Source organism: Cuculus canorus, chromosome 13 (genome assembly GCF_017976375.1).
Source record: "Cuculus canorus isolate bCucCan1 chromosome 13, bCucCan1.pri, whole genome shotgun sequence".
In the NCBI taxonomy this organism is placed as follows: Eukaryota; Metazoa; Chordata; class Aves; order Cuculiformes; family Cuculidae; genus Cuculus; species Cuculus canorus.
The window spans coordinates 12,292,093-12,580,450 of record NC_071413.1 but is presented as its reverse complement, the minus strand read 5'-3'; the positions used below and the strand labels follow the sequence as shown (position 1 = coordinate 12,580,450).

Sequence of the window (288,358 nt, the reverse complement as noted above, 5' to 3'; positions counted from 1 at the left end):
TAAAACCAGAGGTAATCTCTTTCCTCTTCTCCCCCCACCCCCAGTAGCTGGAGTTGTAAATTGAGCATCTTTGAGCATCTAACGCCAGACAGACGGGGTGAGGCATACATTTCTTGAAGACTTTTACCCTTCGTATGATTATGAATCCTTAGTAAAGTATTAACGCTGTAGTCTCAATACCTCTTGGACTTCATGTCTTCATAACTCTTTCTGTTCGAATGTGACAATTCACCTGGTACATGATCTGCGTTTTTGTTACCGTGAGCTGTACGTTAGAGCCAGCTGGCTCGCTGATGTGAATATTTGGAAAATTTCAAGTCACCTTTTGGTCTCAGAAAAAAAAAAAAAAGGTAAATTAAACGGATTTTGATGATTTTATCAATTAAATACTAACTAATTCTCCTTTTAAACCGAGTTTAAGGCTTATGCAACAGAAAAGGAGGGTTAAACAGACCCCACTACCCTGGGAAGGTTTCCTTCAGGCGGCTTGAGTTTCAGCGATGGCTTTAACTCCAGCCCTCCGCATCCCTTCTCGCGTTAGAGTGAAGCCTTTGGGGGCCGAGGGCTTCTCGGTCCCGGCAGGAACGGGCAGGATCGCAGTCCGGGGCACTCGGACTCCCGCCTGCCGGACCCCCCCGTAACGCTGGGTAACGTATGCGCTCGGCGTTCGAAAGGGGGAGAAAGAACTAGTGATTCTCTTGCTACCCGAAGGTGTGCGTTTCCCGGCTGCGGGATGCTCCGGTCCTGCGGCGGAGCCCGCCCGGGATGCGGGGATGTCTCGGATGCAGGGATACCTCGGATGCGGGGGTCTCTCAGACGGGGGGATCCCTCGGGTGCGGGGGTCCCGAGGCTCGGAGCCCACCCGCGATGCGGGGATCCCTCAGACGGGGGGATCCCTCGGGTGCGGGGGTCCCGAGGCTCGGAGCCCAGGCGGGATGCGGGGATCCCTCGGGTGCGGGGGTCCCGAGGCTCGGAACTCGCCCGGGATGCGGGGATCTCCCGGATGCGGGGGTCCCGAGGCTCGGAGCCCAGGCGGGATGCGGGCGCTTCAAGCTCGGGTGCCCCCCGCGAGGCGAGACAGCCCTTTTTTCTTCCCGTAGCCTTTGGAGAAGCGTTTTCCTGGGGACGGGGCACGTGCGGCGGGCGAGGCTCCTCGGGACGGCCTCCCCCACCCGCTCGGTTACGGCGATCGGCCCCAGCTGCGGCGGGGAGGGGTCGCTAATGCAGCCGGAGCGCTGCTCCGCTGGTGCTGCCGGTTCAGACCGCGCTCCCCTCGCTGCCGCTCGCCGAGGTGGGTGCGGGGGGGTAGGCGGCACCGTGCCCGGGCTCTCACCCTTGCACTGCAGAGAGGCTTTTCGTTCTCTCTCCCTCCCTCCCGTCGCCCTCGAATAGCCCCGCGACCCCCGAGGGCGCCCGGCCGGCCGCTGCCTCCGAACGGGGGGGGGGAGGCGGGCTGGGATGGGTGATGGTAGCGGAGAGGGGGGGAGAATAATTCGCTCTGGAAATGCGGAATGTTAAATTTCCCGTCACTTGATACCAGGCCGTGGGGACCTGGGGAAGTTTTTTCTCCCCAGAGCCGTCCTCTGGCAAACGCACAAAGCTGCTCGTGTCGCCCCGCAGCTGCGAGTACCGCCGCAGGATTCCCTATTCGCACACACCGAAATAATCCGTATTCAAGAATAGATTATTCTTTTATTTTTTTTTGTTTTTTGTTTTGTGTTTTTTGTTGTTGTTTTTTGGTGGGGTTTTTTTTGTTTGTTTGATTTTTGTTTTGGTTTTTTTTTGTTTTGTTTTGGGGTTTTTGGGGTTTTTTTTGTTTTTTTAGGGGTTTTTTTGGTGTTTTTGGGTTTTTTTGTTGATTTGGGGTTTTTTGTTTTTCTTTACAGCTTTTATTTTTTTTTTTTATTCTCGGCTGCGTTTTTCTCTTTAGCAACAAAGTTTTCATCCACTAAAATAAAGCGCAGTGTGTGTGTGTGTGTGTGTGGGGGGTGTTTAATCTTCTAAGCGCCAACATCGTTCAGCGCCTTCATTTAATCACCTCGAGTAATTTTCTTCACCCAGAAAGGGCGATTTATTTCAAAATAGGGTTTATAGCGTGCCAAACAGCCCGGCTCGGGGAGAATCCTAGAATGCTAGGTTGGAAGGGACCTCAAGGATCATCTGGTCCAGGGCTTTTTAGGTGCTGTGGCCGGAGGGTCCCGGGGCGGGGCAGCCCCTGCCGGGAGGGTTTGGTGGCGGAGGGCAGTGGGTTTGGGGGTTTCCCCGAGGGCGGAGAAGGAGCTGAGAGAGAGGATCCGGGGGCGCAGCGCGGCGAGCGCCGCTCCGCTTTCACGGGGCAGAGGGGGGGAAGGCTGAAAAGGGGGTGGAGAGCTAATCCAAAGGACCCCCTGCGAGAAAACAGAGAGCAGTCCGGGCAGCGCTATGGGATGGGCAGGTTTCCCTCTCGGAGCGGAGTGCCGAGGGCAACCAAACCCTAAGCCCTTTTCTCAGGGAGAAGTCGGGTGAAATTCGATGTTTCTTCCTAGCCCGGGTTGTGGTTTGAGACTCGGGGCAGTTTGCAAGCCGTCCACCCATCTCTCCAACCCTGCTTTAGAAAGAGTACTTGCTGAGCACCCAAATGCAACAGTTGCTGCTGGGTTTGACCTTTTCTTTGGGGCGTTTCCTGCTTTTGGAAGCCCTGAAGTCACAAGCTACCTGGTTGTACCTTTGCAGGAGGCCAGTTTTACTTGGCAGGAGAAGAAGGTGTAACTTTATAGTGTAACAGTTCTTTCTTGCTCTCTGCCTGCCAGTTTTCAGTACTTCTCTGGTTTTATCCCTGGGGTGGGGGACCTGGGGGGGGGTGTTTTGTGTGTGTGTGAGTTTGTTTTGAAATCAAAATAACATTTTCTATTTGGTTTCCTTCTCTCATGAATATGAGTTGGCAGAATTTAAAATAATGTTTTGCAAATAAGCGGGTACAGTTTTTCATACAAGCTGGAGGCAATATGTCTCTTAACTGATGAGTGGAAATATAATGACTTAAAGATTTCCCACGCAACGTAGGCTCGTGTATCAAACATGTATCTCTAGACATAAAGTTAAGGAGTAGAAGCTTGGAAATACCAATGTTAATAGGAAAGAACAGGAATAACTGGAAAGTATGGAACATCAACTGAGAATAGAGTTGCTGACACCTGTGTTTATGCCCAGTTTCCTGATCTGTTATTTCTGTTTTTTTCACATCTAGGCTATAGTTAATGTCAGAATGGCATTAATGGTCAGCCAAGCCCTCTGCCAGCCTGGCAGTGGCCTAGCAGGTGCCTGGAAGATGGCAAAGTGCATGGCGATTCCTCCTTGGGAAGATACCTTTGCTCCAGGGACATTGGGAGGGCCTGAACCACATCCAGGGGCTGGAATATTTTACAGGTAAGCGAGGTGTAAGCGTAGCAGCGATTAGAACTAGGTTTCTGGCTCAAGTTATATTATAGTTTTGACCTACCATGAGTCTCTTTGGTTTCCATTTTATCTTCTGTTTTTCTTGAAACACATACTTTTGAATACGCAGTCTAAATTTCTTAACGGGCAAAATCTCTCAGTGCTATGGGAAGAAGAACAGGAGCGTAAAAACAGGAGAGCGGGAAAGAGAAGTTTTTCTTTAGCGCTCAGGTCTGTCTAGCAAAGAGGAAGCTCGCTGGCGAGTAACATGCGCTCTAGCGTTGGAGACGTTCTCTGCTATGTCCTGCCTGGTGGGTGGGACCAGCATCTTCTGTGCAGCCAACTGAACGTGTTATACCTGTGAGAATGCCTTCTGGGGAGGTGCAGAGTAAGGAAGTGATGTCATCTTTTTATAGCAGTTATCTAATTAACCCAAATTACAGGCCCTTCTTAACTCTCAGAAGTTACTGTTGCTTTAGAAAAGCAGTTAAAATCCAGGTTAGATGGGGACCAAAACCATGTCTATGCCCACGTTAGAATTTGTAACCAGTGCTAACAAGGAAGTTCCTCACTGAAACAGTCAGCTCTGAAACTTCTGGTATCATTTCATTTCAAAAGTAAGAAGTCTCTCCACGTTAGCAGACATTCACATCATCTGTGCAGACAGCTCTCTTGACCAGGACAATGCTGAAGTGCAAAGGTCTACTTTCATTATTTAAAGATCTTAAAAATGCAGTATCACAATGTCAGGTGGGTGTAGCAGAAGCCCTGCAGCACCTGGCATCAGGTGGTGCACCACAAGCAGTCTTTAGGATTGAATATTGAAAGCAAAAATATTAGTGGTCTGGCACACTATTGTGGATTTAACCCCTCTGGTCACTACTTTCTTTCTTTTCCTCATCTTTTTCAATGAAAAATTATTTCAAAGCTGAGCCAGTGAGACTAACCATATGAATAACGTTAACATTTTTTTCAAAGCAGTGCCTGTTTTGAAAATGAGCTTCCTTCAGCAGTGAATAATTCTAAATTGCTTTCCTTTCATTGGGATTTCAAAATGTCAGTTAATATTAGTGAAGCTAACATTTGTTTCATATGTACAGTAAATAAGTGGGTAATCGTGTTCAATGCTAAATGTGCATTGATATGAACTATCTTTCCGTTAGTTAGAGGATTCAAGGAACAGCAAATTTATAAACAGAGAGACAGGAGAGATTTCAAAGGTTTGTGTGTATGTTTACTTGTCTAGGTGGAATGCTGAGTTCTCTTGGCAAGTTGTGGCAGAGAGATGCTTATGAGAACAAGCCTGTTTGTGGTGGGTAGATCACCAGCTGCCTCAGTTGTGGGGATTCCTTAATACCAGCGTAGAGCTCTGGTCCTGATACACTTCAGCTAATTCACCCCCTGCTTAAGTAAGCTCAATTTATTTTGGCTTCCGACACTGATGAGCATCAAAGCTTGCACAATTTCTGTAGAAGTGTCTGTGGCAGTTCAAGGTGTTACTGTGTCTCCCTTTCAGTCCAGATTATTATTTCTGTCCACCGAGATTCCTTCCGCCCCTGCCCCCTCCATCTGAACGGGTTGGAATGGAGCTCATAAGCACTTATCATTCATATCACTGCAAAGACAGAGTAATTTTCTTCTTTGTTGAATAAGGCCTTAAGATCAGAAAGTGTCCAAAATGTACTAGGCAGGTTTGCAAAGCTTAAGGAGATCGTCTTATGAAAGGAGGTTGAGTTTGTGTGTCTGAATTAGGCAGAAAAGAGTTCATAAAGCTGCAACTTGTTTGAGACAGAATTTCATGAAATGTTACCTTCCAAACAAAGCCTCCTTAAGGGCCAACTGTCTACCAAGTAGGCTTAGCTTAAAACACCATTGAAGGCGGTTTTTAAGATAGTATGTCTAACTTTGCACTGAAATAGAGGAAGAACGCTCCCTAATTTGTCGTGTTGTGACAGACCAAAGTAGTAACAACTTAAAACACCAAGACTATTGCTTCAGCAGTCTCCTTACTGACATTAGATAGTCGCTTAGAGTTACTTTTCTTGCTTGACTTATACAAAAGAGTAGACTGGGCTCCTGTGTTCTCTCCTGGAACTGGAGAAGTTATTAAACCAATTTTCTCTTTCCAAAGCTGTATGCATTCATGCTGGCATCCTCAATAAAGCTGGGACACAAACAAAAAAGCAAACAAACCAGTCGCAATAGCATTCAATGCACTTAAACTTGGAGGAAGTAAAAATCAATATTTGTCAAATGGAGGGAAAAGGTAAAATGGACTGTGAAAAAATGTACAGCTTTTTTAAAAGCCATTAGTGAAAATGAAAAGTTGATAGCAATACTGAAACTTAATTCCTGCATTGCTGCTATTTAAACAGATCATTTCATTGTTGTTTTCACCTTCTGTCTACTTATACAGTACTAGCTTGATGCACACATATTCCTTTAGTGTTGTTGATTGGAATTCATTACATTTTAATTGTGCCTGGTTTGGAACCTCAGGGGCTTATGTTTCACTTGTGGTTAAAGTAAGAGGGGCTAATTTAGGAAATGCAGGTTTCATCCCTGCCTCTGGACACGTGTGACCTTGGGTAAATTGCTCTAGTCTCTTGATGTGCTTTGTAAAATGATGCTAACAGTAGTTCCTTACCTTTAATTTTTGTTTATTTTGGATATTTAGATAAGAAACTGTTCAGATCAGTCTTTTACAGTGCGTGTATACCATACATGGCCACTCTCTTGGAATATAAATGGTTATATCCAATATAAAATGGCTATATTGAATTTCAGCATCTACCAGAACACCTGGAAGTGCTCTGCCGATACCTCAGTACAAGATTTGCTACTTATCAGATGAAGTTTAGAAGTTAATGCCGTGCTATACACGCTTATACTTTTACTGTATTCATGAGAAAAATCATTAGTTTTTTGGCAAAAGGTTTGAAGAGATATTGTAGGGTTTTTGAACTATTGGATACAGGCACAATCTTTTAAAAGTTTCCATGGAGACAAAGGTAATAGTGATCATGTTTGCTGCCTTGCAGACAAGTGCCTTTAGTTGATTTCCAATTTCAGTGATATTTATCACAGATATTGTTCAGCCTGGGCATCAGGTAATGAGTTCTCTTGATATATTCCCCATATGTGAAAAAAAACCCCAAAAGTAACGTGAAGTGTATTGAGTTGCAAAAGTCATACTTAATTAGAAGAAAAATGCTGGGTGATGTACAGTTTGGCAGTATAGGGTCAGACTTGTTGTTGCCTTAGTGACTTCTTGGTTCACTTGAAGGTAGCATGTCAGGTGGGAAGGAAGATGTGAAAGGGTTAGTGCTGGTGTGGTGGAGAGTGCATAGAAATAAAATGTGCAGATTGAAGCGCTCTGTAGCTGTTGGGTTTTGGTGCAAGTCTCTGTAACATTGCCTGATGTTCTTTATTTTCTCCCAGAGAGTATATATCTGCCTGTATCACTATGTGAAATTACAAGCATCATGCATGGTAGTGCAGCCGTGTGTTAAAATGCAGCTATAGGTACGTCCATTATCTGCTCTACTGTTGAACACTAGGAATGATGATGAAGCTGGGAAATATTTTTGGATCCTCAGAGAGATTTTTCTCTGTTTAACCAATTTTCTCTTTATAACCCTATATATATGGCCATGACAGTCTTTTCTTTTGAAAGGATAATTCTGGGCTTTGAAACACTGGCTGTGTGTGATACAAGTTACACTTGTGTGTAGATGTTCTTTCCCTGTTTGTCTAGTGCAGAAAAAGAATGGTGTGAATTTCACTTCATCTGAAGTCTGAAGTAACTGTCAACTAAAGCCTGAAGTCCTGACTTTATCTACTACTAATCTTGCAGGGCTTTTTTTTTAACCTGAAATTTACATATTGACCACAGTAACAACAATAAGAACAGGAGAGATGAAGAATGCGGGCAGCAATTTCCACACCCCACACTCCCTTTGGTAACTTGGCATAAATTTCAAGCTTATTCAATGGTTTATTTTGCTATTTCAGTTTCTATAATGCTCAATTCAAACCATCCCAAAGAATCATGAATTTTAGAGAGTGCTGCTTTCCGTGAGAATCAGGCTTTCAAACATGTTGATACAGAGTCACTTAAAAATCCCAAAATGACAAAATCCCATGACAGCGGACAGTTACAAGCTGACATCCTAGGCAAAGACACTGAACTCATTCTAATGCCTGCGCTGTCGGGCCAGCAGTTCCCCCCACCTCCCTGAAAAAGTTTTGGTTTTGTTTTTTTTTTATTGCTATGAAAGGAAAGCAATTAGTTTGTTGTTCGATCAGTCTTTATGTGTACAAGTAGAGGGCAAGTGCTGATAGAGCTGTGATGTAATTGGGCACCTGGAGCTGATAAGGAGTGTGACTGCGGGAACGTGCCTGTGATACAGTCTTAAGTTTTTGTAGAGGGCCAAATCGAGGCTGCTGCATTCCCAAGTAAATTTGGGGGGATATTTGACCTTACACAGATTAAATTGCTATACAGTTACTTACTTTATAAGGCTCTGAAGTAGCAGAAAATATTGCGGTGATGTGGTATGTCTTTCTCCAGGATCAGTAGTTGTCTCTTGTATTCCACCCCCTTCTACTTTCTTTCTTCCCTTCTATCTCAGGGGTTAAGGCTCTGTGTAATGTTGACAGTTACTGGAAAAGGTTCAAACAGCAGTATAACTCCTGAAAGACAAGACTATTTATAGAAAACAATAAAGTAAAAATAAATTTAAGATTAAATATCAATAGCTACCAGGTGTAGCACCTTTTCTTCCTCTGCTGTTAGGTAGTAAAATCAAAGCATAATTTGGAAAGGATCCCTGCTGGAATGGGAGAAACTAGGCCATTCTGCATGCCGAAGGGAAGTAGAGATGTTCATTTACAGGATAGCATTTCCTCAGTTTCTGCAGAACCAGCCCCCAGCTGGGGTTAGAAGCTCGTGTGCTGTAGGAAGTGAGATTTTTCTGTTAGCATGTGAAAATCAAGCTTTTGATCTCTGGTGGTAAGTGGATGTTCTGAGTCTTTCCAGTGCCACTATTTCTGTCCAAGGTGATGGGATGAGTACACGTGTATTAAGACAAATCTCCAGTACAGGAGACTTTGGAATGGCTGAAGTGCAGTCCAATGGCTCGATCTACCCTGTCCTTATTCATGCTATAAGCAGTGACATGCAGACAAAAGTTTTGGTTACAGCAGGTGTCAACTATGGAAACTTCCTGGATGAGCTTATCCTGAATGAAAGATTGATCTCATCTGGGTTCTCTTCCGCAAATCAGAGATACAGAGGTCTTAGGGTGTGCTCTGTATTCCTCTCTTCCCAGAGCATAGCTTGGACTCTATTCAACACTGTATATTTCATCTTTCAGAGACCATAGTTAACTCAAGGCCTCTGTGCAAGTCTTAAATTGCTTTTAGTTCCCTCCGTCTGTTGACCTGTCACATGTAGTTTTCTTCTTTATTTCTTCTTCAAAGACTTCTGTGGATATAGCATTGTCCTTTTAAATGGCTGAATTTCAGTATGGGAAGTTTTTGCTGACTTCTGATTACACTACAAAAGGAGCTTGGCAGGAATGGGCAGTTTTAGCAGATTTGGGGTTCTATCCCCGAGCAGGGTGAGAGTCCCGTGGCTGCTAGTAGCTGCTGAGGCTTTCGCTGCTCTCCTTTAGCTGGTCTCTTTTAGTTACTATTCAATGTCTTCTTCCTTCTTCATTGTTTCCAGATATTTCTGGTTGATTTTTCCTGAGAAAGAGATTGAGGAAGAAACTTTTTGCAATACGTGTGCGCGAAGGTCTGTAGGTGAAGAGGGATAAGCTTTTCCTGGATTTTGTTTGATATAACCTTACAGCACAGTTTCTGAGTAAGAACCAAATAATTCAGGCTTCCTTCATGAGTGCTCCCTTCCTATTCCTTCATCTCGTACTGTTCGGTGTTTATTTTTCAATGCCATTATTGCTTGCCTTTGTTAAAATATTTTGAATTAGCAGACTCCTCCGGATTCACCCCATGATCAATCAGTTTGAATTTCTCTCATTTATTTTAAATAATATTCCAGATGACTTTTTTCAGCAGAGGGAGTGTTGATTGCAGAAGCATTGTATAGTGCTGCTGCAAATACGGACTGGTCCTTGCAAAAGACTTGAAATAGAGAGTTAAACTATTAGATAGTGGTCAAATGTTATCAAAATTAGTCTTTACCAAAATCAGAAATATTACATTCTTCTGGTTCAGTGATAAATCTACAGTGACTCATCAGGGTGATGCTGTGGCTTTTTCCTTCGCTCTTACGGAGTGCAGTATTGATCAGACTGTGAAATAATACAAGAGCTGAAGCTCAGGTAGCAAATATGCATTGAATTGATCTCCCTTTACTAAGCCTTCTATATCCCAGTATTATTTATGGCAGAGGGACTGAGTGTGGAAAAAACCTTTGATAAATTCTACCTTGTAGCACCTGTTTAAGTGATGGGAAAGAAAGCACTCCCTAGTTTGTTAACTTTAAGTATTGGGAGTAGCAGTGATGTGCACATAATAATATTATGATTCATACAAACCACTTTTCAACAGACTCAATATATTTCATTACCTCCTTTCCAGCAGAAGTATTGATTTTTGTTTTGTGGTTTTATAACGCAATTTCAAGGCTGTTGTAGTTTAATGAGCCATGTTCTTATGATGTTTAAAAAGATTTGAAGCATTTGTTGAAATAAATATTATGAATTGCCCATCTCTTGTCACCTCTTCTCTCTCTCACCCATATAAACCCAACATAAGAATGAATAGGGCAGCCAGCTATGTGGCTTTTTGTGTTTGAGATCAAAGTGTTACTGGAGAACAATAGCTGGCCACACTTCTGTGTTCTGACCACACACAGCAGCACCTGCAGAGCAGTAAAATGTCATTGTTGCTTCTGCAGTTTGAGCACAGAGGAAGCACCACTGAGGTGGCAGATGATTCTAATAATACTTGATGTGAATTGATGGGGAAGGAGGACCATAACAGAGGGCTTTTTATTATAAGCCTTGACTTCCCAAGCTGTGAACAACAGAATACTGCACCTGTGGACTTTCTTCAAATCAACCATTATGGAAAGTGACAGATTTTATTAACTTAAGGAAGAACTTTTCAACATGGGAAATTTGTAGTTTATCTTGGTGACATGAAGAAAAAAAAGCAGAAGGATATATTACATATTTCCCAGTGCTCATACTTTTCTAGTGTGCTTTGCTTTTTCAATGTGCTGTAGTATAATTGCAAGGACATTATTAGGAAGACTTTAATTTTTTTTTTTAAATATGTCACAATATCTGGATTTTTTTTCACTTTTACCCATTGCTTCATGACTTAAATGAGGAATGGAATCAGAAAGAGGGAAAATACATTGCTTATAGAGATACATGTGATTATTTTAGGAGATATTCGGGATGGTTGACATTTGGGGAGTAAGAAAATCTTGATGGAAAGAAAGTTAAATTGTCCAATATAAGTGATTTGTACTAGGCACTTTGTGCAGTCAGTTCTTCCCTTGTGCATCCGTCTTTGGGAAGCGTTTGGGATGGCTGGAGCTGGAAATGAGGATGCAGGATTGTTGTGTTGTCAAAGACATATGCAGGTAAGTTGAGCTGACAGGCATTTGGACAATACTTTCAACTCCAAGCAGGTCAGTTTATCAGTTTTATTTACAACAACAAAGCATCACTACTTGAGGACACAGAATCACAGAATGACCTTAGTTGGAAGGGACCCATAAGGATTTTAGATTCCAACTCCTATCCCTGCACAGGACGGTTCCAAAATTTACACCACGTGTCTGAGTGCATCGTCCAAATGCTTCTTGAATATTATTAGGCTTGGCACCGTGACTGCTTCCTTGGGGAGCTGTTCCAGTGCTCCACCACCCTCTGAGTGAAGAACTTTTTCCTAGGATCCAACCTAAATCTCCCCTAGCACATCGTCCTGCCATTCCCTCGTGTCCTAGCATTGATCGCTGGAGAGAGGAGATCCGCACCTGCTCCTTCTTCCCTTATGAGGAAGCAGTAAACTGCAATGAAGTCCCCCCTCAGTCTTCTCCAGGCTGAACAGACCAAGTGGCTTCAGCCACTCCTCATGTGACTTCCCCTCTAGATTCTGTTTTTTATAATGAAATAGAACAGCATCAGTATTTCTTTGTTCAGGTGGCCATCACGTGCCTTGTAGTGTAACGCAGAGATGTTGCAGGAGCTGGAAATATTAGATGCCTGGTGGTCTAACACTGGAGTCACTCCTACCTATACCATAAATTATCAAAATGCAGGATCTGATTTATCTGGAGTTTTTCTGATGGTTTTATTTAACAAAATGTTGGCTGTGTTCTGATTTTATTATGGCTGTGATGATTTTTGCTAAGTGTAGACACAAAGCTCTGGTACCCATATGAATCCAAACACATCCAGATATTTGTGGAGGTGTGATTAATACCCTGATGATGATATAATTCAGGTCACCTTAAAAACAGAACACACATAAAAAGGGAAGTCAACACAACCATTTTATTGTCTTCATATGTATATAGTTTTTACAGTCAGTTTAGAAGGGGTTGCAGAAGTTGTAATTAATGCAATAATAATGTCTTAGAGTTGACCAATCAAGCATAAAGTCAACTGGATTATGATTATTAGCTAAAAGCATAGTGCTTTCTGGTGATTCTTTTTTGTTCTAAAAATAAACTCTGGATGAACTGAAAATCATTTTACAGGAAACCCTTAAGTAAAGTGATCATGCAGAGTAGTTGGTGGAATATTACGCTTTTCATTTGCACAAACAGATGGTAAGCTTGGCCTTAGATTTAATCAGGGGATGACAGGCAGGTAGCACTTTTGTGTATTTCAGATGGAAACCTCTTTTCAGAGACAAACTGCTTCGTATTCAGCAGCCTGTATACCACCAAGATAGAGAAGTAATTTCCAGATATTCGTATTATGCCTGGTGTTACTTTAACTTGCTATTAAAGTTAACTCAAAATAAAGCTGCTAATTCATTTAGTGTACTGCAAAAAGCTTTGGATTGATTAATTCTTTTCTCCTCCTTTTCCATTATGGCAATGTATATAGCAATCCAGAACACACAGAGATGTGGCTGGGAATAAACTTGTGAGCAAATAGCTGCCTTAACAATTCAGGATTCATGGATCTCTGACCATTTTCTTTTTAGCTAATCTTTTAGATAAGATTTTTTATAGCAATTGTTTCTTTTTCCCCTTCCAAAACACAATACCTGGTAACATAAGCAGATACAGTCTGTTTTAGAAGAGAGATTCAAGCAAGTGCAGCCACTGGCCTGTTTTAATGTCACTGCAGAGATTATGTTACCATCCTAGAAACAAAATCTTTTTTCTTCCCTTCAAATGGAAGTCTCCTGATGCCTCTGTCAGAGAACATTTGTTATGCAGAGTTTTGTGAAGCAATCAAAATTAATTCACAGTGCTCTTTTCACCCAGAACCCCCAGCTTCAAATAATGGGCTTTCTCAACAGGTGCTCATTGTGGCAGTTTGACTCCAACTTGCCAGACTAAAGATTTTATTCTTAGCCACATTTAGGAAAGAAATTCTGAGCTTGTAATTTACTAATCTTACACAGCTGCCCAGGAAGGCACACCTGCTTCAAAGAATGATGTCTTGTGTCTTTGGGATCTGAAGCCTAAAGATGTTTCTGTATTTGTCTCTTTCTGTACTTAATAAAATCTCATTTATATGTCACAACAATGCCATGTAGTATTGTGGTCTTATTAGGAATCTGATTGTGCTGTTTGTTCTTGCAGAGAAGCAAAATTCCCCCTGAAGAAGAAACAAGATGCTTTAATTTCTTTTTTCCTCTGAGTTAGAATTTGTGGTAGTTTTCATTGTGAGATGAAATGGAAGCAAAATAAAACAACTATTTTAAATGTAGTACTGGTGAGCTGTACTCATTTTAGTTGTTGAGAACTTTGACAAATGTTTGCTTATCTTTTGCAGGCAGTGTTTAAGTATATTTCATATTTCATATTTGGTACTTAGGGACATGGTTTAGTGGTTGAAGTGGCAGCATTTAGATTTACAATTGGACTTGATGGTTTCAAAGGTCTTTTCCTACCTAAATGATTCTGTGTGGTTCTTGTGTGATATGATCTTCAAAAGGAAAATTAAAAACAGGTTTTTAAGTTTTTTTTTTCTTTAAAATGTTGAATGTCCTTGGTGCAAGCAAAAAAAAATTAGAGGATAACTTGGTTCAGTCAAAGTGCTGTAGAATCATGAGAAATACTTGTGCTGCTGTTGGTACCAGTATATCATGATGTTCTCATCCCTTTAGCTGTGCCTAATTAGTGAAGTACTTTACCAGCAGAAAAGTATCCATGTGGAGGTAAAGTCATACTAGTCAAAGCATTTACACACTATAATTGTAGTAGAAGATAATATTGCTGTTATGGTAAAAAGTGGCTTAAGCTCTAACAATGTCCAAGATCCAGTGTTATTTGTGTCTATACACCACCATATGTTAAACTGGCTTCACTGTATTGTTATTAACTCAGGATGAGGAATTCTAGGACCATCGGTGTAGTACAACAACATACAAAGTGTCTACAAAGGGGGAAAATGGAATTAAAGAATTGCTAAAAATATGTTTTGGGACAGGATGATTGGCACTTGTATGGTGTTTAAGAAAGGAAACCTTTACCTGAATTTGGTATTCTTTGTATGCCACCTTTAAGATTAGGTTTAAGAACAACTAGGAAACATTTGCCTTTGTATAGCTTTTATTAGTTGTTGATTGTATTGATGATAATACTGCTGTAGTTTGAAACTGGGGTCTTTGACATTGCCCTCTGCTTTAGAAAGTTATTTAGAAAGTTTAGAAGTCATTAAGCCCCTTTTTTGAGCCAGGTAGCCAAAACAGGGGGGGCCTTCAACAAACCACACACTTGTGACTGCTGTCCAAAACAAAGACACACGTGAGGCCTCTCAGGCTATTGCAAACAGAGACTTTATAGAGTATTGTTTTAACACAACTGTTTGGGGGACCAATGCAGGAAAAACAGCTTGTGAGGAGAAAGAAAAAGCAGTAAAAAAGCATCAGCCAGAACCACATAAACACTGGTAGCATTTACTTGAGAAAAGTGTCAGGGCTTTTAAAATTAAATGCTGAGAAAAGGAAGCTTAGAATTGAGAGAAGAAACCATCTCCTCCTGTTTAATTCCTCTTATGTTCAGGGAAACAGGATTTTATTTGTGTCAAAGAAGAAGCTGACTTTATCATCAGTTTCTCCTAATGGAAATACAGTCCCCTACACGTTGGCTTGATGCTAAAGCCAAAAGGAGGTGATATTGCTTTTTACTTCAGTGATGCAATTTATTTAAGGCTCTCATAATATTCTATAAATGTAGATATTGGACAACACTAGTACCCTTAAAGTAGACAGATATCATTTTTTCCTCCTTAGCAAAGTAAGAGACTTTGCTAGTAAGGATTAGCGAAGTGATTTGCCCAAATTCATCAATGACTTGGTCACAGAAAAAGGAATCTAGGGTCCTTGTTCCCTTTTTATTCATGCTAGATCCCTTGCGCTCGGTACATTTTCTCACATGTAGGTGAGTTGTACCTATGTTTGTGTGAAATCTGGAATATAGCACTGTTTATACTGTACCACAGTCTTTCCAAAGACTTATAGAAAACAGTGAAAGTAAAAGCCTTAGTCCATTGTCTTCAATATTGGTAAAGGACGTAAGGAGTACGCTATGAGCACCCAGTTGACACTTAGTTGCTCGTGTACTTATTTATAGCATTGAAGTAAGAAAGATCACGTGTTAGTTGATAAAATTACAAAAATAGGATTTCATCTTTTCCAGATTCCAACAATTTCCACATAAGTGGGAGGAAGAAGTCCTGGGTGGTGATGCAACTTCTTAGAATCACCTTGCTGAAGTGGACTCGCATATTCTGAGTCCCAGTCTAGTGAATAATTCAAAAGAACACCCAATGTATACAGATGATAGCAGATTGTAAAGCTTTTCCATTGTTTAGTACCCATTACTGTTAACAGACTGCTTGGTATACCTTAAAGCTCTGGTTGAAATGCATGTAGAATATTTCTCAAGTATCACACACTAGCACGTCTCTTTACAAGTCTCATCTGAAAGAAAATGTTACCGTCCAAAGCTGAGACTTAAGAACATAGTTCACTTGACAAGCATCTCTCATTTGTTCTGTACAGTAGTTCTGAAATTTTTGTTCTTTCCAGAGCAATTCTAACTTTATTCCTTCCCAAAATCAAACAAATGAGCCCCAAGTGATTCTGACTGAAGCAACTGTTTTAGTTTCATGCTGTGTTGGGAATAAAGCTCTTTCTGAATTGAACGTGGCTATAAAACTGTCTGAAAAGTGAACTTTAAAAGACACTATCACATCAAATAGTAAAAGGTACACAGTTATTGCAGATATGAACCCTGATCTGCAGTGGACCTCATATGGCTATCAGGACAAAGCTGTTTTCTGCTTTACTCTTAGAATACAGCACGCTCTGGCTTGCTCCCTGCTCTTGCGGTAACATCAATGCATTCAATACAGTAACTCATTAGCCACTAGCTCATGTCTCCTAGTATCTTATGTTTAATTCAGCTTGTTTAATGAGTTAGTGCAAAATTTTTCAGTGGAGGAAGGGATTGTTTAGTCTACCAAGCTAAACATAGGAACCTTTATGGCTTATACTTTTGTCTGTGTGAGGAAAATATTATTAATCTATGAAGCACACTAAATGATCCTATAGAATTATATCAAGTATTTGTACCAATGAAGAATCACCCATTTATATTCATGTTTTCAGCTGTACTGAGTAAGATTTTCATATACCTAGTCTAAAAAAGTACCGAATACCCTGGAAGTAGATGAATACAGTGGAATACTGTGTAAATGCTTACAGATAACTTATAGCAATAGAGAAAACGACACTGTAGCAGCATACGTATGTAGAGATAGGATACTATTTTGAAACCAAGTGAGCTTTGTAGAACCTGTATTATCTTCCCATTTAAAAAAAAAAATAATAAATCATATAGCTGAAGACTTAAAAATCAGCTAAAGGGTAAACAATGCAATGGTTTTTTTCCCTAACGCTGCTAGCAGTATGACTTACCAGCTGTCATATGCATGTATTTGCTCCAGTGGAACATTTAACTTCAATACAGCTGACTGGTTTATTGTTGTTGATGGTGTAACTGATTACTTTGTTGCTATTCAAAATGTGAATAAACTATGTGCTTATCTACTACTCTTACACATTTTGAGGCTTGGGAAATGAAGAAGTTAGCCACTGCCAAGTAATGCTGAGGTACAAGTGAAAAAATTACCAAATTGGTCACTTCTTACTGTCTCTCTGCTCTCTACTCTTGCCAAATGTTATGCTATCACTTGGATTTAAAACTAAACATATTTCCTGCATTCCCTGCCACCTTAGATTTCAGCCTTCTCTATTCTTCTATCTGATATGAAATTTTCTGATTCACTTGTTCTAAGATAGTAAAGTCAATCAATTTCCTCAGCTAGTACCGCACGTACTCTATGAGGTAGAAACACGTTGTGATGATTTCTATTTTGATGAGGTCACCCCACCGAAGATCTTCACATCTTAATGATGGCTCCCAAATGGGTGAATTCAAATTCTCTGCCTCAGTTTTCCATATTTTAAATGACAACTTGCTTCCAGGAGGATTGCAGTTAGTAGTATAAAAGACCAAATGTGCTCTAAAATGTAAATCGGGACATCTTCAGTGAAGTCAAACATCACTGAGAACCTGAATCAAAATATATTTGTGTGTATATCTACATAGGTATGCCTTGATTTGAGCCGGTGGTTGGAATTGATGATCTCTAGAGGTCTCTTTTAACTGACATCTTTCTGTGATTAGAAGTTTCTGGGTAAGAGCAATGTTAAACATATGAAAGACAATTCCATGAACATTTTGGAAATTAGGCTAAAGGCAGGAAAAGGGGATTCTCTAGGCTGTTGTCTTACAAATTGGTTTGTTTTCCTTTTGAATTTTGTGTGAAGTACAGCAGTTTAGTCAAGTTTGTAAAGTGCTTTATGAAAGTCTGATGGCAGTACAAGTCTCTTTGAGATGGCAGAGGAAGGAGGAAAAGAACAATATCTCTTGTCTGTCTACATTACAATAGGACAGTCAATGACATTGTAATTCATGGGAGTCTTTTTTCCAAATGATGCAAAGAACGGTGGTTGTCTAGAAAGAAATGAAAAACTTGTGTTTCTTAACAGAGCAACTATGTTTCTTTCCTTCCTTCCTTTCTGTTGTGGCTATTTAATCTCTCCTTTCATTGTCTGTAAGACGGGTGAGCCTGATTGGGACGGGTGAAGAGAAGCTGGGCTTTCGCAGATGCAGATAGAGTGGTGCTGAACGCTGCTCTCTGAGGGATGTAGCAGGACCAAAATTCAAAGAGCATGTGAATTACACGATGCGTGTTTTTAAGATATGAATGTAACATTCCAATCAGCACAGGGATGATGGTTGGTCCACAGAAGCCACTTTTATTGTCTCATTGTAGAGACTGATGCGTTAGCTCAAGTTTTTGAAGGTTGTTTATTGGAAGTCTGCTATAAAATGGCAGGTGTAATTGCCGAGTTTTGTTTTTTTCTTGTGTTTACTTTTACATCCCAATATCCTTAGGTTTATGTTCTAGCTGTTTTCCCTTCAACTCAGGTGGAGTTGTCTTCCTGTCTGTCCTATTTTCTGGAATACTTTACCCTCCTTGTAAAGGGAAAGTAGTGTAGACGGAGCTGGTGCTGTAATGTAATAACTCTCATTTACCACTGGATGGTGTTTGAGTCAGACTACGATTCTGGGTTAAGTCTCTCTAAGTCAACACAATGAATAGCTTGTTGTGCAACTGAACACAAGAATCTCAAGACCATTTTATTGATCCAAGATGAAAATTTCTGTTCTTTGTGTTTATTAGAGTATCAGAATTTAGAAATGTTTAGAAATAATAAATGCAATAGACATGCTAAAATGTGATCATTCAAGTACGATAAATGTAAAGTTTCAGATATCAATTCACTTAATTGAGCTTCACCATGGTTGCCTAAAGCAACTTTTAATTTCATTCTTGGTTTTTTAATTAAAATGGGTGGGTACTCTGGACTGCATTTGCCTTATTTTCTCCTGCTTAGCAATACTTCACGCTGTTGGTGGCCACTGAAAATTAAGTAGGGCCAGATTTGCTGAGTTGTTCCACAGCAGCACAGGGCCAGATTTTGTTACTCTTTCCTGTGTATGATAGTGTTATATGCTTATTTTAAGTTAATGACATTACAGAACTGGAATAGTAGGTTCAAATACTTATTCTGAAGTTAAGAACATTCAGATGCTCACCAGGATCTATGTTTTGTACCCTAATCCCCTCTCTACATGAAACAGACACAATATATCATTTGTCTAAATGAGCTCTTGGGACCTTGATCTCTGTGGTTTTATTGGAGGGAGTTGTGTAATCTTCCAAGATTCATAAACCATCATCTACAATTAAAGTTAACCAAGTAAAAGACATGCCCTGGGTGTCAGCAGTGTCTGTGCATCAATGCGTTTTTAAGAGGTTGTAGAACAAATCTGTTACTAAGTTCTATGTCACTCTTTTAGCTACTAGTTGAAAACTGTGAATAATAACATTTATTCTGCATGTCAAAAAAAAAATAGAAAAAAAAAAAGAAAAGTGTCGTACTCTTTAGTTACTCTTTGAATGTTCTTTTGGCCTCATTTACCCCTCTGTTATGTTTAGTATACTTATTTTAAATGTCTTATTTTCTTAGAGGCATTACACTCACGAAGAGACTTACACACAGTCTCAAATAACATTGAGAATTTGCAGCAATACTAAGTTGATATCTGCAACTCTGCTTATATCCACCCAATCTTCAGGCTCATTTGGTTTTGGAGGGTGTTGTTTGGAAGGGGCGTGTAGTAGGTGGTTTTTTATTGGGGGATTTTGAGTTGTTTTGTTTTGGTTTACCAACAAAACTGAAGTTTGAGGGTCGTGCTTTTAGCTTTGCCATTTAACTCACCGATGTCTTTGGGGCAAAGTACAACTATCAAAAGAAAGCTTCTGGAATAATACCTTCAGGTCAGTTGCTGCCAACCTATGTAACGTCAGGGGCACACAGTTGTTTTCCTTTCTTGTCCTAACTTCACTATTGAACAAACTAGGGGAAAAAAAAACCGAGGAATTACATTTGCCTCAATGCTAAGAATTCTTCATGGGAATACACAGTGAAGCAGAAATGTTTGTGATGTCTCTCTCTAGCTCAAAGAAAAGTTCTTTCCCCTTTAAAGTAAAAAAAAGGTGGAAGTTTACACTCAGCAACCGATGCTAAAGGAGTGAAGTTTGAAGGACTAATTGTGAGATCTAATTCTGTACGAGTTTTAAGAGCATGCTTTGACTTGGAATTGCTGTCTCGCTAGAGCTTGATAAAAAGGACAGAGGAGTCAATGGAAACAGACCTGTTGACTGTCCTGGGCTTTGTTTCTCACCCAGAATGTGTAAAAACATTTTGGTTTTTACCAAAACAATTATAAAAGTAGTGAATTACAGCACAAAGTCACCTTGGATTCTGAGCTGTTCCAAATGCTTTCAGCTCACATTATTTTCCAACTGTGTCACTCTCTCTAACTATCTATGTCACAAAGCATTACAGAAAAGACATCAGCTGTAATTCATTTTCTTAAATATCTGACTTTAAAATCTGTGTCAGGCAATTTGTATCATCTGTCAAACAACTGTCGGAAAGGGCCAAGAGGGAAACACCTGAGAAAAGGGTAGTGCTGAAAGATCGGTGTGTAGAAGTGCTGCCTCCGGTATGAACAGCTACTTGAGGAGAACCTGGAAAATCCAATAACATTGCCAAAGCTTTTTGTACCTATGTGGGTTGGGAATGCAATCTTGGATCAGATTTTCCAGCTGCTGGATGGTCTTTGACAGTAGGCTACTGCTTGGCTGACCTTAGAATGGCTCATAACACTTCCCATCAGGAGCTGCTGGGTTGCCCTGGCATTTTGGCCAAATTCTAATTATAATTTTCTTATTAGACAACCTTCTCGGTTTTCTTTTAGTTATTCTTTGTAGACCAGTGTGCTGACTTTCTAAATAGAAGCTTTAAACTGATATTACTTTAGCTACGTGTAGTTCTTTACTATGGCATGTAGTCAGGTGCTGTTTTCCAAAGAAGGTCACTCATTTTTTTTTGAGTCTGCAGGAGTTTTCTGTAGAATGCGATGAGAATTTTACTTGCTTCCTACCCTAAATTATTATGTGACTTTCCTCCTATCTTGGACAGTACCCACATTTCACTCAAGTATTGTATGTGTTTCATTGATGCCAGTGTTACCTCCCTCAACATAAGTTTGATTTTATGTTAAACTCAGTAGAGGCACAGAGTGGTGGTGCCTCTCCAGGATTTATGATTTCAGTTTGTAAAGCATAGGAATTTAAATATTTATATAAAATATTTAGGGTTCTGTTTGTTTAAGAGATAGTATGTACTTTTACTGTAATGATTTTCTGCAATGTACAATTGTACCTCGTAATAAAGTCAGTCCTTGTCAGTGCTGTTAGTTGCTGAGATTAATATAGCCATATGCAGTAATGTAGAAAATAATCTTTCAAGTATTTGTTTTTAAAATGATGGGCTGGTGTCATGGCATGAAAAGCTATGGAGGCATTAATTGTCTCTTCTGTTACTTTGCTAAACTAATCCATATAAAAAGAGCAGATTAAATTGACCGACCTTCATATATATAATGATTGCTGCTATTTGACTAAGAAACATTTCTCAGGAAGCCGCTTGTCACAGACTATCAATATTCTTTTAATCCCATGTTAGTTATTGGTGTACTTTGTTACTCTCTAAGATGGTCTGTCTCAAGTGGTTCTTCAGCTTGCACAGCAAGAAAATGAGATGCTAAATGGTCGCACAAACAATTTGATTATAGTGTTTAATTCCTGCCCTATGAATTTCCGAGATTAGTGATCTTTTCTCTTCTTTAGTTATTATTATTACCATTCTAACTGATCTTTCTGCTGCCAGAATTATTTTATTCATGTTGTTAAATTGCAATTTGATCTCAGCTTTCTGCAGAAATTGCTGAACTTCTATGTAGTTTTGCTTTGATAACTATCCACGTCAGAATATTAGTATACACATTATTATGTGACTGTTGCTCACAGTTAACATTATGCTCTTTGCTGTATATATAATAATACACAGGGAAGGATGAGTAGTTAAGATATTTCAGGCTTTTCACTCTACAGTTTATATCAGCTACAAAGTTTGGTTTCATATAATACATGGATATTGAGAACAACAAAATGACGTTGTCGAGGTGTCTGTCTTTCACGTGGTGGTTATTGGCTGTTCTACGCTTGTGTTTAAATTTTCAGGAATCCAAGTTCTTCCTATATTAGTCTGACTTAGTGACTAATTAAGTCAGTAAAAAGACCGTGGTAAGCTTTGTTTACTTATTTCAAGCGTGTATTTATTCCATTCCATCGCCTTAGTAAATATGGTTAAGAACTGATCTTGAAAAACACTGAATACTGTGCCCCAGATACAGAAAATTACTTAGTTTAAATATATTGTATTTTAGAATTCAAAAGAATATTCATACACCAAAAATTAAGCAGGTGCTTATTTGTTTTACTTGAGCCTGGGATTGAGTTTGCCATGACTTGCTACTGTAGTGGCTTCACATGGAATGCTTTTTGTCCCTACGAGTGTCATTTGTTTCTTCTTACTCAAAGAAGAGATGCATTTTGCTTGTTTTGGTTCACTGAATTTTATTCGTATATCTCCTTTTATTACATGGGGATTTGTGTTTCCTTTTATCAGGTATAGGGGAAAATAATTTTATTGTGTGTTTTTTTTTGTAATTTAAGTACAGTTAGACTTTAAAGATAATTAAGATTGAGTGTGACAGTGAATAACAGAGTTTCAAGGTGAAACACTGCAGAGAGCAGTTTTACATTTTAAAGCAAACATAAGTGTTATAAAGAACTTTAGTTCTGAGATATATGCATTTGAACCTTGAAAGTTTAAAATATAGGGTCAAAATTATTTTCGAAATGTAAACCCAAGGAGAAAAAAGGGAATTTTACTGTAAGTTACTCCTAAGAAAAAGGTTAAATGGGAAGCATAAAGCAAAGTTTTTTAGTGTTGCACATTTAAAGAGCCAGACATACTATAACTCAATCACATTTTAGTTTGTGAAACTATAATTAGTGTTCACATCTCGGATAGGATCAAGCTTACATAGGTATGTGCTATTTTTAAAGCTTTATTAGTCCTGGATTGCTGTGCATTTCTTTTTTTTTTTTTCCTGTCATGTTCATTCTTGTTGTGAATACTTGATAGTTCTTTCTGGAAGAAATCTATAGGAATGCCAAATTTACTGGAAAAAAAAGACTTTATTTGTGGTTACATAGCGTCTAATAGCAAGTAATAAGCACAGGCCTCGCGTTCGGACTCCAGTACATGGAATGCTTGAAAAGGAGTCTCTGCTGAGACTAAATAAATAAGCATATAACCTGCAACATTATGAATCACACTTCTCTTTCAACTGTGGATGTGTCATGGAAATATATTGATCCTTTTTTTTATTTACCTCAACCCTACAATTAACCTGTTTAAAAACAAACAAAAAAACCTCCCAACCCAACAGCTCTGATTTGATTTAAGCTCTTAAGAGCGTGGAGGTTTCCAGGTGCAATCTTACTCTGGGTCAGGTAGGCTTCGTTGCAGTTTACTGCTGCTGTTGGTGCACTTGGCGTCCTGTTCACAGAGGCTTGTTATTTTCGAACGATTTTAAAACTATTTCTTAAAAAAAAGGTTTTGTAAAAGAAATAAATCAGAGGGAACTACTTGATGTAAGAATCAACAGTGCTGTGTAAATGTGCTGTAGCTGAATGTTGTAAAATACTGTCAACTTTGCAGAACAGTAGAGGCCCACACCATTGAGCAAGACTCATTAATAACAGTGAAGTGTCTATATAGTGCTTTGAAAATGAGAATTTTGCCCTCTTTTCCTGGGAGTAAATTAGGTCAGAGTGTTCCCAGAATTTACATTTCAATTAAAAATCCCAATAATAACGCATTGTGCTTATAGTGAATGATTCCTTCTCAGGGAAAGATGATATCTCCTGTTACTTTGTTAAAGAAAAACCCCTTCATTCCAAAAGGCCACACATCAGTGGTAAGAACTCTTCTTCTTTATTTGTCTTCTTCAGTTAACTTAAACCTTTGGGAGGGTAATACACTGTAATCAGACCTCAGGCTTTCACTGTCTGGGTTAGATATGTTTGAGTTTGTATATTTTGGTCTCTAGAGGTTTTCTGAAATATAAAAGAAAACAAAACTTTTCTTTGTTTCCATTTGAACTCACCTACACCTGAAAATTAGACAAATGATCCTCTTCCCTTAAAAAGAACTTTTCTTTTTGTATGCTCTAAAACATACTATACAGAGCAGCTCATGCTTACAGTCTCCTTTTTTTTTCATAAAGTTTTGCAAATTCTTAATTGAAAAGCTGTTATCTCTGGACCACCAAAGCCTTTTTTTTCCTTTTAACTGCAAAAGGATCACAACTTGTGTTAGTTAGATGTCTCCTCCTGTGCACTTATTTGCAGAATGGCGACATCTACCATGCAGTGTTGTTTCTTTCAGTTAAAGTGCAGTAAATGTTTTTTAACTAATTTTTCAAAGTAATCCTTGAGTTTAGAGATTCAAATAGTAGCTTTCCACCAATTTAGGTATCATCTGTGAGACTGAATGGGAGTTTAGACAAATAAGGTTTGAGTAAGTTTCCCGTGTCTACTGAAATTGTGGTGAATTACAATCATAGCTATTCTGTCGGAAGAAAAGACAGAACAGATGGACACAGAACAGACTACTGCTCTGTGTAAATGGCAGTAGTGGACAGGAGTTCTTCTTTTTAGTATAATAACGCTGGTGAGCTCATACAAGGTGTCAGCTTCATTTGCAACATGCCATTTACCCACTTCTATGAATATTTCTTCATTTCATGATATTCTACTTCCAGGGATTTTAAACTTGACTCATGTTCTTATTTTTTTTAAGAAACTGGGATTGTTGAAGCAAATGTGTTTTGATGCAAATTGATTGAAACATTTGTGGGATATGCATTGTCAATATCCATAAATACTTCCTAAGTGAAAGAAGAAAGAATAACGCATCCTTGACAATCTCTCTCTGACTACTCTTGGTATTTTTCACGCTTTGTTTCCCATAATATTAAGATCATTACCTCCACTGCTGCTATTTTCGCCTCCAGTATGCTTTATCTTTCTCTCATTGGTGTTGTGCAGAACTTAGCTACTATTAGGATGCAAAAAGTGATAAAAATACACACAGCAAAATACACACAGCTTTGATGTGAGGTGGATTACAATCCAACCTCCAGTCTTCTAAATTCATGTCCTACTGCTGTTCCATGGCTCCAAGGTCAATCTAAAATCTTCCTTTCTTTTAGTACTTATTAATAAGTTTTCAGAATCCCCTTTGTCCAAAGAGCTTCCTTGCGCACAGCTTGCTGAAACTAGATAGCAATTCCCTCTTTGCATGAGTGCAGAACTCTTAATGGTTTAGTTACATGCTTTCCTCTCCCTGACAGAAACTATTCTGACTTGCAGTATGTGTAAAAGCTCAATAGAGATTTCTCTGAGTCTTTTGTTCCCCCTGAAGATCTGTTTTGTTCATCCCATTTCCATAAAGTTAAGTTCTCTCACTGGTCAGAGCTAGTTGACTAAGTGTTTTACTCTATACTAGATGAAATCGTAACAGATAATACACAGAAGTAGATGTTTGAATGCCATTTTCTTGTATTTCCCCTCTTCTGATGTTTTCCACCGCTGTGTCAGAACTCTGTGAAATCAAACCCAATCTCATCACTCTGGCTCATTGCAAATGGACGTGCATCCCTTCTTCGTGTTACTGCCATGATCACCGTTCTTGGCGCTGCTTCTTCTATGGCACCTGCCAGGAGTTCAAAGAACGCAAAACTTATTGCCATGATGAAATACATGATGACAATCTGTTAAATCGAATGTTCCAGTGGGCAATGCATGTGTTAAAGTCCTTGAGCTCAGTGGAGTAACGCTGGGCTCAGAATATCTGCTTGGAATACTGAACTGTTAGTTCACATGGGTGCACAGTTGTAAAATGCAGCAGTTAACAAAAATGTAACTTGAGTGGGCATACAAAATAGTATGGAAGCAGGTCAAGCCCTGTGTGAACGGCCCAATGTCATTTTGGTAGTATTTTTGAGAAGGAGACAGAATGGAGGCTATGCATGAGCAGGATGTTAAGGGATGATCTGGATACTGTCTAATGCAGTTAAAGTAGGTTTTCCCATCCTATTGTACACTTAACCTCGGCAACTTCCACAGATGTTCTCTGCAGAACTTGCCATATGTACCTTTGTGTCAGCTACAGGCTGAATGATTTCAAAGGGATGCCAAGTTCTGACAGGTCTTATTGTCTTATCTTATCAACATGCAGGTAAGAGATAAATGGATGTCTTGCATTGCAAATGTTAGAAATGAGGTCTTGATGGGCCAACATTTTTCCTAGCATTCCAGATTATGGTTTTGCACATTTCATTCTGGCTTACTGATATCCTCCTTGGATAGAGTTATACTTTCAAGCCAGTGAGAGCTGCTAAGCATGTGGTACTTTGAAGAGAAAGGTCATGGATTTCACTCAAGTAGTAATTTTTAATGCAGAGGTGATTATTCATTTGTCAAGAAATGCCTGCTTTTGTTAAGCAAAGAAACATAAGCAAAATGTAAATGTTTAATCTGTATACAGTCACAGAGGTAATGCACTTCATATTTTTTGCAGGTTTATCTATTGCTAGTCATATTTGCGATGATAGACTGATTAAAAGAAAAATTTTGAACAGTCTTGTATTATTCACTTATTAATCAGAAGTTAAGGCCTTCTGTAGATGTTTTACAATTTTTAAAATTGTTGAATTCTGTTTTTTTATAAAAAATATTGTGCCACTTAGTGGGGGTTTCTTGGGTGGTTTGATGAAGTGTGGAAATACATAATATGATTGTTTTAAATTATCGCAGTTGGCAGCAACTCTTAGAGAAGAAGTGTAGGGTCTTGAAAGGCTCAAACACTGGTAAGACTGGAGAGCAGCCGGTGGATCTTTCTCTCCCTCTGCCCCTGGTTCTGCTGGGACTTCTAGCATTGCCGTCTTGTCTGAAATAGCCATCTGGCTGTAGTCTTAATTTCTTTCCATCTTAAGTGCAGTTTTTCTGGATAAAATCTTGGCCTCATTTAAGTTCACTTCGCTTAGGCCAAGACTTTGCTTAATTTAATTGTCTAGCCACTGCATCCATTGACATCCTGTTTTTTGGAAGGGTTTGGTTTTTTTTATTAATTATACCAGATTTACTTTTCTTTGTTTTATGGTTTTAACTCACTTCTGACTTACTGTATTATTTTTTTAGAAACTTTTTCAGTTTGAGATTTAAAATGTCTTTTATTGATAATCTCTTTATAAGTTTTTTTTTAACATCTTTTGAAATACTGCCAATTTTTTCACCCTTTGTAATAATTAGGAAGAATATATTATTATACTTAGAATAATTCTTCATGTACCAGTTGTATAATTGTTAATGCATGTAAATGAATAGAACGTGGGATAACAAGCCTGCTCAAGTTGGTAACTTGAGCGAGTTCTATACACATGTAATATATGTGTGCATATGTATACGTATGATTTATGATCATATGCAGCGAAAGGGCTAACTATCACCCATAAATCCTCCTCATGAGCAGGCTTATGTGAAACAAAACATAACTGAGACATTTACAGGGACTGTGTGGATCACAGTGGGAACACATCAGTCTCTTTCATTTAAAAAAAAACCCACATAATAAATGCTTCTCTAAAATACTGCTCCCTTGTTGTAGGTGTAATTTAGTCTGGCTCCAGATTTCAGACTTCCTTCTGATGGTCCATGTGACAAAAAAGTTGTAGGGCCACATCAGAAGGTGATAGCCATTGTGATTTATTGCATAACTAGGTCCTAAGCAATAGATTGTAAGAAAAGACTGCCGTAAGGACAGTTGTGGGTGGATTCAGGAGAGAAGAGTTATGCCATTCTTCTATGCAAGACAGACTGCGTGCGATAGGCCTACAAACCAAATGTGCAGAGGAGGAGTGAGTCAAATAAAGAGGATCTTCAAGGGCGTGTATTATTTTTCTATTGGAGATTTGAAATAGTGATATAGACTGCAAAGCGTTGGAAGATTCAGAAAAATGGCTTTATTTTCTGGTGGAAACAAGTAATCAGAACATTGGTTTAGAAAATTCTTATTTTTGAAAGAACGCAGCCGGTTCATGTTCCAGATTGATGGTCAGAGAACTTTAACAAATAGGAGAAAAACTATTCTGGATTTCAAACAAAAATAAAATGTTTAACTTTCAACATTTTAGGATGAGAATCTTAATGAACACAGTGCTCAAGATATCTGTCCTCAAGAATATCTGTTAATTGGCCAATGTTTAGTTATCAAGATATATTTCTTCCTCAGCCTTCCTAAGAATTGTTCTTTGGCCCCTAAAAAAATGAATAGGATATTCATCCTAAATTTTTAAGTGGGAACTCTGATCTTTTTAGCTCTTTGTATGTGTGTGCCTGCACTGTTTGCCTTACTGAGTTATGGACTGCAGTTTTACCACAGATATGTTGTGCTTTCCAGTACAGCAGTGACTTATTTTATGTCACACATTACTGGAACTTACATGCTTGCACATCTGAAGGAAGATACGGAGTGGCAATTCCTGTAACAGTGGCTTCGGATCTCGTGCTGCTGGACTCCGTGCCTGTAGGAGGCTGTACACGCAAACGTTCAGGTGATGAGCTGTGTGTGACTGATGGATATCTGAACGACCTGGAATGACTCTCCTGGCCTTCCTGGAGAGAGGCAATTTCCTAAATATGGCTTTAAAAAAATCTTTTCATGGTAATAGGAGAGAAATGGGAGTAGAAAAGAATAGAGCAAAGAGCTAGGTTACTGGGACTTTGGGGAAATTATGCAGTAGTCTGTCCAAAGTGATACTCTATGCAGAGTCATCTCACATGTAAACAATACAACGGAACTGCCACACGCTCTCAGTTTTCTCTGTGGTCCCAAGGCATTACTCAAAGGAAGATGGCAGAAGCGAGTATTAATGGATGTTTTTCTTCAACGCACAAATTCATCCTGTTCCTGAACTCAATGTGGTCATGATATTTTAAATACATTACAGGAATTGCCACTCCGTATCTTCCTTCAGATGTGCAAGCATGTAAGTTCCAGTAATGTGTGACGTAAAATAAGTTGAACAAGATGAACAGTAATTTGAATTGTAAGAACATGGTTATTGTATTAGAGTTTTGTTGTCTTTTGGTAAAGGTGGATCAAGAAAGTGGACAGTCTCAAAGCGGTGAGTTCTGGGGAGTTCTGCAGGTGTTGATTAGCTGGGGATTTTTAATGATGAGTGAGTTTTTCATGTTTTGAGTTGAGAAGAGTACCCCTCACGAGATTTATATCTAAAAGCAGACTTTCATGTGAATATGAGATCCTTCAGGATTCAGATTTCTCATCTTCAACTAAACCAAGAGTTTAAGTTACTGGACTACTGATCGAAAATTGTTACTAGGTTTTTACTTGTGATTATGTGCAAAATCCTAAAAAGATAATAGTTCTATCACAGTTTTGTACATTTGAGGGATACAAGAGATTTTCATGAAAATACTGGGATGCTTATCTTGACTTCTGAAATATTTGAAGTATTCCTGCTATTTCAATGTCATCTGCGTATAAAAATTACTTTGTCATATGCTTTATATGTAATTGTTAGGTTAACGATAACCATGCTTTTTCTGGTCAGATACTATTTTTATGTCAACTATGAGGCAATTCACAAACTCATCAGCTCCACTAAATGACACAATATTTTCTAAAAGACATTTCTGTTGTCTTAGGTGCGATGGAATTGTAGTCACCTGTATTTAAATCTAATGGATTTGAAATAACCTACAGGCTTCCAGTTTAATGAGAGCTAGATTAATGAAAAAAGACCTTTTACCTCAGATTGCATGACAACATTTTCAAATTACATTCCTGAAACAGAGAATTCACTTATTCCGAGTAATTGGATGCTGACTAGGGTTAATATGTACAATGTCTTTAAATGAAAATGTTCTATTGTGAGTGGGACTGTATGATACCTGAGGCATTCTCAATAGATTTGGTTGGGCTCTGAGTTAATTATACTGCTTGCTATTTTTTGAATGAATTCAAGCATGAATTCTACACAGTAAAGATTGGGATAATTATATTCAATTCTGCTTGGTGCCCCGCTGAATGAATTGACCTTTAGATAAAACTAGTCTCTTGAGCAGGAAACCTGAAGAAAGCCTGAACAAAGCAACCAGATGCGGTTGGGGGCTGGGGAAAAGCTTTAAATAATTTTTAAAAGAATTCAAAAGGAGTAGAAGCATGAGAAAGATTGATTTTTAAGTCATGGAAAAAGTATTCCTGTGTTGGCAGTGGTGTTGTATATGCAGTACATAAAGTTATAATTTAAAGCCATTGATTTTTCTAAGCTGTTTTCTCATCAGTAATATGACTAAAAAGAAGCAGCAGCAGAGCGCTAGAAAAGTTCAGTGTACACAGGTGTCCCACATTTCAGCAAGGTACCATAATCACATGCTGTGACTGCAGACATGGTGCCAATAATGCTGTCAGCATGACTGGCTCTCCCATTGCACACGCCATACTAAAAGGGGGGAGGTAGGAAAGACAGTGTTTTCAAAGAGATTGCCTTAAAAGAAGGAAAAGACTCTCAAGGACCAGCACAGCAGTTGCTATGAGTGTAAATCTGCAGCGTGCCCTTTGAGGGCAGAATGCTGTGTTGACTTGTCACCTGTTGCATTCCCATGCAATATGGAAACATCCCAAATGAATATGAAATGTTTTCCTCCTTTTTTCTTTTCCATTTTCCAAAAGTGATTGTACTTGTAATGAAGTGACCCATGGTATTCAACATAGCAAGAGTTGTATTTTACTTAGTTTTTTTCTTCTGCCGTTATGATTAGTCGTAGACAATTGTTTAGAATGATGATGTCCTGTGTTGACAGTAGGTGATGGAAAGGAGACTTTTTTTTGACATTAATTTGCTGTTTAGGTGGTTGGTTTTTTCCTCAGAGAATATCTGCTGCCAGCATGAAGTACTTCTGTAGCTGCTCTGCGGGCATCTTTGAAATAACTTCCACTGTGAGATTGAAGATGACATTAATTGAAGTTTTTAGGGTGACAGTTTTCTATGTAACACAAGAAATATATTTGTTTGTTTGTGTTACTTACAACAGAAACATTCCAGCAGTTTAGTCTCACAAAACTTCACTTATGTAAGTAATTCTTCCTCTGGTAGATAGTCCTCTGTTGGTGAGATGTTAATAAGGGAGCAGAATTTAGCATAATGTTAGCTGGATTTATGATAAGGGCAAGTGTTTGTAACAACTTTTTTGATGGAGTTCCAGTCTCTTAAGCACGTACATTATCTGTTACTGATATATCATTTATGTAGAGAATACAGTTGTCACTCACTTCATTTAATTAGATTATGGATGCTAAATTATCTACTAACATAAAATGTGCTTTTATAGTGCAGATTACAAAGGTTTTAAGAAGTTTAATATGCCACTTTTTAATTGGTGAGCAGTACCCTAAAGGATTCATGTGGGGGGTTTTTTGTTTGTGTGTTTTTACTGCAGTAGAATGTGAACATACCATAATATTACTAAAGATGGTTAGTTGCAAATGGGATTTGGGTCACTGAAGTTGACTAGGATTTATTTTGCATAAAACAGATCTAGGAGGTATAAACTGGTAAATATAGTAATCAAAGGCCTGTATTTTGGCAGTGAGATCACTGAGTTGAGAACTGAATATCTTCTGGTCTTTATACTCCAGTTAGCTGCAGTCATTTAGGTAAACGAACAATCTACTTATTGCATATGGTTCCAACTTTGTAATGACTATTAACATAGAATGGCTTATTTTCTACTCGGTTTTCCAATCCATTAAATGAATAATCTTCTATGTATAGGGTCTGCCACACCTTACTGCATGATTTTTTTCCTTATTTATGTCTGCATTTAGTTGTACAGCTGGTAAGTCATTTGTTCAAAAGAAGTGAATGGTTGGTTTTGATCCTTAGAGTGTGAAACAGGGATTCACAAAATGCTTATGATCCTAATAAATTGACTCTGAAGTATTGGGAACAACTTCAAGGTCCTGATTTGAGCATCTGAATTAATGCTAAATCCTTACTTTTTTCTGCACTCTTGATTATGTTTTACCGTTGAAAGCTGAAGAACTTTAGAAAGGTTTAGTTATAAGAGTGCCTGGGAACACCTTTCCAGCTGTGATATTGGCTCCTCCTCTTTTAAAAGTACAAGGCTATGCAAGCAAATCAAATGTATACCTAAAAACATCACCCAAATAGCCTGTGTTCTTGGTGGTGTTCACCCAGATTTACCAAGAGCTCACCTTAAACCCTGTAGCGGTAGAATCAGTATATACTTACGCGGCTTGCAGGAGTAATTCAGTATAAGTGAGCTGTAAGTCAGGCCTTCTGATTATGTCATGCATAAAATACATGGTAGGTTATTCCTGCCAGGTGTAAGGCCAGATACGGAGACCTTGGCTCATACAATTGAGATCAACACTAGTTAATTATTACCTGTAGAAGCAAAAGCTGCAGTTCCGGGTGCAGTCTGCACATGGGATTCAGGCACTGCTAAAATCCTCTTCCATAATAACGATTCCCTCACCTCTCCTTGAATCGATGGGAGATGAGGGGTTTTCACTCCCTGAATTGGATTCATGTTTCTACAGAGCTGCTTAAACACGATCCTTGTGAACAATGTAGACTTATGCTGACGGTTGGTAGGGGCGAATGGGATAGTTTCCAAACAGCAGTTCGAAGCTTTTACAAGAAGGGGACTGGCAGTGAAGAAAAGCAAAGCCACTTAACATCCTGCTAGGAAAAGTACTGGAGTTTCAGACTGATGAGAGCTCTTGTTTTTCTATTCCTGTTTCCTTCCATCCTGAGTAGCACTGACTTTGATTCTAATTATTTGCATGTCTGCCTAAGCTCATGGCATCTTTTAACATAATGGCTGAGCTGTTTAATTCTGTTTAAAAGCTGTGGATGGAAAGGAGCTAAAATGACATGATTTCTGTTACCCGAAAGGAAAGAGTAATGTCAGAGATAAATAATGCTTTAGCAATGATTTCTGCCCTTGTTTAATGGCTCTATGTATGTACTGACCTGCCTAGCATAGAAGAAAAAGAAATATTATGATCTGGGAAAGAAGCAATTGATTTTTGTAAGCCTGAAGACCTCAAAAATCCCAGTGGATACCATATTTTTTTCCTTTTTTTTATTTAGCAAGGTATGACTGCCTAGGCCATCTTTTAGATTATGACAGTGGATACTATAATGCATATGGATTAGTCCTCCATTATGGGCATTTAGATGATAAATTTCTATTGTAAACCCCTATTTTACATGTCAGATACCAACTTAGTTGTTGGTGAACTGGACTGATCTTGCTTATTCAGTATTGATATTGCTTTCACAGAGCTATTTTGTGGAGAAATGTGAATCAAGTGTTTGAGCTTTTATTTGAAGGTCAAGGCCTGTGTTACTCAGGGATATGTTCACCTCAGGACATAATTGTTGAGTGAGTGGTTATCACAGAAAGGTAAGTTTAGGTGTAGGATTGGTGTGTGCTGCAAAACTGTGTTCTATTGCTGTTGTGGAAAGAGACAGGACTTCTCTTCCTACTTCTCACCATCCAGCTAGACAGCTTTATTTCTGCAGCAGTTTTCACGTGCTTCTGTTATCAAATTCCCATTTTCTATTGCCTATCTTATTTTCTACACACCGTTGTATTGATCTGTTGTATTGTGAGCTGTGTAGTTCCTAGAAAAATAATTTCTTCCAAATGGTTTCTAAATAATATTGGCAGAATATGTACATACAGATAATCCATCAGTCTTTCTCATGTAAAAATCTCATACAAAGGAATACTTCTTTCAAAATAGATGCTATTCTATAGAATTTCACAGTCATTGCTGATCACGTGGGACCTAAACTGCATGGGGAATGGGGTGACCTAAGCAGAGCAGCTACCTGCATGCTCCTGAAAATTAGGAAAACGACTCTTTTGATCCCTGTTTGTGTTGCCTAAAGGTAGTTTGGGAGGAGGGGGTGCAAATCCCTTGAGCTGCTGACAATCCTACATCTTCTCATGTGAAGAGAGTACAATTAGTACGGAGAGAAGTGCATATGTTGTTATGGAATAGAACAGGGTAGGATTGAAAAGTTCATGGGAAAGGCTGTCAGATGCCTGTTACCGTGGGAATGCTGACTTTGCCTCTCTTTTAGCCCAATTGCAGTCAGCTGTCTGGCTTTCAGCACACAAGGTGAATTTGACCCCACATGTGCAGTTGGTAATGCAGTCATTGATGGTATTTTGTCTTAAATAGAATAAAAAATCTACAAGAAACATCACTAACTTGAGAGGGGGAAAAGGCAGAAGCATGTGCTAGTTTACAATTAGTATTTCTCCAAACAGAATTTGAAGTGAAATACCTAAAACGTCCTTTGAATAAACAGCAGGCCATCAACAGGTACAGTCAGCATGCAGTTTCTGTCTCACTGACCAAACCCAAAGATGCTTTCAAACGGATGTAGGTAAAGTTTCTTAGGCTGTGTTACGATACAGTTTCTCCCATCTCGAAATCTGTTCATTTTTTGCATTCCAGTGTGTGATTGCTGAAACCCATCAGGAAAAGAAATAGATTGTTGTATGTATCACCAAGAGGAGGCAGTCACAGCACTGTGTGAGGCTACCAGCCAGTAGGTTAAAATATATATAGCATAATGAAGGAGCTCCTTTCAAAGGGGAGAAATGGAAATATACAAAATAAGACAATCATAAATTAAAACATTTGAAAGAACAAAAAATAATATAACCTCTAAGAAAGCATTGATCCCACTATTAAAATAGCAGTTTCATTAAAGGTCTTATATTTTATGTGCACATCACAAGTGATACTTTGGTTATTTAATGTACAATATATAGCCCTGGTGTAACAAACTCCATCAGTCTACACGTAAAATGCAGAGTCTTTACATTCTCTAGTTTTCAGGTTGCTGATCCAGGTCAGCAGTGATGAAGAGGCACAGGCAGATTTCTAACTACTCCACTTTAAGTGAGTTGATCTTCTGTTTCACAGAATGCAAATGCAAGTTGTTAGCGTGAACCACAGGTAATGAGATACTTGTCAGACCGAACTGAAAAAATATGACAGTTTGAATAGATAGAAGCAAATAGCCAGGCTGATGTGGGGAAACTTGTTCTGTTCTCTGTAATTGTTGGCTTGACTCTTAACCGTGATCTGTACGTCTCTCGGAATATTAATCTGGTGCCAATAGTGAATGTTTAATTCTGCTATTATATACGGAATCATGTTTTCAATGCAATGAAATGCGATATCGTAAACTGACAGGATATTGGTATGGCCAACCAAGGGTGTCCATGGCTTTACAAGTTTTCCGAGTTTGTAAAACAGTGCATTCCCTTTCTTTTCTGAGGTCACACCAAGGGAATCCGGCTGCACAGAGACTGTAACTGTAAGAACAGTATTAATCTCACATGACACAGTGCATGCTGTCACGTTAGAGCAGGTTGCTGTGTGCTGGGATCCTTCTGGTTGAAGAAGATGATTGACTGCCTTGTTGGGGCTGAGAAAACCTCCAGCCCCTCTGGGTTTCCCAGAAAGACAGAGTTGGCAAGCACAGCCTCTACTTTTTTTGCACCATTATCCCTTGAGTGTGAGATCAGTAGAAAACCTCATGAGATCCACCTTGAAGGGTTTCTTGATTCTAGTGCCCTCTTGAAGGTTTTCAGTGGGAAGGCAGAGTAAGGTTTTTGATTCTTTCAGAGTACAGACCTTTTGTGCTAAAAGAACTTTCTATAAAAATTAAAATAGGAATAAAAAGAGAAGAGAGGTCCACTTAGAAAAGAATCAGGGAAGCATTGTATTTATACAGGAAAAATGCTTTCTATCTTTTCCATTGCTTTAAGAGGTAAAGAACACAAATGGCTATTAAAGATTCTGAAACAATGAAAGGGTTTAACTAAGCACTTGAGAGTACTGTGCGACTAGCAGGGAATCTATTTCACTGCCAAATAAAATGCAGCCTGGAAATTGCACTTTATGCTGTGTATGTGTACACATACATATATGACTATATAAACACATATATGTCGTGTATACATATATACATGTACACACGTGCATCAAACATCTGTATGAACCATTCATGCACGTTGTGATTGTTAATTTGTGTGGAAGTATACTATTGCATTTGAACTAATTATCACTTTGTTTGAACTGGATCCATAAAAGTTTCTTAAACCAAAATCAGATGAAATCTGCACATTAAAAAAAGTGTTCTTTGGACTTTAAAAGGTTATAGACTGCTGACTGCGGGGATTGCAGCTGACATTCAATAACATTTGAAGCTTGGTAGCTAGGTTTTTAATTTATTTTTTCTATTTATCCCTTAGAAACTGCTTGCTGTTCAGCTGCTAATGCATTTCCAACAGAAATTTTGTAAATTATATTGGGCAACACTCTCAGTGAGAATAGATTGTGTAAGTAACAGTAATGGCTTCCTCCTGCTGCTTCTGGCAATATGGATATTCCACACACACACACTTATTTAAATTTCTTGGGCCAAAGAACCCTTAAAGGTTCAAAACATTAGTTACTCAGCCACTAAATTTCATGGATAATAATCTGGGAAAGAGAACTGATGAGAAGGGCTTTAAAAACAATAGGTTGTTGCATATCACATTTCTAACAAGAAAGTTCTTGTGTAAACCAACTTTTTCATATAAGATTTTTTGGCATGAAGTTCTTTATCCTGAATCTTTATTTGAATTCCATTTTTCCTTCCCTAAAACCTGGCAAACGTAAGATTCTTTACTTCTTGGGTAAAGCAATGACCTGCTGCAGCAAATATTATAATTCATGTTTTTAAGGCTTCAGTGAGTCTTCTTTTCTTCTTACTCTTTTGACCATACCTTGTGCCAGCTCTGAGCTGAGGGCAGGCATCCGTCTGTAAGAAACATTGCTTTCACGGTCATTTCACCAAAAGCAGAAGGTGTAGGAGAGTATGGTTTGGATCTGGCCACAAAAGAAGCTTTTTTGCAGGATGATTCTTGGTCTAAACTTAACTAGAGAAAAGACTTGGGGTTTTATTCTGAATTCAACTAGAGAAAGCGCTTGGAACTTAAGCTGAGAGAAATCAAAATGATTTAAATACCAACATGCAAGTAAAAAGGAGAAATGTTAGTTTTATCTTAATGAGAATAATAGGGAGCTCATGGAACTGTTTTTATCAAGGCTAACTCTTACTGAGGCATGAAAATGAATTCTTTCACCTCTTAGTTCATTCAACGCAAAGTTCAGATATTTGCTGCCACGGAGCTGTTTCCTGTTGGTAGGCTGTGCTTAAGCGTGGCTGTCTAACACCTATGCATTTAGAAAGCTGTGACTTCAGTTTCCTCCTTGTTCTAGAAACTGGTAAAAATGTATCACTAGGTACTATGTTCAAAGATAATTTTTAATCAATTGCATGTTGACTTTCACAAATTTCAAGGTGATCCAAAGTCTATTGTAATTAATACTAATTAATGCTCTGAGGTACTGATTAATACTCCTTGAGGTTAAAATAAATGAGGACAGTCCAGCAATTGCTAGACTTGCTATTGCTCTGCTGTCTGGCATTTTCTGGAAGAACAGTGCAAGTACTTGCAGGTCTTTAGCTTTAGTTCTTTAGTGGATGCCACAGGATGCTGTAAGAGATCTTTCCCAAGTTACACAATCATTAAAAATTTGTTTGTGAGACCAATAGCTTTAGATAACCGAAATGATACCCAACAATAGTGTACCTGTAAATTGGACACAAATCTGGGGTTTGGAAAGGGAATCTCTGACTAGAAGATGGAGAAGTTGTTTTAGACACAGGGAACAGCTTTTCTTAGGTTCCATAGCAAGTGCTGTGTTGGAATATGTGGGAACAGAGCTAGGAACTCCAAAGCAAGTGATTCTTTGCCAAGTGTTTAGTTTTATAACTTCCTCTCACAAAACATAGCCAGAGTATTTTTTATCTCTTTCTGTACACCAGTCTAATCTGTGTCTGTTTTCCAGTATAATACATTTGGCTATGTATTATATTTCCAATATAATATATGTGGTTCATATATCTTTATGTATTTAATGCCAATGAATATTACAGGGATATACACACAATCATCAAGAGAAATAAAACTCATCTAAACTACTTTGATATGATGGGAAATAAAATCACATAACTAGAGTCCAGAGCTTTAGTACCACCATAGTTTTTATATGTGTATATATACAAATGAAGCCGCTGGTTTGCTTTTATGCTTCTTCACCTGTGCTAGAGTGTGTGTTTGTAAAGTCAAACTGAGGTGTTTCAAAATGAGGTTGCAATATGTTTGCAAAAATAGACCAGTAAGTGTAAAATACCTTTACACAAAAGTCATGTAAAAGCCATAAAGTAGCTGTGGGTATATTGCTAATTTAAGGAAGTAACTTTTTCGTGGTTTCTTGGAGAACATTATGCCTTAATTATTGATGCATGTGAATTTAACCACAATTTTCAAATTTTGGTGTGTGTAAAGTTGTTGCTTTTGTTGTACTGTATGAATGAATATTTTACTAAAACTGTTTCTTGAAGAAAAAAAATATTCTATGTAATTGTCCTATAATTCCTTTCATTGTAGCAGTATCGGTGCATGAAAACTCTAAAGGGTGAAGACTATGAACAGTGGGCTGTAAAATGTATTCTGTATTCCTAACTTACGATAGCTTGAAATGCCAGTTGTTTGCTTAGCACAGACGAACAAAGAGCCTTCACTCTCTGTGTAGTTTGAATTTTGCATCTTTCTCCAAAAATGTGCATTTATCCATTTAAAAAAAAAATAAATTGTAATTGTCAAGAAAAAACCCTAGTAATTTTAAAAACATTTTGATGTTAAAATTAAACATGTGACAATATAAAATGACTCCTGCCAGGTGCTGACTGGTGTGGCCCTCAACCCAAAGTGCAGTATTTCATGACTTTGGGTGTGTGGGGAGTGCCGGTGACCAAGGGGTTGACTTCCACGTAAAATGAGTTCCTCTTAAAACCCTGACAGCTCAGATGAGGGACCGGGTGCTCTCACCTAATTACCAAGTTAAAACATATTGTGTGAAACACAAGGTATTTTCCTCCCTATATGTGAAGAATCACACAGTATTCACACGGATGCCGTTTTTTTTGCTGACAGTGGAGAGCTGTGTGGGTGTCTTCTGTTAGATTCACGCAGAATTTGCTACCTTACTGAAGTTGCTTCATACTGTCAGGGACTTTTTAAGTCATGCATTTTAGGGGGAAGGCCATGGGTTAAGACCGAGTTTGTGGAGCACTCAATTCAGAGAGCTGTTTGCTCTGCTGTTTGTTTGGCATGAGCATCTGGGTGACAGAGCTACTGCAGGTAGTAGGAAGATAGAGAGAGGTAGTTGTATCTTGTTTGCTAATTAATTGCTTATTTAATCTTAGTTAAAGCTGATAAGTACTGGCATTCTCTTGAATTAAAAAGAACCGTTTGTTCCAAGCACTATTTTCTGTATTTGATGCAATGTGAAGAATCCAATCCAAAAACTATGTACGTGTTGTTCTGTGCATGAGTATGTGAGTATAGATTCTTTTAAAGGGATATATAAAATCCTTGCTTCTGGCTGCACTTAACTTAGACGTATGTCATATTATTTGATCAACAGTTTTTATGAGAATATAACACTTAATTACACAGTGTTTTGGAAGTCATCTGCTAATGTGGTTTATTCCTCATGCTCAAACCTCGTGAGCTCATAGGCCTTCATTATGGGAATGGCCAAGTTCTGTTTAAAAAGAAAGATAAGGAGTAACAAAGCAGGAGGGTCATGTTACTGAAGAAATGGATGTGGTGAAGATGCTGACATGAAGGAAAAAATAGAAATCAGGAAACGCTAGTCTTCTCTTTAAGAAGAGGCCTTTTTGTTGGAAAAGATGACTTAAAATAGCTCAAAATTTGACTGTTAATAAAAGGTCGTTTGCATTATAGAAAAATGAACCTATAGGAAGCTTTGGCGTTGATCTCAACTGGCTACATTTAGAAGTGTCCGCTACTGCTACTTGCTCTTTATCAGGACTTTTTGAAAGTATTGATTTTCAGGTAGAAAAACCACTTAAACATTTTTTAATTTTTTTTTTTAAGATCCCAGTACGGATTTTGTGATTTTCTGTCTCAGAAACAGCATTAAGTTATGGCTGGCAAACCCCCTTTTTAGAAGACTACAGATAACAGGACATCGTAATTTAAAATGCCTTCTCCCTTTCTTTTCCTCCATTCCAAGTGATTGTGTTGTCACCTCTGAAGCAGGTTATGCATCTGAGAAGGTCTTTTGTTTACTGACTCTGTTTCTCAATTTTGAGAGTATCTTTCTTGGAGATATTATTTTTGAATAATTGTGTGTCTTAGAGTACAGGTTTGAATATGTCCAAACAACAAAACCTGAAGCATCGTATGCATTCTCGCTTAAAACTTGTTATACATCTAGCTCTTACTTACATTTTCAGCCTTTGTGGAATTTTAATTTGTATGCTCCATTAGGCAATTACGGAAAAAGATTAATTTTTTTCTTGAAGCTATGCAATTTCTTTGGTCTTATGCAACATGAAGCTCAAGGAAGTAGGGTATTGTTTAGTTATAAGGCAGGGAGGATTAAGTCATGACATTCTTATTAAATGTTTGATAAATTAAATGCAATAATGAATAAATGAATTTTCTTTTGTTCTTACCTTTAGGAAACAACTGTAGTGAATTAACTTGTCATATAGGTTTATACAACTTAATAATTTTAAGCAAAACTTTCCAACAATTGAAATATTATCTTGATGAAATTGTACAGTAATTCTTTACACCTTCCTTTGTCCATGTTTAGAAGTACTTCTGCAATAAGATTCTGGTGCAGAAATCTTGAAAAAGGAACTTGTGAAAACAGAATCAGTGTGAGCTACTTCGATGCTTTATCTATATGTATAAATGGTGTGGCCCAAGAGGAATGGATTTGTGTCCAACCTAAAAACTTCTGTGATTCTGTGAATGGTTGGCACTGTCCTTGTAACAGGGGGTTATTTCATCCTGTCTCTGTGTGATTGCTTGGAATGAATGCCCATTAGTGACTGGACCCCATTGGTGCATTCCTGGAGCATGTCTGTCTTTGGTTTTGTCCCTTTTTTCATTTCTAAGCGTTTTCTGTGATTGCTCTAAAAGTGGTAAATGGGGATGATTCACCTCAGAAGCACCCTCTTGATCCTAACTACGGCTTCTTCTGTAGGAGCTTATACAAGTTGATCCTCTTAATCTTTATTATTTGAATTTTATTTGGAGTTTGTATGACCATAACACAGAGAGCTTCATCAGCTTTTTGAAAGAGGCTAGGTAAGGTGGAAGTCAGTGACACTGTGTGTTTGGCTGAGAGAAAGGGAAATAGTAAAGAGGAATGAAAAAAGGAAGGAATAAAAGAACCTCAGCCTCTGTTTATAGCTCCATGTGTAGGCATGGAAATGATCTTAGTTTCTTGCCACCTCCAAGAACTGTCCTGAGTGTTATGAGAATTTTTTCTTTTCTCAGCTGCTTTTCTGCTTGGTTTTGATCTATGAAAATCCTTTGTACCAACACCACCCACCGCTCTTTCCTTTCTTCCTCTTCCCCCTTCCTTCTTCCCCCCACCCCGATCTGAATAGAAAGCATCCTGTAAGGACTGTCCTTGAATGCTTATTGGGAAAATGTGGAGGAAAGGAGAGAGAAAGCAGAGGTTGGAGTGTTTGCCTCTGATCATGCTTTCATGTTCTGCGCTGGTTATTTAACTACAACTATGAAGCAGTTTGTTTCTTAGGAGTTGTGCTTCTCCTGTCACTGCTTCTAAAAGGCATAAGAACAAAATGGAGAAGCTGTAAGAAAAGAGTTTAAGGGAGTGTTGTGTAATATAGCTGCAAATGGTATTTTCACATGCAATTTAGAAGGGCTGAATATCCCCTATGTTTCAATGCTTAAAGCCCTTTCAGCACTGTTCAAAGATTTCGTGATTTACTTGTCCATTTTACCTTGGAGATTACTGTGAAGTATGCAACTGTCTGGCGTATGATCCCTTCGGCTCTTCCTTTTTCAATGCATTGGGACATCTTCCTGGTATTAGGCAGTGAAAAAGATGCTTGTCATGGAATAATCATTCATCGCAACCTGTGCCTGTTATGAGTTCATTAGGGTGTATCAAAATATAAAGCAACTTTTCAGTTTGCTGCATTTTTTTCGAACGTTTCCAGTTTTTCACAACTTCACTGTGTCCAATGACAAAGGAGAATCTTCTATAGAAGTTGCTCTGTGAGGTCTCCAGTTGGCCTGCATTGGTTATGCGCAGCCTCTACGTAACATGTTTTTCATGCTGTGAATAATGATCTGCTTTCTTGAATGCTGTCAGCTCTAAAAAAGCAAAACAGGTGGAGAAAGTTTTCTCATAGTGATAGGCAAGTCCCATCCGGAATAGTGTAAAGGTAGTTGCCATTGTCATCTTTTTTAACACAATGGTAACTTCACATATATGTAATTTCTCACTTTTCACTTCAAGCCTTCATAATTCTAATATTTTCTTGTCTTCTTATTTATCTATGGGATTGATTATTCTGTAAGATTGTAGTGTATGAAGCTGTTAATTGCTGAGACTTTGGCAGTGAAGTTAGCAAATTTACAATCAGTGACAGCTTCATTTTCTTACAGTGCGTTTCTAACAGTCAGGCATCTTGAAGTGCTTTACAGAGCATGTAATTATGTGCTAGTACCAAAGTCAGTTTATACAGGCTAACTGGCAGCCTCTCTGCTTTCAGCCATATCCCCCATACTGCAGGGAATGATACTTAGAGAACTGGAAGTTAGAAGAGAGACAAATGCTGGTATTTCTTGGGTAAAAGTGTTACACAGTACCCTGTCTAGACCAAATCTTTTGATTCATGAATTGAAAGCAAAATTATACATTTATCGGAGTGTTTACAGGACAGTGGCCGGGTTTCTCAGCTGTCTCAGATGATTTCTTCCAGATTGTTGTATATGAATCGCTGGGGGTACATTTACTGCCTGTTGGATGTTTGAAGGCCGTTGCAATACGAGCAAACAACTCTGCATGCTTAAAGGTGACCACAGGCACCAAAAGAATTGTTGTGTGGAAACATAAGGCCTTACAAAGAAAAGAAGGTACTCATCCTTACTCTGACTCTAGCAATACCAGCTCCTTGTTGCTGTGTTGGAGAAGCACCCTTCAGTGTATGTGGAACTTATGCTGTTGGAAGGTATTTTCCCATCAGTGTCATTATACTGTGTCCACGGACAATGGAAGATGACAACAAAAGCTATCTTCTTTCTGAATAGCTGCATCCTCAGAAGAGGTGTTATGGGCCTTGGAGTGTCAGCAAGGATATGTAGGCTTACGACAGAACAATATTATTGCATATTAAAAGTGTGTTAGAAACAGATTATTTTAAACAATTCCTAAATATTTGATTTATTGCTGAAAAAAAACCCGAATGAACATGTCAACAATTATTTAATCTGTTTCTACTAGGGGAAAAAAGAAAGAAGAAATAAAAGAAGAAACAGCCAAAAGAACTCCTGAATTCAGCATGGGTATTTTCAAGACATGGGGATCATAGGGAGAGGAGTAGGGTGTGGAGACAAGAGCACCTCTTTTTCTGAAAATGTTACGTTCCTCTCCCTCAAGTCTAACCTTGGCAGCACGCTTGCTTTCTGTCCAAGGACAGTTCTGAACCAGTATTATCTGTATACATATTTGGTGCTACTGTAAGTTGGTTAAAACAATAATTGGTGTTTCTTAATGATGACCGAGCTTTCCAAAATTATTCAAGCCATATAGGAGTCCTATTTTATTGTAAAATCCAGTGGCGCTGACTGCTGAGTAGACAACTAGAAGCATTTTCAGAAAACAAGGTAGTAGTATGGTTGTTATTCCATAATGTAATCACTATCTTAGCCATTCTCCTCTTTCATTCTTCTGGTGGAGAAAGTTTATTCATTTAATTGCATAATTTCGGTGTTGTTTACACTACGTATGCATGTGAAATGGATGCTGAGATGTATTCTGGGCAATGTGATATCTTTCCTGGATAGGGATGTACCTTCAGCAGTGTCCTGTTCTAGTCTAGCACTGTGGCTGGTGGTAAAAGCCTTTGCTAGAGAAGTAAAATACACACTTCCAAAATTTCTCAGGCTGAGGAATATATGAAGTCGGTATTTTGTGCGAGCGCTCAGTGTGTTGTAGGCTCTTTGTGTAAATGGTAAGCAGCACCCTGCTTTTTCATGCTCCTAGCCATATCTACGAATCTAAGGGAATGACCTGAGATGTGGAGGAGCTTTTGGAAATGAATCCTGCTTTTCCATTGATGCTTAATATGGAACCGTAGGGAAGCATGTTCATGTACGGGAGACATGAGATCTGAGACAACTTAGTCTTTAACCTTTGCTATTAACTCATGTAGGTACCCTTCCATTCAGTTTGTTTGCTGTTGTCAAACCCATTACCAGGCATTTGAATTTTCTGGACGTGCCTATATCTCTTAGCATCCCTATATCCATGAATTGGAGCTGTAGCAAGTGAACGCTCGGTGAGCTCAGTCGTCGAGTAGTGCAGAAGAAAATGTTAAAATTTCATGAAGCCTTTTCGTTATCAGCACAGATACGTCAGTATCCTGCGTGGGAACACATTTTCAAATTGTTCCTTTGGTAGAACAGGCTGATGTAATAAGAGGAGGGTTTCGATAGTGGGAGGTTTCTTTTATAATTACATTTACACTTTCATTTACCGTATTCATTTCTCATTAATGTAGAATTTAAAGGCCTTGTATTTTTGAAAGGGAAAAGGTTAGAGATATGGGCTAGCAGCTGGTTTTGATAGGGTGCAGTGAGCAAGTTAATACTTACCAAACATTTGAAATTGCTTTTCAATTTCTGAAATCACTTTGCAGCTCTTCAGCTATTTTTTGGCTGGCTGCTCTTTATCATATTAATATAGTACTGAGCAGGAAAATATTGCATTTAAGTGTTATGATGAAATCAAGCTGTCATGCTGCATGTGTGTGGTACAGAGTATATTTTTAGTGTTTTTAGCCTATAATTATGTGTGTTTTGGTGTCTTTTGAAGCTATTTGTCAAGGGAAGAGGTTATGGTTATTTTCGATAGGGTGAAGTGCATTTTACAACCTTTCTAAGCCTCATTTAACTGATCTAAACCTCATTTTGTCTTCAATTGAAAGTAATATTTAGGAAAAACTTGTTGTGATTTCTTTCTCTTTTTTTTTTGTTACATATTACTTAGGGCACCCTTCTTCCTCATCAGTTTGTCCAGTTGACTGCTGGACAGAAAGATCCGTGAATCTTCAAGTTTCCATCACAGCATACATGCTGTCTCCTGCCAAGACCAAAGATGTAAGTCTAGGTGATTTAAAGACAGGAAAAGCCTATCAGTATGGAATTATTTGTAGCCGATACTCCTGAGACACTACAATTAGTGAGCTGTGGAGAGTTCTGGCAGCTTTGAATTGTTAGTATAATTCAATGAAAAGGATATGAATTCTGTTCTATGTAATCCCCAAACCAAACCTGAAGAGAAAGGAATCATTATAAATTATACTTCTGTAGATATAATTTCTACAATTAATTAATCACGATGGAAGGAAAGAGAAGGAAATCTGTTACAAATTCTGGTAAAAGATTTAACTTTATTTAGTCATTTAATTCAGTTGACGTAAATCAGGTAAAAAAGCATACGTTACCTTTGTTACGTGACTGGAGTTGTCTGTTGCCTCCAGTATCCACTGGTACTTTTTTTCCCTATTAATTTATTTTCCCTTTTTATTAACAAAATATGTTAGCTCAAAAACACCCGATCTGCAGATCAAAACTGATGTATATAATCTCAAACATTTACTTCTGCTTTCTCTTTGGGCTGTTTATACAGTAATTTTCCTGTTAAAGTTTTATTCTAGAATAACCTAGTCTAGTCTGGTGCTGAGCTAGATAACTTGTCAGGCCTTTGCATTTGTTGCATCTCACCTGTATTGGTATGTTTAAAAACTATAGATTTCAGTTCTCATAATAAAACGTGGCTTTTTTTCAGTACCTTTAAATTATTATTGCTGTTGATGGTTGTGGAATTGTTCCTTGTAATCTTCAACCTGTTCAGTGTAACAAAATTGATTATTTTACTTTTGAATCCAGCAGGTCTTTTATTTTGTGAAAGCCTAGCAAAAGCTCATCGATTTACACCAGAGTTGGTTTGCCGTTTTCTTCAGTCAATACTGTCACATAATAAAAATCTTGACTTAACCAGGCAGTTTCAGCGATATCCTGCTTAGTGTCTGCTGCTGCTGCTGAATGCAACACTGCAGCTTTGATTATTTAAAAAGAATATATTTTTCTTCATGACTTAGAATTTGATCGCTCTCTGTCACTTTGGATGTATCAGAGAACCAACAGGAATATTAATAAATTTCTTCAGTCTTAGATAGTTTTGCCTTGGCAATTTTGTGACAGACAGAAGTGACTATTTCTGGGTTCATTTTTATTTGAACATTGCTGGTTCTTGGTTTTGGGTTTTTTTTTTTTTTATTATAAGTCTAAATTCTTGCTTAAGGGATGGAAATTGACTATTAAGGTACAAAATATCAATAAATCATACCAGATGTTTTGAGAGATGTTCAGATGGCCTAAATCTACACCACGGTGTATCTAGTGTTAACGTTTTATTGGCTTGGTGCCTTTGAAGGCCTAGAATCAAACAGTAGGAAGCACTTGACACAAAGCAGGTAGAATTTTTTTTGTCTCTGGTTGAGCTTCCCAATTCAGTTTCACTGAATTTTTTTGAACTTCAGGGTTGCTATGAAAAGCTCTCTGCAAATATTGCAGACTGAACACTAAAAAAGGGACAAATAACTGCTTTAAGAGTGACGAAAAGGGGAATTAGTACAGCAGCGCTGCTGTGCTCATTAAGCTTACCCATTCCAGAGGTGTAGAGAAAATCCAACTGCTTTGTCATCTTCTTACGTGAAAGTGCAGTCAGTCCCCAGACAGGAATCGAGCAAGCGTGTTTCAGCTATTCACCCCTAAGCATCCCTCACTTAGGGATATGATTTAGTAGCGGACAGGTACAGTTGGGCTTCATGATCTCAAAGGTCTTTTCCAACCTGGTGATTCTATGATTCTATGAATGTGAAAAAGAGGTAGGTGCCATGTTATTCCTTTCTTTTGGGAAAGTAGCCTTAGTAGAGACCTGTGGACTTCATTGAAAGATGGAATAACCTGGTAGTCTGCTATGAAATTCATACTAAGGTCACCAAGTACAGAATTTATTTTGTCTTACAAATAAATTTGACCTTAAGCTGCACATAAATGAGCACTAATATTTTCAGTTTGGGATTAAAAGAATGTGGTTTGGATTAAAGGAGTACTTATTTTTCTCTTAACCAAACTTTCCTCTTTCAGGATACCTAAATTTCCGAAATGAGTCATGCATTTGGATTTCTGAACGTACAGCAATTTTTAATTTTTAATAGATTATGTTCAAATACAAATTAATGAATTATATACTGTGAACCCTCTTCTGTTTTGTCAGTTACAATCTTGTGTTGTAGAGTTTTTCTTCTTACAGACAATGGTGGTACTAAGGACTGGGATCCAGGTTTCTCATGATTTGATAATAAATACTACCATGTTTAAGGCATGTAAAATCCTTCTGTTTCTAATAGGTGATGAGATTCACCCATTTCATGTAAAGTCTTGACCATTCTGGCAATGTGGGCGAAGGAGTGCAGTTTAAAGTTTTCAGAGTACTACATGCTCATTTAAGAGCAACACAAAAACCCCCTTGATAAATACATGTAGCAATGATTAATCTACCACCTCTGTAACACCATTACTGCAAACGTTGCCTCTATTCAAAGTTGTAGCAATTTCAAAGGGTCTATTATCAGAACAGCTGTGGCTCAGGTTGAGCAAGCCAATATGTGGGATTATGTATCCTTCAGAATCCTAAAGTCTGCTGAGTATTATATTCATTTTACATGAAGTAGAACAAAAACAGATAAAAAACCAGTTCTTTCAATTTCCTCTGTTTTATTTTATATTTGTTTCCTGTAAAATTAAGTGGAATGATCACTGATTCCTGGTCCAAATTTCTCTGTATAGATGTGCAGAGAGCTTTGGGTCCAGTGTAGGTTAAAGTATTAATGGTCTAAATTTTCAAACAAAATTAACTTGCACAATAAGCTCTTTCTCTTATTAACTTTTAGCTTTCCCACGTTTGTGTGTTCGAGTTGTTTGTGAGTTTCTAAGTCTACCTTTGTCCTAATTTCCATTTTGTCCTGGAAGTGTAGACATTAAATTTGGGAAACAATCTGACCTGGAATTTCCATCAATAGAGGATGAACAAGAAAGTAAACATAAACTAATCATGATACGTGGTGCCCTTGCCCATGTGGTGACAATTTTTGGATAAAGGCAATTCATAAAAGATTAAAGAACTGACTTTTCAAGTACTTCTAACATTTTTAGCTAGATGAATGAGTAATTGAGTGTCATCATATGGTTAAGCCTTTCAAACCATACAGTAATTGAGATATTCTAACGTTGACTGAATCCTCAAAAATATGGAAACCAAATGTGAACCACACTGCTATGATCTAATTACTTCCTCCTTCTCAGATGGTTTCTCTTAATAACTTAAAGGTTATTGGTGCATTCCTCGTATGCTGCAATAGTTGTATGTGTAGGTTGAGCGTCTCCACGTAATTTTGATGGTGGCTTCACTTTATCTGGTTCCTTTCAAAGCTTTCTCTCCCTTTGGAGAACTTGTTAAAGCAGAAAAGGGGAGAAATGCAGTGTGCTTATGTTATTCATGCTTCACAAGGGCCATAAAACAGCCTGGAAAGGTTTTGAATGTCCTGCCTGGCGCAGCAGGCGCCCTAGCTGAATAGCATAGAACTTCACCTCCTCTCAGAATTGATAGAAAAGAAAAGGCAGTACACATTAGCAGCTTTTAAAAATCTGTAAACAAATTCCATATTTGCTTCAAAAATGTGAAAGCAGTTATTGATTTAATGATGTTAGAGTGCCTTGGATTTAAAAGACATTTAAAATAGGAGATAATGCTCAAGATCAATAATAGATTTTGTATTTGTGACCTAAAAAAGTAGCAGCACCATGTAATTTAAAAGCAAATGGTCCGTTGTGATTCTTGCTCACATACTAAGGTTTTCTTTTGTATTCTTTACACATCTGTTAAATCATCTGTGACCAGCTTCCTTTCTGCCAAAAGATAAGAGAAACCTAAGGATTTGTTTAGTATAGCGTCACTTGTCCCATCGTGCGCAGCTTCGATTGGACCAAATTTCTTCTATTCTATGAGCAGAGAGTGAATGAAACAATGTTTTGTCACGAGTCAATGCAGAATGTTGTGTTCTGCTACAGTGCTGCTTTAGTTACCTAAATTCTGGTTTGTGTGAAGTAGGACTGATACCATTCTAATTTTCTAAAAATCATTTGTGCATAAAGGGTGCTCAAAACTTCTTCGGCTTGCCCTGTAGCAGGGGAAGACCTGTTGGTTGCACCTACAGTACCTCACTGCTAGGCTTTATTTTTATTGCTTAGAGCGAAGTAAGTTTTTTCCTACAGTTGAAGATGTGCGTGCTTGCTGTATATCTGCCTCAGTTCAGAGAAACTATCCATTTTTATGATTGCTTTGTTTACAAGTGTGCGGAGTACAAAGACTTTTCCTTTAATTTTATTTCAGGGTAAAATAGCTAATCTGTTTTGACATGCTATCTAAATGACACTCAAACTAGTATACGGACTAACTCATCCATAAGTCATTTCTTTTATACACATGTACTGGTGTGTCCAAGAAAGAGAGTTATATTGGCTGCAAGAGTTTGAATAATAATAGTCATTAATATGGCGAATTGAGGGTCACCACATTCATCCCACATATCAAATCCCCTTTCAATGAGATCAGTTCCATCAGCTGTCAGATTCCATTAAATATATCCCCCAGACCTACTGACCAGCTGACAGTAGAGAAACTCAAAACCGTACACCCACTATTAGCATTATAAAATGTGAAATCAGCTGGAAGGAATGATAGCAGAACTGAAAACAAAATAGATGAAAATCTATGATGCCCCTGTGTCTTCCTAAACAGAAACCCCTAAGAGTTAAAATGCCGCCATAAAACATGGAGGTAAAAACAAAGGTTGTCACATTGTTTTCTTCATAACCTATAATGATTCTTTTACCTTTTGTTAATTCAAGATTTGCATAAATGTTTCATGAGGTTAATACAATGCATAAACTGAGCAGTTTATTAAGCAACATCTGTGCTGTTTTCTCAGATAATGCAGTGTTGTTTCCAAGTCACTGAAATATAACCTATCATGAGGTTTTGGTTGTTAAAATACTTGTTTTGCAAGGGCTGTGATCACATCTGACATTTCTAGCAGATGCCACAGTAATACAAAAGAATTCCTTAATACCACAATATGTGTTAGCAAAATACCCAGCAAGAAGTGGATAGTATTCCACTGAGCTGGTGTAGTTTAGTACAATGCATAAGACATGAGAACATCTTGTTGTGTGTCATCTTTCAGATAAATATACCCTATTTCAAAGCTTGCACAACGGCCTATGGTACTTTTTTTCAAGAGAGATCTTGTTGACGGTTTCTTACTTTGCCTTAGAGTCACTTTATAGTATTTTTTAAAAATTAAGAATGGGAAAATCTTCACACTGTCACAATTTTATCTTGGTATTGGTGCCATATGGGACTCTTTAAGGGGAAAGAAAAAAAAAAAGAAGAGAGAGAAGGAAAAAAATAGTTATGAGACCAATATTTTTTAATGAAACTTGGCTTAGCTCTTGAAGCAGGTCATGCAGATAAAAAGTAGGCACATGAATTCTGTAGTCATATTCTTTATTTTTTCCTGGCAAGGATTAAAGAAATGTAGTTTCAATTAAATCAGAGTGTAATGGAGATATGTTTTATATTATTGATTCTGCAAGCAATAATTTGGGCATTTTTATTTTTTTTTCCATGTGTTTGGCTTACTCTTTGCCAAGAATATGGAAATTCTGATCTTTAAAATTTGCGTTTGCATCTGTCTTCCCTCATGAAGCCCTCACTTTTTTATTAATTTGAAATAATTTCGTGTTTTCCCTGTAAGACTTACTCAAAATCAGAGTATGCAGGCCTGATTTTTGCCTTTTGTCTTTGGTTTAAAGGTTTAAGATTACATTTGTGGTAGGAAAATAATATTTTTGGAAACTTAATGAAATGTTTGCAGCAATTACTTTGCCCTTTATAAAACTGTAGACTGGAGTTTATGCTGCTCTGTGCGTGCAAAATGTACATTGACCAGTGAGGGGGTAGAAGAACCCTTGACAAGCGGTCTCTGTGAGAGTAATTATGTTGAACAAGTAAGCCAGCTAAATTCCAGGTTGGGTGATAATGGTCCAGAACCTGGATGGCGGCTTTTAAGTAGATATGTTTATTTTCTGATCTGTCTTGGATAATGGTAGTTTGCTTCTGAATAGTTGCCAGGTCCTTTAACATGGAAAGGAGAATATTTCTCTGCTGTCGAAGTGCAGTTGCCGCAGCAGGGAAACGCATCAAGGTGCATAAAATGATAGTAAGTCAGGAAAAAAAAAGGGTAACTATAGCAAAACTCCTATTGAAGATTTTGGCTCGATAGCGGAAAGTAAAATGCTGCGTCCTAACGAAATGGAAATTTAGGTAGTCATAATGACACAACTATCTCATTAGAATTTGTCTAGAATACTATTGTTAACACATAGTTAGTTTCAGTGTGAACTTAGGATGCACAAAGAATACGAGATCAGACCCTATATAATGAAGGGATCATTTACACACATTATCCCCACAATGAAATGCTGTCACCCCTTGGTGGAAAACACAGCTGCTTTTTAAAAGCTGCTGTACTGTAATAAATGTGTAACTAGAGCTGGTTGAAAAACATGAAAATGATTTTGTAAAACATTTTGAACTTTCCTAGTTGTTTCCGTTCTTCAGGTTCACCATAGAGTATTTCTCCACCAGGTTTTAGACTATTTTGTTTATTTTTGTAAATTATTTTGAATTTTAAATGATCTTTTTTTTGGAAGAGATTTTCAAAAACATGTTTCTGTAAATTAAAATATTATGATTTAAAAATCACTTAGAACTTAACAGGATATTTTTACTAAAATAAGGTGTGTTCCTAGTATATAATTTTATATTTTAGGAAAAAAAACCCCAAAAGATGAAGCTTTGGCCAAGTTAGTTTAAATATAAGTGTTGATTTGATTTTGTGTTTGACCTCCAGAAGTCATTAGGGATTTCTTTCATCAGAGGAACAAATGGCCGTTAGTATTGAAGTAACATGTAGAAGTCAAAGGTACCAGCAGACTGCTGAGAGTTTAAATATTAAGATATCCTCTACTCTGGATACAGGTCTCAGAAAGCAGACTTGAAGGAGAACATAAAATAATATGACCAGTATTGATCGGCTAGACAAAAAACTTTGTTTCACATGCAGAGATCATTACTTTTCTCATTCCTTTTAAAAGCAGCATATCTTACTTTTGTTTTGTAATTAAAAATATAAGCGGTGTATTAAGGGCAATCTCATAAAATCAAAATGTATATGAATATTAGAGACATGATTTTCCATCCTCCCTGAGAACAATTTTTCTGGTTTTACTTTTGCTTTCTAATTCTTGCTATCTCCGTCAATAAATGTTGTGATGGTATTACCTCTTCAGGTTATCTTGGTAACTGATCTGTTCAGATGTTGACATGGTTCTACCATTTGGAGCACCACTTACACTTCCTGTTACCTATTTTTTGCCGGGAATCTGTCCCTCCGGGCACAAGGGAGCAGTTCTGTTGTCATCACATATATGAATATTATTCATGGCTTTGCTTGGAAACTCTTTTCCATTATAGTGCCTCATTGGTTAGGTCATTGGGACAGTGGTGTTGATTACTCGACTCCTTATATTGGGCTTCTGTTTTATTTTTCTGGTGTATAGCATTTTTATTTTGGCCAGTTTACACTCGATCTAATGAACAGGTCTAGAAATTCATCACAGTAGAAGAAAGGTGGTCCTGCTCCATCCCTCTGCTGGTATTTCTACCATGTATTCCTGCTGCTTATTGGAAATAATTTGATTTATCAGCCTAGTGGAATTTGCCACCCAAAGGAGGTTATAGTTTTCTGAGGCCTCACAAGTTGTACTGAATCACAGAAAATTAGATGAGCAACAATAAGGGAAAGCATGTGGAGGGAGAGGACCCACTCTCAGAAGCAGCAGACAAATTAGTTCAGCTCAATGTGACGCTGTTTCTTAAACTCTTTGAGATTATTTGGCTTAGGTTTGTTGTAAAACTGTAGAAGCTCCTTGGGTTTGCATTCTTCTTGTTATAATAAGACTATTGTTCTCAGGGGTTTTTATTTCTTTGGATGGAGCAATATATCTCTGCAGAGCGAGCACTTCTTTGACACATCTAGCATTTGATACACATCTGAATCACGTTTGTATCATGTAGAAATGTATTTGTTGCTTCTTACAGGGTTTATTTTCTGTCAGTTGATCTACGTGATCAGATAAATGCTAGTGCTGGAAGAAGCAGAGATAGCAATGTATGAACAGGAGAAGGGATTAGTTAGAAGTGACCGGGACTTTTGCAGCATCTGGTTAGATAAACAGCAAGTTCTTCTGTTTGAGTGAACTTTATTGTCATACAGTACTTTACAGGATCAAATTCTGGAGTAGCAAGTTGTGAGATCAGAATTAATTGAGTTGTTGGGGTTTGAATTTATTTATTTATCGATTTTATTTGAAGTTTGAAGATGTTTAAAGAATTGGCAATGTTCTTTTATGCACCTCAGAAAAATATTACGGTGTGGATTTTTTTTAGTTATTTTGTGGGTTTTTTTCAGCTTTCTGATGTAAGAAATGAGACTTCATATTAGACATGATGACTAGGATGTTAAGAAGGCCTGTCCTAGACCTGCACTGACTAAAGTGAATATGAGCTTTGACTTTGATTTCACTCAGAGTATGCTTAACATTTTAGCAACTTATAATATTATCTGACAAAGACTGGAGCCTAAAACCAATTCAGATTAATGGTTACGTGGCTCTACATTATACAAAGTCCTATTTATAAAATAAACTGAAGGCTTTTTACGAAAGTGTAAACCTTTTGGGAGTATTACTCATTAACATTGCCTAATAATTGCAGCTCTTTGATCTTTAATTCCCTTGGCCCTCTCAGCTCCTCTCCTCACTCCATTAACGGATGCTCTGGCCCTCTTGTTTTGAAGAGAGGATGAGGCTGCTTCAAATACTGGGAACTGGCTGTTGAACAGCCATCTGTTGCAAACACTGTACACAGGACTCTATTGAAGCCATTGCATTTTCCGATGGACTTCAGTGGCATTCGGGACATACTTTTTGTAACAGACTCTGGAGCCGCCTTTAGGTGCATACGAATACCAGCAGTAACTGATAGACTAATGGTCACATGCAATCATATATGTAGAAACATTCCTGGGCTTCTGATTCATTAATTAATCAACACCATTGTCAAAAGAAGTAATTTACATTTTAACTTTAAAGCAGCAAACATTTGTATTCTGGCGTTTCCATGAGAACAGAAACAAAACAACAAATACTATGGCATTTATGTATGACAGATAAAAAAGTTATTCTTAGTTCATCCTTGTAAACTTTAGAGAACCGCCTACAAAGACAAAGCCAAGAACTTCCATAAATAAATTCCATGAAAAAAAAATGTCACTATAAAAACACTTCTAGCCTCGTTCAACCAGAGTTTACGCTTCTAAGTATTGTATAAACTTTCTTACTCTCTATGGAAAATGGGACTAAAAAATGTAGGAGTTGTTAATGTATCTTCTTAAACTTGAACCAAAGTCCAGTCAAAATTAGTGGGAAACTTTTCAGTAGATTTGATGGGCTTTGGTCAGACTCCGTACCTCAGGTAAACCTCAGTTGGAATGTTATCGTAGTGAAATATGGTGATTGCCTGAAAGAAGCCTCATAAAAGTAATTCTGTTTTGTAGTTTCTTTTACTTGCATTTCATGTTCAGTTCTACTCATTTCAATCTTAAATCTATCCCACATTCTGGAGGAAACCTTCTAATCCAGTTTAAGGAAACACTTGAATTTACATCGAAGGTCACATATGAAGATCAGAGAAAAAAATGTGACCTGCCTACTTACCATTTGTGAACAGTTCAGCCGAACTACATTTCTGAATTTTAAAGGAAATTCGGCAATATAATAATTGTATCTATTCATGCTATTTGTAATTTCCAAGTGGTAAATCATCATCTATAAGAAATGCTCTCAATCAAGGGAGAAAAAGACATGTAATTATGTCATTTATAATGAATTCTAAAGGAAACAAAGACTTTAAGTGGAAAAACTCTGGAGAAAACCAAGGAAGAAAATCCTCACAGTAATACCAGTTGCTCCTAAGAAGATGCATAGCTGATGAAAAATTTGCATTTATTATATGAAAATCAACATCAAATAATTCAGCAAGGGAACTGTCAAAACTCTGGAGTCTAGGGAAACAAGATCTGACTTTTATTAGATAAATTACATACTCTTCTTCTTTTGTAAGCATCAATAATATCAACTTTTTGACAAATAGCTATCTCCTGGGTGCGAGTTCTGAGGTTTGCTGCTGATCTTCATCTTTTGAAGCATCCAAAGGATTAAAGGCATGTGTCAATAACAATGGCCTATGACCTTTCTGTGGAAGGTACCACTGTCTCTTTGTAACAGCTAATTCTGTGATGTGAGATGATATGCATAAATGCTTAGAAACCATTGAAGAACCCTCGCTGTGCAGAAATCTGTAGGCTTGGGAAAGATGCTTTCATACTGTAAGGCTGTTGAACAGCACATATTCTCTGGCAGAATTGGGCTTAATCCATTTACATTTAATGACAACTTTAACAAATAGCATTGATTCAAAAAACATATATCATTAAAATAAAGTAAATGGGAAGAGAAAGACAAAATAAAGCATCGTTACTTTTCTACTGACATTTCTGTCTGCTGTCTAGATTTACTGCAGTTGGAATTAATTTTTGTGCAAACAGCTTCTGTGCAAGCACTAATTGGTCTTTATTCTCATCTTGTAGATATTTATTAGGTCTGATGCTTCTCTTATGCTACTATACATCAATAACTGAGTTGAAGACAATGTGGCTACATCATCATAAACCCGGTAAGCGAATGGCTCACTGGATGGGTGAGTGTATATTAATAATTAGAGCAGTAGTAGAAATGAAGGTGTGAAAACTCAAGGCTTAGGTGTTTTGTCTACTATGGATGTTAAATACCTCCCTTTCTCCAGTCAGGATGCACAGTGTATTATCAGAGCAGAAAGCCAAAAATCCCTTTAAGGTTGTTAAATGGACCTGTATATTTATATATGATATTAAAATTAAGTCTTGAAATCTCACATTCTACTTCTGCTACTAACATTGATTTCAAAAGCACTCATAGCTCAGATAAAGAGTAAAGATGTAACTCTGCCTTCCCTATAGTCCCTGGGACATCAGAAGGAAGTTGCTCAAATTAGTATAAACAAATTTGAGATTTGCTGTCCTTGAGAAAATAGATTGAGTCATTCCTGTAAAGGAAAAAGAGAAAGTGAAGAAAGGGACCTGAGGCTGCAAACTGGTGAAACCTAGCACCGGTGGATTTGAAAACTGTTGCTGAATAGGGCTCCCACAGATATCTGCAGCCTCCTCTTAGACCCTGAGTCTTTGTTCACAGCATCAGTAGCAAGCCTGGTTTTGCAGGGTTCAAGCATGGGCAAACCAGTGACTGATAGAAAGTCAGTGCCTCAATAAGAGAGATCATAATTTGTGGGGATGTAAGATTTTTTTTTGCAACAAAGAACTGCCAGAGGACAACTTCTTCCCTTTCTATGCAATGGTGGACTTGCCAAAGCATCTGGCTGCTGTCTGCCTGTCCTGAAAATACAGTCTTAAAATGCTTTGGGCCAGATATGTACAACTGTGTGTGGGTTTGTCGTTGTTGTACTGTCTGCAGCACATGCCAAGTGCCCGGGAAATTTGACTTATGGATTCTATTACAGGCACAATCTCCACTAAACAATACCAAAAGACTATCAGAGAACACTTGCCAGCTTATTGTAACATCTTACGAGTGCTTGTGTGATTTACAGTTTATAGGGTGTGGTTTACTTATTGCTTCTCATTGCTCACCTTCACTGATGGCTCACTGCAAGCTTATGGGAAGGGATTGATCCATACAGGCAGCTAGAAGGTGGTTCTCCTAAACAAAGAGTTTCAGGCCAAGTCATCACTTCCTTTTCTCACCTTTCCCAAGTTTCATTCTTTCCAATAATATCTACAAGCCTTCTAATGACAAATATTGTTGAAAGAAAATTCGATTCACCAAGCAATTTTTACTACATTTTTTTGTCCTGTACCATTTGTATAAATGAAAACAGTTGTACATTCCATAGCTGTTAACTTGCCAAACATTGGCAAGTCCACCTGTATATCTCCAGTTTAAAGAGAAAGATGTTGTGTCCAGAGAAGAGCAACGAAGCTGGTGAGGGGCTGGAGAACAAGTCTTATGAGGAGCGGCTGAGAGAGCTGGGGTTGTTTAGCCTGGAGAAGAGGAGGCTGAGGGGAGTCCTTATTACTCTCTACAACTACCTGAAAGGAGGTTGTGGAGAGGAGGGAGCTGGGCTCTTCTCCCAAGTGTCTGAGGACAGGACAAGGGGGAATGGCCTGAAGCTCCGCCAGGGGAGGTTCAGGCTGCATATCAGAAAAAAATTCTTCATGGAAAGAGTCATTGGGCACTGGAACAGCTGCCCAGGGAGGTGATCAAGTTGCCTTCCCTGGAGGTCTTTAAGGAATGGGTGGATGAAGTGCTTGGGGACATGGTTTAAGGGATTGTTAGGAATGATTGGACTTGATGATCCAGTGGGTCCTTTCCAACCTGGTGATTCTGTGATTCTATGACTGTGTTAAAGGCTTTACAGAAATCCAGATAGATGACATCCATTGCTTTTCCCATATCCACTGATGTGATCACCCCATGATAGAAAGCCATGAGGTTGGTCAGGCAGGACTTGCCCTTGGTAAAGCTGTGTTGGCTGTCTTGAATCACCTCCCTATCCTCCATGAGCTTTAGCAAGCCCGTTTTAAATAGGTAAACTTCTACAGCCTGTCTTAGGATTTTCAGACTATATTCTGTTTTCATGTTTCAGTACTTAGCTTTTGCGCTTCCATTAAGTCATTCAATATGAATTTAAGTAGCTCAATGACTGTTAACAGGAAAGATGCAGCACTAGTAGTGTGGGCTGTCAAGGGTGGGTACAGAACTCCAGCAACCTCGTGCAACCATCCTTAAGTCGATGCTAGCATGTTTTCATTGGTATCGATACCAAAGTAAAACTAACTAAGTTGCTGCTATTGCAGTTACAACACTGAGCAAAACTATTTTTTTTTCTCCCTCATAGGTACTGGTGTCTCACTTGTTAATACCATAGACCTTCTTTCGCAGCTTAGATGAGAAAGTCTGTGTGGTTTGGCATAACTCTCATCACAGGTTTGTTTTGTGTATTACCCAGGAATCATTCAGATTATGTCGGTTATGATATTGAGAATGTTTTTTGATAATTTAGGTAATTCTAGAGTACAATAGGTATTTTTATTTTTTATTTCCCCTCTGTTCTAGGCCTTATTTTTACTTTAGCTTCTGTCATTTTGTGAATTCTGTTTCTGCCCTGTATCTTACTGGCTTTTATAAATGCTTTATTTCTAGCTGAGGATGATCTGTGTTATATTCTTATAGCATGATATATCAGGATTTATTTTCATAGCTGTGATAACTAGGCTAAGGAAGATTGCAGTCTGACAAGCAAAACATTTTAGAACAGAGACCTACTGTATGTTAGCCAGTATTGAATAACTTGTGATGAGAGTGTGTTTGATCAAGCCATACCTGAATTTAGCAGTCATTCCTTTCTAAAAACATACTGTTTATAGCTTTTGCAATTGCAATAGTTGTCAGCTGGGAAGGCTTAGAAATTTTGGAAAGACCTCTTACTGGTTTTGAATTTACAGTATTTCTACCTTCCTTTTCCCTCCAATGGAATGGAGAGCCTAGTATTACCAGGCTCTGCCAGGTTTTCTTTTTTTATGCAGTACTCTTTCAAGAATAAGATTGATTTGAATTCTTTCCAGAATGTCTGCAGTTTTTTTAGATAGACTCTCCTTTTTCTTAAGCAGATACACGGGCTTGTAGTGCAGTCTTTTCCTAAGGTGTGTTGCTACTGTTTTCTTGAAAAGGCAAATGTGCTGTAGTCAATGAATACTCACCTTCTTGTATGTCCAGTGACTGAGACTGGTCTGTAATAAGAAGTGAGAAATCTAATAACTAGTTAAAGCTGTGTTGCTTTTTTTCTTTTTAAATGTTAAACTTTTTTTCCTAAGGCTAGGATATTTTCCGTGTATGAGGACCTGTTTCAACATTTATCACAAGCAAACCACTGTGCTATTCCAAACATGATATATTTCACTTTAGTACTGCTGACTTCAGCTTACTAATTGCCTGACAGCATTTTCTTTGTTAAGCTTTAACTGTGATCATCACACTTTTGTTGTACTGACAGTAGAAATATTCAGTAACAGACGACCTAAATACATTATAAGCACAACTGTACTAATCTTTCATAATGGGTGTGCTTTTGGAATTATATGGAACACGTGCATATAATCATTGTCAGGAGTTACATGCATTCAAGTCTCCAAAAGCATCAACTGAAAGCATTACCTGACAAAGCATTCTGATGCTCAATGTGCATGAGTTACAAAAAAAAAACAACCCAAAAACCAAAAAAACAAAACAAACAAAGAAAAAACTCCAGACCCAAAAAGATGTGGGGTTTTATTTTATAGCCAATTGAATCTGCTTATTAAATCAGAATCAGCAGGATGGTCATATCATCACCTGCATATGGTCTGGATCAAACTAGTCTGTTCCTTTTGTGATGATATGAGCCCACAGAAATCCACAAGCACTCTTTCTGCTGAACTGACTGATGTTTCTCAGTTTTTAGAAAAAAGATGAACCGCATATATTGTGTATGCTTGAAGAGACAGTGTCTGGAGACATCTAATTTTGCACAAAAAAAGAGTTCTGTGGCTTTGGTTGAACAAAGGCTGATTTGCTGCCGCTATCCCTTTCTAATTGTTTGTACATGTCTGCTTCCACCACCAGTTTTGTTGGTACTCTTGGCAAGTTTTTGTTTCTTTGTGTTTTAACTTAGGTTATAAAGCTTGATTTGTGAAGGCTGCCATAAACTCTGTACGTCAGGGAGAAAGCCTACATTACGAATCCTGGTGTAGTATAGAATTTTTGGAGTTGCATAACAGTTGCCTTCTGTAACAGCACAGAGCAGTGGAGAAGCTCACCTGACTTGACCGGCAAGAGCGGATTAGCTCACCTGGTGCTCCGCACTGCAGTGCCTACGCAGCTCCTAAATAAACAGCTTAGAAGCAGGGAAGAGCATCCCTGATTCTCTGCATTCAGCAGCTTTGGTCCTTCGTCAAAGGACCTGAGAGTGTCAGAACGTTGTATAAAAACTTCAAATATTTTTAACGTGCGTTAATTTCTCTTACTGACAGTAAGACTGTGCTAGCAGGCTTTCAAGTAGCATCTCAAGGTGGATTACGTAAGCCATGCTGATTATACATCAGGGCCTTTAAAGTGTTCAGGCGTTTGTCATGTTCAGGCACACGGGCGGAGGTTGTCATAAGCACCACCAAGATTTAGGGTTTGCTATTAAATTAGTGAATTTGGACTATCTCAGTCAGTTAGTTTACAGCATCGTCCTTGTATATTGCTTAATGATGTCTCAGAAATAGATATGCACAACGTAAGATTTGTCAACTCTTGCTCCCTTTGGAAATATTTTTAGTAAATACCACCTTTGTGCTCACAGGGATACTGAGTATACTAAGAAAAAGAGGACTTTAGAGGAGACATTCATTTCTGAACTGCTTGAGCTGATACATGAACACCATGAACACCTCCCTCTGTCTTTTTTTTTTATTTAACTGTAGTTTAGTGCCAATGGAATAGATAGAAATAGTAACTCAATTCCAGGGTGACACTTTGTCAAGAATCTTTCTCTTTATAAGGTTGCAACAATATTTTATGTATAATATTCCGTGTGCTGTGTGATAAAGATGTTTGACACACCTCAGTAAGTTTCATCTAAACGAGTACTAAATAAACAAAGGAAAAATAAGAAGGTTCATTAAATGCAGCTCACAGTCAAAAATGGGCCAAGTGAAATTCAAGAACAGGGGTGAATTTTCAATAAGGTAAATAGTTTTGCATATATGACATCACAATAGTTATCTACTATTTTTGAAGTGAAGATTTTTAGACCCATTGTACAAAAAAAGAGAGCTACTTTTGCATTTTACTGGACACAAAATAAGTAATAATACTCAGGAAGAGTCACCTGTTTCAGAAAAATTTTAGGTACACATTTACACATTTAATTTGCCTGTAGTTATCTTATTTGCTGTCAATTTGTATGCTGAATTGATGAATGATACTACTTTTTCTAAACATTTATGAATGTGATGACTCTAATTGAGGACTTGTGCACATATTTCATACTGCAGTCTTCTTTGTGAATGAATCTTTGCACGTCCATGTGGCTACATCTCTAAATCAGTTATACTATGAAATAAAGTAGATTTGAAAAGTCATGATATTCCAGGCTGAGTTGACAGAAAAATCAGGGGCTGCTTAGGCTGAGATTTTTTTGATTCCTGTTGTGTTTCTAGTTGATTCTTAACATTTTACTGTATTTCATGTATGCAATAAATTAATTGAATTCTGACTACAATTACGTGAAAAACTGGGAATGATTACATTGAGGTTTGTAAGTAGTATCATTGACTTTAATTTTACTATTTATAGGCAGATAACACACAAGTGTAAATGTTTGCAGAGTTAATGCCAAATTCATGGAGGACAAAAAAAGGTGTCTCCATGCTTATCTCGGTGCAGGGGAAAGGAATAGTAATTTACTATTTAAAAATAGTAGTAAAAGAATAGTAATTTAATATTTTTTAAAGATTTGTCATCAAGGGATATTTCTGACTCTGTCAGTTCATTTTAAATACTGGTATTTTTTTTTACTATTGATAATTTAGAATGATTACTTTTCTTAGCTGATGCCCACAGGAAAGCTTTCTTGTGTTTTTAATAGGCGCTGATCTTTTTATAAGAAAATGAATAATGAATTATTTTTCAAAATAGGTCCAGCAGTAAATTTTTAAAGTTTACAACTAGGTGACTTTGCACTGAAATGGCTGTTTGTGGTGATTTTTGTGCAGTACATCGTTATGGCATGGCTCCTCTTGCCAAGCTTACAGGGCATATTTCAGTCTGTATGACTTTGAAGTACGTGTTCTCTTAAGGCTTAACAATGTCAAGCTTCATAACACAAGAGCTAGTTTGCTTACTTCCTACTTTAAATTGCTCGTAATTTGAAACATGCAAACATTTCCACTTTATCAAGCAAGACTACTAAATATATTATTGCTGCAACCTGCATGTTTTATAGCCTCTGTATATTTAGAAAGCTGTGCTTTATTAAAATAAACTGTAAAGAGGCTTAACTCATTATGGAATCTGCTAGTGTCTACAATGAAATATCTTCAATTTATTATAGAGCTTTAGGAACCTTTTGAAGAAAGGATATAACACTGTTGCTGCAGAAATAGGATGTTAACTATTCTTTTAGGCCTCTGATGTCTGTAGCTGGAATTTATTATAGGATAGGTCTGTCTACTGTTAGCCTGAAAAAAATCACGATTATGTTTTGTGCATTCCTAAAAGCTTGAAAATGTGTTTTCATTCTGTGTTCAAAAAACTTTAAAATAATTCCACAAAATAGGTTTATATAGAATTACTTAATTTGAAATTTGTATATAAGGTAGAATGTTCGCTTTCTCTTTTATAATTTTATCTCCCTAATGAGAAAGACCATCCTGGAAGCAATAAATAAAATGTGCTCTTGACTGCACAAAATTTTGCAACTTTTGCAATGACATGTTTGCTTAAAATTCAAGGAGATTCTAGTTCTGTCTTTAAAAAGAAAAATGATATTTCAGCTGTTGACTTGTTGACATTCATATTTTGTTATATTTAAATTGTTTATTAATTTCTGGGCCTAAGAAAGCTATTGATTAGAGATGATGGTTCCAAAGGAGAAAAATGCTTAAAATGTTTTTCTTTATAAGAAGGCTAATCCATGGTCTTTATGTTATATTTTTAGATGTTTCTTGGCTTTTAAGATCACAATTAATAACACTTCCAAAGTTGTTCATTATTTAAGCTTTCACAGGACTGAATTTTGGTCTTGCAAGAAAAACCACATGTAGGTGAAACATTTCTAGACAGTACTGCAACTTACAGGTATAAGTGCAAGGATAATAAGATACCTGTGACAGGAATTATCTTCTATTTTTCCTCAAGAAGTCCTACTGAGTGTCATCTAAGCTGTAGTAATAAAGGATATGAAATCATAAAATAATTCTGAATGCTGTAATAGAGCTGTGAAGCAACATAGTGTAATTTATATCAGATAAGGACTTTGACAAGATAAAGTTAGCTACTACTTTTGTGCATTTCTGACCATCTGGAGATTCAGTCTATATATAGTTCCTGAATTCTGGTTGAGATGCCATAATTCGCAAAGATCAGGAGTCTATCACAGTGATGAACGTGCTCTCCATGTCAGTGGTGGTTTTCAGGGCTGTTCTCATGCCAAGCACAAAATATTGTTGCTGAATTTTGGTAGCTCATGTTCTTGCAGGAGGATCTCGGAACAATGGGATAGTCACACCCTACTTGAGAAAAGCTTTCTTCAAGTTCACAATAAAAACTTTACCAACAAGAAAATTTCCAACTGGAGAAAAAAGAACTCAGGTCTTAGTGCTTTGCCAAATCCTCAAAACTATTGAGTCTAAGTAGGACTGAAATCACAAAAATGTAGTGAGTTATGAAAGGAACTGAACATATTTTTTCAGCAGGAGCGCCTTTCCTCCTCTTTACCCTTCTGTTGCAGCTGATGGCAGGGAAGCGACAGCACCCGTGAGATTCTGAGGCTGGAAAAGGGCCGTGTATGTATGTGGTGTTTTGTTTAGAATGACATATTTTTTTTCTGTTAGCTGGAGTGAAAAAGTGACTGACTTTTAGAATTGTTACAAAACGCCTAGTTGTTTCAAATACTGTATGGTCTAGCAGATATAAATTGTAAATCCAGTTTGCTGACAAAGTCAAAGCTCTGGAAAAGGGCTGGGGATGAAAAAGAGTCCTGTTTTTCTCTCATGTGTCTATGGCAGCTGGACGACCCCATCCTGCCTGTAAAGAGATGGAAAGCCTGCTGCAAGAAAAGCTTCGGCCACACTCAAAAGTGCTGCGCACTCATGCAAAAGAAGGTTTAAATCTCTACATAAGTGGGGTGCAAAGGAGAATGAGGAGCAGCCTAGCACTATGACAAGATCTAAGCAGGGGGAAGAAACTACGTCAAAATCTTTGTCTTAAATGAGATTGTATAAGGGAGGCAGTTTCAGGGACTGGAAAGAAGTGGAAAGTTCTTCCTTCGCTAATCTTTTACTTGGTACATAATGGAGTAGCTGTAAGAAAGAGAGAAATCTTTAGATTAGAAGTGTTGAAAAGGAGTTATGAAATATGTAGTTGATGCTTGGTTTGCTGCTGCTAAGCTTATATTCACTCACTTTAGACAAGTTGACCAGAAAGGCTAATCATGTGCCATGAAATTTAGATAAAATACATTCACAAAAATGTTTGAAGTTGTGTTTACTAGTGAAATATACATATTTCCATGGGATTCTTAGCAGTTTTTAAAATTGGATATTTCCTGTTTCATTTTCAATCACCTAATTATCGTTCTTTATGAATGCTACACAAATTTAAATGAATCATCATATTACACATATTATGAATGATTCATCAATATACACATATTAAATGAATCATCCTGAAGATAATTAAGCCGCGGGAATATTTCCAGTTTCTAGTGGGCATACTGTAGCATTCACCTGTACAGCTGCCACTAATTGATGTATATGATCATCACAGGCATGTTTTAAACCACTTTTAATTGCAATTTTTAGGGCAGTTAAGAATTAACTTACACTTCTACAATTTTGTGGTGAATAGTTTTTTCATGGCTAAGCAGTACCTTTATTTCAAGTAGATACCAAAACTGCAGTTGAGTGCAGCACATGTTGTTCATTTTTAAGTGTGCTTTTCCTCTCCGTTAAACTGTTGAAAGCATCAGTAAATCACGTGACGTAAATTAAATGAAGGTAGAAACTGTTATAAGACCATTTAGACCACCTTCAAAGAAGATGCTAGCAAAATTTACAAGATTTCATCTTATTCATTTGTGTCCAACTTCAGTGGGTTTCAACAAACCACACATTCAGGAACAAGACATTTAGATGTGCTTCAAATCCTTTCTCTGTTCCTGTGAATTGTGGATTCTTCCTCTCCACTAGCTCTGTGTACCCTCTGAGACCTTCACAATCCGTGGATGTATGATTAGTGGAAACTCTAAGAAGAGAAGAAACGTCTTTGGATTCTCTCAGGTTAAGGAAGTGTTTGAGAATGTATCCATTAACCTATTGTAAAAATTGATACCTCTTCCTTTTTAATCACAGCTTTCTCCTGTAGATATACACTGAACGTGTTCTGCTAACACCTACGAGACTGATGTGCACTTTATTAAGTGTCCTGTAAGCAATTATAGACTTCTAGCATCTATGGGGTCGGGAAGGAGTTTGAAGGATTGCTCTTGTGCATGTAGAAGCCTAAAGAAGTCCTTTTAATCTCATTTGAGGTGCTTAAGTCTTTTTGTAGATCTAAACATTAGCTTCCCAATTATATGGAACTTAGGTGCTTAAAAAAGTAATCTGTAGGTTTTATTGTAGTTTATTGTATTGTAGTTTATCCTTGAACATCTAGTTGAGTTATTAACCAGAATTCTTTTTAAAGCACCATTTTCTTATGCTTTGAAGTGGCTATCATGCCTTTTTTTGACACTGCAGCTAACAGACATAATTGAGAAGATGTTATTGCAACTGGAATATGTAATATTTCTTTGTTTTCTACTTGTTGAACTTCGACAGCTGTTTTAATGAACGTCGTATGCTAAGCAGTTAATTCTATGGTAATTTACATCCCTTCATCATCAATCAGTCAAAATTCTGTACTGATTCTCCTTCCCCCAGCCCCGTTCTCAAACATTTATTACAGTTTTCCTACTATTTTGCTTGTAACATGCAATGTGGAGCATAGCCTGAATTATAGGCTCAGTTTCGCAAAAATAATTAAATAAAATGATTTCTATTATTTAATGAGGAGCTTGTATTTTCAGTGGATATCTGCCATCTAATCCAGGGCTCAGCAGCAGCTGCTCTCTGCAAAGTCTGTATGACATTGGTTCTCAGACACTGCAGGTTTCAGCCTAGCTTGACCCAGTACGTCTCTGTAATGGGGAAGGAATTTATTGTGGCCCTCTAGGGACTGCAGTTCCTCATTCTGTCCTAGAAGGACAACCTGGTTGGAATGATAGTGGTGTAGCAAGAGGAACTGTTGCTAAAGTGTTCTCCAAGACATGGAGCACCTGAGAGGACAAATAACTCATCCTCTGGTGTGAGCAGTTCTGGAAAGCTCTTGTAAAACTTCTGTAGAATAAAAAGATCTCAGTCCGTGGTGCTAAGGGAGTTTAGGTCAGTAGAAGAGGGAACGGTGACCATCACTGCTCTTAGCGGAAAGAACTACATAGCCTTTTCAGTCCCTCCAGCCCCTATAGTATCACCTCCAGCTCCAGATCCTTATGTGTAGTTTCCTCCATTGCCTTTCCTTTTTCTTGCCCTCCACTAGTTAATGCTGCATGCAATATCAGATTAATTCTCCCTCCGATAGGTACCTTGCCAAATTAGGGATGACTCGATGTGCATTTTTGATGTGCAAGAGATAATGTGTTATCAATATTTTCTAGTACACCTGAATGTGGTCATCCATACTTCAATTGTGTGGTTTTGTTTGTTCAGCTTCTCTTGTTTAACTATTAGTTTTCTGTTCATACGTATGCTTTTATCAGTTTTCACAGCTTTTGAGACTGTGGTCATGAAAGGGTCAGAGAGGTGATTACAAGTTGTAAAATGACCTTACCAGTAACTGTTTAAGCATAAGTAATGTTCTGAAATTGCCTAAAGCAAAAACTGCCAATTCAGAGCTGATTGTAATGAATCAGGTTCTTCTATACGAAATAATGTGATCAATTTCTCATTTCACTGAATAAATAAGCTGGAAGATAGGGAACTGTCTATGACCTGCTGTTAACCTTTTCCCTTATTATTCATATCAAACCTATGACATGCATGTAAGAAATCTCTGGTTCAATTTTAGCTAATTATTTGTTAGAAGTGAAGGCTCTGTGAAGTGTTACTGATTGTACAAGTATCCAGGGACCTTCTGACATCTACTGAAAATAATCCCAAAGAACCTACTCAGGCCGGTATGCTTTTTGTCTGGCTATCATGATAACCAGAAATACTCTATTTCTAGGCAGCAAAACCTGTGTGTCTGTCGGTGCTGCTTCTCTCAGATGCAAGATACTGTTAAAATATATTACATCTCAATTATTGTTGCAATGAAAGCATTGGAGAAAAAATTTGGGTTATGCATTGGAATAAATTCTGAAATTGTGCATATAATTCATTAATACCTTGTTAATAATTGTCTGCAGTGCTTTTTGTGTAAAAAATAATTTTAGTTACTTGGACGCTTTTATTTTTGTAGCTAGCTAGAAAAGAAATAGAAGACTATGGTAGCATATGTTGAATACACATGAGATTTTTGGTGTGGCTTACTGGTATTTTTTGAAGTCAACCTGATTTGTAGTGCAATTCAAATCAGAACTGTAAATGAAGTGGTTTTGGAACAGCAAGGGTGATGTTTTAAAAAATACAGAAAAATTTAGAAGTACAATGATTTGTACAGAGATATAGAAATTAGTCGCTCGAGTACTGTGCTGCCTTGGGCATAAGGTTTTCAGAACTGGTGCCAATGCCACCAGTCTTAGTTTACAGGGTTTCTGCACCTTATTCCATGCACAAGCAATAACTTTTCATCACTATATCCCTAAGAAACGCCTGATGCCCATCTTGCAATTAGGAAAGAGAAACATGATGAGGTTAAACGTCTTGCTACAGTTTACATCAGAGATGTACGGGAATGCTGGGGACCTTCTAACTTAAATATTTTTAAGACCATCATCTCCTTAGGTCAATGAGTGAAATACACCTCAGGGATTGGACAATAGTCACATCATAAAATAACTTTCAAGTTGTATTACTTCTGTCTAAAGAACTACCTGGAGAATGCGTCTGCCCAAGAAGCACTTAATAGCAAGAAGGAAATCCTCAAGGAAGTCGAGAATATGAATAGAATGTCTGAATAAAAATAATAAATAAATACCCCCACACACCTCCAGGGCTTACCTTTCTGATGCTTAATACTGTAGAGCTGATGAATAATCAAGAATTGTATTGTTTTAAAGAACAGAAAAAGAATCGGAACTCAATTAATATATTTAAATCTCATGGGAAAAAAACATAGAAGACAAAATAAAACAGATAAAACATCACTCCTTACTGATAAAATAGCTACCAGGAAAAAATATTTTTAAATTAGTTAGTAAAATATGAACTGTTTAATTTCTAATTCAAAAAGTTCTGTCTTTCTAGAAATCCAGCATGTATTATAAATGATGATGATGGTGTAATACAACTTTTACATAATGTCTGTAGTTACTACTCAAACTACCTATTTTTACCATTCTAATGAACAACAATTTCTTTAAAGAAAACTGAATTTAAAAACAGTGCAACAATAATGGAACTTACGTTTTCGTTGTTGTATGTTTAGATGATAATTTTGTCCGTAGTTAATTGTTTGATTTATAAAAAATATGCTTCCACTGATTTATTCAAGGTGTAAAAATTAAGAGCAAAATAGTGACAACTTTCAAATGCAAAATAATTGGAAAGGAAATTACATAACAATCAATAGCCAATATTCTCCATAAATTCCTAATATTAACAAAAATGAGAATACATTGCATTTCAGGAATATAATTTGCAAGATCACAGTAGAAATAGAATATAACTTTTTAATTCTCTCTTTTTTTTAAAAGTCAGTGAGAAAATCCATTGTAAATAGGACAAAGTAAAGGATTTAAATTTGGAATTTCAAATTCCTCTTCAGGGTCCACTTCAAGTGAGAATGTCAGAGTTCAAAGATTAGCAATTCAAATTCCCTTGGTAAAGACAGTGTTTTCAATTGAGATAGGATGGCTGCTGCTGTCTTCTGGGTGGCTATAGGTCTTCTTAGCAGTAGAAGAATAATCTACTAGAAAAGTACCCTTGTATACATTCTGTCACGGAGAAAACTCTTAATATCTCCTCCCCCATCTCACAATGACTAAAATTTTTGACTGTCTAAGCAAAGAGAAGGTTTCAGTTTTCAAGACTATTACCTTTGCAGTCTTTGTCTGATAGTTGCCTACAAATGCTGACTGTCTCTCCTCTTTACAGCTTTTTTTTTCCTCCTTTTCTGTTCCTATTTTTCTCACATTCTTCTTATTCCACAGCACCATTTAAGGGGCATCATACCAGCAAGAGAACTGAGTCTGCCTTCTTTATGCTCTTTTGTATCTGTCAAACACGACACATCCTCAAACAGACTGGAGGACTGATTTTACTGCAAAGTCACTCTTTCAGGCCAGCAGATGCAAACTTCTGAAGGAGGGGTGTGGGTTGCGTGTGTGAGCATTTTTCACAGAAAGGTTTTTGGAGTCTCATATTTATGAAGGGCTTAAACAGCTAATTCTATTAGCTGTTAGTGATACGAACCAGAGTGGAATGAAATGAAAGTGAAGTGAACCGTCTTAAGTAAGCTTGATGTTACTACAGCGTGTATTTGCAAGAGGTACTGGAAACAATGGTGCTAAGAACCTTCAGAGTGTCACAGTTGATACCCCTGATGCCTGGAATGATAGACTGTGTTTGCTTCCAACTTCTCTCTAATTTCACACAGGTATAAATAACTTTACAAACCTTGAGGTGGTGGAGATTCAGGCCAATGAAATTATAGCCTTGAAGGAATTTTTACAGCTTGGCTAAAAAGCACGCAGTACATGGGTTTATCAAAAAAGTGGTGGCAGACTCCTGGCTGCACCCAATGCCACCAGGCACAGTTAAAATGAAGTTAGGGTGAAGACAAATGAAGGCTGCTCTCTTTTCAGCTAAGTTGGTCCATGGTCTTCCTTGACCCTGGGGCTAGTGATTGCTGACTAGAATCTCAATGGCTATTTTCTAGTGACAATTTCTGTGTCTGAGCTCATTAATCAATTTCTATTCTGCAAAATTGGTTTGTGGAAAACTTGCAAAGGTTACTTAATCCAGAGGGAACATGTACTGTTAGACAGAAGACTTTTCAGACACAGTATTAAAATTTCCCAAATCTCTGTCTTGTATCACTTTTTTTCATGACGTTATCAATTACTGATAGCAAAGAACAAATCAAGCCTTCCACTACAACCAAATAATTCACAGTAATGTTAGGAAAATATAACCTTGGCCTGATATCCTGAAGAAAAGATGTCTTTCTGTATCATTACGTCATAAAAACTGTCACATTTCTTAACCGCTTGGCTCCAGCATGAAACAAGAAACGACAGTGCTGAAATAGTAGAAAATAAATATATGAGAGAGGCTTTCCTTTAACTCTATACAGTTATATCAGTTATCATCCACTCCAAGAACCGGATTTGGAAGCAATTGTAGAAACCTCCCAGTCTGTTTAAGTCCTTGAGATGTTAATCCTTACAAACACCTGGCACAGGACTTTAGTGACTTAAAGGAATTCCCTAGACTCACTAGCCTTGCACAAGCATGCAGATGCCGTATGGCAGGACACCCAGGAAGGGAAACAGTTGTAGTGGTGGCTTGTGGAAAAAAGGAATGTTTTAATGTTGAAGAAATTGGCTTAATGATTTCAATATGAAAGAATAAAATACTGCTTTATTTCTTAAATATGGTAAAAATATTTTTAAAGCAAACCTTCAAATGTTTGGGCTTAATCTCTGTTGCCCATTGTGTGTGGGCAGTTATTAGCTGCCCATGGCAATATCCTGGCAAACTGCCTTCCCCAAGGAGGCACAATGCCAGCGTTTGGTGTGATTCAAAAGCACAGTACAGTTAGTGGAGTCATTTTGTGCTCAATGCATTATTTTTTTCTTTTAGGAGTTTTGCTTTTTTTTTTCTTTTAATATTTTCCATTATATTATTTCCTTATGTTTTCTCCTGTGCTTGTAATGAAATTTTGTATGGAACTTCTGCTAGGGATGATGAACTACTTTGTGAGCTCTCTCAAGTGTTCGGCCTGATGGGGTGACTGTGGACAGTATAGGAAACACTATAACATCTTTGTGCTTTTATGATTGTCCTAAGAAAAAAGGTAGAGTAGATACTGCAGACAGCCCTTTTAATGCAGATATGAACAAATATATACCAAGGCCAATTTGGTGTTTAATTTTATTTTTCTTACTAAAGAAAGGAATCCTTTCTTTCCTTTACCTGAACATTTCCTGGATCAAAATTTTCCTGGAGCCTGATCAACTTTTCTGCATGTTGCTGCTCTGCAGATCATTTGGTCCACAGCACAGCTGTTAAAAGAACTACAGGAGAGGCATGGTTTTGATGAATGGACCACTCACTGGATAAAGAATACGGTTTGGGTTGTACTCTAAAGGCTGTGGTCAATGGTTTGATGTCCAAGTGGAGACCAGTGCTGAGTGGTTTGTTCCTCAGGCATCAGTATTGGAACAGGAACTAGTTAAGATCTTTGTTGGACAATGGACAGTAGGATTGAGGGCACCCTCAGCAAGTTTGCTGACGATGCCAAGCTTTGTGGTACATTTGACATGCCTGGAGAGGATGGATGACATCTGGAGGGACTTTGGCTGGCTTGAGTGGTGGGCCTGTGTGAACCTTGTGAAATTCAAGGCCAAGTGTGAGGTCCTGCACCTGCGTCAGGATAATCCCAAGTACAAATACAGGCTGGGCAAAGGATGGGTTGAGAGCAGTCCTGAGGACAAGGACTTGGGGCTCTTGGTTGATAAGCAGTTCAGCGTGAGCAGCCAATGTGCTCTCACAGTCTAGAAAGTCAACCATATCCTGGGCTGCATGAAAAGAGGTGTGACCAGCAGGTCAAGGAAGGTGGTTTGTCTGCTCTCATGAGACTTCATCTTGGTGTACTGTGTTCAGTTCTGGATCCCTCAGCACAGAGAGAACATGGATCTGTTTGAGCAAGTCCGTAGGAGGGCCACAAAGATGATCAGAGGGCTGGAGGAACTCTCCTGTGAAGACAGACTGAAAGATTTGGAGTTGTTCAGCCTAGAGACAAGAAGGGTCCAGAGGGGCTTTATAGCAGCCTTCCAGTACCTAAAGGAAAGGTTCACTCAACTGGGAGAAAGAAGTTTGCAGAGAGTTGAAAAGGAGACTGGAAATATGGGAGAAATATAGGTATGCTCTTAGAGTATGTAAGGATGCAACGAGGAAAGTTAAGGCCCATGTAGAATTAAATTTCTGTCCACTGATAGAAATGAGAAAGAATATGAGTAGAGTTAGTCCTTAGTTTTGCTGTCTCCACAAGATGACCAATTTGTGCAGGTGGTGTTGACCTGATTTATCCTCAGATCTGAACTGAAGTCACCTCCGTGGAAGATTTTGTGTTGCAAAGGTTAATGCCTGCTAGAGAGCATGTCAAGGTCCCTCTGAACTATCTGTTACAATATGAAAGTATGAGGAAGAGCATTTCCATCCTGTGAGTCAGGATGACTTGTAGAAGATGCTTTAACATTGGGATAACACTGACTTTACAGAGAAGTCCCAGCTAAGAAATGGCTGTGAAAAACCCAAAAGAATCCCATTTGGAATTAATAAAAACTTGCAATACATTCTTTTTTTATTTCCTTAAGCCTGTTGTTTTTCTTTCAACCATTATTTTTAATTGCCTACCAATGCAGTTCTACAGTTGTGCGTGTTTTTCATTGATAATAATTATTTGTTTTGTGAAAGATGTTAATTAGCAGTAATCTTGAATACATTAAGTCAGGAAGGTATTTCTATTTATGTAATTTCCTTCCATACTTTCAGTTTCTATGATGTCCAGATGAATTCTCTAAAAAGTAATAATAATTAACTCATATAGAAGTTGGCATATTGTAGTCTAGAAAGATTTTTTTTTCATGGCAATTTTTTACAAGGAAGACTATTCTATAGTTCTTTGCGCGGATACACATGGGTGAGTGGATATTAAGTGTTACTTCTGCAATTGGTTCTGGAGGCATTAGCTGACAGGGTGATTGTGACCCTTTCCCACACATCTTAGCAATGATCTTGTTGCATCAGCATTGCTGCAGATACTGAAATGAGCTGACTTGGTGAGAGTTTCCTGAGCTTAAATTCCTTAACTGTAAAGCAATATCTTAATAGTTATATGCTACTCAATGGCAGAAGGAAAAAGGGAAAAGTGATTGAGATATGTATAATAATTTTGACTTTTTGCCACTGACTTGATAAGTAGCAAGCGCATTCCACGGCTCTATCTGTGCAATCTCTTCAGAAAGATCCAGTTTGTGGTCTTTTATGCAATTCCCTGTTATTGCTTACAGTTTCATTTTCTTTCATCTGATTCTTGCCTTATTTTCAGCAAAAAGTGGTCTTGATACAGAGGGTGGGTGGCATGAATGGAATCTTCTCTCTCCTGTTTTCACCAAGGTTTTGCTGTAAGCACACAGACTAATATTTGGTAATTGATTGGTATTTGGTGGAATTACAATTCCATCCAAGGTCCTTGTGTGTTAGTGCATGTTTAAAGCTATCTACTGCTCATCAAAACATCCTACATGAGTTTTTGTTGGCTGCTGCTACAGGGAATCAAGGCCTTGGGTTCTCTCTGCTTGAAAATACAAGTTTGACCTCTCTACTGCATAATACGTATAAGGCATTCCAGAGGCAGGCTGGAAATTGGCTTTTAATGATTGATATTTCTTACATGAAGTGAGGATTTTGTGATGAATATAGAAGTGCTGTAAGAGGATCACTAGCAATGTTGAATTCTCACAGACACATCATCAATACCAATATTTGAGTTCTACTTATTGAGAGCATAAGTTCTGGCATTACATTCCCTTGCGTGTAGGTACTACCTTCACTGGTAGCAATAAATGATAAATAATTGAGAGAGAACAAGGAGACAGATTAAGAGCCATCTCTTTCTATTCCATTTATATTGAGTTTTATCCATTTATATTGAGTTTTATAGGTGAGAAACCTTTTATTACTTAGTTGACCCTGAGAATGCTACTAACTGAGGTGAGGCCAAACTGGTGCTTTGCCAAGCGTCTCATGTGCTTTGATGTATTAAATAGTATATGGGTTGCATTGATGGCAATATTAAAAGCATTTACACATTAATAGCAATATTAATGGCATTTTCTCCATTTGTCATTGGGACTCATTCAAGACAACTGTAGTTAACGATGTCATTCTTCAACTATCTGAAAGTATTTGCAAAGAGATTCTTGCCTTTGTTCTAGCAAGTAGGGTGTACTGCAGAGCATCCTACTTTAGCACCTGTGGTGCACTTGCTGAAAACATAGTAGCTATTTTTAGGCTAAAAATAGCTTTATGTGTAGCTTGATAGTCCTGTCCATGTTTGAACACTAGTTTTCTGAAAATGGAAGTTTGGTGTGTATGCTCTTTGCCCTTCAGAGAAGGTTCAGTCTGAACCTCTTTATTTCCACTTGTCTCAGTTCTCTTTCATAAACTCACCTAATCTCTGAAATTGTATTAACATTTTAGAACACAGTATTTATTAGAATTCTAAAAGTATCTGTTGCCGCTGGTACTTTTGTATATTATTGCCAGAAAAAGCCAGTCATGCCAGTAAATTTATGAAATATTGTCTGTACTTGCATATAACACAATCATAAGCCCTAAAAGACATGAATTAAAATAGTAGATGCTATTACCATTGAAAGGAACAGTGAAGGACAAAATGGCATATATAGCCTGGTTCCTAAATAGCGGCTCGGACAAGGAAGAGTAGTAATTTGCAAAATTGGAATTAACCTCTGAAATATAGTCTAACAGTGGAAAATCTGAGCATAAATGCTCTAGGTATATTGTTTGTCATGGATAGATCTATGTGAAGTAGTTCAGAAGAACAGTATTCATCAAAGCTGATTTTGGTGGACTAAATATTTGAACATTCATGTCGACTTCAATATTGAGATGCTGTGCAAAGCTTTAAAAGGTTGAACCAAAAAGAGAAATCCAAAAGTGCAAATGAAATGTTTAGTAATTTCTGCAGGGTCTGAAATAATGAATGTCATGTTTCCATTTGAAAACAAGTTATGAAACAACAAGCAGAAAATTTTAATTTTTAAATTATTAATATCTTTGTTAACATAAAAATCGTAAGTTAATGATCTCAGATACCTGTGATTTTTTAAAGGTTTCTTATTTTGCGAAGAAAACAGAAATTACTTTCATTTCTTGTTCACCAGCAGCTAATGTGAAAATCAGTAATTCACATAGTTGGAAGCAGAACAGTGGGATGTGACTGTCAATAGGAACAGTTTTGTAATATTCAAAATCTCTTTTAACAACAACACGCTGTTTGATATTTTACCAAAACAAAGTCCGATATAGTCTGAGTTTCTACAATCAAAAGAGGTTCCCTGATGGAACTCCTGTTAGTGTCTTAAATCCTGCTTTTGTGCTTCTTTCTGGTCCTGTAAAGAATGAAAGAAATAATAACTATCTACTGTCACTGGATGCTGTTACACAGGCAAACGGTAATTCCTGTGTACCTTCTAGACAGAAGAGAGATTATAATCCTCTTAAGGTTAGCTTTCTGTGATCCATTTGTTTGCTGTTTGTTACACAGACAGTAGCAATGGAATGTCAATTTACGCAAAAGAAGCCCTGAAGCCTGATTGTGTGATGTATCAAAAATGTAACCTAAATAATGTTTAATTAACAGAGCAGATTGTTTATTTTCAAACAATTGCACTCAATTGCAGTGCTTAAAGCACAGTTAGACATTGCTGAACATCACCAGCCCATCAGAAGCTAGAGAATCCTAAGTTTTTCTGCAATAATAGGCAGATGTAAAAATTAACTGGGGCAAAGTAGCCTGAAACTCCTTGTTGTACTATAGTGAATGAGTGACTCCCCAACTCCAGCTGTCTTTTTTGCACTGATCAGTTTTAGAGCAGTGAGCAACAGCCCAGATTTGGGTCATAGATTTAGCTCTTTGAAAGCTCTCTTATTAGAGTTTCGTATGTCAGATAGTGAATGAGAACTTAAGAAAAGGGAATTGCACAAATCTGATGCACGTAGGAGCACCTTCGTTCTTTGATTAGCAGTAAGCAGAGAGCCTTTGTAAGTATATATCAATATAGAGCAGGTTTTCTCTGGATTTGTGAATTGTAACTTTATGCCTCCTGGCTCATGGAAAGAGTAGAAGGTTCTTTACTTTCTTGACCACTAACAAAACTTTCTGGGCATCCCAATTCCCTAGCAGAAGAAAGTTAGGCTTCAAAACAAACGTTTTGCTCTGGTAAGCATAAATCCAAGGCTAGACTCAAATGCCTAAGTTAAGCACCAATGTACACTCATGTAGTCACAAGTCTTGCAAGCACAGCAGAGATCAGAGGAGCTTGTCTGGAGCACAGTTACGTCTCCAGAGCTACCAGGTATAGGACAAGAGACTCAGTCTCCTAACCAGCTGTATCTGATAGGTGTACTGAGAATGGGACACGTGAGTGGGCAGTTTAACACAGTGTGGCTGCAAATCAGGGGGAGTTGATTTGTTTAGTGGTGGTGTAAGAAAGTCTAGATATTATTTTGCACGTGTTGTAGGTAGTTTTAGATCGTAAACTGCAAAATCTGACCATGTACTGTAGATCCTATGTCTTTCATTAACATGTAGGTAATATTTATAATAGCTTTTACCCATATTTCATTTGCCAGGAGTATTTATTATTTAGATGACACATTACAACGACATTTCTATCTAAATACTAAATAATTTTCTGTTGTCTGCTTTGTGTTGCTTTATCTCAATGCAACATCAAGATATTCAAGGGAATATGTCCATACATGTATTTTTATTTCAATAGTAACCCTCTGTGTTGAAACTCACCGTAATTTTAAATTAGTCCCTTATAATTTGACTTCAGTCACTTCAGTCCCATTTGTGCCTGCCCCGGTGCTCATTCTTATTTTCAGTGTTCTTCCAATCGATCATCTGCCCATAAATCTTTTTAAAGAATTCAGTCAGAAAACCAAAAACGTAATCTCCACACGAACTACCCCCTTTCTTCTCACACCTCTGAAACGTGCTTGGCTGAAAGGCCAAACACAGTAGATGCTGATCATGTGGTCACAGCTGGAATTAACTTAAAAATCTCTGTTTGGTGGAAATTACCATCTTGATTTATTTTTCTTTGGCAACAAAATGGTAATGTAGGTGACGCCTGTCTTTCCAGCTGTTCCTTGTGCTCAAAAAACCACTCCTCTCTCTCAGAAGTTAAGCAATCGTCCTCTTAAAACTGAGAAGCCAGAAAAATAAGGCAAAGAACAGAGACAAACATATGTGGGAATAGGTATAAAAATAATCCAAAAAGGGTCATTTGATAAGGATGATACATTTCCACATTTTCCTTTATTTCCCCCATGTTGAAATAAATCCCAAAGCACTTCACAGATTTCAGTATTTGATTGTAATATATGTAAAATAAAGTAAAATCGCTGCGATGAAGTAGTAAACCATTCATCAGACATCATTCATTTTTTCTGTACTCTGCCTACCAGTTAATGTGCAACAATATATCTTTCTCAATAGTTCAATATTCAGCAAAAGCAACTCTGAAGTATCTCAAACATTCCTTTCCTAATTTGCACTCAGTTTTGCTCTTCTACACCAGTACAGTAGCCTATGCTGTATAACATTTGTGTAATATTTGATGTTGGACAAGTGAAGACTACGCATCTGATGGCTTTCCCTTTCATACGGGATTTCTTTGTGTTCTTGTTTGGTGTCCTTTGTCTCATGTTATGATTTGTGACTGCTGTCACAAGACTGGGCCACAAATACGCATCCTACACTTTATTTGTAAGGACCAGTGTTCTTACATTTAGAAGAAACTACACAGACATCGGTGATAAACATCTCTAGTTGGAGGAAGCTGTTTTTCTGGAAGTTTCTGTAACACGCAACCAGGTATTTGGAAATAATCGTGATTGTGAAAGGATATATATTCTACACTAATTTATGATGTGAATCAGTAATCAGGTTAAATTTCTGCAGTACATTCTCGTAATTATAACAAGAGTGTAAAGCTCTAGGTCTCCCCTAAAATGTGATATCCCTTGTCTTAAGACCCACTGGTCTCTTAACAAAATAATTTATGTCTTCTGAGATGTCAAAATTCAAAAGCATTTGGTGTGCTTCCTTAGGGTGTGGAGCAAGACCTGTTAAAGAAAGCGCCTTTCAGACTCCGCAAAAGATGCAGATGGATGGATGTTTGTGTATATACTTCCGTATATGTGTCTGTCTATCTACATATAGGATATTTCTCAAGATAGTGTAGAGGTTTCATATCTTTCATCCTTTAAGAGATGTGATCCTTTACTTCTGTAGTTGTTAATTCCAATGTCCTGCACCTTCATTTTCCAAATGGTAAAAACTAAGACTTGCTTTTAGCAACAAAATATATGATTTTGTACAGTACAAAATATCACTAATGTTTAGACTAGCAATTTCAACTCCTGTATTTGAAATATTCATATTTATCTTATATGTAACAGTAAAATGGATTCTGGACAAATGGGTTCCCCCTCCCCCCAACTTTTAGGTTGATCTGGTTTTCTGTTGTGGTGGGCGTTGAGTTTTGTGGTTTGGTTTTGGTTTTGTGCATTTTTTCCTTTTTTGATGACTGACACAAATTCTTTAGAATAAGAGGCTTCAATTTAACCTGTGTTTTTTTAAATTATATTCATGTTTGGAAAAACATAGAGAATAAATGTTAATCATTGGAGAGTGCTTGCGTAACCTGGATTTCTATTACAAGCCAAAATATAGCGCAATTACCAGTTTCTATATATATAGCTATTTGTGGGAGTCTGCTGGCAAGACGTAAAAAATATTTGGTTTATTAACTCGGTTTGACTTGAAATCCAGTCATGTCTCAGGCAAACCCCTGATTTTAAACAAAAAACACCTGCTTGCCTAGAGCTTTGCTGCAGATATTTCACATCTACATATTTAGGGGAAGAGTGGCTGGAGAGCTGCATGGAGGAGAAGGACCTGGGGGTGTTGGTTGACAGTGACTGAACATGAGCCAGCAGTGTGCCCAGGTGGCCAAGAAGGCCAATGGCATCTTGGCTTGGATCAGAAACAGCGTGACCAGCAGGTCCAGGGAGGTTATTCTCCCTCTGGACTCGGCACTGGTGAGACCGCACCTCAAATCCTGTGTTCAGTTCTGGGCCCCTCACCACAAGAAGGATGTTGAGGCTCTGGAGCATGTCCAGAGCAGAGCAACGAAGCTGGTGAGGGGGCTGGAGAACAAGTCTTATGAGGAGCGGCTGAGGGAACTGGAGTTGTTTAGCCTGGAGAAGAGGAGGCTGAGGGGAGACCTTATTACTCTCTACAGCTACCTGAAAGGAGGTTGTGGAGAGGAGGGAGCTGGGCTCTTCTCCCAAGTGACACAGGACAGAACAAGGAAGGCTAGCCTCGAGCTCCACCAAGGGAGAGTCAGGCTTGATATCAGAAAAAAATTCTTGACGGAAAGAGTCATTGGGTACTGGAACAGCTGCCCAGGGAGGTGGTCGAGTCCTTCCCTGGAGGTATTTAAGGAACGGGTGGATGAAGTTCTTAGGGACATGGTTTAGGGAGTGTTAGGAATGGTTGGACTCAATGATCCAGTGGGTCTTTTCCAACCTGGTGATTCTATGATTCTATAATATCAATGCTGATTTTTGTCTTTTTTCAGTTTCAAAGTGTCAATAATGATGATATGAATAAAAGGAAGTTTTGCATATTCCCATGCTACCTTATTGCCCATAGACAACTGGGAATTTTGTGTATTACTGTGTAAGCCAATCATTTTTAATGTCTTTCCAAACACATATATTTACAAGCAGAGAAGTGGAGGCTGAGAAGGGGAGAGAGTAACTGATCTGTGATCCTGGTACAGGAGTGTCAAACAGGGCAACGTGTATTCTATTGCCGACTCACTCAAATGAAATGCTGGTTGATCTTTATCTCGACTGAGCCAGAGTATCTTTAAAACAAATCTCTTGTTCCATAATAGGCACAGAGTTCAGTACTTTCCTATGCTGGGCAAATTGTTCCACGCTGAAACCACACATATCAAATGGCTATGCTGCTACAGTAGAAAGGACTCAAATGTTGCTTAAACTTGCTAATGTATACACTTGTGGGTTTGTTTTGGTTTTTTTCTTGTAGTGTCTAATTCTGCTTCTTTTTTTCTAATGGCTGTCTGGGATTGCATTTCTGTGTTGATGTTTTGTTCACTGTTTTATTTTCAGATGTTATTATTCCAAGAGCTCTCAGCCTTGCCAAATAAAAGAATATTGATTATTTTTCCGTTTTTGCAAAGTATCAAATAATGATGTTGAGATTAAATTAAAGTTGCCTCTAATACTGTGAAGATGTGGCTTTTAGCTAAAGATTTTGCTTCATTTTTTTTTTTTTTTTAATTTCATTCTAAAAAAAATTATGGCTGTATTTACTGCTGTCTCTCTGGCCTTATAGCTGACCACCCTCAATCTGGCAAAGCAGGAGTTTCAATAACACAATGGAAAATGTTCAGTCCCAGAGATATTTAATGTCCATTTTAAAGATTGAGACTTAATTGAAAAAGCAGTAAGATTTGGGACAGATTCTGCAACTGTTAATACATTTTCCAGAGTGAATTACAAAAGTAAATTAGCTGAAATAAAAATGTTGACTCAAGGAGTAGCGCATTTCTCAATGTGAGTAAGAAGGGCTCTCCTACTTTTAGTTACTTTCCATAAATGGCTGTGCTGTAATTATAGCATGTGTTAAGTTAGAGGCTTGGCTGGATAGGAATATTTATAAAAGCTGACATTTCAATAAATTGACCTGGTTTACAAGATTCTAAAGGAACAGCAAGAATGAACACCTGATATGGCAAGCATGTTAAAACAAATCAAACAAGAAGTTCTGATTTGTGAGCCCATGAGTACTCTTATGTAGTCAATGGAGAAAACAAATCAAATGCTTGTAAATGCTGTTTAAGGGCTTACACACAACTTGACTTGATTAGAAAACTAAATATTTAATTATTTGTGGTTTTGATTTTATGAATGTTGCTTTCCTTTACTTGTGCTCTCAAGATGTTTGACGTCTGGTGAGAAAAATTGTGGATGGTGTTTCCATGTGTGGTGCCCATTCAACAGATTTTGATCTTCATGCTATGCTCACATAGCTGTCTTCATGCTGGAATCCTATCAATGTCCATGGGAGTTTCTTAATGAAAAATACAGAAACTGAAATCTGAGATTAGAAATTTGGCCTTAGAGTTCAATTGAGTTTCCTCCCTTCGGCCAGTATGATGCCATCATCATTTTGGCCCCCTGCTGCTTTTAAACAATGTAGGCTTAAAACAAACCCAGATTCCAGTGTTGTCCTGTCAGTGTGACCACATTTGGAAGGTCCCTGTTAGTGTTTTTTTTCTTTCATGTGCTTTCCTTTTTTTTTATTTTTATTTTTTTTTAATAGTTTAAATTACACATGGGCTTGGTGGCAAGATTGTCAACAAGATTCTTAAGATCCATGTACTGGTGTGAGATGAATGGGTGTATTTGATACATCAGAGCGATTAGTCATGCCAAGCAAATGGCAAAGGAATTACAAGAGACTAAAACGGTTGGTGTGACAGACTTCTTGTGCCTTTGGTTATCAAGTCCAGAACTGTGCCACTGGGAGGAAAACGTGTGCGTCCTAAATGCTTTTTGTCTCTTTCAAAACTAAGCTCTCACTGAGGAGTAAGAGGATCGTTCTACGCAGAGTGCACTGTGACTTCCTTTAAAACTGTCATGGCCTAAAGCTTTACAGTAACGGAGGCTTTGTTCTCGTGGTGTTTGCGATGTGGGTGGTAAGGCAAAGTCAGGAGTGGTCTGAGACTGTGGCATGAGCTTAAAACTGAGAGAACTATAAAAAAAGCAAAGAAAAATGTGGTTGTATAATAGAAGCCGGGTGCTGTGGAAGAGAGAATTCCGCCACAGGAAGAGTAGGACACTGACTCGATGGTCTCGGTGGGTCTGCCCTGCAGCCCGTGGGAGGGGGCAGAGCAGCAGGAGGAGACTGCTTAGATGCACTCGCATGTGGGAAAAGTTATTTGGAGTGTGCAGCTATCAAGAGAAAATGTTTCCTCAGGCTTTTCGGTTTCTTCATGGTGTTGATAGAGACATGAATCCTTGATTCTCTCCTTTCAAGAAGTTACTGGTTTTGCTTTCACTGACTCCTTTTTTTTTTTCTGCGTAAATATAACGCGACAATCACTGTGACTTTGATACTGTTCTAATTATGGAGTTCGAAACTTCCCTTTGGTCTTGTAAGTGCCAGTAACACTTGCAGGTATGAATACTATAAAAAGTTAAAATATTTTGTATTTATGCTGGAGGTCTCCTTGGACAAGGGGAATCCACAGTGATATGATTTTGAATCTGCTTGGTGTTGAACACCCCATCGATTTTCCCCAAATCCACTGGCTTCTATGTCTCCCTGGAATGAAATGGCTAAATAAACCAGTGCAGTAAGTCACACACTCCAATGAAAGGCTGCAGCTACTGCTGCATGGATCCTCAAGTCCCGAGATGAGCTTAGGGACACAAAAAGCCATTCACATTACAAATTACTCTTTGCTTTTGAACTGTAAATTATCTTTATTATTAGGCTGGCCATGGTACTGCAATTATTAGGTGCCCTGTGTCTAAAGGTTTGAGCAATTAGAAGTCTGAGGTGACAGTCTTCTGCTACGGGGCGATAAAATATGTCCAGTCAAGACAAAGAGATGGTCTATATTCGTGTCTTCAGCATGTGTCACGAAAAGCCTGGAAGCTCTGCTGCTCTTAAATGTTTCAATTAGCCGTGACATGGCCACTGTGAACCCACAGATTTTCTATGTGTTGGTGTTAAGTTTTTATGAGGCTTTGCCCTCAGATTACCCATTTTCACAGCAATCTATAAATCTGAAACTGCAACATCTGATTAATTCTCCCAGAAGAAATAGTGAAGATCCAGATTTTTTCATTAATGAAGTTTGTGCTGTTCTGAGGTCTCATATATTTCAGCCATTGCTTTGCAGTTTTTTCCTATTCTAATCTCTTAGATACCAAGGGAGGCAGCAGTTTCAAAATCACTGATTTCTTCTGACCTAGAGAATTAGACTGAGTCTTCCTGTAGCACCATTTTGCAAGCTGACGACCGTTCTTTGTTGTTTTCAAAGTGAACAAAGCTGTAGCGTGCCATTATTATTTCTTCATTACAAGCAATTTCTTGGCATCACTTTGCTACCGAGTACTTTCTAGTCTTTGTTTTCTACACTGTATTCCAAATTAAATGCCATGTGCCTTTGCATATCTTTTTTGAGTTTTGATTTCGAATTAAGCCAAAAATGTAAAATGAAATGGAACTGAATCTGCTACATATTTCCTGCTGTCAGATGGAAAAATCTCAGAGATAAATACACCTTCACCCTTCCCAGATAGAGAAGCTGAGGCACAGATGCCTACTTAAAGGTATTCTGGTGGCAGATGGAGAAGAAAATTTCTCTATGTCTGTCTTATCTGTTGAAGAAAGCTAGATGATGTGGCATTTTCTTCAACAAAGAAATTCTTTCACTATAGTATTAGATAAATTAGCTGACTGATAAAAAGATAGAGAAGAATCCAGATGTTATGTGTAGAAAGATCATTTCAAATAGCTTGTGAGCTATTGAAGTAAAACCTCCAGGGTTCTGTGGCACAAAGGGCTCCAAAAGGAGTGTCGGAAGAGCAATGAGATTTGTATGTTTTAGTCTATAATTCTCATGTAAAGATCAAAAGCCGCACGGGCTGGGTAACATTAGCCCATAGGAAGTATTTTATCAAGGGTTTTAAATGATTTTTTTTTTTTTTTATGTGGCAATACCATGGCAGTGGTGTTAAATTCCTGTTGCGTGGGATAATGCTGAAGTAAAGGCACCGTCCTCCAGATATTCTTTGCGGCCTTAACCTGAGGTGAGGGTTAAGGTTCCTGAATTACCCAAAACAACAAGCTTAGAGGGCCATTCATCTAGGTCTGGTTTAGCCGTTTTACACTTGCCATCCTTTGTCCGTTCAGTGGGTACTTACCTTGGAGATGAGGCAAGATTTGCTGTTTTCTTACCTCTCTGTGGTACCCGACCAACATACACAGGAATGCTTTTGAAACACAGGGATGAACACAGTCAATGAAACAGGTCAAACTGTGGCCCATAGATCACTGACGAGCCTCTAGAAAGAAAGCATTGAAAATCCAGGAAAGGTGCTCTGTAGGACAGTGGTCTGTAAAATGCCTTTTTTGGTTCAATATGAAGGTTGCAAACCTGTGGCCAGAATGGCTTTTCTTTGTCTTTCTGTTCTCATCAGGTCTGAATCCTTATGTTTTCATATTCTCTGTGTGGATTTCCCCTAACAGCTATCCTGAGACAAATGATTGCATTCTGCCAGAATACTAAATACGTTTTGGGATGCAAGAGCAATGGAGATGAACACTAGGGCAACTCAAGAAAGGAGAAAGTCAAATTTATTGCATTTGTGAACAACCTGATAACATACCAAGAGTAGATAGTTTCGTGACCAATTTGATAAGCTTTGCTTATAATTGATAAGAAAGAAAAGAGCCCATTCAGTTCAAATTATGCAGACTTTATAGGAATCTGGATCTTTTCCTTGCTTTCAGTATTCTGTGAAACAAAGCAGATGAATGTAGGTGTTTCCTTCACATGTGTTTTATGCAATTAGTGTTTTGTGTTTCTTTTAGGGGTTATATAGGTTTATATAAAAGCTATTTACCACATTACTCTGGTCAGCAATGGAGAGCCTGAAGCTGCCTGCCATGCTTTTCCAACCATGTTATGCATATTGGTAGGAGTGCCTGTCATCTCAGATCTCATACCAAATCTACAACTGCTTCATTTAAATTCTGCTTCCATTTGTTGTTCCTTCATATTCCTTAAGTATTGTACTTTATAGAAATCCATACTACGAATGCATATATTTTGAAACTGTGTTTGCTTTTGATTGATTGTTTGGAAATACGTTGACTGATCAGCTGCATAAAGTTCCTGGTGACGATGCCATCTAGTAGTTCTATCATAGCTGTCCCCATATATATCAGACTTCCTTAAACAAAATAAATGTGAATCACTGAATTGAGTTTGTTTTCTTTTTAGTCCAACTATCTTTTCCAGTAATGAACACTATCCCTCCCACTTTGCACTTTGCTTTTTCAGCGAAGGTTTTAGTGTTGATAAACTCTGCCTCCTCTTCCCTGTCTCAGTGCTTCCATCCCAGTAATTCTAGAAAGGTATTTCTCATTGATGTGGCTCTTTTTCTTGCCTGCAATGATATAAGCTGTCAGTCACTGGATTTCTAGCAATGATACTAATAGTACCATTGAAATTTTGGTGGTTCCGTTCTTTTAAAACTTTCCTACTACTCGCGTGCTGCCTCTCAGCAGATGCCTACGGTAGGACAGTTGATTTCCTTTCCTTTTTTTAATGTAAAGGGAATGAAAGACTAGACGCATGTGCAAGCACAGGAAGCCTTTGTTCCTTGTATCATTCCCCTCTTCTACAAGTGCCAACATTAGGGAAAATTCAAGGGTTCCTATGATTGCTCTTTAGCAGTGAGGATCATTCACCTGACTAATGGATGTGGGTTATAAACCCAAGTAAACTATCAGCTGCACTGTTACAGCCTCAGAACTACATTGTTTTACAGGGCCATTAGATATCAAAGCGGTACTTCTAGGTTAGTGAATCAATAGTTAAAGAGAGCAGAGTCACTGCATTTTTGTCAGACCTAGATGCCTGTCTTCTCTTCCCAGAAGAGTCGTACATGTTGGAAGTTGTCTATCTTCAAGCCAGCCTCCTGCAGTTTGTAAATAAGATCATGTGAATATTCATCTCTCGTATCAACTGCCCAACAGGCATAACGGGAAAATACTCAGCATACAAAATTTAGAATATGAAATGTATATCACTGGATTCGGACGTATCAACATTTTTACGTATCCCTTCTTTTCTGTATTCCTCAGCTTTCCATAACTATGGTTGTACTACTCCTCTCTCTGTTCAACAGAGCCCATTTCCCTTCTTCGTCTCTTCCTTGTTGGCAGCCCCCTCTGCAGATTATTACAAGCTGTTTCTCTCAAAGTGTATAACAGATTAACATAAGTTAAATCACAGGAATTGTTTCTAGTCTATATTTATCTTCAAACTTGCTGCTTCTGCTTCAGGTGTGAAGATATTCTTGCAGGCCTGAAATCTTATTCATTTTTTTTTCCCAAATACAGCTGTAGATCTAGTAAGATAAGTCCCTCTGCTCTGCAAACTTTGCCTCTCCTTAAGACATGTGAGATTCTTTTTCCTACATTGGGGATCATATCAGACAGGTCTGTAGTAGAGCAGTAAGTGTTTTGTGACCATGGTCACCCCAGCAGATCAGTGCTGCCTTGACTCTAGAAATGTATGCATTGTGAATGATATCATTGTTAGAAAAGTCATGCTTTGATAAAGACACAAAAAAAAGCTCGGCTCATGCAGGGTGTAGAAGGGGGATCTGCATCATTAAACTGATTAGAATGCTCCAGAGGATCCTGGGTTTTGTAGAGGACTTACTGTGGCCCTTCTAAAAAGGCCAGTGAGTTCCTCAGTCCCTTGTTTAATTCAACAAATCTTTTTTTCTTTTCCTCTTTATTTCTTTATCCCTCACAATCCATTGCTCCTTTCCCCTGCCAGCTGGCTCCCTCAGCTGCTCCATTGATCTCTCAGCCACTCTGGCACTCCTGATATCAGACACAGTGGGAGGCAGAGTAGCTCAGAGATCAGCAAACCTGCAGACAGACCAATATGAGTGAATCCCAGAGCCCCAGCGAAAAAAACTGAATTTGTTCTTTTGCTCTCTCTCTCCTGTAGCAACAGTTCTTGAAATGGTAGATTTGCAATCAAGAGTCTGGTGCTTTTAGTAATGATAGAAATAGCTCTAATATTTCATCTACTTTCTGCAGTTGTTTTTGCAGGGTTAGTGTTCTGACTATGCTGTGAGAGCCACACATCTTATTGTCATGAGAGAGAGTCCCCGAGTCTGTTAAAAGTCTTGGACAGTTCTGAATACCATGTCACTGCAGGATCAGCGTTTGCAAAATGTAATACTTCAAGTCTGAGAGGTACTTAAGAATCAGTATAGTGTAGAGCAGGAAAGTTGCAAGAGCAGATTTTAAAGATGGTCACGATGAATTACATCTTTTTTTTCACTTTGTTGGATGATTTGTTGTTTAGGCTCTGTAAAACAAATGGCATGGCAAGGATAAATTCAGACATGTCAGAATGATTTTACATAACCATGTACACTTTCTATCCCCTCGAAGGTGGAAGGAAAAGGTGGCAGAGATAAGCTGCAGCAATTTAGCAGACGTAACTGCATTTGTTTCTGTTGTCACTTATGGTTAGGTACTGCAGGTCCATATTCATGCTAAAGATCAGAATGTCAGTAGCTCTCATTTTGACAGCTCTCGAGCAGCAGCTGAATTTATATTTACGTTTTGACTCTAATGTACAGCACAAGTGGAGGTGCAATGCAGTGACTGTTCATTGAAAATAGGTGTAGTAAGCATGGCCCCAAAGCTTTTATAGACAGTGATAACTTTTGTTGCCAGAAGTACCAGTCTATATTATCTCCCTTCTCCTCCCCCCATCCGTCTTTCCTTATATGACTACACCAGCTTGTTGGAGACAAACTGGATAAGCCATTTTATTCACTAAAGAAATTGGAAGTAATGAAAGATCATTTGTTATAACGCCATATCCTAGTTTACAATAAAACCAGATCACAATAGTGTTGTTGTTCTTCTCATGAGAAGATCTGTGAGTGTTTTACAAGGATTATTTGTGTTATTAACATTCTGTCCAGATGCAGAACTTTGCTTGAGTCTACCCAGCAGATCTGTGGTGGAATCAGAAATAGCTGTATCATCATCCTGTGCTGTGTGCATTAGTGAGTAAACAGTAAGCCAAAGAACTCCAGGTTTTGGAAGTTCAAAATCTGAATGTGGATTAAAATTTTGCACGTGATTCCTTTTTCTTTCTCAGTGTCTGTAGGAGTTGATCACCCATCTGGTGATCACCCATCTGGTGATCACCCATCTGGGTGATCAACATCAATATAAGCATTTCACAGATTGATTTGCTGAATAAATATATCCTCAGTGGCAAAAAAAGAGTGTCATTAGAGTAACCCACTTATTCATAAGGAGTTGCAGGAATGGAGTATGCTAGAAGGGGAGGAGAGTAGTAGTACATTGTTATAAATGGCCTTAAAATTATCCTGAATATTGCATAAGTGGTATTGGTAACAGCTTAAGTATATTTCCGTAGGTGTTTCTTTATACTTACATATTAATCAGTAGATACCTAAGATGTTATGTTACTAGAATGTCTGCAGTGTTCATGTTTTATTGACAGACTATCGTATCCAAAAAAGTTGCCAGACATTATGGAAAATTAATTTGCATGGGATTAATGAAATGCAGTATTTCTTATTTTGCCAGAAGTTTTATTTATAGCAGGATGTATTGGTTTGGGTTAGAAAGGACCCTAAAGATCACCCAGTTCCACGCCCCCTGCCATGGGCAGGGACATTCTTTGCAGCCCTGCAACTGTTAAGTGTACAGTGCCAGAGTAACCCTGCAGCTGATGTGCTCTTGCCTCTTATTTCCTGGTAGTTATGGGTCATTCCCGTGCTTCAGCCTTCTTTTGCTTGTGATTCCTTTCAGCAATCTACCCTAATTTTCACGGAACTACAGGCACTTCTGCTTTCCGGTGTGCACCTTCCTGTGCAAGAAACTGCTGCGTGAGCTGCATCAGAGTGGAGGATGTGTAAATGGCCTCTCGGAAGCTGCCTTTCCTCACCTGGAAATTGTGCCTGCCTCCTGCTAGGTCCTACTCAGTTCTGGGCCTCTGTTGATATCCCCTTCACTCCATTTCTTCTTTGTAGGTCAGAAAGAGGAGGCTTCTCTTTCTGAGATACCAAGAGGTTTTTCTGCTCAATGCACATATGAGGATATACTTTGGTATCCACCACTCCCAGTGTTCAAATTTATAATCTAATGACTTGGGTGACAGAGCACTGCAACAGGCTGCCCAGAGAGTTTGTGGAATCTCTTTCTTTGGAGATATCCAAACCCCAACTGGACGTGTTCCTGTGCAACTTGCTCAAGGTGAAACTGCCTTAGCAGGGAGTTGGACTACCTGATCTCCAGAGGTCCCTTCCAACCCCTACCATTCTGCTATTCTGTGACTTGTACTAACAACATCCGAATTCTTGAGTTCCAATCTAAATTTTTTGATGCAATCCTACCATAAAAAGTATTCACCATTGCACAGGTCAGTTTTTTAATTAGATTTTCCTACAATGGATTTATGCATAATTTTTGCATAAAATTTTTTTCATGTAAACATCTAAATCTCAAAATGAAGTGCACTTAATGCAATGTTAAGTTTATAGTGGCGGTTTTCCCAGAAGATAGTTATCCTTTCAAAAATTAGCATCTATTTGTAAGCAGCGTTAGCAGTATTCCAGTTCATATAATTCAGTAGAATCTCTGATCTCTTCAAGGCATCTTCAGATGGGGATTTCTGTTGCTGATGGGAGACAGCTATAACTTTGCGCCTATGTTATTGAATCTTAAAGGTATGGAAAGTTCTGATTCTCTAAAATAATACTTTGAAAATTCCTTAGAATCCTGTTTTATAAATGCAGAGCTGTAGAGAGAATTTTTCAAAACATAATCTTTTATGAAATCTATCCAAATTTGAAAATTTTGACCCCCAAATACCTTCAAAAATGTCAGGTTTTGAGTGAAATGGGGGTAAAACCTGAGTATAGAATTAAAAAGCCCACACAGCTTATTTTTTTTTTTTTTTTAAAAAAATATGTAAGAGTAAATATGTGGATTTTCAGAAAAAAAGATCAATGCAGATCATGCCTTGTTAGTCAGAGAAACTGAATTGTCCAGAAATTCTAGCCTAATTTTGGGGGGAACTTACAAAACCAAACAACAACAGCAACAAAACAACAACCAAAAAAACCACAAAATAAAAGAAAAATGAACAAGAAAAGAAACCCCACCCTAATAGATTGCTTCAGTATTAATTCTTCAATGAGAGGAAGAATGGTTTGGAGAATATGATCTCCTCATATTAAGACGGAAAAAAAGTTGAGAGGCTAATCATACATACAATAACTATTTTGTGTAACAATCTCATTCTAAAACCATGACAAAACAAATTAAGCATGAAAAGATTGTTGGATTTGGGGGAGCTCTTTTGTTTGTTTGTTCATCTTTGGTCTTATTCCCTTTTTAACCAAAATAGAGCGTATTTTCTATTGCTTGGCACGTAGGATATCTACAGAAATGTCACTTAGAGATGCAGGTAGTATGCTTTAGCTACCTGTGAGAACTAGTGATATAGCAAACACGATGGTGATCCTCACTCACCTTTCAGAGCGTGGTCTGCCTTTGCGACCTTAGTTCAAGTAACACAGCTGCAAAACACAAGAGCTCTGGAGGGACAGGGATGATGGTTTGTTTTACTGTCTTTTAGTTTATTTAGCAAACTAAAATAACAGTTGCTTTGTAGTCAACTTTGGTGGACAGATAAACAATAGTGACAATTTCATATGATGTATATAGACAGAAGAGGTTAGCTGCAACCCATGAGTGATGGAGCTTGTCATATTCCCTTCTCCAGTAATGCACAAGGTTAGAAATCAATGTCTTAATCATAGGCAGCTCTGGGCAATTCAGATATATCACACACAAACAGGCTTCTAATTACATTTAAGAAATACATATCATACATATATAAACTGACATAAATATCAGAGTGGTGTTGCTAGCTGTCAAAATGGATAAGTATAATTCCCTCAGTGGCCCTTGACAGGTTCAATACCTGCTACGGAGGTGCTATGAACAGCATTATACGGCTGATTGAGTTATGACAGCTCTAACCCAACAGGGAAGCGAGGCAGGAAGGAATAGCCTGGGTTGCAGACAAATGATGATAAAGTGATCACTTTAAAGAACAATCTCCATAATATTTCATGCTCGCTGCACGGTGTAAAGGCAGCCTTGACTGCGGGGCTAACTGCTCTATCAATTGATTTGATTCACTGCTGCAGCTACTCCCAGTCATAATATTTCAAATAAATGGTACCGTGGATAGAAATAATATCTGCATCAATATTAACCCTGAAAGGACTAATGGACACAAGCTATAATTTCCTGGACACCCTAATAATGCATTGTGACTGAGCTTGGCATGGGGTGTTTTTTCTGGGTTTTTGGTGGTGGTTTGTTTTGCTTTTTTTTTTTTTCCCTTTAAATAAAACAATGTATTGTTTACTTAAACTTTCCTTTTATGCCCATGAAGAAGCTCTGCAGCTCAGGCCTCATTCACAGCCCCAAGTCTAATTTTAAAGGAATTTCTATGTTATTTTCAAGTGTTTGTTTACACCGAATGTCTTGTATTAAAATTACATTAAATATCTGAGAGAAAAGGCATGATAAGCGTTTTTGGACGTGTTTATTACATCTCATTTATGTGTGCATGTGTATACATACAGAAAGAGGGTTTATTGCTGAAATTATTTAGTAAGATGCATTTAAAACAAACAGAAAGGAGGTTAAAATTAATTATAAATGAAAATAGAGTCAACAAAGTATTTTCTGGAAGCACAAGAAACCAGTAAATTCTAATGATTATACAGGATGTTAGGTTTTTTTTTTTCCTTTAGAAATAATAATAATAATAAATAGGGCATGAGACAGGCTTAACATGTAAGATGTACACGTGAATTTATAGGTTCATAATCTTAAATCAAACCTGATTTCTATTTTCCATGCAGTTTTTCACAGACTCTGTAACATAATGGATGTTTATTCTGTTCTTTCATTCATAACACCCTGTTGACATTTAAGTCCCTTTTAAAGATCTGCTGTGTTTATTGTGAATCAAGTTGACATGTATGAATTGTATAATTTTATTATTGTTATTCTTTTTCCGCTACTCTCTGACAACTTGACTGCCTTTGGATTGTGCATTTTTAAGGTCGGAGCCAAGTATTTAGAAACTGTTTAAAGAAATATTATTTATACATGTTGAAAAGAAATAGTCTGAATAGGTTTAGAGAACTCTTTCTGTGATTATTAGTCCGTATCTGTATAAAGATTGTCCTCATCAGGTACCTTGTTTTTTCTTATTTGTCCCTTAAACATTTACTGTGAATCAGAATGGGAGATACTTAGGTTTGAATCTCATAAGGCTTGTTGATATTTAAAGCTTAAGCAGAAGTATTTTGTGAACAGTCCTTAGTGAATGCTCCAACTGCAGCACTTCACCAACCTCTGAAGTAGTCTTAAATAGGCTTCAAAGGAATTCAGATTATAGTTTTCCAGAAGATCTGGGGAATATTTTTATTTCTTAGGTTGCAGAATACAACCCGGGGGTTCCAACTGGGATTAGAAGGCTGGCTTGAATCTAAAATTGAAATTGAAGGTTGTGGAAGGTTAGCTTTGACCTAACTCCACTATTCCTACACGGCTAATATGCCTCAACAGAACAATGTTTTCATTCATTCTAAACATGGATAAACAAGCAAGTCCTGTCGTGTTTGCTGCTTGCTAGCATGCTTACCTACAGATCAATATCAAATTTTACCAGAAATGAAAGCACATGGCTTTTCTCATGTATTTTTTGTTGTTCTGCATTTTATTTGGAGCCTACGCCAACAGTAGTCACTTTTATGTTATCACTACTCACTCATTACCCAAAATCCTGCTGGAAGTCATATTTTCCCAAGAAAAACTGAAACCAATATTTCACCTTTCCTGCTCGCTTTCTCTCCCCTTCCCAAAAAATTTTCTTCCTCATCTCTCACAGTGCATGACAGTTGTTTTGTTTCTCCATTTCAGTCCATTTCCTCTAACTTCATCTCCACCTTTTTATACTTGTTTTTATTCTGACCATCTTTCACATGCATCTCTGGACTGGGTTAACCCTTCATCATACAAATGCAATTTAACCTTGTCTATCTAAAAAACATTCTTGGCCTCTTTTCTAGCACTTCTACTCATTGTTTTCCTTCTCTGCTCTAACTTTGTTGAACTACTTTCTGTTGATGTTCTCCTCTAAATCAATTTCAGGCTTTCTCACTTGATTGCAATGAATCAGTCCTTATAGAAGTGTAAAAGAGTTTGTGTTGGAAGGGCCCTTTAAAGGTCCTCTAGTCCAGCCCCCCTGCATTGAGCAGGGAGGTTGCACTACCTCTTTATCTTCTTGTGTGTATCCATTGCTTGCACTTTGGTATTCTTTTTGCGTCTTATCTCTGAGATATGGAGGTAGCCCACTGATAGAAATCAACAACTGTCCCTAGTCAGAAATCTCACAGATTTAATTCTCCGTTCTTTGAAGTATAATACTGGCCTGTCACCACCTAGTGTTTCTCCATGGGTGTTCAAAGTATTAAAGTGGAGCTTGGAACTTCTTTTGAAAAAGAGTGGCGCTCTTTTGAAAACAGTGGAGCTTGGAACTTCTTTTTGAAAAGAACCAAACTTCTTTTCAGCGTATCTGATGTTGCCTGCAGTGTCCAACATCCTGGTCACATTCTGTCACTGTCCCTTAGCCCAGTATCTAATGGCCAGGACATGTTTTGGTCTTATTATTTTGGAAATCCATTTCTGAAGGAGAGCTTGTACTGTCCCATCTGTGGCTTAAATTCCTTTTTCCAGATTATCACCATCCTCTGTTGTTTATTGCATACTAAACTTTGCTTGAAATATGGTATTACTTCACTTGCACGTGATCAGAAATGTTTCGCAAAGCTGGATCACTTGGAAGACTTCTCCCTCTCCTCTTTGTTTTTCTTCAATTAGATCCATAACACTTGTAGCACTGTAGCAGTACAAGTAATCAAGACAATGTAATTTCTACACCAGAAATAGCTGTGAGACAGTCTTATGGATTAATACAGCCACTCTAAACTTAAGGGGGAAAAAAGTAATTTTTTTCTTTTAAAATATTAATTATTTAGGGAATTTAACTACCACAGTAGAGCCTGAGACTTAATATCAGTTTCAGATGTGATAAAACAAAACACTGCTTCTGGACTGGGCCAGCAATATGCTTTTTAACACTGATAAATTATGGAGTTGCAACCATTTTCCAGCTAATGTAGATGAAAAGTAAATATGTGATGATAACTGAAATGCATCCTTTTACAGTATTGTAAATGAGGAGGTGGAAAGACCCTCAATATTTTAAGGGCCAAAGAAAACCAATGAGAGCAGCTTTAAAGATTAATTCCTTATGTCTAGTTTAAAACAAGATTAAATTAGCTTGCGTGAGCTGCTGTTAGCAGATGCACTATTACATTATGCATGATTCTTGACTGCTCGTAGCGTGAACAAACTGTGCAGTGTTCCATTAGTGATTTTCAATGCTGTGCTAAGCTTTAAGTCACATAGACAGGCTGCTGTATTGGGTTTACTTTGTGGATGTGTTTTCCAGGCAATTTCACAACCTACCTGATCACTGTTATTGATTGAACGGGTTTGAAATGGATAAAAGAATTAACCTGTGTAAGGGTAACAGAATGGGGTATATACAGTATCCTATATACTTAGGAAAATCCATAGTACTCCAATGTAGAAAATTTAACCAGACAAGGCAAAACTATCTTCCCGTCTGCATCGATACTTATGCTCCCTCCAGTGTAAGACATTATACTAATAGTATATGCCTATGCTTATGTGCTTATAATGTGTTTTTTCCTTTGATACTTCTCTTTCTACTGTCCTCTGTAACCTTGTGGACATCTTCATAGGCATACTGTAAAACAAGCTTAGGAACTCCTGAAAAGGTATATTTTTCTCCTCCCTTGCCCACTTTTGAAGGGAGAAACATGGGCAGCTACAGAAATTTAGAAACCTATGTTTGGTCTTCAAGCTTTAGACACATTCCTGTTTTCTGTCGCTTGCACTCTGACTGACCATCTTGTCCCTCTGCTAGTTCTATAAATTTCTGCTTTCGTGTTCATTGTGTCTGGTCCTCTGCCTAATACGTGAATGGAAGATAATGGCCTCAGCAGTCTCCATCTCTGACTTATGACATTTTCCCACCCTCTTCCACTTTATATCAGGAAGATATGCATGCACACACATTCTTGATGCCTTTATCTCATCACACTTACTTTTCATGGATAAATGGTACTTCTTTTGGAATTTTAGTTAATCTTTCTACTATTAAAGAAATGCTTGTCGCTGAAAACTTAAGAAGCCCAAGCTTGTCAAATATTTTTGTTGGGGAAAAAATGATGTTATTTGAAATCTTTCTCAGAAATACTACTGAAACTATTATCGGAGTTGTTATTTATGCTTAAAACTCACGTAGTGAGGTTTTATGTTTTACTTCTGTCATATGACTAGGTTCAGGAAATAAGCTTTACTGTAGCTTCTGTTGTATTATGCTTGTTTCTTCAGCACCAAAAGAACATTAAACATACCAAACCTCTGTCCTTCCGGGAATTCCTGCCGCCTCAGCCAGCTCCTTTTCCTTCTTGGCTAACAGTCACTATTCACAAACTCCTCTAAAGAAAAAGCCACCCAGAATGGCATTTCTGCCTCTTCTTTCAAGAATCCCAGGAGACTTCAGGAAGAAAAAGGTGAGTAGCAACAATGCTGCTTAGTCTAGATTTATCCCTCAAGAAAGGAAAGAAAAAGAGAAAGAAAGTGGCCCACGATGCCATTTTAGAATGCACATCCCATCTAATACTTCCAGGGTGAAATTCTAATAGAATCAATTCATATTTTGATATGAATTTAAAATGCAAATGTCTTTTTTTTTTTCCTTGTGAGAGTTAGAAATTTCAAAAACTTGTTCTATTTTGGAATTAATCCTGCTTTCAATAATTTCCTAAAATATGCAGTAAAATTATTGGTAAACTGTATTAGGGGGGTGGTCACAAGGAGCAGTATATGGTGAGGTGGTCCAGTTATTCTTTTGTGTAGAGCTGCGACCAAAGTCAGTCTCTCTCTTTGCAAATATTAAATTGTTTAATTTTGCAGTGATTTCACCAACAGCCTAATTTTTATGTCAGTGCCTGAGCCAGCAGCATGGAGCATGGAAATTCATTACTAATTTCAGCCCCAACAGTCACTTCTTCTATGCCCTTATTCTCTGTAGACTTTCCTTGTAAAATGAGCGTTACAGTGGTTGCTCAGTGAACTAAATGCTGTATTAGCTAATGGCTTTAATGTGAACTAATAGAGTTACACAAAACTGGTGGCATTTCTTGGAGGTAAAATTGATTGCAAAGTTACTACATGACTTCAAAATCCTGTTATTATTGTTTAAAGAAACAATAATTCAAGACTTGATTTTCACTCAAGCCAAGGGACATAGAAATTAGAAAAAAGACAAATCAGTCACATGGCTTTACATATGAACTCTTTCTGCTAAAATCTCTGCCCAGAGAGGATCAACTTGGGTGGCAAGGTCAGTAGGGTGATAGAGCTGGCTAACAGAGTCACTGCTTCACCAATGCATGCTGTCCAAGCACTGTGGAACAGTCGCCAAATCCCAGCATGATGACGACAGTTCCAACAGAGGTGTTAGCAATATGCAGAAGAACACTGCTAACAGAAAAAAATATGCCTCCCTGAAATGCTAGTATTGCTAGAAGGGAAAACAATATTCTACTTCACAGACATTTAAGAGAGACCCGTGCAATTTCTAGGCGGTCAATGTAAACAAATATTCCCACAGAAAGCAAATACTTTGTAAAAACCTCACTCTCCACATTAAGCAGTTTCAGGGCAATGTAGTAGATACTGAATCAAAGACCACTAAAGTTCTTTATTGCTAGGGGAGCGAAAAGGTCCAAATATTGCTTGGCAAATTACCGTTTGCTAGGGGCACTATTACCAGTTGACACAATCATTGGTCAGCAAATTGGTCACATTATCGGTTAGTAAATTTGAGAGGGCAGAATTATTTATTGGTAAATTAGAAGTGGCAGAATTATTGGTTGGTAAGAAAAGAATTGCAGTGATTGGTTGGCACATTAGAGATGCTTGATGTTGTCTGTGGATAAATCAAGGTTGGTCAGATATTGGAGGCCAAATTAAAGATGGCCATATTATTTATGGTTGCTCTGGTGAATGTTGAAATCCTGCTTTTTGTGTTTCGAGCAAGTAAGCACTGGGAGGGTTTTCTGTTAATATGGAAGTAAACATACACATAATTGTACTCTTTTAATTTTTAATGGAACTATGTGTTAGATGAATTTGTGCAGAGTGACAGGGGGCTTCTGAAATTGTTTGTATGAATTGAGGATTAAAGAAAGGTGCTAGATTGCTAGAGATAAAGGCTGAAGCCTTTGCAATTCTGGCAGTAAGCTGGGGCAGTGCAGGCAGTACAAGTTATGCTTCACTGGCCCAAAGTCAGCTGGCACCAGGAAGAGCTGGTGATCTGAATCCCTTTCCTGAGGATTCCTTCCTGCTGCTTGAGAGCTGGAGCCCTGCTTTATTTGTCAGTGAATTGAGATCAGCAAGGATATGGGGCAGTGGTGCCTTCAAAGCAGTAATTTCTGTGAGATGTGGGGATTTCTGTGGGCGCTGGCCTCTGCTTCTTGCATAAAAAGTAAACCACCAAGACCGAGTCAATACCCACGTGCTGTAACCATGTAGTGATAGATTTTTGCTGAAGAACTGTAGCTGAAATCACCGTATTCTTGCTAGACAACCACAACAGATGAATTTTGTATCTCATTGATATCACAAATGACATAAGCTTTCTATTGAAATAGAGTACTGCAGTAGAAACACTCTGTTTTCTGGCATTTTCACATTTTCAGTTGTCTCCAGCTTTTCTGCTTTCTTTCCCTTTACTTGCAGAACTACTACTTAAAAGCAATCCTGCTCTTGTATACTATGTTTGAGCATTTCTGAAGATAAAGCGTGTTTCAGTATAAAACACTAAGAAAAAGTCTTTTCATTTGACAAGCTTCGCAAACAACGCACAGAACACAACAGTTAAACAATTAAATAATTTAGATTTTAACAATACTGAAAACAATAATAGAATACTTGTTAAGAAAAGCCTATGGTTGTTTATATAGCTGTAGAATTCTACAATGGAGACTGATGCTAATTAATCAGATTTACTTTTCCAAAGGGACACTTCATAATGTTTTTGACAATAATAGAGATGGAGTCAGGGAGGATGTATTTTAAAACTTTAGGAAAGTCTTAAATTTTGAAACATTAAAATTTGCTTTTTATATGAACTCCTGTAACAACAGTGCCCCTACCTTTCTTGTCTACTAATTCTGCCAAAACTGATGTGTTTATTTGGAAACAGTAAAGTATGTTTGACATTTTTAAGACACAGCTAGGGGGAATTTTACGAAAGTGAAGGGGGTGAAAAGGAATTTTTATCCTGCTAAAGTAGCAACACAATCGCAAGATATTTGAGTTTTATAAATCTCCTGGATTGAGATAACATATGCTGCTCATTTTTTGGTATTTTCATTGAATCAAAAAGTTAGGACTTGGAATACACCAGAGCATTTCAGTAACACAATGATTTTTCAGTTTAAGAGTCCAACTTGAACTACTCATCTGGAAAGTTTTAGCTGAAACCATCATAATTAATTAGAAATGGTTTAACTAGTACAGAAAAATATAATTGCAGGCCTCCCTCTTATTGTGGGTAGATGTCTGCATGACCTGCTCTCCAAAAATGAAATAATCCTATTGGAGCCAACCACATTCTGCTCTCAGCTCTCAAGATCAAGTAGGCTCACAATGTAAGGTAGCTCCGCTTGGGTTGTTGCATACTTCAAGGGTTTTACAGTGGTGATTTGTTTCAGCTCATTACAAACCTTTAAATCCATATTCAGACTTTCTCAAAATCTGGGTTATCGAAATGGGACAAATTGTCTTCCGTTGCTGTTCGAAGGCAGCGTGAGATAGGAAATGCAGATGAGAAAAAAACCCAACAGCAATCATAAAACAGAGAAGTGAAAAATGGTATGGATATAAAATAGGACTTGTGGATGGCTTTTTTTTTTTTTCTTCCAAACAATACCTAATAACTTCTAACTGAAAACATCTTAATGCAAGAAAGTAGAGGCAAGACATTAGAAAAGACAAGACTTTGGGTCTACCATTGTTTCAAGTACAGATGAGCATAGGATTTCACAAGAAATAATTGCCTGTAGTTTCAGCTGGTAAAATAAACTTTAGATATATGTTGATTTCTCAAGGCATTTATCTGATGAATTCTTTCCAAGCTCATTGCAGAAACTGGGATAAATCATTCTACTTGGGCTCGGTAGGTCCACTTCTCTTTCCAACTTTTTATAACAGACAAAATCATACTTCTTGACAAAAATTCATTTTTGTCAGGTTGATATCAGCAACAGTGTATATCTGCCACTCTTTATTAATACAACTAGTAAAAAGCTTAATAGTATGAGTATTTACAAAATGTAAAGCTTAAAATGAAAATCTTGACAACTTATATGCAGGAAATTTTTGTTCTGGCTGTAACGTTCTGGATTTTCCTTTTCCTTTTTTGCTATTCATTGAGCACAACATAAACTGAGGTTTTAAGCATAAGTATTTCTAACCAAAACTGCAGCTTTATGGTTAGAATGGATATGTCGTGTGATATTGCTTGTGCCTTTTGATTAAAGAAACTCTATACCTGCCTCTATTTGAAACTTCCCTGTGCTAAATGTCAGATTTGCCTTTTACAGTTCTCGATTTGCGCATTGTCGCCTGATTTACATAATATATTTAGTAAAACACTGGAAATATAACACTTCATTTTTGTCACATGCTAACATTGTCCAACATTCTTTGCAACTGTTTGCCATTTGCAGTTACAAATCAATGACAATTCAAGGATTATATTTGATATATTTTTAGAAAACAGTGATAATTTTCAAAATGATTGTAAGGTATTTCAGGAAAGAAGAAAGTGGAATACTATATTATTCTGAATTTTGTCAAATATTTGGCAGGTTTATGTACCTATTTAGACCTTTATGTTCCTACAGGGTTTTCTTGCCAGTTGTAAGTCCTGCTTTTGTAGGAGTTCACAAGTAATAATTAAAACTCTTGTAACAAGTCAAAGCCTACACTGTATTACCATGGCAAAAATAGCTAAATAGTGCCTAAGTGCCTAAGATGATTAAGAAATTTTAACTTGCTCATTTGAATAGAATAACATGAACTATCTTATTCTGACATATTTACTGTGATCATAAAATAATTTTTAAAAATAAAAATAAATGTAAACAGTTGCATATTGGCTTTTTTTTTTGCCAACCGCAGATGTTTGAAAAGCTAAAGGCTATTTGAATTGTGCTGTGAATAGACTATTCTCCAGTGTAGGAAGAACAAGTTCTTCCCAGGATTCAAACACAATATTTTTCGTCTTTACTGTGAAAAGCTTTTTCCACTTATTTTCTTCATAGGACTAAAAGGCCTTTCTGTTCTTTCAGTTGAGCGACCTCTGCCTTTTGGGGGTAAATGGAGTTTCTGCTCCACTCACCCGTCACCACCACCCAGCAATTCTGTGGTTTCTGTGCCTGAGCTAGGTGAACAATTAGTACAGTGGGTAGGAAGAAAGAAAAGAGAAGTATGCAAGCATGCATACATAGTTGTTCCATGAAAGAAGGGAGTAAGATTGGTGACCATAAGAAAAAGATCTTAAAACATCTCTCAGGTAGAAATGGGGACATTTTGTAGTATAGCAAGGTGATCAGGAATTAATTTGAAAGCTCACTTTTAATAGCTTAGGCAGTCTTGCAGTTACATGTCAAAGGGATACACGTCATGCATTCGAAGATGCGATGTACAATCTGTGGTATCCTTCACAGTCTATTCAGGTGATTTTGTCACACTGCAGCTTGTCAGAATGTCACTGAAGTGTCTCGGCAACTCTGGGCATGGAGTTTTTGCATAGTTTTTTGTTCAATTTTCAAATATAATTCATTAGGTGCGTTCAAGCTTTTCTGGACAGGCTTTGATGGGCTTGAATTTTGAAATTTGAGACTTGAGGATCTAAGGTGTAGACACTGTGTTATTGAAGAGCTAGTGAACAGAAGAAGTTCTTAAGCACAAGTTAATCCTGGGCAAAGTCTAGCTCAGCTGATTGCGATTCATTGGCAACTGACTGTAATGGCGTATGTAAAGTAAAGTGCAAGTGTCCACACTGCTGAGACCATCAACATGGTACACCTGTATTGTTCATGGTAATAGATGTAGATAAACACACTTCAAAGGGACCAAGGCTTGCCAATACTTACACAAACAAGTATTCCTTCACATCTAACATATTTTTTAATGTTAGTTTGTAAATGCATCCAATCTGGCATTTACTCTATGAATTTCACTCACTGTTGTTATGAACCTGGCATCCTTCCTGAGTATTGTATATGTTGTGGTTTGGTTACGTTCAATAGAACTGTCTACACTAAGTTTTTAAAAACTTTTAAGATGAATATGCACCATTTTAAAATATGCAAATATATTGCATTCATCCTTTAAAAAAAGTGGCTAATGAATGACTTTAGACATTGATGTACTTAAATTCCTGTAATCTGTGTGGTTTTGTTAAATTAAATGAAATTACCTTCATTTTGTAAAGTAATAAGTAAATTAAAGGGAAAGCCTTTGTAGGCTACTGTTTTTATGATGTCTTAACCTTAAGTAGAAAGAAAGCTGAGCCAACTAGTTGTTCTTGCTTTTATTAAAGTTCCTGTTTGCAGCGCGCTGATGGGAGACATTAATCTTTGTAGTAATGCTGAGGAAAAGGGGCTTAGACACTTAGGCTGAATAAATCATTCCAGAGCCCATTTGGATCTGTTGGCACCTTCCCTGTTACATTGTTGCTGGATAAAAGGCTTCTTTAGGTGTTAAAAGGTTGAATAGCACAATTGGCTTATTGCAAAATTGCCCTCCATAATTTGTGAGTGTTCTGGTTGGGGATAGAAAGCACTGGGGCAGGATGCTTTGAGCATCTGTAGTTGTTCAAGAAATTAATATCCTCTCGAACATGCATGGCAAGCCTGTGAGTTGGCACTCATAAAATTAAGGACAGATTTTTCTTTTGTCCTGCAATATCCCGTGTCATCTCTGTCACCGAGACCATCTAGTGATGCTTCCAGTCTAGTTCTGACGTATTTGTTGACACTAGAGAGGAAGAAGAGTATTTGAAAGGCTTCCTATTTATGTTGTGTAGGTCCGTCTCCAATCACTTCATTAAAATCTTTGGAGGCTAGGGGATAAGCCACATATATGAGTTCAAAAGTGGGGTTATCCATTCATCTTTCCCTTGATTATCTATGAATATGCTGAATAAAATCATCAGATTCCAGGAGTGGTTTCTTGCTTCAGTTCCTTCATATCTTGCTGTCTTCCAGGCAGCTTTTGATGGATTTTTTTTTCAGTCTATTTGTGTCTGCAACATGCTGATCCATTTGTATTTGTCTCAGAAGTCCCTCACTGCTCTGTTTTGCCAAACAGCCATGCGCTCAAAATCCTCCTCTTCAGAAATCGGTTTTGGCTGTGACCCTCCTTGGCCCCTTCTGGATTCAATTCAGGTGCGGTTCTATGGATGTTCAATGTAGGATGCAGTCAAAATGTGTCTCCATGTCATTACTGTGGCAGCCAAGGTGAAGGAGCAGATGGAAAGACAGGGAATGAGCTGTGCTGGGCAGCGCTATGGAACTGGAAGGTTCACAGCCTTTTCACCACACATCTCCTGTCCTCAGTAAATCAATAACTGGTGTGATTTCTTTTCACTGCCCCCAGGTGGGCTTGCCTGTCTTCTGGACTATTCTATGCACTTAAAAATTAACGGGGTGGGATTGCTCATTGGGTGGGTTTTTCCTGATTTCCACAGCATTAATTGCTGTTACATAAAAAAGTGGCTACAGACATTAGAGTGAAATTATCATACAGTAGTGGCTAAACATTTTCAATAGCAGTCAGTCAACAATTATATACTACAAGTTATACTATCTTTTCTAGTCTGTTCTTTGACTGAAGATGCAGCTATTATTAGCCAGGTGATAATCAAATGCTTAAAATAGTCATATAAAAGGAGATTTGAAGAATAATGCATGCTAGAAGCTAATAAGCATTTCACTCCCCCATGAGATGCATTGAGGTGTAGAAATTCAAGCTATATCACTGTATTTTTAACTGACAAAATAGCTCTTGAGACTGTTATATTTTCGCAATGTATTTTATTCATAAAACAATCTCATAAACACAGATCATCTTTAAGGTAATGGATGTAATGTGCAAAAATTATTTTGAATAAGTTAGTTGTTAGATGGCACAAATCAAAGTTAAAGGAATATTGAAACAGAAGTAAAATGAAAAACAACGTGGAATGTCTTAATACATTTTGTTTTTCAATGAAGTAATAGAATGTCACTTTACAAGTTCTAACATAATTGGGATTATTTGAAAGCTAACATCCTGTACACGTATTGTAATAGACAGAAACATACTTTTTCGAGTCAGCCAGTTTTCAGTGGACTGGGAGTGAAACACTGTTTTTCATACACATGTAATCCTCGTAAACCTGTTGATCACCAATGGTTTGCAATCTAAAAACTCAAGCAATGAGCAGTATTTTGTAATGCATCACCAATAAAAGAAGGGAGAGGACAAGAGTTAGTGGGTTGTGTTCACTTCAGAGTGTGAATTTCCCAGGGAAGTACTAATAATTTAGATCATTTCTTAAGCAGCAGAACAAATCTGTGTTTCTCTCTTGATACAGGATCTTATTTCCTTTCTACCTTTAGTCTCCTCTCACTGTCTCTGGCCCAGAGCTGTGTTTAAGTACAGTGGCTTGTGCAGTGACTCAGTTCGGTTCATTTTGTACAGGACAGATTATGGATAACACAGTATATCTAGTTCTGTTCAAATGCTTCCAAATTGAGTATATATTAAAATTACTACTTTTAGATGAACGGTTGAAAAGATAACAACAAAAACAACTCACCTGTTAGGTCACAGTCTTAGAGTATACCTTCACCAGATGCTGAATTTAAACTTTACTTTTTAGTAATTTTATATTCCTCATATATTTGGGATTCTGACCTGATTATTACAATAAATAAATTGCAGAAATATAAAATGCGATGATCAATATAAAAAGAAAGCTTCTGTCAGGTAGAGCACCTGAGTACTATTTATTGTATATTTATTGTTTGGTATTTGAAGATTGTGAATATTGGTTTTAGGCAGTGGATAATGTCTGTCACTTTGTAATATAGCTGATGCTAATCACCTGTCGGGTTTTTTTCATGATATCTAAGCTGTGATTCTCCATCTCAGGAAACCCTACAAGGATGTTCTACTTCAGATAAATAAAGACTGCAAACTAAGTAAAGATAATAAGGATAAATAAAATGACAACTCTGCCTCAATTAAAAGATAACTAAAGACGGCATCCACTTTGAAAACACCCCAGAAGCAGACCCACTTCATGAAGCCTGGATCTGTACTGCTGTCCCCAGGAAGATATGGAGCTTCTGAATTTGAAGAAAGAGTAAAAAGGCAGAAGCCCATATTAGGAGAAAAGCTCATGATAACCCTATCAAGAAGCAGAAGACAAAACCCTGTGTGTTCTAAAGCTGTGGAAAACTTTGAACTTAAAAGAAAAGGTAAGCTCAAACCATGTAAGAGAAAGTGGCTCAAAACTTTTGATGTTAATAAAAAAATATAAATCTTTAATTCTTAAGTGAGATGCAGGTAAAGGTGATTATCATAAAAAATCCCTTTCTGAATTCTTCACTTCTCCTCGGTGTTTTCATGATGGGATCCTCCCAAAGTGCTCGGAGTAGCATATGTGCATGCAGTAGTTTCAGCACGTTGTGTGTCATGGCATCATGGAACAAGTTGCCCAGGGAAGCTGTGGCTGCCCCATCCCTGGAGGTGTTCCAGGCCAGGTTGGATGGGCCTTGGGCAGCCTGAGCCAGTGGGAGGTGTCCCTGCTCATGGCAGGGGGGTAGGAACTGGATGATCTTTAAGGTCCCTTCCAACCCAAACTATGCCACGATTCTATGTCAGACAAGGTATAGGAGACTGGGTCTCTGTGGAAGGGCCAAGGCTTAATGTCAGCATCTTTCATCTTAGAACTATGTGATATCTGGTGTTTGATTCCACTTCCTATCAATCAGGAAAGCAGAAAATTGGCCTAGTTTACAATACCAATTATTATTAAATTGCATGGTGGGCCTGAGTCTAATTTTACCCTGATTTTATAGAGCCATTGACTTTAATGGAATTGTTCCAAATTCTTCGCTGGCATAACTGCAAGTAGAAGTAGGCCCAATAACTGTCATGTAAAACAAAATCATTCAATCTTGTAAACCATAAAGCAGGTTACATGGGAGTTAAGTGTAGGCCCAATAAATTACTCTTTCAGATCATGTGTTAAATGGCAACCTTGGATACTTGCAGTCAATTAAAATTTTCCTGGCACATTTTCATAGAACATGGGATATTTGTTACTAATCGTGTCCAAAAGAAATTCTAGCTAGTATAATTGTATTTTACTTAGCTAAAATTGCCTTTGTATTCATAGTTAGGTAGTTATTCATCACTCCATCTTTCAGAAAACCCAAACAATTGTGTAGTGGTTTCAGTGCAGATGACAGCTGTGTTATCACTCAGAAGCAGTATGCAGTAGAGTTTTTCTTTCCCTGTGCAGCTGAACTGCACAGTGTCTTTAAAGTCTAGAATTGGGGAAAAAAGTGTCAAGACTGCTGTTTGAGTAGTTAGGCACAGATCCTCAGCTATTATAAATTACCGTAGATCATATGGTAATTACCATAAATTACCAAGAAACATAATCTTAGTTGATCTGCTTCTTATCACTTTAAATAATGTGTATTTTAATTCATCATGTCCCTTGGGGTTTATTTTTCCTACCTATTTATATAAAATATTTTATGACAATTCAGTCTTAAATAAGAAAACAAGGTATAGGTTATTACATTTTTTCTGGTTCTTCTTGTGCTAGTCCTGAATTTTTCTGAAAGTAACTCTAAATACTTCAGATTGGGTATCATAACAATAAATATTCTGTCCTTCTGCCTCTTTGGGCAAACAAATCTCCACCTAGGACCACCTTATTTAACACTTAGCTGTTGCCACATCCAAGAAGATGATGTGGATTTTGCCAGTCATTAGGAAGATGGAGTAGTGCAACCACGCTAAGGAATTCATTCAGGATTAAAAATGTTTCCAAAGAAGATGCCTCACATAGACCTGTAACGTATATGTGGGGTGCAGTGTGTTCCTTTTATGCCCCATAGGAAAGCCTACCAAAACTGTGGATATGAGACATTAGTTGAGGAGAGGGTTTGAGGGAATGAATGATAGTCAGCCCCAACACCTACAGAGGGTCCCAAATAAGTATGATACTGTTCGTGTTAACACGTTATTTATTACTTTTACATCATCTATAGTCTGTACAACTTCACTCTTCTGCCTTTCAAAATGTTGTGTGCAGGCAGGGAGCAGTGGCATTTTGTCTTAGAGCAGCTGATCAGTTTTATGTGAATATGCTGGGAAAACTAGGCAAAATGTTTCAGCAAACTCCAGACGTGTCCATTAGCAGTCATCTTCTTTGCATTCTAATAAACAAAAAAAACAGAAACTGATTTTGCTGGTAGTACTAGTGGTGGTTCTAAAACATTGTGAGCATGTTTGTATGCTTTGAAAAAAGCAAAGAAGTGCGTGTGAAACGATACCCGAGCACTTGAGTATATCAGGATACAAGAGTGCTGCACAAGAGTGCTGTGACCAAGCTAGAAAATGGAATGCGGATAGAAATAGTGGTACAGCTTACCAGTCTCCTGACCTGAAATATCATATCTTCTTGGCTTTCAGTTCCACAATACTATATACTTGGCTTCCCCAGTTCAAGTCCATAACAAATTACTTGCATGCTGTGCTGGGATTAAAAAAAAAAAAAGAAAAAAATTTCAAAACGGCTGCAGTTGGCTCTGTAGTGTGGCTTCAACTGATTCCCAAACACAGCCAACACACACAGTCCTCCTCCACTTGTAGACCTTCTGGTTTGTCTTGGCCTATGCAGCCCTTTGTCTTCTGGCAAAATTTCACTGGAAACTTCACACCATTATTGTTTGATCTTTACCAACTCATCTCAAGGAAGAGGAGCTATGTTTTAGCTTCTCTTCTTTCTCTGCAATAAAGACAGGATGGAGAGAGAAAGTTAATGTAAGGAATCAGCCATGTACAAGCCTAGTCTCAAGATCCCCAAGAAGTTTCCAACAGGTGTCACCCTGGGCTTTCCATATGTTCTTCAGTGAGGTATTTGCCAGGATAACCACTGACTGTAGTAAGAGTAATGGGGTCTTACTGTATTTTCCATCTGTATTTTCCATGCAGTGTACACAGAACACTTACGCTCTCCGGACCAAGAGGACTGTGAAAACCTTTGTTAAGTCCAACACATTGTTTTCTAGGAGTAGAAGTCAGTGGACATCTAAGTAGGAAAAAAGTAGGAGGCTATGGCACATACCTTTTCACGCCTGCCACCTTTACTGACCAAACCATGCTTATGGTTTTAATAGAGACATGAAGACTTTGTGGTGAAAGGGATTGTAGCAGCTTAACAGTTTACATACACAGAAGCAACATAACAAATACTTTGAATTTCTTCAATAATGACATCAGGATGTTATCCTGAATTGTATTTTCCAAGATGTGAGATAACAGCACAGTACGAAAACATTCAAGAAACTGCTATTAATTGTCAATAGAACCTGATAAATACACAGTGAGTTCTAATTGCCAGCTCTATTCTGAATTCATCTCTGTTTAGGTTTTGGAGAGTCTGACTCAGAAACAAAGTCATCATGTTAGAAAGTCATGTTATTTTTAATGATTCGAACCGAGTTGCTTCAAAAAGTTGTTTTAAAAACCACTTTGATTTCAAACATTTTTTACTGGATGTGTATTCCAGATATATGAACTGTGTGGGAAATGCAGATGTTCTAACTTACTCAGTGTTTTGAAAAGTCAACATGACTCTTAGGAGATGTTAATATATTGGAACAGTGGCAACCAAAGGAGTGTCTGGAGCCAGCTGGTAAGAAGTACTCTCGTAGTTCAGGGTCTGGGCCTAAAATGAAAAACTGACAATTTCCAGTTTTGGAATGAAAAAAAAATTGCTTTTTGTTCATCTGCCGTGTGAAAATGGTAAAAAAAAAAAAACCAAACCAATCTGTTTTCAGTATGCATTTTCAGATAAAATTAATTTTTATTTAGATATCTTGGGAAGAAGTGAAGTCTTCCTATAAAAGTACTTTGGTCACTGAAGTTTTCTCTTTATGAAGATATTCTTACAACCAAACAAACTCAGCACCTTGGATTCATTTAGACTGATGGTGTCTTTATTTAATTTTCAGGTTGGAGAAAGAATCAGATACTTACTTCTTGAACATACTCCTACAATAAGTGTGGGATGGGACCTTATCATGGGGCAGGGCAGGCTCAGGCCCTGTGTAAACCTCATAGACCATCTGAACTTTCCTTAAACAGCCGGATTAAGTACCGCTGCTTTCTCTGGTTATGTGGATGTAAGGTCAGGAACTGTGGGACAGAAATATAGGAGAGAAGAATATGATTTTGGGTGTACCAATCCAATCCATGGAGAGAAAGACATCTAGCAGTGGTTTGTTCCTTTCATAAACAGTTTTTTTGCTTTGCTTGTACCATCGCTTATTCATTTGGATTATTAACAGGCTTTTTAAAACTATTAAAGCCTTGCCACTCCTCTTCAAAACTGCCTCTGGGCATCTTTGATTTGAATGGTTAGCATTTACTCCCTAAGGTCTTATCGACCTTGGCAGTGTTACAAATCATATTTTCACATGCATGAATTGCCCTTGACTAATTTCTCCAGTACAGTTTGAACATAAATAACCTTCCTTTGGCAGCTGCATTTTTCACTTGTTTATTTTTAAGAGACATGGTGTAAATGGGTGTATGGTTATATGGAATACTGTAAAGCAAATCTGTTTGGTTAAGAACATGCATTATTGTTTTCCTTGAGTATGTTAATGCTAGATGGAAAAAATTCTTTTTTTCTTTTCTTTTTTTCTTTTCTGATCTTCCTTTTGAAATCATACAGTTCACAGTGACTTTTGATGCTATTCTCCCCCATAGTAGTTATGGATTTCTAAGAAAACAGTGAAATTAAGTTTCTCATTGTGACATGGGACAAATACTCCGTAACACCCTTCTCTATTTAGTTAGCAAACATCAAAAAATATATAGAGTCAGAAAAAATAGATTTTGAAAAATCTAACTTGTAATAAAAACAATTTCAGGGCCACTCAAAATAATACAGACACATTGTAAGTAGCAACATCAGAAAACAGCTCAGGAAAGAAATACAAGAACATAATGGAACTTCACTATCAGTAGCCAAGTATCAAGAAAATACCTTATGCTGTGTCACCCAGAGGATTCCAGACTGGAAGCATGGAATATGAGCACTACATAGTGTCAGGAACAGGAGACAGAGCAGTTCCCATGTTTGTCATAGATGTAGGAAGTGACCTGCCAAGCTATGCAGCTTGGAAGCAACAGAGAAGATAATAAGGGTTGGAAAGCAAGTTTTCCCAGTCCAAGTTCAAGCTCTATAGCCACTATAGCCTGGTGTGTTAAGGAAAAGCACTGTATTAGAGAATGAATTAACTGCCATGGGGCTGAACATTGTAAGACATGTTAAAAATTCTAATAGAAAGGAGATAACTTTGTAATTTACTTGGTCACGTCTTATCTTACATAACTGTAAATAAACAAAGGTTGGTAAGGTAACAACAAATTCTTCTTATTCTGGAGTAAGTCAGCTTTTTTAATCCATAACTATTAACAGCTTGTTAGAATGTACTGAATAATTTGGCTGGCGTCTGTGACACAATGTGTGCAATCATTTATTTGTATATGCTGTGAATACTTCCTTAGTGATGCAACTGGAAATCATATGCATGAATATACTACAGGGTAGTCTTGATAGTTCCACTAGCAGAAGCAGAACTCTGTGATGTGTTTTCTGTCCATAATCTTTGGCTAGGAATAGGATTTTTCCTTCTCACCTGGAGACATATATTTTCAGTTCCTTTTACAATGTTCTCACCAGACATTTTCCTGAACTTTGGCCAAAATTTTATTGACAGCAGTATGAGTTTCATTGTCTAATTCTTGAATTGTGCTTGAGATGGAAACAATACCTTCATTTCCTGACACCATTTTCAGAAACTCTGGCAGCAGTCCCATCACTGCCTCACCAGCTATGACAGAGCTATGTCCAGGGACTGGAAAAGGATGCTGTTTTCAGTCTTAACTCCAGTGGTTGTTGGTGGGAGCTGCAGTTGGGACTCTGTGGGCCTCACTGACCAGGATATCAGAAAGACAAAGTCGTCATAGTTACTTTCTCAGAGTGTATTGTACTAGCAGCTGTATAACAGGGAAATTCAGAGGCAGTACTTAATATTAATGACCTGGATATTTCAAGTAGAAAAAGATTCTTTGAAATAGGAACCCTTAAGGAATTTAAGGAATTTTCCACTGTTTTCATAAGGAAAAACCTCTTTTTCATTGAAGAGGTTTTTTTAAACAATATTTCTACAGTTTTTTACTAAATGGTATCCTGTGGACTTTCTCCTGGATTCCCATCAGTGACTAACTATCATTTCTGCTGATATTATCTTTCAGATCTTTTACTTTATAAAAAGTCCTTTTTATGTGTGTAAAAGTCTAATATAAAGAGTAATCTAACGATGAGAGTCTAGAGACAAAAGTCTCCTCTTGTTCAGATTGAAGACCTTGTTTATGGAACCTCGCTAGACTTCAGCCTAAGGAGCAATGTCTTCACCGTAAGAAAGAGCTGTTCTACTGTAATTTTCACTGTTAGTGCTATATACTAAGTACTCAAAGGTTGTGTGCTCCTTAAAGTACTTGACTTTAGCTACCACATTAATAACTATCTACTGTTTGTTATTTAAGTTGAAGACCGCTGAAGACTCTTGAGAGCTTCTTGTATTAGCTGTCTGAAGTACTGTCAGTATGACACACATTCTTTTCCTTTTAGAAAAGGCATAGTGTAATAGAAAGTTGACAGTGGATAATTTTCTAATTATGTGGCGTGCTCCCTACTTCACAGGCTCACTGGCAGTTTCAGAGAAACAAAAGGATAAATGTAAAACTGATCTTCCATCTGCACAATGACACCTGAGAGAAAGTTCCAGTCAAATCAGCATGCATTCAGGTAAGGATCTTGTGTAAGGTTTCATTATAAATCCTCAGCAGAGTAAATGTTTATAATAGAGTAAGCAGCTTGGATTGCTGTACTTTATTGAGAAAATATTTTTAAAACTTCAAGTTTTAAGCAACAGATCAGAGCGAGAACAGAGGTGATTGCATCTCTGCCTGAAAAAAAATGCAATCATTGAAGGGAAATAAATCCTGAGGGAGGAGGAGCTCTAAATATTTTCAGAGACCTGAAGAATTAGATCACCTTAAACAGGTTGCCTAATCAGTGTTCTAAGTCAAGCTGGTTGTTCTGTACTCTTTCCCTCCATTCTACTGTTATGCTAGACTAATAATTTATTACACTATTGTCAAGTCAGAGAAGGTGACTTTTTCTTGATTTCTTATGTTATTTGGATTTACAGGATAAAATCATTACACGAGCTTCCTTGTATGCATGGTGGTAGAGCTAATCTCATGCTGTTGACGTTATCATTGTCTGTGTTTATTACAAAGGATTTCAACAAAAAAATGTGGCGGCAGTAGTCCCATCACTGCCTCACTATATTACTCAGTATGGTTCAACTACTATATATATCAGTCTCTATGGATTTATCTTCATCACTTTAAGATAAGAAAAAAAAATCTGAAATTATTTGCCAAATGAAGTTAAATTAAACTTTCAGCATATTTTCACTTCTATGTTACCTCAGTGATCCACTGCTATTCGTCTGCTCTGTATCACTCAGCACGTGTGTTTCAAAGGAGGATCGACATAGACTCATGTTTGGTCAGAAAGCAGTAGGTGAAGATTGCTCCTAGCTGCAGTGCTTCATAGGATAAATGGTTTCAAACTGACTTTTGTTGCACTTTACATAGATCTTGCCAGAGAGCTGCAAATGCATACTGTAGTTGTAGACTACTGGTCTGACAATTGCTGTGGTTTATTAAGTCTCACAGGAGTAACATCCTGATTACTAAATTATTTATTTGGAATTCTTTGGGCTGATGCAGAAATTATGTCCTGCCAAAAATAAACAGGAATCTGGATTTAAAAGGAAACAAACTATCATGACTTAAGGAATACAGTTTTATCAGATTAATTTTCTTAGTTTCATTTCTCCACCATGGAAGTTACGGTAGTATGAATTTAGATGCCAGCTTTTGAAAGTAAGCTCGTAGTGTTCAAAAAGAGTAATTTATGCTTAGCGATCCTAGCTTTACTATATTCAGTACAGAAAAGGAGCAAAAAAGAGGTCTGGGGAAGCAATTCGGAATGAAGACCTGAACTAGATGATTTGAATCTAGGAGGTACTGACTTCACCAGGTTAAGCTTAACCTTCATCTCATATTCAGAGGTACTGCAGAAATTCAAATCCCCTCACACAGAATCAGCACTAACAGTACTCAGCACTTTGCAGAACTGAGTACAAGCTTAGTTGGGCTTCTGCAGACGAGGCAATCTGAGACTTTCTAGTTACTAGAAAAAACAAGTTTCTGCCTAATAATGTTGAAAAAGCATATGCAGGATTTTTGTAAACACATGTGTTTACAACAGTGGAGACAGAGGTTGAGGTATATGCTAGCTTTGATTATATGGAACGCGTGTATGGTGAGTTCTGTAGTTGTGTACTTGGAACAATACTGTTACTCATTTCTGTGTTCTCCATCTGAGCATTCTTAACATGCATGTCTTCCTAGCCCACATAAGCACACAGAAGGACTGAAAAACAATTTTGCACAGGCGAAATTAAGCCATTTGCCCAGAGCTACATAGTAAGTCATAAGATTTGAGAGGCTTCCTATCTCCTGTTCAGTGCTCTAAATCACAGGACTCTTTCCTCCCTAATTTTTTGTAGTTGTCCAAAGTGAGCCACAAAAACAATCTACTTGATTTCTCTGTGAAGTACATTTCATAGATATACAATAAAGGGCATGTTAACAATCTTTCTACAGCTACACCTAATTCCTCAGACTCTTGAATATGCATTGCAGAAGTTTTCTCTACCTGTGACTTCATCAGTCTCACTGCTCAGCTTTGTTTGACTTTTTCTTGTTTGATTAATTTTTATTGTTGTATCATTGATCTACTCAGTGTTCTATCTAAAATATTTGAATAACGAAACCTTAAAAATCTTTGCATGTGCTATTTATAAATTTAAACCTAACAAACCTTGAATTTAGTTTTTCCAAGCCACCTATAAAAGACAAACGCACACATGCCTCTGCAGACACCAGTCTATTGTAGTGTTTATCACCGTAAAATACTGTTTTTTTTCACTGGGCTATGAGTTCTGAGCAAGACCCACAAATGCGTAAGGCAGAAGAGCCCAGGGCTGTATTTGATCACAATCTTTACACATTCCGACTGGGTCAATGAGTTTTTCCAGACAATTTAGACAATTTTGTTTCTGCAGACAAAATCTCTGGATTTCTCTTCAGTGTTTATTGAGGTAAGCTTCACAAAGTATTTGGGAAGTGTCTCTTTTTCTTTTTCCTTTTTTTTTTTTTTAAGGTTGTACGCACCTCCTTCTGGTACAAAAGAAAAATATATCGATACTAATTTAGACCTGATACACGTCTCTACAGATCTATCTAAATTTGCTAGATTAGCATGGTCACTCTCACTGCATCTTGCGTTAAAGCAAAATGGGCTCAGGTCTCCAAAAGTATATCTGGACTATACAAGGAATCACATGACATCTCTGTTATACTAACTTTGCACACAGATTGAGAATGCGGGATATGCACAAATGTGGTTGCCAGCACTATCTGCAAACAACACAGTAGATGTTTTTCCAGTTGTTGGAGGCAAGGTGCTGCAGTTAAGTCTAGCAGCACAAGACAGCACTGTTGGAATGGCTATCACTTCTTAAACTCTTTCTTCTAGAAGTTCACCACCACAGTTCTTGGTTAATCCCCCTTTAAGATGGTGAAATGTAGTTTGAATTTAGAGCTTTCTAATATTACACTTTTCTATGTTTCTCGGTTTCAGTACTATTTTTTTCAAGTAGGTAAATCTGGCCAGGATTTTTGTTGAGGGACTTGGCATTTTGGTACGGAGCTATTAAACCTAATGAGGTTTGAAGCACAGTTTGGGAGCTAAACCTATTTGCAGGCCTGATTTGTACAGTGCATCAATTATTTGTCTATCTGAAATGAAGCAGTACCATGTGTAGAGGTTTTTGTGGAGCATGGGGCTATATTTTACTCTATTTTCCCTTCTTGTTGGAATAGTAATTTTTTTAGTTCTGATGTTTAGGTTGCAAAGTTTCTGAGGCTGAGCATCAAGTAAGGTTTTGTTGTGACGTGACCGGTCTCGGTTAGCAACATCACAATGCAACTGAAAAAAATCAGAAATAGCGCAACACAAGGCTTTGTTTGTTGGTAGTGGAGAAATCATGGAATCATAGAATAGTTAGGGTTGGAAGGGACCTTAAGGACCATCTAGTTCAGACCCCCCTTCCATGGGCAGGGACATCCCACTAAATCAGGTGGCACAAATCCACTTAATCTTAAGAGTCACTGGTTCATATGACAAAAAAGAAAGTTCTTAAATTCTTTCTTATCCATGAAGACTGATGTTAAATTGCTCTAGGCTAAACTTTTGTTCTTCATTTTGGCAGTATTATTTTGTCTAGAACATTATATCAGTTACTTAAAGCATAGTAGATATAACTGAAAGTACTAAATAGAATGTTTTTATTTTGTACTTTCAAGTACAGTTAGAAAAAAAGTATTTAGGGATTCATATTCTGTCATTTAGTATGTCCAGATGGTGATAGATAGTAATGAGTTTAGTGAAAGATGGCAACAGCCTGACAGCTGTAATGTTTATAAGGAAGGGGACAGGATAAGCTTTGCACTGGTGACTAATGCTGTCATTTTGTGCACCTTCAGGAATTTAATTTGGAAACCGGTTCTTTGAATGAGATGTGAATTTGGTGTTCTGTGCATCTTCTCTTAATACATTTGCTGTTTGTACAAAGCAACGTGGAAAAAGCACCGAACAAACCTGCGGAACTTTTGTCAGTGGTGCTTATTTTTTACATCCCATTTAACACAAAGGTGGCAAAGCAAATAAGTCCATAACAGAAATAACCAAAAAGAAAATGAATTGACCTAGAGAAATGAAATAACTGAAGCACTAAGTGTGGTATAAATAATACTAGTTTTATAGGCAGGACCTAGACACATTCCTTTCCCATGGTAGTAGTAGGCTATTAGGTATATTTCCTGTTAATACATGATATCCATAACTGAGACACAGGTATTGGAAAGTTGAATAATGGTGACACTTCTGAACACTATTGTGCATTGTAAATAATAAATAAGGTCATTATTCTTTCTTCATTTTTATCACCCTTCTTTTTGGTCAAACTCTGCTTTGAAAAGGAAAAAAACAGTGCATTCTGTTCTCTTGAGTCATTCGGCTGCATTAAGATTTAACGAAAAGCAAAAAAAGATACAAAACTAATGTATTCTCAGCAGAGTCAGAAGACTGTAACAGGGATTTCACCGCGTGCCATATAGAACCTAAAATAAGTTTTCATGTTTCAGCCCAACAATTAGAGCTTATCCAGCTTAATGGGTCTTACAGCACAGGAGGTATAATTTAGGCATTTCATCCACACTTTTTGGAAGGAGCTACTGTTTGTGAAACGTATTCACATATGAATAGACACATTGGCAAAAGTATGCTGAGAAATGCCACCATTGGTCTGTTAAAGGTTTTCAAGGATGACAAAAGTTTCCAATATTGTAAATAGATAAAAAATTATTTCAGGCTACATGAGTTAAGATGACCATTTCAAAAGTCCTACAGAGAATTAAAAATATCTCAGCACCAGTATTTGAGAAATACAGGTTAAGTGTTGTTCAGGTGGATCAGAAGCTTAGTGATCAATTGATGATGTATTTCATGATCAGCAGTGAAATATTTTCCATGGTGTTAGATACAGGGTTATGTCTCATGCACAAAACTGCATGTGTAAATGAAGTTTTTAGCTTGAAATAAATAACAGTAAAAAATGTAACATGTATTTCACAGGAAATTCCCAGTTCACAAACCCCCCCAAAGTTCTGATTTTGCAGGTGATTTAGCTCATACTCTATTTAAATCACATATCGTCTAACTTGGAGCCCTACTGGCTCAGTGGTGCTGCTCAGTAGTAGACTCTGCAGTCTCAAGTCACAGACCCAAGAAAGGGTATGCAAATAGTGAGTCACTTATTGGGGAAATTGTGTTTGGCAGGATTCTCTCTGTCCGTTGGTGATACGGGAGGGAGAAAAAAAGGAGTAATGTTCTTCCAACATTATAACAAGATTTTTGCTGAAGGAGGAAAATGCAATTTTCAAAAATAGCCTTCAACTACAGTGGCTGAACTACCATGCTAAAAATCGTGGTATTTTTCTGGCTTCATTCACTGCAAGATTTCTAACTTCCATGTCAAAGAGGGCAGAGGACCTGGTGATACTGTACTTACTGTGTAAATGAAATATGTCACCAGACAGGTGTTCCATCTTCAAGGAACAGAGCAGACCCTTGAGGGAGAGAATTAGTGACTTGAATAAATGATTTGAAGAAAGCTGACAGAATATTTTCATTTAGTAGGTATTTTCTGTTTTTTATGCCCCTTCAGCTGTTGCATTTTCAGTTTATTCAGTTTTGATATTCTCTCCTGCAGGTTTATCCTGTCCTTCCATGACTTTCAGTGGCATTTGTTTCTGTAAAAATGTCTTGCTAACTCATGCCAAGACAAATACCAGCAGAACTGTATCCATGCTAGGAAATTGCACCAGTGTAACTATAAACTGAGATAGTTAAATCAGCGCTATGTGTAAAATTAAGCGCTTTGCTGGATTTTAGTCAAAACACTTTAAAAGTAAAGTTAAATTTTGGTTTTGTGCCAGCCATAGGCCAAAGCCAACCACCTGTATTCATATTGTGTGCTTAGCCATGAACATGCCGCAGGTATGCACGCATCTGCTTAACTTCTTTCCTGACTCAGGAGGGACTTAAGCATATACTTAGAGAGACTTATATGCTAAAGTTTTTTTTTTTTTGCTGAATAAATACCTTTATTTCTTAAAATGGCAATGAAGAAATTCTTGTTTTGAATGTAATAGGAAAATTCCTAGAATCAGTCAGCCAAAGATAATTGCTGTTTGGAGAGCTTTGAATGCACGCAGTAAGGAAAGTACACTTTATCCAAGGGAAAACATACCACTTTAGTACAACCTAGAAGGCAACATTATTTTTATTAACACACATGCTGTAATGCTAAAAGTCGTCATATATTTGACTCAACCCAATAATCACACAATGTAAGTTATATTCAAACAGGATTGTATTGCATTGCAAAGATTAATTAACCTGATGGTTACATTACACTATTCTTCAGGGCAAAAAAAGTATAATTTACTCTAAGGTTGCAGCCCCTTTACCTTGCCAGAGTACATTAAAATAGTTTTGAAAATTCATTCTGAGGAGCAAGGCAATAAATTATTCTGCAGGACATATTAGGTAGTGCAAAATTCTGCCAGTAGACCTACTTCAAAAGTTATGAACTACACAGTTGGCTCTTATTGGGCAACAAGCGCTCCAGTGATTATCCATTTCAGGTCAGTTACACTAGAGAAGGATTTCAAATGCATACTGCTGGGGTGAGCTTCACAGGGCCAAGAAATTTATTGGTCCTCTCCCAAATCTGAGAGACTTCCATCCAGTGCTATGTCCTCAGGAATATCCTTTAATCACCTCATTTTTCAGTGTTTGAACGATTCTGCTTGAGATATTAGTTAAGCCCGTAGAATCTAATTCGCTACATGTTACTGAATGTTTTTTACTTTTCTTCTTATAATGAAGAGTATCAAAGAGTCTTCAAAAGATACAGCTTTTCTCATAAAACCACCTCTAGGTTTACATTTTAGATGCTTGCAATTAATCTCTCTTTTCTAAATTCTGAATACAAGTGTTTTGCCCTGCCTGTCAAATCATTAGACTTCATGGGTTTGGGAAGAATATTTGTGTAATAACAAAGGGATTCACCTTTACTCTATGTTTCATCTTTGTAGTCTGAATGCCTAAAAACTTGCTTTTTAGGTGTGCTGGAATTTGATTCATACTGTACAACACGCTTACACAGACCCCTGTTAGATTTTTCCCTTTCTATACAGAAGGCAAAACACTTCTCTTTTCTCTTTTTCCTTTCCCACAGCTCTGTTGCCTCTCTTCTGTACAGGGAACATGATAACGTATTTAAACAGTGCACAACATGACATTTTAACATTAATCCTTAATGTTATTTTATTGAAATGTGTAAACATGTATATTTTTCACTGTCTCATACACCATTATAGTTTCTTTTACTCTGTTAAATTCAGATGTAATTTAGGATGGAAAAATACATTTTAGAATTACACCTGCAGCATGTAGTATTAGTATGACTTTTCCACAGCATGACAGTGATGTTTCAACAATCTATACATATTGATTTAGGCTGATAATAAACAATTTGATTAGGCTCTATCTATAGGCTGTCATTTCAATCACTGTCACTGGTCCAATAGAGTGGAAGGCAGCTAGCAGACACATATGGCAAGATTTCTCAAAATAAGAAACTCTGGCCTGATTAGACCCCTAGGTTCAGTGAATTGGACAAGACAGCTCAGCTGCCAGGTTATTAACTCCCTCAGAAAATACTCTGCCTTTTCCCCGGGGCCAGCCTGAATATTCTGATCTGGATCGATAAGCAATCTCCGGTGTGTACAAAATGCCAGCTAGAATCATTTGTCTCAGTGCAGTCTCCTTACAAAGGATAAAACACCTGCAGTATATGGCCTTCTCTCCCTCCTCCCCCACCTCCCCTTTTTAAACTAATGACCCACAAAGAAGGAAGAATAACCGAATCTATTCCATCATCAGGAAGGCTCTCTCAGGTTTGTTTTAATGATCACAATGGCTACCTTTCAATCTTATAAAAATTATATCAGTCATGGTTTCCCTGTGGCATGTTTATGTAAGTAATGTGAACTGCGATGTAATGACAAGTGTACAGATGTCATTGTAAGAGGGCCCTCGGCAAGAAGATAGCTCAGAATGTCAGAATTTTAATAAACAGCGGACTGCTGGTAGGGTTCTCTTTGGTGGTTGTCTTTTGTATTTGTAATGCGTGCTCTGATCTGTTACTCGGGCCAGAGATTTTTCAAGAATGTTTAGTGGCAAAGGATACTTTAAAAATGACTGGAACAGAAGAATTATTTTTCAGAGTTGTGGTGTTTGCCTGATCTGATACAGGTTTGCAGTTTTGTTTGTAGTAGTTGTGGATTGTAGCCACGTAACTCCTACTTTGTTTAGAGAAGTATCTAATACGTGGAATTTTTATCTGAGTGAATTGAGAACCATCCAAAGCTCTTGGACCTTGTTTTCTCAAGAGGGAAAACCACTTCAAATGATGCTTTGCTCTTCCCTCTTTTGGCTAGAAAGTGTGGCAAACTTGCGAGGATAGGCTGTGCTTTAATATCTCAGCACATCCTGTTCTTCTTCTAATCCCAGGCAAAATCAAATTTGTAGAAAGGAATGAAAATAACATTGAGAAGAACAACCCTTACAAATATGAGAAATGTTTAACATTTGAAAGAAAATATGACTGTGATAGCATGATAAAGGTTCTTTCTGTTTTTTTTTTTCATCCGGATTATACCAAAATTAAGAAACACAGGTGTTGATACCTGTCTCGGAGCGCTGTCGGCTTTAAAGTTAACACAAAGCAAAGAATGCCCAAGCCCTGATGTGTGCAACAGCATTTGAGTTCTGGTTAGTTGAGAACCCTTGTTCCTTTTTAGTACTTAGGAAAGGATGTGTGCTTTCTCTTTCGAAGTTCAGCTTAATGGACATCTTTGGTGAAATTCAGTCCTGTTTTTTTATGTAATACTTTAGAGTTTTTCCATGGTTGTACTCATTATCTTCGATGCTTAAATACAGTAAAAGAAGAGTGTCTGCTAATACGTAAGTAAAAATTTAAAAATGCAGAAAAGCCAGAAGTCCAATTTTCTCTCCTTCACTGATCGCATATTAACACCTGGAGGCCTAAGATAGAACCTGCTAATGCCCAAGAAGTATATAGCATCATACGTCCTATGTTGTCAAGAAATAAAAGGTTACTCTCCTTAGCTATCTACTATTTAGTGAGTAAATTGTTACTATATACTTGTTTCTAAGTATGGATTAAAATTGTTTCAAGAGCAGAGGGCAGTTTTAGCTTGTTTTTCCAGGCTATTGAACTGGCTTCTCATCCGGCTATAAAGAAAGCATAATTCCGACCTCAATTTATGTATGTTTACTTCCATGTGCCTATAGAAAACTTAACTTTCAGTTAATGTAAACTGGAGGTCCACAACTAGTTCAATACTAAAATGTTTTTTTCTGTCACGTTTTTTCATGAAAAATTAGAAAGAAGCATTTTACGTTTGTACTGCCATCACTTGGGAAAGAAAAGAAGGTTTGCATTTACACTTTCCTTTTTTGCTGCATGAAGTGCCTTTGCCCTGATAGTGTCAAGAAATTAGAACGCTGCCTTCCAGACAGTTTTTTTTTGTATGTGCTATGCAAAACTTCAGGAAATAGATGATCCTTTAAAAAAAAAGAACAATGTAAGGAACAACTTTAATGAATTGATTTCTCAATGTAGAAAGCACATTTCCCATCAAGGCACTTATTAGAATGTTTATCTCAGGGAAAATGCACACAGTTTATATGAAAAGCTGATGCTATGTTAATTCCTATTATTATATACAGATAATATTGAGGAAGATGGAACAAAGTGCCTTTAAACCAAAGCTGATGACATTTTTTTTCTTGTTTGTTACAGTTTTATTGTAGTGAAATATGTTCATTTTAGCAGTGGAAAACCACCCTAAATAGACAGCATAAGAGCAATAAGACGTCACATTGCAGAGCACAATTTTTAAATAATGTGCCCTAGAAGTAAAGCTTTTAGACATTTTGGTTTATGTATTAAAACTTCCCACAAATTTGATTGAGAATGAGCCTTTGATGGATATTTGCTGCAGTTATGCTGCATTAGACTCGATTTATCCACCACCTCTCATTGTTGCTATTGATTGATTTTTAAATTAGATGAAGGCAATCAGTAAATACCACCCAATCAAGTCCTAAAAACATATAGGAGATTAGACAATTTAGGGTAATCAATGAAAATATTCTGTGATTTGCTACCACTCAATTTTGACTATAAATTACGACCATAACTTGCAAGTTAGTAAGCCATAAAACAAGCAGATGTGACAAGAAAAACTATAAGAAATGAATTAAGGAGATGAAGAGGAACCACTAGTGTTGTCATTTAATGAGACAAAATTACTCTTTATGCATATCTTGCATTTCTAGTTGAGTCTTGCCAACAGTAATGGAGTACAAGAGCAGGAACGCTTCTCTCAGAATTTTTTTTTTTTGGTAATATAAAAGCTGTTCTTTTGTGTAGCAAATCCGTTTGAACAATAACTAATCTACCTAATTTTATTGCAGCAAATAAATTAATGTAATTTTAGGTTTAAAACCTGCTGCCTGCTAAAAACCCTCACTTACATCACAGGCACTTACAAACACTAATTTTAAAGTCACACTTCTACATGGTGTTATATCCTACAAAGTTTAAAATGTAACATAACTGAATGTTAGTTTAGACCAACTCCTTGAAGAAGCTGTGCTTACAGGCGTTTTTTCTGTGATACATTTCACTCATTTTCTATATTCTCACAGCAGTCTTACCAGCAACTAATAATTCACATGCCTTAAAAAAAATCTGATTTAAAGTTTATTTACTAGTTATAAATAGGTGGCCAGGTTCTTTATGTTTGTGAACTTCAGTATCTATTTGGAATTTCTAGGCCATGTATATCCAGTACTTCTAGGCTGAAAAGCTGCTTAGAAATGTCTAAACAACCATTAACAGCTATAGGTTTTATTGGAATAAATTGGTGAAATAAAGTAAATATTTATCATAAATCTGCTCTCTTCAAAAAGTAGTATATGTGTGATACTGCTGAGTAGCATGCAGAAGTCTTCTTGGTCAATGCCTTTATGATCCTCCTTTGAATAAGGAGGGACATTTAAGAAAGGTGTACAGAATAATTTTGGAGAGTGTTGATAGCAGAAAAGGATGATATTAACATATTAACTTGCCTTTGACAAGAGGAAAATTCATGTCCCCTTTCCTGCACTAAACAGAAATTTGAGAGACCTGCAAACTGCAAAATACACCTTGAATGATGATGAGAATTAGAGTTAGGATAGCAGTATAGGAGAAAAGAACACCCATACTGCATTAACACACACTGAAATATGATATAAAAGTGCCTTTATAGAGCTTGATGACACAGCATTTCTTTTGCTAGCACATACACACAAAATACACAGATGGAATACATGCTGAAAATATATGGATTTATATTTATCAAGATTTTGCATTGCAGTGGAGAAGGCAAAACCCTCAGATTCAGAAGGAAGTATTAGTAATGTTGCAAACAAAAGATTAGTCAGCAAATACTGGCTGTATCAGTGGGTGGACTGTGTGAGAGAATCCAGAATTAGAGCGTCAGGAGGATTTCATGCAGAAAGTCAAAGCACTTTCTGTAGTAGAGAAATGTCTGGCACAAGCTGAAAAGAATTTTTTTTTTTAAAAAAAGGTCGTTGTTCTTAGCTGTTTCCTTTTTAAAAGTCATTTCTTTCAGCCTAGTGTTTCAGAATCAGGGCTTGCTTTTCTGCATAGGTCTGTGGAACAGTACAAGTCCATGTAAGTGCTGGGCTCCTTGTGGAAGCACATTTCTCTCTGTCAGAGACACTTCCTACCTGCGTTCTGAACTTAGCATTAGAAAACTGTCCAGTCTTGGTCTTTCAGATTTTCCATGTTGTCCAGAACATCTGTCTAAGGCAATCCAGCTTGTAGACGAACTATGCGAATCCCTAATAGAACAAAAAAACATCTCCAGCTTGCTAAATCCCCTTTTTTTTTTTTGAAGAAGAAGAATATTGAAATGTACTTTTCATTTAGTCCTGCATTTTATCAATATCTACAGGCTCGTAAGATGTTAAGGAATAAGTAAATTCAACGCTAACAACAGCTTTTCTTCTTTCCAGGTAAATTTGTTACTAGAGGAGTCTTCTGTCTCTTAAACCATTGCCATAATTTCTGAGAAGAATATAAAAAGAGACTGGAAGAGACATAGTTCCTAAAAATAATATTCCTCTGTCTGTAGGCATCATGTTTTCTGAAATTTGCAATTTTTACTTTAATTTGAAATTGCCTTTGAAAATCCGTATCAGCTTCTTTCTAAAAGATTCTGGATGTAATCAAACCCTTGGAAATCTGGTGGAAATTTAAAAGATACACAGCTAAGTCATGAAGGCAGGAGATGAAAAAACTCAGAATTTGGATGAACTCTGGAGAGTTTGCATTCTCATATTTAAATGTTTGTCTGAATTACCTCTGAGTGATAACTTGTCACTCACTAATTTTTTCTCCTTAGTTAATGGTACTCAAGACAGAGCAACATTTACATTATTTCAGTAAATCAACATATTTTGTTCAAGCTCATGTTTCTGTGAGTTAAAAAAAAAAACAAAACCCCAATAACCTCTAGCAAAGAGGACAAGAAAGGGAGAGGAAACCCCTGACTTAAAACAAAGACAGGGACCTACTTTGCAGTTCCTGATGGACTGATGCAATACAATGAAGCTGGTGTATTCAATATAACTTTTAGAATAATTGCCTGGGAGGTAACCAGAAGAAGTACATTTTACTTTATCATGGTACATAAATAAAAGGGCAGACTAATTAATCATATAACTTACTAAAAGTGCTTTTTATTTTGCCATTTAGTATGCCAGAAAGATCATTTTCTTTAATGTATATACCCAGTATTAACATGATTTAATCCATCATGCTCTGTATTATGAAATTACTTTGTTTTACTCCCTGATCCAGCTGAAGATCATTAACCCACACTATTATCTAAGTCATACATCATTTGAGTGTATTACCTCATATAGCAAAAAAGCTACTTCCCTCAGTTATACACTCCAACTAAGAAATCATTTTTTCTGGATGTTGCTGACAAGTAGAGCTGTTTTCATTAGAAAGCAGATGGTTCACTATTTCGATTCTGTTTTACCTTCACATTTTCTCCAGCTCAGTTCTTTGCTGCCAATCACCTCGTTGTTTGCTTCTAACAACATCCACATCCTATATTCCAGAGCTATCTATAAAATGTGCTAAACATTCGAGTACTTTGCCTTCCCCCAAGACCTCCTCTTTGAATGCCTCAATTACTCTACATCCTCACTTGTTGTAAATCAGTCTTCAAAAAGCAATGAATATGAATCTAGTAATCTGAACAGTAGCTTAAGCTCCCACCATTTTCACAGAATCACAGAATCACCAGGTTGGGAAGGACCCACTGGATCATCGAGTCCAACCATTCCTAACACTCCCTTAAACCATGTCCCCAAGCACTTCATCAACCCGTTCCTTAAATACCTCCAGGGAAGGCGACTCAACCACCTCCCTGAGCAGCTGTTCCAGTGCCTGATGACTCTTTCCGTGAAGAATTTTTTCTGATATTCAGCCTGAACCTCCCTTGGTGGAGCTTGAGGCCATTCCCCCTTGTCCTGTCCTCAGTCACTTGGGAGAAGAGCCCAGCTCCCTCCTCTCCACAACCTCCTTTCAAGTAGTTGTGGAGAGCAATAAGGTCTCCCCTCAGCCTCCTCTTCTCCAGGCTAAACAACCCCAGCTCTCTCAGACGCTCCTCATAAGACTTGTTCTCCAGCCCCCTCACCAGTGCCGTGTACAGAGGGAGAATAACCTCCCTAGACCTGCTGGTAACTCATGCATTCAGATTTGAGGTTGATCCTGAAGTCACATCACTGGTGAATTTGCCTCAGTAGAGCTTTAGGGTAGAACCTGGTCTTCCATCATTTCTTGCAGTTTGCAGTTATAGTGTTTATGACATTAACATTTTCCTCCTCTGAGTCTATATAATACGTGTTCTGCATGGGCTGCCCTGATACCATGGATGCCTGGTGGGTGTCAGGAAGTAGTAGTCTGGAATGTAGATGTGTGTATGATAGAGTAGATAGCAAGGGTTACTCTGTCCTCAAGACAAGCGTTACTTACGTTAATATATTCAGAGTCAGCAACATGGGAATGTCATGTTATAGTAGAACTGGAAGAGGTGCTGTTGTGATTGTCTTCACAACATCAATCCAAAGGTAAACACTCACTTTTGATTTCTGAATATTGCACTTCTAAGAATCACGATCCCCCTCGCCCTCTTAAAATTCATGTATTTGGGTATTTCTTCTATAACTAACTATGTCGGCCACCTGAGTATAAAAACGCTGTTGGTTTCTGGAATACACTGAAATGTGTTTCCTAAAAGTCAAATTCTGTGCAGTGCTCGGCTCGGGTAGGAAGCAGGCACGAAATCTAGTCTGTTCAGTAACAATAAAAAAAATATAGGAGTGAAGACATTGCCGCACATCTCCCTCAAGAAGCTCATAAATTCTGAGTTTTGTGTTAAAAGAAATGGTGTGCTTTTTCCTAGGGCTCCAAACAGGGACTGTAAGTGATAGAGACTTTCTGGCATGGTATCTATACACGAGTCACTCTCTGTAGCTTAAATGAAGGAAAGAAAGGCAAGGTGGGAGTGACGATTCTTTAGGACTTTGTTTTGTGTTTCATGTTTCCAGATGCTGATTAATGGATTAAATTCTTTTAAATGCTGCTTTCTTTACGCCATATGTTTTGTGGGACCATAATAAGTGTAGTTAGGAAGAAATATCCAAATACTCCAGCATCATATTGCAACTGCGTGATATTATCACTTGAAAAAAACCCAGTCATACCTTCTCACTGGCTTTATACACATTCTTTTCTACAGAGGAAATACAAGATGGAAAGATTTTTTTTTAAGTATGCTTTGGGAAAGTCATATTTGTTATGTTAACAGTTAAGCAAAAATATGTAGTGCTCTTGGTAGTCTGGGGAGACTTGTTTTCATTCTCTTGGGATTTGCAAACAGAAATTACCTGATTTTATTTGCTTTCCACTGGCATGTGGGAGAATGGCTAACTCAAAATTCTGTGTAGAAATGCTTCACTATTCTAATGACTTACATTTCTCATTTAAAATTCTTTATGAAAATTCTAGCATAAACATTCAGTTAAGCTGTATAGATTGTTTTGAGTTGAAATGAAGCAGTAATTGCTGAAAAATATAGTACTTCCTGAAAATATTTCTTTGTATTTTTATAATACAAAAGAATAAATGATATTTTGAAATAGTTGCACTTCAAGTAGCAGAAGTAACACCTGGAAAGTTTCAGGCTGATTTTAGTTATCTCTAAGCGTTTGCCTTGAGAAGCAGGTTCTTATTCAAGATAAGTGAGGAGACTAAATACTCTCATTACTTAAATAGGAAGCCATTTATTAAAGACTAAATCCTTAGAGGTAAACCATCTTCAGTTCTTCTATAGTGTATGTGTTTTAGTTTTGATTATTCCATACCGAATGTACTTAAACATTCCAGTAATATATTCAGACCCATTTTATGTAGTTTTCACTGATTTCTGCCATGTCCATCACAAACTCAATTTTTCTTATATCTTCAGGAAATTTGGGAGGTTTTTTGTCACTAGGTTGGGTTTTTTTTTTTCCCACATGCTTCCTAACTCATGTCAAATTTAGAAGTTACGATTACTTTCTTACATTTGTCATGTGTAAAGATGTTTTCTTCTTTATTCACACTGAAAACTAAGAAAGAGCTTGGCAGGAATCAGGGTACAGTGTTGGGATGGGTATTTGATTTTGTTAATTTAAGGACAACCTGTTCACTGAAGTGCATCATAGGTGGGATGTGATTTAAAACAACGATCTTAAATAAACATTTACTCTTTTTCCTTGTACAGTTTTCACTAGAACTGTAGGAAAAGTAGATGGCTGTAATGAACAATCTTACTAAATTCAAAGAAAAGATAATAGATTTGTATTAGTTCCAAGCATCGTCATCTAGATGAGCACAAAGGACAATGTTTAGTTATAGATTAATAATCCATGGTACAAAGAGTTCTGAACAAATTTGGGGAAAATATAAAGCTACAATATTGAGCAAAGCCAAGGCTGAAGGTCAGCGTGAACTAACTATGGACCCCGGTCTATTCTCAGTCAAATGTCGCCTCAGCATCCAACCTGAGTAGACTTCACCTGAATAAACCTCACACTCAAAATCCAGCTGCAAACAGGACAGATCAAAGATAGTAGGTGCAGATGCTGGTGCTGCTTGCACATTATGAGCCAGAAACTGAAAAGGATGAGGCATAAAGACAGATTATCTGCAGGACGACGTAGATGCAGCTGTGACTTCAAATGTCACTGGGACTTTAAAGGTAATGCCTTTACACACTGAAGTCTCTGTCACAGAACTTTTAGCTCCACTTGTTCGTGCGGACAAATGGAGCAATGAGAGAGGAGCAGACTGCACAATCTTCTGGAGGGGCTGTGTTAGCCCACACCGAGGTATGCACAGCTCCCCGCTGCAGTGCCAGAAATCACCAAACAGTCCAGTTTACAGTTAGCCTGAGCGCGTCTATACAACCTGGCGAGTGGCCCAATCCATAAACAGCCTCTGAAGCCATTGCTACGCAGACAGCACAGACCCCATTTTTGCATAGCTGATTAAGTGAACGCTGTGAATAGCATTAACTACCCTGTGTCCAAAAGGATATTTCCATGCCACTACCAAGGGCAGCTTGCCGGCTGGTGACTCTGTTGGATGGAGTTAGCCTGAGCTCCTCTAGATACCATATAATCTGCTCCTCCAGCTACCAGTTTATCATGGGAGTTTTCTTATAATTGGTAACTGTCATCTTCTGACAGTGGTGGCCAAGTGATTTAAGAATTCACCTCCAGTAAACTGAGGGAAAAGATGGACTTATTTGCTTATGCCTCTGAGTGTTCCACAAAATGTGATTTAGCATTAATGTCAGCCAAGCCAATTTTTTCTGCTCAAGCAAGTACTTTGCAACTACCACATTTAGTAGTTTAATGTAATTCTCAAAACAGAAAAAGGATATAACAACATCAACAGCAAATTAGTACTGTGAACTGTTGGTATGAAGCTTTATTTTTAGTATAAACAAGTTACTGTTTTGCTTTAACAATTATAAGCTTAATATATACGAGACTTCCATAATTTTTTCTAGCCTAGGTTTTGTGCCTACCTGAATACTAATAGTATAATCACATAAGATCACGAGGTATCAAACGCTGGTAAAATAATTGCAAGAAAAACAAATGAGAAGCCAAGGGAAATTATAGCATAGAATCTTGACAAGTTCAAATAGAAAACAGTTGAGTACACCGGGTGCCATTCTAGGATTTGTGTGTGAGACCATATGGGGAATGCGCAAACACTCCCAATGTTCATGTGAAACACATGTAAAAATTGTGTGTTATTCTATAGGATAAGTTATATACGCTCTTCAAAATTATAACAAAAGCAGTTTGAAAATATAAACTATTAAAACAAGGTACACTACTGGGCAATAGAAGTTTATTTATAAAAATGTCATTTGCATTTATGAACATTGTTCAACTTCCAAGCATGTTTTTCTGTTTTCAAGTAACAAACTGACCTTCTCAAATTCATAATGAGGTATGAAATAAATGAGAGAGTACTGAAGGTGAGTCATTCATTAATCATAAGCAAAACAGCCAAAATCAGGGACACAGGAGCACAAACTGTAAAAGTAATAGGTTGCATAATCATTGTATTTAATATTAACTACATTATGTTTTTCATGTGAGTTCTGAGAAGTTGATTTTTTTATGTTTACATGAACCTAATCCAAGGTGAACTCTATTTCTCAATATTATTTTATCCTAGTGGTTGCCCTCCTTTTAATAAAGTAGAAGACGTGAATTCTAGCTTGTCACATTACTATGAAGATTTAATAGGTTTAGCAGGAACCATTAAATCTGCTGAAACTTTGATTTAAGATATTCCACTTTTGACTAGAATGTACCAAATTGGATAGAAACATCCTCTTCTTGTTTGTCATGGCAGATCTCCCATTAAGGACATAAATTCACCTAGAATTGGTTGTTTCTGCCAAAATACATTATTATTCATATTTGGCTGTCACAAAAAGACAGACCAAGAACTGCTATTTGAACCATTCTGGGCCTTTATCCTTCAAGAATTCAATGTACAGTAGTTACACAATATGCAACAAGGTTGTTCACAATTTACAGGTGACCAGGTAGATGGTTGGGATAGTCCAAATATATGTAATAATAATAATAATAATAATAATAATAATAATAATAATAATTCGTTCTTTCATGTCAACTAAAAATGTGAGAACAAACTAGGTTGGGGGAAGAAGATAAGGTGGACTAGTGACACAGCCAGGAGTTAACTCATTTCAAGATCACTAAACAGATGCATCTCCCTGTTCCATACACATTTATTCTCCCCTTTAGGGGGAACTAGTATTGATGATACTCTTACTTGTTATTTCAGAATTTGCAGGACTAGGAAGGAGAAAAAGAAAGGGGAAAAGTGTGGAATGAGAATGATGTGCATGGCTTACAAGAAGGTGCCAGTGATTTGTGCAGCCCCCATAGTGATACTCATTCACACCCTTGTCAGTTTTGTGGGTAACTGTCTGCATAGACCGTGGTGGTCCAGACAAGTTCGTCTTTTCTGCGGACAAAAATTGGAGTTACCCAGTCCATCTTGCCTCATCTCAGTCCTGTTAGTGGACACGGGCTGTTTCCACGTGGTGCTCCATGTCCAGGGACGTGGACTTGTTAGAGTGCATGAAACCAGGCTGCAGATGCACTGTTGTACCCTGAGATACTGTCCTTATGCGAACTCTTGGGGGCAGCTTGTGTTTGCATCAGTGTCTGAAAGAAGTGTTCCTGAGTCCTCCTCATGCTGTAGTCCTGATGCAGGAGCTGCACTTGAACTGTTTATTAGTCCCGTGTGGTTGTCCTCACCGTCATACACAAAGTCTCTGTGACTTGCACCTTTTAGCATGGTACAGTCGGGTCCATAAAATGCTTTAGCCCATGTTAGGCTGTAGCACCCATGGGTCAGAGGAGCTGTACTGCGTGCTTTGTGACTTGGGTTCCACCTCAGAGCAGCCTTTGCTCACAGTCTTTCTCAGCTATAATTAACACACACTGGTTTGATGCGTAGCAGTGTCTGAATAAACATTTTCCTACATTTAGACTATAAAACAGACATTAATAGGCCAGTGTTTAATATTTAGATGGAAATCAAGATTTCTCAGTATTTCCATTAACAATCTTGGCAGCTTGAAGCAAAGGTCTCTTTGCAGTTCTGTATTCAGAGAAGATAAAAACAGTTATCTTTTGATTAAAGGTACTTATTCTATCTCCTTCATAGGTTTTCCATAACCCTTGATAAAAAAAGTATCTTTAGTTTAAAAACTCCCATTTAATCTATTTCCCACCTTCTCTACTCCAACTTTTCTACATTTTATAAATTATATTGGTGTTAGGTTCACACAGTGCTTAAGGTGTTTCTTCCTTATATGAGAAACTATAAATAAGATGCAAGGTGTTAAACCCAGTAATTGTTAGTGATGTTTTTCTTTCTAAAGAAATAAAAAAGAAATTATATTCAATGACTAGATCCAAATGAGATTTTAGGATTGGATGGTTTTAAGGAGAAAAAAATAAATTATGAGTTGAATGATATACAGTTAAGACTAACGAATTTGTCCAGATGTGTTAAAAATCATACATTCCACTCAAGCCTGTGTTTAATTGGGGAATCCCCATAACATATTTGCCTTCATTTTAGATGCAGGTGGTTTAAATGTGGTGTTCTGGCTTAGATTCCAGAGCAAATAGGTTACCTATGATATTATAATTCCCAGAAATAGATTGCCAAGCACTGCCTTTCTCAGGCAATATGGTTAAAGGGTTCACCCTTTCCCAAGTGGTCCTCTGCTTGACTGCTTTTCCCAAGGTCCAGATAAATCTTTAACTCCTCACTTTTAAATTAGGATGAAATATCGTGAAGAAGAAAAAGAACAAAAATGCTTCCAAAATCCAGGCAAATATGATTTCTCACTCTTCCCTCTCTTAAACAAGACATTACTATTACGAAGCCCATGAAGTCTTGTCTGTGCTGGACCAGATATTTCTAATTTTTTTTAACCAGTCTCTAACCTTCAAGCAGAACATATATTTTTTCCAAGGAATCGTCTAATGTTGTTGAAGAGTCTTCAACTCAGTACCAGAAACATTTCGCTTGGGGCCTGAGAAGTCTGTTAAAAAAGAAAAGCTGGAAAAAATTCATTATGATATCAGAATATTTTGCCTTTTATAGGTATGCCTGCCCTGCTCTTTGCATGATGTCTTGCACAAATAAGATCTCTGAATCTGAGCTGGTCTTCCTCTGTACCTCCCAGAATCCCACTTTGCAGAGCTTCTGTTGTTCTGCTTTCAGAAGTTCTAACAGTGGAGGTGGATAGGAACTTTATATCTAGAAGTTAAAAGTTGAAAAAGAGTTTGGCTTTGGGGGGATATGGACTTATTTATGTCTTCAACATATTTTAAATTGCTGTTAAAATATCTACAGATATATTCATGAAACATGTAAAAGTTGAAGGAATGCATTTTGAGCTAATGCCCTCTCTGAGGTTAATGATTAATGAGAACTCAGGTTGGTATTTATTGTATCATGACACAAGTAAATTGAACTCCAAGCAAGTCATTATCTATTTTTTTTTTAAGTATGCAGTGCCAAATGATTAACTTCTTTGGCAGAAGGATAGTAAAAACACAGAGCAGGCAGTATCCATTGAGAGTCTGTGTTCAGACTTCTTTGTCCACATTCTGTGTCATATATAAAGGTCATAGTTCTTATAGAGGTAGGATTTCTGTTTCCAATGCAAAATCTAAATCATTAAATACATTTTACAAAGAAATACATTTCTGTTTTCATCCTTGTATTTAAAAAAAATTCCTGCATTCTAGATGTATTCCTCTTTCATTGCCATAGTAAACTACACCTTCTGTTATCTACATTTATACAATGCTGTTTATTTCCTGAGAGAATGAATTTTTAAATTGTTTTAAAAAGAGAAGGACTGGAAGTTCTCTATATATCAAGTATTCAGAAACTTAAAGATCAGCTTTGTCTCACAACAAGGCTTAGCAGATAGTTTTGTGTTCATCTATTTGAGTTTTATGCATGTTCAGTATTTAATTTTGTTTTGCTCCTTCTCTTTTTCATGTATCAAACAGACATTTTTTTTATATTGAAAGGAAGTTTTGTTATTTGATAATGATTTAAGTAATTCCATCATAAATAATAACTATTGAATAATTCTTCCTTGGAAAACAGATGGAGTTATAAAACTGTTATTGTTAAAGTAGAGCTCAGTAGAGAGAGAAATTAAGTAAAGCTTGTTTTAAGATTTGAGAAATTTGGTTTTGGTGTTTCTGACTTAAACTACTGACAAAGGCCTTGAAAACCAGCCTAGCTTTCATTTGAGTTTCAAGACTATGTTAACACAAAGAAAAATTTTGCTGATTCTTGATGCCTAAAAAGAAAAAAGAAGAAGAAAGGCATGTAGAGAATACGCTCTAAAAGCATGTATTAGTTGGGAGAAAAGATCACTTGAAAATTTGGCTATTGTTGAATGTCTTTGAAATTCTACTTCGAATCAACAAACATGGCTAATTCAAAACTGGTTTTCTACAGACCAATCAAAGGCACTTTACTCATCTATTTTTCTACCAGATTTGTTTGATTACAAACATGATAGCAGTGTAGCTATTCCAAAATAAAAAATTTTCAGCCTTCTTAATTCTGTGGGAAGGGTGTTTTACTTCACTAGAAAAACAATGATTTTTCCTCAAATGTAAATACTACCTTTCAGGAAACATATTGGTTGGAAAATTCTACCTGCAGAGTGAATGCTTCAGAAAGTTACAAAACCCTAGAATTTTTAGAAATTGGACAATATTAACTATCCCATAGTTAAATGCTGCATCTATATTTCCCTGCATCTGAAGTCAGCGAAGACTTTAAGGTTCCAATTCCATTTTGCTGTTCCCAATTTTTTTCATAGTAAGCTGCCCACTGTTTAAAGCCTCAGAGTTGTTTCATCTAATTTTTTTATATCACAAGGTAGTACATGGACAGAGTTATTTAGATAAAAATAAGCCTTGAGAATATCATCAAATCCATTCTAATTTCATTCATGCCTTGGAGATAATAATTTAAAGAGCTAGTCACTGCTTGCAATTAAGCATGTAGAAAATAGATCTGCCCCATAATTTATGTCTGCAAAGGTTGGGCTGGATTTGTAATTAATGTTTGCTCCTTTTAATGAAATACTCCAAAGGTCTGCACTTCTGTCATTCATGGAGGTAATTTTTCAATTGATTAGTAAAATAATACTTGAAAAGTAAATGCACCTGCTTTAGCACAGAAATGTCTTAGTCAAGTAGAGACAATGATTGGAGTGCTAAAAAAATATCATTTCAATACAGTAGAGACTGGAGTTTTACTCCTCTAGAATTCAGAACTCCCACTAAAGAGAAAAAAAAGGAAAAGGTAATTAAACCTCCAACAACTTCTTCAGCATGCTTTCATCCAGTTTAATTCCTGTGTGGTTTTCAGCATAGCTAAATACTTTTAGTAACACATGCCTGAACGGTGATTAATACAATTAAAATACCTCTGGAAAACACACTACAGTAAGACACAATTTTTATACTTGTGTACCTTAGTATTCTTGGAGGACATGAACAAATCATTTAATGTTGGGAAACATTAAATGATCAACAAATCATTTAATTTGTTTCCATTTTTGATAAACACTCAAAATCTGACTCATTTGGATTACATTCTTATTTCCTTTTCAGAATCAAATCTTTTCAAGAATGTAAAATTACAAGATTTGAGGGCTGGCGTCTTGCAAATGTTAACGGCTTTTAGTGTCCTTTCTAGAAAACAATTGCTACAAAAACAAACAAAATTAAATAACAAGCCACCTCTGCCTGCTTTCAGGGAATTGATTAGGATTTTGTTTGAGTTAATTGCTCCAGAAAGGATGTCTGATGACTTCTCCTGTTTTGTTAATACTATAGAGACCTCACAGTCTACAGTAGTGAACTTTTTGTAAGTCAGACTAAATAGAATGTAGAGTAGAAGCCACAGTCTACGCTAAATTTCTTGAGGGCCACAAACATGGTAATGCTTGTCATCTGGGACAAGGATTTGGCTTTCAGAGGAAGAAGCAAGAATTTTGAGCAAATGTGGTGAAGGCAGCCCTTATTCCATGCTCAGCTGAGTGGAGCAGAGTGATTCAGACAGCAGAGTAAGGGGATGTGTGTCATGTCATAAAGAAGGGCAAAAGAGTCAGTGTCTCATACTTCCTGTGGCTGATATAACCACTAGATAAAAAGGTAGCTTCGCATCATGTTTGGCAGAGTACTTGCCCACAGATTCTCCAGTTGCAGTTTTAAGAACCTTGCTCTGCTTGGTTATGGAAAAGGCATAGGCCTTCGCTCATGAAAATACCTCACGCGATGACTTCCACATGGCTGAGTCTTATTTTGCTGCTGAAAAGAACTTGCTTGAAAGGCTTGTTTCCTTCCTCAGGGTTTCCGCATTGGAATAGAATAGTTAGGGTTGGAAGGAACCTTAAGGATCAACCAGTTCCAACCCCCCTGCCGTGGGCAGGGACATCCCATAATGGTTGGAAGTGGGGCATGGGTTAGAAGTGCTGTTGCACTAAGACTGGGAGTGGGTCGCAGGAGTGATGTCAGGGACACAGTCAGCACAGGGATGTTGTTTTATACTGTGTGTGCTTAGCATCACTCTATTATCTTGCCTGTCAGAACATTTCACTTTAAGGATATATGTTTGTGGTTTTAATGCCACAGTTTTAAGTGTTGGGATCACCTGAAGGATCCAGCTCTCACACTCGCAGCGTGAGCAAAGCAGCACGTAAGGATTTTTAAAAGATCCGGACCTTGAATTTGGCATCTCCTGTTAAAGTCAATGGATGCTGACTCAGACTAATTCTTTCTGCACACTGGAGAATCAAAAGGTGAAAATCCTGGCGCCACTGATGTTTTGCCATTGGCCTCGTAGGGTCAAGATTTCATGCTAAAAGCCATAAAATGACACTGACATTTCATCACTGCTATTTTGGATCAGATTCATAATGGTGACCCAGAAGAGAAAAAATCTGCATAATCCATTACTAGTTTGTATCTAGCCAGTACTCTCTCACCACCTTCTACCTTGTATAAAGAGAAGGAATAATCTATACTTTTGAGCTACCTTTATTTTTGCCAGAATGAAGAAGAATGGAAATTTCCCAGGATTAATTTTTCAATCACCTTATTTAAACACTCTGAGTGAATTCTTGATTAATTTAAAGGAAAATAATTGGAAATTTCTCTTTTGGAAAGGAGGGGGTTTGGGGTTTTTTTCAATATCTATTCTGAAAAGCCTTTGTAGTAAAACTGGAAGGCAAAATTCAGATTTATAGTTGCTTGTGAATGAAGTGCTTACGGTTAACAATGAGAACTATGAAGAGATTATATGTGATTCCTCAATGATCCTTAATGACATATTTAATTAAAGACTGGCTGGAAAGATAATCTTGGTTGATAAAAGGAAATCAGGGGATGAACTGATTTCTGTAATGTAAGAATACATGCAATTTGTAATAGATGCTACATACCGTCAGCACTCAGATACAATGACCTGATAAAATACAAAAATATTTTGCTGTCTCCTATTAAATAGTTTTCAAAATTGCGAATGCAAAATGTTTGCTATGTATTTTAAATGATAAAAATAATAGATTCCAAATTCATGGACATAAGTATACTGAAAAGTACAATTTAACCTTTTGCAGGAAGTAATATTACATATAACATGGCAGCTGTTACCTTAGTAGATTTTTAATGCTGTAGAAGAAGCTGAATCAAAATCTGTTGCCAGTCAGAATTAAAAAAAAATTAAATTAATTAAATATTAAATTTATTTTTTAAAAATCTTTATTAAATTCAGTGGAGTTCCCTGAATTTGCTGAAATAGATAGACTTTCCCATTGCCATTCTCTGCATATTTTTGTAAAAACACAGAGATTAGCAGAGTGAAAAACACGTTCACAGAAACAGGCAAATACTGCAGAAGAAAAACATTATCTTCCTATTAAAGAATAAAGATCTACAGAAATTAAGTAAATTCTAATTGCATGAGGCTTTGCCTCAGATTTGTGCAGCAGTCTCCCTGCAATTTCTAGACAAGAAAACACACAGAGAATTTGTCATTTCTGTCCTTTCTGTTGGCCCCTGTTAAACTAGACTGCAATTTTTACAAGTTTTTAACTTTGCAAATGGAATTATGTTAACCATCATATAATAATGACTTATATCATGGACTATAACAACTTTTTTGGTTATAAGCTGCATAGTTCCCTTTTGTACTGCACTCAACTATCAGTGTATAATATTGAAAACATGTACACAAATTTGTTAGCTGGGATTTCATATTAACTGGTTGATAAGAAAAGAAATTCATGGTCTTGGTAAAGCCCATCGAGGAAAAGTTGTACAGGAAATTTCTCCCAGTTGCTGCTTGTTATATACCAGGCCAGGTGAAGTTAAAGTCGTACCCTGGAAGCAGATGTGAAACCCTGGAAAAGAACCGTGAAAACACGAACCTGTAAGAGAAACTATCCAACGGTGAAGGCAATCACGGTAGAGGTAAAGCAGTGCTATTAAGTAGTGAGCAGTAATAGGTGACTGTCTGTGCTAAGTTGCCCTACAAAGCATCTGTTACCTGCTGCAGACTACAGGATTAATTGTGAAACATGTAATTTAGCAAAGGAGCAAGGTATCAGTCTATTCAGTCTTTGACAGCAAATAAGTTGGTGGTAACTGCTTTGGCATAGGTTGTTGCATTGCTTTGTGGACAGTAACTCTGTCCACTGTTTTGAATTATAATTCCATTTCTTCCTTTTGGTAATGTTTGACACTGTGTATTCCTCAGCCCAACTTAGTGTAGTAATCAAAATGTTTGGGAGTTTTGAGTATTTTTTTTTAATTTCCTATTTTTAAGCTCATCTTGAAATGTACATTTTTTTTAACTCCTCACTTTTCACAGGTAAATAATTCTGTTCATGAACTATCTGGTCAGGTGAATCACTTCTTGTCCTTGTCATTCAAAGTCTGTATCCTTGCTTTTAAATTTGCCAGTTTTGCTCATTATATTAGTAATAGAGTCAGATTTTAAAAAATATATTGTATGTAGAAGAGAAAGGTAATATAGGATCTCGGTCCTCTGATTAGTATATGTTAAACAGACAATTGTTTGCCCACAAGGCCTTTAACTTCTGCAATTGCTAATTGTACCTATCCATGCATGCAGTTACCCAATTTACACTACAGTTATGCTAGTTAAGGTGCTCAGCTCTTTGGGTGATTTTAACACATATTTACAAAGATAAAAAGCTTTGGAAAAGCAGCGTCTCAGTGCGTCTTCTGTGTGGCTAAAATTGGAAAGAAATCACCTGTTACTGCTATTAGCATTAGGAACATTCAGTTGAAAACAATGCATAGATTAAGGCAAGGGTAGAGACTTTGGAAGTGTAAGCAGGAAGTGTCGTTTAAGACAGAACTGTTATTCTGGAAAAGGCTGTGTTCCAAATGGAATGATCCAAATATTTTGCAGGGCTACAAATGACTGGGAAGCTGAACGAGGTGTGTAGGGCAAACTGTATCAGAGTCTCAGCTTTGATCATAAGCATTGTAATAGTGTTTCTGTTTATAAATGCTCAAGTATTATGACCACTATTAACTTGTTTTATAACTTTCATTCTAGTGACAGTCTTGCTACCTTACTGGAACCAATGAGTTTGTATGTATTTATGCATGGGCATAGCTTGAACTGGAATTGATCTGCTTATTAAAGCAGTAGATATTTATATTTGGAAACAAAGAAAGCTTGCTTGTGAGCTTTGTGCACACTTTGTTTTTCCTTCATTAGACTTCTGTTTGTTGAATAACTGCAGAACTTGAGACGTTAGGGGGTACTCATATTGCTTAACTTTGTTTCTCTGACCTCATTCTGAAGGAGTCTATGGAGACTAATTTAGAAACCTCCTTTATATTCCTAGACGAAAGTGGTGTTAACATTCCTGTTGGTGTCAAACTGCACTCTGCATGCATATATTTTTACTGGAGTAGCTTGGGGTTTCCACCACTCAACGAGAACTTGGTGTTCTACGAGTTTTATGCAATTGAACATCCAAGTCAGGAGTCATATAATATTTCCAAGGAATGTGTATTTAAACACTGATTGCTAAGAAGATTTTAACCATTTCTTTCCCTGTTAACATTAATGAAAGCATATATGTTTTCTGGACTACTGTACTCTAGGGATATAAGTAAAGTGCACAATGTGTAGTTTTTCCTTGTATTATCTAACATATTGGTATAACCCAGTAGCAACTCCCTTTGTGCACAGATTTTGAGCTCTTAAAGTCAGTTTAGTTGCATTAAACTTTGAGATAAGAATCAAGCCCTCTTTCTCTTTACTAGGAGTTTTTCTTAGAACGTGAAACATTTCGTTCCAGAATATTGTGTAATTTTTCCTAAAAGAGCTGCTTTGCAAATAAGCTATTATGGTACTAAAGAAAGCATTGATTAGTTTTAAATGGCAGTAACAATTCAAGTGCATGTAAAGACAAGCGCATTTGCTTTTTAGGTTAAGCCTCTAAATTTAATAATTGAAGGAAAAAATACAATAAGGTGCAATAGAAGAAGGTTTTGTGAAATGCATCATGCAATTATGACTGCCATAACTACTACTGCCTTACCAGGTCATATTATATTTTTCTCTCAGACTGTTTATTTGGAAAAGGTCATAAGCTCTGTATGTCAATTCAGGAAATCTGAAAACTCAAGACACCGTTCAAATGAGCGTGGTATCCAGCTGAATCAATCTATTTGGTTTTAGTCTTGTTAACATTGTTTTTACATGTGAAAACTCTGCTTTTGGGGGATTTCTTTCCCAGTTCCTTCAATTAAATAACATTACATTTTGCTTAATACACACAAGACCAGAATTATTAGAAAGCAGATTTTGGCCATGTATTGTGCAGTTTTAACTTAACGAGATTCTTGAGACCTCACTTACCTGCTGAATTGCCCACGTCATTAACTGTCTATGTCAGAGCCTGATTGTACTATCCAGACAACCTGTGTGCTGGAAAGCAGTTGTATGATGTAAAAAGACCTCAAACTGCACAGCCTGAAGCCACAGCAGCTTTATACCCATTTGACAGAATGAGGGTTTGATTTGTCTAAAGCTGCAGACTTTGGACAGCAAAAGAAATCTCATGTAGTGTGAACACCTAGGCTATTTTTCTTCTTGCCTGTAATGCCATTTCAAATCTCAGAGTACTTTTCTGGGAAATACGATGTATGGAAAGAACAGAAAGAGTGGAGTTGGAATGATATTGCAATGATTGTGTTTATGTAGTCAAATTTGTTGCAAAAGGGAATACTATAACCTGTTCTCCATCACATAAAGTAGGCCAGAAAGTAGGCTATAAATTATAGTAGCAAATATTCAGATTAGACTTAAAAAAAAACTAAACAAAAAAAACCCCAATATTTAAATAGTAAGATAATAAAACACTGAAATACATTTCCTGGGAAATTTTGAAGTCTCTGTCTTTAGCAATCTGCAAGAACTGGTTAAACAGCTGTCTGGAATTATACAGATACACTTGTCCCAACTCCCAGCATTTCTTTTTCTGTTATTCAAACAAAACTTTTCTATGTCGCCAATTGGAGTTTGTATTCTGGGCTTTGGCCCATGTTGATTTGGCTTTATGCAGCTTCGTGAGTTGCCAGCATGATTTATATAATGTGTAACTCTGTGAAAATATAAAGCCCAAACTGGCAGATACTAAACCATATGTTACGTTTCAAATCTTAGACTCATGGATACGTTTCTGGCTTTTTAGAATCCTAGAATCACTTGGTTGGAAAAGCCCTTTGAGATCATTGAGTCCCAACTTACCTGTCCACTACTAAACCATGTCCGGGTGCACTTCATCTACTTGTATTTTAGATACCTCCAGGGATGGCTACTCAACCACGTCTGCCAGTGACTGATAACCCTTTCAGTGAAGAATTTTCTACTGATGTCTAATCTGAACCTCCCTTGGTGCAACTTGATGCCATTTCCTCTTGTCCTGTCACCTGCCACTTGGGAGAAAATGCAAAAGCCCATCTCACTACAACCTCCTTTCAGGTATTTGTAGACAGTGATAAGGTGTCCCCTCAGCCTCCTCAGCCGCTCCTCATAAGACTTGTTCTCCAGCCCCCTCACCAGGTTTGTTGCTCTTCTCTGGACACGCTCCAGAGCCTCAACATCCTTCTTGGAGCGAGAGGCCCAGAACTGAACACGGGATTTGAGGTGCGGTCTCACCAATGCTGAGTACAGGGGCACAATCACTTCTCTGGTCCTGCCTACCACTGTTCAGTTTCCTTTTTGTGTCTGCAAATACATAATTTTTAATTAAATATTTTTAATAAATTTTTTAAACAAAAGAAGAAATAATATTTAGTGTGAAATATTACTTTGTTTTACATTTATATCCCCCCTTATTCTTTGTAGGTCATGGAATTTCTTACAAGCACTAAACTAAAAGCAAGTATTCAGGAAATCCTTGAAATCTGGCAAGGTAGTAAGTTTCCAAAGTGACTTAGGAAGGTCACGCCATATCAAATAAGCAGTGGGAAACAAGAAGCGGCATATAGAAAGCAAGGACAATGGTATGGCATGCTAGGGTGGCATTATTTGCTGAATAAAGTGGATGTGTGGGGGTGGTAGGAGACTAATGAGCGGAAAAGCAGGAAAAGGGAAGATGGATGAAGAACTGTAAAAGATAGGGAGGATTAAATTAAAAAGGTGGATTATGACCCAAATTAGGATTAAAGGGACTGAAATTCAATTTTACATCTTGAAAATGGAAAAAGCGACAAAGTTTGGACTTAGCCTGGATGACAGAGAAAGTAGTTATGTTAAACAAGACGTTATATTGGATTAGGCCCAAAACTGTCATGGGGAGAGGTGGTGGGAAGAGTTCTGACTAATGGAACAGTCTGTCTGTTATTGGAAACCACAAGCTGATCCAAATTTCAAGGAGTTTTGTGTAGTCCCAATAAGAAACTCATTTTAATTGTGATTGAGAGAGGGTTCCTTCATATGAAAAGAAGTGTCATGGTTAAATTATAAAAGTGAAGTGTTAAGAATAACTTCCCACAAAGAAAGATTTCCTAAGAATCCCTTTAGGTCCTTATTAATAATGTGGGGTGCAGGTTAGAAAAGAGAGTGATGCAGTTTGATACAGCCAGTTAGTGTGGGTATTGGTTGCTCATACCACAGCTACAACTCCTCTGTGTGTTACAGCTCTTCATATTTCATATTACATTATGTAGGACCCCACAATGCTAATATGTGCACACAGACATGTACACAGTCATTTGCAGTGATTTCCAATCTAGCATAGTTTTGTAAATATCTCCAGCTCGATAGCATTAAAGATGCTAAATGAATATATAAATCTAAGGGGAAAATACCAAAGTTAATTGTGAACTTTTTTGCATAAAATAACCACAGTCTCCGACATTTTACAAAGAGGTCCCTTCTCAGTTTAATGCATCCTGATAAGGATCAGATCTATGCAACATTTCCCTCTCATCTCACCACCCCATATCTGCAGTTTTTTCTTATTATGTCTATTCCCCTTAAAATCCAATTTTCTAGTTATACTAGTGTTTATTAAAAGCTTGACTGTAAGGTCTTTGTTTACCCAAAGATCTATTTTTATCATAACTGTTTATAATGGTTAAACCTCAACAACATAAACACTTTACACAAAATAATGTATTTTCAATAAATTGAAATATTAACCAATCATACGTAATGGTTCAGTTCTAGCAAATGGATTGCTAGAAATCCTTAGGGTTTCATATAAATTGAAAACTGTATTGACTGACCAGGCTGCACTCGAATTACATTGCATTTGGATCAAAAAGCATAGAAAAAGTTCTCATTATAGTTCCCTGACATTAATTTGAGCATTTTTATATGTGTGTCCTATTAAGTACTTTAAGTGCTTTTTGATAATTGTACTTTGTAGTTTTTACAGCACTTCAGCCTATTCCCAGTTCAATTTCCTCTTTTATCCGATGTTTGAAATATTGATTTCTGACAGATAAAAGCAAACCTTATAATCTCAGCAGCATGCAATAAGTGAGTAAGACGGGGCTGCAGAATGCATCAGGGAATGGTCATATTTGAAACCGTCTTTGTTTTATTACATTTCGTCAACAGAATTTACTTACCGCTTGCTGATATTTATGTAAAAGCAGGACTCCTGATAGTCCAGTGATATTACCAGTTCCTGGTATACTTTTGCATTTAGAAAGATAAAAGAAGAAACTCCCTTGGTGGTTGATGATTGCAGCTGCTTAAACTGCTGTCAGCTGGCTTGAAGTAACTGTGATTTATCTTCTTCAGATTGTGCAGTGTTGTGTCCGTGAACTTCCAGAGTTTGTATTAAAAACTGACAGAACATCAGAGCGCCAGAAGCTTCTCGTATTGTGGCTCTGAAGGTAAAAGCAGGAGACACTATCCTTGTTCTGTGTTTGGGAACGCTGTCCAAGCCCTCTGCAAAGCTCTTGTGACTTGAAAGAGATCTTAAAGAAATGGGTTGGAATTTTGGACAGGGTTTAAATGCAGTGAAAGATGCTAAGGAATGTAGGCTTAATGCTTTGTCTTAAATATTTTCATGATGTCTCTTCTGCAGTTTCTAGAAACTAGAAAGCAGACTGAAGAAGTCACTCCAATCCAATTTTTAGTTAAGTAGTTAATGGTATGTGAGGAATTCAGTTTGCCTGTATCTCCTTTTCATTTTCCAGAGTAAGCCCTTTTGTGTCTCACAAGTTACATCACATTAAACATCTCTGCTCAGCTCCATTAACACCCACAGTAAAAGAGCAGATTATATAATCTACGGGGAAATAGCTGCTTCATTTCTGGCAGTATTTCCTTGGAAGCTGTGAAAATTAAGATCAGAATACTGTTTTAGAAGGTGATAAAAGTTCCTCAGGTTACACAGTAGCTTTGGCAATCAATAGTAAACCTGTCAATGTGAGAATACAACAGAGTCTCCATCCTGAAGACTAGGTCAGGACAAAACTGAGTACCTTTCCCTTGAGGCATACATTTTCAAGAGGGGTCAATTTACCTGAGAACACAGGCAGGTGAATAAAGGAATGGGGGAAATGTTATTTAATAATTTATACATTTCAAAGATAAAAATTGAGATTTTATTTAATCCCAAATTAGTCATTGCTAATTCAGCCACTTTTTTTTTCCTCAATCTTGGAAATACTTAAAACAACCATCTTGCACTTGGGCCTTAACACACTTGAGTATAGGATAGTTTTGATACAAAGGACATTTTAAAATGTTATATTAGTGAATTTTGGTTGTTATGGACTGGAACTCTGCCAGCCACTTAGCAGTTAAAGGTTTAATCTCCCAGCAATTAAAGTTTTCATTACTAAGCAATTAGCACTTAAAGTTTTAAGTGATAAGCACTTAACTGCATTCTGGAAATCTGGATTGGTGATAACAAAGCCAGGCAGAGTTCTGAGGAATGGCAGGCCTGGAAAAGCGGTTTGGTTAAGGCTGGCAGGGAGGAAAGAGCATCTATTTCGACCAGCCTTGATCATGGCTTATAGAATAAAGGCTGATGGAGCAGAGATTGCTCAGTAGTAGAATTCCCGAGAGAGGGAGCCTGTAGGGAACAAGACAAAACAGTGGAGTAATTAAGGCTTTGTAACTTAGGAGTGGAGTTTAATACAAAGTCAGTGCAAGGGGTCTAAACTCAGTGGTCAAGGTGCATGGGCCAGTCCGTTCTAGCTCCATCCAGACTCAGCTGCTGACGTTGAGGCATGTCATCATATTTACATGCTGTACAGTGTAAATATAGGCAGAAAGTGATGTGGCTTGCAGAAAATAAGGACTGGCTGGAGCTAAGCTTTGCAACAAGGTTTCTTCAGTGATGATTTGAGAGTTGGAAAGCCTGAACCAGAAAGACTACAGAATTGAAATAATTAAAGACTTGCCAGCAAGAAAAAAGTCAAGGAGGCTCTTGGCTGAATTACATTTAAGAGTAAATATGTAATTGAATATTCAAATAAAAATCTATAAGCCCCAAATATAGCAAAATAATATTTTTTAATGTTTTGGAATCCAGCTATAATGTGCTATATGCACCCAATACCAATTTTTGTGTTCCAGCAGACAAACACAGAAATATGCATACATATGCAGGTTACAGTCAGAGACATTCTCCATACGCAGGTAAAGCATCAACACAAAGATTCTGCAGCAGTTGATATAACTGTAGATAAACTCCATTAGAATTTCAAAGGAGTTATTTAGTATGTTTCATATTGGATTGGTTATTTACAGTTCACTATTTAAGAAGAAAAAGCATTGGAAAAGCTTTATCTTCTAATAAATCAAGACCATTGTTACATCAAGTCCCAAAGCTTAGATGTATAAAGGCAGTTGCAGAAGCTGTCTCTTATAAAGTATTATATATACTATATTATATTGGATAGCTGAATGCAAAGTGCTTCTGTGAAGAAGTGGAAACAATTAGAGAAGTACAATGTGAAAAAAATATGGCTGATGATTTCTGGTTGAGGCTCTTATGGGAAACAAATTGGGAAACAAGCCATTGTATATATCATCTCACATTTTCAAATGGCGTGTTTGAAGACGTTGCTTATAATGCTGTATGCATGCAGCCTCCAGTACTATAGCTGATAGTGTTATCCTAATATTTTAACCTGTGAAATTTCATTTTAAAGTTTAAATCTCAATGTTTCAACTGATAGCACTGGACACACCAACAGCTTCAGAAGACCAAAGCATAATTTCCCTAACTTTGTATATGGGAAGGATTGTGTTGCCTCAATGGAATTACCGCTTGCTCAAATACCTACTTAGTTGCTTTCTTTGATGAGGGACAATGTCTTTGTTTAAAACGAAATTAAACTGAGATAAGTCATCAAGCAAGCTTGAAGCACGTGCTGAGTGTAAGTGGACAGGTAGCTAGCTGTGTGGAAAACTATTTGACCTGAAATGCCTGTAAAGGAAATACGTCTCCATTGTCTGGGAGTCTTTAAAAAATAAAGTAGCTTCCAATAGCAGGCAAGTGTGACAGTGAAATGCTTCACTACGTTCAGATTTGGTGCTAAATATATTTTAAAAGAAACAGAACCTAAAAAAAGTTTAGTTACAGGCAATGGGATCAAGAGGTTGAAATGTAGCTAGTTTTGTTACTCCCATCTTGTTTCTGTACTGAAATGTTAGAAGCACTGCATGAAATTCTGGAAGAATATTTCGGAGAATTTCAGCTAAAATGACTGGAATTTCTCTATGTAATATATACAGTCAGCAGTTCAAAAGACCTAAAATGAGTCCTTTGAGCATATGTTTGAAAATTGAGCAATATGTACCATTCTTTCACTGCTTACCTATTTATTGACCATTTAAAACTGAATTTCAACACTAATCTGCCACCCTACAGTCATTGCTTCTTTCAATACAACAGCTTATTATGTGTTTGCATGTAGCTAATAACTTGTGTCCTGTTACAAAGCCATAAGAAACTGCTGCATCTTAATTATTTAATACTATAGAGACCTCACAGTCTACAGTAGTGAACTTTTTGTAAGTCAGACTAAATAGAATGTAGAGTAGAAGCCACGGTGTATGCTAAATTTCCTGAGGGCCACAAACATGGTAATCCACGTTATCTGGGACAAGGATTTTGCTTTCAGAGGAAGAAGCAAGAGTCATGAGCAAATGTGGTGAAGGCAGCCCTTCAGTAGGTATGCACTACAGGCACAAACTATCATATTTTAACAGTTTGTATTCTATTTTGACTCACTTCTGTAAAGGAGTCAGAGAAAAAAAATAAACACCTTAATATGTGACTTCTCTCATCTTGGACACTGAGCAGCTGTGATTTCTATTTCCATGTACACACTATAAGAAAACTAAGACATGTAATGTCAGTAAATACTGCTTATAGCAAGTTTACTTGTTCTGCTGATTTCTACTTACCTGTGGAAAATAACTTCTAATTTAGTTGAGATTTTTTTGAGCATCTTTTCAATAGAATCCTGTATTTTTTTCACACTAACCCTCTAGGACTCCAGAGGAATTAGTTCTCCAGGTGTATGTATATTTGCAAGCATTTTTAAATTTCTTTTTAAAAGTAGGCAAAGTGTTAGTACTAGAATACGTTTGTATGATTAAAAAAAAAAAAAAACCAACTCATCTCCTTCGTAAAAGCAGTGTAGATTGAATTCCTGGTTTACCTCAGTCTTTCCACCTTCCTCTTTCTCTCTTATTCTCTTTGATGTCTGCAGCTGTTATCTGCCAAACGAGGCCAGCAGCTGCCAACATTGCTGCTGTTCCACCAGCTGCGAGAGGTCTACCAGTTGCCAAGCAGCCGGTTCTCCCCTGCACTGTGCGGCAGAGAGGGTGTATTTATCAGCTTGGTGGCCAGCACGCAGCCTTCAAGCTGACAATCAAGTCTTGTCACAAACTCTCAACCTGGAAGCACTCAGTAGCTGGTGCGCTCGTGTTGATTTCCTTGTTAAACAAAGTGTCCGAAGTGTCAGAAGAGTGATATCAAGTACATTACACTACATAACCAAATGACAATATTTCTCTCTGTTTTAGCTCTTTAATACCATCTTTAGCTGAGTGGGAAAGAGCACAGATTGCATGACCCTGGGGAATCTTGTTTCAACATTTATTATTGGAAAAATTTATGGCTTTCAGAAGATAAAATGTATTTCAAATACCAAATCTCTCCCTGTGCTGAGCTAAATGCTGTCTTGATGTATGCTTTGTACACTCCATGTTGACAGATGCGAGGTGCACACAAGAGCAGAATTTGACCACCTAAATTTAACATAATAGGATGACAAATACTACAAGGGCAAAGGATTTTCTAAATGTTAAATGCTGTAGTGTGCCTGAATTCTGTTTTCAGATTTAGTCTTAGATAGTCTGGTTGTAGGGCTATACTGTAACAAACCAACAAAGGTATATATTTCATGGTACTGACTGCAGATGTACACTGTTTAGAGTGACAGCTACTAAGTAATGTACTGGGAAGATTTTATGTGAGTTTATCTTAATATTTTTAGCTTTTTTTCCCTCTGTTTAACTTCCTTCCATCCTCTCAAATATTTGGAAAACTGTAGATTATATTCAGGAAAGTATTCAAGCAGTTTGGATTATTTAAAGTAATGACAGAAGTTTTAAATACTAAATAACAACAAGTAAGTTTTCTGCTGAATTCTGGGGAAATTTTATTGTTGTTAACCATACCTTTCTTAACAATGTTTGTAAATGCAGAGCACATTGTTCAAATGGAACTTTTGCCAGTGACTGGAACAAAGCTTTATGATAGTGACCCATTGTCATGGCCTTGTCTGTACTACTCTTACCTTAGAACAATCACAAAAGGAATTGCCACACAAGATCTTGTACACAGAATTTGTTTCACCAGCTTCATGTAACAAAATAACTTCTTCTTTCTGTGCAAAACAGCCACTCACAGAGGAGGAGAAGGGAATCTTCCTGTCACGAAGGCTCCTATCAAACTTTTCTGAGTTCTAAGGGTGGAATTTCCAGACCTCCAGACAAAATAGGTAGAAGCTGAGTAGTTAGTGTTTATCATTGAAATCTGAGGCACTCAATCAGATAACAGATTTTTCAGAAAGGTTACAGTGTTTTAGCTCTTAGTTAGTGCTTGTTAACAGAGTACATTCCCAGATGATACATCCTTTATTCTTCACTTTTGGGTTCAATTTCCCATGCAAGTGTTTTGTGGAAAACCAAAATTCAATGGATATTTTCATCACACATTTTGTAAAAGGTATAAACAGGAACATCAAGATAGATATGCCCAAGCTCAACAGATCTTTGGTGGTCCAGGCAGTCAGCTGAGATATGAGCAATGCAGACTTTTGGCATGTTTTACCAGAGCAAGAAACTGAACTTTGGTTTCTTCCATTGCCAGCAGAATGGGGAAATTTTTGGGATGTTGGATCCTCTGAGTAGTCACAAAGGTCATTTCTCATCATCCCTTCTAAAGATAACATTCTCATTTAAATAAAAAACTTTCCAAAAGTCTTTTCAGCCAAGCTCTAATTATCGAGTTTTGTTGATAGTTCAAATCCTTCTTTCTGTATACTGCAATTTGAAAATAATACGTAGTACACAGCCAAAAAAGTCTCCTCTGTAGTAATCAGTAGATCACTGTAACCCTGCACAACTGACTGGGCACTGTTAGGGGCACACGTGCCTCAGCTGTGCATACAAGAGGCTAAATTTCAAATTTATTTGCATGTACCACAATTTCAGTGGCATCTGACCATTTATCTAAAGGGTAAAAGTAGCTTTTAAATTGTTCCCTTGCAGCAAAGCTTGCTGATGTTGGCATTTGGGGAGATATTGTACTGAAAGGGACTATTTTCTAAACAGTTAGATAGACTTTTTGTGTGTGTAAGATTAAAATTTAGGCTTAATGGAGCTGTTAGGACTAAGGAGAAAAACATACTGGATAAAAATTCATTCCTCAAATTAAACTAAATCCTTCTGGAAGATTGCAAAAGTTGGTTGGAGGAGATTATATACGTTTGCCCTTTCCCAGTGGTGGCATTAGCTCAGTCTGTTTGAAGGTTCCTCTCTATCTTCGTTCAGTGACTCTTCTGTTCCCCTTCATGTCCATCCCCAGAGTCATAATCTATTGTGAAATTAATTTGGCTGGTAGTTGCACCTTTATTTATATATTTTGTTGTAGATGAGTAAGGTTATTTTTTCTTTATCTGTCTTTTTAGAGGTGAATAGATACTGGTCTGGCATTGTACTGTCAGGCTTGCTAGCTGTCCTGTGGACCCGAAGAAGCCTGTTTATGCAACTCAAGTCAGTTATAAACATATTGTCCAAACCTGTTTGCTAAAGAAAGCAAAGATCATTGTCAAAATCAAAAGGCTTGACAAAATCTGATCCTTTCCCTAGGGAATTTTTGTTATAGGGGAGAAAAGAAGAAAATAACTGCTTTTTCAGTGTATTCAGGATGAAATGTTTTGATTTTTTTCCTTCCTAGGTGACTTCTTTTCAGAATTCGGGGTTTTGTATTTACACAACTAAGGTGGCATTGATTCCCCACCAATACTGGGGGGAAAGCAGTTAAGAGAGCCTGGGAGCTGTGCTCCTAGGAACACCTGGGAGCTGTGTGCCTCGTTACCCTAATGAAGGAGAGCTGTGAAGTTAGACGGCAGGAAGTTGACTCAAAGAAGGTGCCATTTTTTTAATGTTGTCAGAAAGAAGAAGCTGCTGACTGTGTGGAACTTGGGACCCCAGGGCAGTGGGTGAGTCTCATGGTGCAGAGTATTGTCTTTGTTTTATCCTCTTTATCCATGCAGAAATTACGTATGTGCTAAAGCAAAGTTAGGGTCTTCTTCTGTAGGGATATTTTGTGTAGGGATCATGCTGCACAAGGTCCAAAGAAGGCTCGGTAGAACGTTGATGAGCACAGCGTGTTCAGGAATGTGAGAAGAGATTGAATAGGAAATGCAAATGCTTTGAGGGTCTGGGTTTGTTTTTTTTTTTTACGTATTGCTTTTTACATAAATGACACCTCTTGTGAGAAAGGACACACAGTAGTTTCACTCCGACTGTGTGGGCGCTCTACATCCACTGGGGTAACTTGTAAGAGCAATCCTAGTTTTGCCTTTGACTTAAGGGGTGGAGCCTTTAGCTCTGCATATGTTTTCCTTTTTCTGATTCTTCTTGTTTCTTTACAGTGAACTGACTGTAAAGCACTGTTTACGGTGTGTACAACACAAGTTTGCTTTACCTTTTCAGAAGGGTCTGTTATCGTTCCTTTAGGCCTCTGTTAACATCATTATTTGTGTTTTTTCAGCTCATAGCACTGAGTGGGGTGAGCTCCCCTTTAGCTGCAATATATAGTATAAAAAAATAAATGTATGGTGTAGATTACCATAACGATCCTGGATTGTGCTTTGTCATGATGCCGAAATATGAGAATGAATTAATCACTAGTGCAACTTGCTAATATGAAAAACGAGTCTTGTACCTTGAAAAAGAGGAGAACAGGTATTCCTAGCAACAAATACTATATTTGGCTATTAAAGTCCTTAATTTGCTTTTAAAAAAAAGTAGGGGAATGGAGGAAAAATTTTGTAAAATACGGTTGTCCCTGTAGTAAAACCAGACGTTCAGCTGTTATAAATTGGCAATGATCCACTGGCTTAAACATAGCTATGCTGATCATGCCAGCTGAAGAACTGACCCTGAATATTATCAAAGTTTTCTTGGAGGTGACAGGAAAAGAAATCCTTTACAATTTCCTTTCTAAGAAGTCAGGATTTCCGTTTTTATAACTGCAACCTTCTGAACGATTCAGAATGAAATGTGGAGCACAGAGACAGGCAACACCACACTGACTGTATTTGATTAGGGTAATCTTTTTTTTTTTCCCGCTATGTGGTTACTACAGCCAAGCAATTATTTATCATACTATCAATTGCTTGAAGCACTGTAGACTACAGTTTAAATATTCTCATGTCAATGTGAGCTTCTCCTCCAAGTTCTCATTGAAATCTAATGACTTTCATCTTAAAAGAAATTTTAATGAGTTCAAAGTTTCTACCCTTCTCTTTTAATTGTTGTACTTCATACACTTCACATTCTGCAGATCAAGACCACCTATTTTTCATTTTTTTCACCTGAAAGTGCCGTTGACAAGCTTTTTCCATAGCTCTCTTCTTCTGTCCGCTTTTTATTAGTCATATTCATGTACGAAATATGCAACACATGCACGTTTAAAACCCATAACAGATCTAATGCTTACCACTGAAGAAGTTAACATGTGCCAGCCACTGTTACTTTGGTTAACTTGAAATCAGAGATGTCTCACATGCTGCTGTCTGTAACAGTCAAATAAGCCCATTAAGTAAGTGATGGTAAATGTATTTGGTACAAGTACCAAGACTTCTGGACTGCATGTGCAACAAAGCACACAAAAAAGTATTTCTGTGCCTCTGTGTGTAGGTAACTACATGTATGTTGTTGTCCTGTCCTTTTTTCACTTCCATGTGCCTGCTGCACGTATCCCTCAGGTGCCATTTGTTCAGTCCTATCAGCATCTTCTCACATTCTTGTGTTTTCATAATCTCTTTTTTGCTATAAGCATCCTTCTTTCACTCGTCCTCATAAAGATTAATTACTGTGGTCTGGTTGAAATAAATATAGATAGACAGCTCTGCAAGTGGAAAAGTATCAGGTTTTTTTCTAAGAAGTTGGAGTCTGGAGTTCAAAGTTTCGGTCAGTAGTTAGAATGTAAATGAAACATGGGAGTCACCTGTGACTGGCTGCTGAAAGGGACTGGAGCTCTCTGAAGTATCTGGCCTCAAGAGTTAAGTTTCCAGTGTTCTTAACGGGCATCACTTAATTTGTTCTGTTCCAGCAGTCCTTTAGAGAGAATTATTTCCCTTTTGATTTCTTATAAAATTGAATGTTATATAGTGCGTTAGTATTTTGCACCGAAGTGTGAAACGGTGCTGGCAAGAATGAGCCTGGCAAGTCATTTTCACTCCACAATATACTGGATTGAATGATTCTTTGATCAGTTCTGTAGATGTAGAATTTTTTAGTTGTTGTGCTTATCTTGTTCAGTAGATGATAATGCAAAAAGCTGTACGGTACTGCTCCAGTAACAATGGCATTAAAATGGCTATTAAAATGTTGGCCTCCACTCATTATTATTAAAGATGTGCTGGATCACTTAACTTCTCATAGAGAGGGACCAAATGCAAGCATCACATCTAGCTGCTAATATATATTTGCAAGACGTTCAGCAAAGATGTTCCTATGCAGTTTTTGTTGCTTTGTGAAGCCTTGGGAGAATGCAGTGGAAGAGCACAGTTCAGTAGGTGCTTTGTCATGGGAAATGAGGCATGCAGCCCAAAAACCTACTGCTTACCTTCTGAAAAGGTGTGAAGTGCACCCATTGTGGAATAGTCTGTTGAATGTATATTGCACTCAAGAATGGTTCAGACCCTCAAAATTTGTGTAGAGTTTAGAATAAGGATTAAATCTGCTTGACATCTGACACCACTCTTTGAATAAGATTTTATTTATTCTCTTTAGAAAATAAAGTACAAGCTACTACTTGTACTCATCTCCTCATATGATGGTCCAGCTTTAGAGCTCAGTTACTAGTTATTAAGGAATTTTTATAATTGCTCTATTTTAGCTATTCATTTGCTATCAACCAACCAAAGACAGATTGGTAGGATATAAATGAAATGCTATAATTATACAAGGGGGTGGGTCACTAACCTTTGGATTGCAATATCTTGTCTCTTTTGTCCTTTCCTTATACTACCCAGTCTACAGGATTAAATCACATCTTTTTCTTTGGTTGTCTCAAAAATGAGGTGCTATTGGAAACTAGTGAGGCATGGTACAATGTAGGTGTTCATAGCTTGCAATAATTTACCCATTTTCATTTTGTTTGATTTTATTAACACCTGTGTCTCCAGGGAACACAGGGGGAGGGGAGGAAAGGAGAAGAATACTTCAACAATAATCTAATGATCAGCACTTGCACTTTCCCTCAGCCCTGCTGTTATGTCGAATGTCAAGATACCTCACAGCCAAGCAATTTATAACCCAAAATGCATATATATAAAGGAAGAGGTGCAGATGGTGGAAGGCTGTATGTCATGACATACACACGTACATGGAGGACAGCAAGGGAGTCATTAAAAATATGGATTTTTTTGTAATGCAGTGGCTGTTTCTCAGCTGCCGTAATTGGCGTACATCAATGGATACACTCAGAAATATACCATCTGAGAAGTTACTCGCCTAATGGACGTTAATCAAAATTCCTTGTAGGAGAGTAGCTGTCCTTGTAGTAGACAAAGAAAAAACACATAAGAAAATATGGGGTTGCAGTCTGCTGGAGTTTCTGGGTATTTCTTTCTGGAGTCTTTCTGATGATATTCGTGTTCTAGAGAGTAGAACACTAAGATTCACTGTCAAGTTAACCAAAGCATTCTGAGATTTGAGAAATTACTGTAGGCTTTAGTTACAGGCCTGATTTAAGCATAATCAAATAAATTCAACAGCAAAGTTTCAATCAGCAGCATAAGAAGGGTTTTGTTTGTGTAATTTTCCTTTTCTTGTCATCTTCTCTTTCAGTTGTTAGGAAACTTTTTCAGTACAGCATAAATGTAGCATTACATCAGCATACTTGTCAGTATTACTATAATTTTTATGCTATAAAATGAAAGAAATCTGTGCAAAGTACTATTTAAGTCTGCACTTATTTTTCTCATAAGTGTAATTTTTTTTTTAATAATGCTACTTGTTTGTTTGCTACCAATTAAATCATATGTGAATTCTCCGTATTCAGGCAAATCTTACACATTTAACAAATATTTTCTTAAAAATCCTGTTTGCATCACATTTCTGGATGTGGTTTCCTGTATTGCGTTCATAAAACTGGTATCAATACCCACCTGAAAAACTTCAACCATATTAAGAAAAGAAATAAAATATATCAGTTTTCTGGTGTCTTTTAATAGAGACTTAGTATGTGCAGTATCTAACTGTGCTAATTACATTATCATGGTTGTATGCTCTGTTCCTTCAGATTGGAATTCTGTGTTCACAATCACAATGGCATTTTCATTTTTTTTGTTTGTTTGTTTCCCTGTGATTCATTTATGTGGGGAATCTGGTGAGGAGGAAGGATTGAAAGACAGGAAAGGCAAGGCAGGAAGGGTAAAGTGCAAAAAAAAATACACAGATCATTCTTTATTGTCACCTGTCTTGTCCCAGGAGAAATTGAAAGTAATACAGTTTTTTAAGATAGTGGTATTTTGTGAGCTTAAATTGTGGAGTTCAAGCCGACTGCTTAGTTCTCCTTTCTGACTCTTATAAATGTCCTCATTAACTTTTGCTCTTAAGTATACAGAAGTAGAAAAGTGAACGGTATCAAGTTTGATATTTAGCAAAATAAGAGGTTGTTGTAGTGAGTGTCTTAGTCTGCACGTACCAGTTTGTATCCTATAAAAGTTCTCAAGGTGTAAAATACTATATCAATAAAAGCATATTTAAATCAAAGGTATAGAACGAGGCCTAAAATAGTGGGTTTCAATCTAACAAGTTTGACTTTAAAACAAATATATAGAAGCTGAAAAGCCCATGTTCTCTTTTGAATGACTTGGGGTTTCAGGTCTTGGGACTTCAGGAACAGTCTTCAGCAAAACACGAGAGGATGTGCTGCGTGGCACAACGTGGTGATCTCTAAGCTGATGTGCAATGCCCCACCTCTGCAGTCCAAAGCAGGGTATCAAAGTGGTAGTGGACTTTTATTACATCCACTTTGAGGAGCTTTCTGGTCCCTAAGCTAGTGTTTCGGAGTATGCACCTGCAGTCTAGAGGTGGCAGCTCATTTAGAGTTACCACAAGTATTTATACACCGTAGCAATACATCAATGTAATCAACTTTATCAGATCTGTGGTTTAACCTGCCTGTGAATCAGTGGTTTCACTTGGTTGGGTTTTTTAATAATTGGGCTTTTTAATTATAATTGAACGTAACTAAGGTTTTAAACAAAACCTTATTTAAAATTGAAAAGATGAAATTATTTCTCCTCTTACTCCCTCCTCCCCCCCAAAAAAATAATATTGTGCTGGTTGCAATTATTGATAGGATTAAATTCAAACTTGTGAATTTTCTCAGTTGGGAGTAGAAGGAGGGACGAGTAGGGAGAAAGACAAAAGGTTGTTCAGCAGTAAGAAAGAACAAACCCAAACAAAACAAAAAAAACCCCAAACTTAACACCTTAAAGTGAAAACCGGAGGCATACTCAAGGGGTTGCTTGGGTTTGCCATGATTGTTAGTACTCTCAAGCATAGGTTTTATATTTTGTAAGTTACGAGTTTTGTAGCAGGCAGTGGACGATGCAGACTGCAGTTCTGTATTGTTTACTGCTCGTGCTTTAGAGCTGTAGGGGTGTGCTTCTCGGGAAAATGAAAGGTGGTCAGCAGCTGTATGAACAGGCAAACTCTGATGTTATCTTCCTCTTCTGTCTTGATCTCAGTCTATCATCTGTCACGTGTTGTTGCTATATAAATGTGCAACAGTGTGGTGAAGTCAACGGCGAGGAGCATGGCCCACTGTTGCACTAAAAATCTCAAGCCACATGGTGTGCAGGTGGACAACGTAGTTGCCCTGGCAATGAAGAAGGGAGAGGAGTGTATTAATAGATTCAAGAGTTTGCATCCACTTGTATGTGCCCATACTATTATTTTCTGCATTCTGATAACTCTGTCTATTCACATTTCTTAATTCCACCACCTCTAAAGACAGTGAAGCTGTATTCCCTTCCTGCAAGTGAAATGACTAACACCACAGGCTGGAGCTGTTGGTGGATGCTAGTTGGAAAAGCAAGTCATACACGGTGTCCTAGCCATCTGTGTGCTAAATCTATTTCAGGGGAGGGCAATTTAAACCCTCATGGAACTGCGCCTCCACCCATCTGGTTGACTTCACCGAAACTGCAGTCTGCCTTTGGTAAAGAACTGTGTGTAATAAAATGCTAAACTCCTGGGTTTTGTCTTTTCCTTTTGTTTTTGCGTATTTCTTTGGAACAAATCAAGAGCCCTTATGAACCTTCATCAGAAGCTTATTGGCAGTTTTCAGAGGATACCTGTTGTGGTGCAGTGTTAGGAAACAAACTGAAGTTGTAAATAGAAAGTTAGCATTGGTACCACTATGACCCAAGTTGTGTTTGGCTGAGCGAGGTGATGTGCTGAACAACTTCTCTAGGGATAACGATGGAATAATCTTGCACTCATCCTTCTGGGCAATGCTTCCACTTGCTGTTACACCAAAGACCTCAAAAGATCGAGAGAAATATAAAGCATGAAACCTCATCAGAGCCGTAAGCTTCCCCTCACTTCTCTTGTCGCTCTTACTGTAGTCAAACATTAGATCCAGATGGCTTATATAGTAGTCTTTAGGAGATGCTGGCCACAAGGTTCCAAGGGAACAAAACTATTTCATTCTGTAGGATAGGATTTTTTTTTTGTTATTCCTTTAAGAATTTCCTGATGGGAGAAACAAAGAAACAGGAAACTTTGAATTTGGCAAATTGTTGCAAGAAGAAAATCGGTGTGTGTTGCCCAGACTGTCACTGCATGGCTTTGCAGTAACACTCAAGATGCTGTAATTGTTCTGTATCTGTTCCCTATTTCTGACTATACCTACCACAATAATTTCTTCCTTCCAAATCCTGACTCTAAGAAAGTGTGAGACATTTGGTGAGTACAATGTGTCTTTGCCATGTCTGAAGTCATAGTACATCAATGAAGTAAACATAGGATAATTCTAAAGATCTAATTTGGAGATTAAAATAGCAGGAAAACTGGATTTTAGATGCAAAGGACTGGCTTGGTGTAGTGGTCTTGGGATTCTGTTCAAGAAGGTGCTTTGTGAAGATGTTGCTTTAAAAGAGTCAGTGACTGGTCTCTTGATCTGATACTTGTGGACCTTCTTCAGTCATCTATGCATTAGACATTATGCCAGCTTTCCAGTAGTACATTGGGATCTTTTTTTAATCTCTGTAAGCACACCATGATTGGAGGCAGGTATTATTCTTCAATATTAATGGTTAATTTCCTGTATGCTCAGAACCAATTTTTTTGCTTGTATCTCTCTTTTTTTTTTCTTTCCCTACCCTCCTGCCTTATAAAATTCACTCAACCACTTTGATCTACACTGAAACACATAGGTTATGTCAAATACCTCGCATCCACGTCACTAACCTGTGCAACCACAGCAAATATTTGCCCAAATAACCATTTAGCTTTCCAGCTCAACACAGGTATGCAATTTTGCAATATTTTATGCAAATAATTTAGCTGTGACTTTTTCCGTGCTTCTGTATGGAAGTAATAATAAACTTTTGCTCAAGAAAAATCCTCTTTTAATGGCAAAATATACTGTCCCCTTAAACATAAATTTTTGCTTGTGCTCTTTTACCTCTCACTATGGTAGAAGTTATTAATAAACCACCAAAACTAGTAAAATTGTCACCTTGTTGCTTTAGTTTTCTTTTATGTTCCAGTCCCCCACACGTCCATTTGTCTTTGTAAATTCCTTTTCCTTCCAAGAGCTTTGCTAAATGCTGTGTTGATCAGAAGCAGCATGATAAGGCTCAGGCTCATGAGTGACATTCTAAACTACACATAAACTTTCACCCCTTTCCACACTTCTCCTGTTTGTGCATCAGCAACATGCTGTCAGTATTTTAGCTAGTGATTCTTGTAGTATCTTCCTCTTGCCTACGATAAACTGTGTTTTCTAGAATTATGTGTGTTCAGATAATTTCAGAGCCACATTGTTTCCCTCAGGAAAGGAATTACGTGGCAAAATCTGTTCAGATTGACCAGCCAAGCCAGAGAAATATCCGTTGAGTTTATCCTCAAAAGTTTACAGTTTGTTCTTAAAAGGTACACAGAGTTTGATGTTCAAATAGGTCAGTGTCCAACTTGTATGCAAATCCGGTAGAAAGGTTTAAGCTATCCTCTTCCAGGAACAGTGTCTTTTTCTATAGCCTTCCCAAATCTGAACATCGCACAGCTACTTGATACTGCAGGTTAAAACACAATGGAAATAATCTAGTCAAATAGAATGCAATTATCTGAGTCTTGCATTTGACGAGGACACTAGGGTTCGCAGCTTGATAAATAGAATGTGGTCAACTGGGTCAGTAGTGGCTGCAGAAATTCGAACCCCTAATCTTGCATCTTATCTGAATGCATTTCCTTCAGCAGAAAAATATCCTCATACGTCAAGGGGAAAATCTCTCTGTTCCGAACTTGAGGGAGAAACTCAATGTACTACACCATCTATGCCAGTTTCTGGGAAAGGTTTCTTTTCTGAGTATTGTTTAACCTTACCTGAACAAAAGGGGGAAAAAAGAGATGAAGTCTCTCTTACATTGGTAAATAAAAACAATCACAGAAGTCTTTCTGTTGGGCTTCAGTTGATTCATGGAAGGGATTAAAAGCATAAATACAGAATAATAAGTATTCTCTGATGGCAATAAGTTTTAACTGGATTTCAGTTTACCTGTACTTGAGTTAGCTGTCAATACTTTTATATGCAACAGTACAATGAGGGATCTCTAAGATGATACTTCAATGATGGAAATAACCAAAATTGCAACTAAATACTTTTAGCTGTAAGACCATTGTTCACAGCTAACATTTGAGAGGGATTTTATTTTTATTTTTTTCCCCCCTCACTGTGTTGGAAATGCAATGAAAACCTGAAACAGGTCTTTCGAGTTACAAGTCTAAAAGCTGACATTCAAGTTAGCCTGAGTTTTGAGTTTATAAAAATTGTAAATTATTTCTCTAATACATACTGTAAATGCTTTCATATAACAAACATTTGTTTACCAAACTTGGCGGTGCTCTGGTGGATTAAAATTTGTCTTCTGTGTACAAAGCAATCTCTGCATTTTCCTTGTCCTGAAATAGACTTACATATAAAACTGCAGGTTTCTTTTTTGAAAATTCTGTTTAAAAAAAGCTGCTTTTTCCTTCTGCTATCTAGTTATCAAAAACCTGTTCAAGCGTACACATGATAACAGTTTCAAAAAGTCAAGAAATTCAGTGCTGATGGGGAAGGAACTTGTGAGCTTTCTTTACATAATCTTAAATCATAAATGCTAGAAATAAAAAATTATCTTTTTTTAATGAACTTGTATGTTAACTGCAAAATCTGGGTTTTTTTGTCAAATTTCAGAAGCAGTTTGTTCTCATTCACAATGAATTGACAAGCATAGATAGTATCAAGGTCTTCAGGAGAAATTGTTACTCTTTTCTGAAAATGTAGGTCATATCCATGTAGCGAATTGAAATAATCCTCCCAACCATAGGCTTATCATAAAAATCCATTTATGCCCTGTTTCTATTAAAATACATAAATCTACACAAATCCAAATTGATTTAATAATTTCTTCAAAGGCTTACTCCAATATGATGTTGCATGATTTTGGGACTGGGGAAAATCCTGATAAGACAAACTAAACATACATTAATCCATGCCACTCATTCTGAGGGTCGAGTGCTGATAATTGTTTCATAATGGTCACTGTATTTATATTTAGATTCTTTTTTTTTTCCAATAATTTCCTTTCATTTCACTTTTTTGCATTCACCAGAAGTAAATGCTAAAATTTAGAAAATTTTTTACATTCTTTAGCATCTCTACTGGTTTTGGGGACAGTAAAGGAAGCTTCTAAATAACACAGAGTGAATGAGTGTGATGGCAAGGGTCTCTATAGAAAGAGTGAATACACAGATGCTCAGGACTTTCGTATGTGAAGTTACTTATCTTCTGTAGTTTTAGGAACTTATCTGGCTTTGTTACCTCCTGGCATCATAAAGATGGATACGCTTGAGATGCTTTCAGTCAGCAAATTTTTTTGAAGGATTTGTCATTGAAAAAGTGGGGTAAAATATTTCTGTCAACTGAATGATGTTTAAAGAACAACCACATATCTTCCAACTGCTTTCAAGATTGGCCTTTAAACAGAGGACGCTGGTTGTTAGGCATCTTTTAAGGAGAAAGTTCACCAGATTTCTAACAAAATAATCTGTAGATTATATTAACAAAAAAATAAAAATCCTATGAGCTGCCACTTATTCCTCTGCTGAGCTACCACGTCAGGACAAATAAATCATTTCCTGGGATTAAATTTATTCTTGTTGCAATTTTTTTTTTTTAGCTTGTGTTTAGTAGAAGCCTTCGAGTGTAGGAGAATAAAGGAATGAGGGGAGAAAAAACCCAAGATTATAGTCAACTTTTGAAGTCTGTTTGCAGATAAATGATTTCTGGCAGCTCAAACATCATAAATTTCAACAATGTAATGATAACCTTCTTTCTCATGGAAACATCTCTTGACAGTATTTCAATTTTAGCATGTTATAATTAAATGGTGATCTTCACCCTGAGCTATATAGTGCATCACTGAAGCATCTGAGTTCGGAGGGTGATTTGCCCAAGTAGCACCTACACAGGTGTGCCAATTACACAGAAAACTGTTAATTATATAGAAAGCTTTGAGACAAAAGCTCCCAAATTTAGCTCCCTGATACTGTGCACCAGCCTTCCTCCTTGAGGAGGAGGCTCTTATGGGGGATGTGCAATAAACACAAGCAAGCTCTTTTTACTGGAACGAATTTGCAGCCTCTTCCAGTATAACCGATAACTACTGGAGTCAGATTTTGAAGTGAACTATCGAAGATCTCTGCAAGAGATCTTTTCAATTGAGACGCTGCAATTTGATCTTTCAAGAGCTCAGTGGCCAGTGCCATGAAATCCACCCTGGTGGGCATTGACCCACTGAGATGGCACAGAGCTTTCCATCAACCTATTTGCATACAAGTGATTGCGAACTCCGCCAACTGTACTGCCTATACGCATGCCCCAGCCCTGGTTTAGCATCCTAAGTTCCTTATGGTATCATTCTTTCTCAAAGCAAAACAGTTTCTATTCCTCACTTCACGCTGATGTTCTGTATAGCTTCTGATCTGCTTAAATAGCCCAGTGCAGCCATGACTTTCAAACCATTTGTATTCACAGCACCAGCTTCAGGGGAAAGACACGTGTTGGCTATCAAGGGATTTGAACACAGAACAAAACACAAGCATTCAACCTTTTTTAAATAAATAGTCTTTCTTGCTTTAAAGAAGTTTAAAACACAGAGCTGTGGCCTGTTCTGAAAGGCCCTTCTCTGACGCGTGGAGTTGTTCCTTTCAGTGTAAGCAACCACCTCCTTCACAGCAGCTAAGAGTAATCAATAAACTGGGTCCAGGTTATTGCAAATGCTGATTTAAGTGGGTGAGAGAAAGAGAGAGAGGAATAGGTTTAGTTTCATAGCATGTGTGTATATTGTGTCTATAATGAGGGATGAGCTTTGCAATTCTTAGTGATACTTTGAATCTTATTTTTCGATCTGAATGTTCAACTTGCTGTCTCTCTAGTCAAATCCATTATTTTGGACATATTTAGGCTAATTTTGTGAGTCAGTCGTATATAAACAAGTACATTAACACCAGTTCATCTTCCCTTGTTCACCTACATAATACTACTGAAATCATATGTATGTGAAAAGAAGGGGGTTTTGCTCTCTTTTTCAGGATGTTTTATTTACTGAGCAAAGGGTGACTTTAATCCCATTGAGTTCCTGTGTATTCCTGTTGCCAGAGTCTAACAGGTAGACCCGACTTTTTGGCTATGCATACCAAAAGCCAGTGTCAAAACCAGTGGAAAATGAAGGAGAGCCCTTAAAAAGAAAAAAAAAATTATGAGGAAAATGTTAGTTCTCTGAACCAAAAGGATTACTGATATCAGGGAAAAAAATTGAGTTTGTGACTTCAAAAGCAATTTGTTAGAGCTCTGATAGCATGTATGCAACAAGCTGCTTTTTGTTGCATTCTCTGTTAGGCTGTATTTTTTAAGACATGGAAATCACCTAAGAAAAATCGGCTGTTAGAGTATTAGATAAATAAATTTTAGAGAGATAAAAGCACAAGTACAGTACTCAACTTCACACACAGTGTTGCCAACAAAGTAGTCTGTAGAGACTGAGCCTGAAATGTATATGGAAGTTCTTCACGTCAGCTGGGTATTGAAAGTTGTGTTTTATGAGTACAGTACACTAATTGATAGATACAAGGTAGCAATCAAAATGTAAATAGAACTTGGTTTATATTAGTGCCTAAGTTTGCTGTATAGATATATTATATATGCTTTTAGGAAGCTGGACTCAATTTCAAACCATATCTTTAATTCATGAATTGTTAAAATGAATTCCATTTGTGGCTTAAAAAATATTGTGATTAAAAAATTATGCTTTTTCTGAGCGGAATCAACTTCATAATTTTACGTTATTCCCATATTGAAAGCTGAACCAGAAAGGAGCCCTTTTGTTTTTTTCCAAAAGCGTTGCTACCTTTTTTAACATTGGTATACACCTCGCCTGTTTAAAGGGCCATACTCTGATGCACATGTTGTGTAAGGTACTGGTTCTAGTTATGCATTTTTGACTTGTATATGATAGCTATGCTATGGGATAAAACTTCTAAGCTGCTCTGCCTTCTGCTAATCGTGAATAGAGGAAAAGACACATATATCATATATACCTTATCCTTCTGTTCAACTGTCCTAGAAGTCTCATTCTTTTGGGTGTACAAAATGAAGTCATTTGCAGAATCTTAGCTAAATTTTCTCCTCCCCAGTGCCTGTTGTATGTGATAGAGAAGTGTAACAATGCGCTTATTCTCACAGCAATGATATTTAACATGAGCAGTCTCAACACAGAGCTGAGTGAGTGAGTGAGTGGCCAATTCTCGTTTCTGATGGAAGATTCTCTTGGGGATATCTTTTATGTGATGACCTACAAACCTCCAATTCAGGAGGCAATTAGGTGGCTATCTGGTTTATGCCCTTTTATTCTAGGACAGCAATCAGTTAATAACCCATCTACTAACATGTGAGAGATACATACCCTTTCCCCTCGTTTGCAGTCTGTATTGCGTGTGTTATTAAAAAAAAAAATATTTACACTCAAATCAATGCACAAGCCTTAAATACATTACTGGAATGTTTACTACAGGCTGGTATCTTTTGTTTTCTGGAACCTAACTGACCACTATAAAAATAATTTTAGAGTACTACACTTGTCTTAAAAGTCATGTGGGAAAACCTTAAATAACAAAATGCTTAATTATTTTGTAGCTAAGCATGCTGTTACTAATGGCTACGTTTAGTGATGGAGACTATAAACTGTAAATCATACCAGTGTTTCCCATGGCAGAGCAAGCTGCAGTTGTGATCTGACAGTGCCCTTTGGCCTCTCTAAGGAAGGCATAGTGGGAATTATGTGAGGACATTATGCTTGATTAGTCTCTCCCTAGTTTGCCTGGGTGGGAAGATAATTGAAAACACAATGGACTTTGGAAATTGAAGGTTCTGAAATACACTTTGCAAACACATGCAATTTTAAATCTATAATGTGTCATCTATATCAGCAGTGGACATTGTCCTCATTACATAAATACAATTCTTCTGCTAATACAGTGCAAATAGGGGTTAGGCAGCATCTGCAGCTACTGTAATCCACACTTCAAACAGCGGTATCTGTTTTATGTTCTTAAATTCTGAGAATTAAATGGAAGTTTCTTGGAAGAGAAGAACTGATTGTCTGGTTGATTTCACATTCTCTGATTTATAGTAGTCAATAAATAAGGTTTAATTTTGTCCACTAAGTGATCTTAAAAAAATAAACAACAGTATAGCTTATACTTGAGAATTGGGAATGAGGGAAGGAAGGAGTTTGGTTTAGCTATTTTAATACACTGCATCTATAAGCTAGCACCAAGACTATTATTCTGGATGTTTTCTGGTCTGTTGAGTCCTAATGTAGCTAATCTCCAACAGATAGTGCTGCCCAGGGTTCCTGTAAAACAATCATCTGCAAACATATTTATTAACCTTTGTTATTTAGTTTTCTGCAAAGTGCAGGCTACCCTGCTGAACAGTCTACAGCATTTATTTACAATGCTGACTCCTATTAGATATCATTAGGTACATAATAATTATAATAATTATGTGCATTGCTTAGGCTACCCTGCTAAATAACAACCACTTTTATTCAGAAGTCATAATTGCAGCAGCTAGACTTAAAATGATATCTAATTAGATTTCAGTTTACCCCTTTCACACATAATCTATATCCACTGTATAGCTATGAAATCTGTCCAGCAAAGATTAATTTGTTTAGCCTGAAAAGCATTATCTCTGTGGTCTAACAGGTAAAAGTTATAGAACAGTGAACATTTTGTAAAAACAAATGGAATTGTTGTAGTAGAACTTCAGGGGTTTTGTGTGACTTCTTGAAGAGGCCATAATGCTTTCTTGCAGAGCTATTTCAGTGATAAACAAATTGGGGTTTTGCAGCTATAGCTGCATTAATGAACATAATTCTGTAGCTCAATAGTGGAATATAACCTTAAAATTAACTGTTACAGGTTTCCTGGGTTTTGCAGATTTGAATCTGATCTTAATGTGAAGCTATAGTTTCCATGTGTGAAATTAAAGAGTCTGCAAACTTTCGAGCCAGGAAAGACGGAAATACAAACTTACAAGGTGAAGGAAGTAAGAAAGTGAAGTAATCTTTAAAACTATGTGATGATTTACTTACTGGACCTATTTTGTTGCAAAGGAAAGAGCCAAGAATTAGCTGATAATCTTCTCAATGTTACCTATTTTCCCTAGCACATGACCCCATCTACACATCTGTATAATCTTTTTGCAGTGCAGGAGGTAGCGCTGGCCATAGTCAACCTATGACTGTGGAGCATTTTACTGTAGAAGTCTCATTAAATTATTTCAGTAAAAGTGTAAAACCTTGGATGCACCCAGGAAGGCAAACAAGGTGAATGGAGAGATCATGGAATAAACATAAGGAACAGCTTCAGTTCTGAACATCTGAAAGGTTAGAAGCAGCACAGATCAGGATGATCAAGAATGCAGATTTTTTCATTCCACAGGGGGAGGTTTGGAGAAGGCAGCAGGTTCTTCAAAAACAGCTGTAAGGCGAATTTGTTTGAGTATCCATAACAATTTGTTCAGTGGCAGGGTTTTGCCAGGAAGTGTAAATGCAACTGGAAAAAGTTATTAGTGCAGTAAAAACTGTGTGTGTATTTGAAAACTGCAGACTCTACTGCTTGGTAGAAGTTATGCTAATTGGGGCATTAATAAGTTAGTCCAATGTGAGAAGGAGGTAGGTGTCTTCATACCAGTCTTGAGGATGTTTCTTGTCTGAAGTCTATTAAGGGTGTTCTGCTGTCCTGTGGGAATCTTTGTTTCTTCTGGAGTTCCTTAATCCTCGCTTCTTATTCCAGTCCTATTCAAAATCCACCTGATACTTTCCAAATACTAAGCTGCTTTCACACAGCCATGTCCAATTCCAAAGCCATTTCTTCTGCTTTCCTCAAAGCCTCTTTGCTCCTTTCAGCTCACTCTACCTTTCTCCCATTTATTTCCACAAACTTTGTATAACTGAGTTTGCCATCTTCGATTGCTCTGCTTTGTGTCATTTTCCACTCTGTATGCAAAACTTTTTAGGCTCCTGGTTTCTGTAGTTGCCTGACGCAGTGCTGAGCTCTGTATCAGAACAATTAGACTGCTACTAGTTTAATTCTAGCTTGTAACAATCAGTTCTAGGCTGTGACGTCTATACTATCTTTTTCTGGGGGTAATAACCTATCCATCCCTACCCCTTCAAAGAGAGCTGCTGAACAGGTTGCATTTGGTCAGTCTGTGGGCAGTGTTAAGGACATACCTGCTAGGAAACCATTTCATAGAATCATAGAATCACCAGGTTGGAAAGGACCCACTGGATCATCGAGTCCAACCATTCCTAGCACTCCCTTAAACCATGTCCCCAAGCACTTCATGCACCCGTTCCTTAAACACCTCCAGGGAAGGCAACTCGACCACCTCCCTGGGCAGCTGTTCCAGTGCCCAATGACCCTTTCCATCAAGAATTGTTTTCTGATATCCAGCCTGAACCTCCCCTGGTGGAGCTTCAGGCCTTTCCCCCTTGTCCTGTCCTCTGTCTCTTGGGAGAGGAGCCCAGCTCCCTCCTCTCCACAACCTCCTTTCAGGTAGTTGTAGAGAGCAATAAGGTCTCCCCTCAGCCTCCTCTTCTCCAGTCTAAACAACCCCAGCTCTCTCAGCCGCTCCTCATAAGACTTGTTCTCCAGCCCCCTCACCAGCTTCGTTGCTCTTCTCTGGACACAATCCAGAGCCTCAACATCCTTCATGTGGTGAGGGACCCAGAACTGAACACAGGATTTGAGGTGCGGTCTCACCAGTGCCGAGTACAGAGGGAGAATAACCTCCCTGGACCTGCTGGTCACACCGTTCCTGATCCAAGCCAAGATGCCATTGGCCTTCTTGGCCCCCTGGGCACACTGCTGGCTCATGTTCAGTCGGCTGTCAACCAACACCCCCAGGTCCTTCTCCTCCAGGCAGCTTTCTAGCCAGGCTTCTGCTAGTCTGTATCACTGCATAGGGTTGTTGTGCCCCAAGTGCAGGACCCGGCATATGGCCTTGTTAAACCTCATGCCATTGGCCTCAGCCCAGCAGTCCAGCCTGTTCAGATCCCTTTGCAGAGCCTCCCTACCCTCCAGGAGATCCACGCTTCCACCCAGCTTAGTGTCATCTGCAAAGTTGCTAAGGGTGCATTCAATGCCTTCATCCAGGTCTACATTGTTTGGTTCTTCATAGGAATCCTGTTGCGGTGATAGCAAGGTTAGTATGGCTGATCTAGTAGAAAATTACTTTATAAGGGTCATATGAGCACACACACAAACACACATACATATACAGATATAAGTTCTCTAAGACACTGCCTTCTAACGTTTTCAGCTAAATTTTTAGATCCTTTTCTCTTGGAATATCACTGAGACGATGGCACCAAGCCCTCATGTAAGGTTTCCATTTCTGTGCTTAGTTGGCTTTCAATTTCAGTGCTGGCTTTTTCTGGTTGTATTTTGGGATTACTTGTTTGTTTGCTTGGCTTGGGAATTCTCAGTCAAGAAAGGATCAAGACTATATTGATTTTAAAAGCATAGAGGGTTATCTTTGACACAAGGGAAGTGATTTAGATAGAAATACACTTGAAACAAGCAATATCAGGTTATATAGTAATTTTAAAATTGCATTTAAATGAATATACTTCTCAGCAGGCAAACTGATTAATATATACATTATTATACAATATTGAATATACAGTTAAGTAACAATTTTTAATAAACAGTTAAGGATTGTAGTTTGTAACTAATAAAAAAATTCATCAAAGTTGCCACTGAACCCTAGTGGGAAGATTTACATGACCAAGAAGATAGAATAGCAGAAGATAACTTCTTTGGGTAGGTCTGAATGGATGAAAAGGAAGAGGCTTGCAGTCTACTTTTTCTTTAGTGGGTTTACTTGTTTCAGTGTCATTCATGATTTGGAAATGTATGGTCTCGCATGGAAAAGGATCAATGTTATTGCAGACAAATCTTGTGATAGGTGACTTCTATAAATAGGAGAAACAAGCAGATAATGAAGCACCTGGTTAGAAATAATTATATTCTCAAGATTAGAAACATGCATGGCTTCCATAAATAATAATGGTGCTAATAATAAAGATGTAAATTAGGTAAAGGTTTATAATAGGAACGTTCACAGTTTGAGAATGCTTGAACTCTCCTGTTAAACATTTAGAAATCATAGGCAAGGAAGCAATAAGATTTTAGGTGTGGTTTGTTGCTGTTCTTTGGAGAGACAGTGAAAATAATTTAGATATAGGTAACAAAGCATTGTATACAGGAATAAAGCTGAAGGAAGGATAGATCTCTGTTGATGACTAGACTGTAAGAACAGGTTGAAGATTTTATTTTTAAAATGCCAAGAACAAAAGAGCCTCAGTGAGTGGGTTTAATGTGCAATCTGGGTTTAATAAAATTTGGTATAATTATAAATAATCATACAAACACTCAGTAAACTTCTGTCTTTGGGAAAAACTGCTCTGTGTTTTGGTATCTTATGATACTTACAATAAGTTATTGTTACTATAGTTTACCTAACAGAAATCTAGATGATTATTTTATGTATCTGCATTGATAAAGGAATCTCCAACCTATAAATAAATAAAAACAAAATTTAGTAACTGGAATATGACATTAGACAAGCTCAGGTGATAAAAAATGCAGGTTTCCAAAAGGGAGAGAATGAGCACTGATTACAGGGGCTGCCTAACACTGGAAATATTGAGAGCAGGATGTGAATATTCAAAAATGTCGTAGTTTAACCCAAGCTAAATGTTCTCTCATACAGCACCTGGCCTGTGTCATGCAGGTGATTGAAATATTTCCTGAAAGCTGCAAGTTTAAGACTATGCATTTGTGCTCAAAAAAAGTTAAGAAAGGCTCTGAGTTGTCCTGTGGACAGTCACACTGCAGGACAGATTTTCTACGTGCCTCAACACCATTTTTGTTAGGGTGATTGGGCCATTACCCTTCTAGAGGGGAGGAACCCTGTGAATGCCCAGTCAGCATTGCTCAGCCAGCAGTCCCACGGAGGGGATTTAAAGCCTTTGCAGTCAATCCATATGCTCACAAAATCCTAGAGTGGTTTTATATTTTTTTAATTGACTTTTTTTTTTTTTTTTCTGGGCAGAGATGCCCTCTTCCCTCACCTCCCCTGAATTTGCAAAGTCCCTTGAAATGGTTTGGTCTCTTCTCTTTGAATCACAAGGATTCTCCGTATAGTTTTAAGACTTGTAGGTGGTTGCATGGAACACAGTGAACCTGATCTAGCTGGCATGGCTACAATCGGCGTGAGAGTCTGCTGATTCCCCAGGGGACAGTTACAAAAACACTTCTGAGGGAAACCACAGCATTAGGCAATGCTGTCAAAGACAAGAAAAAGGAAGGATGGAAACAATTTCTCAAAAATAAAGTGCCGGATGCCAGTCTTGCTTGAAAGTGGAGTAAGTCAGGCTGCTGAAATGAACAGTGATGATAGTGTAAATAAGGTCAGAATTGGGTCCAATATTTGACTTGTAAGGTGTCGGCGAGACCCTTGAGAAGGGCAGTTTTCACTCCTTTCACAATCAGAATAATTTAAAGTGACTACATTCAATGGCAATTCTTAATAGAAAAAAATGTCTGGGTAGATTCCTGCTGTATATTGCTGTGTGTAGAAAGAGAGCTGCTTCCTGAACTTCAGCCACATTCTGGTAGCTTTATTTCTTAATTACTGTGCTGCTTAGCTTGAGTAAGCAGCAAAAGAACATGGCACTCACAGAGGGGTGCTGCATAAATAGTCCTGTGTGCTTCCACTGGCAAATGTTGAAAAGGGAAGAAATTGCAAGACAGAATATGGTTTCATACTTTTTTATTATGATGTTTCTGTATTTTGAAACTCTGTGATAGTCATACATCTCAGAATAATTCAATTTTAATAGCGGAGAGTTGAGGCAAACTACCTCAGGAGTGCAAAATGTCATTAACAGAGTGTAAGTAAATATGTGATTAGCCTGGGAGCTTAGATAGGCAGTGCTTTCTCTCTCATCTTGTTTCTGTGTCATTGTCTACATAAAAGAGTCGGGACTCAAGTTTTAAAATGGGAATGTTTTTAAAGAAGTATGCTAGGGGTGGAAACGCAATGAGAATGTTTTAGAATTCTACCCAACTGTCCCAACAATTTTTTTTGTAAGCTCATTTGTTAAATCAGGCTAAGGTTTTGCAATTTACTTGCCTATAGAGGGAACATAAATACTGGAACAGCCCCTGTCACAAGGACCTTTATCTTGATTTTAGGAGCAGTAGAATCAGCTTGGAGTGAACAACTTGTAGTCTTATATGTTCCATTGCCTCAAGGCTGCATCAACCCAGGAAACTTATTTTGAACTATGTCTGGAAATTATTGGATGTATTTTCTAATACTCCTTCACTGAATTATATGCTTCTTCTATGGAACAAATAGTGGAAAGGCGGAATATTTAGACCTATATTTTTTTAATTAATTGAATGTGTAGCTTGATGGCTTAGAGAATGTCTTTTCCACAAATATAGTTAAAATAGTTGTGTTAAATATTAAAAAGGCAGAGGCAAGGCACAAGTCAAACTGGGTTAAAAACTAGAGTTAATATTACCACCACGCTATATTTTATACAAACTAGTGAATTACAGTCAAAAAGGGAAAATTATCTGGGTCTTTAGATTTGCTCCTTATGCATATCTTGTTCACAATATTCATAAGATCTCTCATAAGACATTTTTCTTTCAGCAGAATAATTGTGAAGGAATACTCTGGTCACTAGATAAATATTGTGGTTGTGATTTGTCAAACTAAAATGCTACCAAATAAAACAAAAGTCTTAGCTTCTTTTATTTTCTGTTCACCTCTGTGTGTGTTAAAGCAACAATAGAAGCAACTAGCATTGACATCTAGTGCTTACGCAGAGTCATAAGGTACAGTGCACATAGTAAAAAACATGGGGGAAAAAGTATATTTGTTTTTATGCCTGCAGTGTGACAATTCAATTCATCCTAATATTATTAATTAAAGTGGCGTGATATTTTTACTACTTTTCTTTAGTGTGGTGTGACCGTAGGTGGGTAGTGATGCCTACAGGAATGCAGGCATTCTGCAAATCCATCTATTTTTGCATGTGTAGATACATAAGTTCTCATACGCATAAGCTTACAAACATTTTTTTATTTTAAATCATTCCACAACAGACATTCTGAGATATACACTCCTCAGTTGAAACCCTTGGTGATCCGCAAACCACACATGCTTTTGAAACAAACAATCATAGCAGCTGGGAAATTGGATGCTTTTTCTCTTTTAAAGGTGTGTAACTGATCAGTATCATTGTTTCCCACAACCGCGACTTGGAGCAGATGAAATATATCCGCCTTCTTTCCTCTCTTATACACACTCAGGCCACAAGATACCACAATATTTACAAGCTCATGCTCTTGTTAAGTGGACCATGCTGCCACATAGTGGAAGTCTGATACACTCTGTCTTCACCCATTTTATTAAGCTGCACAAATATAAAGATGAAATAATGGGTCTTGTTCATTTATGTAATAATTAACGGCACATTTACACTCCTAGCATATCACTGTTGATGTTTACTATTTGATTCAAGTATGATGGATGCCTTGTGGTTGCAGATTCAGATTAGCATAATTTCATCACCAAGGGACCCATGAAAAGGTTCAATTATAGAGCAATCTCATTAATACCAGGGCTTGTTAAACTAATAGAAATAGACATCCCAACAGCTCTGATATGTATACATGTGCTTGGAATACAATTAATGGAAAAGTAACCCATACCTGAAACAAGCTCGAATGATATGATTAGATGATGCACTGGACTGACTGAGACAAACACTGTTACAATGTAGGGAATCTTTTGTTAGATATGCTCTGAGAAAAAACTGTCGGCAAAAATACTGACAATAACCTTTCTTCCAAAATGTTAAGAAAAGATTTATCCTTTAAGTGATACACCTTACTTATTTTTTTACCTTTTGATGAAAACTTATTTAACTCGTGTTGTCCTTTGACAGGGTAACATGAGAAACAATTACCCCACTCCCCCCCCCTTTATTCTTAGCCTCTTAATTTTTAAACAGCCATTTCTATAAAACATGAAATGAGGAAATTTACCTCCGAACAAGGACTGCGGTAAGGAAGTTTGTAGAAGTCTTACTTATTGTAGCTGTGAATGTGGGTGGGCAGTCAGCTTTTTCTTCAGAGGAGCACAATTCAAATTTTCCAGGAAGGAGAATAGAAAACTACTTCAACTAGCACCTGTCATTCATGCATGACAGGAAGGAGTTTGAAGTCCAAGCAATAATCTTTCTCTTGCAGATTTTCTAGTGACTGACAAAACCTTTCTCTCAGTTTTTTTTTCATGAGTTAAATGCAATAATACTGAAGCTGTGTGGGAAACTTTTCTCCCCAAAGAAAAATGTTCTGTGTCAGGACAATTAGAGTTCTTACAACATATTTAATTCTAAAAAAAAAAAAAAAAAAAAAAAATTTGCATAATGATTTCCACGTTAACATTTACTTAGAAATACACCTTATTTACAATTTGTGATATACCACCATATCAGACTAAAGATGACGCAGAGACATTCAATGCGCTGAACACCTTCTGTTGCGAGCTGAGGACTTACCCTGGCCCTCTTCCTCTCATCTGATCTGAAGGCCGATCCTAAACATTCAGCATAAAACTTTTCTTCAACATTGACAAATGGTTGTATTGTGACCAAATATTTTATAAAATATGCCTTGTTAGTCTTAATAATAACTGTCTTAGGAGAGATGTGCATTCAAAGCTGAACCATTAGTCTCATGCGTTCTGGACTCACTGTGGATTTAGTCTGTATGGACCAGACTACTTAATTGTATGGAAAGAGAGGTCCAACACTTGCATGACAATTTATCAGCAAAAAAAATTGGATATGCAGTACGAAGGGATAATAAAATCATTTGGACCGGATTCATTTTCATAGTATCACATTAGAAAATGAAGATCCCTCATCCCTTAATCACTCAGAAACTTGGTAACAGTGAAGGGCATTTGGAACCAGTTTGATAGTCCCGTTGCAGCAACAAGATGGAAGGTCCATCCATTTGATATACAAATGACCAAGCTTTAATTTGACAAATGGTGAACTTCTCCATGGATAAGATCTTGTGCATTCAGGGAGGCTTGTTCAGAATTCACCAAAGTGTAAATTTGTTAGTTCCATCCAAAGAAACCCCATGAGCCCATTCTTATTTGACTTACTTTATAATGCTCAGTAAGGATTTTAAAAAAAAAAAAAAAAAAACACATGAAAAGCCACTCTCAAGCAAGAATAAGAGTGTCAACACAGTCATGCATCTAAGAAAACTTTCTCTTTCAGGCAAAGTCTTGTGACACCAGAATTTTGGCTCTCAGTAGAGGAAAAACTTCCAGATTTTTACACAATTCGTCCCCTAATTTCTCCAATCCAAATGGCTTTAGTTCAGCCTTGTTAGAAAGCCAAAACTGCTCTCTGCTCAAGAGAACCGTGACTAAACGTCATTTAGTTTGAACCTGTGTGAAAAGCAGTATTAGATGGTCATCATAAACACAAGGTTGTGAGCTCTGAGAGCTGCCACTGCTCTACATGTGCCTTGTGTAAAGGTATATTTCCCCTTTCTTCTAGAGATGATGATGATTCAGGTCCTTGTGCTGACTCTGTTGCTTGTGATAGACAGTGGCTTTAGGCACTGTTTAGAACAAAACCAAAAAAAAAAGAAAAAGAAAAGTAACAAACTCTATGTAAGTTTAGGAATAATCACTCTAACACTAGAAGTAGTTCTCGGTATCCTAGACTGTAGCAGGACTGTCACTTTTCAATGGTATGTTTAAATTCACTGACTTTACTAACTAAAATTAAGTTTGGATTGTGCACTTTGTATGGTATCTGTTGTTTGTACAATCAAGCTCTTAGTGCTCATAAAAATCTTGTATGTCTGCAGAATGCTGTAGAAACGGTAAACTGCAACAGAATATGGAAATAAGTATTGTGAGCACGGACGGCATTTGAGGCAAGAACTTTTTGGCAACCATAACTAGCTCCAGTAAAATGGGTCCTGTTCAGAATACAATAACTCTCTAACAATTCATTGTTGAATCCCTCATTTCCTTGGTAGACCTAATTTTTGCTTAAATTTATTTTTATGTTGATGTGTATATGCTCTGATTCCGTCACATGATGTTATTAAATCTACAAAGCTGCATTTTTATCACTTCTACTAGTCGATTTTTCTGCAATTTTAAGCAAAATAACACAATTCCAAAAATACTTGAAAGCTGATGAGTGACTCATACTGTAGTTCATTGAACACCATAAAATATTCAATGATTCAGAGTCCTAGCACAAACCAAAGGTCCAAAAAAAGACTATTGTTTACAATACAGAGGTACAAAATCTGAAGACTTCTATATGGAGTATTAGAAGCTATTTCTGCTTTTGCAGTTGTCATGTCAAAATTTCAGCTAATCTCTGTGTGGATTTTTAAAACAGTATAATGGGATCTAATAATTTTCTAATGAGAAACAGTGTGTTTGATAGATTAATTTCAATTTGTAATGTTGATTGGTTCCACAGAAGAGTGTAATGATCTGGAGCTGAAGAATATATGACACTGGAATACCGGAAACAGCTTTCAAAGCATAAAGGAGCAGCGTTGCATGGTTCTTCTACTTAGAATTACAATAGCAGTGTAATCCACTTTCTGAATGATTCAGCTTTCATGTTTTAAATACCAAATGCTTTTATTATCTAGGGCAAACTGATCCCTGCATAGTCCAATGGTCAAGTCTCTGGTTGAGTAGATTAAGTAGGAAATGACTTGGAATACACTAATCAAGAATATTTCAGGAATGAAGTTTGCTCCTGCTTATTTCCCATCTGAAAATGGCACTTCTTCATGGATTATGCACGCTAATGCTAGTTACGTGTATGAGTAACTTTATTAAATTTCATTATTCCTGCTCTCCTTTTGGTCTAATATGACTTCGCACTAACAGATCTATGGATGTGACTAGACCAACATCCTTGTAATGATGCCATAAAGGAAAGAAGAATCAACCTGTCACCTTTAAAAGTAGCGCATTTGCTTTTGAACACAATGGCCTTTTGAGATGTGACCCTTCATACACACAGCTTTAATGGGTAACGTGCTTTCTGAAATAACATTATCACACTGCTTCTTAAGACATAATTCAGCTGGTGTTTAAATGGTGGGTTGGGCAAAGGTTTTCATAATGAAACAAAGAGAATATTGAAAAATGTGTGTGTTTGTTCTGTCTTGGAAGTGCTTTTGGAGGAGAACAGGTACATGAAAGTACCTTCTTAAGAGGACTGAGCGTAACTGCAATTTGAGGATTTCATTGGAGGACTGAGTTTCTGTTTAAATGTAGTCTCTGGAGCAGATAGAAAATGGTAGCTATGAGACAAAGTAGGTATCACAGGAAACAGTAGAACTATAACACTGTATTACTGCACCCAGTAGAGTTAGAAATGTCAGTCTAATAGAGCAGGCATATTTCATACATGTAGACTTTTAAAGTAAAAAATCAGCAGCCTTTTGCAGATGACTTTTAAATGAATCCATAAGCATTGATACGTTCCCTGCCAAGGTGCAATACCATTGATCACAACTGGGGCTCATTGTTATTAAGGTTTCAACAACATTTGTATTAACAAGTCACCTTTGTATCGTAAAAAGGCAGAGGGTTGATAGGCATTAAGAAAACAGCTGCATCATAGTGAGCAGCCAAGAGCACAATGGGTGTCAATAGGAGGTAAAACTACTCCCGCTGAGACAAGTGAAGAAGAAAAATGAAACAGGAGGATTTGTTCCAGCAGCCCTGTCTAATTGTTTATTCCCTTCTCATTCCATCCTAGTCACTTAAGGGCTACGGCTTCTGTCATGTAAAAGGAAAAAAACAAAGCTTGTGCTGCTTGGGGTTTCTCTCACTGAAAATGAGTGGAATTTGGGTGGTAGGAAGCTGTGGGCAGGGTGATGGTGTGTTACCTTTTCCTGATTAGCTACAAGGCATTTACTTCAGATAAGTGCTGTGTGGGCGTATGACCTCATAAGTGGCCCCAACCAACACTAATAGTCTACCTTGAAGAGGAGATTAGGTTCCACTAATGGTGTCACAGCATGAAATAAGATGCAACATATTAACTGGGGGAGAGGGAGCAAGAGGTGGGAGAGAGATGAAGGGGGGAAACTTGAAATGGAAAAGGGCAGCTGAAAGGTACAAAAGAACCCAGTGATAGTACAGAATATCTGTAGCTCCTTGATATAAATGGATTTTGCAGGCTTCTTGTGAGGAAATAGATAATTTAAAACAACATAGGTACTGACTTTCCTTCGCTGCAGCCAGCACCCAAGGCTTGCCTGACCTGCAGGTGCTTGGCCAATGCAGGAAAAACAATGGACACCTCTGTTGTAGCCGAGCTCCGCGGAGTGGAGCAGAGCTTGCCTCCAGCAGCAGCTCTGACAGCCCCACATTGCCCCAGAGCTCCTCTCAGTGCTGAGGAAGCACTGTCGGACTGGATTCATTATATTGGTTCTAGCAGCTTCTCATAGCAGAAAACTAAAACGTTATTCCTGGGAAGTTTCATTCAAATGCAAGCTGACTTGGGCCTGCTCCCCTCAGAGGCAGCTGTCTCTCCTCCATGGTTATATGACAAGCTGTAAAAAATGCAGATTTTTTTCATCACCAGCAGCATTGAAGCTACTGTGCTTCCTAGGAAGAACAAATCAAGTATTTCCTATAACGTGCAGTAGGATCCCTTATGAGATGGATTTCATAAATAAAGCAAACAAAATAGTTGAAGTCAAAAGTTTGTTGTCAGGTGAAATATACCAGATAAATTGAATTATCATTGTTATTTTACCTACTTACACTGGAAGAACCGGAGCAACTTTTAACAAATTGGTCAGTGATGTTTTGTTCAAATATTCTTTCTGATTCAAAAATGAGTAAAATTTAGCAGCAGAATTTCTAGTTTATGGGATTTCTGACTTTTTGGAGCTTACCACGTTTGTGCTGACCGCATCTCCTAGCGGGATGAAGTTAGATGGTTGGCTCATGCAAGTGAAAAATATTTTGGCCCTTGTTATTTCTCAGATTTTGCCGTACTTATCAGATGGGGTCTAGCAAATGAACACAGTGGAAAAATACTGCTTTGATACATATTCATGTATAGGTATCCATGCTTACTTTCAAGTCTCTGATACTCCCAGTACAATCCGCTTTTACTTGCTAGGAATCAGGCAACAAACTCTACTTTGCATATTCTATTTGCCAGCTGTCTTAACCTTGCATAACTGATCTATTAAAAAGAAATTTTGAAACATTGTAAGGAATTTTTCAACTTACAGAATGTACATGCGGTTTTGCAATCTAAGCACAATTTAAAGTCCATAACTTGTTTAATAGACTAGCATGAGAGAATCTTCTTCTGAAGGTTGTCTGCTGCTATTACTGTTGTGTACAAGCTTGAGAGCATGTGAGTAACAGCACCCTGGCTTTGAGTAGTAGGGCACTGGACTTGTCACTAGAAGATGTGCTTATCTACTCTTGAGGCACTGAGTTGTGGTGGAGTAGTGTTGCTGCTGCTAATGGGGAGAGATCCAGGAGCGACCTGACCCTTCAGCAAATTGTATTTTTGGGGGACAGGCAGATGAAAAGTACAGGTGGTGACTATAGCACAGGTGCTGATTTCTGTTCCTTTTCCCCATATGTACATATAGGTATATAGGCGTATTTATACACAAATCTATAGGCGTATATGAAACTGTAAAGTGACAAATAAACACAAACAGATTTTTTTGTTTGTTTTTATTAAGAGCACTGCCTAGTTTCACGGCTGGTTCTGAGACAGAGCAGATGACTGAAATGCATCCCTTGCCCACATGCATGTAATGAAAACATTCATCTCTTCAGGAAGATGAATGGTTGAATCTTTGGTTGTTCTTTGCTTAGTGGCAAGATGAAATTGGAATATACCCTCTTTGGAAATTATCCAAGTCAGTCAGACTCCTTAGCCCAGAGAATTCACTTTTGTCTGCATGAGAAGTTATAGTCAATGGAAGTTATCGAACTGTTTTCATTAGAATAGTTCTTCCTTCTGTGAGATGATGCACCCATTTGTTTCCACCTCAGTTAAATAACTTGTGTTTTTCTGTGGCCAATACTATTGAGAAGTTGAGTGTATTTAACAGTATACTTAATTGCTGCTAATGGAACACGGAACAGTTTCGTATGCCTACAACATCTGCCATCTTGGCTGATCTGAGTGGTTTAATGTATCTCCTACCTAGGCCTGGGTAGGGTTCATGAACCTGGCATCCATAAGCTCCAATTCCCTGAGGAGCACGTGTTGGTGACTGTACTCATGTGGACAGAAATGAACGCAAGGATTCAGCTTCTTTTGTGCTGTCAAATGTTTCATAAGGTGTGAGCAAGGAGAATGATCTGAGCCTGGTGATGCAAATCCTGTTGTGGGGCAGAGAGCTTTGAATTTGCACGGTCTCGTTCTGCTGTGTAGGCACTTAATCCACTGACTGTCAGTGAAGAAAAATAAAAAGGTCAGAATTGGTTCCTGAAGCAGAACCAGGACTAGAATCCAGAGAGCACTCTGCCCACCTAACTCCTGCTGTCTGGTGGACAGACTTCGTCCAAGGAACACTGAGCACCCTTGGGCTGAGGTGGGGAAGGATCGGGTTTTGTCACTTCAAGGGTCAATGCTCCAGCTACTAAACTGCAGCATAAAACAGAGCCAGAAGCACAATATAGTCTAGAAGCAGTTGCAGAAGTTGAATTTCACTCTAATGTTGAGTTTGTGAGAAAGAAGGTCTTTCAGACATGTCTTGTCTTCAGCGTGTCCCCAGGTGGTTTGGTGGCCTGTAGCTTTGGGCAATTAGTACTCTACGTTCAAAGCACAGCATAGAGTGTCAGGCAGAGCAGTCAGGCTCATAGTGTAGTTTTAGAAGGCATCTGCTATGCAGAGCTATTTTCTCCTCACAGTTTTTTATGGTGGTTCTGGATACTTTTATAGGAAAGGATGCTTCTTGAAGTTCTCTGCTAACTTCAGTAGAGATGTATTGCAGTCTGAAGGCAATGAATATGGTTGTCTCCACAGGTACTGTACGAATAGTTGTGTACTAGCTTTTTTAACACAGTGTCAGTGCAGAACTAGAGCAAGAGACAGGGGCTGGGGGTCCCAGATCTCACTGATTTTCTGTGTGACCTTGAGCAGCACAACTCGGCGGCTCTCAATTCCATATGAGACAAACTCATATTTTATGACATGAAATATGCCATAGATATATGTTATATAGATATAGATGTATCTTAGATATAGATATATCTTTTACATAGATATATATATTAAGTGGAAGATATAGTGTATATATATATAGTGGCAGTATATAGTATATATGGAAGATATAGTATATCTTCCACTTAATACACTATATACACTTAATACACTATATACTTCCACTTATACACTATATAGTATATCTTCCACTTAATATATATATCTATGTAAAAGATATATCTATATCTAAGATATATCTATATCTATATAAGATATATCTTTTACATATATATTAAGTGGAAGATATACTATATAGTGTATATATAGTATATATATATATACACTATATAGTATATACACTATATAGTATATCTTCCACTTAATTTTCAGTCTCAGGAGGTGTGTGGAAGCCCACAGTTACTTCTACTGCTGTAGATTTTTGTCATTCTGCCTTTCTTTGAGGGACTGCAAAACTCAGTCTCGCTATAGTTCTTAATTATCAAGTAATGATTTCATTGTCTTCTAATTTTCTCCTCGGCAATGCTATTAAACATAAGTAAATGAGAAGCAAGAGATCTGCTGTTCTAACTTCTGTAGCGGATGAAGACAGAAGGCTCTCTACATGGAATATTTCTGTGACTATACCCAAATTTAATTAAGCAACAGGGTTAGAGCATCATTCCTGAGGATACAGCACCACTCCTATTGAAACTCCATTCAATATATCTGCTGCAGCTTAAGAACTGATCACTGCTCCCAAGACTATTTGAAACACTCTGGCCACTGACCTCAGTTGTTACCACCCTCATTTCCCAATATGCCACAGATTTGTACTTACACTCTCTCTGGGAGCTGTTGAAGCTGCAGGAGGCTGGACATGACATTGGCTCTGATCCCAGTGCCCTCACACATGACCCCAATCAGCTTCACTACAATTCTCATGATACCCACAGGGTTTCCAGATGGAAAGAGAAAAATATATGTTATCAGCACAATCCAAATGGAAAAGGGTTATTTTTTTCCATAGACAGTCTCTGATGCTGACACACAGGAGTTATTAATTCATGGCTTTTGTTTCATTTGCCAGAGCAAGAGAAATATAACAGGATTACTTTGATTGTCAGATTCCATTTTTCCCTTTTAAATGGGAAATAATGCTAAAAAGGATTATGCTTTATTTTTCATGCAACTTGTACTCCTCATCAGATCTCGCAGTCTATGATATGGAAGGAATTGGTCACTAAATCCGTAGCTAACCTGTGCCTAACAGTGAATATTGGTTTCAGCTAAGTTAAAATTACAGTTTTATTTAGAAGTGACTCCAAGTAAAGCAATAATGAGCTATATTTTCTCCCTAAAATTAGCTAGATGAGGCTATAGAGATATCACATAATAACATACTAAAGGACATGTCATTGTGTTTTTAACTGTTTTGCAACATATTTTTATATACATTGAAAACGAAATCCTCTGCAGAAATCATTCAGCCATAATCTGCATTTGCATTAATGCTTATGAGTTCTCATTCCACCTTCAGGGTGTAAATGTGCCTGGACTTATCCTGTAATCTGCCATGGCTAAAGAGAAAGGGGTTTTAATACATCTATAAAAAATAACATCTTTGACTGGTTTCTCATGAAATGTAACAGTAACTTTTATTGCTCTTAGAGCTTTTGAGGAATTTTGATTTCCATTATTTCTAGCTTTAGAGGCAGATGATAGCAAGAGGAAAAGATAGTTATATTTATTCCTTGTAATCCAATTTTTCTGTCTCTTTCAACAAGAAAATATTTATCATTGTAATTCTAATAATATATGCTTTTAAGTTTTTTTTAGTTATTTCAAATATGCCGAAACTATGTCATGTGAGGTGTCTGGATATTGCTCACCTGCAATCAATAGCTTTTCCAACATCTCCATCTCATGAAAACTTTGAATCAAGTAATTTTTACAGGTCGAAAAGTGATTTTTCCTGGTTTCTTTCCCTTCATGGAACACTGAGATTTTGGAGTTTCTTATTAAAAAGATGAACACTCCTTTATGTCAAACAGGTTGGGGGAAAAGAACAATATTATCTCACACCGTAGTGAGGAATAAGTTAACAGATTTGAATTTCACACCTTTGCTCTGCAAAAATATTTCTTTGTATCATGATAGACTGGAAAAATTGGATAGTGATATATTGCACTGATAGCCTCTCCATCTGTTTATACCAGCCTGGTCATTAGCAGGGCAGTTTTCTCATCAGCAGAGATCCCATTCCTGCTGTGGTGGGACTTCTTTGAGGGCTTGATCAGGATGTCTTTTCTTCATGCCAATTCAGTCTTTGCCTTATCTGCTAGGATTGCCAAGAATGTCTTGAATCAGTAAAAACTGTACTAAATTTTTAATCTAATTAACTACAATTTTTAATCGGCTGAGCTAACATCAAACATGTTTTGTAAATATACTAACAGCACCTTCAGAACAAATTGGTTTTATAAGTAGTAATTAAAATAAATATTTAATCTGTCATTGCACAAATAGTGGCTGGCTGAGCGTAGTGTAACTGTATTAATCATCTCAAAACCATGATGTAAGTCACTAATCAGCTCAAAGAGTGAAGCTGCTTTGGCTTCCCTGTAAATTATGTAGTAGCAATTTCACTGACATCTTTCCAGACACTTTTTTCGCTCTATAGTGTCTTAGTAAATGTGTGGACACAATGAGAGAATGTCTTTTCAGGACACTGATGTGAGCAGATAGAGGAAGATTTTCTTTGATTTGCTGCTTTCAAAGTTCCATTAGAGATAGCAATTATCAGAGCTGTTAAAGGGCCAGAGCTTCTTGATGGTCACTCTGTTGTGTTCGATCTTGGAAAGATAAATGAATAAACATATAAGACAAGCAGCAACTGAAAAAAAAAACCTCCAACCAGCTGTATGTCTTCCTTGGCACAAGACAGGATCTTTAGTTGCAAAAATGCATTCACTTGTACTGAGGCGAAGGTGGCTTGTTATATCTGTCTATTTGTGTCAGATCTTGAGGTTTCGGTCTGTTACTTCACTAAAATAAACTCTGGTAAGGAATCTTTCTTGATTATATGAATTTTTAGTTCAGTCTACGGTTGGAACTCCACTACACTGAGTCAAAGGTGTATGCAAGCTAGACTGCTTACTCGGTGAATATTTAGTGCCTGGGTTCACATATAGCTGCACACATGTGTAATTCATACATGTAAGTTCCTCCATTGAATAAGACTAAGTTAAAAAGTTTTCAGAATCAGTGCCCAAAATGAGCGTTTCTGCCCTGCTGCTACTCTTCTTAACCCCAAACTAGTGACCCGTGAGATAAACAGTGTGCTGAACTATAGAAAACTATCATCGTCACCTCACTTTTTATTTAATAACAGCCAGGTAATTTTACTGCCAGATACATGCTGAGATTTTGATGACGTTTATATGGCATACGAGGACCAGTAAGATTAATTACAGATCTGTATTATTTAAAGATACCCATGAGGATAGACTTCTGTCTGTGCCTGCTTTCGGTGTAGAGATGGCTTTTCCAACTGCAACCCACCTCCCTGCATGTTCTTGCAAATCTCCACTTTTAATGTATCCGATTAATAAAAATGCTTTTACTGACAGTGAAAAATTGAACCTATCAAAGTATTACCACCCCACGGTTCCATTGCTGCCATCTAGACTTCAGAGAGCCACCACAATCAGTGAGAGGCAAAGATGCTATTGCAGGCCAACAAGGGCATGTTGGGATACTTGGGCACCGGTTTTTTGATAGTTTTATATTTTAGAATGAGCTTTGCTGTAGATAAATAAAAAATGCTACCTAACAGGGCATAACAGGGATCAGTCTGAGAGCTCAGAAAGAGCAGAAATTATGAGTGACCCAAAGCTAAGCATGTGTTTTCCCATTAAGAATAAAAGAAGAAACAAAAAAATCTACCACCAAACCCAAACAGATTACAGTTCAGGTAGTGTTTCTAGCAGACAAAGGAAAAGTAAATCAATCTTACCGTCAGATGTGGCAACTTTTAATAGGTCTGCCAGGGACGTCAGCAGTGCTACCATCTGGCTGCATAATAGTTACATGGTTCATTTCAAACTCTGCAAGCTGTGTCCTAGCAAAAAAAACCCCAACAATCTCAACAGTAAACGTCCTAAAGAATGAACAAATAATTTCTGCACAGTATCTTGCTTAAGGTGGAGCCGTCGGGTCGTTCCTACAGAAACTGTGCCCTACAAGCATGCTTTTGCACACTTTTACAAGGAAGCGTCCCAGGCTCCTTCATGCCTGTTCAGTAGAGATGAGATTGACTGTGTTAAGGTCTCACTCAAGATACTTGCATGGAATGCTGGATTGAAATGCTGCATATAGGCCTCAGGCATCAGCAAAAGCCACAGTAAGACAAAGGTATCTTCTTGTCCTGCTGCCTCAAAGAGGATATTACTTTATTTCAGTCTAAATCTCAACTATTCCATTTTGGACAATATTTTGGAGGAATGATGCTTTTGTTTCAGACCAGAACAGATGTGGAGCAGAGAAATGAGAATGCTGTTAAGTCAGAAAGATAGTCATCTTCTGAACTGCCGCTGGTTTGAGTACGTGCTTGACGTACAGTTGTAAACTCAGAACTGAACAACGCAGGGAACTGCAGTTGGATCTCCAAATCCCTGCACATTTTTTTTTTTTTAAATCACAAGTCTTGGCTGTTGGGGTGTCATCCCAACTTTTTTTGTGCCCCAGGAATCAGAATTTCCATTCTTGATCAGCAGCACCGTACGTCCGTGGCTGCACTGCACAGACCAGGTGCATGAGGGCTGGTACCCGTCCTCTGTGCAGTCCCATCCACACGCTCCAGGATTCAAAAAATCCACAGCCTGCAACACCTGGTCCTGGCACTAAGTAGTGTCTGAGAGAAAGTGTGTCCTACTCTCACCGCATAGCCTAAATTATTATCCAATCCACAGTAAGTTATAATATAGCAGTGATATATTCAGAGCTGGCTTGGCCTTTTGAAATGCAAATTAAGAGTCAAGTAAGAATTAGGTAGATTTGACTCTGTGTAAGAAGAGCCAAATGTCGAGTCTGTTTTTCCAAAGCTGAAGATCTGCTGTGTACATTACAGTACTGTTTAACAGCACGGGCACAATAGCCATATAGCTCAGCCAGGCACCAGTGCTGAGTCAAGTGTGCACTCTAAGGCCCCACTTCCTTTCTCATGGCTCTCTTGCCTTTGAAGTTAAGCTGCAGCAGGCTCAGCTGTGCTCGGCAGGAGGGCCAGAGGTTTGAATATTCAGATTTCATCTCTGTTTATAGAGTGGGCTTTTGAGATGTAGGAATTCTGTTACATTGTCCAGTGTCTGGGGGAAGGGCTGTTGAGGTTGTTAATGGGTCCCGAGGAGCATCAGCCGTTACGCTAAACCACTGTAGGCGCCTTCTGCTCATGCCAGACATTAATGGCCACATGGACCTGATGCATAATATCAGGTACTTTTAACAGACCTTTTTAAATGCCTTTCTGATTTTACTTCTGGTTGTTTCACAGCGGCTGCATAATGCAGAAGGCAATATTTAGTCTATTCAGTTTAATTAGCATTGGTTTAATGTTGATTTTGGTGCTCTGTGCCTTTCTGACTCACACGCACATGAAGTCTCCTTGGTTTCCATAAGGAAAAAAGTATGAAACTTGATAATATAGCATGAAAGTCATGGATTTTCTAAGCCTCATGTGCTCCTTAACCACATCCAATACTCTCATGTAGACGTGCGTGTAATAACACATTTAATGAATGACCAGGAAGGAAAAGGAGAAGAGAATCTGCCTGCCTTGTCCCTTCGTTCCAGCTGCAGACAGGCAGAAAAGAACTATTGTATTTCTAGCGAATTACTTAGGAAGAGCATGTTTAAGTCTCACAAAGCAGAAATATGGAAACTCTCCTGTAATCCAGAAGGCTACTGCAAAATTCCACAAGTTGTGCAACATAAGTAGGACTAGGATTGAGGGTGCTGCTTCTCATAGAAGTGTTGTGTAGCTGTGTTACAACAAAGTGTGCTGTGATAAAAGAATATATCCCTGTCCTGTTTGATTCGTGAAGGACTCGTTTTTCCAATTACAGAAAAATTAACTGCTTTCAAGGAGTATGTGATAGTTAGTGCAGAGCTACATGCACAGCCAGGGAGGAGGCAGGCTTGCCAAGCAGTGTATTGACAGTGAGCAGTGACAGGTGTGGAAAGGGACAAATCGCTGCAGCAGCCAACTCTGTGCAGGACACTTCTACACAACCGACCCTGTGTGGGGAGCCCCAGGCTCCTGGTAAAACTCCTTGCTGGTGTTCAAAGGCTTTGTGGAGCTCAGCGTGCACCAAGGGAGGAGGACTGGTGGCATCTGCCAGAGCATTTGCTGCTGGGCGCTCAGGGGTCCCTGTGTAGAGTTGTCCCCAGGAAGAGTCAGCTGTGTAGAGATATCCTGCGGAGAGCTGGCTGCGGAGAGTTGTCCTAGACCCAGAATGGCACTTGCTGGAGTGTATCTGAGGTGAACCTGGGACTCCTTTCTGCCTCTGGCCCCAGTCACAAGCCATAGTCCTCTTCACAGTTATTCCTGCCATTTTCCTTATCTTGTGGGCAATTGTTTCCCATTCTTTATCAAGTATTGATAAATAAGTAAGTAGAAACAGAAATACTGAATTAGATGAGCTGGTTTAGGACTGGATAATTCTAGGGTCAATGTGCAGCATAATTAAGGGTCAGTGTGCTCCTTGTTAAGGTCACTCTGTGCATTTGAAGTCGCACCTTAGGCTTCCCCTTCTCAGGAGGAAGTGTTGTGTTATAAATGAGTGAACTGACCTATTCTGCCTCTTTCCACACCTCTGGAAACCCCCTATTTTTTCTGTAAATCGTGGGGAATACCCAGTAGGAAATGCTGCACAGGGCTGCATATAGTTACAGTGCTATACAGAGCAATTTAATGTATTTGAATAGGTTGTATACTATTTTCTGCACCTTTCTTTACTTGTTTTATACTATACAGAATAACTAAGCAGCCTAATGGAGAAGCTGCAAGACAGGTGTTATTTACTGAACATTACAGTAATGTAACTTCAGTGTCTGGCAGAGTGGGCTCATACTGAGCCAAGCGTGAATCAAGCACTTGCTATTAAAAGTAACACATTAAAGCAGAATTCCATCAATTTGCTGGGGTTTTTTTTAATATTCATAAAAATACATTTCTTGAGGCAGCAGGGATAGCAATGAAAGGAAGGACAACTAACATCCGCATCTTCTCCATGTGATTAGAGTATTTGCATCAAATACTTTATTATGAAGGCTGAAGAACAAGAAAAGCACATTCAGCGTCATATGTTATGGCACAATCCCTCTCTGGTGGAACAAACAATAGGACCATTATACAAGCTGACATATTTTTTGTTTCTAATATATTCTGCTTCTTTGTGTCTGTGTGTGCTTAAATAGCAGGCACAGATGTACTGTTTCCAAAGGTCTTTGACTTGTCATGAGAATACTGTCTTTACCAGTAAAATAAATTGATTACTAGTGACAATGTTAACTATTATACAAGGAACACAGCTCTGGTGGGCTTTGTTAGATTTTAAAGAAAAGGTGATTATTTCTTCCTTATGACAGTTTGAAAGGTTTGCCATGTGGATATGGAAAGATTTTACTCATGAATATGCAGAGGTATGGCAACAGGCCGGATAGCCAGATCTTCAAATTGACCGTTGGCTGTGATTGAGTTAAGAGAAGAAGAAAAGCGTGAAACAAACACAAAATGTAGGAAAAAAAAAACAACAGCGTGGGAGGCAGTTGTTAAAATATTCAAATGTGAAAATGTTGTGAGATATCATCTTTGGGATATAATGTCAGATTGATGATATAATTACAGGAAAAAGAGTGCCAACTGGAGTGATGCACAGTGCATCAGGTTCATGGTAAGGCCACCAAATTAATTAATGATACTTATGCCTAGGGATTATTCCTTTCTGCTATACTCTGTAGCCCTCTGAGCAGTGTCATTCTGAAACTGACCTCTGAGCAATATACCTTTCTTATCAAAATACCTTGCAATTTTTCTGGAAAGCATTATAGTTTGTCGAAAATGGATAATGCAGTCGGATGTTGCAGCACATTATAGGGCAGCGAAATTAATGGAAGAACAGGCTAAAAAAAATAAACAGTCAAAAAGACCTATCTGTTGTATTACAGTGCCTGATTAGATATTTTTTTATTTACAATGTAAAAAATTTAAAGTAAATATTTTAGTAGAACCTTTACATTTTTACAGATTTCTGCTCTGAAACGCATTCAAAAAGTTCTCTTTCTACAATTCTCGTGTTAAAATAATTTGGGATCTTTTCCAATCTAATTTAAACAGCTACTAATATTTTGTGTCATGAGATTGGAAACTATCCATTTGCTCCCCTTAGAAAATGCTCTGAGTTCTCCCTTGATTGGGGTTCAGATCATGCTGCTAAACAATTTAGAACAAAAATCAGACTCCTTGTTGATTTCAGTTCAATTCGTTCTGCTAAATATCAGTTCTCTGATCAGCAAGATGCTGCTCTGCAGGCTGTGACCTGGGCCTCCGAAAATCATGGATACCTAATTTTTACATAGGTTGCACTATTAGATCCATCCTATCAAATAATAATTAAGAATACAGTTCTCACCTGATCATACAGCAAACCTTCCCTTTTTTATTTGAATGTTTTTAGTGATTCATCTGGCTTTAGTGACTACTATGCATTCCTTTGGCACATGTAATCTGCCTTTCCTTTAAATCATTAACTCTTGATCAATTATCTATGACATCATTAATGCATTTAAACTTCTTCCTGATTTGAAGATTTTTTTTTCCGAGATTGATTCTTTCTCAGGTTACTGAGCATTTTTTTTTTTTATTTTCCTTTACTGTTCAAAATGCTAATAGTTTTCACAATTGGTCAGGGTGAAAGAAAGAGAGAGATTCTATCCTAAAATCTAGATCCCAAACTAGATCCCATGGCAATATCTTGCTAATGAGGTATCTTTCTGTTTTCAGCTGTTAAATCCGTCCTGGTGTTGTATAGCCATGTCTACCCTATTTCACATCAGCACTCTTGGATTTGATTCCTATCATTGCCCCAGCACCGTTTTTCTCTGCTTTCTTCCTTGTACAGCACCTCCAGCCTCAGCATCTTTGTAAACTGCTAGTAGCGTTCTGTGTGAGTGACCTGCTTGTGGCACACTCTCTTCTGAAAACAAACTTACGCATGAAATTTGTACTCTCTGGGAGAGAACGTTGCATGTTCCTGTATTTATTCTGTGGTCAGTATTGAAATATGGTATATGGCAGAATCTGCTGGTTGTGATCGGTTTCCTCTTGCCAGAAATATGCTGTGCATGAACAAATGACCCCAGACCAAGTATGTTTCACTTCCATAGCCTCGTTCACCCTTATGTAAGACAAGCTATGAATCACAGTATGTTAGTTCTGCAGAAAGTCTCGGCATTATTTCAACAAGACACCTTCCCTAAGATAGTGTAAAACTCTGTTTTTCAAAGTGTCAAGAATATATGCTGCCAGTGAACAAGTTTTGAGAGATTGTAATTCTTTGCTCTTTTTGAATGAAATTCTTAGTCGGTAAAAGCTTTTTTTTTATATATGGTACATTTTCCTCAAAATTTAGGCACAGTTCAAATCTAGAAAAGCATTAAAAAATATTACTGTATTAGGATATTTCACTTCTTATCCATATCACATGTAGCAGCAGACATTGGCACAGGAAACCCCCAAACACTCATCACCTTTAGGAAAAAGGTTAAGAGGGCTTTAAACTAAAGCCGCTGGGGAAGAGGAAACACGATCCATTCCCACTTCTATCAGTTTGATGCCAGTGCCAGCAATAGATGCCCAGAGCCTGAAGAAAGACCACCGGTCAGCAGGAGAGCACCTGAAGAGCAACAAAAAAATTTCCAGTCAATAAGTCAGCTTCATCAGGAGCCCGGTTTAAGAGCCTCTGTGCAAAAGCACATAGTATAGGGAATAAACAAGACCCGTTAGAGAAAATGCACGTGCCTGCAGGGCTATCATCTTATTGATGTCATGGAAACATGGTAGGATGTACTATGACTGGAGTATTGGGATGGAGGGATACAGGCTTTTTAGTAAGGACAGGCAGGGGAGATGTGGAGGGAGTGTTGCCCTCTATGTCACTAACCAGCTGGAGCTCTACCTGGGAATGGATAGGTTGCCCAGAGAAGTAGTAGATGCCCCATCCCTGGAGGTGTCCAAGTCCAGATTGGATGAGGGTGGTGGAAGGTGTCTCTGCCCAAGGCAGAGGAGTTGGAACTAGATGATCTTTAAGATCCCTTCTACCCCAAACCATTCTGTGATTCTATGGTTCTATGAAAAGATTTTATCATAAAATTCCTATAAGTGGGTGGGGTTTTAAGGCAAATGTGTTATCTAATTCTCAGACTATCTTGAATCTTCATTCTCCACAGCCCCCGCTTCCATATTGCTTTTAAAACTTCAAGTGAATTCTATTGCATTACCTACAGAGATACTGCCATATATTTTTGGAAGATTGGGCTTTTCTACTTCTTCCATTTCTCTTCACCATCATCCTGTTGCTCTTGTACTTTTCCAGCCTTCCTTAGGCATGCCTCAGCCTGGTTCTTTTCTGATTTCAAAATTTAAATCAGCTGAATTCCTTCCCATGCTCCTACCTTATTCCTAATGTGACTCCTTATCTATAGCCACCCTGACTCTGTTGACTGATGCTCTTAAAACACAGAATATATATTAAATAACAGCTTTTTAGAAGGGACAGGTATCCAACAAAGCAAGGAAGTAAAAAAAAATCTAGTTTTTTTTTTTTTTGCAACCTTTCTGCGCTAATCTTCTGATTGATAAACCTGCTTTACTCTGTATGTTTTCACACTGCTGAGAATTTATTATGCAGCATGTAAAAAACGTCCTCTTACTGAAATCTTTGAGAGACTTGGGTGGGATAGACCCTAAACTTAATGATAGATGCAACGTGATATTAAAGGAGCATGAGACCAACTTTGCTTTGTCATAGCAATTTCTAATCAGTTCTTATGTATCATGTGGTCATATATGTAATGTAACTATTCTCATTAAATAAGAGAGAGTATAAAATGTTAATTCAAAAGCATCTACCACCTGCATATACTGTATTAATATAAAGACTGATATACCTAATCGGGGATTCACATTTCAAACCAGTAGGCCTAACAGCTTCTGAGATATAAGTAAATGAAAATTCATGATTCTGTATTGTGCCCAAGAGCCAACTTTACTGCTATTGCCATATAATTATTTATAGCTGCAAACTATCAAATGGAATTGCTTACCACTACCTTACTATATGTGGTAATTGATGTGAAGTGAGGCATTGCGTCCCCTGCTGACCCCAGCATACTGAAAGTCAGATGGATTATATCTAACTCAATTAGGATTGATATTATCAAAATCCACGAAGCACAACATGGTATAACAGGCTTTCTAAGTGTATCTATTGATTGTTTCTGTGTGTGTGTGTGTGTGTGTGTGTGTGTGTGTGTGTGTGCATGTGTTTTCCACGGCTGTTGCAATGGAGCTGTCTCTAGGGAAAGGAAGAGCGGTATTGGTAACAATTTCCATGTGTAAATATATATTTCCCGATGGCTTAACTCACCCCCATTGCCTCATAGGAATTGCTAGAACTTGTACTAGAATTGCCTGGTTTCATTGGCTAAGAATATTGTTGCAGTAAGGGATTTTCCCAATATGTTTGGTGGAGTTGAAAACCAAAATATTCTATGATCTGATTACCTGTGATTAGAGTAGAACAAATATTCCTGTGTTCCAGTTCTTGATTTTGCTGCTGCTGTGCTATTCCTTCAGTCCATCAGAGCACGGCAGTGACTAAGCTCTATGCAAGAATCCAGCCTTACATCCTGTCTCCTGCAGATGTTCGCGGAAGAAAAAAGCATAAGGCTAGTGCAACCAAACAAGCTTTCTTCCTTGCGTTCTTACTGTTTCCAGCAATCTGGAGTTCAGGCACTGCTGTTTACATCTGGATTATTGTGTTTAATAATCCTTAATGGGCATTTCTTGCCTGAATTTTCTCCAGTCACCTTCTAGCCTCTTTCACCCCCCTAATTTTGACATCCAAATATAGCATGGAATTCTGTTTTGATTAAATAAGAACCATGTAAAGAAATATATATTTCTATATATCTGCTGCTTTGTAATTTCATGGATTACTCCTCAGTTGATATAGTATGAGAAATGGTGACTATTTATTCCAAATTAATCTTTTTCATGTTAAGGCATGTTTTTATAGACTCCTCATAAATCCTCCCTCAAGCTTTTCTTTCCTAATCAAAGGATTCCAATCTATTTATTTTTTCAGAAACCATTCCAAAATGTTGCTTGTCCATATTTTTTTTTTCTATGCTATTACTTAGTACCACGTTTGAGATCGAACACTGCAAAATATTCACCAGTCAGGGGTGCGGTGTATATATGGTGTTTTTTGCATTCCTCGTCTAAGCATTGAATTAATGTCTACTGTCCATACAGACTGTCTCACTTTGCTAAGTGATAATAAATTATTTAGAGTCACACACTGGGTTTCTGGTTTGGGGTATTTTTTTCTCCTTCCTTCCCTCCCACCTATGCAATGGGTATTTTTTTTGCCAACATCTTGTCTCTTCAGCCATTTTATTACCAAGTTGTTCAGAAATTCTTCTCAAAGTCTTGGTCAGTTCAAGTTTTGACTATACTAATTAATGTTCTGCAGGCAATTAAATTGTCACCAGAATACGCGCTCCTCCATTTTTCAAATTCAGTTGTGAATATGTCATAACACAGGTACAGTACAGAGCTCTGTAGGAAGGTACATTCCCTTCATCATGAAAAGTCAATTATTTAGTCATACTTTAGTGACCAACATGTAGGACAGATGAATTCATACGCTGGAGAAGTTTTGCTACTTTCCCTGTCCTTTTTCTGATTTTATTTTTAAGTTTTTTGATGGCCTGGATGCAACATAGCTTATTCAATAAAGCCTGAGAATTCAACAAGGCGTCTCACTGGAATAATTTTGAGAGGAGTATCCAAAGAGTCAACTTTTGCAACGTTATAAAGTTGTAACAACTGAATGTTCAATCGTTATGCAGCTCGAACAAGTATCTTCCAGGTATCTGGCAGTTGATAGGAAGATCTACAAAAACATTCTTCATGATGTTATAATAGGAAGTTTGGGTGGCTTCATAGGAAATAATAGTTATAATTCCAGGTAGTGACATTTTAGAGATTTTAATTCACTTCAATACAAGTTCTTGTTATTAGCAATGTATATATTTACTTTCTTTTCAGAGTTTCTGTAATGTTCTTCCTCTTTTTCTCAGCCTCTCAGGGGTTTTTCCAGGACCACAGAAAGCAGCCGTGGGGCTGACCTAACTGATCTATTTTTGCATAAAGACAACATGTAGGCTACAGGAAGTTAGTGGAGTAAAGTTACCTTTTCCCTGTGGGAACATGCCTAGGAGACTGTGAATGCATCTATACTCCAAATATTACCAACTGTCTGACAGCCCTTTGGGTCAAGAGCAGTCCTTGGTTATTTGTAGCTGTTATAGTATTAAAGTAAAGGAACGTTATACTTGCTTTCCCATCCTACCAGACCTCTTGAGTGGATAGGTCAATGTGAGTTCTTAGGCCAATGGAATTTCAAAACCACAAATCAGTTCAGATTAGCTGTCAAAATATGAGATGGCAGAGAAAAAGTAGTTTATTATATTCCCTAAAGTAGTTTTGTTCATAGAAATAGCTAATCAGACTATCCTTTAATTAGTACTTATATGGAAAAATGAAAAAAGTTGAAGAGGGTGCACTAAAAGCAGTATCTCTTTTTTTTTTATAGCAGCCTTTAGTGAACTAAAGTAGTATGCACTGTTGTTAGAAAATTCAATATTCATTTCACAACAAAAAAACCAAGAGCTGTGAAGTTACTTGCTTGCAGCTCATTCTTCTAGAGATGTATATTTTCCTGATGCATCTGGCATTCACCTATAATGCTCTAAAACACATTGATAGCATGATTATTTTATGTTCCTCTCCTCAGCAAAGAATATACTACTAGTTCTATTGCTATTGCTATTTAAATCCCAATGGAAAAGCTTTACATAGACTATATTCTCGAGACCTTCCAAGTTCTTTTATCTTCTTTAGCAAAAGTTCTGCACTTTCCTTATGTAAAGACATATCTCAAAGAAAGACTTCTACTCTTTTTTTGCTGTTAAAGAGTATTATCTAACCTAGGAAGTTGTTTTGAGGGTGCTGAGGCCCTGGCACAAGTTGCCCAGGGAAGTTGTGGCTGCCCCATCCCTGGAGGTGTCCAAGGCCAGGTTGGATGGGCCTTGGGCAGCCTGAGCCAGTGGGAGGTGTCCCTGCCCATGGCAGGGAAGTAGAAACTGGATGATCTTTAAGATCCCTTCCAATCCAAACCATCATTTCATTCTATGATTCTGTTAAGTGGATGAACTTGCATTTCAGAGCAGAAAGATTCTGTCCTTGAGTGATCCATCAATAGTGAGATGTCTATATTGCACTTCATTTGTGACTCTAAACCTCAGCTGGCAAGTGGGTAACTGGCCATGAGATTCTCAAGCACTTTAGTCCAGGTAACTTTCATGCTTCTGTGGCACATGACACGGAGTGCACATGCTAGTGGCTGACCCAGTGTTTAACAGTGATTCACCACTGGAAATACTCTTTGAAATTCATAAATTCAAGGCAAGCCTGTTTTATGGGGACTGATAATGCTGTATTAGTTGCTTGAAGTTAATGAGGTCCTGTGTTTGAGTACAACCAGATTAAAATGAAAAACGAACCACATTACATTCTGTTTCGACAATTATTATCAGTTGGTTGTAATATAAATATGCAAATTTTTCAGCTTGAACTTTAACATTCTCTGTAGAGACCATTCATCTCTTTAAAGTATTAATTTAAGTTGTAAAAGGATCCATACATCATTGCATGTCATTTTGAAAACAAATATTAATCAATTTTACACTCTGTATTGCCACTGTGCAAGTGTAATGTCCATTATTGTGGAACAAGTCAGTGGCAAGAAATTTACATATTCATTCTTGGCTTAAGAAATCATATGATAATACAAGTACAACACAAGAAATTCAAAAGACTTAAGACCTTATCATCATCTATTCAATGGCAAAAAGCCTGCCTTTGCATTCTCAATGCATTGGTATGCAGATTAGGAATATGTTTCTCATTGCTATCAGTATAACCTTGAAAGCTGGTGACAGCTGAAGTGTAGTCATAAGTTTTCTCTTCTAACAGAAAAATAGAAAGAAAAAAGGCAACAAAATTAGTGTAAAGGATACAGCAATTTCAAGTTTTATGATAAGCTTTTTGATCATGTATCTGACTACTTAGCTAGACTGTACTGTGTGGGTATGTAGCTTGAAAGTGTGTCATCTCTAGATTTAGCTAGAATTGTAATTGCAAGAACATGTTTGTCACTAATCTAAAGTTCACGTTTCTGATATGACAAAGCTAAGCGTGACTTCTATTAGTTAACATTATAGGAAATTCTTGAAGGTGTTTGAATGTTAAATTTTGTGAAGGAAACCAAATTTTGTATCAGCTGTCTCGCAGAGTAAAAAAGACAGAGTTTCCACTTGGAAAGCAAACAGTCCCAGTTAAAGACAGTGTTGAATGCGTTGTCCTACTGAAATAAAAAGGAAGCAGTGCCTACAACCCGGCTGGTTTTCCTCTTTCTTCTGAAGAAATCAGGAAGACTGAAATATGATTTTACCATCAGAATTGGAATAGGCAAAGACAGGGGATAGGGTCAGTTAACCCTTGCTAATCCTTTTCCATCTTAAGCGTATATCGTTACTCAGCAGTGGCCGCCCTTTCTCAAGTTTAAGTCTGGCAATGATGTAGCTGAATCCCAGCTAATGCCAATGAGAATGCTGCTTCCACTTGAGAAAAGCAAGTAGCTATTCTTGTTAGAACTGGAGACATCAAAAATGCCAGTTCTGAGCTCCAAGACAGAATAGAGTAGTGCAGGTATCCCCTTCATAACTACCTCATCTTTGTTAATTATGCAAAACCAAGCTTTTTGACATAATTGACCTTGCAGAGGTTATACATAAGCTCCCTCTAGTGGAATATTAAGCAAGAATTTATAAAAGCACACATCTTTTCTCCAAACGTTTTCTGTCACTCAATGTGAACATGTGAATACTGTAGGCACCGTGATGTTCCCATGTATCTATCTGTTCTAATCTCCATCCCTCTGCTTGAGTCTTGGGAAAGTCAGCAAAACAATGCTCGTCGTAAACCTATAGTTATAGAGTAAGACAACTGCAGCTTTTTTTGGCTGGGTGTGCTGTTCTTCTTCAATCCTCGGCTGGGTCAGTTTGATTGCTGCTTTGGAATACTGATGCTTCTTAATCATCTCCCTTTGTTTTCTGGTTAAGTGAATGGGTGAATAATTTGCTACACATTCTCTATCAATCCAATATATTGTGAAAAGACAGTTGAAACAATACCTACGTTCTTCATTTCATAAATTTGTCATTACAGCATAATCAGATCATTTGCACTTATCCTGCTCTTGCGCAGGCTAATTGTATATTCCTGAAAAAAATGTGCAGTTGGTTACAGTGATCTGTCTCTCTGTTTTCCTGGGTGTTTACTTAGATCAAAACTGCAAAGGAAACATGCAAGACACTTGTGTGCCTTGTTTGCACAGTTCATGCAGGTCAGAGGAAAATCATAAAGACTACGTGTGCAAATAGCCAGATTAAAATGCAACAGTACATCAGATATGTCAACTGGATTTAGGATTATAACAGACGTGTAAGCAATTAGGGTATTTGCTAGTTCAAAATACTCACATGAATGAACCCACATTATCTTCTGAAAAGCATAATAATATGTAATTGCAGTAACAATTCCTCTTCCATTATCTCCTAGACATCAACAGTGTGTACGTCCTATAATATCCTGCTCAATTGATAGCAGGCAAGCTCCTCAGTAGGAGAAATACTCCCAGATGTGGTAATGTCCCAACACTGTGGCTGCTACCTAATATTAAAGAATTACAGTAGAAATGCTTCAATAACAAAGTAGAAGCATTTCAGTTTTTATGTGGCATAGATTGCCACAGACACTGCCAAGTGGCTTTATAGAGTTCTAAATCTTCATTCAATGCCCCTTTACATCATTTGAATGAAGATTTAAACCTCAATAAAACTTTCTGAGTGCTTGTGGCCATCTTTGCTGTATACTAATCAAAGTGGGGTACAAGCAGACGAATGCACTGTAGTACACCTAATGATCAACACTATATCTAGTGACATTTTCCTTTGTAAGATGAGTTGTCTTAAAGGCTCTTTTCATGGATAGTGCAGCAGTACACACTGAAACAGGCATTTATCTCCATTTTTTATGCAACCCTTTAAAAGATTGCATTGGGGGGGGTTGTTTTTCTCGGTTTTCCCCTATGCTGTGTTTATTTGCTCTGTAAATGTTTAGAATTATTTTCTTATAAGGAAGATATTTGTGAAAAATAAAAAAAAGAAATGGATGCTCGTATTTATAGGGAAACTTCCCACAGCCTTATGGTTCCATTCCTTGTTTGCTTATCAGTCTCCAACTGTAATTAAGATATTAAAGTGCAATGGGTTTGGGCGTTGAATTGAAATTTAAATTAAATTCAACTTCTAGTTAAGATATTGGCTGGGAAATTCAACACATGCTAGTGCACAAATGCACATACAAGATATGACTGAGTGGAATTTGAAAGAAACTTTACCGTGAGGAGATGCAGTTGACAGAGTTTACTTTTTGTGTTGAAAGTACAGCCACTCATTCAGGAAACAATCTGAAAAAGAAACAGCCAGTCAGTGAATTGTGGAGAGGATTTAGTGTTTTGATCCTCTTGAAGAGGAAGATGTGGGACCATTGTGTGGGTCTGAGCTTCCAAGAGCTTCCACAAATGCAAAGAAAAGCACAACTTCCCTCTTGAAGATTAGACTTCCACCACAGATGTTTATTTTTCATTATGTTTTTCTTTACGTCAAGTCTTTCTTTTAATGATTAAAATCCATGAAGTTACTCTCTTTAAGCAGTTCCCTGCAACGAGGAATCTGTCTGGGCCCATACAATTCTATGCTAGAACTTTTTGTTGAGAACAGTCTCTGTTATGTGCTTTTCATAGGTACTTTAACAACATCATTCTTCCTATTGCAAACAAACATTGAAAAGCAAGAGCCCTTCACTGGAAGGGCTGCTAAGATCATACTGTGGCAGCTACTTTCTGTGGAACATATATATTTCTGTATAATCCTTAAAAGATATAAAATTAAAAGTATGAGAAGTCTATCTTATTTACAGTAGCTGATGCTGCCAGCAGATTTCAGAAAAGTTTGTCAAAGCAGTAGTAACAGTGTGAAAATTGAGCTCTGTTTTCTTTTTCCTCAGTCTTTAATGGAAATTTTAAAGGAAATCAAATGTTGAAACTAGTCGGTCCCTCTTCTCTTGGCAGTTAGGCTCGTTCTGGTTCTGTGATAGCCAACACCTAACCTGCGAGGGGAATGCATCTGTTATCAATGCACTCAAAAATGGGCTTCTTGCAAGGACCAAATGTAGCTGTTCCACTTCTTGTGAAACATTTCAGTTTTTACTAAATCAAATGGAGATCAACTGATTCTTTGGCATTGTTTTGAGGGTAATCATCTCATTTCCAGTTCTTATGCCAAGAGATGCAAAATTGGATGAGCTCTGTAGGAGAGAGACCCGCCTTAGAGCCCCCGGGTGGGCGTCCTCCTTGAAGAAGAAGGGGCAGTAGTAGCACATCCTTCCCCTTGCTGATTTCTGGCTCAAAGTATTAGCATATTGACCTTATGTCAAGCTGCTTCTTTAAGGATGAATTAAACTATAGTTTTCAGCAAATTAATTGTTGGCCCAGAACATGTGTTTCACTCCAGTGCTGATATTCCTGGATGCTGCAGGAGTCGTTGCCCTTCTAACAGCTACCCAAAGAGCTTGAGTGTTGTCTGCCTGTCAGTCCTGCATATCCGCTGACTGTTAGTCCTGCTTCTCGTGCAGGCAGAGCAGCAGACCAAGACCTAGAGCTTGCCCCAGTAATGAACTAGAAGCCTGGGCTGAAAGTGGAGCAGATTGTGTTCTTTGTATGGTGTAAGAAAGGAATTGCGGTATTCCTTTGTTTGTGTTGGCTCCCGTTGAATCCCAGCAAAAGAATGCACTGCATCATGCACTGAGGTGGTACAGTTTTGAGGAAAATCCTGTTATTTAAATCAAAAGACTAGTGGCAGCAGTTTCACACAGCTAATGAAGAGAATCAAAAAAGTATTAAATATGATGACACATCCACATACGTTCTGTGTTGCAAATTTTTAGTGTGTTGCAACAAATCTCAAAACGAAAGTAATCCCCAAAAATTAATTAAGACAAGCCCACAGACTTCTTTTAGATGCAGGATCTTCAAAATAGACCAAATGAAGGCCATTTCTCCAAAACACCATAGCCTTGTCAAAATCCGTGATGTTATGTCACCTTTTACCAGCGGAAAGCCAGGCCTGCGGGTTCTGTCTAGAGATCTAAAGCTAAAAGATGAGGGTAAAACTCAAGAAAAAAACTTTATTTCCCTTTTGGCTTCAAAATGAGAACCGAGCTTTCCAGAATTTCCAGATGATTGATACCAAGGGATAGGTTAGGTGGGGGTTATTTTAGGAAATAAAATCCCTTCCTTTTTCCTGTATGTCTTTATAAGTAACATATTACCTATATTAAGGTAAAATGAATCTATTTGACAATTACCTAAGGGGATTGGAAAACTGGGGTCTGCATTATAAAGCGAGTGAAGTTATGACAGCTGTGACCCCAGAGGAATCAAGGCTGAATAAAGACTGTCTCCATTGCAGACAAATGATGATAAAGTGATCCTTTTAGCCAACAGTCAATGGAACCTGACAAGGCCAAACCTCCAACTAATGAACAGCCCAACCTTTGCTATCAGGGAGATATACTAAAAGTTTAATCTCAATAAGCATCAAAATACATTTGCCCAAACATTTTTAACAAAATAGTGGAGCATATCATTAAATGGCCACAAAGTTAGATGAGTGAGGAAGAAAATAGGGTTGGGGGTGTATGTGCTTACTGTATCACAGGTGCACAAAATTGCCTTGATAGAACAATATCTTATTTTTCTTCTAAAATTGAATTTCAGATGGTACCTACGTCACACAGACCTAATAATACAGAAAGCAATTGTCTCAATGATTCCTATTAAATCCGTGCATTTCCAGATCCTTATAGAGTAATGTCAGTTACAGAACAATGTCAGGCTGACGGACGCAGCATAGCGTTAAAGAAAAAAAATCATGCACACAATAGGCCAGCTGCACATTAATAAATATGTAATGTTTGATTAAAAATATGGATCGTATTTTTCCCCCCAATTGCTGACTATCCCTAAGGCAGAAGATGTGATCTGGCTTCCACTGATGGGTTTATTTCTTGCTTGCTTTGAAAATACAAACTAAAATGTTTTCCTGTCCCAGCTGTTTCCTATTGTTCGTGTTTATCAGCTCAAAGGGTGAACGGAGGAATAAAAAATACGCTCGCATTTCAAATGTGCCAGTCAGTCAATCTATTGTTAAAAGAAGAAAGCCTAATTGTCTGTGCTGGCAAACTTCTTTTTGGTGAATGTCCAGTTTTTAAGAAAAGCTATTCAGCTGTGCCATTTGTTTAATACATGCATAAAAAAGCACATAAAATCACAAGTTTTCTGTGGGGTGGGATGGGATGGGGGGGTGGGGAAAATCACATCTATAAGTTATAGTCTTGAAACACTCAAGTGATGGCCTCAGTCCGTGGATTACTTTTTTTTTTGATTTTTCATTGGTCTGAATAAGTGGTTAGAAAGAATTTTCATCGAACAAGAGCTAAAGATGTCCTAAAACTGAAATTGTTCTCCTTCTCTAAATTTTACACTTAAGTTTGCACCTGTTAGAAGCAGCACTCCGTTCAAATTACTTCATCAATGCAGTGTATAAAGACTCTTCCAGGTATATTCACAGGAGTTTTGTGTTTTTACTTAAGCTACTACTATACTTCATATCATCCCCAAATCCAGTCCTAAATACCCTCATCGTAACAAAAAATGGGAATCAGGATGGGGAGAGAGCAGGAACTACTATACTCCATAGGGGAATCTTCTATTTGTTTCCAACTCTTGTGATTATCGCACAGCTCTATCCTGTGTTTGACTTGCTCTCCAGCTTGTGCTGGCAGTGCTACCCTTCCAGCTTTCAAACCAAGCTCAGCTAATCAGAACTGACACTCATTTTACACTATGCAAATGAGAAAAAATTTGATCCACAGACTGCTATATTGACCAGGACTGTATTAGTCTATCTTTCTATGGTTAGCACTTTCTTTTCTTTAAAGGCTTTTTATGGAAAGGGCCATCTTTAGTTCCTCAGTTGTACAGCACAGAGAACAAAGCTAAGATATTCTTACAGTCTGAAAAATAAAAAATAATCATCAATGTAACAAATTCACGTCATGCTTTGTTAGGGACTTCCCTGTTTTCTAGGCTTTTCTTCTTTTTGATGGGGAAGAAACAAGTGGCATTATCATCCAGCTATCACCCCCTTGTGACACTAAGATGAGATGTCACTCACGGCAAATTGTACAGATCTTTCTTACATGAGGAGTTCAATAACTCCTCGTGACATCTAAATTACCATTCCTGGGTGTCTGGGTTAACACCTCACAGAAATGAATAAGGCAATAAGGTAATTGACCCAAGTGCTCTGCAGATCAAAGTAGCTGCTTTGGTCACCCTGAGCTCACATTTTCCTGGAAGTTTGAGAGTCAAATACTACCTAAAATTGGGAACTAAGAGTCTAGGGATGACCTATTATTAATATTCTGTAGCTTCACCTTTACATTGTAAATGACTTCTCCATTAAGAACGTAGAAAAAAATTGAATTAAATTCAGTAACTGATGAACTGCATAGAAGGTTTCCGTTAGTAGATGATGAGCTGTTCATCACATCAAATCTACCAGATTTGGGCAGATGTTGCAATTTCTCCACTCCCAACTCCAGAAAAGAAACTGAACTAAAAAACAGCTTATAGTGCTGTGGCTCTGAATTGGAACTTAGGGCCTGCCTAGGATTTCTCTGTGATCATATGGTGTTGTAATGTTAGTAGAATATCTTAAGATCTGTTAAAGTGCCAAGCAATTGCTGTCTTGAAAACACTAACCCATAATCATTCTGAGTTGCAATACCTAGATCTCAACATGTTGCTGACTGGTGATGTTCCAGCAACAGAGATCCAGGACAGAACTCCGCTGTCCCGTGATTTGTGGAGTCATTTTCCTCAATCAGTATAGACATAAAATAAGAACGGATCGAAATGGAGCAGAGCTCTTCATGCATGCTCAGCCCTAGTTCAGAGGTGTAGTAAATTGTCTTACGTAAGTATTAGTCAGCACCGTGTATGTGAATATGACCTCATATAACCATCAGAGACCTCCTGTTTAGTCATCTGAAAGAGCAGATCAACAAGCACAGCAAGTGTTGGAAATTGCTGCTTCTCAAGTGCTATTCCGACACACATACTCCAGCCACAAAAATAAAGTGGTATGCGTAAACCACAATTCATTTAAGAATTTGCTGACCTTCCAAAACAGAGAGGAATTTGTAGAATGATTGCTTAGTAATTGTTACCATTTTTTAAGTAACTGTTAGCTGGTTTTAAGACTTGACTTTTCCAAAACTGATCCACAGGTTACAGTCCAACTCCGACTAGAAGCACTTTAAAGTAAATCTCCACTTGAATAACGGCCACCGTATTTCAGCCAGACACCAATTTTTTTCCAGAAGGGGAAAAAATATCTCTTTCAACTGATCCTTCCCTAGTTTAAAAGAATATTTCTTCACAGTAGTTTTTCTTTTATTTTTTTTTGTAAAAAAAAAAAAGGTAGTTTTCTCTGTATGAAGCATTTCAGTACTCTTTATCCTTCAGGATACAGAATAATTGGGAAGACTTGGTACAATTAGTGATATTGTTGAACTTGTAATTGTCTAGTGTCTTAGTGTCCTAGATGGAAAGTCAATACACTATGATGTCCCCCAAGGCAAACTAATCTAATGTTAAACGTGGTGATGTGAAACTGTTTGAAATGCTTCTTTGAAATCCTTCATATTCTATATGTAATGATTCAAAAGTGAGTACTGGAGGGTGGTTGGATGCTTTTTCTCCTGAGATAAACCTGTCTCTTCCTGGCTATTTTCTGTTTTCACTCTGTCAGACCATGTTGCAAAATTTTCTTCTGTGACTGTGTTTTCTTCAATGGCCCTGAACTTTTCCCAGATTTCTGAAGGACAACACAACATAATGTATTGGTGAACAGACCACATTTAACACACCTTTTAAGAATTACTTTTAGCTTTTTTTTTTTTCCTGTGATACCAACTTCATTCGAAAGTACTGCTCTGTACAGAATAAGGTATTGGTCTGGATGGTTCAGGTATTATTTTATTACCATTAATATTGCTATGCCCTGCATTGAATGTACTGTCGATGACAGTATCCGTGTTATCCATTGTACAACAATTTTAAACAATGGAGATTACACTCTGGAGCAACACTTTGGACTGGACTGTAATGTACTACAATGTACTATTCTGCCCCTGCACTCGGTACTATTGAGGCTGCACCTTGAATCCTGTGTTTAGTTCTGCGTCCCTTCCTCCAAGAAGGATGTTGAGGCTCTGGAGTGTGTCCAGAGAAGAGCAACGAAGCTGGTGAGGGGCTGGAGAACAAGTCTTACGAGGAGCAGCTGAGAGAGCTGGGGTTGTTTAGCCTGGAGAAGAGGAGGCTGAGGGGAGACCTTATTACTCTCTATAACTACCTGAAAGGAGGTTGTGGAGAGGAGGGAGCTGGGCTCTTCTCCCAAGTGACAGGGGACAGGACAAGGGGGTATGGTCAGACTGGATATCAAGAAAAAAATTTTCACAGAAAGGGTCATCAGGCACTGTCAGAGGCTGCGCAGGGAGGTGGTGGAGTCACCATCCCTGGAGGTGTTTAAAAGACAAGTGGACAAGGTGCTCAGGGACATGGTTTAGTGGCAGATAGGAATGGTTGGACTCGATGATCCTGGAGGTCTTTTCCAACCTTGGGGATTCTACGATTCTATAAATAAAACACTGTCACATCTTTTTAAAATTTAAAATATAAGAAGTGCAGTGTATCAGGAGATTTTCAAAAGTAATTAGCACTAACTCAGCTCTCTCTGTAATGAAGAGATTTTTTCCTATGGGTCTGTGTAATTCCTTGTTTGGAAGACAAATTCATAGTCTTATAAAACGCACCAAATGAAGCCCATGTTGTGCTTTATATCATTTTCCTACTGCCATCAGAAAGAACAGGTTTCTTATAGGCTGCGTGAGCCATCTGTTACATAAAAAATGCACTTAGAGTAAAAACCCACTGCCTTTAGGTACTTTCCTTGTAGATGCCAAGCGGTGTTTTGTTTTATGCAATATACTGTAATATCTTGCAGTAGTCAGAACAATTAATTTTCTCAGAAATCATGGACACCTACTCGAAGTGATGACTTTTGACACACCATAGTGGGTGTTATGTATGGTTGGTGTCAAGAGTTGCCTAAATATGCTGATAATGAGCCATACTTTTGAAGAGTCATAATCAATCATTCTTCATTTAGAAAGTCAGATCCATCAGCCTGACATCAAAATGTCATAAACCATTGATCTCACATTGCAGTCAAGGATTCTGGACTGTTATTAATGACATTCAGCTGCACCAGTTACATCGGCCATCCTAGTTATCGTTTTAGTGGTGTCATTTAAAACAGTGAAGTTAGCAGCTAAATCCACTCATCCTTTTCCTAATCCTTATTAATAGTTTCCATTAATTCTAACATAGCTGTTTTAAATCTTCAAACAATCCAACATCCAATATGATCTATCTAAAAAAACCAAAAATACGGCAAAACACCTGTGATTCAGAAAGAGCTGAGCAGATTGGATTGCCTTCTGGGGGTCATTCTACCTCTGCTCTTATAGTTGGTGATGTCAACAGAATCTTTCAAAGAAGTTACTTCCTGCTATCTCACTGCTGCCCATCTGTTATTCCTGTATCTCCCGATGACATGTCACCAGTGGTAGTGACAATTTCTTATCCACTGCTGTCAGAAAAAGAATAGCTTAGGAGCTTGGAAACAAATTTCAAACTAAAAGTTGCTTTGAAGTTTGATCTGCTATTCAGTGAAGCACAGTGTAGAAGAAATAGTAAACATGTCAAGATAAAGGGAGGAAAAAAGGGAGTGAGAATGGTGGAGCATGAGAGAGAGGAGCTGCATTTGCATACGTATCCAGTGCGCCTTTTAGGCACAGATATGCAAAAAATGCGTAGCCCTGCATCCGTGTGGGATTTTAGTCTCTCCTCTAAGATTAGGGACCATACATTGTCTAGTTAAAGTAACTGTTGAACACAGAGTCTAATATTTTGCTTAACGGGATGTTTTCTGCAATAGAGGATTTTACAGTAAAACTGTTCCAATATATCTAAGCAGTTGGGAGTCTTCATTTAATGTGAAAAAGTTTTGCTCTCATTTTTGGCTTAAACTATAAATAACAAGAAAATTATTTAAAGTCACTTTGCAAAAAAAAAATAAAAATAGTGGCATCATAACACTATACAGCAAAGTTTGATTTTTTTTTTCAAACACATGATTTTTAATAAAATCAAACATTCCGGTGGAAGTTTTCATGTTTGATGAGCAGAGTTTTCCTAATAGGAAAACATCCAATTAAAAAAAAATTACCTGGTCTAATGTTCACAAATTAACTGGCATAGGCAAACAATAGTTTGCCAAGTCCTACGAGCCCACTCTTGCCAGGCAGCTCCCTGCAAGACTCTCCCTCGCAGCAACAAGTTTGCAGAATCAGGCCCTTTGTTTGGATCAATGCTCGTCCCTTCAGGCAGAGCTAATTGGCTAATTCAGTTGCACTGGCTATTTAATTAATAAGGAAGCCCAAAATTCCACATGAGATGAAAGGATGAAGAGCCCAGGAATGACCCTTGATAATAATAAAAGATAATTACAACCAAGAATTGCATTATTCAGACTTTGGTTTTGACATGATAAGCACTGCCATATGCCACGCAAGCTGTGATATGCACCGGAGTGATAGTAGGTATAACAAAAGATCTTAGGTATAACTGCCTCGTGTATTTCAATGAGAATGTGACTTTTCAGGTGAAGAACTAAACACTATATATAAAACCAGAAAAAAAAGAGTCTTTGCAGCAGCAATAATGGGAAAGCAGTTCTGCCAATTTGTTGCCTGTGTTCAGGGAGAGCAGTAACACTTGTAAGATCGCAGATTCATTTTTCTGCCAGGGGTGTGAATTACCAGATCTGGCTCCAGAAAAAGCCCAGTTTAGCAATTCAGTTCCTGACTGAGGGCATCTGGGTGCTGCAAGGAAAAAAGACCTGCAAAATTAATGTTTACAAGCAAAAACTGATGCTTTATGAAAAATGCCAGGTTATTTTTCGGAAACAAGCAAGAAACTACCGGGAAGGGGATAGAGAGCCACACTGCTATTAAAAGCAAATTCCCAACATATAAACCAGAAATTTCTGCAAAAATGAAAAAACTCCGCAGAAATGTTTGGCTTATTTAATTTTCACAAAGCAAAGAAGCGTGTGCACTGAAGCAATATGTAGGGGTTACCCGAAAGACGCTGGTCATGAAAGAAAATAACAAGACCTGGGATACAGATTTCCTTACAAATCTTTAAATTGTGTACTAGTTCTGAAAGGCAACCAAGCTAGAACTAGAATTAGGAAATGAATATCTGGGCTTAATTTTTGTCTCTGCTTCCATTCCTCTTGAACCTTGGGCAAGACGCCTGTGGCAGTGGGTCTAGTTCTTTCTGCCGTGCTTTGGTTTACCTCTTCAGACTGCACTTTCCGAAGGTAGTGGCTATCTCTTCATCTGGGTATAGCACAGGAAGTTCCCAATCTCATCAGGATTTCTTAGACAAAATTAAAAGTTCTGTAAAATCTTCCTCAATTCCTAAAAACTTCCTGAGTTTTATTGCTCGTTAAAAGTCTGAATCTCAGAAGCCAATGTGTTTGATTTGTAGTGAATGTAACCCTTCAGTAAGATCACAGCTGTAATGTTACAGAACCAGTCATGTAAAGAATAGTCCCTGCAAGAAAACCTGCCTTCTCTTTTTCCTCTTAACCTCAATAGAGCAGTTCTTTTGTTAATTACAGTTACTGCACAATGTGATATTGAAGTGCTCTGTTCTCAAACATATTCTTATTTATTTTAGTCCTTTTTTTCCCAGGTAATGAAATGTCAGAACCCTACTTTTTCTGGTTTTGTAGTATGTTGATCAAAGTGACCTTTGCTTTGCGGCAGACACAAATCAATATAGCGCTCTGCAGTATTTGACAGATAAAGGTGCAACATATAATAAATGGCAATCACTGACGAGGAGAGCAAGAAAATACCTGCCAACTTCAGTTCATACCAGCAATTTTCAGACAATGCCACATGTTATGTTCAAAGTAAAATTCATTTGTCCATCTAATAACAGAGATGGGGGATATTAAAGGACTCAGTTTTGTTAAAGAAATGTTTCATCTCACAGTAATAATTCAGAGTCCAGTCAGGCTCTACAGTGGTTGGTTGCAAGTAAAGTTATTACATTTTGAAGACAGGTTAGAAGAGCAATTTTCCTTGCTATAAAGAAAAGCAGATGCGGGGGAGGGAGTTGGGTGGGTGAGAGGGAGGGAAGTGTGTGAGAGGACTTTTACCTAAGAAATGAAATAGTAATTATATACATACATACAAACAGTGTCTTATTCTCTCCCACAATTGCACAGACATAGACACAAATTGTCTTACTATCATAAAGCGGCCCTCTGGTATATTGTTTCACAACTGATTGTTTTCTCAAATTCTTCCAAACCTGCTGATAAGTTATATATAATTATAACCCATTCCTATTTAAATGTTTAATTGTAAATAGTATCTGCAAAGTATCTAAGAGGGATTTGAAGTCAAGTTACAGCTTCAGCCCACTCTAAATGAAGTCTCTGTGTGTTAAGGTGAAGTTCTCTTTTACTGTGGCTTGCCGTAGTAACACAAATAGCTTAATGCCAGAGTCTAGACGAAACAGAAAGCAAAGGTGGATTTTTCCGGCTGTGGTGAGCTGTGCTCAACCATATCAGAAGTGGTGGCTGAGCAGCTGCTTTTCACAGTGTGAACATAGGCAGGCTCATACCAAAGCACGAGGGAAGCTGAACTGTGTGAACCGAAGCATTTCACACCATGGGAGAGTGAGTGTGGGATGGGGGATTGTTGCTTATAGCCCCTGTGAAAGGAGCAGTACCTTGTCCGTGGGGTGGAATTCTGGGTGCTTCATATGAAGGGTCTGATCCTTCCTGATGACCTCTAGTTATGTTTCTTATTTCTTACTTCCTAAGACCTAAGTGTCTATCCACTGACCAATGGGAAAAAAATTGCTGGCAGGACCTTTTAGTGAATCCGCTCTGCCTTGTTTGGCCACCTAGAAAGCAGCTATATTTTTGTTTTCATAGAAGGCTCTTTTTATACTATGACATAAAAGCATCCGTTGTTCATAATATACATACGCTTACAACTTGCATTTGAGTATTTATTTTCACAACTGCATTTTACAAAGCTTTTGATACAGTTCAGGTAAAAAAAGGTCAATTTGCAATGTATTTGTGGCTGTTACGAGCCAAGTGATGTGGTTCATGTATCTAATTCACGAAGCCAACACTTTGGTTCCAAATTTCAATCATGTACGTGCAAGTGCAGTGTGTACCTATTAATGTACTGTACCTTCCCTGTGCAAAATCTAAGCTTGCAGAGGCTATATTATCTTTTGATTATGCTTCATTATGACCGTTCATTAGTACAGTTCAGGGCTAATGGTCAAATTCAGCATTGAAGCTTATGGCTGAGATAGAAAAGACAGCTGATGCTCCAAAAGCAGGATAGCTTCCAGTAAGAGGATGATTCACCCATTGCAAACACAGTGCTGACCAGAACGCGTCAACTTGTATCAGTGTACAAACTGGAAAGTTCAGTTCTAAAGAATGAGTAAATTACCCCCCCGGAATGGTAGGGATCTTTTTTTAACTGCTCCAGATTCTTTTTAATTTAGTGAACTTTTCATCACTTATCCTGCTCTTTTTCACTAAAAATATGTTATTACACTCGGTCTTATTCTTCTGTGATCTGTTCAACATAAGACAATTCAAACTGCACATTTAATACTATACAAATGAGATTTATCTGTCTCTGGTTACTAATGTGCCATTTTTCTACTACTTTCTCACCCTTTGTTTATGAAAATGTATTTTACCTTCGCTCTTCTTTTGACAAAATATTGAACAGAGAACAGATGTTTTGTGTCATTTGTCTGCAATAATGCCAGACATTTCCTAAGCTGCTGAATGCATGATTAACCTTAAACTGATCCTACTTCTGTGTATCATTTTTCCTATGTCCGGTTGTATTAAACTGCACCCATCAATACCTGTGAAATATCGTGTAGCCAACTTCATGTTAATCCATTCTGAATTTCTCACACTCTGAGGCTTGTGCAAAATAATTATTTTGCTACTCAATATACACACTGCAAAAATCACTTTACAGTGGTCTTTGAGGAAGTATTTATTAACAGTTTCTGACCTCACCAGCCTGGGAGTTGTTGTTATACAGTTCAGCAAAACTTTTTCCACTTAGAACAGTCTTGTTATTTGAAATGACCTAATAGAGAGGCGATTGCATGCGAAGTTATCGAAGTCTGGCACGTTGTCAGGTTGGCAATTCTGAAAACAAGACATTCATTCCCCCTAAAGTTGTATGTAGTTGTTCTCTTTCTGTAAAGCGCAAGTTTGGGGGAGGAGAGAGTCTCTAAACATCATAACCTTGCTGAGGCGATTGTCACCCCAACTGGCAAATGCTGAACTGTGAGCAACAGATTTATTACCTGACATAATTAATTGCCTAGATAGTGACATTTCCCATATTATAGACAATCGTGAATTATGAGCCCAGCTGCTAGCCTTCTCATTCACTGAAATCGGTTGATAAATATGTTTATTTGAGGTCAGCTTGGCCTCATCCATTAGAAATATTGTTTTTCTAAACATTACATTGATTTAATTTAACTCTAATCAATTTAAAATGGTTCTGACAATTAACAAAAGCTTCAAATATGACCTTAAAGTAATAGGATTCATTAGGTATGTTTAGGATTAAACTTATCCTAATAGGGCTATTTTTCTTCTGAGGGCATATAGCAGGCCGACTGGTGGTCAGTCAAAATTGAATCAATTATTATAAATTATACAGTTTGGGTTGATTATGTCATGCCTGCTAATTTGTATAAATAAAGACCTCAAACAATAGAAGCCATTTATTAATAACTATCTGTATGCCAACCTGTATCACGCTTTATGTTACAGCTGCGGGATCATCTGTTACCCATGAAGTATTATATTCTCTACTGCTAGGCATATATGCTAATTAAACCCATAATTAATTGTAACAGTTATAGTTAAAGTCAAAATGCTGACAGCCTTTTTGGCCTGTTATTCATGGTAATCAAGTGATTCAAAAGGCAACGTAATCAACAATTCCTGCACTAGCCAGGAGATCATAATACAACGGCAGCACCAGTGACAGCTGGCACCCACAGGTCTTTGGATACAATAGGAAATACAAACCTCTAGAACTGAAATGCTTCAGTATGAACGGTCCCTATTGTTTTTCTGAGACAAAATACAAGCGTAAGTCGTATTTAAGAACTGAATCCCTAATGCAATGGTTAACAGAAACGCACAAGAGTAACAGAGCCGTGCTTCAGCCAGCGAGCCCTGCTTCCCGGGGCAGCGGCAGCAACGAGGGTTCGGTACCACTGTTCAGTGTCTTCTGGCTGTAACCCCTCACCAACCCCTTCTCCAGCCACAGCAGGGCTGTCTCAGGTTAGGGAGATCCCTTCTGCAGAGGGATTTTGAATATCAGGAATAGATTTTATTTGCTTTCTTCTCATTGAACGTGCTTCTGCTGAACAATGGACTGTGCCCAAAAGGCACATGACCTCACCTGCAGAAGGAGCGGAAAATTAGACAGTGCAAGGGACATCACATTTCCTATATACATATGAGTGTATATCAGCCTTTTAACCTGTGGAAAATTCCTTTTATTTTATTCTCAGACACACAGGGGTGTTCCCAAAGCAGCTCTGTGAGAGGAAAGAGAAGAATCTGACTATTGTCTCAAATATTTTTCCAAGACTTGCTCTGACGCAAGTGTCCTGTGTGGACACAAATTAACGTGTCTCCCGAGTGTCCTGAGCTCTTCAGCAGGCCACCGGCAGTGGGAGAGGAGTAGAGGCAAAACTTGTGACCACTTTTAGCAATCACACCTTGCAGCCCAGATGAGGCGCAATGCCAGATGAGCCATCTAAACCTGTTGCATCCATCAGGTAAATGTCTCTGCCTGCTATCCTCTTGAATATAAAGACAATATAGTTATCCATCACTGCACGTGGCCTCAGATCTCAATCTCTTTGTGAGTTGTTCCCTCTGTGGTTAGGCGTGCTCATGGCCTATAGCACCACTGAGCCAGCAAGTTTACACACAGACAGCTTCAGATGAGCTGCTCTGGTTAGCCATAGTTTCATTAAGTTTTACATTGTCAGTTAGATGCCCATCCAATCCCAGAACACAAAAATGTATGGGCGTGACAGAGAAATATTTATTGTTAGGGCTTATATACAATGTGTACCCTTAGTGACACGCTCTTAAGGAAAATATATCGTACTAGTCACTTCTAATGCTTAAAATAAAATAAAATAATAATCAAATTTTAGCTCCAGTTTCCCCCTGATTATTGAGCTGAACTTAATGACTGGCTGAAAAGTATTTGTCAACACAACAGCTGGAGAGCAACACTTTCTTGTAGCTTTATGTCACAGCATATGCCAGCCACTCAGAACATGTGATAATTCAACTGGAGCTGGTACTACAATAGCAGATGGGTTGAAGCATTGTTATTCTCACTCTAGCTCCCAGCCCTTGAGGGATCACTAAATAAAATCAAAGCAGATGGACCATTACAAGCTCATTTGTGTTCACTACAAGCACCTCAACCTCCAGTTGTGATATACTGCACCTTTGTATAAAATGACACGTATGGTAACATGACCTAATGAAAATAGCATCAGACTTGGCAAGTGAGGAATGAGGCTGGGAAATACGCACAGATCTATTTATCACTGAGTTCTTACCTTGCAGAAACGGTTCATTTTTTTCTCCGCCTCTCTCCATGTTTATCATTGTATTTCTCTTCATGTTTATCATTTAATTTCCCCACCCTTGTCATAAGAACTAAAAGAGCTGGTTGTGGCTCTAGAAGGTCTAGCAGGTTTCCCAGCCTCTGCAAAGACAGGATGAATGCTACTTACCACAGTGCAAAACTCCTGTTATTCACTCATTTCTACACACTGTCGATAAATATCTTAATCCAGGTGTCTCACAAATGGTGAGGCTTTGACCACCCACTGATACTAATACCTGTGGGGATCAAGATTTCTGTGTACATTCTCAGCTTGCTCTTACAACGAGGTCTTTCACAACTCAGCAGTTGTAACCTTATGGGGGATTTGACTTAGTGCATAAAATCAGTTGCTCCACTAAGATTAAAAATTTTTGTCCGTGAGGTGAGAGTCAGCATCCCTCACCAAATTGTGGGTGTCACAGAGTGTGCGAGTAATTGCTTCTAAAGGATGAAATATATTAACACCGTCAGTCTTCCAGAGCGGAATCCTTTTGGGCCTTCTTGCAAAGCTAGAGTTAGTGCTGAGAAATTCTTCGTGCCATTCTCAGCAACTTAACATGAATTTGGAGGCACGTCTAACGCTTGCTTAGAAAGTGTTTCATTCATTTAACGTCTTCTGAGCACCTTATACGGCAATGAAGCAACGATGTCACCTGTAGGCTTTTGTCCCGCAGCCCCTCACCGTGGCCATTGTGCTCTGGGGAGCAATGGCAAGATGAAGTAGGGCAGGAAAGATCTTATTCCATTTTATGACCATTTTGCCCTCTCTACAACCACGTGCATGTAGTTAATGACAATTCCCAAACTAAATTCCTCTCAAAGATGAGCTCTTTATATCTAAATGTATCTTTTTTTTCTGCCTGGTTTTAAACAGTTTCTTGCACTACTGCAGAGCCAGCTGCATTTTGTGCTAAAAAACATATTTATGCCAACTTATTAAAGATTCTGGGTTTTCGTTTTTTTCCTGTGTAAGCAGGAATAGTGGAAGTAGTTAGTCAAGTGTTAGGGGAGAGTTAAACGCTTTTGATTTTATCTGCATGGAAGATCCCATAGAAAACTATGTATCTTTAGCAAAAGTTGTGTAGGTCAACTGACCGCCATCGGTCCCCTTCATGCAGGCTGCTGCTGGGTTTTAAAGACAGGTGCAGCAATGGGAAGCCAAAGAAATTGCTTCATTAGGGTTGATAAATACGGTTGAACTTCTGTGACTGTAGTATGTGAGTTGAAGAAAAACTTGTCCGGCTTCCTATGTGATCCAGCCTCCCGCTGAGTGTCTGGTTTGTATACAAACTGTGAATGGTTCAGCTAACGTTTCCCACCTTAGCCAGAAGCTGCAGGGCAGCCGGACAGCCTCAAGGACAGGGCTTCAGGCAGCCTGCAGCGTACAGTCATGGCCACACTCGTGGCTGGGTTGTTTGTTCTTCCTGAGCACTTTGTGCTAAGCGTAGCGACTCATCCTCAGCTGTGAATCTGTGTAACTCCATCAGAAGCATGTGCAGCTCAGGTCAAACGTCAGCGCTGTGTCTTATCTGCTGGCCAGCTTTCCTATCAGCTAAACTAATTTGCTAAGATAATTCTGTTTCCTGCCATCTATTACAATAAATCAACTACTGTAGCTTCATTGAAGTCTCTGCTAACTAATGAGCTGCCCTTGAAATTCTCAGACTGTATGCAAGGGGGGCAGAGGGGGGAAGAAAACCCTTATTCTTCTCAGTATAAGAAAGTTTTAGATAAACAAGTTGATGTTCTGCGCAATGCTGCATCTCCGCAGCCCCGTGTTAATGGATCATTCTTGCCAGAGTCAGCTCAGACTGGGGCAAAACTGGTAAACGCATCAATCATTCTTTTAAAAACAAATTTTCTGAATAATGTGATCTCAGGTGGTGAAGCAAATGTGTGGGTAAATGGAAATGCGGAGAGGTGAGATAGAGAGAGCCACACTTTCAGGAAAGAGTGGGAATAAAATGATCAAGGGATCCACTGTTGTAGCTATTGAAGAAAGAAAGCATGTTCCTAAGAAACGGTGACTCTCTACCACTTAATTTTGAATAGCAAAAAAATATTGAAGATAGACAGGAATTGAAGAAATGTGAAGCATCCTGGAGCATGCTTACCACGGCAGGAAGAATTCAGGGCAAAAAGCTATAAAGATCATTCTGCTTTTTCCTTATGGCAATATCAAACTGCTGAGAGCAACAGTAATATTATAATTTATAGCCATGTTTAAGATCAGAAGATACACTAGTTTATACCCTGCTTGTATTAGTTTGTGCAGATTTGATATTTAATAATGGTGAATATTTTTTTTTAAGGCATTTGATTTCTTATGGAATTTCAGCATTTTATTTTGGCTTTTCCTGCAGAACAGCGCTGGTTTTGTAATAGCTCTGTTGGGATAAAACTCAGTTGTGTTGCACCAGTTAGGTTACTGGAGGAAGCCAACACCTCAGCAACCTGATTGGGTTCATCCAGACACTCATTTGGTAGAAGGATGTTTAAAAGTAATTGCATATCCCCTCCCTATCTTTAAATATTCAGAGGAAAAGTCACAGAAGAACTGATAATGTGACAATAATAATGAGGCCAAAGAACAGCATTACAGTGTGAACTCATATATCCCTTGGTTTCATTTACATGTTTAGCAGCTGCTTGTTTCTCGATCATAGAAAGATCATTACCTGACTTGTAAGAAGAGAGGGGGAAGTCTGTTCACCTTTGGGCAACTAGCTCTGCATTTATTAATAGTTGTTGCCCATCTCATTATACATTTAATTGCTGCATTATAATTTATTTATTCATTGATGTATTGTAATAGATGAGTAGAAACAAAATTACCTTTGCAAATTACTTTGATAGGTGGGAAATTTGCATGGCTGAAAAAAAAGAAAACATGCAGTGTGGAACGTGAGATGCTACCTAGTGAACAGCATCTTAATGTGTGAGCACTAGCATACGCAAACCGGTCTCATTAGGAAGTGAAGGTGAATCCAGACAATTTATAGACTGCTTAGAAATAAATTAGTACGTAACATATATGCAACTATCCTTACATTCCCAGGTGTCTCTTCTCTTCATGGAGCAGGGAAATGGTGGAAAATGAAGGATAAATAGGACGGGAAGAGAAAAATTCTTCGAAAATTAGAAACTTAAAGGTGAGAAGCTTGCAAAGATAGGACTGCCTTTCTGGTAGTGTGGGTGTCAAACTTAGAAAAGCTGTATTTCTGTAGCTCTTGCCTTCAGGAGGTACCGGTTGTCACTGCCTTGCAGACAGAGCCCAGGCCAAGGGGGATGCCCGGCTGCTCGCTGCGCTCTGCTGTGACAGTGCTGTTTCACAGAGCCGGGCTGAGCACAGAGTGGCAAAATTCAGGACGACTTATGGCCACATTCCAGAATGATCTCCGTTTTCATTTATTAATGTTTATTTGTCACCTTCCCTGGAGGTGTTTAAGGAAAGGGGGAATGAAGTGCTTAGGGGCATGGTCTAGGGAGTGTTAGGAATGGTTGGACTCGATGATCCAGTGGGTCCTTTCCAACCTGGTGATTCTATGATTCTATAGAGAATAGTTGGACCCCGCAAATCCCTCAAAATTTTTCTTCAATGAATTGATAAAATTTATAAAATTGATTGATAAATAACAATGTCCACTCTCAGATTTCTGTCCACACTGTCCTGTCAGCTGCCAAACTTGACCATTAGGCCACAAGATGCAGTGTTTTGAAGTCGGGGTGCTTCTTATCCTTTCTGTAAATGTTTTTATTGCACTACTAGCTCAGTTATAAGATGCATCAAATGCACATGTCCCTGCTCACGAGTACCCGGAGTGCTGGCTGTGGCTGACACGGGAGCAGCAACCAGCACCCTTTCCGATCATAAGCTTACGTGATTCAGAGCTATAGGTCTTCCCTCATTGCTTCCACAGCCATAGGTCTTCCTGCACATGGCCACCCCAGCACCTCAGGGCATTCCCTCCCACAGCCAGGTTGTGCTGTGACCCAGTAATCAGCTCTTTTTTCCCTTTTTTCCCCCCAACTCTCCCTTTCTATAGTTGCTCGCACCTCACTATGTGGCACCTCACCTGGGAGCCGGCAGCGTTCACCTCAGAGCTGTGGGATGGGGGTGTCAGCAGCTGCAGGACCTTTGTGCTCCTTGGCGTGACAGCCCTCAACAGGTAACGATGAGGGGAGCGGGGGCTTCGTAGGGGCAACCACACTGCCTGGGGCAGCCTCGGGACCTGAGCACACTGCAGCTCTGTCCCACTGCACATCAGCCTGAAGAACAACGCCAGTGGCCGGAGGATGCTCTCTGCCCCAAGCATCAGTGGTGCTACAGCAGAAAAACGCGTGCCCTGCCCACCCTTTGCCTTCTGCCCCAAACCACTGAATTTCTTCACCAGCTCCCAGGCGAGCTTCAGCCAGAGCTCGTTTTCCAAGCTGGCCTGGAATGGATCTCTGAGAAAAAGCCTAGAGAAAGAAAAAGGCAGGGCTAAGAGCAGCTCAGCCCCTGCACTGGTGTACCGTGGAGCTGGCCCTGCGCCTCAGGAAATTACTCAATATCAAGCACACAGACTGTGCTTGATTTTTTTTTTATCAATAATATTTTGTTAAGTTTGTATAAGTTTTGTTAAGTTTGTATAAGTTTTTGGTTTGAGAAATTATTACTGCATTCAAGTTGTTTACACATTTCATTAGCTTTTGCTATGCTCTGCAGTTGGATGGACATTGGGCAGCCTGATCTAGTTGGATGGCAAGGGGTCAGAGCTAGATGATCCTTAAGATCCCTTCCAATTCAAACTATCCTATGAAAAGCTCCAGGATCTCAGAGGAATTTTCATCTCCCCGTAGTAGCTGCTTCAGTCACTCCAAGAGCAGTTTTACATCATCGGAGCATCACACTGTGCAGCCGAGATTGGAGCCATGGGCAGTTTTGGTGCCATCAGGACCAAACAGTTAAAGTGGATAATCTTAGAGGTCTTTTCCAAGCTTAATGCTTCTCTGACCTGAGGCCACCGTGCCCAGGCGCACCTCTGCCACGCAATCAGTCCAGCTCCTGGGCAGGTTCCACACGCGTGTGGGCTGTCCATGGGCCTCACCACACGGGGAACCGCGCACGGGGTCGGAAATAGATAAACCTGTGAAAGTTTTGTATGTACCTAATTCCGTTAACCCAAAAGTAGTTTTAAAAGCAGCGCTATAAAAATGGGGTTGCGATATAGACACATACGAACGTAAATCTTCATTTTTACAAGCCAAGGGCTAGGAATAGACAAGTTTCCAGCTGGTACAGGCAGTGCCCTCTTGTGACTGAATACTCGAAATACAGGAGAACGCTGGCTCTGCTGGAGAAACATTGGCATTATTGCAATAAAAAAGTTGAGCACTTTTCCCACACGGAGTCTGAGGAGGGCTCAGCTTTAGCTTTTAAAAAAGGCAAATACTCATCTTATTGTAAATGGAAAAACTCCATTTAAAAATTAAAAAAAAAAAAAACCAAGAAACAACCCCCCCAAAACTTTTACACTGCAGCTGTACGTATTAAATTATGTCCTGAAAATGTCTCTTGCCAGAATTTTTACAAGTATTTAAGTATTTGCAATAAGATAAAGAATTTAAAAATACTTGAATTGACAGGATTCCTTTTACAGGTAGAATATATTGGTTAGTGGTGGCTGGTGGTGGCTGGTTTATGTTTTTGTAGTTGTTACAGTGCTCAGGAAATTAAAAAAAAAACAAAAAAAACACACAAAAAAAAACCCAAAACTAGAAACACCGTCTAGCAGTATTTTTCTAGACAGAGAATGCGTGGAAACTTGGTGTGCTGACCTTCTAACCAACAGCTACAGCAGCAGGGCTGAAGCTATGTCCTGAGCCCAGAAGGAGTCAATCATCGAAGGCCAGTGAGGAAGTGTCCTAAGCATCTAAAATCAGATTAATTTTTTCCCCACAGGCAAACTACAGTTACCTATAGCAGTTTTTCATTGGTTTTCCATCATAGTATCAGGTATTAATTGGTAAAATACAAGCAGTGCACTTAGATGTGATTTGATACATTACAGCAATTCCTACATTTCCTAGAAATATTGAAATTGAGAGACTATCAAAAAGATATAAAAAGAAATCCTTCTGTAAGTACACAAAACAACCTAATTCAACACTCTATTCATTACTGTTTCTGACACCCCGAAACTCCAAGCCCCCAAAGAATTGACTGGAGTCATAAGAATAATATATTTAATTAACATTAATACAGAAAGAGCACACGGTACATTCCTTTCCAGCAGCAGCTAATTCCACTCTACCATTGAGGGGGGAAGTTAAGGCTAGTTGAGGGCAGTCTGATATAATGGTTTTTTTCCCTAACTCATTCTAGAAGACAGCCTTTATGAGTTTAAGACACTATTTGTGCACAAAACATGGGATGTTTATTTAGCAAAACATTAAGAACAGATAAAAACATGCTTTGTAACAGTGGTAAAAATACATAAAGCTTTCAATCTCTTTTTTTTTTTTTTTTTACACCAACTCAGTTCTGAAACCATAAAATTCCAGTTTGCAGCATGTTGTGCCTTGCTATTGTATTAAACAGGCTATCGTTAGGGATTGTGGTGACCAAGTTCATCAGTGGAGTATAAAGCGCACAAGAAAACTAAGTGCATTGAAATGAACCATTTATGATTACGAGTAATTCCCGTTACACATAGTACTTAATTATAATGGAGATCTCACAGGCTGTTTAGTAAAACAGTACTACATTTCTCAAGAATACAGAATCAGTAGCACAGATATTAGAACAACCGTTATTGAACAAATATATCAGTGTATGTTTTCTTCTGGTTATCTCCCACACCAAAGGACCAGCGTTCTGACACAGCTTGGTGTGGGGGTTTGGTTTTTTCTTTGTTTCAGTAACGTGTAAGACATCACCTTTAACTGATACCTCTACGTGCAAAATATTTGTGCCATTTTCTACTGATTCAACCCCCCCATTTCTAAAAATGATTAGCACAGTAGAGGCTGCAAGTTGTATAGGAGTGCAGTATTTCTCCCCAGTTATGAAACTTTATGCATTATGAATAGTTTTGAAAAGTTTACGAAACTTCATGAAAATTTTTACAGGCTGTCAGAAACTATATTCTGTGTTTTCCCACTCACAGGTTAAGGCCATTGTTAGCAATATTTAAGAGCTGGACCATGATGCAATCATCTAAGTGCTATTAATTTATGGGCACATTCACTGTATAAAAAACAAAAAGAGAAGATTGGAAGGTTACCAAAAGCATTAGATACATAAAAGTTGGGTGCTTAGTCACTGGAATCTTTGGGCATTACATTGAACAGCAGTAGATGCTTCAAAATGCAGGCTGTTTCTACAAAATAACTTAGCCAGTTCCCCTGTAATAGATGCTGAAGGCTAAAACCAGTTTCCTCCCCCATACACAAGTTATTTTACAATTTTCCCTTCACAGTGAAACCACTTTTATGTCTGTATACTCCTTTCTGAGAAAGGAAATTAAAACTGGAGTTAGCTTCCGTAAGATTTCATGTACATTGCCAGATTATCTCCAATCGAATGCAGTACACCATAAAGCAATATTTTTTGGATTAAAAGAAGACTCAATTGTCAAAAGCACTTTTTTCTTTTTTTTTTTATGCTACAGAAAACATCTCTGCCCTCTGAACTAATAAGCAACAAACAAACCACAGAATCATATACTATTTGCAAAACTATTTACTGTTTTGCAATAATATAAAGTAGTACAAAACCCAGGCTGTAAAGAATCACCTGCATTGCCAAACACAGCATTTGTCACCAAGCGTGCACAATACATTTAAAGTCCCTGTTTTTTTTCCCTGTGCGTTCTCTAGGTGAACAAAAGCAAGAGTTCACACAACTTCTCCATTTCTTGTCAAAGGCCAGACAATTGGAGGCAAGAAGCCATGCATTTCATTTACACCCACATATTTTTATTCACTTCCGCTAATGAAATATGCATCTTGAAAAAAAATGGGATTTTATGGATATTTCGCTACAAGATTATTCATCCAGAAAATTTTAATATGGGTGCTAAGTCCAAGTCTCCCCTCTGGCAGTTCCAGAGCTGTTCTCCAAGTTCAGGCAGGAGGAGGTAAGGGAATTGTAACCTTAGGTATTATTTAATGGAGAGGAGGTGAAGGGGAAATGGACGTGGGAAAATTAATTCATTAGGAAATCAAGGAATGGGGAAAAGACCAGACATCAGATTGGTCTCATTGCTACAAAGGTCTGTGCTTGTTCATTTGTAAAGCCTTTATGTTTGCTCCGTGTTCAGGAGGGGGCACCACCTGTGACTGCTTCCAGGTTCAGTGGTGATGGGGCCAGCGCAATGAAGGCAGCAGACGAGGGATCAGGCTTTGTAGAGGGCAAGCCGAGGCCCTGGCTGTCCTCTCGCCTTCGCCTTGCAAACAGCTCTTTTTAAAAACATCACTTGAGACTGGACTTGCTCTTCAATATGCAGCCATGAGTGAGTCACCAGCCCTTCTGCTCAGATCATGGGTATTCTCAATCCCATCTCAATAAATACAAGCTACTTACCCAAGACCTACAACTCATCTTTTTACCTTGTGAGGTCTGACACAAAAAAACCCAAGACTAACCTTATATCTCAGGAACCAAGACTTTGGGAGGAGAGAAGGAGATGGTTATCTAATCTGTCACAGTGAGACTAGGCTCAACTTAATTGCTTCACTCAGTATGCACGGGCACATGTTCAAATATAGACATTTTCTTGCACTCCATCAGAAAATATCAGTGTGCAAAAGCAAACAGCCAGTTAACATAAAGTTTCTTGTGAAACTGAAGAAATCCACAACAGAAACTTTTCTGTTATTGACTGAGGGTTACAGTGAAGAGATCCCAAAAATCATGTCAGTGCTCAGAGGGACCCATTTTTTGTCAGTGGATTTGAAAGCAAAAACAATGGAGATCCTCGAAAGCCTTTTAGACAGTCATTTGTGGAATTGCTTTGAACATTGGCAGTATCATATGCAGCTGTGTGTCATCTCAGGAGGGAGCTATTTTGAAGATGATTGCAGCCGATTTTATTAATTTGTTAAAGGAAGAGAGTTACAGACAAAGTCTTGGGAGTTTTTTGTGTCAGACCTCGTATATTACCTGTAAGATGTTTCTATGGCATCTTCATGGACACATCTGAGCATGTGCTGTTCCAGAGCTGGACAGTGCACAGCCAAGGAAGAGCTAATGGACAAAACCCATTGACAGATGGTTATAGAATCCATCACCTAAAGCACTGCTGAAATTTTTCAGGAGAGAAAGCATTCAGGAGCTCACAGTAGTACGGAAACTGAAGAAGCACAGACTAGATAAATAAGGCAAGGGAACATAGAAGCCAAGAGGCTATTAGAGGCAAAAGCAATAGTGACACTTTTAATAACTTTCTTGCTCAAGAATGAAAAATTAGAGCACGCTTCATGCAGTGGCTAATGGAATAGATCGGCTCTCTCACCACCTCCTGCTTTAGACAGATTAGCCCTTCAAGCATAATTTTCAAACCTCTCTCTAGTACTCATCTGTGGTAGAGTGTTCTGCCAAGAAAACCAAAGTAACCACATTTTCTACAGTATAGGATCAGTCTCCGTTGTCCTCACAACAGTGGCTTTTTCAATGTGGTTTTTCCTCAGTTTGTATTTTGTGACCTCTCTTCTACAGATGACCCCAAGAAGGAAGCAGTGCATATAAAACATCTTACAATTGAAAATGTACAGCTCTATACATGTAATTTGTACAACCAGATTTTACTGTCTATATTTAGATGCACGTTTGCCAGTCCGTGTAGACAGAAGTAGGTAAAAAGCAACTAAAACAACAGTATTTCATTGCGAACAGAAACCAACATACTTCATCAACACAGATTTTACAGCTTTTCAAGTTATTTTTCTTTAGGTTCTTGGTGTACGGTAAATCCCTGATCTATTTTCTTTATAGTTATAAGTTTTAGTACTTATTAGTAATCCAGAAAGGAAGAGTCAGATGTATAACACAGTCCCAGGTAGATGCTTAATGTGTAGAAAAGTCAGGTTTTTTTTACATAGGACCGGAAACCACTTCAGTAACATTCCCAGAGGCAATCCACTATTTTATTGTTTTGTCCTCAAATCATTTGTATATAGTTGCTGTTCTGTTCCAGACTGCTTTGTTTCTTTAAAAATAGACACTTGAAAAAAGACATCTGTTAACTTTCATTGCTAATTTTATATTTCAGCAATTACGCTTTCCCTTAATACCCTCCTCTGCCTATTCTTCCCCTCCAAAAATCACAAGTTAACAGATAGCAAATCTGCATGGTTGATTTTCACAGGATAGGAATTCAGATCTTTAAATGAACTTTAACTTTTCAAGATGCAAATGCGTGAACTGAAAAGAATGTAGTAGACAGATAATGGAACAGAACGCAATGAACAGTCCAAAATTTATCTTACCAAAACTGAAGTTACTGCCTCTTGAAAAAAGAGAATCCATGGTGCTAAAAAGATCAAGGGTAGGGAGAAATGGTGGGTGTGGGGGGGAAACACAGAAGAACCACCATCCTTGGTCCACAAAAATGCACTGAGCAGGAACACCGTAACTTTACATTCTCAATGGACTAAGGAGGTTGCTCCTCATATAATTCCACCTTTAGCATTTCAAAAAAGCCTGCATATAATCAATGCACTTAAAGCTTTAAGTTTTAGTAACTTCACTTAGACTTTGTTTATAAAACAAACACACACAAGCACACTTCCCAGAGTGCAAAATGCTTAAATATTTCAATTAGAGAACTCCACATGTAGTTTTTGGAACAGTAATCCTTCTGCTCTCAGAGTCAACTTCTTCCTTGTCATCGCATCCATTGCCAGCAACGGTTGCATTAAAACGAAACAAAAAATGCAGCAAATGCAACAGTCAGTAACTCTATACTGTTTCTTCAGTTTTCCAGAGGACCATTGTTCATTTGTATAAACTCATCGTTGGACTTTGATACATGCACATGTAAGCATCACAAAGTAGTCTTCGTGCACAACCTTGAATTTTTCTGGAATCCAGTGAGTGTAATTCTTCTAGAGACATTTTCAGGTATTCACCAACTTCTGGACATGGGCTAACTTGTGGAATGTTAAAGCCATTCTGACCGCCTTTTCACCATATGGAAAGAAAGAGAAACAGATTAGGACAGCATCTATGTATATGTACTCTTTATAATGTAATTATGACAGCATCATAAGTTCTTGAAAATGCCTTCTAAATCAGATGATATGCTGTTCTGGACTAATGCAAGATATAATACATAATCAGTGCATTGTTCAAGAAAAATCACAATTGGTGTCAGAATATCTTGTAGTATCACTAACACACCCACACGAACATCACACAAAACCCCCAGCAGAAAGAGAAGTTTGGGGGTTTGTTAACAGTACAGACTCTATATGACTTTGAGAGACTGCCCCGAATACATCCTCCATGCAAATGCTATTGCATTTGTTAGTAACATGACAATGGTTAACAGGTGATGAATTTCTAAACCATAAGCATCTACACCTGACTTGCAAGACCAAGACAGAGCTTGCTCCTGGCCCTTTTCCATGTAAAAATGAGCAAACGTAAACAACATGAGTATGGGCATCCATGGCAATATTCTCTAGCAGATGTTTTTAGCTTACAGCACCATCTCTGTGATACAAAAACCCCTAAGATCAGCAGGAGCTACACCCAGTGAGTATCTCATGTAATATACATTCCTGAAATAAAGCAGTTCTTTACAGACTTCAGTCACACACATTTAAAGCACTTCGAAAAAAAACTTCATTGCCTTCTGGTTGTTACAAGAGAGAGACCTGAACCTTGCAGCAGTTTCGTTTTCAAGACAGGGCAAGATTATTTCTCAGATACACATCCCAAATCACATTGTAGAAGGGGGGGTTCAAGAATTCTTCATGCAAAAAACTGTTACTATGAGCCTGACCCTTGCATTTATTACTGTTTTTCTCAGGCATCAGAACTGAACAAAGTCCTTTTTTAAACACTATTTAATGCAGCAGTATCTAAGAGAACACTTGTTTTACTGACATTTGCGTTATTACAGGGTAACAGTTTTCCACTGATAAATCTGGAGATTCAACTGAACGGTATAGATGTAGTAATATGTGACTATTTGTTTTATTCTAAAGATACCTACACTAGGTCATTTAAGCAAAAGCAATAAAAATATTTGCACACTGTCTGATAATCATGTACAATCACTTAAATGTAGACAGAAAGAACACATTCCTGCAGTTGATTATTTAAAATTAATACTCTGTCAAACTTGCAAAGTACAGAAAAACGTAAAGAGTCCTGCTAGAAAACTTCTGCAGTTACTTCTGTACCATCTACTTGCTAATACATCCAATCAAGATGCAATTCCAATCATGCAAATCAGCAGCTGTTATGAAATCAATGCACTGAGGTAAGGCAGGGTCAAGAATAATGTCCCAGCATCAAGTAATTCAAGTTAAATGATAATAATATCCCCAAAACATTAAGAAATAGGGACCATAATTTAGTACATGCAGTAATACATATGAAAAGATTAGGAGAAAATTAATAAGAATAAATAAAAGATGTACCGTCCCGATCTGCCATGCTGTCAAAGAAAAGCCAGGCAGAGTCATCCCTGCCGTATTTAACAAAAGCTACATAGTGGCTTGTTTCTATGCAGAGAACAGCAAACAACTCCATCTTCTGGTGCGGGATGCAGCCATGTCGCCAATCCCAGTCTGGCAGATCTTTAGGTAGTGACAATGGATTGAATTTATGACTCTGTCTCTTGGGATGAAGATGAACCTACAATTGAAGTGATATTTCAGAACAGAAAAAACACCCTCTAAGACTATTTTTTTAGTGGCAGTCAAAGCCACAAAGAACATTACTGCTAAACTGAAGATTAATGGCATTAGAGAAGGAACCACAATAACAGTAGCAGACTGAATGTTTCTGCTGTTTTTTAACACCATTTTAGTTCAACATTGCCTAGAAAATTCAAATCTAAGATTAGAAGGGAAGTCAGATCTATTGCAGTGATTTTCCACTTAAAAACAAGCTGTGACTATGATAGCTTCATGCAAGTTAACACACAGCTCTCAAAATTAAATGTTTCTGTGTCATGAATTTATCGATTCAGACAATGTTGCGTGTATGTAAGATTAGGATTTAAAGCAGGTGACAGGAAACATATTCCGAGTTGGCTACGATTACTACTTCTCCACTGTATTCAGTTCTGGATTTGGCAGCTGCCATGTTTTTAGTAAGAAACTGTTGATGAATACATTGCAAGGCCAAGCGGAGTTCCTGATTTGTCACTGAAGTCTACACTTTACTTGGTGGGCACAGTTACACTAGTGCTGGTGAGAAAGCCTCATTACACTCTTAGCCCTTCTGCTGATTATCACAGTGCACACCATTAGGGTCAAACCCATGTAGAATAACAGGTAACTTACTTGCGTATTGCAGGTTTTGCAGAACTGCTTGATTTTCCCAGCAGAAATATCAGTATCTTCATAACATTCTCTGCACTCATACATAGCAAGCCCTCCACATATTCGGCACTGCCTGGGAGCTGCATTTATAAGCAAGATATTAGCTTTTTTTAAGATGAGGGGAATGGAAATGAGGGAGAATTATGCTACATTAAAAATGCTAAAATAAAATTGCCAATTAAAGCAGAATGTACCATTGCGTTTAACTAACTTCTTCCTTTGCCATAATGTGGAACAAGAGCAAAAAGATTTAGAACAGTAAGCCCCAAACCAGAAGATGATAAAACTTGTTTTATGAACAGAACGAACAAGTAAAACCAGGTTTTTAAATAGAGTTAATTCTCTCTCTTCCTATTGGTGCAGCCAGCTTAGCCCCTATGCCTGTCAACACCAGCGAAAAAAACGAACAAAAAAGCATAAGAGCTCATGGCCACGATGGTGAAAGACAAGGCCATGACGGTTTCAAAGATTATTATTCTAATAAATTTTAGGAGTCTTATTAATTCTCACCTCAAATTTAAACCGGGGAGTTTTTCTTAGGTAATACAATGAAAAATTCAGTGGATGGCAAATGTCAGAAATTTAGGTAACAAAAAGTGATAGATTTATAGTTGAAAAACGCGCAATCACTACATGCTGCAGGTTTACATACTAATCTCAAGATCTCTTCTACTAGTTTGATAAACTAATGACAAACAGAAACAAGCAGCACAAACTGAGGAAGACTAATGAAAAGCAGTCAAACTTGTAAATACCTGCTAACCAATCTCAGTGCTGCATTTACCTTTTAAGATTGCCTACCTGTCATAACAATGAATGATTTTGCTGCTAAGAACTTAATTTTAACAGCACTGACTTGAAATAAGCAGTTTAGATGTGAAAGAATTAAATAAACATAAGCAAGGAAGATATACTCTATACATTCTCCAGAATTATAGATCTGGAAATTACAAAAAAACTGCATACTAGCCAGTAAATTTCCCTTTCTCCTCAGCCTGAGGGTCTTACACTACCATGTTAAATATTTCGTACGAACTACCAAAAATACTCCAGAACTACCAGGAGTACTTACTTTCACTGTTAGTCACACTCAACAACTCTCTTCTATTACACAATGAGATGCTGTATACTTACTATCTTCAAGTAAGTCTGTTATATTTAATTCCAAGGATGGAAAAATTTTGTTGAACATTTTGAAGTCTTTTCCAAACCGAGGCATCTGGATAATCAGGCAAGAGGGTGCCTAGGTAAAATGCCAGAATATAATGTAATGAGCTTGAAATAGATAATGAAATTCAGAGACATACTTTTGATTCTAGAAACACATTCATATTATTAAATTTGCAGCCCATTTACTTCAGAATTAACAAGACGCTAAGCAAACCAAAATGAAGTCTTTGAAAGAAACTGCAGCTAAAAAATAGCAGACGGTGGCATCTAAATCATTGTCAAATGTCTTAGATCCCAGTTACGCTCGAGTATATTAAATATACCGGACTACACTCCCCCATTAACAGGGCACAGATCTTCCATTTTACAAAAGGAGGTATCTCAAAATATTAGTCCTTAAGGCAACTTACTGGTAGTAACTAAGAAGTTTCCTTGTAGTAATTCTTTATCTAAATTACTTTGTTCTGTTCAGCCAAAGGATACATCAGTTAAGTCGACCATCAACCTTAAAAGATTTTTGTAATGTAGGCAACCTGTACCGCTGACCCAATATGCCCATTTCCAATATGTCTGCATTTTGTTTTCACACCAAATCCTACTTTTGTTCCATTGCTGAATGCTCAAATATCTATGTATCATGCTTCTAACAAAGCAACAGCTGTCACCAACCTCTGCAAACTTCAAGTTACTGTTGATGAATGACCACTCTAGTAACTGCTGAATTGTTGGGACTCCAACTTTCTCATTTTTGTCCATAAAAATCTGATAGAAGTAACAGTCTTGTACTTTCTGACCTGCTGATCTAAAAACAGATTTTTAATAACAAAAACAGATTCTGAAGCTTTACTGTAATGATGACTGTATTTTACTAAGAAAACTAACAGAACAGTCTACACAACATCCTCTCCGCATTTAAATATATAGTGCTAAAAAAAATTAAAAATAAAATCAAGCGACAACAACAACAAAATGCCTTAGGATACAGGATCTTTGTCCAGTTCTCAGGAAACTACGTCTATGAGTTTTTGCAACAGAAGAGCAGTGGGGCAAAACCACCTACCAAAAAAGGTATGAAATACTGTCAAACTTGTCTACCTAATGTAAAAATACTGAATCCTATTAGAAATATGAATTACAAGTCAAAGGTGCTCTAAGAGCTATCTGAATTTGAAAGGCAGCAGAAACTCTCTCTCCAACAGCCTCTACAAATATAGGATATCAACAAAGAAAAAAAAAAAGATTCACCTTATTTTCAATAGTGGCTCAACTCTTAAAATATGGTGAAATAAAATATTCAGAAATTCTTCTGGATCTGGAATGGGAGGGGGAAAAAGGTCTTGTTAGTGTGCAAAACCAGATACGTTATTCAAGACTGATTTTAAACGTAAGTTTTCAAAATTTTAATAAGGAAAAAAACTTTTACAGCTTTATTAACACAGTAAGATTATGACAAACTATGAACATTTTCACTATGAACTATGAACAAACCTCTATTTACTCTTTTGGTGTGAAATGGCCCTAATAAACGAGACAGAGTAACAGGGTAACAAAGCTTTCCAGTAAGGATCAAAACGATGCTCTGTACTACAGAGTCACACAACTTTTTCAGGACAAATAAAAGCTTTCAAAACAAAGCAGTGAAACTGCAGAGAAGCAGCAAGAAGTAGTGACACTAATACTTACATAAACCACACAACAGTACAAAGTTCACCTAAACTAGAGACATATTCCCTAATCAAGAACGCAGCCAATGCAAGCTTCCCAGAGGTCTATTCTCCCCCAGCACTGAGAATTTTCTGGTGTATTTCTCTTCTTGACACTAACTGCAACAAATATTGGTTTTCAGCATTTAGCATTTACAAAGAAAGTAGTGTTTGCCCAAACAAAAATGAAACAACTACGCAATAGAATGTTACTTAACCATTATATCCAGCAGAAGATCAAAAGGTTGGGAACTGATTATTCTAGCATGATTTACGTATTTTATTTCTTAAGCTACTACATAACAATTGTGACAATTAAATGTTATGAAACATTTTTCCTCAGGGACAAAAGTGACAAAGACTCCAGCCTTATCGACATTTCTAAGAGAGGGATTTACACAGGAACAGGAAGGCAAGAAAAGAAATCCAGTCAGTGAAAGACTGTTACGGCAGTAACAGACCTTACAGACCGGAGGAAGCTTTTCACCACCCAATGGTCACTCAAATCTCTGACAGAGATATTACTGCTACAGATAAATATTTGCCTGCTTTCTTACGGTATAATTAAATAGGAAGGTATTTAAGTTCCTTCAAGTTACGATCCTTAGAAATCGCAAAGAAAGGAAAACCCCCCAATTACCTTTTTCCTCTGAAGTGAATCCTGATGCGGCCTCAACTTTTTCAAGTATCTTCCTCAGTTTCATTATTTTTGTAGCACATACATACCCATATCTAAGACAAATGGGTTTAATAAACTATTAGCTAGTTTGTGATGAAATCACAGAAGCAGAAAGAAAAGCCTCTTAAATGCTGAAACACAGGCTCTCAGATCCTTCTTTAACTGTGTACAGTATTTCTTCAGACTATATATTGACTTCTCATATTCAATCTGACTTCCAGTGTTTTTTTTTATGTACTATAAATTTAGCGCAGTGCTCAACGTTACTGCATAACCTTTAAGAGCTCTTTTTCAACATTAACTTACTGGGGTAACTGTTTTCTGATTTGCCAGTCAATTACTTTTGATTTGTTTTCACTCTAACCTGCACCAATTACTACATCATTTTCAGAATGTCACATAACAGCAGCACTGTGGGAGTTATTAATGAAAAAATTTCAATGTTTGAGAAAAAGATACAGAACTGCATTGCTTAACTAAGAAGCTGAAGTTTTAAAGCATTCAATCTTTTCCTCTAAAACTCTACAAGAGGTGCAAATGAAGTTTTAAGCTTGGGGTTGCTGGTGAATGAGAAGCTCAACATGAGCCACCAGCATGTGCTTGCAGGCCAGAAAGTCAACTGTATCCTGGGCTGCATCAAAAGAAGTGTGACCAGCAGGTCAAGCGAGGCGATTCTGCCCTTCTACTCTGCTCTTGTGAGACTTCACCTTGGGGTAATGTCCAGTGCTGGGGTCCCCAAAATAAGAACATTGACCTGTTTGAGCAAGCCCAGAGGAAAGCCACAAAGATGGTCAGAGGGCTGAGGCACCTCCCCTATAAGGACAGGCAGAAACATCTGGAGTTGTTCAGCCTGGAGAATAGAAGGCTCCTAGGAGAACTTACAGCAGCCTTCCAGTAACTAAAGGGAGCCTCCAGGAAAGCAAGAGAAGGACTTTTTACAAGGGCATGTAGTGCCAGGACAACAGGTAATGGCTTTAAACTGAATGAGTGTAGATTTGGATTAGATGTAGAGAAATTCGTGCCTGCAAGGGTTTTGAGGCACTGGAACAGGTTGCCCAGAGAAGCTGTGAATACCCCAGTCCTTGGAAGTGTTCAAGGCCAGATGGATGGGGCGTGGAACAACCTGATATAGCGGAAGGTGTCCCTGCCATGGCAGGGGGCTGGAGCTGGATGATCTTAAACCAAACCACTCTATGTTTCTATGGAATTTTACAGCAGCTTTATGCTGATCGCGCTTCCAAATAGAGACTAGTGAAAATACTTCATCACCAAACAATGAATAACTATTTCCAGTTAGCATTGATTAAATTTACTACAAAGAACAAGTAAAAAATACTCAAAAAAATGAACAGGCTGGCAGCAGCAGCAACTAGCCAAACTTTTCAGGTTTGCAATAGGAATGCATACACAGCAGGATCTAATATAAAAGTTATATTAGACCAGAGACCAGTTCATGTCTTTACTTACATTCTCAGAGGATTCACAATCTCTGTCCGCAGCAGGTCTTGAGTCTCGCTGTAATACTCTACATCATTCTTTTCTTTAGGCCTGAGCAGCACAGTGTCCAAAACAGAGCTAAAAGAAAACAGGCTACAAAGAAAAAATAAGGAAGGTTATTTTGATTCTGGAAGATACAATCATTCCTGAGCAACATAAGACAAACCAAGCAAAGCCACAGGAAGAATTAAAGAACTAAAACTCAAAAGGAGTTAATTATGGACAAAGGACAGCACAGCTCTACTAAATAGTGAAAGCCCAGTCTAACCCAGTATCCTTTCTGCAGCAGCATACAAAACCAGCTGCCAAAGCAGGCTTCTTCAGAGAAGCTGTAAGAGATATTTCCTTCCCTCCACCCCCGTGCACTCTTTCATTCTTCAATCATTTACAGTCAAAAAGAGTATAGATATGTAAGGGTCAGTACAAGTTGGACATGATTAGTACTTCACATTATGCAGCAAATGCTGCAGAACTTGGTCAAATTGAAAGAGCGCAATAATGTGTCAAAGGCTGCAGTGCATGGCTTTAAGCTACACGGTAATACAGACAGACAGTCATTACAACAAAGATTTCAGGCATGTGATGGCACTGTACAAATTATGAACTTACCAGAACAAGGTGGAGTCTAAGTAACAGGAGTTGTAATGACCCTGGATACCTTTCTTCTTTCCAATCATTGTCTCTAAACCTTCTTTTTCCATTTTTGGAGGAGTGTTTTCTTCTACCACTTCACTTAAGTAACCTCCAAAGGCTGAAATTTTTTTTTTCAAAAGACACTTTAAAGCCTCAAATTTGATCCCCCCCCTTGAGATTTTCCTATTAATGTTTTACAGCTAAGCTACTGCCTTCATGTAAGCATTCCTTCTCTGGACTAGAATAGCATTTTATTACAGTTGAGACTCACTGTCTTCCAGAGAGTGAACAAGGCCTTACATTCCACTGACAATACACATTAAGAGTGCTTCAGAAAGCCTGCAGCACTGAATTAATTTTATCCAGTAGGAATGAAATTCTCTCATCATTATAAATGCCTTGTTCACACTACCTTGCAAGTATCAAATACTTTTTACTTTGCTGCTGTCCCAGGCAATATAACATGACCCTAGAAATCTAAGACATTTGAAGTTAGAAAAAAAAATCAAAATTTTTCAACACAAGCTCACACCACAAAAATACATGCTTTTCTACATTAATATTTAGAAAAAATAATGAGACAATATAGAAAAATAACTGTATTTCTGATAATGCTATTACATATTGCTGGAGCTGCAAATACTATTTTCAGCAAGACAGCTTTACAACTTCTAAAGTAAAAAATGTATACCATAACAAAAGGTCCCCTTTTTAACTTTATGAAATTTCTTTAAATATATGAACATTTTCTTGGTTTAAAGCACAAAAAAAGTAATAGAAGCATTATGTTCTGTACAGACTGATCTATTTGTTAATCTCATTTAAGTAATATCTGTACAGATTTTCAAGTATTCAATACAAAGAACATACTGCAAGAATAAATGAAGGCAAAACCCAGGTCAGTTCCCAACAGACAGAAAAGTAATAAGCAGAAGTTCGGTACCTAGAGAGTTGCAGCGTTCAATCTGGTTGGAAACGGGCTGTAGTGAGGCAAACCTGGAATCTGGCCTGCAGCTTTTAAGTTTAACAAAAAGAGCTTTCTTCGGAGCACAAGTGAAGTATCGAGTTCCTTTAAATGTTCCATCTGTACAACCTGCACATTCATCTTCCTGAAAATTCAAGTGAGAATTCACTATTTTTCTTATTTGTAGGATTCTGCAGCAAGACATTTGATAACATATCCATCCATAAGTCACCCGTCAGGTACTATGAAGCTTGATAAACAATGTTCCTGCATTTCAGTATATCAAGCTTCAGCTGAGGTGTTCCTTAACTGGATTTATTAAGGAAACTAAGTATTGCACTTTCTTTCTTCATACTTAAACTTTCACTCCACCCAAACCAATAAAGAATTCAATCAGAAGCAACTTGGGGGAGGTGGGGGAGAAGAGCAAGAATTAAACGTAGTCAACATTGGGAACTTAACTAAGCTAGCAAGTCACTCCAGATTCCTTCTGTCATCAGGAAGTGCACACATGCACTAACAATCACCTTCTAAAACTCAGTTAAAATCACTAAACACTGGGTAGTGTGAACGCTTCCAGTGTGACTCTGGCCTGTACAAAAAAATTACCTGCTTCAGAACACATAAAATGCAGATCAAGGAAAGACACAAAGTAGGTATGAAAAATAACAAGTTATTATTTAACTTGGATAGCATGATTTAAGGTATACTGTCTGCTTACGAACAATTGCTAGGTTTTAATGCAGAAATGCATGAAGTCAAGTCCAAGTCTTATATCCTAAGATACAGTCTCAGAACTCGAGTAGCAAACTATAGCTTGAGCTTCACCCAAAAAACCTACGAGCATCAGGTTTTTTTGTAAGAGCTGAAATTCCAGGCACATTCTCACCTACTTTGCTAAAGATGTTTGTTGTTTTACATAATTGTACACTGCTTTATCTGAAATTTTATTGACCATTCTCCCCAAAAAAGAATCCCACCTCCATAATTGTGTACCCATTAATTTAACTGATAGCCAGTTGAAACCTCAGCAGCTGCTGCCAGAAAGTAAGTGTCAGTAGGTAACAGCAAACCACATTTGCAGCAACCGTGAATTTACAGAGGGCCCACAGGAACACGTGAAGCACATGGCTGTCAAATCAACAATATCACTACCAGCGGTTATCAAAGATTATCATGACTGACAGCCATACCTCTGACATTGACTGTTTGCTAGTATGCACAAAACAAACAAACAGAAAACTAATATTCAACAGACACTTACAGCCAGGGCTTTTTATGTGAATCTGCATTTCAAAGAATTTTTAAATATGGTCTTTGTAATTGAGAAAAGCATTTTAATTGAAATCTCCATAATGTAAACAAAGGGCACTCCTTTGAAGTAACCCACTGTTACAAAGGTATCAGAGCCTACTAAGAGAGTAAAGTCTGGAGCAGCCACAGAAGTCAGAGCTCATCTCAGAATTTAGCTACTTTATAAGGAGATCACATGGCAACCTGTTTGGACAAATTCGTCTACACTGACTGCTTTTGCAAAGTACACAGGCACCAACTCTCTGAAACAAAACTAGTAACATAAAACTAATACTAATGTGAATTACAATTTATATTTACCAATTCCAGTCCAGCCAATACTTCATTTACTCCAGGGGGCTGGCCAATCCAGCGGATTACTCCATAGAAAGGAGGGTTTTCTTTAACTTCAGCCAAGGAACCCGCTTCAAGACCATGTGAGTTCCCAACTGGGCCTGCTGTTGATGGACTCTCCTGGCTAGGTGTAGTATTTACATCACCAATGACTGACTGAACAGATAAAGAGAGAGGACTGTGTCCAATAGTACCATTAGTAGTTGACGTTTTTGTCAAGCTAAAAGGGAGAGAGTGAAATCTGTTTTCTGTAGACACAGAGTTTGTTAAAGGTGGCTGCAGTGGTGGTGATGAATGCCCAAATCCAGGAGATGAATCGGTAAGTGATTTTGCAGGGTCTTCAGCGACTGTTAAAACCAAAACCAAGATATTAGTAAATGTTGGGTTGGGTTCTTTTCCCCCCATCTTACAAAAGGAAAGCTTAGCTATCAAACCAATGAAGTGTATCAGCAAACATTTCTGATTTAACGAGTGTCCTGTATAGGAAGCAGTAACATGCAGGAAGATGTTTGTCCCTTGGCAACACTGGAGAGACAGAACTGGCTGAGGAGACACTGCTGTAGCCCTATCACTTTCACCGCAAACGTCGGAAATGAACACCACTGAGAAAGGAGGTGTTAACAAAAAACTACGGGACAGTTGAGACTGAAAATTTCTTTTTTTTTCCACCCCCACTTTGGAATTTTACTTTGAATACAAGTTAACAGCCTCAAGGGTTATGACTGTAATGGGCAAAACTTATTGGTCGGTGTAATTGAAGAAAGGATTTGGTTCACAGTTATACAGAGACGAGTAATTGCTTGCAGATATGACTTGCAAATGGAAAAGTGTTTATTCCCTTGACTCTATCACAATATACTCTGGTTCTAACACAAGGAATCTATCAGTGACTATAAAGAATAAAGGATTTAAATAAGTCACGGCTAATGCAATGTTTGATAAGCGAGATCACAACTAGGTGTAAAAGCACAAGTGTTCCATATGTTTGCCTATACCTCTGGTCTCTAATACACAATTGGTATTCACAGAGCAAAAGCCTCTTCTTCGTCTCTTCTCCCCACTGTTCCATCAACTGAAGTTAATGCTCAAGATTTTTTTTAAAAACATATCTATCCATAGTACCTTCCAGACAGGATATTCACCGTGTTTATTTTAAATATTATAATAAACTAATTTTTAAACAGAATTCCAAGTTGTTGCAACAACACCTGTTAGGCAACAAAGAACAATTCTAACCCATCTGCTTTTACAGTTCCTGGAATTCAGCAGCTACTAGTACAGGATTCCACTGTAAATTAACATCATTAGTCTAGTATTTACCCCTTCAGTCACTAAGCCAGCCACACTTCAGAACAGTTGACCAGAAAAAAATAAAACATAAACATTAAAAGAATTATTAGATCTGGAAGCAAATCAAGCTATATTGATCCTTTGGGTACGGCCACCCACACTTATAAGAACTCAAGAGAGATTTTACAGAAATAACTTCAAAAAATACTGGAAAAGCAGGTATGCTTAGTCAAAATTTTTACCTGCCCTCTTTTCTGCTTTTAGAGTGATTAGCTGGCACTGCAGAATATTACGGTTTCCTTAGATGTATACCATTAGCTACAAAAAGACAGGCACAGTAGAATTACTCAATATACTTGGCTACAAGAGTATCTTCATATCTTCCTACCAAGCCTCAGCTTTTGTCTGCAAGACATATGCATTCCCACAGAGTTGTGCATACATTGCCAAGAACGTGATCTCCTACACACAGGATAAAACAACAGGTCTGTCAATTAAGACAGAGTATATTTTCACGGGGGTTCCAAGATGCTTTTATGATATAGCACATTTTCCACTAAAACAATGTATTCCAACTGTTTTTTAAAGTCATACTTGTTTTATGTGAAGAGCATCAATGCGCTCTGGTTGTGTTTTGCTTTTTAAATAAAGTTCTTGCCTACATGAAAGACTATAATCTACCTTTACCTTCATCAATATACCATGGGGGTTTCGTTTTTGTTTGAGGCTGAGAGTCAACTGACGAGCCATTTAATGTGTAGAAGACTTCAGATCTGTTTCTATTTCCAGGTTCAGAGGTAGATCCTGGAAAACAACATGTATCACTGAAGAGATTAATCTCTATTTAGGAAAGGTTAGCCAGGCTCCTATTTCATACTATAAATTTGTTACTACACTTCAAAGAAGATATAAATGCCTTTCCACAAATCAGCAAACTCCCACATCCAGGTTAACACAGTTCCAAGCTTGCAACAGAATAGCAGTTTATACCAAACCAACTGAATCCTCCAAGATTAAATTTCAAGTCACCAGTCTGAGAGAAGGCATAAAATACCCCCAAGAGAAAATTTTTCATTATTATAAATTATGAGTATAAGAAAGCATTTAAGAGACAGTGTCCAGCAGGTATTTTTGTTGTGCTTTAAAGTTAAAAAAATCAGAGTAGGCAAATAAATTGCCAGTAGGCAAATAAATTGCCAATCCACAAAGTTGTAATTTGTGCCAACATATAACCACAATTATTTCAGTGAAGACCATCTTGGCCAGCACCCTATGCCAGGTAGAATGAAAGCTTACAGAATATACTGTCATTAGTATTCTCCAACTCAAAATAGTCACTAGTAAGCTCAGACAGTGAATTTTTATTTCTGTCATTAAAAAAACCAAAAAACATTATTTCCCTTCCAGGTCTTTTCCCTGGAAGGACTTTTAGAGCTGGCCAAAACTAGAGTCAAAAGAAGTTTATACCTTAGGAATTCAATTTTGGTTTTGAATCATAGCAAAATTAATACATTCACTACAGCAGATCTGCTTCTGGGCTAAAAATTTGGAAGTTTCTAGTCCTGCAGAAAGAAGACAACAGCAAACTATATTTATGAACAGAAAAAAAAAATCAAAACCCAAAACTGAACAAAAAACCCCAAATCACGAAATACAGACCACACTGAACTGGTTACACTAGACAACTAGTTAACATGCTCTTAAATTTTCGCTAGACCTCAAACTGCTGTTCATGAAAGTGAAGGTATTTCAAGCAGTATTAACTTAAATTCTCTACCATCTTTATTGTGACTAATTAAATTCATACTGATATCTACTTTAGAGAAATTTAACTGTATATGTAACTAAAATAATAAACGAAGTGAGAGTAAGTGCAAGGCAACACTTTTCCTCAAGCAATAGAAATCTGTAATATTACAGAGATAAAGAAAATTGCTTCCAATACATACCTGTAGCCTTTGGCTTACTATGATTGAACACACTTTTGTCACCACCACCTCTTGAGGTATAGGCAAGCTTGGGAGGTCTCCTGTCCTGTGACACGGTCTCTAAGACATGACACATGAAGAAAATATTAACTTCCCTTTTCTATGCTTTTACTATGTCGTAGAGAATTCAACTTCAAACTTTACCAAACCAAAGTCTAGCATCAAATTTTAAAACTGAGTGGAGCAAAACCTTGTTTGGCACATAACCAATGTTTGATGTATATGGGGTTTGCTTCTGTCTCATCTGCAGTTACTTTACTCTGAAGTCTACCATTATTTCTTGAACACATCAAACAGATTGACTTCACATCCTTGAATGTACATGCACGCTTCTATTAGGAAAACAGATGTATGAAATTCTAAACTTCGTTTTCTATCAACACATCTACAACAAATGCTCTGTTCCCAAAAATTGAGAAGTCCCCATGAATTCTCCAGAAAAAGAGACAATTTATGCAAAAACATGCATCTCAACTAAACCAACAAGTAGGAGCTGAACATAAGAAAAGTTAGCCAAATTGAACAGAGCAATGCTTCCAGACTACAGGCTGTACAAGACTGCACAATCATTAGTATCTAATCTTCAGACAGAGAACAAACAAAAGTTCTACATGAATCTCTTATCCTTCTTCAGAAAAGGAACCTGAACTGTGGTTGCTACGTGTTAATACAATTCAGTGAATTACTGTGGATAGTGAATTTTTCCAGTCTTGCCATGGATTTTCACGTATTTACTCAAAAAATGCACAAAAATACTATCAATACATTTCAAGCACAGAAAGAACATCTTTCTGATTTAAGATATTTAATCTCATGGAGTAAATTGAGCCACACTCAATAAAAAGATTCCCACTACAGACACTCACAAAATCATGAATACTATACAACGGTACAGTATTCATGCATACTATACAATTTGACATGAATTCTGCTCAATATTAAACCTTTTCCATTAGTGAGATCATAACCAAAAGGAGGAGGAAACAGAAGAGAATTGTAACACGGCAGGTTAAACTAATTCAAGTGAACTTAGTATATTAATTCCACAGTATTGTTTTAATTATGTAACTGCGCCTAGGCGGAGATGTTATCAAAGTCTGCCTTCTGGTTAAGAAAGCAGAGCATACCTGGAATAACATCATTGATATGCAAAAGAAGTGTACTTTCAACACTTGCAAAACTGCACAGCTGTATTCCATTATATCTTCCATCCCAGTTTCCAATAGGATTATCCTAAAAATAGAAAAACATGCTACATGTATCTCAAGAGAAGATTTACATCATACAGAACAGAAGCATCTGTCGTTAGGAACATAAAAAGTAGAGAAATGAAAAGTTTAACATCTACTTTTTCCTGCAAGAAACTTTGTATATAGAACAGTCAGACATTACAGTCTTTGAAGACAAACACAAACTTAAAAACTGTTCTTTTGAGAAATATTTATTTTGACAAGAATTCCTCTATTAAAATCCACTACCTATAAACAAGTTACAACAATTCCAGTGCTTTGTTAGGCAACAACTACTGCACTCAAGAAAATGGAAGCATCTGATCTACAAAACCAAAACCAAGCTACTAAGAATCTGAAAGCTTTTCATTTCTAAAAATTCAAGTTGCTAGAAATAATTTTGATGACAAGCTTCACATTTTCTTGAAAGATGAACTTCTGTACTTTAAAACTTAGTATTTTGAAAATACACAAAGCCAAAGAAACTAAAGCCACATGAAAAAAAGCTTTTAAAAATGGCTAAAAAGGAAAAAGTCATCCAGCCTACTTTTACAAAAGGCGGAATAAAGCCAGTCTCACAAGACAAACACTCAACTCTTATTACTTCAAGACTGACATCCAACATTGCAAGTAGCTCAGTGGAGGCTCCTCAGAGTAACCAGGGTATTTCTACTGAACTGTTTAGCATCAAATAGGATATCATTTACCTGATGCCAAAAAATAATTACCACCAAAGGGCGTCTTTAAACACAGGTATTTATTTCCCATTTTAGGCCAGCCTCCGCTGAAGTAGCTTGTGGATAATGTTTCTTCTTCAATATTGCATGTAATTTACTAGCTAACACACATGCAAAAGTTAATTAAAGTCAGATTATGTTCTTACCATGTCCACTCCAACAACGTATCCTAAACTTTCGTTGCCTGGTAAGACATCACAGAATATAACTGTCCCATACTCTATACTCTCTCCTATCTTCAGAGAAACCCTGGAGTTGATCTCCAGAGGAGGAAGTTCTACCTGCATTGCTTCAACAGGAGCTGCATAGTCACTTTCCAGTTCATTGTCATCATCTTCTACTAGCTCCAGTTTGTCCAAAGCAACAAAAACTCCACAGTCTTCATCACATCTGAAAAGCTGCTTGCCTTGGTACTGTCCATCAGTAAAGCCCTGACCACGACCTTCTTCCTAAGTGACAGAGGAGGAAGTAGAAGAACGAAAAAAATGAAAAGAGGAAAAAAAAAAAAAAGGCAATGTATTTTGTGCAAAAGCCAACGACTACTACTAAAAAAGTAACATAATCCAATGTTTTGGAGAAACTCCAGTAATAATTTGCCCAATGAACATATCATATCGAGAAAATTCTGTTGCCAGAATTTGTGGCAAATACACACCCTGTCTATCTTAGGGGAGTAAACAGTAAGATGTCATTAGACTACAGAGAGGCTGCAGCCTTTTTACTTACAGAAACATGTTTTCTTTAGCTTTGGATCTCACTTCCAGCGTCAAATTTTTGCCCTATCAAGACAACACTACTTCATACTCAGTATAATGCTAAGCACTCTAAAATTCCACTCGGATGCCAAATAAAGACAGCTGATTTTCAGAAGCACTTGGGCCTGATATTCCCTGAGGTTCTTAGTGGGAATTGTAAGGAATCTGGTAAAAGTCTAAAGAGGACTTTGAAGAATACACTTCTAATGCAAGAGTAGCATTCTCCTGAATCTAATCCTTCAAAAGTTTATCACTGGCATTAATTTTGCACAAATATCTCACTAGGACCATACAATGGCAACATTTTCTATCTTAACTAGTTGCCATTTGACTTTTAGGGCTCTACAAAACAGCCCTAAAAATCAAGCCTGCTTTTATGGAATGTATCCTGCCACACGCAGGGTAAAACAAGAGTACTCAACATAAATCACGAGAGTGAGATATTTGCCACAATAGGGATGCAAGTACTTAAATTTTTATAGGCTGGAAGAGTCAGAGCATGTTCCAAGTCCTTTTGCCAGCCCATGTACCTCATCAACATATAGAACACAAGTTGTTGTGATATGGTGTGTTCATGGGTATTTAGTAACAATACTTATGAAAAGACTGAAGGTTATAGAATTTTTAGTGGTAATAATGTTTGTAGAGAAAAAAAATTATGACTGTCTCTTTAAATAGAAGATTCTTAGCTCATCTTATATAACATGCTCCTCCTTAGCCAGAGACTTACCAGCAACTCTACTCCAAAGTATACCCCCGTTAGGGACCTTTCTTGCAATAAGGGTCCTCTGAAGCGAACAACTCCAGGATATTTATCATCTCCCGATCTCAGCTGGACTCTAACAGGTGAGCCAATATCTATCTGGATGCCTTTAGTTAACCTGCTCTTGCTTTTAAACAGACTGTATCTTTCCTCACAGTTAGTAATGGCCAAAAGCAACTCGGCTAATTTTTCATTTATTTCTATAACATCCTTCTCATCCACAAAGAGGATTGCATGAGGTTGTTCCAGAATCTTTAATCCAATCTGAAGTTTCTTGCCTTTACAAGGAATATTTCTGGAGTGTCCCACAGAAGAACGGTCTTGAAAAAACTGCCCAATGCTACCTTTGGGCACTTTCAAGAGCTTTTGAGTCTGCTTGTCTATGACACTGCACTCCTGGAGAAGTAAATAAAAGACCCGCTCTTCCCAATAGGATGAACTTGGTTTTTCTTGACTCCATAAGCCCGAATTCATTGTGATAAATGCTTTAAAAGCTGCAGAGAAGTCTTCAAGAAAAATAAGCTGTTGAGTTATGTGCACTGATCTTGAGAAATCCTACTGAAGGGTCCAATCTTTGTGAAACACTGCAATACTCATTTTGTAAAGAAGCAAATTCAGAGCAGAAAGCCTAGAATAAAGAAAACAAACAAACAAAAAAGACAAAAAAAAAAGGCAGAATTAAGTTGAGAAACCACAGTTAACCTTAAGTAAAACAACAGAAAATAATTTAAATTTGTGATCAGCCTCACTCCTCCTACAGGGTAAAACTAGCTCAGCAAAATATGAGAGAGTGACCATCATCTTGAAACAGCCATAGTACTGCTGATCATGACCATACCCATTTCTACTTGTTATTGCTGTTCTCTAGTTGTCCTTCTCTAGCTCCTTGATGCAAAGAGCTATGGAAAAAAAAGCACAGTGAAATGCTGAAAACATACACAAGCGAAAGGAAAAAGAAATCTCAATTTCAGACGAACAGGAATAAATACCTTGCTCAAGTTTACAAGCAATATTTTACAGAAGGTTTCCACTATGAAGATCTTTTCATGTGCTGAGTGACTACTTATTTCTGATCTGCATCTGTCATCCCACGCAGCATTTTGATTTAGTGAAGCAGAAAACTGTGTCAATGTAATACAGCAACAGAAAATGGAAACTCTAGTAATTCGTAACAGCCATTTCTTTAAATAATAGAAATGGACAGTTCCCACAAGCAATAAACTATGTATGGGAAACAAATTGTGCCAGCAATGCAGTGATGCTGCATTGCTTAAGAAAAAGTCTTAAGAAAAGCTCAGAGAATTTTCTTTTTAGCACTTTAGAAAGATAATTCACTTCAGTGAAACAGGAAATATATCACTTTCAATTATTAAAATACCCTGGAAGCAAACACCTTTGTTAAACACCATTCCAAGAACTATAGTTCACAATCAATAAACTAAAGAAGAACAATTTGAAAATACTTCATGGTAGCAGATACAAAAGTCAAATACATACACATTTAGAGATGTCTACAGTTTAGATCATATTGGATACATGAAGAAAGATCTGCAGTGTCTTAAAAGGATTTGTTCTTCTAAAGATGAGACAATAAAACAGCATATAAGTAAGGAAAATTTACCTGACAATAAGTTCTTGTTATTAATTTGTGATCCCACAGTTTGCATTCAGTTAAAGGAGAATCTCAATAATTATTTATAGATTTAACTTCAGTAAAAAAACAACCTTGTCATTGTGCCTCTTGCTACCCTATTCCTCCAGATCTCTTCTCTGATGGCATTCAAAAACTGCAATATGTATTGCTGTTTCTCCTACTTATTTGATCTCAGCTTCAAAAGCTATCAGAAAGCAATGGAATCCAGTAGTATTGCAATTTTTTTCTTCATCTGTTTTTAAACAAAAAGACTCTTTAATCAAACTCCCTCCTCAGAAGAAAAATAAGATCACAGAGGACCTGAAATTCATGCAAAGTAGCATCTCTCAGTCACTAGGAATTCACACATTTCTGTGTTGAGTTGCTGAGCCTCTCTGTGAGGCTCTTGTACGACACAGCCATTCAAATTGAACATTGCATGCTTCTCGTCTTCACAGACATCACATGTGGGTGTCAACGTCACCATCACACCAGTGCTGCAGCAGCTTACCCGATTACATGGTTTCAATTGTTTCTATTTGCAAAGTAATTAACATCTCGGGGACAGAATCTGGATAGTTTCAGACCTGAGACAAAGCCTGGAAGACTGTCAACTTGTTTTTAATTTAAAAAATATTCTTCTTCATTTACGTTTGATACACCTAAATAGGCCTTAATGTTTGTTGATGAGTAGCAAAAGAAGCCTGGTATCAGTATCGGAATGAAATAGTAATATGGGAACTGATGAAGAAGACAACAGGATCTTCCTCTCTGCCCCCAAGGATATATGATTAAATGTTTTTGTAAGTCTACTCGGATATTAAAATAATTTCCACTCAAGTTCTATCTAGTTGTCTCCCCTTACTTTTTCCAGACACTGGGGAAAAAATAGATACCGTGTTGTTGTCCACAGTTCTATTTTGTGTTCTCACCTTTCAAAGGCTGATGCACTTACTTAACTTGCCTTTTCATGAGCCATTCCACCAAGTTAACCAACTTCCAACAGACTGTATCAAGTATCTCTGACATTGCAAATATCAGGACTTTTTCACATTAAGAAAGACTTATTAAGATTAATTATATATGGAAACAATATATTAACAGAAAAGTCTGTTCAAGCATTTAAAAAAAGTAATTTTAAGTTTTGACCAAAAACATTGCTGATCCTATCTATTTTTTAATAAGTATAGCCTGCTCGCAGGTCCACTGCTGCAATATTACATAATCTTCATATGTTTAGTAGCGTTCACTGTGAAAACATGTTAACAGATGCATAAAGATTACACAGTGATAACTTCGTGTGGTGCGTGGTCAATCTTTCAAAGTTCTAGTCACCTGCAGAGATGTTACTGAGCCACTAAATACAGTACCAAAATGTTTTCCATTACAAAAAAAGTTCATTATCACTGTATAAAATGCCTGCCTTTAAAAGCTTATCTACCACCACTGTCCCTGCCAAAGAAAATATACAGCTCTAAAAAACAAATCCTCTTCTTTCAAAATAAAAATTATAAATTAATATTTTAACAGCCCAGAAAAGCTTGCTAAAAAAGATGTTAAGTTCTGGCAATATATCAGAAATACATGCATATAAGTCACTGATGGTAACATTTTTTTTAACAGCCATTTACCATGGTTGTTTTGCAAGTACACTTGCTGAACAAACAGCACACACGTAATGGACTAAGACTAGAATTAACTATGAGAATTCAGTATGGATTAACTTAGGAACTAAACAAATTACGCTTAGCAACAAGTCACCACTACAGTGCACGACACATCAGCAACTACAAAACTTTGCACATGCCAGAGAATACTTGACCATCGTCACAGACTTAAGTGTGAAAGTCTGTTCAACTATATTCTTCCAATTCACCTACTGCCTGAATTATTTTGGAACGGAACAGGCAAAACACAGATACGACCGTAACGTTATATACTTCAGAAAAAAAAAAAAAAAAATTTAAAAACATGTCAGAATTAGGCCACAACAAGCTACCTAACTTCAAAGCTTCCCTAACTTCCTTTTCCCCCCGCATCTTGAGTTACCGCTGCCACTATAGAGACATCTCATCATAAAAACAGTTTGCTCTGAAATATGAGAACTTTGTTTCTACCCTGCAGTAGCCTTAGATGAACTATACAGAAATGTTTGAACCAGCTATCAGGTTTCAGCATGAGCACACAAGTCTGCAGCTCTGATTCAGAGTATAAAATGAAGAGGCTAAAATAAGTTGTACAGTTTCTTAAAGAACTTTCACTTTAAATACCGAGTTTCAAACAACTGAGATGCAAAGTTTTGTTCTTCAACAAAAAACATTTTCAGGAAGGTTAAAACTAGGAGCAAGTAAATTTAGCTATAACTCAATGTACACAGAATTACATGACTGCAATACAAGCCACCAGCAGAAAAAATAGAAATTGTTTATTCAAAATAGCAGTTGAAGTATTGTCTGATACAAAGAAGCTCTTACTGGTAACATGATTTCTAAAAGAAAATGCAGCTGAAAAACTCCATCAACTTTTGTTAAGCATTATAAATTTTATATTAATATTCTGCTTTACAGGAAAAACAAAATCGTTACCAACTGTCAAAATACTCGGGCATAACTAGATTTGGCAAGTAGACATCAACACACCATCATCACTGTTCTGCAGACAACCCTTCTGTCAATGCGATATGCAAGCCTTCACTATAAAATGGAGTGCGTATGTTCAGATTTTGAAATGAAAACCAAATTGAATTTAACTTTGGTCAGTAACAGAGCAGTCAATGCCAAGAGTGGTGTCTCTGTTCAGCGCCTGGCAAGGCAAGACACAACATCATCATCTACCTACAAGTCACAAGGCTGGATGCAAGGCTAAGTTGTTGAGAGTAACTACATACACACACACAGAGACACGAACACACACACACAGAGACACATACAGACATACATTCCCTCACATGTACAGACATGCACTCACACACAGACACACACAGATGCACACTCTCATACACACAGATGCACACACGTGCACAGACATACTCTCTAACACACACAAACGCGCACACACACAGACATGCACTCTGACACGCATTCTCACACACAGACACAACAGGGACACTCATGCAGACACACTGACAGACATACACATGAACATTCTCTCACACACACAGACACTCTCTAACACATATGCGGGCACACACACATACACACAGACATGCACTCTCACACGCAGGCACTCTCACACAGACACACACACACACACAGAAACGCACTCTCACACAAAGACATGCAGACAGGGACACACATGCAAGCACCGACAGACAGACACATACACACACAAACACAGGCACATTCTCTGTCACGTGCACACAGACACAGATGCGCAGACACACACGAACACTCTCACACACAGGCGCGTACACACACTTTTGAGGCTTCCTCCTGCCCCTGGGGGCCGGTACGCGCGGCCCGGGCGCGGAAAGCCCCGGGACACGTTAGGTCGCCGCCCCAGGCCGCTGCTCGGGGATTAACGCTGAGCAACGCGCGCCAGGGCCCCCGCCTCCCCGCAGCGGCCCGGCCCGGCCCCGCCTCCCCGCAGCGGCGGCCTCAGGAACGGCCGGAGCGCAGCCCGGGGCGCTGGGGCCGGGCCGGGCCGGGCCGAGCCGAGCCGCCCCCGCCGGCCCCTCGCCCGCTCACCTCCTCATCCCCAGCCGCGAGCCCCGCGGGCCCTCCCCGGCTCCGGCTCACAGCCCCGCGGCGCCGGGCGCTCCCCGCGGCCCCATCGCGGCTCCGCCCCGCGCCCCCCGGCCTTTCCCACAGCCAATCGCCGCGCGCCGCCATGGGCGGAGGGCGCCGCCGCGGGAGGGGGGGAGGAAGGGAGAGACGATTGGCGGAGCGCTCCGCTTCGAGGGCGCTGATTGGGCGGCAGGAGCGCGAAGGGGGGGATGTCTGCAGCTACGGTGGCGCTGATTGGGCGGCGCTGTTGGGCGGTGCCGATTGGCTGGAGCTGATTGGCCGTCCGGAGCGCAAAAGCGGAAAGTCCGGAAGCTACGGCGGCGCTGATTGGGCGGCGCTGATTGAGCCATTCTGATAGGGCGGCTCTGATTAGCCGTCCGGCTCGCAAAGGCGGGACGTCGAGCGCTACGGCGGCGCTGATTGGGCGGCGCAGCGCAGCGCGTCCCCTCGGCGGCGGGTCGGCGCTGTCGGTCCCCGGCGGCGGCTGCGGGGAGGGGCGATGGGCGGTGCGGCCCTGTTCCTCGGGGCTCCGTCGTGCTCGGGCACGGGCCGGACGGCCCCAGCGCTTACCGGGAGGGCGCACGCACTGGCCCGGCTCCGCGCAGGTCCCTGAGGGGGCCGTTCGGCGGGGAGGCCCGGCGTGAGCACCGCCTGGCGGCGGGAAGAGAGGGGAGTTCTCGGGGCTTCCCGGCAGTTCGCGGTTTAACTCCCGGGTTAAAAAACACCGGGTGAATTCCGCCCCGTCACACCCTGTGGGGCTCCAACAACCGGCTCTGAAACGGTTTTGCTTCCGAGAAATGCACACGATCATAGTTTGGGTTGGAAGGGACCTTAAAGCCCATCCAGTTCCAACCCCTGCCATGGGCAGGGACACCTCCCACTGGATCAGGCTGTCCAAGGCCCATCCGACCTGGCCTTGAACACCTCCAGGGATGGGGCAGCCATAGCTTCTCTGGGCAACCTGTGCCAGGGCCTCAGCACCCTCATGGTGAAGAAATTCCTCCTTATGTCTAGTTTACATCTGCCCCTCTCCGGTTTATACCTGATGTTACTGAATGTTTGATCTAATAAAAGTCAAACGTGGCTGCTCTTTAAACAACCTTCTTTTGATGGGACCGTTGTCTGAGTGTTTTATTTTATCTACTTGGCATCCAACCTAGTGATTCTATGATTCTGTGATAAGTGTTTTTTCTGTATGGTCAACTCTTCCTGAATAATGAATGAGAGAAGGATCTCCAGAATATAAAAGGACAACAGGACGGTTACATTTAAAGTCTCAATTCGTGCATTCAGCATTTGCAGGAGACAACAGTTACTTTTAGAGAATACTATCTTAATCATAGTATAGTTTGGTTTGGAAGGAACCTTAAAGATCCTCCAGTTCTGACCCCCCTGCCATGGGCAGGGACACCTCCCACTGGCTCAGGCTGCCCAAGGCCCATCCAACCTGGCCTTGAACACCTCTAGGGATGGGAAAGCCACAGCTTCCTGTGCCGGTACCTCACCACACTCATAGTGAAGAAATTCTTCCTTTTCTCTAGCCTAAATCTGCCCCTCTCCAGTTTATAACCATAATATACCCATATATTTAATCATGTAGTATTCTAAACTGGTGCTTTAAATCTCATTTTAAAAACACTTGAAAATCTTCCTGCTGCTAGAAATGACCTCCTACAAAGAAGCATCTTTTAACAAAAACAGCATATGGTCGTGGTAAATAAGGTAGTTACAATGATGTTGACATGAGAATAGACACTTAGCTAATTTTTAAGCATCTTAAAACATTCCTTTAATATATCTATTTATGTAATTCAGTAAAAATGCAGATCAACATTAGCTAAAGTAAAGGCTGTTCCAGTTAATCCTATTCCCTGTAGACCTCCAGAAGCTAGAGAGACAGTAAACAAATCCAGCGCAGCCCTGAATCAGGGCTGGAGTGTCCACTTCTGAGGTCTGAAGCAATGTGGGTCACTGCCAGGCTTTTCGGTAGGGAAATAGGAAAGCACAGCACAGGCTCTTGTTAGGGTGGGTTTGTGCAAGGTGGAAAGGACATGGCCTGAGTGTCAGAAATCAGCAGGAGTTTATTGGAAACTCCCAAGGAAATGATGAGATTTCATCTATGTAAAGAATGTTCAGACAAATCAATTTATTTAGTCTCTTAAAGGCAGATTCCATTTTAAACGCATACCTAATTTTTAAAGATAAATAGTAGTGAAATTATACTGAGATTTATGTATTACATATCTTCATGGTGCAAACCCGTTATACTCTGCTAATCCTCAAGGTGGCTATCTATACACAGCAGCCGTGTTTTCCTCCTTCTATCCTACTACAAAGTACCTTAGCATATCTGCTATCAATCCTGTTATCTCAGATTTCGTTTTGTTTCTATTTTGGGAATAACTCACATGTGGAACAGGAGTATAAGTATTAGCCTAAGTACACTACATTTGAGAAGACAAGTGGACAGACACATTATAAGGATAAAATAGCAAAATATTACATAGGAATGACTACACGTGGCAATCCTAACAACTAAAACACAAATATTTAAAAATATTTTTCTAGTCTGTGTAATTATGTACTTAACCCTCTATGATTTTCTGCAGGAAAAATGACCAAAATAGGCCATTTAGAAAGTCTGTCGTTCTGCGCACAGAATAGTGGTTGTGAAATTTAAGCCAAGGTAATATCCTATTGACCCACTGGGCTTGCATTACAGCCCTGTGTCACTGACAGACCACAGATGAAAGGCAGGCCAAGGCTATTATTTACTCTAAAGCTCCTTCATACTCCCTCAGAAGTATAAAGGAGTTGGAAAGCGATAACAGGGCTTTGGCAGTGTAAAATGGGCCTGTTACGTTTCTTTCATGTTGAAAAGCCTGTCAGTAACAACAGCATGAGATATTTACCGTTAAATGGCGAATTATTTCTTTAAACCACGGTCTTGTTAAAAAAGACATGTTTCGTAATAATGAAGTACAGTAAACAAATTCTCCTTTCAGGTAACACAACACTATACAATTAAACATTGTATGAATTGCATGGAACCGAATATTATGCTGTGCCAGGATGGGCATTCATTTATCACAGCATCACCCTGAAAGTCTAGAATATTCATGCAGAAAAGCCCAATTTTTCTGTTGTTTGGGAATAGTAGGTATTTATCTTGCTGCATTAGAAAAAAGAGGCTAAAGGTTCTTGTAGAAGCATCAAGGAAAACATTACAGCACTTTCTAAACATTAGTTATGTGATAAAACCAGATAAATATGTTGGGTATTTCCATCTCCTCTTGTTTTTTCTCATTATCTACAGTTCCAATGAATGATTTGGTAAAATAAATAAGGTTTAGTTACACAGTTTGGGGTCTGAAAGGGAAAAGCAGCACAGATTCTATGAGGCCACCTGAAACTGTATTTCTTGGGACAGAAACTGAAGAGTATTTTTTAATTTAGATACTACAACCACAGTCTTTAACCAGAATGAGACCTTGCTACGCCGGTAATAAAACACCAATAAAATCTAGCAGGAAACTACAGTTTATATATAGCATTGGTTTATCTCACAATTTTTCAAGCTGATACTAGTTTTGTATTCTGTGTTTAAGTATTGCGTCTGTCTGGGTTTATCTAATCAATCTGATTGGGAAAATGTGAACTGCTGAAATCAGGGCACAAATCAAGGCAGGAAGTTTTACACTACGCCAGCAGTCCCTTCTGGTTCTTTAACCATCAAAAGCACAAACAGTCTTTCAGTGCAGGCATCCTTAACATGACATTGCAAGGCTAGCTTATCTGATGGCTGGTTACCAAGTTTTAGACATAAACTTTCAGGTTAGTCTTCCTAAAATGAGTCCTTTCATCTTAAATTGGTATGGAGGACCTACCTCCTATGACAACCACTTTGATGCACTGCAGTGTCACCATTTTAACCTTGCTTTGCTCCTATGTTATTGCAGAGCGCTCTTTTTCCATATCCCTCGGTAGGTGCATTTTAACACTGTCCTCTTTATGTATGCCAAAGTCAGTGCTTTCACAGAATACAAACTCTGAATGAGGCAGTGCATTAGGATCCCTTTTCTGTCACTGATGACGACAGAACATCCTTTTCCATTATAGTTTACTACAGGTTTATGAATAGACAGATAAATTGATGGTGTGAGTGCACTTGCCCATCTCTCAGAATGGTACGCTGCCGTTATGAAAATTCCCATTTTCCACTGCTTAATCCTTTACATGGTATTTGACTGTTGGAAGTGGAACGGAGAATATAAAAAGAAAGATACTAGTCATGCATTCTGTTAGCAAACATCTCTGTATACTATGGATGTGCTAATCAAGTAGACACTTAGGATAGTAAAATACTGCTGGACTAACAATACTGGGTCCCAGTGCAGGATCAGGGGCTGTCTGCACCTGAGCTCAGGGGAGAAGGATGAGGAGGAGCAGCCTGTTAAATCCACTGTGGATGTCATGGTTCCTGAGCATGAGGAACCCATTCAGGAACTGACTGTCGCTTTACCGAGGCCGGCACAATTTGTGCACAACACCCTTGATTCGTAAACTATTTCATATTAGTCAGCTGTGCTCATACAGGTTAATGTGACTAGGACTTACTTATTCTGAAATAATTTGAAGTAGAGGTCATGCTTAATATTCTGAAAAATGTACTTTCCTCTTTTAGCTTTATGAAGAACAAGACAATAGCACTAAGCATCACAAACTAATACATTGCTTTTTGGCAACACATAAATGAGCAGATTCAGAATTCAAAGCTTAGATACATCTCTGAACTGTCAGTGTGAGTGAAATGCACTGAAATCCCCCTTGGTTTTTGCTCACAATGGTAACCAAACCCATAAATCTAACTTTAAAGGAATGAGACTTGAGCCAGAAACCCATGCCTTGTCTACACATAAAAGGCCTGGCTGGTCTAGCTACACCTTAGAGCTGTATTGGCAAGCACAGTTTTCTTCTCTGGTATAACTTAAATCACTTTCCACATGGAACATGCTAAACTAGCTAAAGGACTGCCAATATAACTGTGTCTACACTAGGACTTTTGCCAATATGGCTGTAGCTGCACGGGAGTGATTTTTCATCTTTCTGACAGCTATTTTGGCAAAACAACTACATCTAGACTGAGTCCAAGTTAAAGTTGGCATTGGTTTATGTTGCAAATAAAGCAGAAGAGAGGCATTGCCAGTTTATGGCCCTGGTTTTACATTATTCTAAATTGTTTGTTCTAAAGGAATGTGTGGGGCAGGATCCATGTGGATCTTTGGATGTTTGCTTCCCACATTTGTGCTGCATTAAAATTGCTTGGTTTTTCAATGAACAAGCTTTGGCAATGGGGAAACTTAACATTACTAAAAAAAAGATAGTGTTCCTGTTATTTACCCCAGAAATAGCTATCCTGATGCTTTAAAGCAAATTTCCAAAGCTAAGTGAACTGCATCATTCTTCTTCTTCACTTTGTCCTCGGTTCAGCAACGAATTTAAGCACAGGATTAATTTTAGGCACACACATAAGCCCATTTCAAGTTTAGTAGTTATGTCAGATATGATAATGCTCCTTTTTGAACTTTAATTAAGCAGATTTTTGAAATTAATCATATGTTTAAGCACTGTGTGGAATTGGGATTTATGTCAGAAAGTGCAAGTTTACGTAGAATGAGGCTATTTATTGTGGTACCATCTTCATTATCTTTTCTGAACTGGATGTTAAGTCTAATAAAGATGCCCCAAGGGGCTTATTTTTCCACATAAGTACATTTGCATATTTGGCTACGTTTTCCTAATCTGTCTTCTGCTAAGTGTGTTTTTTTGGTTTCTGAAATCCATGCAGAGAAGCTTCCATTGATTTTGTAATTGTATTTTCTGCTGAACTCTTCTATCTGCAAGACATTTTGTTTGCACGTGTAATCCTGACACTCAGATTTGCAAACCTGCCTTTGCTGATGGAGCTGGACCGTGGACAACCAGCCGTACAGGCTGCTCGAGGCAGATAGATAGGAAACTTCACGCGTAATCAGTCGGCACTGAACCAGCGAGTCAATTGGTTGAGGAAGTCTGATTTAATCGAGGTTTCTTCCTTCCTTTTTGTAAAATAGAGAACGTGCCTGTTAGAAGAAAACATGGACATATTTTTCTGTGTTTTGAAAATGTGAAGCAGGCTTTCCATGACTTAGGACAAACTCCACGTGTACCAGAACTAAAAGCTCTTCAGCAGCTCCAAGGTGAGTATTCTGTGCACTTCGATTTCAAGTGAAATTACAACACAGTGAAGCAGCTGGAGTGTCATTTACCCTAAAACGGAACAGGATGAGTGTCTGTTCCAAGTAAAATTGTGTAATTTGTTGCACGGGGGGCTTGTATTGTTTCGGACTTTTATACCATGTAAAAATAAATAAGGTTTTACTTAAAAGAGCTTACAGTGTTTTTTAGATGTGAAAATGAAACCATTTATATGAAGTACAGATAGTTTTCAAGGCAGATATATTCAGGGCGGAAGATTTGTATATCAGAATGTTAAGGTTCTGCATTCTCTAAAGTGGTATTGTTACATATATACACATATATATACGTGTATTTTGTGTATATAAAGTTATAAATACATATAAAGAGATGCATCTTGACTCTGAATACTGTTGAGCTTGTAGGATTATACCAACTCACAACCAAGAAAAAAAAGTTGTTATTTAAATTTGTTTTGCCGTTTTCAGATTCCTCATTTGATCTACTGTATTTGAGATTATCTTTACACTAAAACCCAAAAATTTGCAAGTTTATGCTCTTAGGATAAACTGGCATTATTTTCAAAAGTCTTGAGCATTTAGACAATAAGAAAGAAGCTACTCTTCATGTTCAAAAAGCAGATCTCAAGGAGGACCGGAAGAACAGTGACAACTTTTACCTTGTAGTCTGATGTAAACAAATAAGGGCTTCCATAATGTTCTTATTAAGGAGGATAACAACATGTGTTTACTTGCTTATCCAAGCCAGAAAAAGGAAGGGTTTCTGTTAGAGGAAAGTGGTTTGCAGTTTGATTATTTCCAGTGGGGAAAGTAATTGCTTTTTCTTTTATAGCCTTGCAGTCTACCAGAAATTAATAGGTCTGCTGGAGGAGTTTCCTCACCTCTGTATCTAGCATTGCATAACTGTGTGGTACGCAAGTGGAGGCGGCATGATATGTAGTAACATCCCTGTCCTAAACCCTCTCGTTACTTAACCTCTACTTGGGAATTATTTTTGCATTTGTAGCAGGGAGACTTGGGCATTTTTAAAGTAGGTCGTTCTGTTATTTGAATTTCACCTGTTGGCTGAATTGTGAGCAACACTTCTCTCATGCTAACAAACAGAATACAGCACCCTGGCAAAGTTGTTAGGATATTCTTAGAACTTTTTCAAACAGCTACTATAGCAATGATGTAACAGGTAGGGATCTTTTTTTCTAAAAAAATCCATCATCCCGGGGAGACATTTCTGTGCCAGAATGGCCGATCTGGTCTATGGAGTAGGAGTGTATTGTATTAGGCATTTTATCGGTGGTAAAATAGTAGTCCTGGCAGAATAGGGATACAGATCTACTACTACAAGCACAGTATATAAGTTAAAATGACAAGTAAAGTGCAAATGCTTCTATATAATAATTAGAAAACTCAGTTCCCCTTCCACTTAACTACTGCAGATTCAATTGTTTTGCTCTCACAGTGTAGACACAATTCTCTGGAGAGAACTTCATTAAATATTACAAAAGTAGTTTACTACTTTAGATAATAACCCTATTTCTCCCTGCACGTTTCAGAAAAGATAGCAAGTTTTAGAGTCTTGAGAACAGTGATTTTCTAGCAGTATAAGAGAGCCAGGCTGTTAGTTATACTAATTATCTCCAATAGTTTAGTTCATGTAAACTTATAGTTGCAAGCTTGAGGGCAAAATACAAGCAGAAAAAATCTGCCCCCACTGAAGTTTATGACAAAATTCTCATAGATAAGAATGGAGTTTTCCACCTAATCTTACTTAACATAACCTCTTATGTTTTTCATGTTTGATTTTAATTTGTCAAAAAGATAACCAAACACTTTCAGTGGTAATGATAATAGGATGGTTCTTCACTGGTAGCTAGGTAATTTCTATTTATTACTTTAGTTTTTATGAAACTACGGTTATACAAGTTCACAGAGAACAATGAGCAAGTCAAAAAAAGATTATCAAACTGGATCATCTAAAGGCACACTACTTAGAAATGTCATATTTTTTGTGATCTTTCAGTGATAGCTTGCGATGGAACAAGACTCGCGCTGCACAGCAGAAAGGGAACTGTTTGAAACTGTAAGCACGATGACTACATTTGCTACCACAAGTCCGTCTGATGAAGAACAAAATCAACCCGAAGCTGAAATTTCATGTCAAGCGAGAAAAGAAAACCCAGAAAAAGATGATTCACAAGGTTGATGCTGTCTTTTAATTTTTCATGTAGCGACTTATGCTATTAATATTTTCTATTAAAAAACTCACTTTATTTATTGCAGCAGTAATCCAGATTTACAGTGCTATACTCCACTGAAAATAAGCCTTGATTAAACTTGTAATAATGAAGTAGCAATAGTGAAACAGATGCACATGTTGGTGTGTATATATACACACAGAGGTCTCCTTTTACATCCTTTGCACCTGAAATGTATTGCAGTTAAATTTCCACAGCAGGGACCAAAACAGTGATCGTCAGATGCAGCACTTTCTGTACATCAGAAAGCCTGAACTTGTGGCTGTATCAGCAAGAATACCAAGGTTGAATCTAATCCCTATCTGTAGTTTCTCACATGCCTTATGAACAGGCAGGATTGAACCATGCCTCTTCATATGCCTTTTACTATGCCCAAGATTGATGTCATCTGTTATTAAATAAAATGTTATATATAATCTAAAATATATATAATCTTGTCAAGTTTTCAGCCTGCAAAGATGTCATAAACATCACCTCTTTTAGGAAATACATGCTTTGTAGCGATTGAGCCAAACCCCAAAGGCCTTCATAATTGAAACTGTATGGCCAAATGATTAAGTACATGAAAAAGTAGAGTCACTAACGCAGTACTATTTACAATTATATTTCTAAATCATATTTCTACATCAAACTGTTATCTTTCCATACATCTGTGGTCATTCACCTCCATTATCTGTATGTTAGGTACATTGCAGACTGACTTCAGCTGACTGCACCGACAGGGACATTATTGATTGGAAATTGGGACTGGTGTGCCCAATGAAATACAAATTTTCCGTCTTTTATCCACTTTGCTAGCCTATATGCCACCTGATGAAAGCACTTGTCAGTAGATTTCAAAGACAGAGAAATCACCCTTTTGAAGAGCTGCATGAAATTCCCCTGTAAGCAAACTCTGACCATTTTTATATACGCACATGTATGTATATTTGCACATACGTGTGCGTGTGTTTGTATGTGACTGGGGGGAAAAAAAAGAGAGGAAGTGAGGGAGGTATATAAAATATTTCTACAAATATTTTATATACCTCCCTCGCTTTCAAGCGAGACCTCTAGGTTTAGGATATTCATGTTTTCTCAACTTTTACCTGTTACTGCATGAACCCAGTATTTGAATAGGGTCAGTATTTGAATACATGCCTGAATTTGCAGCTTTATTGAACTATCTCCTCCTTTTAGCAACAAAGCAGCCTGAGACACATCTGATTCAGAAGACCGAGTCGGTGTTTGTTAGGGCTGCTTCTGGGATGGTGATGCATATGCCCTGCTCAGACTGTGCCCAAGGTTACAACCTAGACATGCAATACTTCTTTTCACTATTTTTTCTATAACTTTGTATTCTGCAGCCGTTTTGGTGTCTTACAGAGTTTCAGACCGCAATAGGTTTCCTCAAAAATCTGGACATGCTTTTATTAGTGGTGAAATAACTTATTTTATCAGTCTTTAGGTCTTGCTGTTACAGCAACAGAAATTCTAGGCTCTCCTTTCACAATAAATGCATAAGAGTTTTCTTTCCAAATGCAAAAGTTATAATCTGAAATGCTAAATATATTGTTTTAGATTCCAGTGCATTCCTAAGTCCCAACTCCTCAATGACCACTAAGGAGCTTCAGGAATACTGGAAGAATGAAAAACGCCAATGCAGACAAGTGAAACTCCTTTTCGAAATCCCATCAGCCAGAATTGTAGAGCATCACTTATCTAAATACGTGGTAAGCTAAGAAATTAATATGTAAGAAGGTCATTAATTTTTATTCACTCTACAGGAGTCTGCACAGCACACAGCATGCCTCACTACATGAAAGCCTTACCGAGGGCCAAGTTTTGCAAGCTGTGATCATAACGAGCAAAACCTTTTCTCACTGGTTGTATAGGCATAGCAGGTGGAATCTGCCCCAAAAAAACCTCTGACAATCAGTTCACAAAATGTGCAGCAGTGGAAAAGTGATGTCAAATAAATTCATAGCTTGAGCATCCTTAAGACCCAGACATTTGTCAATATTAAGGAAATTCACAGAAGTATATAAGTATCAATATAGTTGCACTTCCACTGAGTTAGCCTGCTGTAGGAGCTGCATTGCATTTATATAATTTCCACATCAGAGATTTATGTTAGTACGAGTGCAAAATTCTTTGATGTTGGCAAAGTCTTAAGACATAATCCAGCTAGATCACTTGGGATCGTTCCCCTTACCTACCTAGAGCTCTGTTAGATGGCATGTTTCTGTCATCTTTTTAAGGTGAAACGTGACTATGAGGGGCAGGCACAACAGAAGTCAGATTTTTGTATCTTTACTCACAGTACTGACATTTTGTTTTTATTTCTGATTTGGCTCCTAGCCTTCAGGAGGACTAATCTAAAGCAAGTCTCTTTTAGTGCTCCTGTGAAATTCAGATAGGTATGTTTTCCTTGTTTGCAACATCTGAGATCTGTAGATTAAAAATGCTAAGAATCACGCTAGTATTGCTGATACTGAGTGATGCAGCTTGGTAGAATTTGAGGCAGATAAATGTTCCGGAAACCGTCCTAAGATCTTGTTCCATGCTATACACACCTACTTAGATGCTGTCATTCTTGCATACACTCAGTTGTATCCAGTTTGTTTAAAAGTTAAAATTACTTTAATATAACTGCATGAGAACAAGAGTATCATTCAGTGTACATACAAGTAGTTAAACTTAGTCATAAGTTACACAACTCAGAAAAAAGATTTACGACAAAATTGAGCCAATTTGAATGACAGTCTAATCAGATGATATTTCTTCCCTTTTTCATGCACAGTCCACAAATAATAAACAAGTACCCATATATTATTCACTTAGCTGCCCTTGATAAAACGATGGCTTAAAAAATGTTCTTACTATTGTTTTGGGTATGCATCATGCATGTATAAACTTTTCGGCAAGACAAAGTATAGGAAAATGTCATGGTACTTATAAATGAAAAGAGATCAGAGAAGTCAGCTCAAATTTAGAAAACTTTCAACGAGGGCCTGTAAAGATAATTTATGAAGAGGGTTCAGAGGATTTCTCTTTAAGAAAAAACAAGGAAGAGAATCAGACAGACACTAGTGCTAGCAGTGGTTTGCACTCTTCAACAGCAGCAAAGAAAACAACTGGAATGAGTAAAACTGCTTTAGTTCCCGTATAACTCAATGGGAATAGGGTGAAGTTGAATGTGAACATGGTCATCATCCAGAAGCCAGCAAGGTCAACAGTCTGTGTCCTTAGCTGGTGTACCATGACACTTAAGCTGACCTCAGTGGAATTCCACTGATTTATGCACATTAGGGATTTGGCCCTTGCTCACCATGGTTGTGCTTGGATCAGGATCAGAAGAGAATCTATTTCCATAACACATAACACACAACTTTATTTTGCAGTTATTTTTCTAGTATCAAATTTGTTATAGTCATTTTGAGGCCAATGAAGAGCTGAGGAAGACATACTCTTGAGTGCTGTTAATGTGGGACAGCATTGCTGTTAGTGAAGGATTTTGGATAGCAAACAGACTTTTGTAGAAATGTCACATTTTTTTTTTGCATTGTTTGTATGCCAAGTAAGTTTGAATAACAGGACAATGATTTAGAGGCAGAAAAAGGCTTTAGAGTTGCTCCATCTTATTTTTGCACACATCGAATATTACTGCCAAATATTCCTTCTTCTTTCACAACATTAATAACACCCCCAAATCCCTAGAAATGTCTGATACAAACAACACTTCTGAGTATTACGACCAATGCAAAATAGCTTACATTCTATATTAAGTCTGGGAAATCCATTCAGTTCACTGAAGATGATTGATTACAGCAGCTATGGCTGTTATAAACAAAGTACAACTACAGAAATGCTTTGTAAGTGATCTCATGTGCTTCAGTTCTGCTGCTAATTCACCATTCCCAGCACCTTGCAGGATAGGGTATGTTGGTGCACTGTTTATCTACAACTTATTTACATGCTAAAGCTAAGTCTAGTGACAAAAAGTACAAAACTGCAGGAGCTGGGAATTATTAATTTGGTGGCTGCAGATTTCAAGGATCAGGTCTACACTGAGCACGCACTGTAATCTCAGGCAGCAATTAATTTAGCAGCAATGCCATAAGCCATGGGAGCATGCAAGACTACACACATAAAATTGGTGCAGGAAGGTTTTAGCTCATGGAATATGCAAGCACAAAGTCTTTTCAAAGCAATAACAGACAAAAATCTGGCTGCATTGGGGCTAGAATGGTCCTTCTCATGCTTATTTTTCTGTTTTATTGTGTTTAGATGTATAAAATCATAATTTTGCAAACAGGGAGTTTTGACAGCAGTAAGTCTGTAATTGAACGGCGTTATTCAGATTTTGAGAAACTGCACAGAAATCTGCTGGAGGAGTTTAGTGAAGAAATGGAAGATGTGACCTTTCCCAAAAAAACTTTAACAGGGAACTTCACTGAAGAAATAATCAATGAGAGAAAATTGGCCTTCAAGGACTACCTAAGACTTCTCTATTCTATGAAATACATACGAAGATCAAAAAAATTTATTGACTTTTTAACAAGACCGGAGCTTCGGGAAGCATATGGGTGCCTGCGGGGTGGCCAGTACACCAAAGCTTTGGAAATCTTTTTAGAAGTCATCGGTTTGCAGGAGAGGTTGACAAGAGGCAACCCAGTCTCAGTTATTCCTACACTCTGTGCTATCGTCGTGTGCTACAAGGACCTGGAAAACCCAGCAAGTGCCTTTGAATACGGAGAAAAAGCTCTATCACGCCTTCATATGTATACCAGCCACAGGTATTATATGCCATTGTTAGAAACAATGATCACTTTGGCGTATGAACTTGGGAAGGATTTCCTGTCTTTGCAAGAAAAACTGGAAGAATGGAAGAGAAAAAAAGATCCCATCCGTGTTTTTACCCTGAAAGAACTTGCAGTTCGGGAGTATGTACAATGAACACAAGAAAAATTCATTAAAGAGGAAAGCTGTGAGGTTATTTTCCAAAACACAGACTCTTGAGAGAGTAATAACTGGAAATTACCTGCTTGGCTAACATAACTTTATATTAATAGAAAAAAATAAATAAAATAACTTTCATGTTCAAAAGGGACATTAACATTTATGTTGGAAAATATTATATTTACTCTACAGATATGAGGTTAAAGTTTTTGGAAAGAAATTTGCAACAAAAAATAATTTGTGATTTGCTTATTATGAACATAGACTATTTTGTGTGAAAAGTCAGAACAGGAATATACAATGAATAAAGCACTTAACAATCTACAGAATCAGAAGGCTTTCTTACTCATGAATGATCTATGTCCTTTAAGGAAGACAAATTCTTCTCAGTCAATGCAATCTAAAGTATGCATCTTCAGACACAGAACATAGTTTTTTACTCCAGTTGATCAAACAACACTTGCCATTTCTGAGAATGATGGGGTTGGTGCTGTTCCCACTGAAGTCAACTGCTGTGGGTGGAGACACCTTAGGGGAAGGCTTACAATCAGCTTTTGTAGAAGCAAAAAATACAAGTTATTATCATTCTGTCAGATATGAGGGAATATGCTTCATTTCCCTTTTGTAGCTGGTACAGTTTTATGACTTGTATTGAAGGCACATTCTTGTTTGACGTGATCTTTAAGTACAGCTCTGATGGGGGTAGAAAATTCATACCACATGCACTATATACATAACTGAAAGGAACCAGAGAAGGGTGCTGTTGAGGAGAACATCTGGCTAATATAATGCTAGCATTTAATTCTGCTTATCGAGTTGCGAGACACATGGTTAACAGACAGTCTGTGTTAAGCATGTGCTTCCTTGTTGCCTTTCAGAGGTTTATGTAAATTGGATGTTGCCTTAGTTTTACGGACTGGTATACCATGCAAACATCACCTTGGTAGCCCTGCAATTTTACAGTTAATTCTATCGGGGATCCAACCCATCTCTACAAATACTCGTCTTACCTTGGCCCTAATGCTCCTGTGAAAGCTTCCTAAGAGCTGAAAATGTCTCTATTTACCTGCTTCTGTAATTTCCTTCGACTCTGTTCTCTCTCCCATGCACTTATTTTAGTAATCTGGTAAATTAATTATCATAAATATTGTAGTTAACATGTCATGCTAGCATGGGTCATTATTCTCTGCTGAACATAGTCCACTGAGTACTTTCAGGCCTGTGCTCCAGGTGCAGATACTCCGTGCACCACAATGACGCTATCTATAAATTAGGAATAACTGTATTAACTTACCTCCCAGACACATAAAAGAAACAGGTAATTGAAAAGTGCACTGAACCTGAAAAACATTGTTCTGCATTGTTACATGAAAGGTGACATGGAAAAAATACAGAATAATAAGAGTGTCTAGGGTGGAAAGTTAATATTTTAAGTAGCTATTAACAGCTAGGCATTAAACTCAAAATATGTGGATTATTTGTTTTTTGACAATTATTTCATTATACCAGAAGTAAGAGAATTAAGAGTAATTAATTAAGAGACTTAAGGATTAATCTTCTCACAACATAACGTATTGCAGGACAGTTAAATGGATCAAAGGTAACAATTTCTTAGAGAATCCTCTGAATCAGTCACAAAGTGGCACGGAAGAAAGCACGTCTGGTGCCTGCATCACACTCAGGCGCTTAGAGATAAGGCAGAAAGGAAGCCTGACCAGCACACCGGTCTATTTCCACAGCAGTTTGTGGTGAAAGACCAGACGAATAGGGAAAATTAATTTCCCCACATTTCTCCCTCCCCTCAAAGCACGCAGCATTGCAGGCACGGCTGTCGTAGATTCTCCTCAGGTTCCTAAGGGACTGTATAGGAGTAGCTGATTGTGTCCACAGACCCCCTCGCTCTACAGCCAACTATGAGATTAGAGGGTCCGTAAGCACATGCTGTTGAGCAAGGACAAGTACCAGTAAAGCGGCACATCAGAGAGATCTTGTCATAACGCTGTATCTTTCCATCTCTGAAGGATTAACTGATCCAAAGCTAACCAATTTTTTTGTTGGCATGGCAGTGCACATTAGGAATATTAGGAGGTGGTATTTGGCTAAGAGGAAAATTTACATAATTCAAAAGTCACTAAAATAAACAGTGCCGGTGCTACCCACACCCCGCATCCCCGCTTTGTTGGTGTGAACCAAATTTCTCCTGAGAATGCTTTTCCATACAATGTGCTTGCAGAGTTTTGTCAGCAAAACGGTCTTGGAATAAGTCACTTTGTCCATATCCACCAGAAGGAGAATTTCAGTCTCCTAGTATTAAAGGAAGAAATTAACTAAATAAATACAGGAATGGTGTGAAAAAAGAACACTGTGTCTGTTGGATAATTCCTGGACACCAAGCTTCTTTAATGGAGAGCTTTTTCAGTGAGGTGTCTGTGACAACCAATCAGCCACAACATCTTCAGAGCTACGCAGGAAGAACCTATCATCTGCCTTGCTCAAAGGGCTAATTTCAGGGTTTGCTGCATTGAGACTTCCAGTCAAGCCACTTCATGCGTGAATTGGCAGAGCCCACTTGATGTATTTTCAAAGGGTCAGGTATAGTGTTCATAAAAATCAGCTTGTGATTTCATTACTATTAGAATATGACAAAATTAAATCTCCCCCCACAATTCAACCTCCCCCAAACAAAAAATCAGTTAATTCCCTTCCTACAAATGCAGAGACTGTGACCTTCAGATTTATTAACCTCTTCAGAGATGACACTGAAAATCCTTTGAAAGAGAAAGCACATATGATGATGGCAATGAATGGGAATGATGGGACCCATGTTTGATCTGGAATTCTGCCACAGACTTGGTCTGAACTTTGCACAAATAACATCTGTGCCTGTATTTCCTCACCCAGTACTTCCCCAGTAATGTTTCCTCATACAGGTTTTCAGGACTCACTGAACAGAAAAGCTGTGAAACTTGACCAAGTAAGTTGACTCCAATGTTTAACTTAGAAATGTGCATTGAGGTAGAGGCAATTTTGATTTCTACAAGCCTATTTCATTGCTTGAATATACCTTGAAATGGAAGAGAACTTAGAGGCAGTAAGTTGCCAAACCTGTGTGCTTACTGTTGATTGCATAGTTTCTTACTAATGCAGTCTTATTTTAGAATCAGAATTATTACTTTCCTTATACGCTAGAGAAGTTACAAAACTATCTATTTATTGCACTGGACTGTAGAGAGACTGTGCTGGCTCATCAGCTCCATGGGCAGTTGGCCAGTTCTGATTTCTTAGCTGTGTTCTCTCAGAGACTGACTGGACCTGCCAAAAAAAAATCTGCTTTCATTTACTCACGTTTCAAAAGTCAACTTCTGCATAGTCTTTTTTTGCTTGATTTTTTACAGCAAAGTGAGAATTCAGCAGTTACATGTTACTAAACTAAAAGGTAGTGACATTCGGGCTCCTATACTGACCCTACTACCTTCCACTTGGAATGACAGCCTGCAAGGACTGGGTTCCTTCTGCCTGTACATGCAACTTAATCTTACACAGTTAAAATAGATAGCCAGGCCGGGCGGATTTCCTGCAGGGAGCCAGAGATCAGTCACTTTCCCCATTAACATTGCCCGCTGCAGGGATACAGTGGTGGCTGCAGAGCCCCCATTCATGAACTGAATCTGTGAAGCATCAGTGAAGCTATTTTGGAAGAAGAAAACTCTGGCACTACCACATATGCAAGAACGGAACATAAATTAAGCAAGAATGTCATTCCTGCTTCCAGCCAGCCATTTTACTTCCACTCTTCATTGCTGTACAATATTTGAATGATAAAAGACTGTTTTATAAACAAATCCATTTCCTGCCTTTCAAAACAATGTGTGCTTTTTACAAAAAAAATCTTTTTTTTTTTTTTTTAATAAAGTAAATGGAAATGAGCAGTTGCTGGCATTTGTCCTGTTTGCATTATTAGCATTCATCAGCCATTCTCCATACCTGGAAGGCAGCCGGAGTCAACAATGTCTGGAGACCCAAGCTCTGCTCTTGGCAACATCACAAGCTCACTGAGTGACCTTGATCAAGCCTAATCAAATCTCAGATTTCTTTTGTGTACGAGTATTGCTCTGCACTCTTGTATAAAGCTGTATTTTATTTATATTCTATCAGTACATGCCAATGTATGATTTTCCCCATTTTACAGCTCGGGGAATTGTGGTACAAATAAAGGAATTGATTTTTCCCAAAGTCTAATACAGCAGCCTAGAGACCACACTAAATGTCTGGAGAGGTAGTTAAGTACAACTGGCATCACAGCTTTGCAAAAAAAGAGATATGCATGTTCTTAAATTCGTCTTGCAAGGACAACCACAATACAGCTTACTTTTTGCCTGATACCAGCCACCTGAAACACTTGCATGTGATGTCTATGGAAAAGACTTGAGTAAGTCTGACTAATAATATATTTAAAGAACTGATAAGTGATTGAATAGGGAATTTATTTTGACCCTACATTATACAAATAATAAAGCAAGAAGTCTTTTTAGACTATATAAAAAAATCCCTGGGGTTCAATGTAGTTTTCCACAAGAAGCAACAGAAAAATATTTTCAAATACCTTTTTCCAGTGTAAGCATTTCTTAGAACTCTGGTACTTCTTTCCACTGCTCTTGAAACAAGAAGAATCACATAACCACTAGAGAGTATCATAAATGCTAGCAATCTGTTGTTAAATACTTTTCTCAACAACAGCACACAATGCATCAGAGCTTTGCATTATGATCTTATTCTTCACATTGTCATTGACGCCCCTGAAGGATACCTTCAACAAGCCAAGTATAAATTCACATTTTTTTTTCCCAGAAAAAAAGAGGTCAAAAAAGGAAAAAGTTGTCCAACCACCATCTGCCTAGCATGTCTAACATACCACAGGCTGCATACATACAAGCAAGAAGAAAATTTAAATAAAATCTGGGCAGATCATCTCCAAGAGTCTATGGAGAGTTGTATTACGATCTATTGAGCTTTGCTCCATTTCCATATCAATTATTATATCATTTGGGGCATTAAGAAGATAATACTGTTTACATAACTTTCTAAAATAACTAAAGAAGCCCATGAGAATGCTTAGTTACTTATGAAACATATGCAGACGAGATGCTCTCTGTGCAATGCAGCATCTTGTTTACAGGGAACCCTGTGATCTTTATCACATACTTGTTATTAACTCCTGTTATCTGCTGCATCACTGGAGGATAATATTTGCTTTCCTGAATCTTAATAAGGCTAAATACATTTATTGAATTCAACAGATTTGTACAAGCAGCATGGGAGTCGAGTTCAGGACACAAGATGAAATCTAGGTTTTGTGGCTCAGACAGCAGCTGAGCAAATCAAATCAAGAATGTTTATTTTCTGATTGGATCAAAGGCAGGAGCGAGATGTGTTGAAAAAACTAAACGCAGTTGTAATGGTGTAAAATACTGAACGTTAATTCCCATCTGGATGAGGTGAGAACCCCAAAGAACCAGCCTACTTACATTAAGATCACATTACTACATATGTTCATCACACTTTGTGAGTATATATTTGCTTTATATACAGATACACAAAAGGCTAATTTTCATGTCAGACCAGTGAGAGTTGCAAGTCACTGCACTAAAATAAATTAGTTTATAATGTAACTGAGAGCAGAATAAGGTCTGCTGTCTATATAAACGTGCACAATTTTATGCGTGATAGATGGGTAAATGGACAGATGGACTGATGAGTGGCTAGAGCGAACAGATTTGAATGTTTTGATGCTTAATAAATATTTGCCAAATGTTTTAAGAAATTTGAATCAAAGCTACTTTTACGAGTACCACATGGTTATATATACATACATATTTTTAAACATACTACCTTCTTCCATTAGAAATAGCAATACATCTGGAAGCCAGTGGTTATTCAGGCAAGAAAAATACTGAAGAGAAATTGACTGGATAGATATTCATGTACTAATCTCTCTAAAGTAGTGCAATTTAAGTATTGTTTCATTCCAGGCAGTGCTAGGAGTAGACTCTAATTGTGATAGCCTAAAGGCAATCTTAAAGAATTTTACTGAAAATGTGTAAATTAAATCCCAATATTTGTGTTCCTTACTAGCATTTCTAAAAGATTTACCTCCATCCTGACAACCGGCTACAATGCCACTAGATGGAGCTGCAGCATTTGCAGGAGCTGAGGACCCCCACAAGCTGAAGGCAAAGGAAAATAAACTACATTTTTTTAACAAAAAGGATTTAATGACTTGATATTTTTTTTAAAAAAAAAAAATCTTCTCTAAAGTCTAACATTTAAATTTTAATATGATTTAACTAAAAATATATTTATCAATCCCATTGTGAGTTCAGCCCATAGTTCCTAGCTTTCTAGCTGTCCTTCAGGACAATTTAACATAGCCCTTTATCAGGCAGCTCTATGAGCTGGCTGGAAAGCTGAAAGAGAAAATGTTCTTGCAGGCTTTTAGACCTGGTGAGTTCAAAGCCAGAGCCACTGCAGTGCCTCAGTTCCTACAGTACCTTTTCCTTCTGATCAAAAGGAACCAAGTAAAACTCACAACTCTTAAAAGAACTATCAAATAATGGGGGGAGGGAGGTAAAAATAAATGGACCCATAATGCCTTCTGAACTGTACCGGGGAAAGTTTATTGAATCCATTTTAGATAGCCACATTCCCAAGTGGGAAAATGAGAGGTGTTTCTATTTTGAGTCCCACTACTGTGAAAAATTTTAACGCTCCATTAATTTAATTATTAAAGACATAAACATACCCCAAACACTATATGTGAGTACATTTGATTTTGAGCTTCACTTCCTTGTTGACAACAAAAAAAAAGGGGGAAGATATGATGACTAAACCTGGACTGTAGTTGCCAGTCACCTCCATCTGTGTTTTAAGTAACAAAACATAAAAACGTTTTGGGAAGCAGCCCCTAAACCCCTCAGCTCTGGCTCGCGTAGGCCCTGCAGTTCCCCAGGCCGTGCTAGTGATTTTTATCAAGTTGCTGGGGCCGCCTGGGTTTGGAGACTGGCTTCTCCCCCCAGAGTGCCAGCTGCACACCAGAGTTTGAAAGAGGCCTCCCCCGGCATCAAGATTTTATTTTCCAAAAGGTTTCTGCAGAGGCTGCCAGCTTTTAAAAGTGCTTAGGAAACAGCATGAGGGAACTGGGCAGTCCAGCAGCAGCAAAAAAACCGGGAAGACTATGCCAAAGTCTTTGAAAGAATACTCTCAGGAGGTGAAATCTTTGAAGGGGGCCTCCCTCCTTCCTATTCAGTTTCTTCCAGAAATTCTAGAAGGAAAAGGAATAAAAGGGAGACAGAATGAAAGACAGAAAGAAAAGGCAGAGAGATACAATCTCAGAAGATGAGATGTAGATTTGGCTGCTGCTGTCACCGCACCTCACCTCCAGGAACAGCAGCTTAAACGCGGGCCGAGTGAGCAGGGGGGAACTTCCCTGACTCAGTAATAATATACAGCGCTTTTATAGTGCTTCACATGTTCAGAACATTTCATAAATACTGGGCCAGATTAATCCAGGCTTTAAATCTGCATAAACCTTGGCAGAGAGCTCTGGTGCCCGTGAGATTATTAAGTCTGCCATGAAACTAAATTGTGACGGTCAAAAAAAGGAAACCCAAAAAAAACATAGACAGAAAGGGTTGTTATTTAGGAATCGTGACGGGAAAAAAAGAAGTCTAGGAAGAAGGAAACAAATCGCTGGTCAGTTGTGTAACAGATGACTGTATTTTTAGGGCTGATGTTGGGGAACATTGTCAAAGGAAGGGCATAAGTTTCTGTTCATTTAATCTCCTCTGGAGAATAAAGTCATGCATATTTTTAAGGTAAAATCAGTAACTCAATGACTGACAGGAATAACTAGTTTTGGTTTATGCACTGATATTTTTCTTATCCTGAGGAGACAGCAATGAGGACACTTGTTTGCAAGTAAACATAAACAACGGTATGAATTATATAGTCTTCACAAGCAGCAGTAAACCAAACTAACTTGTTCTTGATTATTATGCTCTATGTTCATCTGACTGCTCCACATAACTGTAAGAGGCTTGATTTGTACTACATCAGAATGTATTTTAAATGTACTTACATTTTAAATGTATTTAAAATTATGATTTGTCCTGCTGTGCAGTAGCTCAATGATAACTGACCTACTTTGTCATATAAGTCTCTTGTATAGGAAAAGAATTCATTTCCCATTGGGAAGGCAGAGCACTCTGAAACAGCCTTTGCTGATGCCACCCCAAAACCCTTCAATACCCAAGTTAAGAGGCAGAGCATGAAGGCAATGCGATGGAGACACTTTATCTGATCTCAGCATGTTTTCACTATTTCTGCCACAGGTTAGCATTCCACTGATGCTCACAATAGAGAGGATGAAAGAGCACTAAACACAATACATAACAACTAGAACGCCAAGACAAAGAACAATTATGCAGATAATCATTGTCAGATAAAGAACATGATAGAGCTGGGCAGATTATTTGTTTGTCAGTCCAGTCAGTGGTTCAGTCCTTCCACTGCTTGCGTCTATAGCTACGGTTTCACATTTGTTTCACAACTTCATTATGTGGCTCCTCCACAGACTTTCTCTCTGCTCCTTCCTCCCATCCCATTCTCTCTGCCACAGACACTGCAATTATATTTGGACCAATTTACTAGCTATGGAAAGGTCTCTAGAATGGAAACAACGTACCTGAGAGACCATCTCTCACCTCCTTGTTGCCACGTTTAACAATTGATTCAACACGGCGTAAAGGATTGGCTGAAAAGGTGCACTTCCTAATTGACCTTACTGTTCATTAACTGAACAACGTACACCCTCTCCACATTTTGTCTTCCTATTTTGGTGAAGTTCTTAATCTCACAGAAGCACATATAGCCTTAGAGATCTAGAAAGCTCAGACTAAGACAAATTTTTCAGTCATGGATGCTCCCTGTCTTTCCTGCCATACTGGAGTACAGCTCAGCTGTGCCCCGTAGTAGGTCTTCTGCTACAGTATGGGGGCCATGAAGTGTTAGTATGCACATCTCCACAGGAAATGCTATTTACTTCCTCAATCTGTTCGCTCTGGTTACAAGAGCTTATGTCTCCTTGTACGGCTCTCTTTAAAAATCTGACTTTTCTCTAAAGATTTTTTTCCATTGTTCTTTGTAACAAATTGAGACTTCAAATGATTTTTCATAACCCTGTGGCTATAAAATTTCTCTTCCTTTTTTTTCACTGCCATTTTAGGCTTTCCTGCTTGTTACAGATGACCCTCAAGCATCTGCACTGGTCAGACAGTTGCAATGATTTGAGGCTGCCACATCATATACTGATGCCCTTTGTCTCGCTGTTCTGGAAACAGCAGGGACAAGCCACAGAGGTGGACTGCCACCAGCCTGACTACCAGCCTTGCTACAGGTGTAGCTGTTAACAAACATGCATGACCATTAGTAAGAGCACTCAACTATGTTCAGTTATCTTCTTGCTAGTTCAGACCTGCTGTCTCAGGCAGCAATCGCTCTTGTAATTTTCTCAGCAGGTTTGATTCATCTTCAGGCACTACAGATCCCTTCCAAGAAGGAGCAATGGCAGTGATCAAACTACTGCCTTAAAGAAACCTTTTATTTATTTAAAAGAAAAGGGTCAAAAGAAAGTCTTAAAACCATGAAAAACATCTTATCTTAGTCTGATTTTCATGATAATCTCTCCGTCCAGCAGAAGATCTCACTCTTAGCCTCCCACCTCAGCATGTCACTCTGAATCAGCCTGCCCCTCCCGACAGCTTCTGGCAACAATCTTCTTGTTTTAATCCCGAGAAACCAACTAGAGTTTGCTTTATTTTCAAGCCCCTTGCTCTGGCAAAAAGATTTGTATTATTTTGGATCCATGATTCACATCCCTCAAAGCTATTTGTTTATACTTCCCACTGTCCTCAATGTGGATGACTGAGGCCATGTATCACAAAGAATTGTGTGGCTTTCCCGTTTCTTATCAGAACCAGCATATGTTAGAACAATACGTACATAGAGGGCGATCTGATAACCCACATATATATATATATATTGCTTCACCTGCCACCTCCAGGTCATTTACAGCATTCACGCAGTTCATTCTGGTCAGTACTGAGAGCAGTGCATTGCACTCCAAGCCTGTTATAAAGCAACAGTGAGGAGTTTGCTTGTCCTCTGTCACTCCGATTTAACAGAGAAGAACTTGCCACTCCGCCTGTTTTAACTTTGAACTGAGTGCATGCATTTGTACCTTCTCTTTACCATTTTTTTTCCTAAATGAATCTTTTAGGAATTTGTATGTAGTTCAGAGCTAATTTTAGCTTGATCAGAAAGTGCTCTGGGGATGCTTGCATAAAAGGTGCTATAGAAACATGCTACATTGCATCGTATCCAAATCAAATTCAACATGGTTAAAAATTAGCTATAGTAGTAAAAAATGCTGTAGGGACAAGACTGGCACAGGGTCTATACTGCAAGAAAATGCCTAAATAATTGTCATCTCTGTATTTTCACAGGTTAAAACAAGGGCCTTCAAGGGCAGTTTGAATCTGATGCTTTGAGATAACGAGCTGATCACATGCAGAAATTGAGAAGGGATTTATAGGCAATGGATAACCGAGCTGCAGCCATACAGAAGAGCACTAGTGGATCTAGACTGCATCATGCTCAATAGCTGTGGGTAGAAGGGTTTATTTGCCTCTCTTTTCTGCCTGTACTGTTGGCAATAATGCAAGGCACATGACAAGGGCATCATGGCTAGCTGAATCTGTACTCAAAACCACTGAGAAAAAAAAAATAATCTTATTTTTCCATGGAATGAAGACAATGTAGCACTCTGAGGTCAGAGTTAGGCGGTCAGGCATACATGGATAATTGCAAGCACTGTGATTCCTATAAGCAGTGTTCACAAACATGCATTGATTTACCACAGAATGCCTCCAAAACAAAGAATTCTTAAGATTTCTTAATATTCTCCCATGAGGGCAGGTTTCTTTTTCAATCCATTATGACACCGTTTCAACCTTATTTTTATTTTCAAGAATTTTCATTGAATCACAGAATTCCTCTCTGGCACAGCTCACCTTTTAGACATATTTTCCAATTGATCTATTCTATCCATTCTACCTAAGAACTTCTTTGCCTGTTTTGTTTTTTTTTAAAAAAATACAAAAAACTAAGGATGCATGTAAAATGTAGCATCATTAACAATTCTTTAATATATACAAGCAAATCTGGCAACTTTAAATCATGTTCCTTCTTTGAAACATGCCACAGACTGTCTTTTCCACTTTCTACTTAGTGAATCTTCATAGGGTTTTTAATACTCTTTCTACTTTTGCCATGATCAAAGGAATTGCTCTCCGTTTGCTTGTTCCTCTGATAAGTGATAAAAGATGTCAGTGAGACTAATGAGAACTGCCTCCAGCTTCCTTCATAAAGCCCTGTAGAAAAGAAATCACAATGCATCGTCAAACCTGCTAGTCTTTTAGGAAATAAAGTGTGGAAAAACACAAGGCACAAAGACAACAGGGGGATGGGAGTAGGGGAAGAAGTGGAAAAAAGCTTTTACGAGAGAAACAAAACAGGATATTGATGAGTAAGTAGAAATATTAATCCCAACAACAACCTGTATTGGGATAAATCCTGAAACAACTGCCTGTGCAAGTGTGGAGCTTCATTTCTTTGTGCACTAGTATTTGCTTCCCTCCCAAACATTGCATATGCTGGAAAGGTAACATAACTTCCCTTTGCCCTGTGACACAGATGTGTTAAAAAATCAGAATCTGAATCCAGATTAGGCCCTTACCCTTCAGTGCTGAATGACAGTTTACATTACTTTTTTCAGGAACTGCCAGAACAAAACCCTTTTCAGCTTCAAAGTGAATTTTGCCTGAGTGCAAAGGTCGTCATTCCTATGAGGACTGAAGGCAGTTAACAAATCCTCAAACCCCAAAATCGTGAATATGTTTCCATTTACTCACACTGGAAAATGACTGGAATAAAACCTATGCATCAAATGAAGTGTCTGTGCATTAAGGCCAGTCCCAAACAAGTGGCAAGATTTTAATTTGTGCCGAGAAAACCTGCTCAGCCTTTTGAGCAAATTCCTCTTCCAATTCCCGTTTCTAATTTGCCTCTGCAGATTTGCTGAGTGATATCGCTTCCCCAGGGGATGCTTTTATATGTTTTGCCTAACTTGGATAATGGTCAAATACAAAGAGGTAGGTACCTCGCTAAGGTAGGATGGGCAGTCTCTGGTTTTTTTTTAACTACACAGCAAAACTAAAGTGTTTTGCGGAATCAAACCCTTTGCAGCATGCAAATGCAACAGCAGGCTCGTTTCCTGCATAGCCTCCTCATAATAACAGCACACACACACCCTTCAACACCTCCTCTGGGGCAGATGTCTAGCGAATGCGATCTTGTTTTTCAAGACAAACACAGACATGCCAAAAGGTGAGAGCAATGGGATTTTTCCTGTGAATAACCTGCACTATCACATGTGTTCGGTCAATTACATATTAAACCCTGAACAGCGAGGCCTTTGGGCTTTTTAACAAGTTATTTGAAGTGTTAGAACAGAACAGTCTGATGAAGAATTGTGACCTTTAAGTTAGCAAGGAGAAAAATTGGGTTTATGTTTGTCTTGTTTTGCATTGATATTTCTCAGTTATTTTCCTAAATCTTGGGCTGGTAACTTTTAAAACATATTGATTTTTGACCAACTATACCCATTTTACTGTGTCTGCATACACAGTTTTCTAACTGTACACATATATTAAAGCAAGCATAGAAGGTAATAATCTACCAAAAAAAAAAAATCAATATTTACAATATAAATACAAATCAAAGCACATGTTCTTAAGGGGAAAATGTAAAGTTATCAAAATATATTTTGCTTTTCAAATTAATTATTTTAATCAACAAAGAAAGGCTTATTCAAGTGACCTGCAGTGGTTGTTTCTGACTATCGTGCCATTCAAGATTTAAAAACTACTAGGGCTTATCTTACACTTCATTTTTAACCATAGACGGTAGAGGAAAATAGGCATCCTGCTTTTTCAGAGACTCAATGCTGAGTGCCAGATCTGGCAAAATATATATATTCAGTTCCAAGGAAAAAAAATGTAATATCATGATGTTTTTAGGAAAATAACTCATGTGTACATGGTGAAAACAAGTATCTCTACTTTCTTTCTATTGACTTTAGTCACTGAATGAAATTGAGTAAACGGAACGCAAAGAAGTACTTTCTCTTCACTGCTAATGAGTAGTGACTCACTGTCCCAATGTGAAAACCTTGCCAGCAGCACATGAGTTTGGATTTTTTTATTTAAACTTTGAATTATTTAATACATTGGAATACATTGGACTTAATATAGATTTAAAACTTAATTTTAAATAATTTTACTCAAGAAAGATTTTTAAAAAATTAATTTAAAAATCCAATTTATTTTTTCAGTCATTGATTTTTATCCATCCTGCTGTTCCTCTTCATTATGGGAAGAGTGATTCTGATGCCTCAATAGAACAGAAACTCTGATCTTTCTCATGGGGCTCCGTTTCCCTTTTATACTAATATTAAATATGAAGGGTCTACAGATTCTTAAGTAATTAAAAAAAAAATAAAGGCTGGATAAGGGAGGGATTAAGCCAGGGAAGTAGCCTAGGGGAGAGTGGAGCTACCTAAATAGACAGACACCCTGGGGGAGCTCCTATTGCCAGTAACTTCACTGGGTTGAACCACCAATTAACGCCAGCCCTGAATTTGGTCCGTACCTCTAAAGTCACAATCACACATAACCTAAATACAATTTACAAGGTTAACCACTAAAAAACAAGTTGCTTTTGATTTTGATTCTGTATGCATTACTGTTATCTTGTGAGAAAGTCAGAGTGCACTAATTAGCATGAAAATAAGCTCATGTTTTAATCCAATTACCTTCATGATCATTTTCACTAGAATATTCATTGGCTGGGGAAGATAGAGAATTCTGCACTCATTATTTAAAGCCCACAAATGCTATCCTTGCAGCTTTACCTCATGCAAAACACCTACAGAGAAACAGTGCCTCTTATATTCAAAACCATAGATCTTTTCATGTTTTTTGTTTTCACATGAACTGTCCATTTCCGAGAAGTACACATTTTTTGCCTGTTTTCACAAATCTCAATGTTAAGTATCGGGAAGCGCATTTAGCAACAACTTGCCAGTAGAACATGAGACACAAAAGAATTTCAGCAATACAAGCTGACTATAACATCCAGTTCTGCTTCAAACCAGAATAATTTCTCAGAGATTCCACAGGTGACTATCTGTACAGGAGTTAGTGATGACTTTAAGGTTTGTAGCCTCAAAGGTTTGAGACTAGAAGCTCTAAACTGTGGGAAAACACACTGGTTTTGTTTTAGGACCACCTCAGAAAGAGACATGTTTTTACTTGGTATTTAGCTCTACTTTATTTGTCAAAACTTTGCAGGGAATATCAAGAGAGCCTTGACACTGTTTGATGAAAACGTATGGGTAATTTCCATACCTACACAGCAAAATTGACTGTCGGAGATGCATCAAGGAGGAAAGGGAATCTGCAAATTAAGAAAAGAAATGTCAATATGAATAGCACTCTTGGAGAATGAAGAGAGGAAGTACTGAAATGCCTTGCTACACGTTAACCCTGTCTGGCACTTAGACAGCCAAGTGCTTTTTCACATCCACAGGTTAGTCGGTCTCCTGACTTCGAGACCTCCACATTCCTCCAGTTCTGCTAACTAAAGGCTGCAGTACTTGGAAATGCACAATTAAAAAAAACTAAAACAAACAACATTTCTACACAAAGAAAGAACCAAACTTTTGATATCTGTTAGCCGAGATAGCTGCTTTACTTTGTGCAGGCTAAACTGCAGCCTGCATTTTAGTACTCCAGTTCCCATCCATCAACACCCTTGTTCTCAAGTGAGCAGTTTCCCTGTGCAGCTACCAAGAGAGCAGTAGTCTCCTGGCCACCTTGACTATAGTCAAGGTGAGATAAAAGCGTATGAATATCTGCAGAATTTTTTAAAGAAGGACCTTATGCAAAAGAAACAGATGAAAGAAGAAATAAAAGAAAGAGGATAAAGACTAGGAAAAAAACCCCCCAAAGCTAGACACGTTTAAAATTGTGAAGGAGGAAAGGAAGAATTTAAAAGAATAATAAAATGCTGACATAGAATTAAAATTCAGCAAATAAAGTGCACATGGTCGGGGGAAAATGAATAAGAGGGCAGTTACAGAAACCACCAAAAAATAAATACCCAAGCAAAAAAATAAGTAAGAAAATTAAGGGGAAGACTATCATAAAATGCACGCGTTGGTTATTGTAGTATGCTAGAAAGAAACATAGAACGGTTTTAGTTGGAAGGGACCTTAAACCCCATCCAGCTCCAACCCCCCTGCCATGGGCAGGGACACCTCCCATTGGATCAAGCTGCCCAAGGCCCATCCAACCCGGCCTTGAACACCTCCAGGGATGGGGCAGCCACAGCTTCGCTGGGCAACCTGGGCCAGGGCCTCACCACTCTCATAGCAAAGAAATTCCTCTTCATGTCTAGTCTAAATCTTCCCTTCTCCAATTTCTAGCCATTAAAATCCAGAATGGCCTTCTCAAAGCTGCACTGTGAAACAACAATTTAATTTCAATCTTTACTCATTTATGGAAGGAACATCATTAACTTTACATGCTACTTCTGGTCCAAAAAAAAAAAAAAAATCTAACTTGAAAGTTCCCAATCCCCCACAAACTGCAAGAATTTTCTACTGGAAAATGAATTTTTCAAGTGAAAATTGTACAGCAGCTCCATATTAAAATATTTCAGACAAGTCTAAGCACAACACTAACCTTCCATTGTCAAAAGAAAACAAAAACAAGTTCTCAGAGGTTTGCTTAAAATTTACTTAAAGTTCATATGGAGAGATGGGAATTGGTTTTGTTATCCCTTTACAGAAAACATAAAGGCAGTTGAAGGGCCTCATTTGAAGTCCAGCAGAAATTAGATCCTACATCTCTGTACCATCTGCTAGTGCATTTTTGTTACTATTCATTCAGTTAATGCCTCCTTCCCTCAGTTATTTATGTGAAAACCTTTCTAAAAAGCTATTCTAGAAACTGTATTAAACTTGGAGAAATATGTTGAGGAATTACTACAGTAACATGTATTAGTGTTTTTCCAGGGAAACCAGCCGATTTTAATTTTATGGTATCACTTCTGGGAAACATCTAAGCCAAAGCATCTTTTCATAATTGATCATTTATTACGGTCTTTCTTTCACTTAGTAGGCTTTTCAGTATGCATAAAAGACTAGGGATTTACCTGTGTTATTTTCAGGATATAGAGGCAGGGAGTTCAAGGAAAAACATTAGTGGTGAGGGCTTATAAGAGGAATGTCATAGAAATGCTCATTCTTGTGATAAGTTCCATTTCAGGGCTGTTAGCCAGACCTCTTGTAATAAATTTAGGCTTTTCTAAACAGGAAACCTCAGGAAAATTCATCTGAATGAACTGTAGCTGTGAATTAACATCCCCAAGTTCTTTTAGATAGACACACACTGAAGGGTTTAACAGGCCACGGTGCAGTACAGTTTGGGGATGTTGAGGATATAACCAGGTGATACCACGACTTCTGCAGTAATTTTTTGTTTTTCAAAACATAGTTCCAGTTGGAAGACTCATAGTGCTTTTTGTGCATTTAGCATTTCAGTTTCACTTAACTTGTGCTTGTCTTTACACATTTCTGCAAAGACTTATCCGTGAGAGACCCACAGTAATGAAGTGGAGCAATAGTCTTGCTTAATACTGCATGGAAACGAGGAGTAAGACTCAATTGCTGTAGAAATCACCAATACAAAACATGGAAGACAAAATCTTTGTCCTCCAAGTCTTTCTGCACAATGAAGAACTGAGTAAATCTCATCTGGTTTACAGTTGCACAGATGTGGACACATACACCACCACAGACGCAGGTTCTACATGGACTGCATCTGTTATAGATCCTGTAAACCTATATATTGCCTGCCTTGCTGCTTAGTCCCAATGTCTTGCCAATTTTTAGTATTATTTCAGAAATCTGGTGCTAGAGCTGCATGCTCTAGTTTGGCACCACCTCAGAAGTGTTGTGAACAGAGGCGAGCGCACTCTTTAACACCATTTCCCACTGAACTAATGTTGCATGCTCAGTTGCTTCTCTGCTGAGGTACCCAAACACATTCATAGTATCTGCTTTCGCAATACCACTCTTAATCACTAGGCACAGTTCGTAGTCCCCGTTACTTATATTTATTAATTGTTTTTGGGTATATCACGAAAGATTTTGTTCTGGTTCCAATCCTACTTTGCAAGCCAAGTCACCTGGAAGGACAAGTTTGCCCTTGGATGGCATTCTACCATCAACAGTGCCATAGCAGTGATGTTACGGTGACAAATACTGATTAATGCCAGGCTTCACGTTGACAAATACCATCCCTGGAATCATCACTATTTAATGAAAATGTCTGTTTTGACAGTTATTTTAAGACAAGTCCATCATCCAGTTCTTAATTATTTTATGTTTTCCATATAGAAAAAATGTAATGTTCTTTGTGTAACAGATACAAAATTTACAGAAGTCTAAATATATTTCTTTTCTGGTTACTTCCTTTAATCAAACTTCTAATTTTCTCAGAGAATGAAGTCGGGCTTGTTTGAAAAGGCCTATTTTTCATGTTGATCACAATCAATTTTATTCTCAGCGTTACAATTACTTAGTTAAAGAAATACTACAACAGGATTAGAATTACTTGAATTACTAATTTTCGGTTCAAGTGGCAATCTGGGTAGCTTTTTAGAAAGGTTAAGAATGTAGGCAAGAGTAAAAGCGAGGTTAATTTATAATCACTAGAAAGTTGTCACCAATTTGTAAACAAAATTGTCTCAATAGAGGGCAAATAAGTCTGAAACAAAACCCAGAAGGGATTCTTTTACTTACACAGTCTATTTCCACCCATCTAACCAGCTCCCATTTCTATCTTCAGTTTGCTGGTAAAGTAACATGAATCAATCCATGAATTATAATGAAGTAACTACACAAAGTATCATTAAATTAAAAACCCACTTGCCTTTACTGCATTACATCGTTATGTGACAAACAACCTACTTTGGGCCAGATTCAATCTTCGTGTATTTTCCTTCATTTCACTGGACTGATACAAATATATGCAAGTGCGGGGGTTAAGCCTGTGGTATATATTTATTTCAGATATTTAAATTTCAGTTTGAAGCAGCCTCAAAATTATAATCACTGCAGAATAAAAAGATTTGAGATTGTGCTGTAGAAACTAAAGTTATGAAGCGCAGAGGCCAGAAAGGTATTTAGGTCAGCTTTTCTTCTCAGCGTAGCATTCTGGGGCATGCAGTCTGAAGCTACAACCGCCTCCCACTCACAGCATAAGCACAGACACAACATTAGCTAAAATGGGATACTATCAGCATAAATCTGGGATATCGTACTCTGCCGCTTTTTGGGTACATGGATGTGTTGATCCAATGTGTTTTTCCCTGTCCATAGCATTTATAATCTCATATATGAAAATAAAACTTCCCTAAAACATTTTAAATATCAATCTTAAATAAAGTGCCATTTAGTTGAGTTTAGTGCCCTTCAGCTTAACAGTAAAATTCTGGACCTCACATGTTGAGGAAGACTCTTAGCAAGCTTTTCAAAGGGAAGGTTTTTTCCAGTTTGTAAAACACTAGCCTTAGCTGTGACAACCAAGGTTTACTTCTTACTCTCCATCATTCTTAGAGCAAGTGTTTGAAAAATTTAGGATTTTCAAAACACTCACATACAGTACAGAAGTTGTGGAGACTAGAAATACATGTGGAACAGAAAGTCGAAATCCCTGTGCGCCAAAGGGCGTGTCTCGTCCATCTGTACCTTACAAATTCCTCCAGAAAAGTTAAGACACTGCATCTGGCAAAGGAGGGTGCTTTTGAGCAATTTGGAGCAAAAAGGCTACTATAGCTTTAAGCTCATTATATAAAATAAAACAAAACATATTTTTTTTTAATTTATAAATAATATGCTCAGAGAAGAGAGCAAATTATTAAGTATTGGGAACAGATGGAGAAATGTCAGACCATGGCTAATGGTATTTCCTGCATTTTACAGCTGGTTTGCAGGTATGAAGTATGCAAAGCTTTAAGCCACTCAGATCAAATGATCACAGTGGACCAAATTCTGTGCCCTATATTAAGGCTATTTATTCTGCGTTCGATTCAAGTGGTGTTTTGCCTGAAAGCTACACTTTCTTGTGTGAAGTGCTTTCACTTAGGACTGATTTTAAAACCTCTTTAAGATGGTTCAGGAACTTAACCATGTTTCCAGAGTCCTTCAGACCCTTTGCCTTCTCCTGTATATCAACAAGAAAGACTGTCCAGAGGATTCCAAGTCTTATTCAAAATCCCACACCTTTCTCTAAAGAAGCTGGTACTGACAGAAAGTCCCTTCCTCTTTCCCTTCAGTCTTTGATGTATCGGTCTCTTTAACATTGTTAGCCTTGGAAATATGAAAGACATCTTTATTTATCTGGAGAAGAAAAAACACAAGCTGTTTAGTACCAAAGATACTTTTCTTCTTGTTTAGGCTGCTGTAAACATAGTCCCTATTCAAAAAAGAGCCCACAAAAAAAACCCAACGAAAAACCCAAACAAAAAAAACGAGAGCAAAACACAAACAAAAAAAGTCTCAAAGAACAAACTGCTGGTATTGTTATATTTAAAACAAAAAAAAAAATCAAGATGATAGATGCCGCCAAGCACTACGAGTATGTTCCTTTTAACCCGCAACTCTGCCTGTGGGCCATATCATCCTAAAAACCCTTTGATACAAGATAGGAACTAATGCTAGGGGCGTATCCAGAGCTCCACACAGGTACCTGCTGATTTGCCAACTCTCAGGTTTTAAAAGTCTCCTAGCCTGCTCCTGGCACCTCTTGTCAGTCACTGACAGGAAGATCTTTCTCTGTGAAGGGCGATTTGCACAGCAGGGGACCTGCAAAGCAGCTGCCGCAGGTACTGCAAAGAAAATATAAGAAGCAAATGATATAAAAATGAAATGGAAAAAAAGGATCAAGAGAAGGAGGGGAGGAATTTGCTCTCATGATAAGTGGGGCATGGAGTAAAGAGGGCAGAAGAGAAGGAAAGGCAGTCACAAAAATGTCATAGAAATCTGAGAGTGCAATGGATGTAATTGATGAAAGATATTAAATACTGTATAATGAAGAAAGACAGAACTGCACGGACAGAGGCTCTGATGTGCATATATGCATTGCAGCTACACATGAACTAGTTGCCTGGACTTCAGACTTTGTGGCCAGTCCAGGAAGGGCAGAGGTTTTCCAGGCTCTCAGTACAGCAGCAGAGCTCAAGTCACATCAGTCCCTGCTTTAAATTCTCATGAGCTACAGATAAACAGCTCGTACGTTTAGCAGGATGGAGAGTCCTGTCCACTGCAGTCATGTCATCTCACGATGCTCTGGAGGACATTTCTATGGCAAGCAGAGGGACAATTTGCACATCTACCATATTGCCCCCAGAAGCAAGCCTGAATTATTTAAAGGTACAAGAGAGAATACTTCAGCTTCAGTTTGTTAAATATGAAAAAGAGAAAACATAAAATACTGCCTGTAGTCTTCATAAGCCACAAATCTAAACCCAAACACAGCATTAATTTAGCTTTTCTGCTTTACAGAGATTAAAATTAAAAATTAGCGGTTTGCTAGAAATAACATGGCTTCTCTCTCCTATTCACAGGGCCACTTTTTTCATTTTTTTCCACTAACTAGGTATCAATCTCTTTAGTACTTATCCCTTTCCCTGTATCTTTCCACTTCCCTAGATCTCCCATCACAAAGAATTCTCCTCACACACACATAAAAAAGAAACCTAAATCATCTATTCTAACAATCATATCTTCATACTTTCTTCCTAAAGGTTTTAAAGACAGAAAAAGCTGGCTTTGTTGTGCCACTATACAAAATAAGCAGAAGATGAACAGAGTAAATCAAATAATAAAAAACACACACAGAGATAAAAAGCCGAGTAACTAAAAAGCTGAGTTAATTCAGTCTGCAGGACTGTAAAATGTTTGCCTGCTCCTGCTAGTTGGGGTGCTCAGAGCTGTGAATTGTAAGGTGTCTGGAAATTCAGTCAGAGCGTGTTTTCAGGAGGTGAAGCAGTCTCTCACCAGCTCTTGGGAAGGCAGGTGCTGCTGTGGGATCTGTGGCTGAAGTACCCTTAGGTGGGCTGTTAGCCAACCCAGGGTAACTGTCTGGTTGAGATAATTATGTTTTACAGTGACAGATGGATAAGATGACACCCCTTGACTTACCTCCATGGAGGGGAGGAGGTCCTCAGAAACAACACCCAAAAGGCATGACACTCTACTACAAGGAAGAGGTCTCTAAGAAGGGCAATAAAATTGCAGTTTCATATCTCTCAGTCAGAGCTACCTCTTCCTAATTAAATAAGCACCAAGGACTGTTTTTACTTAAAGCTGCTGAGTAGATAAAGGTACTGTTTCCTTGCCTACTGAAAGTCACCAGAAATACAGTTGTATACAGGAGAATTTATATCCAAAAGCATGACTCCAAGAAGAAGCTAAAGGCAAGACAGGTTTTGAAATCTAACAATGCATTGATTTTGATACATTTAAGATCTAGATCCTGCCTCAAAATATACAGCCTTAAAATCCAAAGTTCTGGCCCAGTCCAGAGCTCCACCTTCAGGCATACCAAACATCAGGCAGATTCAAAAGAAATTTCTATCAAAACTTGAAAAATTAAGTAAAGAAGACATTGCTCTCAACTAAAGGAAGAATCAGTTCATGCAAATTCGATACTTCAAAAATAAGGTAGAGACCCTGAGTTTTTTTTACATGGCTATTCCAAGCTGTCTCCAGCAGAGTGTACTACCAGTTGAAACTTGACATTGCGTATTTTCATATAACTGTGGCTGTGAGCCAGGTCTTTAAACAATTCACCTAAACAGCTGTAGTTTAACTGCCTCAATTTTCTAAATCATCTGGGAAGGGTATTCATAGCAATACAGAATTAATATTGTCCAACTTGTTAAAATTAGTCAGGACTAAAATTAAGAGCATACACAGGAGTAGCCATGGGAAAAACAGATCTTTGAAAAGTGGTTTTGGAAGTAAAATTACATATTGATCCCTAGTGATAATGGGATAATGCTTCAACTTTGCAGGAAGAATTACTTGTTTTTCAAACAATGACAAATGAACATGCCAGAAGCTAAGTCAGAAAATAAATAAGTTACAGGTGAAGCTGAATATTTTTCTAGGTGGTAGAAGAACATCTTCACTGCTATAAAATTTTGTACAAATAATTTGCATTTATTTTGCACTAAATATGAGGCTGTAGAAGACAAAAAGTTTATGATACAGGCAGTGCTGAGTGAGTGTATTGTCTGTTAAGAAGGTTGAGGGTGCTAGAACTAAAATAGTTTATTAAAATTAGGTTGATTGCTAAACTCTATGAAATGTCTTAAACTTAAGCATTCAAAAAGGTTTAAAAAAGAAGCAAGAAATAAAACAGAAGTGGAATACAATACCTGTCACTAGTTGTGAAAAAAAAGAGAAAAAAAACAGGCAGTCTAGGAGAAAGGAAAAGGGTCCACAGTATTTTTAAGTCAACAACCCCCGAAGAGTAAGATTATTTTAAAGCAGGAATTTCAGTGTTGCCAGATGCATGTTTTCATTAGGACCAAGAGAGCCCAGCTGCACACATTTCAAACCCTCTCAGACTTGTGGGCTTAAAAACCTGCTCTTATAAGTAAGCCTTCTGCATTCCACAGAGAAACAAGACTCTTACATTTCCAGCAGCATCAGAGGTTGGAGCTAACCTGGTAAACCTATTTATCTTCATAGCTGTGTGCCAGAATTTATGCATGGCAATTCCTAAAGCTAGCATCACTTGGTACCTCATGACAGTGTGAAACATCAAAATATGCTAGTAAGGATTCAAAAAGAGAAGGAAGAAGAGCAAGGCTGATATGTAACACATACAAGAGCCTTGTCTTTGAAAAGCAAAGAGTAGCAAGATGTGAAATATATTGGCATTTCTTCACTGACCTGTTCTTTACCCAGGTCCCAAACGGATACATATCTAGGTGATGCAACAGAGTAAGATGTTCTGTGCCATAAAAACAAAATAATCTTTATATTAGAAAGACCACTTACCAATTTCCCTTGATAATGAAATCTCTTTAGAACAGAAACTTCCTCCCAAGACATCCCAAGGACAAATATAGCAAAAGAGGAAGGATATTCACCTGTTTTCAGGCCAAATCCTCAGCTGCAGTGCATTGACAGAGACACTGATTAATATTGTTTTAGTTCTTCTCAAATACAAGAAACATTGATCAGACTCAGGTGAACCACCAGAACAGCAGCCATCAATTAACAGTTTAATTTAAAAAGCGGGTTTGGGTTTTGTTTTGTTTTTTTCTTTACTGAGAGGAGGAAATGTCAATACAACCCTATAAAATCTAAAACCTTCAAGAACAGATTTTTTGTTTAATCGTTTAGAATCAGACATCTACTTTCAACAGATTGATTATTCCTTCCTTTCTAAAGTCTTGAGAACAACTATGAGGTACTAGAAGATATTTGTGTGTATCAAAGTAATAGAAAGTATATTTCTAATCATTACGTTTTGCACAGGTGATCTATGAACATTAATGAGATGTCAGCTTTTGAGCTCTGAAAAATCAGCCATCAGAGATAGCAATTTTCACCCAAATTTTTGTGACTTGAAGAAGATTTCCAAGACAATATGAGGCCATTTTGCCTTCCCTTTGCTAATTACATTAGTCCTCTCATCTTTACTTCATCTAATTTAGAAGGTCAGAAGTAACTAATCATGGTGTAAAGTTCTAGTATGAATGATGATTTAGCCAAATGTCTTTTTCCATACTTTACCAGCACTGATTATGCAGAGCTCATTTTTCTCCAGCTAAATTCAAGTATTTAGGTTTTAAACTACTGCATTGTCATGAGTCAGTATTACTGCAACAGCAAGACCAAGGCACGTTTCTATAACCCTGCTTTCTTACCAGCCTATTGAACTAACACATGCACTAGTACAGAAGAAAGTGTTGCAGAAAGCACTTTTTGAAAGAAAATATTTGCTAGGGTTTCACTGCTGGTAGGCATCTCACCAGAAAGTGATGTTATGGAGATCATTGTCTGGTCTCAGTGTCATTTCTGAATTTCTGTCTGCTTTCCGTCTTCTTACAGGCTATGGGTGACTTCCAGGCTACTTAGACTATGTGTGAAATCCTGGTCCTTTTAATCCCATTGACTTCAACGAGGCCTGGATTTCTCCCTGTGAATGTTTGACTCAAGTCCTTTCATTTCATTCCAGCCTAAAATATGGTTGGAACACAATAGTTCTGTGCTAATTAAAAAATGTGAGATAATTGAGAATGTCTCTGGAGCAAGGTTCCTGTAGCCTTTGGTCTCTAATTCTGTCATCAATACGTCAGTTAAACTGTACAGTACTTTAACCTCCAGTATTTTCAGCTCAGGTAACACAAGAATTTATAATGGATAATCCATGGGACTACACATGCTTAAAAGTTAAATGTAAGTTTAGTTGATGAAATATCACGTCCAAGCTGTCTGTATGGCTTTTTCATTAGAGTGTATTTGAAGTTTTCTCCTGGGTCAATCTGGAATACTGTTGCCATTAATAATTTCTACTATAAATTTATAAATTAATGCACATAAATAAAAATGATAGAAACAACCTTTTTGTGTTAATTTATCATTCACATGCTACAAGAAGTCAAAAAACCCAAAACAAAACAGAAGAACAAACCGGTTGAATAGGCCTGTAATGGCACTTGAAAAATAAACCAGCATGAAGGCAGACACAAGGCACAGGAAGGCAGAATGAACACAGGAAGCCACTCAGAGAGGGACCGTATCGGAAGACCCCCTACCAAGTTTCAGTAATTACGTACATGTCCAACTCAAGATTACAAATGGTGTCACGGACTGTCAAGGGCCTAGTTGCTTTGTATACAAAAAGCCATGGCCATGGAGATCCACATTTCTTTCAAAGGCCTTTTGAGAAACGTGTCTCTGAGGCATCTCATTTGAACCACCCAGCCAGGAAGCATTAGTTCTTTCCACTACCAAATTACGTGGAAGAGTGAGATATCACCAATCATGACTTCTGCTCTCACTTCTATGTAGTTATAAAGCTTCTTTTTAAAATCACAAAGTAAAGGTTCCAAGTTATTTGTAAGACATTCTTCCTCTTCTAGCTGTTCTCTGTATAAAGTTCTTTCAAGGAGACACTGTTTATTTTTAACACTCCATCAAGAGCCCATAATGCCATAGCTCTAGGAACTTTGAGGCTTCTGCTCCTACTAACCAAATAGATGTACTGCAGCTGAATGTTGCGAGCATGATTTAAGCCAAAAATAAGAGGGTACTTGGTAAAAAAAAAAAATAGAAACATGGCTTTTTTTGCCTTTTTTTTTTTGGCAGGTCAAAATCTGAGGACACTGAAAGGAAGAGTTTTCTTGAGGAATGAACACGTAGAGATGAATTGTCCAAATCATCACTAATGCTGATGCGGTGACTTTATTTGAAACACAATACTGTAGAAAAATCCTAATAAGGAATCATGCCGAAATATGACTTTCCCAGTTGCCTGCATGATTCCTTCTTCCTCTCAAAGCACATGTTCACCTGGGCACAGCCTGCACTGAACACACTACCATCCCATCTAGAGGTTAGATACTTAGGACTTTTCTCAGAGATTTTCTCTTGTGTTTTGAGGCTTTTAAATGGTCTTAATTTGGAAGGAAAAGGGCACTCTGAAAGCAGGAAGAGAGACTGAAACACAACTGGTACCCTAAGGGCTCCACTGTGCCACATTTCAACAGTGGACTGTCAATCACCACAACACTGCACAACAAGCGAAAACTCGATGCTCATATGATATCATTTGGTCTCCCTTTGTTTCTCTGACGACAGAAAAGAATTGAAAGGATTTAATGGATCTTTCCTCACTATTCAATACTGGGCTGGATGTAGAAAACACAATCTGGACCTGATTTTTAAATAAATAAAAAAGAAATTAGAGGCATGTCTGTATAAAGCAATAGGAAGTTTCTTTGATTTAGTGTTCTGAAATGGACAGGTATGGCTGGACTCGATCTCAAAGTTCTTTTCCAACGAAATGATTCTGTGATTCTATGATTCTATGATTCGAATTACGTTATCTGCAATGTGTTTCACGAAAATGTGGCATTGTTTAAGCCTCCTGTTTCTGTATGTGACTAGGCCAAGTTATGTCAAGATAAAACAGTAGGGGGTTAAAAACATCTGTGGGTATTTTGCATAGCAGAGTAAGACAATATTTGTTCAGTTCTGAAATGTTACAAAACTGTCTCAAACTTTACCCTCAGGATGAAAAAACCCAGTTAAAAACTGAGAGTTATTTTTAGTTAAGAAAAACAGAATAGATATGTCTTCACTGCCCTTTTTTAGTGGTAAGCTTGGAAAGATGATGAGGCAATAAATTCAGTATTAACCTCAACTGCACCTGTCTCTTCCAACTGCAAAAGCTTTGTCTGTATTAGTCTGTATAAGTCTAATACATAGGGTCAGATTATGACATTCTGTGGGCAATACCACCTAAATAACAGGACATTATGCAGAGCGTGGACTAAGATGCTGTGTAAGAGAAAAATGTATCTCACTTCTTCAAAGCGCGAGGAATGAAGGGTTTATGGAAAACAGTCCTTTCACCTCTTAGTGCTAATGTGCCAATCCACCAAAGACTGAGCACACACTGACCTTCAGGGAACATTCTTGTGCTGAAAATTAAGCAGCTGCTTAGCATTTTCCTGCATCAGGAGCTTTGCCAGTTTTTATGCCCTTCGCAGTTCATAGACTGTTCTCAGGTTGCAGTTCTAAACTTTCCCAGATCTGCTGATGATCACTAAGACGTGCAAGAAGATGATTTTTAAACATTCCTTCATAACTTCAGTTACTTTAGTTACTTTAGCTTTTCTTAAATGAAGAGGTCATAAGCTGCTCTAGAATGTGTCTGTGTCATGTTGGCTATTATTTCACAGTCCTCTGAGGAGCAGATGGAGTGTTCGCTCAGGGTTCTTGACAGTTCTCTCTCTTTCACAGTCTGGACTATTAGTGCCCCATTTCCTTCCATTTTCTAAAGCTTGCTGTGGTAATTTGAGAAGCGTGCTGGTCCAAGAACAGGAAACAGATAAAACTTTTGGACTCTGGGCCTCGCTCTACAGTTAACACTGAAACATAGAATGAACGTATTCCAAGTGTGTTCCCATGAACGTACATGTAAGTGCTGTCAGTGTCAGGTTTTCCACCTTGCTGTAACAATCCTCGAAATGTATTCAATAATATGCACCAAGTTAATGCAGAAATATTTGGAAGGTTACTTAATTTCTAAGACCACGGAGGACCTCAGAGAACAGGCAGTAGTTGAGCTCAAAGTAGTTCAGGAATCTCAGTGAATTCCATTGCTTGTAAAACCTCAGGCCAGACAGAGATAATCTTACTTGGCTTTCAGCATCCAGCCATTAGAGGTGAGTGGTGATAACACCGTTCTGACTGAGCTTTTGTCTCATGGAAAGGATATTTAACAGCACACAATGTATCAAGCCTCACATTAATAAATGATGCAATTCATTTCAATCAGAATTTTTGCCACAAGCACCAAGAAGTGTAATTAATATCTTCTGGTGTGCCTTGTCTCATAATAGTTTTTATTCAACACAAAGAATCATTAGGAGTTGAGAACACTGCACTACAAATTCCTTGTGCTAAACTCTAGTTTAAGGATTTTCCACTGTAAGAAAACCAGGTATAAAATACTTATTACAGTGCTTTAAAATACTCTAAAATTAACAGGGCTTTTTATCTCAATATGGCAAAAACATTTGCCATATGTGTTGTTATGAGATGGCTTTCTGAAACTGGTAAATGAGCAGGTAGACACATTTCTTCACCTCCAACACCACTGTCATAGGCTGCCACCCTACCACAGCCTGCCAAGCGATGTCCACCTCCGTGGTAGCGTAAAGCTGCAGAGAAGAATTAAATTCTCTGTCATCAAGTCAGTGCGCACACACAGATTTTCAGGTATCCAATGTAAAACTATTTTCCTGGATATAGTGATGGAAAATATATAGGTTTCCCTATTTAAACTGTAACATTAATGTCTAAGGAAGTCGGTGCCAATTGAAATCAATGGAAACTGGATTTACTGCCGAGGCTTTTTCCAGTGGGACAAGATTGAGCGCCCTGTGTGGGATTTTCTGAGTTTGGTGTGACACTAGGTGGCAGTAGTTGTTTTAGGAGCTTTTTTTTTTTTTACTTTAATTTTGATCCATAACTAGAAGTGAGAAAGCACACAAAATAAAACCGGTGCCGATTCCACCACCAGTGGACGAGGTAGGGAATTTTATGGAGGCTCAATAGCAGGCAGCAACATATAACTTGAGAACTAAGACAAAGATGAATCCAAAAAAAGTGATGGTAAGTCCCAAAATCTTAAGAAATCTCTGAGAAGCACAACAGAAACCTGCTAAGGAGCCATACAGCCTCTCACGGGGAGGATTCTTCTAAGGCATTCTGAGAACTAGACATGTCATT

General features: G+C 38.0%; 3 protein-coding genes and 1 long non-coding RNA gene across 10 annotated transcripts in view; 3 read left to right on the top strand and 1 right to left on the bottom strand.

Moving 5' to 3' along the window:
• SALL1 (spalt like transcription factor 1) overlaps positions 1–363 on the top strand; it is a 32,308-nt gene extending 31,945 nt beyond the window's left edge. For all 4 annotated transcript variants that reach the window (XM_054078775.1, XM_054078777.1, XM_009558617.2 and 1 more), the window contains one exon: positions 1–363. This exon is cut by the window's left edge and continues 2,335 nt beyond it. The gene's annotated coding sequence lies outside the window, so the exon portion shown is untranslated.
• Positions 364–44,817: 44,454 nt separating this feature from the next.
• On the top strand, positions 44,818–216,683 carry LOC128853540 (uncharacterized). Of its 3 annotated transcripts, XR_008452140.1 has the most exons (10): positions 44,818–45,203; positions 56,006–56,091; positions 58,369–58,457; positions 90,020–90,094; positions 95,943–96,124; positions 103,002–103,078; positions 104,829–105,157; positions 111,697–111,801; positions 215,223–215,316; positions 216,211–216,683. It is a non-coding gene; the product is annotated as an uncharacterized LOC128853540 (long non-coding RNA). The 3 variants fall into 3 exon arrangements; XR_008452139.1 differs by lacking the exon at positions 103,002–103,078; XR_008452141.1 differs by lacking the exons at positions 103,002–103,078; positions 215,223–215,316; positions 216,211–216,683 and adding an exon at positions 141,014–141,417.
• Positions 216,684–218,390: 1,707 nt separating this feature from the next.
• Positions 218,391–246,229, bottom strand: CYLD (CYLD lysine 63 deubiquitinase). Of its 2 annotated transcripts, none has more exons than XM_054078732.1 (17): positions 246,084–246,229; positions 240,732–241,392; positions 239,393–239,695; positions 238,408–238,513; positions 237,242–237,340; positions 235,980–236,096; positions 233,970–234,349; positions 232,335–232,500; positions 231,368–231,509; positions 230,729–230,851; positions 229,223–229,314; positions 228,125–228,191; positions 227,549–227,681; positions 226,844–226,952; positions 225,671–225,789; positions 224,801–225,017; positions 218,391–223,330 (listed from the first exon to the last, which is right to left on the bottom strand). In XM_054078732.1, the coding sequence occupies exons 2-17, from the start codon at positions 241,236–241,238 to the stop codon at positions 223,146–223,148; spliced, it is 2,865 nt and encodes a 954-aa protein (XP_053934707.1). In that variant the 5' UTR covers positions 241,239–241,392; positions 246,084–246,229; the 3' UTR covers positions 218,391–223,145. The 2 variants fall into 2 exon arrangements, with proteins under 2 accessions (XP_053934707.1, XP_053934708.1); XM_054078733.1 differs by having other exon boundaries at positions 218,393–223,330; positions 239,528–239,695.
• A 5,941-nt stretch (positions 246,230–252,170) lies between these two features.
• On the top strand, positions 252,171–263,418 carry SNX20 (sorting nexin 20). The gene is made up of 4 exons (XM_009571213.2): positions 252,171–252,361; positions 254,397–254,574; positions 256,192–256,343; positions 258,901–263,418. The coding sequence occupies exons 2-4, from the start codon at positions 254,409–254,411 to the stop codon at positions 259,567–259,569; spliced, it is 987 nt and encodes a 328-aa protein (XP_009569508.2). The 5' UTR covers positions 252,171–252,361; positions 254,397–254,408; the 3' UTR covers positions 259,570–263,418.
• Positions 263,419–288,358: the final 24,940 nt, after the last annotated feature.

What these genes read in the sequence shown, in the direction of transcription:
- SNX20 (XM_009571213.2), top strand. Translation starts at nt 254,409, where the DNA reads ATGGAACAAGACTCGCGCTGCACAGCAGAAAGGGAACTGTTTGAAACT. An exon ending in AGAAAAAGATGATTCACAAG is followed by an intron (nt 254,575 to 256,191) that starts GTTGATGCTGTC and finishes ATATTGTTTTAG; the next exon opens with ATTCCAGTGCATTCCTAAGT. An exon ending in ATCACTTATCTAAATACGTG is followed by an intron (nt 256,344 to 258,900) that starts GTAAGCTAAGAA and finishes TATTGTGTTTAG; the next exon opens with ATGTATAAAATCATAATTTT.
- CYLD (XM_054078732.1), bottom strand. Translation starts at nt 241,238, where the DNA reads ATGAATTCGGGCTTATGGAGTCAAGAAAAACCAAGTTCATCCTATTGG. An exon ending in ACTTTGGAGTAGAGTTGCTG is followed by an intron (nt 239,696 to 240,731) that starts GTAAGTCTCTGG and finishes TCTGTCACTTAG; the next exon opens with GAAGAAGGTCGTGGTCAGGG. An exon ending in ATTCACTTCAGAGGAAAAAG is followed by an intron (nt 228,192 to 229,222) that starts GTAATTGGGGGG and finishes CTCCCATTCCAG; the next exon opens with ATCCAGAAGAATTTCTGAAT.